This window comes from Papio anubis, chromosome 2 (genome assembly GCF_008728515.1).
Source record: "Papio anubis isolate 15944 chromosome 2, Panubis1.0, whole genome shotgun sequence".
NCBI classification, from domain to species: domain Eukaryota; kingdom Metazoa; phylum Chordata; class Mammalia; order Primates; family Cercopithecidae; genus Papio; species Papio anubis.
The window spans coordinates 142,237,418-142,525,775 of NC_044977.1; the positions used below are offsets into that span (position 1 = coordinate 142,237,418).

The following is a 288,358-nucleotide window of genomic DNA, read 5'->3' on the forward strand; positions in this document are numbered from 1 at the left end:
CTTTTCAAAAAAATGAACTTTTCATTTTATTGCTCTTTTGTATTTTTTTTAAATTTCATTTTTGTTTATTTCTGCTCTGATCTTTATTATTTCTTCTACTAACTTTGGGTTTGGTTTGTTCTTGCCTTTCTGGTTCTTTAAGATACATCATTAAGTTGTGTATTTGAAGGTTTTCCTCTTTTTTGATGTAGGCATTTATTGCTATAAACTTTCGTCTCACTACTGCTTTTGCTGTATCCCATAAGTTTTGGTATGTTGTGTTTTTATTTTTATTTGTTTCAAGACATTTTTTCCTTTTAAAAATATTTTTTAAATTTTAATTTTTTTTTTCAATCAATGCCATGCCAGAATTTCAAGAAATCTTTAAAGTTCTTTCTTAATTTCTTCATTGATTCACTGATCATTCAGGAGCATTGTTTAATTTCCATGTGTTTATATAGTTTTCAAAGTTCCTTATGTTACTGATTTCTCATTTTATTCCATTGTGGACAGAGAAAATACTTAAGATGATTGCAGTGTTTTTGTAGCCTAATAAATGGTCTATTCTTGAGAATGATCCGTGTGTTGAGGAGAAGAATGTTTATTCTGTAGCCATTGGATGAAATGTTCTGTAAACATCTACTAGGTCCATTTGGTGTATAGTGCAGATTAAGTCTGATGTTTCTTTGTTGATTTGCTGTCTGGATGATCTGTGCAACGCTAAAAGTGGGGTGCTGAAGTCTCCAGCTATTATTGTATTGAGGTCTATCTCTCTCTTTAGCTCTAATATTTGCTTTATATATCTGAATGCTCCATTGTTGGGTGTGTGTGTGTATGTGTGTGTGTATATATATATATATATAATTGTTGTATTATCTTTCTGAATTGACCCCTTTATCATTACATAATGACCTTCTTTGCCTATTTTTATAGTTTTTGACTTGAAATCTATTTTGTCTAAGTATAGCTACTCCTGCTTTTTTTCATTTCCATTTGCATGGAATGTCTTTTTTCATCCCTTTATTTTTAGTATGTGCGTCCTTATAAGTAAAATGTATTTTGTGTAGGTAACAGATAATTGGGTCTTGTTTTTGTATCCATTCAGCCACTCTATGTCTTTGGATTGGAGAGTTTCGTTCATTTACAGTCAATGTTATTGTTGGTAAGTGGAGACTTACTCCTGCCAGTTTGTTGTTTTCTAGTTGTTTTGTGGTTTTATCTCCCTTCCTTCCTTCTTTTCTGTCTTCCTTTTTGTGAAAATGATTTTCTCTGGTAGTATGTTTCAATTTCTTGCTTTTTATTTTTTGTGTATCTGTTGTGGGTTTTTTAATTCAAGGTTACCATGAGGCTTGCAAATAACGTCTTATAACCCATTATTTAAAACTGGTAGCTTAACTCTGTTTGCAAAAACAAACTAACTAACTAACTAACAAGCCAAGGGAAAACTAATAAAAATTATACTTCTACTTCAACCCTGCCTCTCACTTTTAACTCCTTGTTGTTTCTATTTCTATCTTATTACACTATCTATATCTTAAAAGTTATTGTTTGCATTGGGAGTTATACCTGATGTAAATGACGAGTTGATGGGTGCTGACGAGTTGATGGGTGCAGCACGCCAACATGGCACAAGTATACATATGTAACAAACCTGCACGTTATGCACATGTACCCTAGAACTTAAAGTATAATAATAAAATAATAAATAAATAAATAAATAAATAAAAAGTTATTGTAGTTATTATTTTTTTATTTTTTTATTTTTTGAGATGGAGTCTCGCTGTGTCTCCCAGACTGGAATGCAGTGGTGCCATCTGGGCTCACTGCAAGCTCCACCTCCCGGGTTCACGCCATTCTCCTGCCTCAGTCTCCCGAGTAGCTGGGACTATAGGCGCCCGCCACCACGCCCAGCTAATTTTTTGTATTTTTAGTAGAGACAGGGTTTCACTGTGTTAGCCAGGATGGTCTCTATCTCCTGACCTCGTGATCCATCCACCTCGGCCTCCCGAAGTGCTGGGATTACAGGCGTGAGCCACCACGCCCGGCCGTAGTTATTATTTTTGATAGGTTCGTCTTTTAGTATTCCTACTCAAGATTTGAGTAGTTTACACACCACAATTTTAGTGTGGTAGTATTCTGTATTTTCTGTGTACTCACTATTACCAGTGAATTTTATATGTTCAGATGATTTCTTATTGCTCATTAATTCCCTTTAGCATTTCTTATAAGACAGGCCCAGTGTTGACAAAATCCCTCAGCTTTCATTTATCTGGGAAAGTCTTTATTTCTTCTTCATGTTTGAAGGATATTTCCACAGGATATAGTTTTCTAAGATAAACATTTTTTTCTTTCAGTACTTTAAATATGTCATGCCACTGTTTCCTGGCCTGTAAGATTTCCACTGGAAAGTCTGTTGCCAGAAGTATTGGAACTCCTTTATGTGTTACTTGTTTCTTTTCTTTTGCTGCTTTTAGGATCCTTTCTTTATCCTTGACCTTTGGGAGTTTGATTATTAAATGTCTTGATATGGTCTTATTGGGGTTAAATCTGCTTGGTGATCTGTGACCTTCCTATACTTGAATATTGATATATTTCTCTAGGTTCGGAAAGTTCTTTGTTATTATCTCTATGAATAAACTTTTGACTCCAATCTCTCTCTCTACCTCCTCTTTAATGCCAATAACTCTTAGATTTGCCCTTTTGGGGGCTATTTTCTGGATCTTGAAGGCATTTTTTTAAATCATTTTTATTCTTTTTTTTTTTTTTCTGTCTTCTCTGCTGTTTTTTTTTTTTTTTTTTTTTTTTTTTTTTTTTTTTTTTTAAGATAAGGTCTCGCTCTGTCACCCAGGCTGGAGTGCAGTGGCATGATCTCAGCTCATTGCAACCTCCACCTCCTGGGCTCAAACAATCTTCCTGCCTCAGCCTCCCAAGTAGCTGGGACTACAGGTGCAAACCACCATGGCCCGCTAATTTTTGTATTTTTGGAGAGATGGGGTTTCACCATGTTGCCAAGGCTAGTCTTGAACTCCTGAGTTCAAGTGATCCACCCAAAGAGCTAGCCTCTCAAAGAGCTAGCATTATAGGTGTGAGCCACAATTCCCATCTTGCCCTTGCATTTTCAAATAGCCTGTCTTGAAGCTCACTAATACATTCTTCTGTGTAAGCCATTCTGCTGTAGAGAGACTCTGATGCATTCTTCAATTTCTCAATTGAAATTTTCAGCTCCAGAATTTCTCCTTGATTCTTAGAATTTATTTAAATTTCTGTTAAATTTATCTCATAGGATTTTGAATTCCTTTTTTGTGTTACCTTGAAGTTCATTGAGCTTCCTCAAAACAGCGATTTTGAATTCTCTCTCCAGAAGTTCACATGTCTCTGTCACTCTGGGATTGGTTACTGGTTCCTTATTTGGTTCATTTGGTAAGGTCCTGTTTTTCTGGATGGTCTTGATGCTTGTGAATATTCATCAATGTCTAGGTACTGAGGAGTTAGGTATTTATTCTAATCTTCACAATGTGGGCTTGTTTGCACTCACCCTTCTTGAGAATGTTTTCCAAGTACTCAAAGGCAATTGAGTGTTGTGATCTAAGTCTTTGGTCACTGAAGCCATATATGCATTAGGAGGCACCCCAATCCCAGTAATGCCATGACTCTTGCAGACTTGTAGAAGTACTGCCTTGGTAGTCTTAGATAAGAACCGGGAGCATTCCCTGGATTACCAGGCAGTCTTCTATTCTCTTTCCTCCTTTCCCTCAAATGGAATCTCTCTCTACATGCTGAGCTGCCTGGAGTTGGGGGAAGGGTGACACAAGCAGTCCTGTGGCCACCATTGCTGGGACTGTGCTGGATCACACCTAAAGCCAGTAAAGTACTGGGTCTCGCCCAAGGCCTGTGTCAATTATTGCCTGGCTATTGCTTATGTTTACTCAAGGCCTAAGGGCTCATTAGTCAAGAGGTGATGAATCCTGCCAGGCTTATGTCTTTCCCTTCAGGGCAGCGGGTTCCCTTCTGGCCCAGGGTGGGTCTAGATATGCTGTCTGGAAGCTAGGACCTGGAATCGGGAACTTTAGGAATCTATTTGGTACTTTATTTTACTGTGGCTAAGCTGGTACCCACATTGCAAGAAAATGACCTTTTTATTGTTCCCTCTTCTTTCCTCAAGCAGAAATCTCTCCCCATGTCCACCACCACCATGAGCCCCAGGTCCACGGCAACAACTGCCTGGCTACTGCTGATGTTTATTCAAGGCACAAGGACCCTTTAGTAAGCAGGTGAATCCTGCTGGGTCTTGGTATCTCCCTTCAGGACAGCGGGTTTCCTTCAGCCCTAGGGCAGATCTAGAAATGCCATCCAGGGGCTAAGGCCTGGAATTGGGGACCTTAGGGGTCTGTGTGGTACTTTATTTTACTGTGGCTGAGCTGGTACCCAAGTTGCAAGACAAAGTCCTTTTTACTCTTCCCTCTCCTTTCCTCTAGCAGAAGGTGTCTCTCCCATGGCCACCATAGGTGAGAACGTACTGGGTCACACCTAAAGGCAGCACTGCCTAGCTGTGTGATCTTGAGCAAATTACTCAATATCATCTGCAAAACGGAAATGATAGTAAATAGTACCTTTCCCATAGGATTGTTATAAGGATTAAATGAGTTAACATGCGAACCTAGTATATTATTAGCTACTGTAATTGGTTGTAAAAGTGTGGATATACCTAATGGTACACTTTTTTAAAAAAATCTTTTTGCCTCTAATATCACATGTTGAATGTCAAGCATGCCATCTCTTTTTAAATATATTTAAACTAAAAACATTATTAAAGAAGAAATGAGAGATTGCTCGGGCTACAAGGTGAAGAAATGATCAGAGTCAGGGCAGGATTCACCAGGAGAGCTTCTCAGTAGTGAGCCTGCAGTTAGTTCTGGAGGCTATGATGCAGCTATCTTATAGATAAGCACACAGGGCAAGTTGCTAGGGGAACCCAAGCTCTAAAATTGCAGTTGAGTCTTAGTAGGTAAAAGGTAATATGGGTAAGATGATTGCTGCTGGTAGAACTCAACGGGAGGGAAGGCCTTGGGGGAGACTGTCAGTAGTGAACCTGGGGCCTAGAGGCAACAATAAAAGTAATGCTTATTTTCAGTTCCTGCAGTCTGTGGCTCCTTCAAACATACTCCTGAGGGCAAAAGGTAACTGACCTTAGGGCGAGGTAGTTGGAAGATAGACTATATAGGTAAAGCAAAGAAAGGCATTGTAGAGCTACACACAGCATTTGCAAAGCCATAAAATGTGCAACAGATGTACTCAGAACTCCCATAGTTCAGAAGTGGAGTGGATAGCAATGAAAGAAGGGACCCCAGAAGAATGGAGAAGGGGCTAGATTATGCTATCTTGTATTGCTGTGCATGGCAGCCTCTTTTTAGTGCCTGCTTAGTATTTATCTATCCCTCAAGGAATGTGACCCTATTTCCAGCTCAGGGGTAAATCCTGATAGTCTACACCAATCATAATAATCTTTTTCATTTCCTAGCATTGGTTTAGGTGTGTAACCCAGTGTAGCCAATGAGACATAGAGAGAAGTTGCCTAGGAGGTCTTTGCGAAAGGTTTCTTCACTCTAATGTGTGTGTGTGTGTGTGTGTGTGTGTGTATGTATATATACACATATATATTTAGAGATGTTGTCTTGCTGTATTGCTGTATTTATTGCCCAGGCTGGAGTGCAGTGGCTATTCACAGGTATGACCATAGCCTTGAACTCCTGGCCTCAAGGGATCCTCCAGCCTCAGCCTCCTTAGAGCCTTGGACTTCAGCTACTGGCCACCATCCGTAGTTGGTTTCTTCACTCTGAAAGGAGACCTAGGAAATAGGCAGTCTCTTTCCTTCCACTGATGTTGATGTCTGAGATGTGATGCCTGGAAGTATGGCTACTACGTCATGACCATGAATAGATCTAGCATGAAAACCGAGCTAATACTCCAAGAATGGTAGAGCAGAGATAGAACAAACTGGAGTCATTTGTGTCATTGCAGGGCACTGCATCAGCCAAACATAAAAGTGCTCTACCTGGTAACCTCTTGCTATCTGAGATAATAAATGCTCCCTATTGTTTAAGCCAATCTGAGATAGGGCTTTCTGTTACTTGTGGCTGAAGGCATGGGAATTGAAACAACATGCAAAGAAATTTAGCCTTATCATGTAGGCAACATGGGATCAAAAAACGATCTTTAAGCAAGAAGTGACATCAGCATTTTTTTTTTTTTTTTTGCATTATGGACTAAGCATTCTGTCAAATAAATTTACTATAATTTTAACATTTAAAGGTACCCCAATTTGATTTTGTCCCATGATATAAAAAATATCATATGTTATATTATATATGCCATTTAGTTTGAAATAAATTTACAAACTGGAATTTAAAATGATAAAGTCTACTCTGCTAATGATGTTGAGTAGGTGCTAGAGGAAGTGAGAGTGAAGGAAAAATGATCAGGTAAGTCCATGAGAAGTAATGAGAGCTTTAATGAGGAGGAACTGATGAATCAAGAAGCAATATCATCTGGACTTAGTGATGACTGGTGGTAAAAGGGGAGGATTATAGAATGATTCCAAAATGTTGGACTTGGATTTCCAGGGCTCTATTTACCAGGAGAAGAACCTGAAGAAGGTTTTGGTTGCAGTGACCAGAAACCTAATCAAACTAGCTAAGGAAGGATACAGGAGTATCTCTCAGAGTCCGGAGCAAGAAGTTTCACTGGGCCTCAGCCAGAGTAGACTGAACCCTAGGGAACTGGACTCCACCTATTCTGGGTGGTGGCATGTGGTCTCTCATTTCTGCTTCTCTCAGCACATCAGCCTCATTTTCTCCAGACTGGTTTTCTCTGTTGGGCATGGTGATCTTATAGTTATCCCAGCCCCAGGTTTCTTGGACCTCTTCACATAAGGTCCCAGCAGAGACTAACTCAGGTCTTCTATGTTTCAGTTCCAAACTCTCAGGAGAGAGACTCTAATTAGTCCATCTTCCATCAGGTGCCTATTCTTTGTCCTGAGAGTTCTGGTTGAACAGCTAAATTAGTGGTATGTATGCAATTCCTCCCAGGATTATGAGAGCATGTCCTCTAAAAGGGGATATGGGAGTAGCGAAACAATAATTGATGGAGGAAATGAGTACATTTCAAGTATGTTAATGGCTTCAAATGGTGAAAGAGATAGGGATGGGAGCAAATGATAAATTAAAATTTGAATATATTAATTTTGTGGAGCTCAAGGGACCACCAATGGAAAACGTCTTTTAAGCAGAGGTCTGAACTGAAGTTGGAAAGGTGACACCATCAGAATGTAGGTGGGAATTAAAAAAGAAAGAAGGCTGAGTACAGTGCAGCACACCTATAATCCCAACAATTTGAAAGACAGAGGCAGGAGGATTGCTTGAGCCCAGGAGTTCGAAAGCAGTCTGAGCAATACGGTGAAACCTCGTCTCTACAAAAAATACAAATATTAGCTGGGTATGGTAGCACGGTAGCACGCAACTGTAGTCCCAGCTACTTGAGTGACTGAGGTGGGAGGATTGCTTGAGCCCAGAAGGTTGAGCCTGCAGTGAGCCAGGATGGCCCCACGGCACTCCAGCCTGGGTGACAGAGTGAGACACTGTCTCAAAAAGGAAAAAAAAAAAAAAAAGGAATAATGATATATGAGACAGACCTCTCAGAAGGATCACATAGACTGAGAAGAGAAGAGTCAAGGTTTGCGCTACCAGACACTGATTTGTTTTTATTTTTATCTACTTTTAAAGTAATGAATAGTTCGATTTTTAGAATCTTGAAACGGTATTTACACAGAGTTTCCTTCCCACCCGTGTCCCAGTCATAACATTTCCCTTGCCTGTAGGCGATGTCGTCATTTATATCTTTTCAAAGATCAGCTGGGCGTGGTGGCTGACGCCTGTAATCCTAACACTTTGGGAGGCTGAGGTTGAAGGACCTTTGAACCCAGGAGTTCAAGACCAGCCTGGGCAACATAGCGAGACCCTGTCTCTATTTATGTAATTATATATATATATTTTCTAAACAGAAAATGTTAAAAAATGATAATCTATGCATGTACCAGTAAATGCCTTTATTATTTCTACATTCCCCATATTTTTCAAACACAAATAGTAATATACCATTTACTTAACTTATTTAAACAATTCCTGAGTGAGGGATGTTTAAAGTGTTTTCAACTTTTGCTATTATGAACAAAACAACCATGAGTAACTGGAATGCAATTTTTTAAAAAAGAAATGGGTGAAGAAGATAAACTAATGAAGAGGCTTGAGGAGGTCATTAATGGCTCTTGCTCCTACAGCGCCACTCAAACTACATTAATAGGAGCCATCAATAATCTCCACCCCAGCTCATCTCTCTTGGACACTGCATGCTGTCATGCTTCTCCCTTGGCCTCTGTCACAACCCCTTCCCATTGGATTTCCACTCGCTTGTCTGCTCCTTGTCAGACCTCTGGCTCTTGTCTAAATCTATACTGTCCTTTTCTTTTTCTTTCTCTTAAAGGCGGAATCTCGTTCTGTTGCCCAGGCTGAAGTGCAGTGGTGCAATCTCAGCTTACTGCAACCTCCACCTCCCAAATTGCAGAGATTCTCCTGCCTCAGCCTCCCGAGTATCTGGGATTACAGGCGCACGCCACCATGCCCAGCTAATTTTTGTATTTTTAGTAGAGACGGGGTTTCACCATGTTGGCCAGGCTGGTCTCGAACTCCTGACCTCAAGTGATCCATCCGCTTTGGCCTCCCAAAGTGCTGGGATTACAGGCATGAGCCCCTGCACCCAGCCTAAATATCCTAAGTGAGGCAGGGCAACTGTAAGAAGTTATTCTGTGGTTACACTTCTGGAATCTAGAAAGGGCTTTAGGTGTAAACCCATTATGAAAACTAACAATCTTACTAATAGGGATACATTAATATCATTCCTCCATATTTATTAGCCATGTGACCTTGGACAAACTCATTGACCTTTCTGAGCCTTACTGTCCTCACTTGTAAAATCAAAAGAATAATAGTATTCCTTTCATAGGGTGGTTGTGAGGATGACACGAAAAGATGTATGTAAGCACTCAGAAATAATATTTGGCAGTCACACTCTTTGCAGAAGATAATGAAAAGCATTTCATAGTGACATCTCATTGCATTTCAGCTAATATAGAGCTATCCCCAGATGGGCACCTGGGAATTCCTTTCCCCATCTTTGTCTTTTGGTCTTTTCTATTTTACCCTATTGCACATCCCCCAGGGTCCATGCTTCATCCTGCCAGAGCCACAGGAGGTTCAAGGCCAAAGTCAAGTTGGGAAGACTGAAGGTGGCTTCTTATGGCTTTCCATGGTGATTTCTGCAAAGCAAATAAACCTACTTCAAAAAATTATCCTCTTTCTACCTAGGGTAGGGATAGCTCTGTCTCCCTGTAGTTTAATACTATAGGTTGAAGGATAAGGGCTAAGTAAGGAGGCAGATAATATAAAAGTAGACTATACTTTTTGAAACTTTGGTAGTGAAGGGAAGAGAGACAGAAACACTAATAATGGGGTTAAGGTTGCAATCATTTGAAATTTAGGCTTATTTACACTCTATTCAATATTGTATGTTGAATGATGCAGTCCAAACTGGGAAAAATAGGCTTTTGTAGAAGAGTGTGCTTCTCTTCTAGACCAGAGAGGTTGGCTCATTCTGGAGCACTCAAAGCAACCAACTCTAACTTCACCAAAGTAGAAAAACTAGCCTCTTAACAAAGAAATTCTTTGCAGTCCTTGGTGCCCTGGGCCAATTTTTGAAGTCAAAAGACCTCAACACATTTTTGTTGTTTTTATCAATTTAATACATTCACTTACTATTATTATCTGCCTTCAAAAATATCTGACTTTAGGGATGACAGTTTTCACTATCCTGGGGAGTTAACCTTAAAACTAATAAGTGTCTCTATGGTACAGCCAAAGTTACAAAGCCAGATTGAATCTGCAGATACCAATGATGGTTGGTGTTTGCTTACCCACTAATCACTAAGAGACCTGACTCCCAGGGGTCTTAAATGTTGGGGTGGAAGATGGTGAATCAGTCTACAGTGCTTACTTCCTGACAGCAAATCAGGAAGTTGATCTTTTTTTTACATTTAAATTTAATTTTTATTTTACTGTGGTAAGAATATATAACATGAAAGCTACCCTCTTAACAGGTTTTTTTTTTTTTTTTTTTTTTTGAGACGGAGTTTTGCTCTTGTTGGCCAGGCTGGAGTGCAATGGCATAATCTCGGCTCACCGCAACCTCCACCTCCCAGGTTCAAGCGAATCTCCTGCCTCAGCCTCCCGAATAGCTGGGATTACAGGCATGTGCCAACCCGCCCGGCTAATTTTGTATTTTTAGTAGGTACGGGGTTTCTCCATGTTGGTCAGGCTGGTCTCAAACTCCCGACCTCAGGTGATCCTCCTGCTTCGGTCTCCCAAAGTGCTGGGATTACAGGCATGAGCCACCATGCCCGGCAACAGATTTTTAAGTATGCAATACCATATTGTCAACTATAGGCACAATATTGTACAGCAGATTTCTAGAACTTATTCACCTCACATAACCGAAACTTTAACAACTCCCTGTTTTCTCTTCCCCTCCTCTGCTCTCTGCTTCCATATATATGACTATTTTAGGTTTCTCATATAAGTGGAATCATGCAATATTTGTCCTTCTGTGGCTGGTTTATTTTACTTAGCCTAATGTCCTTAAGTTTCATCTATGTTGTCGCATATTCAGGATTTCCTCCTGTTTTAAAGCTGAATAATATTCTATTGTATATATACACAACATTTTCTTATCCATCCATCTACTGATGAACATTTAGGTCGTTTCCACATCTTGGCTATTATGAATAGCACTGCAATGAACATACGATTGCAAATATTTCTTTGAGATCCTGATGTCAATTCTATTGGATAAAATTTCTGAAATAAAGAACTCCCACAACTCAACAGCAAAAAAACTAACGCCTGATTTTCAAATGGACTAAGGACTTGAATATACATTTCTTAAAAAAAACACATACAGATGGCCAATGGGTATATTAAAAAATGTTCAATTCCACTAATCATCAGGAAAATATAAATCAAAACCACAATGAGGTATCACCTCACTCCTGTTGATATGACTGTTACCAAAAAGACAAAAGATAAGAGGTGTTGGTGAGGATGTGGTAAAACTGGAACACTTGTTTACTGTTGGTGGAAATGTAAAATGGTACAGTCACTATGGAAAACAGCAGGGAGGTTCTTCAAAAAGTTAAAAATATAACTACCATATAATCAGCCATCTACTTCTGAGTACTTATTTAAAAAGTTGATCTTGATTGACAACCTGAAGTTAAAGAAAATATGGGAAAACTCTTACACCACACATTCAGTCTCTTTGGATGGCAGTTTATTTAGATGGATCCAAATTTCAAATTGTTTTGACCCAGCAATTCTACTTCTTATATTGAAAGCTGTAAGTACGAGATGTATGTACAAGGTATTACAGATGTATGTTCTTTGCAGCATTGTTTGATAAATCTATCCATCTTTCACTAAAAATAAAACTGAAAGCAACTAAAATGTGTATAAGTATGGAACTGATTTTATATATTATAATACAGCCACCAATATTACATAATACATATGTAAAAAGAAAAATAATAGTCAATTTTTGTTTCAGAGACAGGGCCTTGCTCTGTCATTCAGGCTGGAGTGAAGTGGCATGGTCATAGCTCACTGCAGCCCCAAACTCCTGGGCTCAAGCAATCCTCCTGCCCCAGCCTCCTGAGTAGCTGGGACTACAGGTGCATAGATGTAGCCACTGAGCCTGGCTAATTCTTTTTTCATTTTTTTTTTAGAAATGGTGTCTCTCTTGGCCGGGCGCGGTGGCTCAAGCCTGTAATCCCAGCACTTTGGGAGGCCGAGACAGGTGGATCACGAGGTCAGGAGATCGAGACCATCCTGGCGAACATGGTGAAACCCCGTCTCTACTAAAAAAAATACAAAAAAACTAGCCGAGCGAGGTAGTGGGCGCCTGTAGTCCCAGCTACTCGGGAGGCTGAGGCAGGAGAATGGCGTAAACCCGGGAGGCGGAGCTTGCAGTGAGCTGAGATCCGGCCACTGCACTCCAGCCTGGGCAACAGAGCAAGACCCCGTCTCAAAAAAAAAAAAAAAAAAAAAAAGAAATGGTATCTCTCTGTGTTGCCTAGGCTGGTCTCAAACTCCTGGCCTCAAGTGATCCTCCCATCTCAGCCTCCCAAATAAGTTTTTTTTTTTTTTGAGACGGGGTCTTGCTTTGTCACCCAGGCTGGAGTGCAGTGGCACAATGTTGGCTCACTGAAAACTCTGCCTCCTGGGTTCAAGCAATTCTTCTGCCTCAGCCTCCCAAGTAGCTGAGATTACAGGTGCCTGCCACCACACTGGGCTAATTTTTGTATTTTTAAAAGAGACAGGGTATCACCATATTGACCAGGCTGGTCTTGAACTCCTGACCTCAGGTGATTCGCCCACCTCGGCCTCCCAAAGTGCTGGGATTACAGGCATGAGCCACCGTGCCCGACCTCAAATAAGTATTTTACATGTGTACCCTCATTTGATATTCACAACAGCTCTACGTGCAAAGTGACCGTGCATCTTGATTTACCAAACGGTCTCCACTTATACCTGTCTCAATATAATGATTAGTAGTGCCCCCTTCATTCTCAAAAGTACCTCTCTTGGACAGTAAATTATGTGGTCACCTTATCTATGAGGAGGTTACTGTCATCACCTTATTGAATAGCTGAGGAAAGGAAAGTGTTAAGTAACTTTCCCACATTCACTCAAGTAGAAGGAGAGACCAGAAGAGATTTACCATGATCTCAGAATGCAATCCTGAACTTCTTGGGGCAAAGAAATGTTGCCTGTCTCTCTAGGACACGATCGGCTTCCAATCAAAGCTTGAGAAATCAGCCCTGAAAAATTGGGAAATCCTAGTGGCAGGCTTGCAGATGGCAGGGAGGGTAGGACAGTTAAGTCTGTCCATTTCCTCATAAAAGTATATCATTATTCCACCTGAGAGGTTTTTATCATCATTCCTAGGAGCTCGTCACTTTTCTTTGCCAATCTTTGGCTCCTTCTCAGGAATTATGGCCTGGTTTTACTTTTCTGTGTTGGCATTTTACTTTTTTTTTTTTTTTCCCCACCATTCCATCTGTTCTCTTTCCCTGAACTCCCGACAGAGGTGATGCTTTGAGGGCAGGGGTAATCACAGGCATAATGATATTTATCTAACTTATCTATAGCGTGCTAGGATCAGTCCAGCTAAACTAGGTAAATTCCTGTTGTGTTTACTGTGTTACTGGAAGCCAACTTATCTGGAAAGGCTGAACAGTACAGAGAAAGAGGTTAGAATTTCAGGAAGTTAGGACACTTCTTTGGGTTCAGTGGTGAATATGCTGGCTGCCAAATTGTTATCTCATATCATGCTCAAAATAACCCTGAAAGGTAGGTAGTATTGTCCTAATTTTCTGATGTGGAAATTATAAAGCACATAAATAAATCTCACTAAATTCAAACATACGTATCCATTCTTAACTCTTTCTTAACTTGGTATCCCAAAATGCTCATCACCAACCCAATGGAAGTCAGAGAGGAAAACAATAACCTTTACTGATTGCAGTTGAAATATTCTACTTTTATAAATTTTACAAAAACTTATGGCTTTGGGTCAGGCATGGTGGCTCATACCTGTAATCCTTGGCCTTTGGGAGGCCAAGGCGGGCAGATCACCTGAGGTCAGGAGTTCAAGACCAGCCTGGCTAACATGGTGAAATCCCGTGTCTAAACTAAAAATACAGAAAATTAGCTGGGCATGGTGATGTGCGCCTGTAATCCCAGTTACCAGGGAGGCTGAAGCAGGAAAATCATTTGAACCAGGAGGCAGAGGTTGCAGTGAGCCAAGATCACGCTATTGCACTCCAGCTTGGGCAACAAAGCGAAACTCCGTCTCAAAAAAAAAAAAAAGGGGGGGCCTTGTGAACACATTAATATAGTTCTTCCAGGACCTTGGAAAGTTCCCATGAAATTGAGGGTCCTGATGTTTAAGCTTTATTAGTTTCCTGAAAAATCTATAAATCCATTTCTGATAACAGAGATAGAATTTGGTAGATAAGGGAGAAATTCCTAACTTGTGTGTTACTGGCAGCTGGTACATAAAGAAATTGATACCGTAAACCTTCACAGTGGCAGGGTAGGACTTGGTGACTTGCCTCAGGCTGTGGATCAAAGTTGCTCCAGCGTATGGGATCTAATGGCATAGACTGTGGTCCCTGCAGAGTAGGTAGTGAGCATGGTGAGTGATTTCTGGCACTCACTGCCTCCTGTGATTAACAGAACATGGCTATTAAGCAGAATGTACTACTGGCCATTATGGTAAAAGGGCCTGCAGAACTGCCAGGGGAGTCTGTGTTCCAGAGGAGGGGAGGCTGACTTGGGGCTGCACAGTTCTAAGTGATGGCCTCAAACCTGTCTTTACAGAAGTTGGCCACTTCTGTTGTTGCTCAGGTACCCTCCTATTGGCATCCACTCTAGCTGCACAGTAATTATAATCGCGTGTATAAGTGTTCTGTGAATTAGAGCTTCAACGTAATTTTGAAATAGTTGAGATGAAAAAGTTAGACTAGATTACAAATCCATCTCATTATCTCAAGAAATGCACCATTACATTTGCCAATGATGTTAGGTTGTTTGAATATAATATCAACTGTGAATATAACATCAACTGGTTGGGTGTGGTGGCCCCTACCTGTAATCCCAGCACTTTGAGAGGCCAAAGTGAATGGATCAGCTGAGATCAGGAGTTCAAGATCAGCCTGACCAACATGGTGAAACCCCGTCTCCACTAAAGAAACACAAAAATTAGCTGAGTGTGGTGGTGGGCATCTGTGGTACCAGCTACTCAGGAGGCTGAGGCATGAGAATTGCTTCAACTTGGGAGGTGGAGGTAGCAGTGAGCTGAGATCGCTCTGACACCCAGGCTGGAGTGCAGTGGTGTGATCTTGGCTCACTACAACCTCCTCTTCCCAGATTCAAGCGATTCTCCTGCCTCAGCCTCCTGAGTAACTGGGATTACAGGCGCGTGCCACGACCCTGGGCTGATTTTGTATTTTTAGTAGAGATGGGGTTTCACCATGTTGGCCTGGCTGGTCTCAAACTCCTGACCTTAGTGGATCCACCAGTCTCGGCCTCTCAAAGTGCTGGGATTATAGGCGTGATACATTAGATACATTGAGTTTTAGGTTCCCGTGGGAACACCATAGGAGACGTTAAGTGGTGTCTAAGACTGGAAAGTGCTCTGCAGATATACATTTGGAGCTTGTCAGTGTATGAAAGGTAGTCAAAGCCATGGGAATGGATGAGTCTGACCAAGACACTGGGTAATGGGAAGCAAATAGAGCCAACAACAGAATTTTGGGATCACTACCTTAATATTACATGCCAGGGCTGTTTGCAAATACAGGGGTTTCTTTCATAAGTGTATTTGGGAGGAAAGCATTTTTAGTGAATATGAAATTGCTCCTGTAGGGAAGCATCAAGTTGCCTTGGGACTGTGCCCTCTCCATTTAAGAGTCTCGGCCGGGTGCGGTGGCTCACCCCTGTAATCCCAGCACTTTGGGAGGCCGAGGCGGGCAGATCACCTGAGGTAAAGAGTTTGAGATCAACCTGACCAACATGGTGACACCCCGTCTCTCCTAAAAATACAAAATTATCTGGGTATGGTGGCACGTGCCTGTAATCCCAGCTACTCGGGACGCTGAGGCAGGAGAATCGCTTGAACCCGGGAGTCAGAGGTTGCAGTGAGCCAAGATTGCACCATTGCACTCCAGCCTGGGCAACAAGAGTGAAACTCCGTCAAAAAAAAAAAAAAGAGTCTCAAGATTATCCAGTTGACTGAGGAGAGTGGATGGTGGTGACAGACTTCAGGGTTTAACACAATGTTTCTGGTTGCTCCTTCTCTGACTCTTCTGCTGACTTTCACTATTGAAAAGCATGCACACTGCCATTCCCATTGCTTTTCCTGCTCTCCCTTTATTGTCTCTCTTAAAAAGTCATTGGTGTGGCAAGCAAGGCATGTACCTTGAAAATAGGCAGACCTGGTTTAGAATCCCAGCTAACTGTGGCCATGGGCAAATTACTTAGTCTCTCTAATCTTCTGTTTTCCTTATCATAAATCTGAACTAACAATATCTGCCAGGCAGAGTTGCTGTGAGGACTGGAAACAGTGTGTAAAAGCACCCTGCAAAAAACCGGATGTACTGAAGCTGTGCTTACCATCATCAGACAGGTCATCTACCATAATGGATTTTTTTTCTTGTTCCTTCTTTCTGCAAAAAAACACAAAGAATCTAATCTGATAAGGATTTTGCCCTCATTCAATAAAAATGAGACTGGATTTTCATATTGTTGAAGAGATGATTAGGACTCCCCTTTAAAACCAGAGATGCTAAAAATCCTTAAATTATCTGGAAACATTCTTATTGAATTTTGCTGATGAAGAATCAATGCTGAAGATTTTTTTTTTTGTCTCTTTCCCTTCTCTTTTTGGGGAAATCAGAATTCCTGTTCTGAAATGTAAGTAGATCTTTATCTTAAAAATAGGTTGACAAGGACATCTCTCTCCTTTTTTTTAAGCAGATGGTGATTTGTGATTTTTTTCCCCTGGTGTTGGATTCTGCCTGGAGGCATTAGGTGTGGACATTAGGACATGGTCAATGTTCCAACATAATTCCTTACCAGTAGATACCAGTTTCTGCAAGTAATTTCTGCACTGAAATTTTGAGTTCTAATATTACTCCTTCACTCCACTTCCATGTTTTTAATTAGGTTCTGGTCTTTTACCTAGAAACAACACTGCTCCTCACATTAGACACTTTTAACACTGATAGTTTCATTGTCTTCCTCTAAACTCTTTCTTCTGGCTGTCCAAATTTCTTCAGTGCCATTATTCTCCTGGTGATACAAGTTCAAAAATCAGGAGGCTGGGTGGCTGAAAAACATGATCAAAGACCCTGATCATTCCTATCTTTCTGTTCACCCATCTTCATCTTCAGGCCAGCTGCCCTCTTGGTTACAAAATGGCTTCCAGAGATCTAGGCATCACCCTAGATACCCCAATGTTCAGATGAAGCAGACAGTAGTTTCTCTTGTGTATGTAATATGAATAAAGAAATATTTCCCTAAAGTCCTTCAGCAGACTTCTCACATCTCGTTGGCCAAAACATGCTCATTTTAAAAACAATCAGTCACTGGTAAGGAGTATAGGGTTGTCATGATTGGCTTAGATTAATCAAGATATGGCCCTGAGCCAGGGATAGTGTCATCTTCCCTGATGTGTAGATACCCAAATAAAATGGGAGTTCTTCTAACAAGAAAAAAGGGGAAAATCAAAAGAAGTAAGATATATGATTCCGGTTTCCTTCTACCATCTTAGTCCAAGCCCTGGACTAACATCTCAAGGACAACTGTGATAGTTTCCCAACTGGTCTCCCCACACTTTTCCCTCACAATTTTGTTAGATTTATCTTCCAGAAGCACTGCTTTTCCACTTAGCCCTTTTGTTTAAAAATGCCATTGGTTCTCTCTAACCTTCAGAAAAACATTCAGACATATGTTTAAACCATAAAACATAAGAGTTAGAAGGCCCAGGGAGCTTGGAATGTCAAAAGCTAGCACCAAGAATATTAGCTGTGAGCTAGACTAGAAAACATGGACGTGTGGTCTTAGCTAAATACCTCTTTTGCTTACCCAAACGAACAGTATACAGAAATCTCCCTAAAAGAACAATCTTCAAGCTAAGTTAAGTAACTTTCTAAGGAGGTGTATGAGCACAGATTTTTCTTTTAAGAGAATCAATTTTGGCTTGTTCTCTCTGAAGGCTAGCCTTAAGTTTCATACAAATTCTTTTTTTTTTTTTTTTTGGTGGAGTCTCTCTCTGTCACCCAAGATGGAGTACAGTGGTGTGATCACGGCTAGATGCAACCTCCGCCTCCTAGGTTCAAGTGATTCTTCTGCCCCAGCCTCCTGAGAAGCTGGGACTACAGGCACGCACCACCACGCCTGGCTAATTTTTGTATTTTTAGTACAGATGGTATTTCACCATATTGCCAGGCTGGTCTCAAACTCCTGACCTTGTGATCCACCTGTCTTGGCCTCCCAAAGTCCTGGGACTACAGGCGTGAGCCACCATGCCCGGCCCTACAATTTCTTTTCTTTTCTTTTTTTTTTTTTTTTTTTTTTTTTGAGAGAGAGAGAAAGAGATAAAGACAGAGAGAGAGAGAGAGAGAGAGACAATGTCTTGCTCTGTCACCCAGGCTGAAGTGCAGTGGCATGATCATGGCTCACTGCTGCCTTGGCTTCCTTGGCTCAAGCGATCCTCCTACCTCAGCCTCCCCAGTAGCTGGGACTACAGGCCTGTGCCTACCATGCCCGGCTAATTTTTTTTTGTGTGTGTGTGTGTGTGTGTGTAGAGACGAGGTCTCACTATGTTGCCTAGGCTGGTCTTCTACTATGTTGCCTAGACTTAAGCAATCTTCTCACCTCAGCCTCCCAAAGTGCTGGGATTATAGGCATGAGCCATCATAGCCAGCCAAATTCTTATTTTCACTTTCCATCTCAAGAAATAGCCTATCTTCTCCTTACCAGTCTTGAATCTTACCTTGGTACCTCCAAAGTCTTGAGACCTCTGGGAAATAGGCGAGGGGGAAACAAAGGGACCATTTGAAGTATTGGCTTTGAGAAAGCCTCCTTTAATAATGAAGCAAATCACCAGGCAGGTCTTTCCATTAAGTGTGAGGTGTGGTTTTAGAGTTGGGGTATTTGGGCCTGTGTTGGGAGGCTATGTATTCAGACATATTGTAGAGTGGAGAGATGGAGTGACTGAGCACCTCCCATCCCTAGCCTCTCTGGTTATTGTCAAAGAATGCATAGCTCTGGAAAGAGAGACCCATGACAGCAAAGCAAAGAACACTTCAAATGCTAAAAATGGAGTCTGCTTTCTGTTTTCACTTATTTTCAAAACAAAATTCTCAAAACCTAGGAGGGGCGATTAGCTGAAAAAAATGTCTCCGAGCAGCAGATGCGGTGCCAGATACTGATGCTGATTCAGGGCTGAGTGATGCATCCATACCAAGCACATACCAAATTTTCACATGCCTTTCCGAGTGTCATTCACCTTTTGTAGAAAGCAGTGTGAATGATCCCTCTAAACTTGGGGATAACATAAAAATAGTTTTAAATTTAAATGGAATGTTTTCTGAGGTTACTACATTCTCTACTACACAAGATGGAATTCATGGATTAAAAATTCACCTGATTTTTTTACATGATGTACACATCATTGAATAAAGTAATTAAAACCTACTTCTATGAAATTACATCATTGAATATTTTTCCAGTGGTAGTCAATTCTCAACTTATTTCTTCTTTTAACTGATTTTTAATTTTTTATTTTTTTTAAAAACAGAGACAGGGTCTCACTATATTGTCCAGACTGGCCTCAGACTCCTGGGCTCAAGCAATCATCCTACCTCAGCCTCCCAAAGTGCTGGGATTACAGGCGTGAGCCACTGTACCTGGCCTATTTCTTCTTTTAAAACATTTATTTTTACTCCTATTAATACAAAGTAGCATTATATGCTAGCTGCCAGACTTCATTTTTAACAATTCATACTTTTTCTTTTTCATTAAATAGATAGGAAAAGTTAACAATAAAAGTTCTAAAAACAGCTAGGTGTGGCAGCATGTACCTATAGTCCCAGCTACTCAGAGGCTGAGGCGGGAGGATCGCTTGAGCCTAGGAGTCCAAGGCTGCAGTGAGCTCTGACTGTACCACTGTACTCCAGCTTGGTGACCAAGTGAGACCCTATTTCTTAAAAAAAAAAAAAAAAAGGAAAAAACTTCTTCCATTCCCATCCATCCTCTTATATATCTTTTTATATAAAGATTTTTGGGCGGTAACATTTATAAAAATAAAAAGTAGGAATAAAACTGGTACTCTAAGTTGAGACACATGAACTAATTGAAAATAGTCACATTCATCTTATTAAGAACTATACCTCTAATAAAATGTTTCAAGTTATTTCTATTAATTTATCATGTATGTGGGTTATTTTGATATTTTTACACCAGTAATAATTGTCATGATAAGAAGTTTTTGACTCTTTAGAGGATTGGCCATGGTAGAAACTATTACCTGGCTCCCAAAATTTGTTCCACCCTCCTTCGGGTGCGTAGCTAGCCTACTTTTCCCCATCACCCTTGCTGGGACATGTGGTCACGTAATTGTTCTGGCAACAGAATGTGAGTGGAAATGATGTAGGTCACTTCCAGGCCTGGTCCCATGAAATATCTTCTGTGCTTTTCTTTGCTTTTTCTCCTTCTACCAGCTACATGAATTGAGAATGAGGCTCTAGGAAAGGGGTTGGCAAACTTTGGTAAAAAGCCAGACAGTAACTATTTTGGGCTTTGCGGCCACATAAAGCCTCTGATGCATATTCTACATTTTTTTTTTTTTTGGTAGCCTTTTAAAGATGTAAATTTATTCTTAGCTCCCAGGGCACACAAAAATAGGCCCACAAGCTAAACCCTTTTTCTAGGAGACAGTGAAACCATAAGATGAAAGGAACTAGATTCCCCTCATCATTGTGTGGTGGGGAGCACTTTGCTTCCCTGGGGACCTCACCCAGGACTATTCTGTGGGAAAGAAGTAGGTTTTGATTGTGTTGAGCCATTACATGCTGGACCTATTTGTTATTACAAATCAGTCTCACAATAACACAGGAAATAAAAAATAAATTTACAAACATTTTTAATGCAGAGAAGTATAATATAACAGAATGAATAATAAGACCTTTAAGCATAATAATATAGCACATTAAGATAAAATATGTAGAAGTAGAATAAAAACAGGAGTTTAGGCCGGGCGCGGTGGCTCAAGGCTGTAATCCCAGCACTTTGGGAGGCCGAGGCGGGTGGATCACGAGGTCAGGAGATCGAGACTATCCTGGCTAACATGGTGAAACCCCGTCTCTACTAAAAATACAAAAAACTAGCCGGGCGTGGTGGTGGGCGCCTGTAGTCTCAGCTACTTGGGAGGCTGAGGCGGGAGAATGGCGTGAACCCAGGAGGCGGAGCTTGCAGTGAGCCGAGATCACGCCACTGCACCCCGGCGGGGAAGCCAAGCGAGATTCCGAAAAAAAAAAAAAAAAAAAGAAAAAATAGGAGTTTAGGGAGAAAACATCTGACTGTTAAAAAAGAGCTCATTTGTAGACTTCTAAAATGGATGTGGTGGGCATCAGATTGCTTGGATTTAGATTCAATTGGATATTTCAAAGCACATTGCAATAGTTTATTTTAAAATATCGATATTAATAACATCCCAAAAATTACAACCTTTGCAATTATTTAAACATACGATGTAATATTTTAGATGTCAACTAAAAATTTTGTGAAGGAGTACACGGTTTTAAAAATTTCTGTTAGGGGATATGCCAGCAGAAACCTTTGAAGAGGCTTCAAAGAACCCTTATAGACTCAGAACCAAACCTCTTTGAAAGCTTCATAGATTCCCTGGGCCGAATGTACAAGCAGGGGTTTTTCTGGTTTACCTCTGCTCTTTTCGAAATCCTGTGTCTAGGTCACCTTAGACACTGTTCACACACAGGAATGTCCTTGCGTGTCAGGAGTCCTGCCAGCGGTGTTGCCAGGCCAGGTGTAGACCCGTTTCTTCTGACCTTAGATTCTCCCGTGGATCATGAGGATGAAGCTGTTTTCTTTCTTCCTTTCAAAAGTTTTCCCTTCTTGGTGGTTCTGAGGATTCATGAGTTAAATATTTGTTACGTTTTGCAATATTTAGCTGAAAGTACAAAGTCTTATTTATTATTGCTGGATGGATGAAAGGTATTATACAAGTGCAAAGTATCATTTCATCCCAGGACAGACGGCCTTGTCATGCTTAATCCCCAGGAAGCTCATGACCCCATTCTCTTGCACCACCTCCTCATTTACATAACCAGCCATAAATTGAGTTGAAAGGACTCCTGAGAATTTGCACTTTCTCCTTTTCTTCAGAGTGTGTATCTGCCTAAGCAGTGTGATAACTTTTTTCTCAAACTGGATCGATAGTTCTTAGCTGGTCCTGCTGCAGTAGGAGTCCAGTGGCTGGAGAGAGGAAGCTCCTGGGCAGTGAGTAAATAAAGAGAATTGACTTCCTTTTTCATCTGTTGCTGTCTACTCATGTGGCCCTGGACAAGTCATTTCACCTCTTGCCTCATTTTCTTTTCTTTTTTTTGAGACGGAGTCTGGCTCTGTTGCCCAGGCTGGAGAGCAGTGGCATGATCTTGGCTCACTGCAAGCTCCACCTCCCGGGTTCACGCCATTCTCTTGCCTCAGCCTCCCTAGTAGCTGAGACTACTGGCGCCCGCCACCATGCCAGGCTAATTTTTTCTATTTTTTGGTAGAGACGGGGTTTCACCGTGTTAACCAGGATGGTCTTGATCTCCTGACCTCGTGATCCGCCCGTCTCGGCCTCCCAAAGTGCTGGGATTACAGGCTTGAGCCACCGCGCCCGGCCTTGCCTCATTTTCTTCACCTAAAAAATGAGAGTTGGAATAGTAGTTTTTACATTTCCTTTAAACCTAAAATTTCCTCCTAGCATGTCAAAATGCTGAAGAACTGGTCTGAAAATTTCAGCATACTGGCATGCATCGCTTGTGATATGTGATATGGGATGTACACCGAGAAGTACAAGTGAATTCAACACATGAGAAATACGTTTTTCCAAATAACTTTAGGGTAAAGTTGTCTGTTTAAACCCAGTTTTCACAGTAAATGTGTTTTACACTGTTAGATGTATGTGGCTGCTGCTGCTGCTGATCCCAGTGATGGTGAGAGTGATGGGGGTGATGAAAATGATGGTGATGGTGGTGGTGGTAATTGTAATGGTGGTTGTGGTAGAGGTGAGGATGGTGATTTTGGTGGTGGCAAAGGTGGTATAAGTGGTGTTGATAATGATGGTAGTGCCGGTGGTGGCGGAAGTGGAGGTAATGAGGGTGGTGAGGGAGGTGATGGAGTTGGTTTCACTAGTGATGGTGGTAGTGGTGGAGACGGTGGTGTATACTTCACAGTGACTTTGAATGAAAATGTATATATTAATGCATTTATCACAGAGTCTGTTCATCTTTGTGATTCCCATAGTACTTGGCACACTGCCCTCCAGAAAGAAGGTGCCCATTAAACATCTGATGAAAGAATATCTAGCAGATAATTACAGAAACATCTACTTTCGAAGGCAAAAACTTTACTCTTTTGAAGATCTCAGGTTTAATTTCACTTGATATGGTAGGCTTTCTAAGACAGCTATGAAAATACTGTCACCAAATACTATTACATTGCTCATAATTAACTCTCTAGGGAAGGATGAAAGCTTGTGTATAATACAGAAGGTTCTTTTATCAAAATTGATGGAAAAAAGGCCACTGCGGTAAATCTACTCAAAAAGAGATCAAAATCTCACAGGAAGAAGTTTGACTAGGAATTTCTCTGAAAATTTAAACTAAAAAATATAAAAATAATGTTGTTGTATAAGTCGGTGGTCCCCAAACTTTTTGGCACCAGGGACAGGTTTCATGGAAGACAATTTTTTCACAGATGGCAAGTGGGGCTGGGTAGAGTCAGGGAGGTGGGGTAGGGGATGGGGAGGATGGCTTGGGGATAAAACTCTTTCACCTCAGATCATCAGGCGTTTGATCCTCATAAGGAGAGTGCAACCTAGATCCCTCGTATGTGCAGTTCACAATAGAGTTTGTGCTCCTATGAGAATCTAATGCTCCCACTGATCCGACAGAAGGTGGAACTCAAGTGGTAATAATGCTCACTTGTGCCCACTCACCTCCTGCTATGTGGCCCATTTCCTAACAGGCCACAGACAGGTACTGGTCCAGAGCCCGGGGGTTGGGGACCCCTGGTATTAATATAAGTGACAAAATTTAGGTTACTGTAGAAACTATAGGCTAGTCCTTAAAATGTACCCTGAATTTTTTTCATGTTTTGAGACAGGGTCTGTTGCCCAGGCTGGACAGTGGGGCAATCACAGCTCAATGCAGCCTCAACCTCCTGGGCTCAAGCGATCCTCTCACCTCAGCCTTCTGAGTAGCTGGGACTACAGGCACAAGCCACCATGCCTGGTTAATTTTTTTAATTTTTGAAGAGACAGGGTCTCACTATGTTGCCCAGGCTGGTTTCAAATTCCTTGGCTCAAGCGATCCTCCTGTTTTAGCCTCCCAAAGTGTTGGGATTACAGGCATGAGCCACCAAGACCTGCCAATGTACCATAATTAAATCAAGTGTTCCTTTTTTTCGCTTTTTGAAGGGCACATCATTTTTCCAGTAAAAATTAATAACATACAGAACATTCACTCAAAATGCATGCAAAAATACTCAAAGGGTTTAAACGACTTTCCCTAATGCCTTTATTAATATTTGGTTTTTCAAATAATTCCTCTAACATGATTATCCTTATTGATTGTTTACTTCTTAGGTTGTTAATTGGTTTAGCAGACACAAAAGAGTCTAAATATTCTCTAAAAACAATTAATTTAAAGGAATATTTTATCTTTTGCAAGATTTATATTTTTATTTGCATTGTGTAGATAGAGATTTACAACTTCCAATAATCAGAGACACTCTCAATGTTAAGTAGGAAGAGATGTTTGAGTGCATATTAGGGAATATTTTTATTATAGGGTGATTTTTGCTTTCCTATATCACAATGTTTCAGTGGAGCCCCTGGTAATTTGGAAATTTGGATAACAAAGATAACTTGTATTCACTCAGTCACCATCCATTCAATATTACTGAAAAAAATGTACTGTGACATTATATTTTTCAAAAAAGGCTGTAATGGTATTTCTCATCCCACATGCTCATCCTACCATGTGACCTAGCCCCTTCTTGATTAAGAGATGGAATCTAGGCCAGGCGCAGTGGCTCACGCCTGTAATCCCAGCACTTTGGGAGGCTGAGGTGGGTGGATCACGAGGTCAGGAGTTCGAGACCAGCCTGGCCAACATGGTGAAGCCCTGTCTCTACTAAAAAATACAAAAAATTAGCCAGGCCTGGTAGTACGCACCTGTAGTCCCAGCTACTTACCAGTTTGAGGCAGGAGAATCACTTGAACCTGGGAGGCAGAGGTTGCAGTGAGCTGAGATCGTGCAACTGCACTCCAGCCTAGGTGACAGAGTGAGACCCCGTCTCAAAAAAAAAAAAAAAAAAAAGAGAGAGCGAGAGAGATGGAATCTATATCCCTTCCCCTTGAACCTGGGTGGACTTTGTGGCTTTTCTGTCAACAGAAGGTGGTGGAAGTGACACTATGTGATTTCAGAGGATAGATCATAAGAAGTGACAGAGCTTCTGCCTGGTTCCTTCTCTGGACATTTTCTCAGCATCCAGTCATCCAGCAAGGAAGCCTAGGCCACATGGGGAGGCTACTTGTAGGTGTTCCAGTCAGCAGTCCTAGACAACGGCCAGAATCAGCCACCAGACATGTGAGTAAAGAAGCCGTTGAGATGACTCCAGTTCCAGCTTCCATCTGACACCAACTGCCTGAGAGACCTTGAGAGACAGCTGCCTAGCTAAGCTCAATCCACAGGACCATGAGAGACAATAATAACAAATTATTTTTATCATTTGATACCACTGAGGTTGGAGTGGCTTGTTTTGTAGCAATAGATAACCTGAAACACTTATTTTAATATAATTGGCTTTAAAAATACTTCTAATGTCATAAGGTTCTAAAATGGTAATCCTGGAACAACAAGAATTCCATAGTTGCTGTACAACCTCACAGTATGAGGGGAAGTCACCCTCACAGTGTGAGGAGAAGTAGGTCTTCATTTCCTTGAACATGCAGCCATACCCATGAGACTTCTAAAAATGATATCAAGATAACAGAAGTCTGATTAGTGTTATTGAAGTTCCTCTCCATGTAGAGAGACTCTTAAGAGAATGGGGCTGGACAGGTCGGACTAAGGTGCTTTGACTCTAATGGTAGCCGAAGCCCTCAGGTGACTTTAGTGGCTCCTGTTACCAATGGCTGCTGTAGGGAAGCTTCCTACCCATTACTCAACCCTGACCTCTAGATACAGGTCAAGACTTTGATCAATTAGTCTGTTCTTAGCCCCATTTTACTCCAGGCAAGGAACTTAGTAAATATGAAGGAGCAGCACTGGAGAGAAGATCTAGAGCAAGAGAAATGGAGCCACCACTGAAACATGAGACAGGATGACTGGTGAAAACCGTCAGCTTGTTAGACAAAAGAAAAGCTACAGCCGAGTGTGGTGGCTCACACCTATAATCCTAGCACTTTGGGAGGCCAAGGTAGGCAGATCACTTGAGTTCAGGAGTTCGAAACAGCTTGGCTAACATGGTGAAACTCTATCTCTACTAAAATACAAAAATTAGCAGGACTTGGTGGTGGGTGCCTATAATCCCAGCTACTCGGGAGGCTGAGGTTGGAGAATCACTTGAACCTGGGAGGGGGAGGTTGCGGGGAGCCGAGATTGTGCCATTGCACTCCAGCCTGGGCAAAAAGAGCAAAACTCCGTCTCAAAAAAAAAAAAAAAAAAATACAACCAACCAAACAAACAAGAAACAAAGAAGTAGGGACCCTGGAATACCATGGCAAGTATTGAAAGGCTCAATAGGATGGATGGATGGATGGATGGATAATAGAGGTGGTGGGGGGCACTTAGTAGGAAAATTAGTTCATGCAATTATCATGGGTTGTTTTATGGATTGGTTGGTTCCATATGTGGGTGAAAGTTAAAAATGGAGAGTAGCTCAGAAACTTCCCAGTAGGTAGAACTACAAGCGTTGCAGCTGGTCATTCATTTTGTGTGGGAGAAGAGGTGATTGCTTGGACAAGAATATATACACTTTCATGTTTAGTAGTACTGAAAAGGAAAGGACTGGAAGACTGGAGACAAAATGGTCAGAAGGAGAGGCATTTGGATGGATATATGGGAGTGGGCATAATGCATAAAGATCTTTGTATCACATACAAAAAAATTCCCACTCAAAAGTATTTGTCATTGAAGAGGCACTAAACAACCACACAGACAGAATGGACTTGGCCAGTAATGTTAGTCAGTCTTGGCCATTTACCATGAATTGACATGACAGGGAAATGAAAGGTGACAGAGACAGAGGCTATACATGAGCCAATGGCATGGACTCTACTTACTAACCCTGATCTAGTTCATGCTGCTTTTGAATGTCCAATGTGCTAACAACAGAAACTGAGCCTCTGATATGATGTTATTCCTAGAATAGTCCAAATGGCCACTTGGCTGATTGTAATGGGTCTCTTCCATCCAGTTCGTCCACACGGGAATAGATATGTATTCTGGTCATGAGTTTGCCTTTCTTGCCCACAGAGTCTCAGTCAGTACCACTATCTGGAAACTCCCAGAATGCCCGATTGAAATCCTATGCAATATTGTATCCGATCAGAAGAGCCGCTTTACAGCAAAGATGATGCAGAAATGACCCCTTGGCTATAGGAGTCACTGATGTATTACACAGTAAGCTATGTAGAATTAGCTGCACTAATAGAGTGAAGGTATAGCTGAAGCACCAGCTTGTAGGCAATATTCTGCAAGGATGAGGTGCCATCCTTCAGGTTATAGTACATAGACTAAATCACAGAGACCTTTATATGATTCTGTGTCACCAATAGAAACAGTGCATGAGTCCACAAACAAAAAGGTGGAAGGAAGAGTGATTCCACTGCCATCACTCCCAGTGACCCGCTGGGAACTTTGTGCTTCCCGTCCTCACAACTTTGAGTTCTGAAGGGTTAAAGGTCCAAGTCCCCAGAAGACGTGCTCTCTCACTAGGGGATATAGCAAGGGTCCTATTGAACTATAATTTATGAATGCCACCTAGGCACTTCAGATTCTTGTGTCCAGGGACCAGCAAGAGAGAATAGTCATCATTGTTCTGGCTGGGATCCATGACCCTGGGCAACAGAAAGAGCTACAACTACTGTTGCACAAGGCAGGCAAGGAGGAATGTGCATGACCAGGTGACCCACTGGGGTGTCTCTGGGGGCTCACTTTCCTGGTTATAACTATGATGGACAATCTGAGAAGGGTATGATTCCAAAGGCATGGGCCTCTTCAGAATGAAGGTTTGAGTGGCACCACCGGGTTGGACATCAGCACCTGTAGAGGGGATAGCACTGGATATGGAAAACTTAAGAGTAGATAGTGAAGGAGGAAGAGGATAAATACCAGTTATGGCCTCAAGACCAACTACAGCGGTAGGGACTGTGGTTTGTCTCATTAATCTTCCTCTTCTAAGTTTCCCCTGAGGAGGAGAGGCCCACAGGAACCTTGGACGAACTGCACCCTGAAAATGAAGAAGTCAGCCTGTGTGATGCAGTCTGTATGGACTGTGATAAAAAAGCCATGTCCCATATAGGTAAATGCTTAGGACTTTCTTCAGTAGAGTCACTGTGAGGACAGCAGTGAGCTGATATCTTCACCAGCCACACCTGTAAAATTGTCCGCACTATTTACACTGAAGGCCAAGGTTACTTGTCTACCAAGGGTTGAACCCAGCTAGGTGCTAGAGCTGAGCCATTGCTGCCCATTGCAGGACGCCCCTAAAGGTCAGCTGTTGCCTTGGAAGCACTGGGCTGGTCGGGGCTGAGACTTTTCCTGGCCAGCCCTCCTTCCTACCCTCCTCCTTCACTACTGACAGACATGTATTGCAATCTGAATACTCTCCTGGCTTACTCTCCTTCTTTCTCCTCTTTAACTTTTACAGGCATTTTCCCCAATGTATCTCTGCTCATCTAACTCTATCTTGGCATCTGCTTCCTGGTGGATCTGAACTGACCCATAAACCATGGTTACTAGTTATTTTCCAGGTAATCATCTATTTTTATTCATTTTTTTCTTGATTGGTAGTTTGAACAAGATATTAAACATACTTACTGTATAAATACAGATATCATTGTTGGCCAATTTACTGTAATTGAACTCTCCAGAGGGGTTTGAGAATGGTTTTGCTTCTTCTAGAAATTGTAGCAGGAAAGCAGAGGTCTACCTTTGTCTGTTTTCAGAAGGGCAAGTTTACCTTCAGAGTTTCCCTGGATTACTTTTAATGTTTCCTTTCCTTTTCCCTCCCACTGGACTCTAGTAGTGGGGACCGTGTTTGTCTTCTTTAAACCATAGAAGTGCAAGTTCAAATGAAATGACATTTCTAGAAGAATGGAAATTCCTTAAGTGAGGCCCTTTTGAGTTCAGATGGATATGTGATAACAGAAAGAAAAGAGCACTCTTGTACCCAGACTAGCTACCCACTGCTGCCCAGGCTGCAGAGTAATGGGACTGGTACAGGAACTCATTGGGGATTTTCCTTGGTAAGATTATGTGGTCACAAAGGAGGTTCCTTTGTAAGAAAAACACCTATATGTGGGGGTCTTATTACTTGTTCCACAAAAACAAAACCCCTGGCAGTGGTGAAATAGAAAAGACTGACTAAAGGTAAAAACTTGGACTCTGTACAAAGGCCTTTGGTGATTTTGAGTAAAAAAAGGCCAAGTCTCTCCCACACCAATGGCTTACTTTGGAGGCTGTAAAGTTACTCATTTAGCAAAGCTGACCAGAAAGTCAAAGGGAGGATTCATTAGCAAGGTTGAAATTTACCACTAGATTATGCTTGTCTTTCCAGCCAAACAGAAAGAGACTTCGTGGCAGTCTTTTTGTGGGGTGTTCAAACACTAATGAAAAAAGCTTTGAAACCAAGATGACTTTTTTTGGTGAGTGGAGTGTCTGAGGGAGCTTATGTGGAGAAATCAATATAACTATTGCCTCAGTGTTGTCAGAGAATTTATTAAAAGGGATCCCCCATTCCCCATTGGTAACTAATTATTTTTTTCTAAGAATGGGATTCAACAGTTCAAATTTTAGACCTTGGGTTGTGGTGTGAAGCAACGAAGAGTCAGGTTTTTCGTTTTTGTTTTTGAGACACAATCTTGCTCTATTGCCCTGCCTGGAGTGCAGTGGCGCCATCTCAGCTTACTGCAACCTCTCCCTCCCAGGCTCAAGCAATTCTAACTCCTAAGCAGCTGGGATTACAGGTGCCCGCCACCATGCCCAGCTAATTTTTTGTAGTTTTAGTAGAGATGGGGTTTCACCATGTTGACCAGGCTGGTCTCGAACTCCTGACCTCAGGTGATCTGCCCGCCTTAGCCTCCCAAAGTGCTGAGATTACAGGCATGAGCCACCATGCCTGGCCAAGAGTCAGCTCTTGACAACCCCAAAATACCTATCCTTAGGGCAGATAGAAGAGAGAGATTTTTTCACATGATAATGTATTTAAATCAGGATTAGACAAAGAACTTCGTCCTTCCTTGCTGAAATATATAAGTTGTCATATTTAATGGGAAAAAAGGCAGTCTTTTACACTTATGAGAGAAGTGGATAACTAAAAATCTAAAGCTTCTTTCCCTAAAAGTCATTAACCAGTATTATTTTTATAGATTGAATGCCAACTAACCAGACTATGAATTATTATCATCTCTAGTGTTGAACTCCAGGCTGTACAATCTATACCAAGGATGAGTCTTGATTGACACTTTCACAGACAGCAGTTACAGAATTTTTTAGGAAGGTGACAGGTAAATCTCAGGGGTCTTCTCATTCACTTTTTCTTTGGTATCTTATCAAGATGTTTTAATTCTCTTTTCAAATATCTTCAGATTCTTCTCCCTCTGGTGAAACAGATGGCAGGTAGGAGGAAATATACAGAATGAACTGTGAAATTTCTCTTGCCTAAAATCATTCACAAAACATGGGAGATGATGATTCAGTAGAACTACAATGTGCAGCCACTAAGTTAGTGCCTATGTAATCCTAACGTTGTTTGGCTGTTAAGAGCTTCATGTGATACCTCTAAATCTAGAAGGACTCAACCAGAGTATCAGGACAGACTGAGACTTGGGGGCTTCCAAGAATTTGGAGTATAGTGGGATGCTGGGTTGCCTAGACAGCATTAGTAAGATTTTTTTCATACTTCTTTTTTTTTTTTTTTGAGACAAAGTCTCACTCTGTCGCCCAGGCTGGAGTGCAGTGGCGTGATCTCCACTCACTGCAAGCTCCATCTTCCAGGTTCACTCTATTCTCCTCTCTCAGCCTCCCTAGTAACTGGGACTACAGGCACCCGCCACCATGCCCTGCTAATTTCAGGATCTCCTGATTTCCTGATCCGCCCACCTCGACCTCCCAAAGTGCTGGGATTACAGGCGCAAGCCACCGCGCCCCATTAGTAAGACTTTTCTTTTCCTATAGCAAAATGCATTGAGTTCCAAATGAACAGTTTACAAAATAATTTTAGGAATATATCTCTTTTTTTTTTTTTTTTTTTGAGACGGAGTCTTGCTCTGTTGCCCAGGCTGGACTGCAGTGGCCGGATCTCAGCTCACTGCAAGCTCTGCCTCCCGGGTTTACGCCATTCTCCTGCCTCAGCCTCCCCAGTAGCTGGGACTACAGGCGCTCGCCACCTCGCCTGGCTAGATTTTTGTATTTTTTAGTAGAGACGGGGTTTCACCGTGTTAGCCAGGATGGTCTCGATCTCCTGACCTCGTGATCTGCCCGTCTCGGCCTCCCAAAGTGCTGGGATTACAGGCTTGAGCCACTGCGCCCGACCAGGAATACAACTCTTAAAAAGTAGAGACCCATTGCTTCATAGTGATTAGAAATGATGGTTCACATCACAGAAGGATTCTTTAATACACACAAGCGCTCCAAAATCAGGGTTTGATTGAATTTTCAGTACCTCCAACACATGTAAGTTTTTATTTCTTTAATGCGAGGGAGGAGACAACTAAGCTTCGATATAAATTTGAGGAGCCTCTGTGCATCGTATGGCCATTAGATGACAAAACATTTGTGAAATGACACTGTAAGTCAGTGGAGGAAAAATGCCTTTAAAAACAGCCTCTCTTTCCCTCTCTTTAAAGGAAAAGGCAGAATTGTGTATGCTCACAGAGGAGGAAGTAATTAAGAGTCTGATTCTGTTAGGAAATTGTAGAAGAAATATCATTTGAAAGCCCGAGAGATACTGGAGGGTTTGAGTCCTTGTACTCTTATTATAAATCAGTGGCCTTTGGCAAGACATAAACTTTTCTAAACCTTGGTTTTCTTATCTGTACTATAGTTCTAGTAAGACTTATCTGCCCATTCTCACAGGGTTACTATGAGATTCATGTGTGACTGTACATGTGAAGTTGTTTTGTAGTCTGTAAAATATTACATAAATATGATTTATTGTTATTGCCCTAGTTGAAATACTAACAGCTTTTAATGACCATAACTAGATTGAGATGTCTTCAGTCATATGGTCAAATTAGGATTTATTGTGTGGCAGATGCTGTATGAGAATTAATCTACTATCTTATCTAAGATTATCTAGAAATATATATTTTTAAAGAAAATTTAGCCATTTTTAAGCATGTGTGAATTGAACTGGTGCCCACAGGCACTGGCTTTCTTAAACTCAGGTCCTCTCTCCACCCTATTTTGATTTGGAGGGCTGTCTTCTCCTTGGCTCCAAACCACAAATTAACTTTTTTAACCAGGCATGAAAAGTGTCCTAACTTGTGTCTGGACAATGCACAGAGAGGTAATAGTAGAGCTCATATATACTTGTCTCTTGTCACCAAGAAAAATAAGACAAGGAAGAGCAGTGGCTTGAACAGCTGGTGTAACCAGATCTGTGACTTATTTGGGTAAAGGGAGGAGTTGAGTGAAATCGTCAACCAATAAATGTTCTAATCAGGTGGCAAACTCTTCCAAGCTCAGCTTGAAAGATCACTTCTGGCCTTGCACACAATGGATATTCAAAAAATATGTACTGTATTTGTTGAATGGAAGGATAATATTGAGCACCTTGAAATTCCCCCTACCCCAAACACTGCTAATTAGTTCTCTCTTCACACCCAAAATAATACTAATAATATGGTTTGTACTTTTGAGAGTGATGATTCACCATTATCATGTTACACATATATACAGATCTAAGCACAAAAAGAGAAATATTTATCTTTTTACTTTTACATAGTTTTAAAATATAATTTTAGCACCTTTTCATTCATTTTCCCATGTTTTTGAACAAAGTTATAATGATGGTATTCACAGATCTTTGTTTCTGAATTTTTCTCATTAAAATTATAAAAATTCTTAAAAACATTTTTCAGGTTGTCACATTGTCTTCATAAACACTTTCAAATAACTATAAAACACTTCATTGCATATGTTAAGCTGTTAGATATACTCAACCATTCTCCTCTTAAATATTTAGGAAATTTCTGGGCCGGGCACAGTGGCTCATGCCTGTAATCCCAGCACTTTGGGAGGCCGAGGGGGGCGGATCATGAGGTAAGGAGATTGAGACCATCCTGGCCAACATGGTGAAATCCCATCTCTACTAAAAATATAAAAACTAGCTGGGCATGGTGGTGGGCACCTGTAAACCTAGCTACTTGGGAGGCTGAGGCAGGAGAATGACTTGAACCTGGGAGGCGGAGTTTGCAGTGAGCCAAGATCACGCCACGGCACTCCAGCCTGGTGACAGAGCAAGACTCTGTCTCAAAAAAAAAAAAAGAAAAGAAAAAAAAAGAAAGGAAATTTCTAATTTCTCTAATTTCCCACCATTATAGATCATGGTGCAATGAGCAACTCTGCAATATGGCTTGATAGTTAGCTTCTAAACCAAACTGTATATTGTTAAGCCTTTTCAGAAGTGTATTTTTATTTTCTAGGAAAATATCTATTACTTACTATTTCCCATTTAAAAATATTTCCACCAGTCCCTTGCCCCAAAATGATAGCAAAAATACTAAAGGATAAATAACTTACATAAGGTACTGAAGTTAAGTAAAGATTAAATATCAAAAATCCCTTTTTTTCTCTAGCCCAAGTGCATTACTAAAGCACTAGATAACATCAGACAAAAGATAGTGCCTTCTGGCCGGGCGTGGTGGTTCATGCCTGTAATCCCAGCACTTTGGGAAGCCAAGGTGGGTGGATCACACCTGAGGTCAGGAGTTCGAGACCAGCCTGACTAACATGGAGAAACCCCGTCTCTACTAAAATACAAAATCAGCCAGACGTGATGGCGCGTGCCTGTAATCCCAGCTACTCCGGAGGCTAAGGCAGAAGAATCGTTTGAACCTGGGAGGTGGAGGTTGCGGTGAGCCGAGATGGTGCCATTAAACTCCAGCCTGGGCAACAGGAGTGAAACTCCGTCTCAAAAAAAAAAAAAAATAGTGCCTTCCATGATCATCATCATCATCATCAAAATTATCTTCCTTATCATCATGCTAGTGATGCATTTATTAAGAACAAAGTGAAGCATGGCAACGAAAGAGTAAATGCAGAAATGAGTGGCAGCACCAATTATTTTTTATTTAGGTATTTGCATATTTGCTACGTGCTGGACACTGTGCTAGACACTTGGGATATGGTAAATTATGAAAACACAAGTATCACGTTTGATTTGTCAAGGAACTGGTCAACTCTTATCCTCATGTTGAAATAAAGTTTAACCTTATTCTATAGTTTTTTGGACTCCCCATTATTCAAACCTTTATCTATTCAAGGTCCTTGTCCGTTTTGCTACTCTTCAGTTGCTAATGGCGACCCAACCCTGGCTCTGGGAATTTTCTCCATACTGGTTCAGCAAGTCAGGGCAGGTTCTGCCCCAAGGGCTTCTGGGACCACAGTCCTTTAACTTAGCCACCCCACCAAGTTTCTAACTGTACATCTTTGCTGGAATCAGTCATTCAGACCAAGTCAGCAACCCAGAGGTAGGGCTGAGAAAAGCAGCTGAGGTTTTCCTGAGACAAAAATGGCAGATGAATGAATAGCAGGGGCAAAATCCACTGGGCTAGGCATGTACGGAACACTCCTGCATGGAGAACACTTTGTCAGGCATGGGAAAAATAAAAAGAAAGTGAAGTTCTCTTAGACTTGTTCTCAAAGAGCTTGCAATCTTGCTAAAGAGTTGCTAAAGAGTTCAGAAGTAGCTGAAATTGTAGTGAGTGGTGAGAAATTATCTAACAAACTTCATAGTACACTAGTGGGTGCTGAAAGAGGAATGGGCAAAATCATCTAAGGGTCATTATGCTCTCAACAAGGAATTGTGGCCTTCTTAGGAGCAGTTTCATAAGGAAATTTTTTTTTTGAGATGGAATCTCGCTCTGTTGCCTACGCTGGAGTGCAGTGGCATGATCTCAGCTCACTGCAACCTCCACCTGCTGGGTTCAAGCAATTCTCCTGCCTCAGCCTCCTAAGTAGCTGGGATTGCAGGTGCGCGCCACCACGCATGGCTAATTTTTGTACTTTTAGTAGGGATGGGGTTTCACCATGTTGGCCAGGCTGGTCTCAAACTCCTGACCTCAGGTGATCTGCCTGCCTTGGCCTCCCAAAGTACCGGGATTACAGGCGTGAGCCACTGCACCTGGCCTCATAAAGAAATTTAATCTGCTTCTAGCCCTGCAGCTATTTACAATCCAGCTGGGGAGGCAAGAGATTCTGAGGTGAATGTTACAATACAATATAGGCTGTGCATAGTGACTCACATCTGTAATCCCAGCACTTTGCGAGGCCGAGGTAGGTGGATCACCTGAGATCGGGAGTTCGAGATTAGCCTGGCCAACATGGTGAAATCCCATCTCTACTAAAAGTACAAAAATTACCCAGGCGTGATGGCAGGCACCTGTAATCCCAGCTACTTGAAAGGCTGAGGCAGGAGAATCTCAGCCTCCGCCTGGGAGGCGGAGATTGCAGTGAGCTGAGATTGCGCCATTGCACTCCAACCTGGGCGACAGAGTGAGACTCTGTCTCAAAAAACAGTATAAGGCAGTGTTTGGTTACATGTTTGATTACACGTGGAAAGAGTGAAAAAGACAAGAACAAGGAGAATTTAGGAAGAAGGGAGAGATTACTAAACGCCTGTCAGTGGAGTTTGGAGGACAATTTTGAGCAGAATTCAAATAGCAGAGTTCAGATAAGTGTAGTAAAGAATTAGGCAAAATATGCTTGGGTCAGAGCCTGGCTGAAGTGGGAGAAAGACACTTTATTAGGGGGCCATGTAAGAACCAGGGTCAGAAAGCTATGAAGATGGCAGTGTGTTGGGAAACCTTTAGTGCTGGATTGATAGCTTTGACTTATATACTTGTGAACAGTTGTTAAAAAAAACTTCCGAGCTAGGTAATGACATCATAAAAGAAGGAGACCAGAAAACAGAGACTGGAGGCAGAGAAACCAGTTAGGAGGCCACTTCAAGCATTTTGAGATAAGGTCCTGTCCTGAGAGTGGGAGCCGAAGTATGGATTTTTGGGGACACCAGAAGAAAGAACCAATAGCACTTGACACTGATTGGATGTGAACAGAGGGAAGAGAAAGGGATGACTCAAGAGAAGCTTCAGTAGGAAGTGTGTTGAGGGGAGGATTTAGAAGCAGGCGATGGACTTTGTTGGAAAGTGTTTGCAAATGGAAAGATTTACATATCTATCAGCAGGAGTATGCTCTCAACTGATTATCTTATAAAAGCTGTGGAGTTTCTCTATGAGATAGTCAGACAAACGGTATCACAGGATTTAAAATGGCAATACCAGGGAGCAACTCCACACACAGGATGCACTCTGGAGAATGTGCTCTGGTCTAGAGTTACAAACCCTGGGCTGAATCTCAGGATTTTTTTTTTTTTTACATGGTTTCATTGTATATATTTGGACAAAATACTTTCTAACTCATCGATCCAGTTTTCTTATCTTTAGGTCTCCATGAGACAAAACAGCCATATTTGTTGAGTGCTTTAGTATGTTAAGCAGGCTTTGTGTGAAGAACTTTATTTGTGGCCGGGCATGATGGCTGAAGCCTATAATCCTAGCACTTTGGGAGGCCAAGGTGGGCAGATCACTTGAGGCTAGGAGTTCAAGATCAGCCTGGCCAACATGATGAAATCCTGTCTCTACTAAAAAAAATTAGCCGGGCATGGTGGTGCATGTCTGTAGTCCCAACTACTCAGGGGGCTGAGGCACAAGAATCACTTGAACCTGGGAGGTGAAGGGGGCAGTGAGCCGAGATTAAGCCATTGCACTCTAGCCTGGGAAACAAAGTGAAATCCTGTCTAAAAAAAAAAAAAAAGAAAAAGAAAAAGACTTTATTTGCATTTTTTTTTATTCTTAGAATGCACATTCTGCATTTTAAAACAAAAACATTTCAATATTTTGTGGCTTAAAGCAACATCCATTTTATTTGTTCACAATTCTGCAATCTGGGCTGGGCTTGGCTCTGCAGCTCTGCTGGTCTTATTGGTGATCACTGATGTGTCTGCAGTCAGCTAGTGGGGTTGGCTGAGGCTGGGCTCAGCTCAGGTGCTGGGCAGCAGGACTTTTCCCACTCTCCAAGTATCTCAGGGCCTTTCCTTCTCCATGTGGTTTATCCAGCAGGGTAACTGGACTTCTTAGTGGCTCAGGTCTCCTAAAAGTACAAACTGGAAGCTTCTATGCCTTCCTAGGAGATGGGATGGGAAAGGCAGGGAAGTGGCACAACTTCACTGCTGCATTTTCCTGGTTAAGGCAAATCACTGGCCCAGTCCAGATTAAGTGGAAGGGGCTACATAAAGGTATTGATAACATGAGGCTGGGCCATTGAAAGGCTGCAATGTAGCAGAGAGACTACCACAATATTATTTCCAATTTGTAAATGAGCAAACTGTGACTTAGGAATGCTAAGCTACTGGCATAATGTAGCGGGTAGAGCCAGCTTCAAAGATTGTGTTCTAAATCACATATCAACAAATAAAACAAGTATGTGTTTTCACCTAGAATCCTGTGCGGTCCAGAAATTTTTTTTTTTTTTTTGAGACGGAGTCTCGCTCTGTCGCCCAGGCTGGAGTGCAGTGGCCGGATCTCAGCTCACTGCAAGCTCCGCCTCCCGGGTTCACGCCATTCTCCTGCCTCAGCCTCCCGAGTAGCTGGGACTACAGGCGCCTGCCACCTCGCCTGGCTGGTTTTTTTGTATTTTGTAGTAGAGACGGGGTTTCACCGTGTTAGCCAGGATGGTCTCGATCTCCTGACCTTGTGATCCGCCCGTCTCGGCCTCCCAAAGTGCTGGGATTACAGGCTTGAGCCACCGCGCCCGGCCACGGTCCGGAAATTATACACTTATTCACTGTGCTGCCTCTTATGGGCAGTACCTGATACATACAAGACACCTGTAAATGTTATTTAATCTGAAGCTATTGTTAGAATGGCTGGGACAACAGCAAATCTTTTGAATTATTCACTATTACATCTTATATGCTATTTGAGAACTGGGAGTTTTTCAGTTATCCTGTGTTAAGGGCAATTTCTGTTTCAGACATGTACTTCATCTGTTGCACTATCTATTTCTTGAAGCTTGGAAAGAAATGAAGACTGCATCCTTGCCCATCCAGTTCCAATCCTGATTCTCACTGCTCATCCAATTCCAACCCTGATTCTCACCTTTCTTCTGGGGTGAAGACCTTCCTGGAGTATAGCTGGCCTCAAGTTTTCATCCTTTAATCATCAAGTCAGCCTTGTGACTTCTGAATTACTATCATTAGGTTCCAGTCACTTCCTCTAGTTCGATAGCTTATTTCCTCCATTGTTGCAACTGTGATGGCTTCTGAGAGTAGCTTGCAGATACTCTACTTTCCAAGGAGTGACCTGTACTAGCTTTCCCTCTCCTTTTGCCAGTCCTATGGGCAGAGGACTTGCTTCACGGAAAACATCTGGTTTCAAAGGCTCCTGAAAGGAGCTGTCCTCTGCTTACGTTTGAAGATGATACATGGCCAGGAGTGGTGTCTCATGCCTGTAATCCCAGCACTTAAGGAGGCCAAGGCAGGCAGATCACTGGAGATCAGGAGTTTGAGACCATCCTGTTTAACATGACGAAACCCCATCTGTACTAAAAGTACAAAAATTAGCCACGTGTGGTGGTGGGTGCCCGTAATCCCAGCTATTCGGGAGGCTGAGGCAGGAGAATTGCTTGAACCCGGGAGGTGGAGGTTGCAGTGAGCCCAGATCATGCCACTGCACTCCAGCCTGGGCAATAGAGTGAGAATCCATTTCAAAAAAAAAAAAAAAAAAAAAAAAGGATGATACATGTATGCCTGCCTTCATCTAAGGCGGCCCTAATTTTTTCCAGTCTGTGAGGAGTCTGGAATTGGAGCACACCTCCAAGTACAGATAACAGGTGAGGTGGCTCACTTTGGTGGGTGTTGTTCTGTTTTGGGTATGGATGTAGCCATTCAGGAAGTGGCCCCAACATTCTCCTACCTTTTCCGAGGCAAAACTATCAGTGGCCTTGTCTTTTCCTTAAACTTTTCTCCTTCAAGGCAGCTCCAGATTTTAACTTTGACTTTATTTTACCCTATAAAAATATTAAGGGAGGCCGGGCGCAGTGGCTCATGCCTGTAATCCCAGCACTTAGGGAGGCCGAGGCGGGTGGATCACCTGAAGTCAGAAGTTGAGACCAGCCTGGCCAACATGGTGAAATCCCGTCTTTACTTTTGAAACATACAAAAATTAGCTGGGCGTGGTGGTGGCAGGCGCCTTAATCCCAGCTACTTAGGAGGTAGAGGCAGGAGAATTGTTTGAACCCGGAAGGCGGAGGTTGCGGTGAGCCGAGATGGAGTTATTGCACTAAAGCCTGGGGGACAAGAGCGAGACTTCCCTCAAAAAAAAAAAAAAAAAAAAAGAAAAAAAGAAAAATTAAGGCACAATACGTGAACTTGAAGAACATACAGTTCTGTTTTAACACTTATGTAATCAGCCCGGTGCTGTGCGAAGTGCTTTACATTGTCTCATTTGATTTACTTAATAAACTCCTATTTGAATCAAATGGGGTGGGGTAGGGGTTTCCTGGAATTTGGCTTACCTCGCCATCTCCCCCCACCCTTTTCCTTCAGTGGAAAGGGAACCAGAGAGAAAAGAAATTGAGCTGCTCTGAAGGGCAAGGCCTCCTCCCACTTCCCGCAGCTGTTTCGCCAGGCTTGACCTTCTTCCCTTAGCTAGAGGCAGGGGGTCTCCACCCCTCGCCCAGATCTAGTCGGTGGGAAGGTGGGTGGCTTTTTTCGGGTCATTGGCGCACCCTCCCTACTCCCAGCCACCTGCTCGGGTTCCATCCCAGCTCCAGGCTCCCTGGAGGGCGGCAGGGACATTCCAATCCTCCCACAACCCTCACGGATGTTGCGGGGGAGGGGGGCGCAACTGCTCTTCTCTTCCAGCACCCAGCTTTGACCCGGTTTCTTCTCAATCCCTAGTGGCCTGAGTCACCCCCGTAGAGGAAATTAAGGATTGATGAATGGTTTGAAAGTTGTTTACAACCCACCCGTTGGCGAAGCCGCATCTCCAGTGACAGAGGCACTTTCTGGGCACCGTCTGTGCTCTAGCAGACAATTGAGAGCCAGGCAGCCAAGATGCCTCCTCGCCAGACCAAATATGGTCACAAGAGCTAAGCAGCCTCTCGTGGAAAGGCTGGCCTTGTTGGAGTCTCCCCACGCCGGGGCGCACCCGCGCCGGCCTTCGGGCAGAATCGCTGGTCAGCGCGGCGCTCCGGGTGCTGCCGGCCTCGGCGCCTGGCTGCAGGGGAGGGCGCGGTGTCCAGGACCGGCCCTTCCTAGGCCTGAGCCCCTCATCCGCGTGCCCTCCGCCACCCCCGGCCTTGGTTTCGGTCCACAAGCCCTTGATGAAACAGGCTCAGGCCACTTTCCCTTTGATCCCGCCCCAAGTCCGTGGTAAACTCAAAGGAACGCAGACGCAGGGCTCCGCGGGAGAGGTCCGCGTGGCCGGGAGCAGTGGGTGGGGGGCACCCGTCTCCTCTTACCCAGTAAAGTACCCATCACGCCCAGGGTTTTCTGGAGCCGGAGTGGGAGGAGGAGGAGGAGGAGGAGGAGGAGGAGGAAGAGGAGGGGCGAGCAGGGCCCGGCCGGCTCGGGACTAGGAGGTCATACATAATTCAACAGCTCAACTTTCGGTCCCGCCTCTTTCCTGGGGGTGGGAGTTTGCTCCAAACTTTGTTTATGGGACAGTCCGGGAGCTGCTGCGGCCGCGCTGTCTGCTTCTCCTGCGCCTCCTTTTCGCCCAGCGCGAGCTCCTTAGGCCAGCTCGGGGGATGTGAGAGCCGAAGCCCCTAGACTGCCAGGCACCGAGTCGGGTCAGGATTTGTCAGCCAAGCCTCGGCTCCAGCTCCGCAATCTCGGGACTCACCCGAGCTACCCAGGCCCGACGGCAAGTTCGGGCGGGACGGCGGCCGCCTCGCGCTCAGGCTCAGCTTCGCTGCCCGCCCAGGTAGTGCCCGCTGGAGCTCGCGCGCTCACCCGGCACCACTTCAGGGCTCCAGGCTCCCCAGGCTTCCGGAGTCGAGACGTCGTGGAGTTGGCTCGGGCTGAACTTCTTTCGGGGGGCTGCCTGTCCCGGAAAGCTGCGACCTTTCCTTTGCCATCCTGCGGTTCAGCAAGCCTCGAGTGCAGTTACTCCCTCCACCCCTCGCCCTTCCTTCTCCTCCTCCCGGCAACTTCTTTGCTTCAAGAAAGTTGCATAATTCTCGAGGCCAGGAGGGACCCCTCCCCCATCCTGCTGGTCTTACCGCTGAGTGTCTGGGATCTCCAGGCGGGCAATTATCTGTCTCCTCGTTTCCTTTTCCCTCTATTCTTCCTCCCACCATCTCGCCCTCTCACCCTATAACCCTTTTACCCACTTCCTCCGACTTTAAATAAAAGACTGATCTGACCTTCTTTTTGCAGAAGATGAATCCGGCCTCGGCGCCCCCTCCGCTCCCGCCGCCTGGGCAGCAAGTGATCCACGTCACGCAGGACCTAGACACAGACCTCGAAGCCCTCTTCAACTCTGTCATGAACCCGAAGCCTAGCTCGTGGCGGAAGAAGATCCTGCCGGAGTCTTTCTTCAAGGAGCCTGATTCGGGCTCGCACTCGCGCCAGTCCAGCACCGACTCTTCGGGCGGCCACCCGGGGCCTCGACTGGCTGGGGGTGCCCAGCATGTCCGCTCGCACTCGTCGCCCGCGTCCCTGCAGCTGGGCACCGGCGCGGGTGCTGCGGGTAGCCCCGCGCAGCAGCACGCGCACCTCCGCCAGCAGTCCTACGACGTGACCGACGAGCTGCCGCTGCCCCCGGGCTGGGAGATGACCTTCACGGCCACTGGCCAGAGATACTTCCTGAAGTAAGTCAGCTTGGAGCCGAAGACGGCACCAAGTCACAGTGCCCAACGCGCGCGTGTGTTCGTTTGTGTATGTGTGTGTGACACAGAGAGAGAGAGAGAGAGAGATGGTGTGTGTCCTTCCACGGTTATTTCACAGATACGGAGAGCTGGAAGCAGGGAGTGAGTCTCTGGGTGTTGGAATTGTAAGGGATCAGAAGCGGAGGAGAGTGTGGTGAAGTTCATCCACCATAAAACACACAGGTGACTTTGCTCTGAATCTGCAGGATTGAAGCCAACTCCTGGGCACAGACCCTTAGTCCCTTCCTTGGCCACTCCGAGTCAGATAGTCCAGAGCCAGGCCCTTTGGGATGTGACACTAAGATAAATGAGAGAAAAGCTGTGAAGCTTGGGGAACAGAGTGACTTTTGGTGAAGTAGGTGGTCTGCAGTTTCTGTCTTCTTGGGAAAAGCAAGCTGGAAAAGTGAACAGTGGCTGGTAGGCCGTAGTGCTCCCAGCTGGGTGACATAATGACCACACAGCACAGTGATGTAATTAGCAACTGTGTGGTGAAGTAGCTGTGGGCTGGACAAATCAATCGTGTGGAAATTGTGTCAGGAGTTTTATTACATTAAACTTGTTAACCTAAAATACCATCAAATCACAAACCTGCTCTTCTTCCTTTCACATTGTTCCAGCTTTTTGATGTCATGAATTTTACATTAGTTCAAATTATCACATTACACCCCACAGGAAAATATATTCTCAAACACTAGAGGAGATTGTTTCAATTGCGGTACCCTAAGATAACTACATTCCTCAGGAGAAACCAAGCTGGAACTTGAAATGTTCCATCGAGGTCATAGGGTCAGACTATCAAAGATGGAGGTTGTGCCAGCCTGACCACTTGGTTCAGGATTGCCTGCACTGCCAGTGAGGGAAACTCCTCTCCTAAAAAACTGACTTAGATTTCATTTTAAAGCCTATATTTCTTTAGTAGAGTAGCCTTAGTTCAAAAGACTATGTACAATTTTAAAACTTTAATCAAGCCTTTCTTTGGCACTAATATTTGATGCTTTGATTGCTATGAGAGAGCTTTAAGAATGAATACACAGTGATGGATGAAGTTTACTATAGTGAACCCTTTGACTCATACCAGTGACCAATTCTTATTCCTTCCCCATCTCAAGGCTGTTAGTATCTTGTTCAAGGAGTTCTTTTTGTATTTCTGAGGTTGGTATAATGCTGAGATTCTGAAACAGACTTGATGGTCGTTTATGCCACGGCTGGTCTTCTCTGGGTTATTGAGTGATAGTTTGTACATGTGCTTAGTCCTTTGACTTCTAAGTAGCGGGTGGAGTCAAGTATGTGATGTAATAACATGACTTTTTTTTTTTTTTTTGAGACAAAGTCTCACTCTGTCACCTACGCTGTAGTGCAGTGGGACAATCTTGGCTCACTTGCAACCTCCGCCTCCCGGGTTCAAGCAATTCCCCTGCCTCAGCCTCCCGAGTAGCTGGGATTACAGGCACCCACCACCATGCCTGGCTAATTTTTGTATTTTTAGTAGAGTGGAGGTTTCACCATGTTAGCCAGGCTGGTCTCGAACTCCTGACCTCAAGTGATCCGCCTGCCTCGTCCTCCTAAAGTGCTGGCATTACAAGCTTGAGCCACCATGCCCAGCCCTACATAATTTCTAAACTGTGTTTATGAATATATACACACATACGTATGGTATATGATCAGTATCAACTGCGATTATTAAAAATATGAAATAAGAGCTAAGCTTGCCTAATATCTGAGGAAAACTAGATGAAAAAGACCCTGAAACAAAAGCAAAACAAAAAAATTGCTTTTACACATTGTGTTTGGAGTGATTGGAGTAGCACAGAACTGCCTGTGAACAAGGGCAAAAGCGGAATTAGCCTTGGATTTAGAGAAAGTTGCTGTGATCTCTCTGCCCATCCCCCCAACCACAACCACTCTCCAATCCAAAGCAGAGTGCATCTTCATTTCACTCTGGGTAGTCAATGAAAATGACAGCTGAAAAAAATGTGTAAGTAGTAGGCTGGCCTGATCTGGTGCTATCCCTGGAAGTTTTTTGGCCAAGTGACTAAGAGAGGTTAAGAATTTGTCAGTGACTATTGTCTTTCAGGATAAGCAATCTGCCAAGAGTTCTCTGAATTTCTTGTAGAGTTTGTTTAAAGTTGTAATAAGGTAAATGTCATACACTTTGTTACACAGCCTCAAAAGGTAATATATTTCAGTGGATTAAGTAGAAGCTTGCAAAATGATGGTGACTCACTCAGAGTTAATTTTCATTAAGTCTGTTTATTACTTTACTTGCCATCTATGAAATAGGGCTGGGGCTAGCAGATAAATCTTTATTTTATTTTATTTTATTTATTTATTTTTTTGGCTGGGGTAGAGATGGGGTTTCACTATGTTGCCTAGGCTAGTTTCAAACTCGTGGACTCAAGGGATTCTCCTGCCTTGGCCTCCCAAAGTGCTGGGATTACAGGCATGAGCTACCATGCCCAGCCAAAAGAAGAATCTTTTTCTTGACTTTGTTGGGAGTTGAGGGCTTTATAAGTTAGAAATCAAAGGATTTTAGAATGACAAGGGTCACTTTTGTTTTGTTTAGTTTTTGACTAGAAAACTGAGGCCAGGGAAGGGTGATGATAGGAATTTGGGAAAGTCATGTGGTTATTTAATGGTGGACCCTGGACTGGACCTCTAATCTGTTGCTGTCTACTTAGGGAACACTTTTCCTTTTTCCCCACCCCACCTTTCCCCCATGTCACTTCCTTAGCTAAACAATGAACTTAATGGGAAATAGAGCCTGGACATCTAAGAAGCTTTAAAAAAGCCTTTTGTCATTTTCTCAGGTAAGATTGTTGCTAGGTATATGATGTAGTCACTTTCTGGAACCTCCCGAAGGCACCTTTCCTGACCATTTACACCTTTCCTGTGGTGTTCAGATGTCCTGTGGTATTCAGATATTCCTTTAGAGTAATAATGACCAGGGCATGGTGGTGCCTATCTGCAGACCCTCCCACCCCCACCCGATCTCTAAATAAAAAGTTCTTAAAAATTGGAGTAACAATGAAGCAGATTGAATGTTAAAACACGTAGCCTCTGAAAACCACTGTGTTCATTCATTATTCCTGCTGTCCTCTAATTCTCATGAATCAGGCTGAGATGTTGAGCAACCTGGCACACTGATTGAATACCGATCACATTAAATTTTTAAAAGGTCTCTGATTATAAATAGAATACATGCTTTTACAGAAAATGGGGAATTATAAAGAAGAAAGTTATCCAGCTTCAGTAGAATTTCCCATCTTTACTCTTTTGCAAACATTCTTATAAAAATCTTTCATTTGAATAACGTGATTTTATAAGAAAAAAGATTTTATCCTCCTCTTAAATACAATTCCAACTATAATATTTGACTGTTACGTCTAATTTTTAGTGACAATTTTAGTGTTCTGCCTTTTCTGAAATGTGTGACAGAAAATTATTTTTGTCCAAGTGATCCATTCACTTGGTAACAAATCCAATATACAGGAGGACTTTTGTTGAAAAGCAATGGTTTCCTTCACCTCCTCAAGGCTCACAGACGGAACCTTTCAATTTTTTTCAACTGTTTCCATATTTAATTCTTAGACTGTTACCTTCTTAAGCCTAAGTAATATGCTTTTACCACCATGTTTTGATTTATCAACTTTTAGCACCTGATATGAAAGTGAGAATGTAGCTCTTTAAGCTAGTTTTCTTTTTTCTCTCCCAGGTTTGATGTTTATTACACTTTAGGTTTGTCTGTTAGGTCACCTTTTTTTTAATAATCACTTTTTTTTTTTTTTTTTAAGACAAGGTCTCTCTGTGTCACCCAGGCTAGAGTGCAGTGGGAATCATAGCTCACTGCAGCCTCAAACTCCTGGGCTCAAGTGATCCTCCCACCTCAGCTTCCCAAGTTACTAGTACTATAGGTTTGTACCACCATGTTTGGCTAATTTATTTAACTTTTTTGTAGAGACAAGGTTTCCTATGCTGCCCAGGCTGGTCTCAAACTCCTGGCCTCAAGCAATCCTCCCACCTCGGCTTCCTAAAGCCGTAGGATTACAGGTGTGAGCCACCACACCTGGCTTTTGTCAACTTTTGATAGTATTTCTTGATTCCTTATGGTGTAGGTCAGTAATGTTTGGACTGCTACCAGTTCTACCCTTCACTCTTTGACAATGTTGCTTTCACGTTGCCAAAGCCCTGAACCCATAACCTGTATTTGTGCTTTGCCCCAAAGTTGACCATCTTATTCATATATGATTCTTAAAGTTGAAAATCCATAGGCAACATTTACATGACTACAATTCTGTGAAATGATTCATTGCCTTGTGTGTTGGGATTGGATTTTAGACTTGCACTGTGGGTCTGGTATTAGGATTCCTGGGCCATTCAAAGGACGAGGTATCTAGCCCTAAAGTCAAATGGGTTTTTTTGGTTTCTCACTCTTCATCAGTTGTTTAAATTTGTCTTACCTTGTAGTTTTTTCATATTTGGACCATGACTTTCTTAAATTTTTTCCCTATTATTTCTGATTGCCTTTTAATGTGTTCATGCATTATTTGCCATTATTATGATCTCAAAAGTTTTCTAGGCTCTCAATCTTGTCTAACCTATCAAGTCTTCTTTGTCTAAGCTGTATGCCAAGATTCCTTTCTTGTTCTGTGCCGTTCTGAACTGATTATTCACTAGGCCCACTACAGAGCTGTCATCCTGGGACTTCTTTCCATAGCTGGAAGTGCGGTTTCCTTTTCCCGTGTCTTCCTGTTTGTTTGGTTTATCCCTCATTTTGCTGCAGTACATGCTTGAGTAACTTCTTAATAAATGGTTTGTAGGAGGTAAGTTTTTCAAGTCCTTTTCTATCTGAACGTATTTACTTAAAAATTGTTCTGACTCTGGCTTGTTTTTGCTGTTTATCTTTGAATGACAGTATTATGTAGCTGTTTTCAGAAGGGCCTTTTGTTATTCAAAAAATACTGTTTGCTACCTCAGTTGTCTGTAATGTGAAGAGAGTGATACCTGTTGCCTGGTGGTTTGAAAGATGAACATATTTAGAGCATCTGGCACACAGGAGATGTTCAGTACAAGTTAGTTCTTGCCTCCCCTTCTCTCTCTCCCAACACGCATAGCCTATTTACCCAGCCAAAATCAGAAGCAGAAACCTTGGCAATAGGGGTCAGGTGATTTTTGACTCTGGATTACAGCTGTAGCTTTGAGGGACAACCTGGATCTGGAGTTGAAAGTCAGTTTTAAGTTTAAAATAAGGACTTAGAGTCAACTTTCCTGGTTAAGAGAAACCTAAATAGGAATGCTCACTGTAAGTGCCCTTTTGCTTCAGCATCTTGGGCAGAGGATACTCAACTCCATCTGATCAGTGTCTAGTTTTTGTTGTTTGGAATCTAGATTGTCACTACAAATTGAGCTGTTTTTGTGTGTGGGATAGGGGAGGAAGAGGAAATGGAGAAGGGGGAGAGATGAGCAGGAAAGGTAATTGACATTTGTTGATTACCTGCTGAATGCCAGACAAGGCAGAGAGTGAGTGTCAGTGCATCCCAGAGAGATAGCAACAGAATTGTATGCGTATGGAACTTTTTCATAACCCTAGATGCTTTTACATATATTATTTCTTTTAACCCTCACAGTGATCCTGTGAACAGGTATATATTATTACCTCATTTTACTGTTGAGTAAACTGAGGCTCACTGAGGTTAAGTAAATGTCCTGGGGTCACATAACAGGTGAGTGGCAGAGATGGGATTAGAACTCTGTGATTCCAAAACCTGTGTTCCTGTCCTTATGCTGTGCTGTCTCATGCCAGTTGTGTGGCCCATAATTAGATCTTGTAATTATGTATCCTTGATGATCACATAACTGTGGTGGTGGAGTGGTGGATGGATTTTTAGAGTTTGCTTCTGAACTGAGTCTGGGTTATCCTATTTGAAACTGTCATTGATGGTGAGATAGAGATGATGGAAGAAAACCCAAATATACCAGAAATGGGTAGTACATCTCCAGTGCCTATTTATATTTTATTCTCATCAAAATTTCCACTAAGGTGACTCATACCAGTAATCTCATCACTTTGGGGTGCCGAGGTGGGAGGACTGCTTGAGGCCAAGAGTTTGAGACAAGCCTGGGCAACATAGTGAGATTCTGTCTCTACAGAAATATATATATATATATATATATATATTTTTTTTTTTTTTTTGAGACAGAGTTTCACTATTGTCACCTAGGCTGGAGTGCAATGGCGCAATCTCAGCTCACTGCAGCCTCCAGCTCCCGGGTTCAACTGATTCTCCTGCCTCAGCCTCACGAGTAGCTGGGATTATAGGCACCTGCCACCACACCCGGCTAATTTTTATGTTTTTAGTAGAGACGGGGTTTCACCATGTTGGCCAGGCTGGTCTCTAACTCCTGACCTCAGGTGATCAACCTGCCTTGGCATCCGAAAGTGCTGGGATTACAGGTGTGAGCCACTGCACCCAGCAGTCATATGGATTTCTTTCAGCTTATTCTTTACTTGCGTGCTCTCTTTCCTGGACTTCTAGCTTTTATTTAATGTTCCATCTAGGCATAGCAGAAAATAAATAAGAAAGGAAAAGATGACGTTCACTTGCTCAGTGCTCTTAGGAGAGGACGTGAAATGAAGAAACATTTATAAAGTGCTGAGCGCAGTGCCTGGCACAAGCACCACCTTTGCAAGTTCGTTCCTGTTATTGTTCGGGTTTTAGGTAGTGAAGGGGGCGACGATCTTCCAGGGCCTTGCCTTTGTGCCATCTAAAGATCTTTAGCCAGTTCAGCTAATTTACAACTAAAAGTCATTGAACTCGGCTGAGCGCGGTGGCTCACGCCTGTAATCCCAGAACTTTGGGAGGCCGAGGCAGGCAGATCACCTGAGGTTGGGAGTTTGAGACCAGCCTGACCAACATGGAGAAACCCCGTCTCTACGAAAAATACAAAATTAGCCAGGCATGGTGGCACATGCCTGTAATTCCAGCTACTCAGGAGGCTGAGGCAGGAGAATCACTTGAACCCGGGAGGCGGAGGTTGCAGTGAGCCGAGATCGTGCCATTGCACTCCAGACTGGGCAACATGAGCAAAACTCTGTCTCAAAAAAAAATAAAATAAAATAAAATAAAATAAATAAATAAATAAAATCATTGAACTCCTGTGTGTGTTAGCATCGTGAGTATGTCTTAAAAGAAGAAATGTGTGGCTGGCTTTATTACTGCAGGCAGCTGACAGAATCTGGAGAGAGAAGGGGAATACAGACAAACCAGGCCAAAGAGCTGGTTTCGCCCTGTGTGTGGTCCTAGAGCCTCGATCAGCTGCCTTCCATCTTGGTTTGCCGGAAGCCTTTGTAAGGTGTGTCCTCAGTCAGTCAGTCATTTATAATATGACTACAGGTCTGAAATTTGCAGCTGTACAGAATGTCTGTCAGTTTCTCCCGTTGGCTATGCTCCTTCTGGCCTCAGGAACTTGGCACAAGCTGTTTCCTGTGCCTGGAACACTATTTCCCTGCTTTTTGCCTGCTTAACTTCTCCATTACCTTCAGATATCAGTTTTAGATGCCACATCCTGCAGGAAATTTTCCCTGACTTGCAGCCCCCACTCTGGTTTAAATGCTCCTGCTCCTCTTCCCCAGGCCCTTCTGTTTCCCCAGTCGTTGCTCCACTCCCGTATTACTGTTTCCCGCCCCCTGCCCCCTTTTTTTTACTGCACTGTAACCTTCATCAGGGCAAGAACGATGTTTGTCTTGCTTGGCATTGTATAATTTGAGCACAGTGCCTGGCACATAGTAGGTGTTCGAAAGGAATCGTGTATTACTTATTTTTAGCCATTTTCATTGTAAACTTGCACCCTGGAATTCGTAGGAGTCTTCCATGCTTGGAAGTGGCATTCCATTGTATCTGTGCCCCTTTGACTGCAAGATTAATGTCAGAGCTCCAGATACTAAATACAGTGGAGAGGGAGATGGATAAAGGCTGGGTGTTCAGAGAAGTCTCATAAAGGTGCTTAGACATAAATGGAACCTTCAAAAAATGGGAAAGATATAGGTAGGTGTGCAGACAAGCCTTCCAGGACAAAAGGGATGGGAAGAGAGGTATAGAGGCAGAAATGCTGAGGGTGTGTTTCTGAGACTAAGAGGAGCTTGTACTGACTTGTATTAAAAGATAGGTGTTAGTTGGTAGATGATTATGCATCCGATTGAGGTTCTGGAGCCTCAGCTGGGATGAGCTCATTGACCTTTTGCTAGTGAATGTCAACTTTCTCATCCCTTAGTTTTGAGATACACGAGTCCTAGCTTTTTGTGACCGTAGCATAAGACTCCACCATTGTCACCTATGTGGAGATCCTCCTGGTTGTTTAGAGAACTAAGCATTTTATACTGACTTAAATGAGTCTGGAAATGATAGTCTTCCTATCTATCCTTTCATAGCTCCATCTATATTCAATTTAGTAAGTACAGTTCCAAAATTGTGGGTGGTCTTTACTTCCCAAGTAAGTGGGATACCAGGCTACCCTTGACTTGGGACCGCCCCTGCTGGATCTATCATTTCTGCTTGTAAATGAATAGCTTTTGAGTCTGCTTGTTCCCAGAATATTCTCTTGTGGTTTTCGGTACTTTCTCAGTTCCTCTGAGGCTGATCAACTAGACACAGACAAACTGAGTTTCTGGAACCGTAGTCATCCCATCAGGGCCCACCTAGGCCCAGTTCCCTGAGGATGCCCTGCCTGAGCAGCCAGTAGCCTCCCTCTCAGGAACACATTTTCTAAACTCGAAAGTTCGTGTTTTCAGGTAACTTCTTTAAATTTAAAAAAAAAAAAAATTTAAAGAGGTAATAAATACATTTAAGTCCCAAAAAGCTAAAATAAGTACAAAGGCATTTACTGGGAAGAGTCTTTCACTCTCCCCCGGTCCTCTTGTCCCCCTCCCCAGAGCACTAGTTTTTTGTTTTTCCAGAGAAACTGTGTGAGTACAAGCATGCGAATATCAATGTAGACATCCACCTAGACCATGTCAACACAATACAATGGTAGTGTACTGTACACACTCTTCTGCACCTTCTTTTTTTTCACTTAATATAATGTATCTTGGAGTTCATTTCTCTTCTGTACATAAACATCTGTTTTCTTTAAGGACCACATAGTATTCCATTGTTTAGGAATTTAAAGATACATCATGTCCCCTATTGATGAACATTTAAATTGTTTCTTTCTCTTTTGAATTAAAAATTTTATGTGTTCAAACACTGCTGGAGGGAGAAAAATGGAAAAGAAATTCTTCTGATCTTCTCTGAATCCCCCATATAGAAAGTACCACTGTTAACACTTTATTCAGAAATATTCTTTGCACAAAGAACAGCTCTCTGGTTCCCATCTAATTTGTTAGCTAGCTAGTCTGTTATCTAATTTATATGTCATCCACTGTTCTGTCAATCAATCTGCTTATCCTTCTTATACAAGGCTGATGCATGGTCTACCAAATTCAATAACCAGTTAGAGTGGATGCCCAACCAATAAGAACTGATGGCATACTGCTGGGAAGTAACTGATTATATAGCTTAGTGCTACTCAAAGTATGGTCCATGGACTGATGCCAATGTACAATTGTAACTGGCCTATGAAGAGCTAGATACAGAAGTTGAGAGTATTTAGAAACTTTATGGCGAAATGGCATTGCTGTGACATCCAAGTAGGTGACCAATGGAATTATCTTGTGGAACAGGGTAGTTTGGGTGTGTCGATGTTGTGTGGTGAGTCACATGTGGTATGAGCTATGTATAAGCCATCCACAATAGGACTACATACTGGTCTTGACAGATTGGAAATAAAACCCTGGTCCTTCACCATAGATAGTTTGAGAAGCAGTAATCTGTTTATCTCTCTCAGCGACCTATCTAATATGTCTGTCATCCATCTCTTTATCCATTCACCTATGTATCTACTTACCTATCATTTTATTTTTCCATCCATTCTTCTAGCTATATTTTATGCATCAACCAATTATTCATACCTTTCATTAACTTAATAATAATTCTAAGAGATTGAATCTCAAAATGGAAATCTGTGGCACAAAGGTTATATATAATCTGTTTTCTAGTACATAATATATTTTATGTCTTTGTGACTTCTATGCTAACTCATTATTTTAAAATTTTGCTGTGGCACATCTCAATTCTGAACACTGTACAAAAATCCAATTTCTCTTCTTTTTTGTGACTAGTGTGCTGGTAAGCATTGCCAGCGACAGACTCAGGAGTCAAAACCTGGTGACTGGAGAAAAATACACATGCTGGGTTGTTTATTTAAAAAAATAAATTTATTTTTGATGGCTTTTCTGCAGATTTTAAAATACTGAATATTTTTCTCCTAGTTTGCACTTGCAAAGCATTTCTTAGCCCAGGTTTTCAAAGGGGCACGTAGCACCTATCACAGTTGAGGCTGCAACTTTGATAACCCATCAGAAAGGAGAAAACCCAAGCAAATGGTAAATGTGACTGTAATGAATAAACATAACTTTTACTGACGTCATTTATTTTGGGGTTTGTTTTTAAAAAGCTGGCTTTTGTTATAAAAATAATATATACTCTTACCAAAAAGTCCAAACAGAGCTGAAGGATATAAAGTGAAAAGTAGGGGCCTGGCGGTGGTTTATGCCTGTAATCCCAGCATTTTAAGAGGCCATGGTGGATGGATCACTTGAGGTCAGGAGTTTAAGAGCAGCCTGGCCAACATGGTGAAACCCTGTATCTACTATAATCCCAGCTACCTGGGAGGCTGAGGCATGAGATTGCTTGAACCTGGGAGGTGGAAGTTGGAGTGAGCTGAGATCAGGCCACTGCATTCCAGCCTGGGCAACAGAACAAGACTCTGTCTTAAAAAAAAAAACAGAAGTGAACAGTAAAAGTACTACCCACCTCCCAGCACCACACCCCCTCCCCCACCAACCCCAACACACACACTAGGTTTACTCCTCAGAAGTAACTACTGTTCACAATTACTGTGTTATCTTCCAAGGATTTATTATGCATATATGTGTATATGACTTGACTGATAAAAACAGCATTACTTTGTTTTTGCATTGTGGGAAGTCTCTGTTACCGGTTAAGCCTCACATAACCTCAGGGCTGGGTAGAGTACAGACATGGATTAAATTCTGGAGAACTGGATGCAATGCCTGATGGGATGTCTCAGGGTGAAAAGCCTTATCCGGGTAACCATGATCTAGAGACTGGGATTTGGCTTTGGCGTTCAAGAAAGTGACGTCTCTACTGGCCCAAAACTGGTCAGGTTTTCGAGGACTGTCTGATGTAAGCCATACTGGGGAGAAACAGGGATAGAAATTTTCATTGCTGTTCCAGAAGTATAAGTAGTGACTGGAATATTCTGCCACTCTGGAATGAAGGTACTCATAAGAGTGATTTAATTGCTGAAAAGTTGCTTTAGTGGTGCTGGAAAAGAGAAGAAGTGAAATCATTTTAATCATTGAAGAGATATTAGGAGGTACCTTTGACAGGATTTGGTGATGGATTGGATAAAGGCAGCGAGTAAAGCAGGAGGAAAGGAAGATTTGCAGATTGCTGGCTGTCTAATATCAGGGCCGGTGGTGCCTCTAATTGTAGCAAGGAGTACTGGGAGGCTTGGAAGAGGTGGAGAAATTATTTAACATGCTGAGTTTGAAGTGACTTTAAGATGCCCAAGGGAAGTAAATGGGGCGTAGGGGAATGTGTATAATTATTCAAATCCTGGTGTGGTTGAGATTTCTTAGAGAGGTTACAGATAGAGTGAGAAAAAAAGAGAAGTCCTGATGGACCCTGTAAAGAGATGGAGAAAGAACAGAAAGAGAGGTAGGAGGAAATCCAGAGAGTGGAAAGAAAGTCTTTCAAGAAGGAAGAATGGTTAGCTCTGTGGCGTGTTTCTCAGAGGTCAAGGAAGATAAGGACTGAAAAATGTCCAGTGAATGACTTTTCTGCGAGGACACTTTCCCAGGATAGGTTGGAACAGGGCCTGAGGTACTAATTCTTATGATAATTCAGATAATTTAGTTTTGAGAGAGAGAAAAATGTGGAAAATAAAGATCTCTATTAGATAAGGTGTGAATATACTCCCACAGAGTCCCACGAGTTCCCATATAACCTGTAATGTCTCTCACTTTATTGCTGTATACCACACGTTTGCTTATTTAAGCACCCTATTAAAACGGGGTCCGAAATCAGTGTTTTATAACTAACTGAGATAAGTTATAACGCTCGGGTGAAAACATGACTCTAATTGATATGATCATCACTTGCTGTGAGGAAAATTACAGTCTCCAATCCTAGCCTGGTAAAATTGTTGTCACAATTTGTAGTGCACAGGACTGTTATTACTGGCACACGTCATAACTAAATTACAGCCATAAAAATAGCAGATTATGTTTGGAGAGTATCAGTTAAAAATTTGTGGTTCCAAATATTATGTAACTGTAGTTTCAGGTAAATGTTTATCTTTCCTATCTTTGTTTCTCTATTCACCGGAACTGATTTTGATACCTGGCAAAGGGGACTCAGATTAATGCAAGTAACTTCGTCAGGCCAGTTTGCCCTTTCACAATATAAAGTAAATAAAATGTGTTTAATTTTATCAAACTGGTTTGAGTTTGGCTGCATTTTGTAGTTAAAGCTTGTATTGTAGTTAAAAGGCTATTCTGTATTTTGCTAATTTGGGAGCACTTGGTGGCCTTGTTACAGATTTGGGATTTGTAAAGACATGTGAATTTAGTAGGCCGGATTAAGAGTCATAAAAGAAGCCGTAAACTTGAGTGCTGCTCATAAAATTACTTAGGTTTTCTGCATTCTCTAGTGCAACCATCCCCACTTTGTGGGTCTTTGTTTTAGGTACTATGTGAAATATAACCCTATGCATATGGAACTTTTGGCAAATAAGGATTTCTCTTACAAAATAATATCATCCAACTTATATTTGGGCATTCATGCATTTTAACATAAAATCCAACCATAAAGCTACATTGTAGAAAAACTTGAAGGAAGGAAGGCAGGAATGGAGAAAGCTGATCAGCTACCTAAAAGTTAAGCTGTAACCAAGGGTATGTTTAAAACATCTTTTTTACCTAGGCTTTTAAAAAAGTTTAGCTATCTTATCTATCATCTAAGAAAAGTTAAACTTGAGTTATTGATCTTGCATGTCTGCATCCAAAGTATGAAGATGACAGGGACTGTGCTTTGGGCTTTGGAAAACTGTTCTCAAGCAAAGGTCCAAGAGCTGTAATCCGTATGGTACACAGTGGAGCCATTGTTCTTTGTATTTGTCTGTTGTTAACTTTTTAATAACTATTAAGTAGTTGGTGATTATTAACAGTAGGAGCAGAGTGTAGGGTCATTATGGACAATTTGGAGTGTCAACATTAAAGAAATGATTTTAAAGGTTAGATCCCAGTTGTTGAGGCTTTGCCTGAAACTTTGGCAGGTGAGTAGAGTGAGGGATGGATCAGCACAGGCTTTCTTAATTATTAGCCGCAGTGAAGTGAGTCAAGTTTTGCCACAGTGCTTTTTGTTTAACCTAATAATTGGCCAGCCCTAGTTAATTGTCGAAAACCATTAAAGGAGTCAAATTTCCCAGTTGCACATGCATTGGAATGTCCAGCTTACCTCATGTGTGTGAAGAAAGGGCCAGTGTGTGGCTAATTAAAGTGCATTGTCCTTTAAGCAAAGCGTCAGTAACGAATTAAGTTTTAAGAGTTCTCGAAAGGCCCTTCTGAGGACTGGTAAACATCTTGGTGGCTGGTACATATCGTATGGAGTCTAGGTTTGAGAGCTGCTGAAAACAAGCGTTATAAACTTCCAAGTGAGTGTGGAGGTATAAACTGATGCCATGGAGTTGCTTTAGCTGAAGCAAAAGATCATATTTACTGACACTTATTACAAATGGGTTTTTAAAACAATGTCTGTTTTGTACAGTGACAGTAAAGTCTGCCAAGAGTAAAACAAAAAGTTATATTGTGGAACAAGATAAAAGGACCCTGCATAATAAATAATATTGAATGCCATTAAAATATGAAGTTTCATTTCCAAAATATAAATATGAGCTCCTAAATGAATGTTTAAATAATTTGATTTTTCTTTGATTTGCCAGTGACTTGATACATAAAATAATTATGGCTCTGAATATATCCAGATCTAGACCATCACAATAAAGAATACATCTGTATAGTAAATACAAAATAAAGCAACGACAAATGACATCATGTTTTAGTGATAGCTTAAGAATTGTTTTTTTATTATGATAGACCAAAAGTAGTTTATTGGCTACAAATAATATATTTATTATCTGCCAGTTTCTAAGAGTAGCATGGTATCTCTGATCCAAACTATATTGATTCTGGCCAGGCTCGGTGGCTCATGCCTGTAATACCAGAACTTTGGGAGGCCGAGGCGAGTGGATTACTTGAGGCCAGGAGTTTGAGACCAGCCTGGCCAACATGGTGAAACCCTGTCTCTACTAAAAATACAGAAATTAGCTGGGCGTGGTGGCACACGCTTGTTATCCCAGCTACTCAGGAGGCTGAGGCAGGAGAATCACTTGAACCAGGGAGGCAGAGGTTGTAGTGAGCCAAGATCGTAGCACTGCACTCCAGCCTGGGGGACAGAGCGAAACTCTGTTTCAAAAAAAAACAAAAACAAAAACAAAACCAATCTATCTAACCTTTATCTATAGACAAAAGCATTGGTTTGTGAAAACCATCAGAGATATAAGCCATAGAAACTTTCAATAAGTTCTTTAAGATGCAACTGTCTGGATCTGATAAATAGTTTAAATTGTTTTGCTCTTGATCTGGATGGGTTTTGAACAGGGGAGATTGCATGAAATTAAATGTTGTTTTTTAAAATTGTTGACACTGGTAGAGAGGCATATATCTGAATACAGTGGGGAAGACCAGAAATGTTGCTTAGAGAGATTTTGTAAGAAAAGTAGCCACAATTCTTGTGAAAAGTGGGCCATGTGAATAAGGGCGATCCAAGAATCCCTGTTAGTGCCCCTGTGCAGTTGTATGACTTTTGTACTTTTTCAAAGGGGAGGTGATTTCTTGAGAAGTGGGGAAGATAATGGGATAAGTTGTGAAAGTTTCCAGAAATCTGAGTTTATAAGAGACCTTGAGATGTCTGTAGCGGTCCATTAGTATGAAGGAAGATCAGACATGTTGTCCAAACTGACTATAGGAAGATAGAAGAGGTAACTTTAGGTTGTCGTGGCTCACACTTACAATCCCAGAACTTTGGGAGGCCGAGGCAGGAGAATGGCTTGAGGCCAGGAGTTTGAGACCAGCCTGGGCAACAGAGCAAGACCCCATCTCCATTACAAAGTTTTAAAAATTAACAGAATGTGATGGTGCACACTACTATAGTCCCAGCTACTTGGGAGGCCGAGGCAAGGAGGATCGCTTTAGCCTAGGAGTTCAGGGCTGCAGTGAACTATGATTGCACTGCTGTACTCTGGCCTGGGCAACAGAAAGAGACCCTGTATCTTTTTTTTTTTTTTCCAAAATAACTTTTGTCTTAGTCTACTCTGAATAACAAAGAAGAATGATTTATTCATTTAAAGGCATCTTAAGAGCAGTCTTTGTAGACCACTGCTAGATCTTTTTGGAATGGGCTGACTTGAAAGCACAGAGAATGTAACCATGTGTCTTTAAGTGGCATTGTTTAGTGGTTCTTCACGGCAGCCCAAAGAGATAGTATCTGGCATCAGATTTGCTGGATGTGCAGAGATGCCAAGATCTCTCGTTTGAGCTAGCCTCTGCAGTGTTTTTGCTCTCAAACCTGGTGGTAGAGTGACGGCTTTGATTTGCTTCCTGCCTGAAGCCTGCTTTGGATGAATTTAAAAACCTGTTTGTTTCCCCATCAGCCAGCTGAGCCTTACCCATAATTCCTGAACTTTGATTATGGGGGTTATTACAGGACAAGAGCTTCTTTGTAAAAGAGCATGTTTAATACTCTGGGGTCTAGCGTGACTAGCGGATATAAACTGTATGGAAGCAATTAAATGCGAAGGAAATGTCATGTGGGCTGAATTTAAACATAACTTGTGGCATTGATTTTTTTTTTTTTTTAACTTACACTAAGAAGGATGGAGAGAGAAAAAAGAAAGAGAATGGAAATAGGCCAAGAGAGTCAGAGAAGCACACGCAGAGACAAGAGAAAAGGAGTCATTTTTAACATTTGGTTAAAAGTCCAAAGCCCAGAGCTAGCATTATGTGAATTATACTAGTATTATGCCATTGCCCTTTACGTGAACTCTTTAAAAGCACAAATGTCAGGAAAATATACTGTACTTGGGGCTTGTATTCCTTTCCAGTTGCTCACCTTTATCTTAAGGCATATGTGTACATACAACAGTGATTTTTTTTGGAATATGTTAATAAACAGGCCTGAGGGAAGCTCCATCAATGATTAAAGTGCTTCTTTCTCTAGTTTTCTCTCCTTTTATGCTCATGGCCACTGCATCCCTCTTTTCTTTTCTTTCTTTTTTTGACAAAGTTTTGCTCTTGTTGCCCAGGCTGGAGTGCAATGGTGCAATCTTGTCTCCCTGTAACCTTTGCTTCCTGGGTTCAAGTCATTCTCCTGCCTCAGCCTCCCAAGTAGCTGTGATTACAGGCATACAGCACCACGCCTGGCTAATTTTTTGTATTTAGTAGAGATGGGGTTTCACCATATTGGTCAGGCTGGTCTCGAACTCCTGACCTCAGGTGATCCACCCGCCTCGGTCTCCCAAAGTGCTGGGATTACAGGCGTGAGCCACCATGCCTGGTTGCCACTGCATATTTCATACAGAGTAGCTCATCTTTGGACTTTTGATTAGGAGTAGTGTGTCATTTCTCACTTGCCTAGAACGTCCTACATCTCTATGCTTGGTTTGTTAAGATTTAGCCAACCCTGTCTCCTCTTTAATGCCTTATTGCACCAACCAACTAGAAGGGATCTCCTCCTACTCCAGATCCCCATAGTAATTTGATCTGTCGTGGTAATTTGCCACTTAATCTTTTCTACTGTCCATCAAAGTGTCATGTAAGGTTTGTTTGTAAATGAATGGGTTTATTTCATTTCTCCAACTTGCCAATTCTTAGAATATGGAACTGGTGTTGTATTGTCCTTCATGCCTAGCACATATTGGTACTAGGGAATATTTGTCGAGATTAATGTTAATACTGAATATGCTGTTGAAATAATCAAAATGTGACTGGGTGGTCAGAGGCAGAAATTGATGCTTTTAGATTAGATATAATAGTATAGCAAGTTTGATGGGAAATTGAGTTTAGAAATAATAGACAACCTTTGATTATTTGCTGTGATAGAGAGTACTTGTCCTTTATTTTTATTCTGTATGCTATGAACTCATAGTGACAAGAACCAAATCTTACCTGCCTTGGATAATATTTCTCTCTCTCTCTTTTATTTATTTATTTATTTTTTTTGAGACAGTCTTGCTCTGTTGCACAGGCTGGAGTGCAGTGGCATGATCTCAGCTCACTACAACCTCTGACCCCTGGGTTTAAACAATTCTGCCTCAGCCTGCTGAGTAGCTGGGATTACAGGCATGCGCCACCACACCCAGCTAATTTTTTGTGCATAATACTTCTCTAATGCCTGGCCCAAAGCATGGCATGCATAGTAGGGATTCATTTAACTTTTGCTGAAAGAAATAAAAATGATTTTTTTCTTTTAAATTTCTCCATTATTTAGATTTTCTGGTGACTCTTTCCTATGCAATAAGCCAATACATATTTATGGAGCACATACTGTGTGCCACATACTGGTACTGTGCTTAGCATAAACGATACATATAATGTGTATTTCACTTTAGAATATATTCTGTTCTTTGTATTTAATTCTTAGCCTGACTGCAAATTCTAAAAAATCACTTTTTCAAGAAAAAACAATGAAGATCCAAGAAAGGAAAATTTCCTGGTATTAATTCAATATATTCATCTATTCCCAGATTATTTCCACATTCCACTTGATGGTGGTACCACCCCCTCCTTGCCTTTCGAATGATCCTAAGATTGTAACTTAGCCCAGTGGAACTGAAGAGCCAGAGTAGGCTGTTTGGGTTTCAAAGGACTTTTCCGGATACAAAGTAAATAGGGGAATTGGAGATATCAACAAAACGAATTAAGTGGATTGACTGTGTCAGTAGTGAGTTCAGAGATGTCAGAAAAGCTAGTTAGTAGCAACTATTTAAACACAGTCTCAAGTTCATTTTCAGTGGTGCCGCCATCATCCACAAACTTCAAAGGAAGTTTAACCGGATTAATCCAGGAAAATTCATTCTCCTGGGAACATCACTTTTTTTTTTTTTTGAGCCGTCACCGGCTTGTCTGCCAGGCGCAGTGCAGTGGCTGGCGATCTCAGCTCACTGCAAGCTCGCCTCGGGTTCATGCCGTTCTCCTGCCTCAGCCTCGGGAGTAGCTGGGACTACAGGCGCCCGCCAGCGCGCCCGGCTAATTTTTTCTATTTTTTAGTAGAGACGGGGTTTCACCGCGTTAGCCAGGATGGTCTCGGCCTCCCAAAGTGCTGGGATTACAGGCGTGAGCCACTGCGCCCTGCCCATCACATTCTAAATTACATATTCATTGTTAATATCTTCATTTAAAATTTTGACTTGAGCTCTTTTATTCTTTACTTGTCCCTTAAGGTCAGACAGACCCAAGATTTAACAAGGTTATCATCTTTTCAGATCTCAGAAAAGTGGGAAAATGAATCCACTTTTGACCAGAATAAAGGGAAGAAGAATTTAAAATTATAAACCAAGTTTACTTTACTCATATGTGGTCATATATTCAACATTGCCTACTTTTTTTATTTTAAAAAAACTGTCCAAGTTATAAATAAATGCATTCTTGCTTTAAGAAATTCAGCTAAAGCGATAGATTTTCTTGACCCTCTATCCTCAGTCCTGCTCATCTCCCCAGAAGGAGAGCCCCTTTCTCAGTTCAGGGACTGTCCTTCAGACATATGCATGTAGAAACCAATGATTCAAGTTTTTCTTCTTCCTTCTTCCTTCTTCCTCCTTCCTCTCTCCTCCTCCGCCTCTTCCTTCCTCTTCCTCCTCCTCCTCCTCTTCTCCTTCTCCTCCTTCTCCTTCTCCTTCTTCTTCTTCTTCTTCGTCTTCGTCTTCTTCGTCTTCTATATATTGTATCTTAATTTCGTTTTTCCCCGCCGCTTTAAAGTATTTTGTTCTAGAACAGCAGCTAGAGATCTATCTTAATACGTTATTCCATTTCATGGCTATACACAGTTTATTTACCCACTTTTCCTAGTAATGGGACTGTAATGTTACTTAAACCTCATTTCAAAGACCTAGTATAAATTAAATTCTAGCTTCATTTGAATTTGTCATCACTTTGAAGGGAGATTTTTATTAATTATCAAAAAAAATACAAGCTCAAACAGGTCCAATTACTAAAAATACAATGCATTTGTATGGTAAGTTAAACTTCTTTTAAATATGGGGACCCAGAGCACTGTATGCCCAGCACTCCTGTGAGCTGGCCAGGAGAAGGGGAACGTTATCACAACCAGAAGAAGAAGAGGGTAGAGCAGGGCCCCATTCTGCTCATTTCTCATTACACGGGGCTCTTTGGTCAAGATCACAGAATGTGTTTCTCCCTCCCATGCAAGAAAGGCAGGGATTCCTCCTCTCCTCTTTAGTCTTCCATCCCTACTCAGAGCTTTTTGGCTAGCATTGTCAGTTCAAGGTTTGGCCTCAGAGTCTTTGATTTAAGTTGTGAGGGGACAGACGTGGTGAGGATATACTGTGGCCGGGTCTGGAGGGTGCGCTACTGAGAATCAGGGCAGGGAAGAGGCTCAGTGGTTGCTGGGGCTGAGGTGGTGTCTGCAAAGCACAGCCATGTGAAAGGGCGAATGCCAACTGAGCATGGCCTTGGGTCACTGGCTGCCTTGCGAACAGGAGCTCCACAGGCGAGGTGGACTTGCACAACAGCAGCCTGTCAGATCCAGGGTCTTTCACTTGCTGCTTTGAGATCCTCACCAAGCATGTCATTCATCCATTTATTGTGCATGGACCTTGGTAGGGAATAGGCATTGTTCTGTTTTCTGATTTATTTCTCTTTGAAAGTCCATCCTCAAGGGCAGGGAACATGTTTTATTCTTCTCAGAACCTTAGGATAAATGAATGGGAGAAAATGAGTAAAAAAGGAAACTTTGGTAGGAGATAATGAGGCTTTTCCTTACTGCTCTTATCTTTAGAAGCTGGGTCACAGACATCTTAATATGCATTTACATGTATTTATTTAACAAACATGTACATAGCACTTACTTTGTGCCAGGCATTGTTCTCATTTAATTATGCCAACAACTCTGACAAAAACACTATTTTTATCCCCACTTTGCTCAGAAAACTGATGTACAGGGCATTTAAGTAACTTGACCAAAGCCACACGCTAGTAAGGACTTAAACTTGGGCAGTCTGGGCCCAGAGTCACCCCGGCTCTCCTTTTCCCCCTCACTGGTCTTGACGTGGTTGGGTCTTCATTATGTTTCCCCTTCTGGACCTCTCATCTTTCCCTTCCTCTTTCTCAATTCCTGTTGCCTCCACCCTGCTGTGTGTTGTGATCATTTATTTGTAGACTGCAGCACACTAGCCTCTGACTTCAGTCCCTTGCACACCACAGCCAGGCGAATCTTCCTTCATGATGGCTCTCATCGCCCTTTTCCTATTACAGAACTGTCCTTGGTGTCCTGTCCTGTCAGGGCCGATCTCCTGCCTGGTTCCCAAACCTCTAGAATCTGACAGTGCCGCCCTGCTCATCTAGCCTCACTTCCCTTGGCAACGCATGTGCTGCCACAGCTCCTGACAGGGCTCGTACCCCTTCCCTGGAGCACCCTCACCTCTTCCCTGATCCTCCATCAGTTCATTCTGCCATGGATGTTCTTCTAGGTCTCACCTCCTGGGTGACCACACAGCTCTTAGTGTCTGCTCCGCCCCTGAACCCAGTCTACAGGTTGTTGGATTTCATTGTTCCTGGCTTGAAAAAGCCTGATTAGGTTTAAACTCTTTTGGGGGGGGTCTGCCATTATACCTAGCACTGAGCTGGGTCCCAAAGGACGTTGTTGGGTACTGGGATTAGTAGGTAGAACACATTAGGACACTAGCCTCATATTGGGCTTGTTACTTGGTTTCCTCACCCTTAAATGAAGAACTTAAAGGAGATAATGGCCAAGTTTCCTTTTAATTTGCTTAACCAATTACACTTGCATATTTATTTTAGTTTTTAGAGACAAGGTCTCACTGTGTCACCCAGAGTGGAGTGCATTGGCACAGTCATATCTCACTGTAACCTCAACCTCTTGGGCTCAAGAGATTCTCCCACCTCAGCCTCCCAAGTAGCTAGGACTACAGGTGTGCATCACCATGCCTGGCTGGTTTATTTTATTTTTGTAGAGATGGAGTCTTCCTATGTTGCCCAGGCTGTTCTTGAACTCTTGGCCTCAAGCCATCTTCCCAACTTAGCCTCCCAAAGTGCTGGGATTATAGACGTGAGCCACTGTACCTGGCCACACTTATTTTTTTAACAGCTTCATTGATATATAATTTACACAGCATATAATTCACTCATTTTAAGTGTATAATTCAATAGTTTTAAATATATTCAGGTATGTACAACCATCATCACAGTCAGGTTTAGAACATTTTCATCACCAAAAAGAAGCCCCAACTAAGTAGATAGCTATTAGCCATCCCCCTCTCCTCCACATTGTCATCTTCACCAGTCTTAAGAAATTACTAATCCACTTTATGTCTCTGTTGCTTTGTTTATTCTGGAAATTTTATGTAAATTGAATCATATGATGCGTAGTCTTTTATGAGTGGCTTATTGCACTTGGCATAATGTTTTCAAGCTCCTCTATATTGTAGCATACATCACAACTTCATCCTTTTTATGGCTTGATAATATTGCATTGTATGGATATACCACATTTTGTTTATCCATTCATTTGTTGGTGGATTTTTGGATTGTCTCCACCTTTTTGAAAATTACATCCATTTTTGAGGGGCAAATGATCTTCCTTTAGTGGCTTCTACAGTTGCCAACAGCAGTTTCCCTCTACTGCTTTAAAGGTAAGGATCTGGGCTTAATGGCTTTGTTTGCACTGTGTGGATGGACAGGTTGGATGCTTGGTCATCAATGTCAGAGAGCAGTCATAGAGAGTACTCGTGCGCTTTGTAATCAGACGTACTGGTTTGAATCATGGATCTGCCATTTAATGAGCTTACATAACTTCAGGAAGCACGTTTCGTCGTTGGTAAAGTGGGAAGTACCTTGCCTGTTTCCTTAGAGTCAGAGCTATGCTAGAAACTACGTGGCCTTGGGGCAACTCAACCAATGCAGAGAGACCTCATGGCTATAAAAATAAATAAGTAAATAAAATTTAAAAAGTAAAAATTATTTTTAAAAAAGTGCTCTCATGCCTGTAATCCCAGTACTTTGGGAGGCTGAATCCAGGCAGATCACTTGAACCCAGGAGTTTGAGATCAGCCTGGGCAACATAGTGAGACTCCTGTCTATGCAATGAATGCAATGAATGAATGAACTGAATGAATGAAGTTGAGGCTGCAGTGAGCCGCTGTACTCCAGCTCGGGTGACAGAGTGAGATCCTGTCTATGAATGAATGAATGAATGAATGAATGAATGAAGTTGAGGCTGCAGTGAGCCGCTGTACTCCAGCTCAGGTGACAGAGTGAGATCCTGTCTATGAATGAATGAATGAATGAACGAATACATAAATAAATAAAGTGCTTAAATTTCTCAATTTTATTAAGGTGTCATGCCTCACAGCTCTTCCCTACCAAGCATGGAACCCAGGATCACCACACTAGTTGCAGTACCCAAAGGGACCTACTTAGTCTTGTTGGGACAATTCATGTCTCCTTTCACGTGTATTAATGGCCTCTCTTGATCTTGGATCTGGATTTGTGCTCCAGTCACTACCCCATCAGGTCATTTGAGAAGAATGGCTATAGGGAGTGAGACATTTTTCCGTCTCTGAAAAGATACAGCGGGAGTGTATTTCATTCTTTGTGGGATAGACAAGGAGGACGCATTGCTGGTTTTTGGTAAGCTTCACCTGAAAGTTGTTATGCGAGAGGGTAGGTGGTGACACTGAGCTTGCTTATGGTTATTGAACATCCATTAGCACTTATATTTGGGGTTTGTACGTGAAGATTGAAAATGCCTTTTTTAGTAACTGGCTGCATGAGAGATGAAATGTTAATTTGATCTAAACTTTGCTTGGAGAGTGGTGTTCACAACTGATTTTGCTAATGTCATTAAGAATCAAGGAACCTGACAATTTTGGATTTTAGGCAAGGCGTCTCTCTACACCCAGAGTAACAATTTAAAAAATTGTTTTAAAGCAAGGAGGTTTTAGAAACATACAACTCTTATAATAGTGGATCTTTTGAGAGAATGGAAAGTTAGTCATTTTCCTCATCTAAACTCAGCTTCTGCCCCCATGATATTGGTAGGAGGTGGAGAAATTTGATTGTGAGGATTACGTGGACCTTTATTCCCCTTCCTCTATTCTGACCCCAGGTGAGTGGGGACAGCTCTGGCCTGGCATTCCTCCCACTGGCTTGACCTATTAATGGCAACAGTGAAAAGGTCAACATTTCCAGGCTGACACACTGACCACATTTTGTGTGGGAGATCTCAACAAGAGAATATTTGTTTCTGGGAGACTGACGTCCCCTTTTGTCCATTAAGTCTGTCCTCTCCATCATTAGATTGTGAACCTTGTCAGAATTAAGTAGAGCTTAAAAACAAGGAAGGAATGAGTAAAGGAAATTTAGTTTGCTACATCTAAATGCAAATTGTGCAAAAACAGACGGGTGAGGTAAGAATGGACGTCATTCCTGGCGTGACTGCAGGTACTCTTGGTCTACACCATGATCCTGGAAGAGGAGGATTTAATCATCTGAGTTATTAGCCGTTTTCATTACCTTAGGCATTGTGACTCTGCTTCCTATTGATCCTAGAGCTAAGGTGCCCTGATTTATATGCAAACCCTTGTTTCCCTGCCCAGTAAGTGCAAAAGGGCTTAAGCAGGTGACTGGGGCCTCACACGAAGTGACAAGACTATTTCTGCCTGGAAAGTACAGGAGCTGAGCAGGACTGAGCAGGTCTGCAGGAAAGGCAAGAAGAAATTCTGATTATCTGTTCCCAAATAGAGCCATATCCTGTCTATCAGGTGGCCAGCTAGGAGAGTGGAAACAGTTTAGATCTTTTTTTTTTTGAGAGACGTGAGTCTCGCCTGTCGCCCAGGCTGGGAGTGCAGTGGCCGGATCTCAGCTCACTGCAGCCCGGCCCCGGGTTCACGCCATTCTCCTGTCTTCAGCCTCCCGGAGAAGGCTGGGACTACAGGCACCCCACCTCGGCCTCGCTACTTTTTTTTTTAGTTTTAGTAGAGACGGGTTTCACTCATGTTAGCCAGGATGGTCTCGATCTCCTGACCTCGTGATCCACCTGTCTCGGCCTCCCAAAGTGCTGGAATTACAGGCTTGAGCCACCGTGCCCGGCCCAGATTAGATCTTTGTCTTTGGCTACTGGTCTGAGAGAAGTTGCTGTTTTTCTTTTATCCTTGGTAGAAAACCTTTTCTTCATCTCTATTCATTGCTAGAGGTGGAGGCTAAAGCAAAATGACAAGACTTTAATTTTATATGAGTTATTTTGGGACTAACACTCTTATAATTATGGTTCGCTTAAATATTAGAATATTACTTATTGCAAAAGTAATTTATAGGGAATTGGAATTTTTTTTACAGAAGAAAAAATGCACCGAAGATTTTATTATTCTAATATCCTTCAAGTTAGCCCGGTGCGGTGGCTCACAGCTGTAATCCCAGCACTTTGGGAAGCTGAGGCAGGAGGATTGCTTGAGCCCAGGAGTTTGAGACCAGTCTGGGCAACATAGTGAGAACCCGTCTCTACAAAAAATAGTAAAGTTAGCTAAGCACAGGGTGTGTGCCTGTAGTCCCAGCTACTGGGGAGGCTGAGGTGGGAGGATTGCTTGAGTCATGGAAGTCGAGGTTGCAGTGAGCCTTGATTGCTCCACTGCACTCCAGCCTAGGTGACAGCATGAACCTGTCTCAATAATAATACCCTTCAAGTTTTTCCCTTTATGTTTGCATATACGGTTTCCATATTGTTACATACTTTCATGATCAGATACTCCATAGTAGATGGCTTGGCTGATATGAAAGGATTTTTTGTTTTGTTTTATTCCTTTAATATGTGTCATCACCAGTTTAAAACTTCCAAGGGTTAATACTCATTTAGTGCCAGTTGTCTCTGAAACAATATTTTTATCAAAGATTGTTGTGATAGAGAAGAATATCTTCATGGCTTTGTTTTGGTCTTCGCTTGGATGACAAGTTACTGGTATTTGGAGAACATGAGGGAGACTATTTTCCTCAGATTTCGAAATGGCAGAGCATAGGAGTGAGGTTGGAGAAACCACAGGGTCTAGCGGGAAAATCTTTTACAGGCCACGTTCAAGTCCCGGTTGGGGTTAGCTTGGCTTAGGTTCCCCAGCCTAGGAAATACTGACCTAGTTCTTAGATAATCTCTGAGGCATTTCTCTGTAAGGGTATGTAAGTATCCTAAATGAATAGCTGGAAAATACAAATGTAAGTACTTTTGTGAGCCTGACGGACTCTTCTGCAAGATCAAAGACAAATATTTTAGTTTGATTGAGAAAGGAGTGAAACTTTTAAAATAAACAACAGTATTTATTTTAATAGGGAGTCTGAGGTCTTTCCAGTAGGAGTTGGGAAATAACTTTTTTTCCTCTTAAACTCATGCTGCACAATTCAAGAAAAATGTTTTTTCTCTTAACCTTTCCTTCACATACTTGGCAGAGATTACTGCCAGAAGAATGAGCTGGGCACAGTGGCTCACGCCTGGTAGTCCCATCATTTTGGGAGGACCGTGGTAAGACTGCTTGAGCCCAGGAGTTCGAGACTAGCCTGGGCAACATAGGGAGACCCATCTCTACAATTTTTTTTTTAAAAGCCAGGCAGGGTGGTATGTGCCTGTGGTCCCAGCTACTCAGGAGGCTGAGGTGGGAAGATCACATGAGCCTGGGAGGTCCAGGTAGTGAGCTGTTATCATGCCACTGCACTCCAGCCTGGGCAACAGAGAGACCCTGTCTCAAAGTTAAAAAAAAAAAAAAAAAAAAAAAAGAAGGATTTGTGAGACTTGAGAGACTTATAGCATTGGATTAGAATCTTTCTTGGTACTAAAGTCTGAAATAGCTGGACTTGATCTAGGTAACCACCCATTTTCCCTAACCTCCAAAAGCTCCCCTAGTCTATCCTGTGGACAGGGATATATGTGCTCCACCATACCGAAAAAGATACTGCCAGGGCAAGAATTAGCCTATCATACAAAGCAATAAACAATACCAAGAGACAAAATTTGACTTCAGTGGCAGCTGTTTCCTAGAGCAGTATTTGTTTGTTTGAGTTGCAAAGCATGCAGCTCACAGAGTGCCCCAAACTGGCTGAGTAAGTTTTGTTTGTTTGTTTGTTTGTTTTGAGACGGAGTCTCGCTCTGTCGCCCAGGCTGGAGTGCAGTGGTAGATAACTGCAAGCTCTGCCTCCCGGTCCACGCCATTCTCCTGCCTCAGCCTCCCGAGTAGCTGGGACTACAGGCGCCCGCCACCACGCCCGGCTAATTTGTTTTGTATTTTTTAGTAGAGACCGGGTTTCACCGTGTTAGCCAGGATGGTCTTGATTGCCTGATCTAGTGATCTGCCCGCCTCGGCCTTCCAAAGTGCTGCGATTACAGGTGTGAGCTACCGCACCCGGCCTTTTTTTTTCTTTCTTTTTTTTTTCAGACGGGAGTTTCGCTCTTGTTGCCCAGGCAGGAGTGCAATGGCGCCATCTCGGCTCACCGTAACCTCCGCCTCCCAGGTTCAAGCGATTCTCCTGCCTCAGCCTCCCAAGTAGTTGGGATTACAGACATGTGCCATCATGCCTGGCTAATTTTGCGTTTTTAGTAGAGACCGGGTTTCTCCATGTTGATCAGGCTAGTCGCGAACTCCCGACCTCTGGTGATCTGCCCCACCTCGGCCTCCCAAAGTGCTGGGATTACAGGTGTGAGCCACCGCGCCCGGCCAATAAGTTTTTAATGTCTTTAGAATTTTTTAGAAAACGTCAACTTTCTTTAAAAATAAAAGGGCCCTCTCAGGCTACAACTATAAGGAGAAGGGAAGGAGACCTACCCTGGAGAGTTTTGGAGGTGAACCCTGCTGTGATTTCATGGGACAACATGGATATCTCTGGTTTAATACAAACTTTCACCAGCTTGATTTGGGGGCCTCCTGTAGCCACAGCACACACTCTTCAGCTATCACCACCTATTCCTTTCTCCCTGGCTTCTCTGGCATTTCCAGGGGGTGCAGGAAAGGGCTGGTTTAAGGCAGCTGGCATACCTTCCTTTCTCTCAGCCTTCCCCACTCCTGGGATTATACACCATAGTTTCTTCCCATCAAAATTTCGTGTTCCTCTGCTCATTGCATTTCGTTGCTCAGCATAAATTCAGGGTTGACTACCCCACATGACACCCCACATGGCTGAAAATGGGGTGGATGTTTCACAAAGGAAGTTGGGATTGTGGTCAGGAGAGAAGGGGAATAGATCATGGGTTTACCTTAAGAATATGTTTACCCTAAGAAAGGTTGTTGGATAAAATACAGATGTTCAGTTAAATTTGAATTTCAAATAAACAGTAGGTAAATTTTTAGTTTTAAGTATATCCCAGATATTGCATGGGACATATTTATACTAAACAAATTATTTATTATTTATCTGAAATTCATATTTAGCTGGGCATCTTGCATTTTTATTTGCTAAATCTGATGACCCTAGATCCCTAAGATACTTCTCATGTCTCATTTTATGTTTTTTGTTAGCTTACCTGGCCTAAGATTTCTTTGCTTTGGAGAGGTGCTGGGGAGTGGCACAGTGGGCAGGATATTACACTTGTGTGAATTAAGAGAGGGCAGGGCATAAATAAAGTATTGGCCAAGCAGCTGCTTGGTGGCCTGAGGACAGAGTAGGTGTTCAACTACCTGTTCGCTGTGTGCCAAAGTTGGGCAACACCTTGTTTTTGATACTATTCTTAGATGCACCTTTATGCTGTATGTATTTCATCACCCCATGTGCCTACACATTCAATATGGGTGGTTTTCCAATCGATGCTCTTTTGTAGTCCTCATTGGAAAATACCTCTGGTATCTTCCCTTGGAGTATGGGAAAAGAGGAATAGAATTTTACCTCTAACCAAAAATGCTCAGCCTGCTTTAGGATTTTTCAATGCTGATTACTTAAATAAAGTAAACTTTTTTTTATACTGAACATCACATCAGTTCTTTTTTTTTCATCACATCAGCCAACTTTTTTTTTTTAACATACTATAGAATATGTATATGCTTGAATACAAACATTCTCTTTAAATTCTAGCTCAAACAACATATGATTAGCTTGGTTTTATATATTGACTGATTTCAACTGGATGGATTTTAAGGGAGGAAAAACCCATGGGAAATATGATCCTGAGGCACCGAGGATGGTTATAAGACGTGGTCTGCTACTGCATGTTGCATTACTGTATGCTGGGGTTTTGGTACTCTTTCTCAAGGCTCTGTTATTAGTTGGTAGGCTCCAGTAATGAATATAGAGGACTGACAGAGTGGGATTAACTTATTTACAATTGTTTCCTACTGAAATCAAATGCACGGTTTTCCCAATTTAAAACTTGGTCCCTTGTACCTTGATTTGATTCAGAAACCCATCTGTGATGTTTTTGTTTCCTCCCCCTGCAGGAAAACTCATTTGTCATGAGTTACAATTACCGTGCAGTCATTACTATGTGATTGTAGCACATTCATTGCTAAGAATGGTTTATGAGTGTCACCTTAATCCATGAGCTCAACTGGGTGTCAGACATCTAGGAAGGGAGGGACTTGGTAGGTACTTAAATGGTAAACTCAGGGTGCTGCATGGAGGTGATTAAGGAGATGGCATTTGGTTTGAGTCAGGGCTTTTAGTGCTATGCATAGAACAACTTGTTTCCTTATGAGAATATAATTGTTTGCATGTGATCCTAATTTCTGCTGCTTTTTTTTTTTTTTTTTTTGAGTTGGAGTCTCGCTCTGTCGCCCAGGCTAGAGTGTACAGTGGTGAAGTCTCAGCTCACTGCAACCTCTGCCTCCCAGGTTCAAGTGATTCTCCTGCCTCAGTCTCCTGAGTATTTGGGATTACAGGTGTGCACTGCCATGCCCAGCTAATTTTTGTATTTTTGGTAGAGATGGGGTTTCACCATGTTAGCCAGGCTGGTCTTGAACTCCTGATCTCGGATGATCCACCCGCCTCAGCCTCCCAATGTGTTGGGATTAAAGGTGTGAGCCACCATGCCCAGCCCCTAATTTTTGCTTTGTTAAAACTAAAACAAAAATTGAGTCACTATAATTCTGTCACAGAAGGCAGGGATGAAAAAGGGTAGAGTTGTCTATTTCACTAACAACCAACTTTTCCTGAAAAGGGACTTTCTGTAAAGATTAAGAATAGTATGGGCATGGTGGCTCACACTTATAATCCCAGCGCTTTGGGAGGCCAAGGCATGTGGATCACTTGAGGTGAGGAGTTCGAGACCAGCCTGGCCAACATGGTGAAACCCCGCCTTTACTAAAAATACAAAAAATAAAATAAAATAAAATAAATTAGCTGGGCATGGTGGCACATGCCTGTAATGCCAGCTACTTGGGAGGCTGAGGCAGGAGAATCGCTTGAACCTGGGAGGTGGAGATTGTGGCAAGCTGAGGTCACACCACTGCACTCCAGCCTGGGTGACAGAGTGAAACTCCATCTAAAAAAAAAAAGTTTAAAAATGATTATGATTTCTTTTTCTAAGTTTAGTAAGAAACAGAACATATCAGTTCATTCCCCTTAGCAGAAGCACTGTTATTTTAGAAGGATGTAGCAAACTGGATCTTATACACTCCCAAGTGTGGCTCCCATATCCAAGGTGATACCTAGCCTGGAGAGCTTGAAGAACAGAGACTGGGCCATTTGGCCACGAATGCAGCACAGAATATAGATTCCTGTCTCTGGCTTGTGTGATAAAAGGTGGACTAGTCAGGACTGTTCTAGCTGAAGGTGACAGAGGTCTAGCTCACACTAGCTGGTGCATGAACCAAGTGAGGCCAAGGTTCGCTCCAGATCCAGGGACTTCATTAGTATCATTTAGACTCCTCATCTCTCTGCCTCTTGGCCACATTGCCTTATCCATTGGCAGGAATATGGCCTGAGGCAGGTTAGGCATCCACATCCCAAACGAGCAGCCTCTAAAAGGACAAGAGGGCTTCCCTCTACCTGCCCTCACCCACTCACTTCAGTGTATGCCAGTATCTGTTCATTTGCTCTCCTGTGAGCTCAGCAGAGAAGGGTACTGGACTGTTCATCATTCAGGAATCACAGAGTTAGAATGGAGAAAGATTAGTTCCTCAATGGAAGTAGTCATGGTAGTGGTGGGGAGGGATGTGGCTGGAAGAAGGGAAGTGATTCTGGGCAGACGATAACCACATACTTTCTCCACAGAGAGTGATGCAAGCCACATGGGAGATAGGGACCCTAGCCTTAACCCTGTAGGCTGGCTGGAGAGCTAAGCATATATGCAAGAGAGCATGGCATTGCCAAAACTACATGAAGGTATCGAGGAGATGCAGAATTAAGTGCAGCCCTCAAGCATGGCCATTCGGAAAGGACTGTGAGATTCTGGCATTGTATATAAATTCCCATTTGCCATAAATAGTAGCCCTCTAGTTTGCTTATCAGGATTCTATCTTCTCTCCACGGTCACATAGTAGATGATTAGTCCTGAAAGCAATTACATAATTTCCACTTATACAGATTTACATTTATCCATAGAAAGTATTTCTCTGCTATTCAGATAAGCATGTCAGAATGCAAGTTCATAGAAGTGATGTCATTCAATGGACAAAAAATGGATGAATTCATCAGAAAGAAAGACAACATACATTGCAAACTTGAATGATGTCGGATGCCTTTCACAAACTAATGGCATCATAGCATGACCTTTGGGACTGCCCAACATTCCATTTTATAGCTCTACCCTGCTTTGTTCATCTAGCCCCTCTTACTGAGCACTTGAGTTGTTTCCCATTTTCACACTTTAAATGGCCATATGATAAACATTCTTTTTTTTGAGTTGGAGTTTTGCTCTTGTTGCCCAGGCTGGAGTGCAATGGCGTGATCTCGGCTCACTGTAACCTCCACTTCCCAGGTTCAAGTGATTCTCCTGCCTCAGCCTCCTGAGTAGCTGGGATTACAGGCGTGCACCACCACAGCCAGCTAATTTTGTATTTTTTTTGGTAGAGACAAGGTTTCACCATGTTGGTCAGGCTGGTCTCAAACCCTTGACCTCAAGTGATCCGCCCACCTCAACCTCCCAAAGTGCTGGGATTACAGGCGTGAGCCACCGTGCCCAGCCCATAAACATTCTCAAAGATTTTTAAGATGCATCCTGAGTGCTTCATTAGAATTCATTCTTAGCAATGGAATTACTGAATCCAAGGCTATTATTGCCATAAATTTCGATGGGGGTAGTAAGGAAAGAATAATGATAAACTCAGACCCACTTTAGTGGGTTACTGAATTGAGCACATTAATTTTTTTTCTTTTTTTTGAGACAAGGTCTCACTCTCACCTAGGCTGGAGTGCAGTTGTGTGATGTGAGCTTACTGCAGCCTCTGCCTCTCAGGCTCAAGTGATCCTCCTCCCTCAGCCTCCTGAGTAACTGGGACTACAGGCTGGCTGTGCCTGGCTGAGTTTCTGTATTTTTGGTGGAGATGGGTTCTCGCCATGTTGTCCAGGCTGGTCTTGAATTCCTTTGCTCAAGTGATCCAGCCAATTCAGCCTCTCAAAGTGTTGGGATTACAGGCGTGAGCCACTGTGCCCGGATGCTCGCTTGCTCTATCTTTTCTTTTCTCTTTTCTTTTTTCTTTTCTTTTCTTTCCCTTCCCTTCCTTTCCTTTCCTTTCCTTTCCCTCCCTCCCTCCCTCCCTCCCTCCCTCTCTCCCTCCCTCCCTCCCTCCCTCCCTTCCTTCCTTCCTTCCTTCCTTCCTTCCTTCCTTCCTTCCTTCCTTCCTTCCTTCCTTCCTTTTTTTCTTTCCTTTCTTTTTTGCTATGTGGGAAAATATGATTTGGTTGTCAGTACAAAAAGATAGTTATCACTGTTATATATTATTTGTATTATTGGTATAAATTTAATGTCTCTAATAAGTTACTCTGACAATTGGTCATTCATATTTTCATGGTTTTTGAAAACAAAGTGTATCATTCAAATAACAACAACTTGATAGAAAAGCTAATTGCACCTGGGAGAATAATAACAACATCCCAAATTTGCTTTAATCAACCTAGTTATACCTGAACTGTCATTGTCAGAGAAACGTCTCATAAGACTGGGTTAAACCTCTTGCTGTTTTTGAGGTGATCAAATTTATGGTAATGAAAAAATAGTTATTACCAATCATGTCATAAGATTGGGGGGCATGCAGTGAGCAGAAGCAGGTAGGGTGTGCAGTAGGAGGGTGTGGGATATGGATTCATAATCTCTACCAAAATACTTTTTAGATAAAGGTGAGTGAGAGTTGAAGTAAAGATAAGGAAAGTTCCATGATTGATAAAGCCATTTTGACTCTTTGGGTCCCAGAGGAGACATCCTTATGGTGGCAAAGAAAAACCATATAACTAATTCTGAAATTGTGCCAACAACATGTTGAAACAGTAGTAGAGAGATTCAAAGTTTAATGTTAGGTCACTGGTCCATCTTCCACATAAAACTTTGAGAACACCTGTAATGCATTACATCAGACATTAAAACATATGTAGTTATTTAAAAACTGAATTCTAATATAACTGGGCATAGACCATATCAGTATGATTTCTGTCTTCTAAGTGAATGTTTTATTTGGACTTCTTCCTCTCTTTAGATTTTGCTTTTCCTGTATTTTTTCTTTCTATCATCTTTAGCAAAAGATTGCTAGTAAAAGGAGTTGCACCTGGTTACCTTCATTAACACATCAAGAGATCTGGAAAATCTGTTTGCTGGTCTCCAAATAGTCCTGACCATGGGAAAATACAACAGGCTACTGTGGTGCAGTGGTCTCTTGCTCTCGGGGACTTATTTATTACAGCACTTGCTACTAGCATTAGTCACTTCTGTTTGGGCACTGTGGTTTTCTGCTTCCTTCCAATAACATTACTTGAGTTAAAAAAAAATACAGAAATATAGTTTCACAAAGACTTCTGTGATTAGAATTACTGTCTGGAATTTTTAAAAGCAGACAGCAAAGAAGCAAATTTAAGAAACTTGAAAAGTTTAAAAACAAGGACTGTTTCTTTATAAGGGAGGCCTAAAAACTGTTGGGTTCATATTTTTTGCCCTTTAAAATGCCATATTTAGTATACTTCAAAACAGTTTAAGCAAAGCAAAAGCTAAGGTAGAAAAAGCATGTTATTCTGTGACATTTTCAGGACCAAAAAGTAAGAATGGCAGAACATTTGTTTTCAGGAATCTGTGGTTCATTCAGCAAAATTAATTCCAATACAGAATTGTTCCTATCGGGGTGACATGGATTCTTTTATGATGCTCCAGATTTCTGGTAGTTTGTTTGCATTCTCTCTACTTGTGTCATTCTGAGAAAAGGGAATAGTTATAGGACACTACAGTTGAAAAGCTTGAGATTCTTGTGAAAAGGCTGATGTGTGTGGTCTCCTAGCTCTGCATCCTAGAGGTATGGTTTATTCCTCCATGTGGGGCAGATGCAGTTGTAACTTTTTGCGATGGAAATGCTGTTAGTTTCCAGACAGATGGGATTTGAGCTGGAACTTGAGGACCTAAATAGATAAATAGGACCTAGATAAAAATGATCTAGGCATTGGCTCCTAGAAAAACATCCTCTCATGTTGAGTAGATAAGATACTCTGTTGTTTTAAGGAAATCTTTTACAAAGAAGGTGAGTGAGTGTGTGTGTGTGTGTGTGTGTGTGTGTGTGTGTGTGGTGGGGGAAGGGTGCAGAAGAACATATGAGATGCAGCTCCCCAGAGGATCTTCCTTAAGGCACTTGGAACTAAGTTTGAAGGCACTGACCGCAAATTCTCTCCTTCATCAAGACTTGTCAATCCAGCTGAGCTCTGTGGTCACACCTACTATAATCTTAGAAGATGAATTCTGTGGTTGCCTCAATTTAATGACTGACCAAAGAGGTTCCAAAAAGATCCAGTTAGATCCTCAGGTCTCATATCACGGAGGTTGGGGTGTCCATGACCTCATGACCTCTGTTTGTGCTCTGTATGCCACGCTTCCCTTTATGGATTCTTTATCTAAAAAATAAAGAAACTGAGTTGTCTGAAACCCTCTTTGGAGGAGGCAATCTGGTGTAGTGGTTAAGAATATGGATTCTGAGTCAGAATGTTTGGGGTTTGCAACATCTCTAAACTGAGATGATACGAAAACACCTACCCAACAAAGCTGTTTACAGGATTTAAGAAAGTGTCTTTTTTATAAGAGTGCTATATGATGGAGCCCAGGACCAAAATACATCAAAGCATGTAGATATTAAATGGAGCTAAGTCCCAAATTGGGTGACTAAAGGAAGGTGTAATGATGGAATTCTGGGTGCTTCTAATGGACCACCAATTTGGATAACAAAATTTAGAAATCAGTCTGTGAGATACTGAGAGAACCAGACCATTGATAGAATAAGATCTCCAGGTTCAGCCTGTGCGAGGATTAACCAGCACCCAAGAAGGCAATAATATTACTGGGGCTACCACATTTTTGGGCAAGAAAGGTAAACTGTGTCCCTCGGCAGTCCGTTCAAGCCTAAACCTGAAGTAGTAGGCTTGAACAAAATTACCTTTGTTGTGCTCTAATAAAAATAAACAGAGTGTGGAGATTGAAGAAATCATCAGCCAGTGCTATATACGTGTTTATTTGTTTGTTTGTTTGTATTTGGTGACAGGATCTTACTCTGTCACCCAGGCTGGAGTACAGTGGTATGATCATAGCTCACTGTAACCTGGAACTCCTAGGCTCAAGTGATACTCCCGCCTCAGCCTCCTGAGTAGCTGGGACTACAGGAGCATGCCACTAGGCCTGGCTAATTTTTAAATTCTTTTGGTAGAGACAGGATTTCACTATATTGCTCAGACTGGTCTTGAACTCCTAGCCTCAAGCAATCCTCTCACCTTGGCATTCCAAAGTGTTGGGATTACAGGTGTGAGTCACTAATCTGGTCTGGTTTCTTTTTTAATAATACTACGGACAAACACTGCCCCATCGGAACTCCTGTCAGTGTGAAGAGTTTGAAGGGGAGGGGAGTAGTGCTGTTTATCTTCTTCAAAAAGTTTCAGTTTCAGGGGGCTCCTATAGGATTGCCTTCAGGAGCGTCCCTACTCCCTGCCTCTCTGCCTGTTTCTTATCAGCTAAATGGTACAACCTCCAAGAGGTGTGACTGATGGTGAATTTCATCTCTTCCTGAAAGGTGCCATGAAAACATGCAAGGCTATTCCTCTCTGCCATTGTTTCTGTCTGTCTCTCAGCAGGATGAGGTCATGACAGAATGGCACGTTTATCTTGGATTTCCTTGTTTGGCAAGCAGTCTGGATATCTCTGGGTTGAACGTCTCTGGGTATCTCACAGACGTCAATGGGTTGAAGGGGATGTTGGCTCCTGCATTGATTCTTTCAGAAGCCCAGGTGGTAGTGGGAAAGGGGAAGGAGAAGAGGGAACAGGTTCGTACTTGTCATGTCACTGCCCTGTCAGCTGGAGCTTCCTTTACCTTTCCAGGCTCCTACCGTGTGGAGAGGCAGCCTAGTATAATGCAAGGCACAGAGACTTTACGTCTAAATAGAGCTGGGTTCAAGTCTCGACTGCCTGTTTTAAGGTTTTTCTCCTATATACTCCTCAAAACCCCTGTACTTATTCTTCAACGATATTTTTCACATCTGACATCTTTTTCTGCATTTGTCTGTAAGCTTCAGATATGTGGGGACCACATCTTTTTCATAACTATCAGATTATTAAAGAGCACTTTCTGGAGCTTGGCTTACTGAGCTTCAAACGCTGGCTATGTGACATTGGGTAAGCTATCTTGCCTCTTGCCTGCCTTGGGTGGTGTTGTAAGGATTAGAGATAAATACATATTGGATCGCTGGCACCAAGACCAGCATAGATGGATGCTCGGGAGATGTTGTTCTCCTTACCTCAAGCTTGGTACCAGCGCCTCAGTGTCTGCTGACCCCACCAGCATGCCCGGATGTTATCTGTTGGCTACAAGACATTGTAGCCCCAGGCTTGTGGCCAGCCTGGGCAGGCAGCTTGTTGGCTCAAAGAGTCCTTCATACCGTTCTTCAGTCCTTCGAACGTCTTATTCTCAGACGCCCTTCTGAGAGGACATGCCTGCAAAGAGCACAGGCTTTGTCTTTGGAATCTCTTGTTTTAGTCTATCCCTAAGAAATTGACAGTAGCCTTTAAAAAGTAGCCGTTAAAAGTTATTTCAAAAGTAATTATAGTTCTTTGTTAATTAAGGGGGAAATCTCCCATGGTCTATCATTTGCATATCCACTGTTTGCTTTGGTATACATCCTTCCAGATTTTTCTGTGTGCATGTACTATAATAACAGTTGTTTTCTTTTAGCCAATGGTGGAATATTCTGCATTTTATTTTTGTATCCATAGGAGGGATTTTTCAGAGTCCATGAATAATATTGATATGATTTATGGAATTTTATTTTATTTTACTTTATTTTGAGATGGAGTTTTGTTCTGTTGCCCAGGCTGGAGTGCAGTGATGCGATCCTTGCTCACTGTTAACCTCCACCTCCCGGATTCAAGTGATTCTCCTGTCTCAGCCTCCCAAGTAGCTGGGACTACAGGCACGTGCCACCATGCCCAGCTAATTTTTCTATTTTTAGTGAAGACGGGATTTCACCATGTTGGCCAGGCTGGTCTCGAACTTGTGACCTCAGGTAATCCTCCTGCCTTGGCATCTCAAAGTGCTGGGATTACAGGCATGAGCCACTGCGCCTGGCCTGATTTATGGAATTTTAAAAGGTTCCAATTCCTTTGTTAGAATGAGGCCAGTTAGAAATAATGAAAAGTGGCTAATCGTGGAAAGCCATAAGCCTCTAGAGGTTCTGAACTTGAAGAAGCACAGTAAAGTTACATTGTGTGGACGTTGGCTCACCTACATGCTACTACATGAGCCTGGAGAGAGATGGGGACAGAAGGAAAGAGAACACGGATTGCACAGTGCTCTAGTCCAATTGCCCTGGAGTGAGAGTGAGATGAGAGGAAAGTCCGTTTTTCCTTCTGCTCATCATGGTCCCCAGGAGACCCTCAAATTGTGACGACCTTGTCATAGCACAATGTGGCTCCTAAATGTAAACCAGCTATCTTCTCAGCTATCTGTTCCAAAGCGGGAGGTAAAACTGAGTGTACTGGTTTTATTAAGAGAGAGCGTGTCTAAAAATGGCACATAAACTTAATATGCAGTTAGGAGATTTTCAGGGGCATTTTTTTCGACATTAGTTTTGCTTTTTCTTGGTGACTTTAGAACTTAATCCCCTTATTAGACTCTCTGGCCTATGCATATAAAGCAACATTTCCTCCCTCCCTCCTTCTTACTTTTTCTTCCACATTAAGCTTCTAGTTTGTGCCGGGACTGTGGGATGTAGTAATGAATAAGTACGTGACTTTTGTCCTAAATAACTTAGGTTCAGTTTTAGAAAGAAATCTGAAAATGACTTCTCATAATACCTGGCAGAATGAAGGAAATTTATTAAAAGAGAGGACAGTAGGCCAAGTGCAGTGGCTCATGCCTGTAATCCCAGCACTTTGGGAGGCTGAGGCGGGGAGATCACCTGAGGTTGGGAGTTCGAGACCAGCCTGACCAACATGGAGAAACCTCGTCTCTACCAAAAATACAAAATTAGCCAGGCGTGGTGGCACATGCCTGTAATCACAGCTACTCAGGAGGCTGAGGCAAGAGAATCACTTGAACCCTGGAGGCAGAGGTTGCGGTGAGCCGAGATTGCGCAATTACGCTCCAGCCTGGGCAACAAGAGTGAAACTCTGTCTCGGGGGGGAAAAAAAAGGAGAGAGAGAGAGGACAGCCATTTTATTAGGAAAGTACAGAGGAAGAAATACGTAGTTCTAGCCAGGGGATTTCATTACATGGGATTACAGAGAAGGGTGTTCCCTGAGCTGAATTTTTAAAGATAGGGTCAAATTTTGATAGGCAGAAAGAAAGGATGGCAAGTGGGCATTCTCAATTAAGGGGGAAAATGGAAGTTTTAAAGCCTGAGACATTTGAGGGAATAGAGTTTGAGAACTGAGTCTGCGATGAGACAGGAAAAGCCCACAGGCAGTAAAAAATGCCGGTGGCTGAGTGCAGTGTAGCTTCCACTGAACTCTGTGGATGTTTATGCTTATTTGAACCTTGTTGGAATATTCCTGGTTTGTTTTATGAAGGGATGTCTCTCACTGAGGATATTGACTCAGGGACGTTTCCTCTTTCAGTCAGGATGGCCTCCATCAGACCAATATTGTTCTCAGGACTTTTTTTTTTGTTTTGTTATCTTGGATAAACAGAGAGAGGCTGATTCATTTTTCTAGAAAAACAGGATGCACTAAAATACTGCAAGTGACAATGAAACAGACATGCTCACGTACAATAATATTTATAAAGAGACCAAACAATATGTGTGGCAGACACCTCTGTGGTGTGGCTGCTACCCCTCCTCCATTTCACTTGCCTTGAGTCCTTGGCCAAGTGGGTTGTTTCTTTCGATCTGTTTCCTCAGATATCAAATGAGACCAATAATACCAACTGAACAGGCGTGTCTCAAGGCATTGATGGGTATCAAGTGCTAGAAATAGTGCCAGACACGTAGTAAGTAGCCATTCCAGTAGAGCTTCATTATTTGTGTTCTGGGTATGAAATATTAATTCATAATTGGAGCAATATATATTCACAATGATTTTTTAAAAACTTTGTATTATGGAAATATTCAAATATCCATAAGAGAACAGTATGGTAATTTCCCATGTACCTACCATCCCTCCACTTCAGCAATTGTCCACATTCTGCCATTCTTATTTGTTGATCCCCTCCCTCTTTTAGAAATGTTTTAAATTTGTAATGGTTGACTGCTACCTATATTATTTTAAAGCAAATTCTAGAGAGCATATAATTTTGTGTATAGAGGGTTTTTAAGAGTCTGATAAATCAGTGACCAAAGAAGAAATCATTATAAAAAAATGGCAGAAACCAGTGTTTTGAATGCAATTTTCAGAGCTGAATTATAGGTATTTCTGCACCAAAGTAGGACATGTCTGCAAATCTTTACGAGTGGCATTTTGAAAGTTCACAATATTGTTTATTTCATTTAGGGAGCATGCCACATGCTGGTCTGCACATAGATTAGCACTTAGGAGCATATGCAAAACACTTTTTTCTAATGAAAGATTTAAAACATACCTCAATACTAGTAGAGCAATATAATGTACCCCCCTGTAACCATCACCTAACATCACCTAAGCTATCGTTCTTTTTTTTTTTTTTTTGAGACAGAGTTTTGCTCTTGTCGCCCAGGCTGGTATTATTAGTAGAGACAGGGTTTCATTGTGTTGGCCAGGCTGGTCTCAAACTCCTGACCTCAAGTGATCCACCCACCTCAGCTTCCCAAAGTACTGGGATTACAGGCATGAGCCACCATGCCCACCCTAAGCTATCATTCTGATGTCTCCTTTTGAAAGATGTTCGTATTGTTTGTAAAAGACTTCTTAGGTCAAAAGAGCCTTATTAATTTTGGAGGAAGATATAGAATCCAATATTTATATTATACTACATGAAAAGTAGTATCAGTGCTATTGCTATTGCTTGATGTGGATATGTTCCGAGAAGTGCATCATTAGATGTTTTCATCATTGTGTGAACATCATAGAATGTATAGTCTACTACACATCTAGGCTATATGCACAGCCTATTGCTCCTAAGCTACAAAACTGTACAGTATGTTACTGTTCTGAATACTGTAGGTATTCAATTGTACAATGGTACAAATACAATGGTAAGTATTTGTGTATCTAAACATAGAGAAAGGTAATATGTTGTGCCACTGCATTTCTACTGCTATGATGTCGCTAGGCAATAGGAGTTATTTAGCTCTATTATGATCTTACGGGCCCCCTGTTGAATGTACAGTTTGTTGTTGACCCAAAAGTCATGCTGCACATGGCAGAGTGTCAGTAATAGCTCTCAGGACTGATATTCCCAGATGAAATGTAAGTAAAATCTGATGTTTGAAAGCAGTTCAAGCAAGACCCCTGAAAAGACATTTAAGCAGGAACACATTTGGAAGCCAATACTGAAGTGTTAGTAATGGATAGGGAAGTTATGTATTTTATCTTCTTTCTTTTTTCCATTCATCTCTCTCTCTCTCTCATTTTTGTTTACCTGCATTGTATAATTTTTTTTTTCACCATGAGCGTGGATTTTCTTTCACCATGAGCGTGGATTATTTGATTGTTAAACAAGTAACAGCGCAGTGGCTCACACCTGTAATCCCAGCACTTTGAAAAGCAGAGGCAGGCAGGTCGCTTGAGTCCAAGAGTTCAAGACCAGCCTGGGCAACAGAGTGAGACCTCATTTCTACAAAAACTTTAAAAAATAGCTGGGTATGATGATGTGCGCCTGTAGTTTCAACTACTTGGGAGGCTGAGGTGGGAGGATCACTTAAACTTAGGGAGGGTTGAGGCTGCAGTGAGCCAAGATTGTGTCAGTGCACTCCACCCTGGGCAACAGAGTGAGACTCTGTCAAAAAAAAAAAAAAAAAAAAGTAACAAAAGAATATAAGTTAGTAAATCAAAGAAGACATGCCGGGAGTGGAGATTGGCTGTATTGAGTATGTCAGGGGGAGACAGATAATGTGTCTAAACCACCAAGCTTTTTACCCTTCGTCCTGCTGCTTGTCTTTAACCCTCTCCTTGGTCCCTGGTTCTTGTCTTTGCATTCTCATTACTAATGGTGTGGAGTGGTACTCATCTTCGTGACTTAATCTCATTAGGCCAAGAAAGAGGATAATTGGCCATAGTTGCTAGGCCAGTCCCCTAAGCTGTGTTAGGCTTTCATACATGATTCTGTCTGGTCCTGTGCCTTTACATTTCCTGATCTGCCTTCTGAGACTGCCCAGGCTTTAAGAGGTGGGTGTTGGGAAAGGCTAGGAGATGGTGGATGCTGGAAGACAATACACTAGCAGAGTGTAGTCTCTCCTTTTATGATCCTGAAAGTATAAAAATGCCTTTCTGTTCTGCTGCCAGCCTACCCACCTGCACTTTGGAAGAAGGGCTATTGGATATTTCAGAATGGTTTGCAGACCGGCATTGGAACCATGTTCTAAAGTTAATAATGATGGAAATAATTTAGTTGTAGAGGACTCTAGACAGGCTTGTGTAAAGCAAGCAGGTAAAGGAATAAAACATTAAACATTGTGTAGGAAGAGATGTTTTGGGGGATGAGTGGGGGTGGAGTGTGAGTGGAGAGACATGGGCAAGGAGTTAAAAGGAGATGACGTTCATAGTTAAAGAAACCATTTATACAGACTTGGTGAGTGCGGAAATTCTGATCTCTTGTATGACAAATGCTGAGAATAACTCCTTTTTTCCATGCTAATTGCTAATTTACTCATCACACTGAATATCCTGCTGATGGAGAAATTCAGTGTCCAGCCTCATATCCTCCTGCATAGGAAATACTCAGTGACCCAAGATATTCTAATCTGTTTTATGGCACTTCCCTGAAAAGAAAATATTATTACTTAATTGGCAGGCAACAGGGGCTTTTAATGGACTCATCTGAACACCACCTGTGTACTCACAAGTACAAAGGACAGGAAAATTAATTACAAATGATACCTTTCTCTTAAGGGTTCTAGGTTTCCAGTGCAAAATAAAGATGATCCAACTGCCAAGGTATATATTGGTAGGTGGAGTTTGTTTTTTTTTTTCTTTTCCCGTTCTATAATGGATTAAGTTAATCCATGAGCACATTTACCCAATGCCCATTGTAACAAAATGATGTGAATTGACCAGATTTCATTAAGTACAAAGTGAACGTACCTCAAACTCGGTCTTTGATGTGGATTTTGAGCTACTGTCAGGCCACAGTTCAGATACAGCAAGGATATGTACCAAAAAGGCATTCCTGTTTGATTATTTGGTGTTTGATGATCAGAATTTCTGGTCTAGAATGCAGTCCAGGTGGTAACCTTTCCAATACGAGTGTCTTCCTAAGGTGGGTCATGAGATGGGTTGGAGAATCCAGAATTCTAAGCCAGTCTCTTCCCCCTGACTTCGTACGGGACATGAGGTGAGTTGCCCAGTTTTTATCATTCGTCAGGTAGGAATAGTAATGTCTGATGTGATTGAGGATTAAACGTAAGTCTAGGTAATAATGTAAATATAAGTGTTTTTGAAATTAAACTGACATGCAAACTTTTGATTGATCATAGTAATCAATCAGTGAACAAACATGTTTGTGAGCTATGGAATTAGCCATAAATGTGAAGGAAGCTACAGAAAAGGGGAATGACACTTCCAGTAAGCTAGCAAACACTCTGGAGCTGTGTTATTAACTGTTAAACCACGTAGTCTGGGTAAGCATCATTAACCGCTTTGCCACAACTCCCCACCTCATATCCCATACCCCGTTCAAATTCAGTCCTTTCATTGCTCAGACTCATCTCGTCTTGGCCATTCTGCCCCTCACAATATGATTTTCCCATTTTTGCTTTTTGAAACGTTGAGTAACCAAAACTTAGATCAAATGTCAGTTCTTTCATATAGTCTTCTCTGATTACTCCAGTTGGATCGATCCCTCTCTGGCATATGTCAGGGATGGGCAAACTTTCTGAAAGAGTCCAGATCATTTCTTGGCTTTGCCAGACACATGGTCTCTGTTGCTTCCACTCAACTGTGCCATTGTAATGTGAAAGCATCTGTAGACAATACATAGATAAGTGGATGTGGCCATATTCAAATGAAACTTTATTCACAGAAACAAGCTGCCAGCTAGACTTGGCCTGCAGGCTGTAGTTAGCTGACCCTTGGCATGGCTCATTGTCTTGCTATGTAGCTTTTTTGGTTCTGTGTGCATTTTGCCTTAACCTGCATGTTAGTAGTCTTCTTTTTAAAAAAAGTTTTTAAAAACTATTACTATTATTTTTAAAGATAAGGTCTCGCTGTCACCCAGGCTGGAGCAGTGCTGCAATGATAGCTTACTGCAGCCTCGAACTTCTTGGGTTAAGCTATCTTCCCACCTCAGCCTCCCGAGTAGCTGGGATCACAGGCATATGAACCACCATGCCCAGCTAATGAAAAACTTTTTTTTTTTTTGTACAGACGGGGTCTTGCTTCACTGCCCAAGCTGGTCTCAAACTCCTGACTTCAAGCGATCCTCCCGCCTTGGCCTCCCAAAGTGTTGGGATTACAGGTGTAAGCCACTGTGCCTGGACAGTAAGGCTTCTTACGAACAGCAGTGTCCAGGCTGCTTTCTTCTTTTGAGTCCCCCAGATGTTGTATAAATAGAGAGTGTTCAGTTGATGTTTGACAAATGAGTGACCAGTGAATGAATGGTGGCTGCTTTCAGAAGTTGGCAACCCTGCTGTCCTTCCTGATGGCTGAGCTCTTCCAGCCTTCTGGTATCCTGCCTCCTTTCCCTGGCCTGCCCTGCTAGAAAGAGAGGAGAGAAGGCGTCTTTTCTCTGTCTTCCTCAGCCACCCTTCCACTACTTTGAGCAACTACTATTTACAACTCAAAGAATTCTTTATTTATACTGTGTGAGGGACTGTTTACCCATGTTGAACTAACATTAGGTTTTTTAAAATCTGCTATTAAAACGAAGAGCGGCCATTTGTAACTTTAGGAGCATAACAGCTGGGTTCATGATGTAAGTGAACATAGACACCCTTAAAGTTATTTCCCAAGGCCCTGAGAATGGGATTTTCTTAGTTTATTTGTTACAAGGGAGTGTTTTGTACATCTGTAGAGGAAAATACTATGAAACAAAATCAAACAAAAACATCATTACATTTTAAAATCATTTTGCAACATTGAGCAGGTATGAATTTGGTATTTTGCTTGCAATTGAAAAACTGGAAAGTTGAATTTTAAGTATGGATGTTATGATTTTCAATTTTTAGAAGATGTATGGTATATAATGGCAGTTTGCATTTGATATTAGAAAGAAGAGCATCTCAAGGGAAAACAAAAATGCTTTCAGTTCCAGATAATGTTAAAGGTTCCTTTTTTTCTTAGGATAAACTCACTCCTAGCTACTTTTCTTCTCCCCGAGCCCTTCATTGTAAAAGTGAACTAATGTTGTCCTCTCAATTCTGTTGGAAAATGACACAGACCCCCTGCGAATGAAGAATTGCTTTTAATTTCACTGGAAGTGAGGCAGAGGAGGGCCTTGGAAAAGGAAGGTTATTATTTCCTCTGTGGAAACGTTTATCTTTGTTTTCTGGGTGACTGGTAAAAACATTGGTTTGCTGTGGAGTTTTAGCAATCAAAGAAGAGGAAATAGCATGTGAGTGACTGCAACTGGTTGGTGGGGACAACCCTGGCTCTTTTGAAGGTGAAACTTACTAAAGTCACATTAACTTTTCTAGTGCAAAGGTCGAGAAACATTTCTGTAAAGGGCTAGAGGTAAATAGTTAAGACTTCGTGGACCATACCATCCCTGTTGTAACTATTCAGCTCTGCTGTTGTGGTATAAAAGCAGCCATAGACAGTTTTAGAAACAAATGAGAGTAGCTGTGTTCCAATACAACTGTATTTATGGACACAAAAATTTGAATTTTCGTATGTCACAAAATAGTATTATTTTAATTTGTTACAATTATTTAAAAATGTAAAAACCATTATTAGATTCCCTGTTGTACAAAAACAGGTAGTGGGTAGGATTTGGGTGCAGGGTATAGTTTGCTGACCCTATCCTGGTGAATTAGTGCAATAATTTCTTAGGTGGGGAGGTGTAGTGGATAACACATTACACATTCTGTACCTTTGAGTAGGTAATCTGATTATGATTAGCTAACCCAAACTTGTGAAGAAAATCCCCTGGTGAAGTTTGGATGGCTTTTGAGGAGTCCACTGTTCTTGCCCGGTTAGTGTAAAGCTGAATGGCACTTTGGACCTTGGTCGCCCGTCTGGTACATGATGAGGTGGGACTAGATGACTTCTAGGGCTTCATGTAGAGCTTAACATTTTATGTTAATTAATTAATTAATTAGTTTTTTTGAGACAAGGTCTCACTTTGTTACCCAGGCAGGAGGGCAATGGTGTGATCAGGACTCACTGAAACCTCTATCTCCAAAGCTCCAGCAATCTTCCTACCTCAGCTTCCTGAGTGGCTGGGACTACTGGCGCATGCCACCACAGCTCACTGATTTTTGTATTATTTCTGTTTTTTTTTCTTTTGTAGAGACAGGGTTTCGCCATGGTGCCCAGGCTGGTCTCAAACTCCTGGGCTTAAGCAGTCCTCCTGCCATGGCCTGCCAAAGTGCTGAAATTATAGAGTGTGAGCCACTTGGCAGATCTTAACATTTTAGACCCTTTATCACTTGTGTTCCGGTTCTTTTTCTGATCTTCTTGCAATTTACCTTTTAAAAAATTATTTAGGCCAGGTGTGGTGGCTCATGCCTGTAATTCTAGCACTTTGGGAGGCCAAGGCTGGCAGATCACTTGAGGTCAGGAGTTTGAAACCAGCCTGTCCAATATGGTGAAACCCCGTCTCTACTAAAAATACAAAAAAATCAGCCAGGTGTGGTGGCGCATGCCTGTAGTCACAGCTACTTGGGAGGCTGAAGCAGAAAAATGGCTTGAACCTGAGAGGTGGAGGTTGCAGTGAGCAGAGATTGTGCCACTGCACTCCAGCCTGGGTGACAGAGCGAGACTCCATCTCAAAAAAAAAAAAAAAAAAAAAAGAAATTCAGATATTTAGATATTTGTTGAGAAACTAATATATGCTAACTGTGCAGACTCTGGTGATGGTGGTTGTGTGTTTGTGCACATTTGTGTGTGTGCATGTGTGTGAAACAGATGGTAGGGTAGTTACAATAGTATTCTAAATAAATTTTTTTTCTATTTTGTGCAGTCTTTCTTGAAGTTATATACTGGGCAATTAGGCATTTACACTATTTTTATTAAAAATAATAAATTTATATGAATAATTAAACTCAGAATTCAACAATATCTGATATTGATTTTTGCAGTTACTTTAGTTATCCATTTATTTATTCATTCATGAAACAAATAGTTCTTGAGTACCTACCATGTACTTCAAGGCACTGGCTTAAGCCTTGAAGACTGAACTATTTATTTGCCCTCACGAAACTTGCATTCTAATAGAATCTCCTGTTGAAGATGCTGGGTAGGTAGTTTTATTTGTACTTTTCAGAAGAGGTGTACTTATTCATTACTTATTTTTCTTTTTCTTGTTTCAGTTATCTCTTGGGAAATCTCTTGAGTAATGTTTTTGAATTACCAGAGGAAATTTTACAGTCACACAGGTCTTTGTTGACTTTTGCAGTCTCCTAAAGTCGTTAATCATTGAAGAGAACTCTGATTCCTCACTGACAAGGAACGAATTCAACCGTTTTAGCTATATTAGTTAATTTGGAAAGTACTTCAGTCAACTTAAAACTTTAGGGAAGATCAATTCAGTACATTCTTTAGAAAATCACTATGTCAAGGCCAGGCGTGGTGGCTCACGCCTATAATCCCAGCACTTTGGGAGGCCGAGGTGGGCAGATCACGAGGTCAGGAGATCGAGATCATCCTGGCTAACACGGTGAAACCCCGTCTCTACTAAAAATACAAAAAATGAGCCGGCATTGCGGCATGCGCCTGTAGTCCCAGCTACTCAGGAGGCCGAGGCAGGAGAATGGCGTGAACGGGAGGCAGAGGTTGCAGTGAGCTGAGATCGTACCACTGCACTCCAGCCTGGGGGACAGAGCGAGACTCTGTCTCAAAAAAGAAAAGGAAATCACTATGTCAAATTCTCAAAGGACACTGACGTTAACCCGTGCTGTCAGTCTTCTAAGCAACATTAGTCAATTTATATTTGTGTTACACATTTATCTTCATCCAGAAAGATTTCATATGCATTTATTCAATGAATACTAAAAAAAGATGAATATTTCAAGAAGTAAAAGCAACTGAAAATAGTAATGTCTGTTAAAAGTGTATCATGGCTTTGCCTTGATATCATGAATTTTGTCTGTTTTTATGAGGGTGGCATTGTTGGGCTTTACAAATAAAAAAAATACCGTTGTAATAATAGTATTATAACTGTAACCAATAGTCCATCAATAGCGAAAGCGTTCACTCTGTATCACACCCCTCCAGGCCACTCCTGGCTTTGTTCTACTTCTAGACAGAGTGGATGCCTCGCAGTTCTTTTTGAATAAAGTTAAATCTGACCTCAGGTCTTTCACACACACATTTGCCGCCCTTTGGGAAACGTGTTCTTCCTCCTTTGACTTTATCATCTAGTTAATTCCTGGTAAGTCCCACCTTAAAAGGTCTTCTGTTTATGGAAGCTTTCCCTGATTTTTCTGTGGACTGAAGTTTCCCCTGTTAGCATCCTTACTTCTTCCGAGCAACTGTAATTGTTTATGTCATCTGACAAGAAGCTGGATGAAGGCAGAGTCTGTATTGCCCATCACTCTATTGTCAGCACTTGGTTTGAATGAGCCTATAAGTGGTATGTTACCCTCCCTCCACAAAAGAAGCTTTATCAATATAAGCTATTATTCATGTAATTTAGTGACAAATACTGATGTTTCCTCATCCCATAGTTAGTTCTGTGTGTCTTTTGTAGACCTCAGTGTTTCATGACCTATATATTATAACGTTTACTGACTAGATTTGGTCAGTTACTATTTGAGGAAATGTTGGGATTTCTTAGAAATTTTAATGATAAAAAAATGCATAGGGCCAGAATGTTCGAAACCAAGACTGCCTTAGAGAAACCCAGGGCATATAGCAGACACGTTTTTGACCTGAAATGCTTAAAGCTGAATGGGACAGGAAAATACATATGCATGAAATAATTAGTATGTTTCTTAGTCTGTCCAGGCTACTGTAACAAAAATATCACAAACTAGGTGGCTTAGGAAACAACAAACATTTATTTCTCACAGTTCTCGTAGCTAGGAAGTACAAGATCAAGGCACCAGCAGATGTGGTGTCTTGTGAGGGCCTGTTCTTCACAAGTCGTGCCTTCTACCCGAGTCATCATATGGTAGAAGGGATAAACAAGCTCTCTGGCCTCCTTCATGAGGGCCTTAATCCATTCCATGAGGGCTTTGCCCTCATGATCTAATTATCTTCCAAAGGCCCCATGTTGGGAGTTTTATGTTTCAGCATATGAATTTGGTGGGGACACAGACATTCATACCATAGCAGTATGCCACCTGTGACAATACCTGTTTGTCTTTATAGCTGTGTTCTCTTGTTTCCCCAGTATCTCAGTGGTATTGGACAGGACATTAGATTCAGGAGAGGACTTCAGAATGTTAACTAGTGGTAAGAAAGCAGCTTCGTGGAGTGGCTGGGGCTTGAGGGAGTCTGTAACTCAGGACCACATTTTAGTAACTAGAGAAAATGTTTCAGCAACTGTATGGTGATAAGTCCCTAGTCTAAATCTCCATCACAAATCTTTCTTTTGAGTGCTGGATACCCTATTCTTTTGCCCATTAGACACATCTACTTGCATGTGCCACTGTCACCTCAAAGGCAACATGTCCAAAGCAAATTCATTATCTCACTCTCAAGCTTGCTCCTTCTCCATTGTTATGGAACTCAGTAACCACGTTGCTCAAATTACTGCCTCACCCGTTATTTCATCCTCACCTATCACATCCAGTCCTCCAGGTTCTCTCAGTCCCACCTCATACATTTCCTCCATAACCTGCTCCCTTGTCTATGTTTTCTAGTGTAGATCACCATCATCCTTTGCTTGTGCTCCTGCGATAGTCTTCTAACTGGTCTCCCACCCGGTAGCTGGTCTTACTCTCCTCTGATCCACTCCCATGCTGTGGTCAAAGTGATTTTCTAAAAAGACAGATGTCTTAATTGTGCATGTGCTTTGAAGCTCCTCATTTGGCATTTAGGATAAAGTTCAAATGTTTTAGCTTACGAGAGGCCCTGTGACCAGGTCTCTACTCTCCAACCATATTGATGATCTTACAGTTTCTCCTATGTATTGCTCTGTCTCTGGCCTCTGGACCTTCAGTGCTGCTCCTTCTGTCTAAATTACTTGTTTTCTCAATTAGTGATCCTTCCCTCCTTCGGTGCACAGGCTTTGAAGCCTATCCATGAATCTCACTATCCTGAAATCCAAGAGAGAAGGTGACTATGAACCTCAGCATCTCAAGCCTTCCATTGACAGTTCCCCCCTTTGCTCCATGGATGAGAACGCAGAACTTATGGCTTCAGCTTCTGTGTGGGCCTTTCTCTGTGCCTGGTTTTTCCTGGCACCTGTCCTCCCACCTGCCTTCTGGCCTGCCAGCGTGTCTGATCTGAGCAGACTGGGAGGGTGTGAGGAAGGGCCAGCCCACTTCGGCAGGAAGGGCAGCACACGGAAGGCCGGCAGCCTTGGGCTGGCCTGCATCTGCCCCTCACATACCCTACAGAGAAACACTGAGCAGCTGGTCAGCATGTGGGCTGGGAGGAATGGGGCTGGGCTGGGGGACTAGGGATTAATGCAGCCCTTGTAGCAGCAACTGTGACACAGGGAGCACCTGGCCCTCCTGGAAGTCCCAGGGCTCTTTCTTTGACCTCCTTCCTTCACTTCCTGCATTTTCTAAATTGTAGCTAAAAGTTGAGATAGAACCCTAAGAGTGAAACCTGGCCCTGCTAGCATTGATTTCCTGAGATTAGCTTCTCTTTTAGCTAAGGAGCTCCTCTGGATGATAAGTAGAGATGGAAGCCAAGTCACATGCCCTTAAAGTCCTGTGCAAGCCCCTTCCTGGGATGTCTTGGGGTGTGCATGCAGTGAGCTGGAGGGGGCGGCCCTATCACAGGGAATGAGGCCTCAGCCATTGTCTGGCAGTGTTGGCAGTATGATTTTAAGCCAGTTATTTAATAACTTCTAGTTCTCAGTTCCTTTGCCTATAAAGTTGGTATAATACTTATCTTACAGGGTTGGAGCATGAAATAAATATTAGGAGAATCAAAAGCTTGCATATACTACTAATAGTATTACTACTACTGTTTATGGAGTTTAAAAAGTTTCTGTCTTTTGAATATATTTCATGAATGTATCATAAATACAACACAAAATCTATGACCGTTACAAAATACTATCACTGACCATAGATGTGACAAATGTGCTCCTGACTGAGATCTGTACAGCTTCACAGGCTTTTTATTTTTTATTTTTTGGTGTGCCACTTATGTAGCACCAGTAGAGGATTTTTTTTTCATTGACATTATCTTATATTCCTATCATTATTAGGAGAAAATGTCAGTTGATTTTCTGCATTACTAAGGACATGAACAAAGAAAACTGTGTAACACAAAACTTTCTGTGTGGAATAGAGAAATTTAATCACTCTCATGATTTCATCAGTGGGGCAGTTCACAGCTTTAGGGCATGCCAATGAGCTGTACCACTTCAGAGTTAACCAAAGAAAGAAATGTAATGGGGGATGGAGAATGTAATTAGAGTGGAGTACGAGGGGAAAAAAACCTTTATATCTAAATTATTAGCATTATTATGAAGAAACTGTCTTTTGAATTGTTTTTAAGCTAAAGAAATCATAAAGCAGTGTTTTTATGTGACTATGTAATTCCCCTTGTATTTGAGGTTAATATGTTGCAAATTCTTCATAAATCTTCATTAAGATGTCAAAATTCCTTGTGAAGCCTGTCTTCATTTGCATTCCCTTGTACAGTTATTAACAAAGACCCTTTATGTCTCTGCCCAGCTTGATTTCAGTCATGAACTCCATTTTCCTTTATTATTTCATAGAATCTGGTTCCTTGATTGAACTTAGTAAATCATTTCTTGAGGACTTGGTGGGAAGCCGAGAGTGGTAGTGAGGGGGGCAATTTATGAGCCCAGGGTGGGTGGAGACCCTGGTTCCTCAAAGCAAGACTTACTATTAACTTTAGAGTCTCCTCTTAGATCTTAAAAATTCTTGCCCAAAGTTAATAGTTTTTGAAGTTTGCAAATAGATTTCTACAGTTGAAACCTAGAGTAGAAAGAAGCCTGGTTATTTATTTATTTATCTTTGGCTTTAAAATTAGGCTTTTCTGGCCTGGCACGGTGGCTCATACCTATAATCTCAGCACTTTGGGAGGCCAAGGCAGGCGGATCACTTGAGGTCAGGAGTTCGAGACCAGCCTAGTCAACACGGTGAAACCTGTCTCTACTAAAAATACAAAAATTAGCTGGGTGAGGTGGTGGGCACCTGTAATCCCAGCTACTTGGGAGGCTGAGGCAGGAGAATCACTTGAAACTGGAAGGCAGAGGTTGCAGTGAGCCAAGATCGCACCTCTAGCCTGGGTGACAGAGCGAGACTCAGTCTCAAAACAAAACAAAACAAAACAAACAAACAAACAAAAACAACAAACGCTTTTCTCACCAATTGAGCATCAGTGTGGTCAGTGTAAACAAGGATGAAAATAGCTATTTGAAGGGTTTGGTGGCCACCTAAAAGTTGTGTCAGGGCAATAATCAACACCAGAGTTTCAGCTCCTATTGAGATCTTGTGCTGTCTACCTTTCAGTCTGTGAGACTGAGTCGGAGTGTCCCCAAGTATTTAGGACCCTGTGACTGCTAGGAATTCAGGGTTGCTTAGGGCCCAGAGTGAAAAGAATGCTGCTGCCGATAACGCCTTCCCATCTTGGGTTGCCTTTGTTCACACAGCTTTGCTTATTCTTTAATCCAAATCCTCAGCTCATTCCAAAATAGTTGCTAGCAAAAATACATGTGAATGTTCATTCAAGTATATAAAGGATATTAAAATATCCTCTTACATCATACCTCTGCAGACGGAAAATTCTACTGAACTTTGCCTTTGGTTTTCTTGATGTTTCCTCTTAGATACATTTTTCTCCTGTGGGGGAAAATTTATTGTTTCCTCATTTTCCCCCAGCATAATTTGAGTGTCTGCAAATGCATGTTGGTAGTTTTTCTAGTGGGACCTGGTTTGTGGTTGTTAATGGTGAATGTGAAAATTAGATGTAGTCCAGGTTCAAAAGGAGTTTAAAATCTGATAGAAATAAGACCTGCCACAACCACTAGTGTAGTAAAATCTCTGTGTGTAATTGTAACTTCAAGCATAATGTACCCATCTCTCACATCTTGCTCACGTTGAATTCCTTCTGTTTTGGGGCAGCCACTCCCTCTGTACCATATGATTACATGGCTTGCTTGCTTGCTATACTGCCTTTAGCATTGTTGGTTGGGTGTTTTAAACCTGCACATCTTATTTCTCAAGTAGATTGGAGGATCCTTAAAAGGTAGCCAAAGAGTAGAAGTATATAATATTTTAAAAAGTAAAAATTTTTTTTTTTTCATATTCTGGGTCAGTGTAGCTTTGTTTACAAGGACTTTATATGTTAAAGAACTGGAGGATGTATTAGTTTTGGGATTTTAGGTTGGTTTTTAGAGAAGTATTAGGAAGTTCCCAAGGAGATTGACCTTGTAGTTTCAAGAAAAGGAGAAATGGACATGCCTGGTCATTTTTGGGTGCTTTTTTTGAAATATGCATCCACTTGGTGGGGTGTAGTGGCTCACGCCTATAATCCCAGCATTTTGGGAGGCTGAGGCAGGTGGATCACTTGAGGGCAGGAGTTCCAGACCAGCCTGGCCAACACAGTGAAGCCCCCTCTCTACTAAAAATACAAAAATTAGCCACGTATGGAGGGCGCACCTGTGGTCTCAGATACTCAGGAGGCTGAAGCACTTTTTTTATTGCTTGAACCTGGGAGGCAGAGGTTGCAGTGAGCTGAGATGGCACCATTGCAGTCCAGCCTGGGCAACAGAGTGAGACTCTGTCTCAAAAAAAAAAAAAAAAAAAAACTATAAAAAATTATGAAATATCCATCTACCTCTTAAAATTGATACATTTTTGTATTTGGAAATGTTGAATAATTAGAACCTGAGGATAGGTCTATGTTTTGCTAGGATAATGTGCTTGGGAGGGTGGTTAAAATAGTCATTAATTTTGGTCACAAATTTAAACAGAGCTTGCTTGACAGGGACAGCTTCTCTCTGTTCCATGCAGTGTCATTTGGAGTGGCTTGACTGGAGGATAGGGGATTAATTTTCAAGGGGCTCACCCACATGACTAGCAAGTCGGTGTTGACTGTCAGCCAGGCAACAGTTTCTTTCCAAGTGGGTCTCTCTACAAAATGCTTGAGCTTCCTTATGGCATGGTGGCTGGGTTCCAAGAGTCAGCATTCCATGAAACAGAAAGTAGGAGCCATGAGTTGGTCCTGGAAACTGGTACAGCATCATATTTACCATATTCTATTGGTCAAGCAGTTGATAATGTGAATTTTAAATAGGAAATTTTCTGACTCATGGAAAGACTTTATTTGAATTTCATTCAGTGTATCAAATGGGTTCCCCAGGGTGGCTATTGCCTTGAGGAAGGGGCCTTATTTCCACTAATGAATAAAGGAAGTTGCCAGGCCCAAGAGGTGCAACTAATGCTTATTATCAAGTTTATTTTGCTCTTCCCCTTCAGGTGAGTGGAGTGAGTGTCAAGGACAGTGGACTGAGGTCCCAGCTTGAGGTGCTTGGAGGGACAGAGAAGAATTAGGGTGAGGAAGTTGTCAGGCTCCTCTTTTCCCTTTTGCCCTGTGACTTTATTAGGTTAACTAATACTTCATAGTGTTTACTATGTACCAGGCACTTTACATCTATCAACTCAATTATATTCCCATTGGGGACTATGTTACAGGTAGAATCTTAATTAAAGCTACTGCTACTGATTCTTAATAATGGCATTACTTGAAGAGATTATTATTAATAACCCCTTGTTCCATTTGAATACACTGTGTGATACACAGTTGTTCCTTGGTGTCCGGAAAGGATTAGTTCCAGGACCCTGGAAGACACACAGATTTGAGGATACTCAAGTCCTTCATAGAAAATGTCATCATACTTGCATAAAGCCTATACACACCCTCTCTTATACTTTAAGTCATCTCTAGATTTACTTATAATATCCAGTAAAATGTAAATGCTATGTAAATAGTTGTTATACTGTATTATTTTATTGTTTTTTATTTGTATTAATTTTTACAAATTGTTGTACTATCATTATTTATTTTGAATATTTTCAGGCCAATGTTGGTTGAATCCCAGGATGTGAAACAGGTGAAGATGGAGGGCCTATTATACACCTTGTTGCTATTTAAAGATATCTCAAATCCTTGGAATTTTGGTGTTTTTGAACACATGACTTAATGGATCCTCGTTTATATTATTGTAGTTTCTCTTAACACTGAAGTAGATAGTATCACTTGGTATATTTTACTTTTAAGTTTAAAATATTTTCGATTTAATGATACTCTTGAGGATTTTAGTTTGGGATATTACCACTGTCAAAGCTGGCAGGTTCTTCACTTGATTAAGTCTTCTTTCCACTCAACACCATTTAAGTAGTGTGAGACTGATGAGCATTGGTACAGGACTGTCCCCTCTTTTCAGCTGAGGTCAGTTGGCAACAGCTATACACTGTTTCTTTATTTTGGAAAGGTTTTGCTTGGGCAAAGACTTACTCTTTTAACCAAATCCTGCTTTTCATCTGTTTTTGATGGCAACAGACCATATTTCCCAGCCATTTGCAAACAGTGCCTGTCTGGCGGGATTTCCTGGACACAGAGCCCTTGACAACCATTACTGGCCAACTTTTGAACTTCAGTGTTTAACCTGGTTATTTGTTCTGTGTTTCTGCCATGGGCCATGGGAACCATAAGCTTATCCTTTTGAGACTAGCAGAAGGTCCAAGAACAATCCATTTGCTAATTGGACCCATTGTTTTCCCCAGCCCATTAACCTTGATGAATCAAATCTTCCTTCCAATATCCAGCTATTAATCTACAAGTCAGTACTATGCAGAGTGATACTTTCTAACCAAGGGCCCTATGGCAGACTTTAGTCATTGCCATTTTGGAATCCTTACCTTATGGACTGACATAATCCAAACATGTCAGTGTGTCATTAAAAATTGGTTGGCCAATTAAAGATAATTTGATAATGCAAATATCATTAAAATTGTTCTTATGTACAAATAATAATTTAAAAATCCATATATAATGACTTACAAGTAATAAGGCTGTATTTTTTTCACTCTAAAAAAATAAGCAAATGATAAAACATTCATGCTCTTTGACCCAGTAGTACTGATTCTAGGGCTCTAGCCTAGAGAAACAACTCAAAACATTGAGAAAAGCTTATGCTTATGGATGTTTATTGAAGCATTATTTGTAATGAAAAAAGAAAAATATAAATATCTAATAGTAAGGAACTGGTTAAGTAAATTATGATGTAAATGAAAGTTTTTAACAGCATGTGAATATTGTTATGATGTTAAATGAAAAAAAAAAGTGGAGTACAACATTTTCCACAATATGGTCACAGCCATGAAAAAAAACATGCATTAGAAAAAAGACATAAACCAGCCAGGCGCCATGGCTCACGCCTGTAATCTGAGCAGTTTGGGAGACCGAGGCGGGTGGATCACCTGAGGTCAGGAGTTTGAGACCAGCCTGGCCAACATGGTGAAACTCCATCTCTGCTGAAAATACAAAATTGGCCGGACGTGGTAGTGGGTGCCTATAATCCCAGCTACTCGGGAAGCTGAGACAGGAAAATCACTTGAAACCGGGAGGCTGAGGTTGCAGTGAGCAGAGATCGTGCCACTGCACTTCAGCCTGGGCGACAGTCTGAAGAGCAAGACTCTGCCAAAAAAAAAAAAAAAAAAAAAGAAAAGAAAGAAGGGAGGGAGGGAGGGAGGGACACAGCAGATGTACTGGAAGGCAATATAACAAATCTTTGTAAAAAAAACACTTGACTCTTTTATTGTTTGGGTAGTAAAATATAGAAAGTTGCTTATCCACCAGTTTCAGAATATAGTTCTGGTGTGGTTAAATACTCCTGTGCAAACCGATCACAATTGCCCTGTTTTCTTTTTCATAGAGGGTCATTGACATGTTCACCAGAAGGAAGCCTCTTCATACAGCAGTTGCTTGGCACAAAGATCCTGAACTTTTCTCAGGTTGAGGGGGTCTGAGATTTTATCTAGGCAGGTAAATTATGTAATGAAATAATTCCTGAAGTAATGAAAGAGGACTGAGAGAGGGGATTGTGACCTGTGTTCAAGACTTTCAGGTCATCTCATTTGAGCATCAGCTGCCACCACTGAGGCACCCAGCTGGTGAACTCAGTTGCTGCCATTTGTTGACCGTTGCCAGAATGAGGCCTCCAAAGAAGGAACAAGCCTCTTTAATAATGGACGACTGGGGAAGTCCACTGGCTAGCACCCAGAAAGAACAATGCTCATGCCCAAGTCACAATCTCTTTGCTTTATGGGGTGGATGGAGGTGGTCCGTGAGATGCATGTGATCCTAATGCTTCTTGCTGTCACTTAGGAATGTGGCATAGTAAAGCAGAAATTAACAAGGAAGTTAGATTAGATGGTCTCTAAGTTTCCCCCCGCTGCCCCATTTCTTAACATCCTAAATGTGCATGGAATGATGTAGGCATTTTTGTCTCCTAGGAACAGGCTGTGTTCATAATACAAGTGGAAGAAAAAGAAGCTTTGATTTAAAAAGGTGGATTTGATAACAGCTTTTCAGAAGCACAGCCCTTCTGATGAGTTGATGAATGTTTATATATTGCTGGATACTGTTAATAGTAAAACCATTTATTCAGTGTGGTGGCCCAGCTCTGAAGATAGCTGTAAATCAGGTAGGCTACCTGAGGGCTTTGCGTAACAAGCAGCCTGAGGAACGCAGGAGTTCTGTTTGGAAGAGTTACTTGCATATGGTAGTAGATGCTGTAAGATTTATGGTATTGAAAACAATAACTAGACTAGTATTAGAAATATCCAGTATGTATTTTGTTTAAGCATTAAAGAATTCTGATATTTTAATTATCAGTACTCCGTCACGCAAAATTTGTTGAAAATGGGGCAAGCTGATCTACATTTTGAACATTTTTGCAAGACTCTGGAAAATGAGAATATTGTGGTCTGCATCTGGAAATAAACTGTTAGTCCTTATAGAAAAGTCTGTTTCCATAAGTTTTTTCTTTTTTTTTTTTTTGAGACGGAGTCTTGCTCTGTCACCCAGGCTGGAGTGCAGTGGCCGGATCTCAGCTCACTGCAAGCTCCGCCTCCCGGGTTTCCGCCATTCTCCTGCCTCAGCCTCCAGAGTAGCTGGGACTACAGGTGCCCGCCACTGCGCCCGGCTAATTTTTTGTATTTTTAGTAGAGACGGGGTTTCACCGTGTTAGCGAGGATGGTCTCAATCTCCTGACCTCGTGATCCGCCCGTCTCGGCCTCCCAAAGTGCTGGGATTACAGGCTTGAGCCACCGCGCCCGGCCCGTAAGTTTTTTCTCTTAAGGGCTCAAAGTAACATATAAAAATGCTAAGCTGGGAAGCTTTGCTATTCATAAGTGTCACTAAAATGCCAAGACATTTATCAAAATTTTAGTTTTTTTGTTTAACAAAAATATCTAAACAAGTAAGCAAACTTCTTTTATGTATGAAATTACAGAGACAATATGGGCAAAACTGTCATGATGGCTCACCCCTTTCACCCTTAGTGGTTGGACCTGCCATTGCAGGTCACAATGATTTATAATACCATCTATATTTATTTTGTTAAGAAAAAAATTTCTGGCTGGGCGCGGTGGCTCACGCCTGTAATCCCAGCAATTTGGGAGGCCGAGTTGGGCGGATCGCAAGGTCAGGAGTTCGAGACCAGCCTGGCTAATATGGTGAAACCCCGTCTCTACTAAAAATACAAAGATTAGCTGGGAGTGGTGGTGGGCTAGATATTTAGTACCTGTAGCCCCAGTTACTGGGGAGGCTGAGGCAGGAAAATCGCTTGAACCTGGGAGGCGGAGGTTGCAGTGAACCAAGATCGCGCCACTGCATTCTAGCCTGGGCGACAGAGTGAGACTGTCAAAAAAAAAAAAAAAAAAAAAAAAAATCTGAGTGGTTCTTCTTCTAGCAGTTTTCCTCTTTTAGTTGAGTTTTATCTTCTTGAAGAAGTCTGGGAAGAAAGCCTGACAATGGGGAGGTGAAAGAGAACAAAAATATGGAAAATATAAATCTATATAAATGCAGGTTCAAGAAATTCACCTTTATGGTACAAAGGCAGTAGCTAAAAGCCGATGTTAGTTTTCTTGAATGGAAGCCCAATTTCAGATGCTATGATGGCTGTCAAACTGTTCTTCTTGCGCTTGTAGCTCAGAGTTTGAATCACATTCAGGCCCTGAATCTCATTCTTTCAGTGACAAGGGAAATGCCTCCCCCATTCTGTTTCTCTGTCGCTCGCTCTCTCTCTCAATCTGCAGTCAGCCTCTCCAGCTGTGACAGGGTGTAAGAATGCTAATCTCCAGGTAGTGAGCTGGCCCAGGTCAGCCAGTAGGAGACTTCTTTATGGTGTCCCATGAAAGAAAAAAGAGGACACTCAGATTCTTAAGCGTTTGAATTGAAAATTAAAGGAAAATAAATACTTTAAATAATTAAGTCCAGTTGAGTCCAAGAATTCCTCCTCATGCTCTGTGCAGAGTAAGACATCACTTTCTAAATAAATGCAGGCTGCGAGGTTCCCCACCCTTGTGTGCTCTGTTTGTTGCACAGGTTGTCTTCTGCGCGGCTAGCAGCTGACCATTCTCAATGGTGACCATGGGCTCAGGTCTCCTACTGGCTGACCTGGGCCAGCTCACTGCCTGGAGATTAGCATTCCTAAATCCTGTCACAGCTGGAGAAGCTGGCCCAGGTCAGCTAGTAGAAGTAGAAAGAAGATTAAAGAAAATGTCAAGAGTGCTTGGCTTGAGTGCCAGTCAGACTTGGGTCCAAATTCCTATTCTTTTACTTATGAGCTATGCAGCTTCAGGAAGCAAGTCTTTCAAACTTTTGAGCCTCAGTTTCCTCATTTATAAGACAGGGATAATAATTTTTCCAGGATTATTGTATTAAGTGAGATAATGTTACAAATAAATTTATTGATATTCTATAGGCAACCAACAGCTGGATGGTGGCAGGTACTAATTCGTAGCTTGAAGATGATGTTCTCAGTTATATTCTTGACTTTGGCATTCTTCTGTGACTTTTGCACTGAGTTTTGACATGCTGCTAAGAGACAGGTAATGTGAAGGATCTATTGGCGGGGTTGGGCGGGGGTTGCCATTACGGCTTTTCTGGTGCATTGTAGGTCAAACACCAACACCTGTGTTAGGCCCTGTCACCTATTCAGGGACCTTCACTGTTCACCTGAGCTTGACCAACAACACTCACCTGCAGGCATGCACTTCACTTGAGTATAGATGCTGCTTGTTTTGAGTGAAACAGATACAGAAAATCTGTACCTACAATCCCATTTATAAAATGGTGGAGCTTATTTCTTTTAAAAAATAATCATTCCAAAAAGATTTGCAACAGAATTAATTTTCAAAGGGTGACCTCTCTCTCTGTGCATTTAAAATGTGATTCAAGCAAACCAAACTAAAAAACGATTCGGCGTACACTTTCAGTGGCACAAAGTAAAGTGCACTTATGTCCAAGGTTGGACTCCTTGTTTTTCTTCCAAGCATCTTTCCCAGTCTCGTCATTTACTAGTTTATATTTTAAACTTAGCTTCAGAATGCCTTTGTTGATGTTACTGAGTCTATCTTCGAATGCTATTTTAGTTTTTCTTTTTTATTTTATTTTATTTTATTTTATTTTTTTGAGACAGGATCTCACTCTGTCACACAGCTCACTGCAGCCTCACCCTCCCTTGAGCTCAGGTGATCCTTCCACCCCAGCCTCTCGAGGCGCTGGGACTTCAGGTGTGCACCGCCACGCCCAGATAATTTTTCTTTCTTTCTTTCTTTTTTTTTTTTTTTTGTAGAGATGGGATTTCACCATGTTGCCCAGGCTTGTCTCAAACCTCCAGGCTCAAGCTATCACCCATCTTGGCATTCCAAAGTGCTGGGATTACAGGCTCCTGGCCTATTTTAGTTTTTCTCTCTTCTATATAGTGGATCCTTAAGGCATAGAGAATTTTAGGAAGAGCATGAGTACAGAATAGTAAAGTCAGTGTTGTCAGCATACGACAGAGGGAAAGTCACTGAGTTTTTTTGATCCTTGGCTTCCTTATCAATAAAACGCTAATATTGGCACTGTTTACCTAACAGTTATTGTGAAGCCCAATGATAATAGCTAATATTTATTAGACAATTATGTGCTCTAGGCACCATGTTAAGTTAGTAACTTTAATTTCAGAGTAACTTTAATTTCAGGGTAACTTTATGGAGTAGATCATTGTGTCCTAATCATCATGGTAGCTAATATTTATTGATGGTTTTCTATTTGCCAGGTTTTGTTCTAAGGTCTCTGTATGTCATAGGTATTGGTAGAAAATGGAGGCACCAAGGGATTATGTAATTTGCCCAAGTTCATATAAGTAGAAAGTGTAGGAGCTACGATTGGAACACAATCTGATTCCAGACATCTTAACCACTATGCAGTATCTCCACTGTACAGATAAAGAAACTGAGAAATAGAGGCTGAGTAGCTTACCCAAAGTCACACAGCTAGTAAGTGGCAGATCTTACCTTCAAACAAGATTCGTCACTGCCCACATCATTGTCTGTTATGCAACATGGCTTCAAACTCTGAGATGATGGCATCAGGTACTGCTCTGAGTGCTCTTCAGCCTCTGTCCTCACAGTCAAGAAAATGTGTGCCAGTGGCAGATCCACTAGAAGATCCACTGCACTAGGTCTGTTGCCTTGTGTATTCAGATCCACAGTTCCTCATGTCCTGAGGTCAGCGAGCCCCAGAGAAGTGGGCTCACCTTTTCTAACCTAATCAGTGCGCTGACAGAGGAGGAGGTTACAGAGGGATTTCTCTGGGAAAGCTGTCATGCCAGGGCTTGCTTGTGCCCAGCAAGGGAGTTAGAAATGCCAGGGCTAATTCCCTAGTGGAGAATGATTCAGAGAAAAATGAATTCCTGAAGCCTGTTGTGTTATCAGTGCCAGGTCTGAGAGAGCAGGGCAAGAATATGATGGCTTGTCTTTGGAAAACATCCGAACAACTTTCAGTTTCAGAACAGACTACTACTTCTCTTAGAACACTTGCTGTCCTTTACTGCAATTTTTGTTGTAACTGGAAGACAGAGAGAAATATGGTATTTGATTTTATGTACAAAGAATTTTGAGTCCACTGGGAGCTAATAATGTCTCCCAAGACAATACCAGTTTATGGAGAACTTTGTTTTTTGTTTTGAGAGATGGAATCTTGCTGTGTTGTCCAGACTGGAGTGCAGTGGTGTGATCTCTGCTCACTGCAACCTCCGCCTCCCGGGTTCAAGTGATTCTCCTGCCTCAGCCTCCCGAGTAGCTGGGGATTACAGGTGTGTGCCACCATGCCCGGATAATTTTTGTATTTTTAGTAGAGACGGGGTTTTACCATGTTAGACAGGCTGGTCTCAAACTCCTGACTTCAGGTGTTCCACCTACCTCGGCCTCCCAAAGTTCAGGCATTACAGGCATGGGCCACCACGCCTGGCCCAATTTATGGAGAACTTTGAACCATAATATGAATGTTAATTGGGGAGGAATTCTACTGCAGTTGATTTTGGAAACTTGAACCAAGAAGACGTAGGAAGGATTTTATTGTTAAAAAATCTGGTCACATTTTATGTAATAAAATGTCAAACATGCAAGAAGAGAGTAATAGTGTAATGACCCACCATATACCCCTTACCTAGATTTAAGAATTGTTAACATTTGGTATATTTGTTTAATATGTTATTTAATAGCAGTATTTTCAAGCAATTAAAATATGTGATATTTTACTCCTAAATACTTAAATAGATGCCTCTAAAAAAGGACATTTTCCTACATAACAAAATTACTACTTTCATGTGTGACAAAATCAACAATAACTTATTTTTTTCTTTTGTTTTTGAACATTTTCAAATCTGAAAAAATGTTGAAAGAGAGTTTACTCTTCATCTAGGTTCAGCAATTGTTAACCTTTTTCCAAAAGAAGTTATAGGCAAGGCTGGACGCGGTGTAATCCCAGCACTTTGGGAGGCCGAGGTGAGCGGATCACGAGGTCAAGAGACAGAGACCGTCCTGGGCAGCATGGTGAAACCCTGTCTCTACTGAAAATACAAAAATTAGCTGGGCATGGTGGTGCGTGCCTGTAGTCCCAGCTACTCAGGTGGCCGAGGCAGAAGAATCGCTTGAACCTGGGAGGCGGAGGTTGCAGTGAGCCAAGATCGCGCCACTGTACTCCAGCCTGGCGACAGAGTAACACTCCGTCTCAAAAAAAAAAAAAAAAAGTAAAAAAGAAGTTATAGGCAATATGAGATTTTCCCTAAGTATTTTAGAATGCATTTCCTAAGAATAAGACATTCTTTTATACCATAACAAATTCTATTATTATGCCCAGAAAATTAAACTTAGTACAATAATATAACCTAATATTTAGCCCTTATTCAGATTCCCCCAATTGTTCCAAAAATGTCTTTTGTAGCTGTGTGTGTGTGTGTGTTTGTGTGTGTGTCTGTTTGTGCGTGTGTCTGTTTTCCCCAGTGCAGGATCCAATCAGATTCACGTATTACATTTAGTAATAATTATGTTTCTCCTGATCCAAAAAGTGTCCCTCCCCGTGACCATTTGTTTGTTTTTCATCTTAACCTGTTTTGACAAAAACTTTAGACCACTGTCACACATGATGGGTTCTTTATGATTAAATTAAGTTAAAATTTTTCACAAAAATGCAGCATAAATGATGAATTTCTTGTTGTATCTTCTCAGGATAAAAGCAATAATTTCTTAAAATATTATTTAATATCCAGTACATATTCAAATATTCCTAATGGTCTCAGATGTGATTTTTTACATTGGCTTGCTCAAACCAAATATTGTACACCATTTAAAAAGAAACCAAAATAGAAAAATCGACTACAGTCTTTTTGAGGGGGAGGGGGAACCCCTAAACCAGAGTAAGTTCAGAGAGACCCCCTGATCACAGTCTTAATTTCTATTCCTTGTAAATGGGGTAATTCTTAGGCTTCTGCTATATAGATACTCCATCCCGTTGTCTTTTATACAAATTACTTGAAAAATATTGAGGCAATTTCTCTTGATTACTTTAAGAAATGAAGTAAAGTTTTTGTAGAACAGTGTACAAACCATAAATAAACGGCTTGATGAATTTTCACAAATTGAACACACCCACCTAAGCAGGTCTCGGACCCAAGAAACAGGATTTTTCCCAGCTCCAAAAAGCGCCCCTTCCAGATTCCCCAAGGGTACCCACTCTCCTGACATCCAGCGTCATGGGTTCATTTGCCTTATGAAAATTTCTTCTCTTCCCTGAAAGAGGAAGCACGAAGTAGAGATGCCATACAAAATATGTATATTCTAATTACGTATTTTGAAAGCCCACCTTCAAAGACATTTTATATGATATACTGTATATATTTTCACACAAAATAATTCCCACAACAATGTTTTACATAATGGTTTCATTCAGTGGCTCCCCCTGCTTCCCTAGAATTGGGATTTCATCCAAAACACTAAAGGTTAAGTTATCAATAGAACTCAAAGAGCATTTTGTTTCCATTTGTATAAGTCGTTTAATGTTTTTTAAGTCCACGCATATGTTAACAAAGGAGGCAGTCAATTACAGGGGAGCTTAGCAAGGCATTCTTAGAGTTCTCTTCAGTGGTGAGCAGTGTCGAAGTGGAATCAGGAAAAGAGCAACCCTTTTCACTGAAGGAAATTATTTTAATTAGTAATTCTCAAAGGGTAATAAACAGTCAAATATTTCTGAAATCTCCTGGCTTTGGGGCAAGTAATTACAATGAGCATGCAATTAAAAAAAAAAAAAGAAAGAAAACTAAGATGAGGGCAGGTACAATCAATTAAATACAAGTAATTACATTATGAGGGCTTCATGAGTAGTGTACGGTGCATTAACATTGCGAACACGAAAGCCACCGGACAGCACACTGTATGTGCGAGTCTTTTGAATCTGAGGTTGGTTTTCATGGTCTTCTAGATTCTAGGTTGTGGGGCTCTGCCAGTGGTAGCAAGTAACTTTCTAATGCGCTGAGCTGGCAGGAGTGATGGCAGCATGCCTATTTGTGGTGTCTAGGGAAGCCTTCTTAAATCATTGGTATGCCCTGCCTAAATCAGATCACGTGGATCCTGCAGTCGGTATCTGGGTGATACTGTGATTGGTACATGAGTGTAACTTGGCTCTGTGTGCCTGGAGTTTTTTTTAGCGGGGATAGGAATCTACCATCTCTGGTGTGTTTTTCAATGTGGCATGCCCTAGTGACATTAGTGGAGAAGTGACTTGCTAAAGTTAGAAAGTAAGATTGAACAGCTGGGTTCAAGGCCTTGTACTAGGTTCCCACCAGCTGTTTCAAAGGGATGGAGAGGAGCCACCCAGAGTGCTTTGCAGCAGCTGTGACCCCGAACCAAGGGAAGCTTTATTTCGAAAGCACACTAAGAATAGATACAGGCTCCTGATTTTGAAATACGGTGGACGATTAAAAGCTTTCTAAGTATAAACAGTTCAGGTCACTTTTTAAAAACACAAGTTAGTTTCAAGCTATATGGAAATGTACATGTGCATTTTACATATGTATATATATTTATACACGTACATATATGCCTACATATATATATTCTGATATATGCCGATTGATCTCTCTCATCTATATGAGGTCTGCTTTGAATGAACTTTGTCGTTGGGATGCTTTGGAATCAGGGCTTCGTACCATTGTACTTACCTTTGATCAGTGACTTCGGACAGGAACTGCCTGTAGTTTTTTCAGTTCTGGTCAGTTGGGTATAAAAATATTGCTATAGTGTCAGAAGCACAGTGTGTGTTCCGACAATGCTGTTGAATCAGAAGTCATACTTGTAATAAATACCATAAATAGTATATTTTGCAACTTCTTAAAATGTATTCTATAAGATATTAATAATTAAGTGAAAAAAGTTACACATAAAATTAACTACAGAAATGTGGGATTAAGTTAATTTAAACCTAGAATCTTATATATGCATATGTATTGTATAAATTTTAGGAGAGGAATATAACATTCAGTGTTTTCCATACTTATTTGATAACAGAACCCTTTTGGGTGCAGGGGTGAGGGGGATTATCTTCTAGGACTAATGTCTTACAGAATATAATTGAGGTTACCATGCCCCATAGCTGTGTCTCCTCACAGTCTGGTTGAGCCTGAAAGCATTTGTTACCCGAGAAATAGATTTTTCAGATTGAAATACCAGATGCAATTGGCAGAATCAGAAGTGTCTTTCCCTCTGGTGAATTCACAATGACTTTGTATTCACTAGTCCTTTCCGCCACCCTTCCCACCCCTCACCCCGCAATGTTTCTCACATTCAGCAACATATGATAATATTTGTACATTTTTCTGCACTTTTGTATTAATATATTTATTATGTGTCTGAGCATGCAAACACGAACTGTTTTCTCAAGTCCTTTAAAATGACTACAGTTCCTAACTCAAAACGAAATGTTTCTTCTAATATAACCATTTTTAATTTCAGAATACATTGCAAAAATGTTTTTTGTGTAAATGTTAAAAACATAAGATATTATCATGAAAAGGTAATTTCTTAGAAAAATTGGAATTTATCTCTACTACTCTTTTTTTGTTTAGAAAAAATTTAGGAAAGGTTAATGTACATCTTGAATTTTAGTTAAGTAATTACAATTATAGTCAATTATAAAGGCTGGTTACATAGCTTATTGTAGAATGAACACATTTTACAAAACATTAGCCCTATTTGAATATTTTCCCTAGTTATTAAAATAATAAAAACATTAATAAAAACTAAAGGCAATATAATATTAAAAGCATTAATAAAAACAGAAGGCAAGTTAGGCTAAAGTTACTGTCAGAGACTGGCTTCTGAAAGAACAGGTTTTGGCTTTCCAAGCGGCGGGGCGTTTAGAATCACATCCCCAGCTCTGGCTCAGGGTTCCAGCATTGCTCATGGTATATTCAGCTGCTGCCTTGCATCTCCAAATCTATCTTCAGAGTCCTTTTACCTCTTCCTTTTAGGTCATTAGTGGAGAGTTGGGGTTCCACTTTGTATTTATGTTTTTTTCAAGTAGTATTTGTATTTCTTTCTGTCCTTTCTCCCTAACAACTACAGGATCACATGGACCTAATTTGTTTTATTGTCACCAGAGTCCCTTTTCTTGACAGGATATGCCTAATTAAAACCAGGCTGTTAAAAAAAAAAAAAAAAAAAGCTAAGTTTTGCAGGCAAGTTGACATACTGCATGACTCAGGGGTTTCAGGAGGGACAAGGAGGGATGGTGGTGTGTTATTGAAACAAGAGGAGGACCAAGCCTGCAGGAGATGTTGTTCCAGGACAAAGTCAGGCTATCAGCAGTGCTGACGGTCCACGTACCCTTTTCCTTCCTTCCTAATGGCCCAAGTTATACACGTCAGCCTCTTTGAGTTCACAAGGCAGTATTGTATCACGGAAAAAGCCCTAGACCTTACTATGAGAACAAGATTTGACTCTGCTGTGCCATATGGAAACTATTTAGTAGGTTTACTTCACCCAACTCTGTTTCTATATCTTTTTTTTTTTTTGAGACGGAGTCTCTCTCTTGTGCCCCAGGCTGGAGTGCAATGGTGTGATCTTGGCTCACTGCAACCTCCACCTCTCGGGTTCGAGCGATTCTCCTGCCTCAGCCTCTCAAGTAGCTGGGATTACAGGCACCCGCCACCACAGCTGGTGAATTTTTGTATTTTTAGTAGAGATGGGGTTTCACCGTGTTGGCCAGGCTGGTCTCAAACTCCTAACCTCAGGTGACCCACCTGCCTCAGCCTCCCAAAGTGCTGGGATTACAGGTGTGAGCCACCGCACCCGGCCCATTTTTATATCTTAAAAACAGAGATTAGTAAGCCTGTTATGTAATGATCAAGCTAAGATAATTTTTGAAGCCATAAAATGGTATATAAATATCAACTATTATTATCAGACATTAACAGCATGGTTATCGTGAATATTATGACTAATAGTTAATATGAATAATTATTGTCATAACTATCATTACTGTGATTGTCATTATTATGAATATAAGTACCAATTCTTTCAACATACATTTATCTTTTAGTGTCTATTATATGCTAGATGTGGTGCACTTTCAGGACCCATGGTGTATAGTACCTGGTAGAGGCTCAGTCGAGCAGTTTGCAGAATCAACAGGAATGAATTGATAATGATTTAATTTGTTTAATAGAATGTTACAGCATTCTCTAGAATTTGTTCCTTTCTGGGGCAAGTAAGGAACAAATCTTCCTAGATTAGTTTTATGAGTACTTACAGATAAAAACATGTATGATGTGAATAAGATTCAGTTGTTACATGTGATACCTAGAAGCAAAATGATTTGTCGAAGTAAACCCATTAAATATGTTCATTCATTCATTCCTTTAATTCAGTGACTTATTCTATAAGTAGATTTTTAATGTCTGCTGTGTGTCAGACCTTCTGCATTTAGTCCACAGTTGGGGCTACCGAGAAGTTGAATGCTTCTTTAAAGTCTCCTTTCATTTTAACACCATTAAAAAAAAAAAAAAAGTCTCATGGAAAGGAAAAATCTCAATGTATCCTGTAAAGAAAATACCATTTCCTATGGTAATTATGATGGTCTATATCCTGTTTAATTCATTGCATGGGGTTCCTCTCCAAGTCAATGAGAATTGCGTACAGAGTCTGAAGGCAGGATGTGCCTCATAGTGGGATGAGAAGGAGCCTTGTGGCTGGTCGTCAGACTAAATTTAAACCATTATTTGTCGTGAATATATGATTAACGTGGGGGTTAAAAATGAAAAATACAGCTGCAAGAGTAGGTTTCTTCCTTTGATAAAAACAGAAAAAGTCAGGAGGGACAAGAAGAAAACAAACAGTTACATGAGGCATGCATTCTCTTTCAGAAGAACAGTCAAAGATATTTTAGCCTAATCTTTCTTTCTAGATACAATAAATGCCACTCCCTTTTGGATTAGGCAGATGGTAGCAATAACAGTATTGCAGCTGGGAGTCTCCCAGGCTGACAGGTGCTGGATATAAGATGCCCCAGATTGTCCTGTGAAGTACAGGACATGCTAGGCCCTGCTGGATCTGCCCAAGGAGAGGGCAACTCCTGTGTCTGTTGACACCTCGTTTAGATTCTCCCGCTCACTCAACCAGCTGCCAGAGGCAGCCATAAAATATTGCTTAATTATAGAATTTCCCTTGATCCTCTTTATCCCTTCCTTCTATTGCATGTTTTTCCCCTTTTGTGCCTCTCTCTAGTTCAGAGCACCTTTAGGCTAAGCACTCATGGGAGTATTATGGTGGCGCCTTTTCCAACTCACAGTTAAGGGACAGACAAGATTTTCAGTCCTGAACTATAGCTGTGGAATTATTTTCAGAGGCTGTAATGAGCAGGTATAGGTTCAAATGTGGAATGCAACATCATTTTTTAAGCAGGAAATGAGTTCATTTTGGGGAGAGGATAGCTTTCTCATTTTTTTCTGATTAGAAAAATAATGCTTATTGTACAAAAAAAAAAAAAGACATGTAAAGATATGAATAAAGCCTACTTCCCCCTCAATCATATGTGTTCTATTTACCAAAATGGGATTATGTTCACTCCCACAATATATTTTAACAAATACAGATCTACGTAATTTATCATGTCTGTTCAGTCTTCCACTGTCTGACTGTACCATAATTTGTTTAACCATTCTATCATCATACACTAAAGATAGAAACAAAACTGCAGTGGACATCATTGAGCATACATTCTGCATACTTGTATTGGTTTGGAGTCATGTTTGTGATTTACAGGGATGTGAAATGAGATAATTTATTTCTCTAACATTAAGGAAATCTGAATTAAGGAACTCAAGAACTGGTTTGATGGCTCCGCTGCACCTGTCTTTCTGCTTAGTTGTTCCTACCGAGTGGCTTTCATTCCTCATAATTCCAGCTGGCTGCTGCAGCTCCAGCCATCATGTTCATACGCCAGGCTGGAGAAGAGATGGAAGGATGGGAAGCAGAAAAGTATGTCTATTGCTTCCATTTAAAAACCTTTCCCAGAATACCACACAGCACTTCTGTTCATTGTCTAGAACTTAGTCTCTTGGCCATACTTAGCACCTAAAAAGGGAGAGCAGATATTCCAAAGCAACAACCATCTCTGTCATTCCCATCTAATTGTTTTCTGGAAATAAAAGCTTTGTGGAAATGGACTTGCTGGATCAAAGCTTTTCCCAGGTTTTTGTTACATATTGATATACTGCTCTCCAGAAAGACAGTACCAGGTTAAGTCTAGTAATATGCGAGAATAACCCGCAGTAAGTTTTCAGGTTCTTTTGTGTGCATTTTATGGGCATTTTAAAAGCTATTTTTCTGAAGCTGCATTTTTTTCTTTGTTTATTAAATCATACATTCTATAAAGAGTGAGGTGGAGATTTTATTATTTACAATTTTTTCTTTAAAATCGATGTCTGTACAAGTAGAACATTCCTTCCAGGCACTGGAAGGACATTTAAACGTTATTGACACATATTTCCTCTACTCCTAAGAAAACTTATTTGGAGGCTGCCAGTTGAATTAATACGTTAACCAAAGTAAGGCAGCTCTCTCCTGTTTTGAAAAACTTCCTGTCAATTAAATAAAAGGCACAGTGTAAAAGTGACTCTGCCCAAGTTAGTGTTTTGACAGAAATGTTTGTATTACACCATGGTGTGATCATCAGCAGCTCCATAAATAAAGGAATCATCTGCCGGCCTTCCCACCTTTTGGGTGGGGTCTGTTTTCTCCTTCAGTGGAAGGACATTGGGTTCATCATTACTGCTGAAATTTTATTACTTTAGATTTTATCAAAAAACTTGGTGTCACCAGGTCTGAACGGAAAAAAAAAATCAAACATTTCTTTCTACCCTCACACACCACCCAACACAGCACTTCTGATTCCCTAGCAGACACCAACTGGGTGTCCTGTAATTTCGTTGAATTCTGACACTATCTACCTGGAGATAGTATCAGATCTCACAGGCTGAGGGCTCAGTCCCACAAGACTGCCCCACGCCAGCCCACCCTTTTAGATGCCAATTGCAAGCTACAGGTCGTGACCTGTGCTTCTGACTAACTCACTCCTTGGATTTGATCCATTTGCTAGAATGACTCACATAACTCAGGGAGACACTTCACTTACCTTTACCCATTTATTAGAAAGAATATTACAGGGATTCATGTGAACAGCCAGGTGGAAAAGACACATCGGATAAGGTACTTGGAGCTTCCACGCCCTCTCTGGGTATGTCACCCTCCAGGAGCCTCCACGTGTTCAGCTATCCAGAAGCTCTCCGAACCCTATCCTTTTGGATTTTTATGGAGGCTTTATTACATAGGCATGATTGATTACATCACTGGTGATCAACTCATCCTTCAGCCCCTCTTCCCTTCCCTGAAGGTTGGGATGGGGGATGGGACTGAAAGTTCTAACCTCCGGCCACGGCCACGTGGTTGGTTCCCTCTAGCAACCAGCTCCTTCCTAAGGCTATCTAGGAGCCCACCAAGAGTCGCCTCATTAAAACAAAAGATGTTCCTATCACCCAGGAAATTCCAAGGGATTAGAAACTCTGTGTCAGGAGCCGAGGTCAAAGACCAAATATTAAAACCAAAGAGTCTCCTAGCACCTCTATCTACAAGGGTTATAGGAGCTCTAGATCGGCAATAGTGACAGAGATTTATTTCTTAATATATCACAATATCACACATGGTTTCCTGATTTGGTTATTCAAATTGGTTTATCTTAGCTTTTTGTCATCCTTATCTTGTGAATGTTACAGAATGAAACTCACTTCTCTTCAAAGTTAGAAAAGTGACCAGCCAAAGGATTACTATCACTGAGGGATCATTTAGAAACAAGTGATTATTCTAATGCTACTAACTTTAAAAAAAAAAAAAAAAACCCCCCCAAAAAAAGTTGGTGAATCAGTAGACAGCTGTGCCGTATATATTCTTGCAACTTTCCTATAAGTTTAAAGGTATATCAAAACAAAAAGTTATGTATGCACAAATAGATGTTGACTTTATATGATTTTTATCTGCTACTTTCATGAAGAAGGATGGGGTTTGAAGTTATAATTGAAACAGGTACATATTTCTGTACTTTGTTAAGTAAAAAATTAAATCAGTCATATATTTTTTATTAACATCCACTTGTGGGTACAAAACTACTTACTGTTTGGAGTTTGCATAAACATACTTGTTTAAAACAACAGCATTTTTTAGGCTAAATCTGTTTTTCCATTAGTTGAAGTCATAGAACCTTCAAAGCTTCCTGCATTTCTGTACCTGGTATGTCCCCTCACATTTTGGAACTATTATCTTCTTGTAAATGATTAAAAAATAAAATTAGATTAAAACTTCTTGAGCATTTCTTTATTAGGAAAAATATGAATCCACTAGATATTCTTTTGCTAGCTCTTACTGTGCTTTTTACTTCAAGCTGAAGTCCCCTTTCTACTTTAAATGTAAGAGAGAATCTTGTGCTGACATGAGATGCTCATTACCACCAAGGCACTCATTACCAACAAGGGCACTAAAGGAATCGCAGCTTTGGCTGTCTCTCACACTGAATTTGAGAGTTGCTATTATTAGAATGCAAAAAAAAAAAAAGATGGTGGGGGAACTATGTGAGACTTGTGGTTAGCTAGACCTTCTGTGTTTTAAGAATATTTCTGTCTCTGGGTCAATTGTTACTTAACTACTCGACTATATGAAATCAAGTATATCAGCCAGGTGCGGTGGCTCATGCCTGTAATTCCAGCACTCTGGGAGGCTGAGGCAGCCAGATCACCTGAGGTCAGGAGTTCAAGAGCAGGCTTGAAACCCCGTCTCTACTAAAAATACAAAAAAATTAGCCCGGTGTAGTGACGCGCGTCTGTAGTTCAAGCTACTCAGGAAGCTGAGGCAAAAGAATCACTTGAACCCGGGAAGTGAAGATGTGAGCAGTGAGCAGAGATCGTGCTCCAGTCTGGGTGACAAGAGTGAAACTCCATCTTAAAAAACACAAAACACAAAACACATACACGCACACACACAAAAGAAAGAAATCAAGTATATTTGTAGTTTTTGCAGTAAATTGATGCCTACCATTATTTCTCTCCATTTTGTGTTCATTGTACTATAAGGTGTTTACTGATTTTTTTCTTCTTTTTGCATTTGAATTACTCAGATCCCTTTGAACAGTTTGGATAGATTTTCACAAGGGAAAGGAAAGGAACTAATATTTATAGTGTGTCATATATATCTGGCACTGTGCTAGGTGTTTTACTTTTGTGATTTGATGAAATTCTCCAAACATCATGTAATGGATGTTCTTATGCCCATTTTACATTGGAGGAGACCAAGGCTTGGAGATGTTACTTAACAGTAGTCTCTTAACCAGTTAATGGCAGAAGCAGATCTCAAATCCACTATACCACTCTGCCTCATTTGGGTGATATTTTCGACTGAAGATGCCAAGAAATACATGTAAAGAAACACTGTAGACTGGGTTTGAAATGTGAACCAAAAGCTATGTTTCCTGATGATTGTTTTCAAGGTCCCCAGTAGCACTCTCCTCTTCCTCTGAAGCCTAACTTGGTCCCTTTCGATGCCTCAGTTTTTGTCTTTGATCCTCCAAATAATTTTTTGCAAAATGGGACCCTCACTCTGAAAAGCACCTCTCGTCTCTCTTGAGATGCCGAGGTTCATGCCAGCCCTTTTTCCAGTTCAAGTTGTGTCATGCCTTTCAAACATGTGCAAAAAGAAAGTGGCTCTGATGGCCAGAGCCAGGGTGGCTCATCCTCTTCCCAGAATTGAAAAAAGCAAAACCAACAAAAAGGAATTAAATCTCTTCACATGAATAGAGAAGAAACTAGCCTAACCCAAAAGAATTTTTGGTTTTAAAGAGGATTTGCCTTCTTTTTTGGGGTGAGTGACATTTAATTCACTTGGCCCCATTAGAAAGAAGAGAAAGGAGGGCAGTGCGGTTTTAACTTCGAGATATTTTACATTTGGAGTGGCTTCGGAGCAGCCAAGCACTGGGTCAGTGTCCCATTTAAGAACAACTGGAAAAACAACATGTTAGAAACATGTGTTAGGCACAGAGAGCCTGGAAAAACAATTTTCAAAGTATTTTAGCATTTAAAGTAGCTTAGTGGCTACTCTAACATATAAATTTCTTTTTAAGACTTATTGTGAGATTGAAACTGATTCCTAGATGTTAGATGCAGTTGATACGGGAAACATTTCTAACATGCAGCTATTGAGATAGTGTAAGGTTCTGGACCATTTATAATAACCAAAACAATAGAGTCTGTGCTGTTTACCACCATACCGCTCGTTGTTTCACTGCCACCTTCTCTCTGCTCATCTGACTGCCAGCTCCTTGAGGGCCTAGATATTGCAGGCACTCATCACCGTATGCGTGTTTAAGTGTCGTGAATTCATTGAATGCCTAGCAAATCCCAACATACATATTTGGGTGCAGCATCACTTCATCTGGATCTTGGGTGTAGAAATAGCACCATATTCTAACCCTGGAAGAAACTGGCCACACTGAGCTTACTGAAAGATAATATAACATACACAAAGCCTAGTAGACTGTATATTCAGAAGTTTTTCAGTGGTAACTTTTCACTACACTCCACATTCGCCACAACTGATTTTGGGGAGCAGAGCGAGCTGGCATGCATGTGTAGACCTAGCCTCGGGAGGCTGAGGCAGGAGGATCACTTAAACCCAAGTGTTGGAGTTCAGCCTGGGCAACATCTCTTCAAAACAAAAGAAAACTGAGTTTGGAACTGAATCCCTGTGGAAGATGTATCCTGCTGTAAATACTTGTCTAATGAAAAGATGGATGAATACATTCCACTTCCTATCGATTATTCTAGAATTCACCATTCATGTGGCCGGGCGTGGTGGCTCACGCCTGTCATCCTAGCACTTCGGGAGGCTGAAGCGGGTGGATCACCTGAGGTCAAGAGTTCAGGACCAGCCTGGCCAACATGGTGAAACCCCGTCTCTACTAAAAATACAAAAATTAGCCACGTGTGGTGGCGTGCGCCTATAAACCTAGCTACTCAGGAGGCTGAGGCAGGAGAATCTCTTGAACCAGAGGGTCGGAGGTTGCACTGAGCCGAAATCATGCCACTTCATTCCAGCCTGGGTGAAAGAGCGAAACCGTCTCATCTTTTCTCTACTTCTGATTCTCATCCCATGTTTCTGTTTGTGAGAAAGGAGAAAAGTGAAATAAAGACTCTACCAAGTACATATTTTATACTTGACATCTGGAAGTAATATCGTGAAATAGACTCTCACATTGTTGTGGAGTTCCAACACAATAAACTTAAGGTGATTTATACATCTTTTATTTATTTTATTATTATTTTTGAGACAGAAGTTTGCTCTGTCGCCCACGCTGGGGTGCAGTGGTATGATCACGGCTCACTGCAGCCTCGACCTCCCAGGCTGAAGTAATCTTCCGCTTCAGCCTCCCAAGAAGCTGGGACCACAGGCATATACCACCACACCCGACTAATATTTTGATTTTTTTTTTTTTTTTTTTTAAGAAATAAGGTTTCCCTATGTTGCCTAGGCTGACCTTGAACTCCTAAGCTCAAGCAATCCTCCTGCCTCAGCCTCCCAAAGTGCTAGGATTACAGGCATGAGCCACTGTGTCCGGACTATACATTTTTTTAATGGCATTATTGATCCTGGCATGAGAAGAGAAAAATAAATGCTGGTACTAATAATAACATTGTTTGCAATGCAGCGCCAAAGTTCTTTAATATGGCTCTTGGCCCAAGTCAAACAAGCAACAAAAACTCCCAGTCCTTTTTTTTCCCCCCTTCTTGTGTTTTCAGAAAATAGGAAAAATGAGGTTAAACAAGAATTTTGCTCAGTTTGCAGAGGCAAAGTGAGGCTTGCCAGTGCCGGGTACTGCTGGGGTGCGTGGAGCAGGTGACGGGGTGTCTCTAACACCGCAGCTGGACTGTTCACCTTCTGAAGTGAGGTTCCTGAGTCACACCTGGGGCTGTCTTGATGAGTCATCAGCCTTCCAAAGTGGTTTTCTCTGGGAAGTGGCACATTCACAGTGCCGCTTATTTTCCCCACCCTAGGGACAAAACTCTGGTAAATGAAACCCTGCAGGAACTGCGGGTATTACAGTCCTGATTTGGCTCATCTGCTCTTTGGGGCTGACAGCAGCTTTGCTTGACTCAGCTTCTGCCTGGGTGAGTAGGTTCAGATAGAATGAGTCTGCAGAAAAGTCGGTGGTGCTCAGTGGGAAGGACGTGAGGGAGATGGATCACCACAGCTGGCCAGGGCAGAGGCACCAGGATGCCTTTCACATGGCTGCTGTGCCTACTGCTGCTAACTTAAACCAGTGGAGGCTTCTTGGCAAGTCTGCAAGGGAAGTTGAGGATTAGAGCCTGGTAGTTAAAAATACAATCCCTGCCATTCATTCGGAATTCCAGAGAACGCTGAAATTTTTTGAATTGGCAAGTGAATGGTAGAGACCGGAACCATACACTGAAATAACTTCTCTGGTCTTGTACCATCTTTTATTAGAGGATCCTAAAAAAATCCCCTATTTATATATCAGTTATTATTTCTGTGTCATAGACTGCAGCTATGTTTGATGAGCTGCCTAAGTGAAAATCTGACCGGAAACTTTTAACTATAAATTCTTTGTGGTTTCAAAGAAGGATGAACTTTCTCATCCAACACATTTCTGTTGTGTGAACAGTCACCTTTATTATATGGCATGAGTCTTTTTTTTTTTTTTTTTTAAATAGCTTTGGGGTTTAAACTCTGAATGCTTTGCTAATAGATGTGTCAGCTGTGCACATTTGCAGCTTGACTTTTACCTCTTTGTATCTTTTATTCTAATGCATTAAAATAGCAGGAGATGGTGCCGTCTAGGATTTGGGCAGAATGGAAGAATAATTATAACCAATAATAGTGTTTTAAAAGCTGCTTTTGGGACAAAGAATTATTAATTCGGGTGGTAGAAAGAATGACAATGTGGGAGGAAGATTGATTACTTTAGGGCATGTAGAGATATAATAAAACTTAAGCTATGTATCTCTTCAACCACGTGAAGAGCCATTACTTTATTTCTGATTGTCAACATATTTGTACTTACTGTCATAAGTTCAAAAGCCGACTCCACATTATGCAAATAGACTGATAAAGTTAAGCAGAGGGGATCAGTGTACTGGATGGCTACTAATCTTATCTCCAGGCGCGGAGGCTCACGCCTATAATCCCAGCACTTTGGGAGCCTGAGGCGGGTGGATCGCCTGAGGTCAAGAGTTTGAGACCAGCCTGGCCAACATGGTGAAACCCCATCTCTACTAAAAATACAAAAATTAGCCAGGTGTGGTGGCATGCACCTATAATCTCAGCTACTTGGGAGGCTGAAGGAGGAGAATTGCCTGAACCGGGAGGCAGAGGCTGTAGGGAGCTGAATCACGCCATTGCACTCCAGCCTGGGTGACAAAGAGCGAAACTCTGTCTCAAAAATAAACAAACAAACAACCTAATCTTAATATTACAAACGTGATCAGGTTGGGTTGCTAGTTTAGATGTGGGTGATGAGCTGAGCATCCACTGCGATGGGGCTTCTGCTGTCACGGGCTCCCTCTGTGATGCGGCCTTCCTTCTGTGATGCCTCCCTGGGGTTTCTACTGCAATGGGCTCCCACTGCATTCTGGTTTTAGGTGACAGCAGAGGGACTACCTGGAGAAAGTGTGCATCTGGGCCTGGGAGAATTAGTAAGTGTGCATACCACCCCTGTCTTTGTTCTTGTGGTTAAGACTCATCTCTGGTGTTGGTTGGCAGAGCTAAGTACCATTGGCAAAACAAAACAAAAGGTGCTACTCAAAGAAATGTAAGATATGAGTAAGATATATGTCATCTCCTAGGTCTTGAAATTTAAATAAGAACACACTGATAGAATGTTTAATTTGATTCAAATGCAAACAGTATTTATCCCCAACATACGAGAAAGTAAACCACTTTTGCATACTAGTATTCTAATTCTAATTGAGGACAATTTTTAAAGTTTAATGTAAGTCTTGGGCAAGACTTCTTGCCATCTGGTACAGGATTAAAAATTGGCATAGCATTTGTTCTCTGCTGACAGTGGGTCAGATTCACTTGGCAGGCCCTATCGGGAATTTATCAACCTCATCCAAATCTGTTTCAGTTTCCATTTTTAACACTAGTGGGCCTAATTGGACTGAGTCACAAGAAGCACGTTGCAAAGCTGTTTCATTTAGCAAATTTTAAGCTAATTGTATTCAGTATGTACATTTGTTTTAACATTAAGAGGATGGTGAACTGACCTACTAAATCAAAAAAGTTTGAAAAATCTGATTTTCTGAAATAAGACAGTTTGCTTATACTTAAATGGGGCTTGTAAATATCACAGGCTTGGCAGATTTTTTTTCTTTTTTCTTTTTTAAGAGATGGGATCTTTCTATGTTGCCCGAGCTGGTCTCCAACTCTGGGGCTCAAGCAGTCCTCCCACCTCAGCCTCCCAAAATGCTAGGATTACAGGTGCGAGCCACCGCACCTGGCTAGTATTATTTTTCATATGCCTACTATGTGCAGAACACTTTGCTGTGTTCCACAGGGTCATTTCTGTGGAACATTTCTTCTGGAAGAGCTTGTATTCTGCTGGAAGAGGAAAAAAGAGGTAGTAAGGACAGAGGCTACAGAGGAATTTCACCCAGGGGATGAAGACAGGGAGCAGTGAGTATGATTGAGTTTTAAACCAGTCTGCCTTGGTTTTATGACCCCAGGCTGTCTTTAAATTCTCATCTCATCGGTGCGGTTCTCTTTAACTGCTCAGCTAGGTTGTGGCAAAAGAAGAGGCAGTTTGGAGGCTGCTTCCAGGTCTTGTCCTAACTACTCTGCTGATGGCGGGGAGCCCTGATGTCGGACACTGTATGAAACTCTAATTTATTAAATAAATGGGGGACAGAAAAAAGGCAAAACACTTATGTTTGAAGACGAAATCTTGGCCCATAGAAATAAGCAACATGCTGCTAATAGTTTTAAATTCTTTCAAAATGAAGCACTTGTAATCATTCCTATTTTTATATCTTTGTATGCTTCTAGCAATACAAAATATATTACATGGGGGATTCTCTGTTTCAGAAAGTCCTTGTTGTATGGCTTCCTTCTGTGAAGTTAGTGTGGGTAAATTCATCCCAAAACACCAGGCCTTTTCCTGGGTGGTAAGAAGCTGGAGGATTTTTTTGGTTTTGTTTTGTTTTTTGTTTTGTTTTTGAGGCGGAGTTTCACTCTTGTTGCCCAGGATGGAGTGCAGTGGCGCTCTCTCAGCTCACTGCAGCCTCCGCCTCCCTGGTGCAAGTGATTCTCCTGCCTCAGCCTCCCGAGTAGCTCGGATTACAGGCATGCACCAGAATGCCCGGCTAATTTTGTTATTTTTAGTAGACACGGGGTTTCTCCATCTTGGCCAGGTTGGTCTCAAACTCCTGACCTCAGGTGATCCACCCTCCTCGGCCTCCCAAAGTGCCGGGATTACAGGCCACCGCGCCCGGTCTGATTATTCTACTTTTACAGATAAGATTTTTATCTTTGCCTTTACTATATAGTTTGCACAATGTTTTTGATTTTTACACCTAGCCAGTACATCACCCATTGTGCATAATAGGTATATGATCCATGGTTGTTGAAAAAACTTGAACCAAGCGTTGCCAACCTTGGACTCAAGGCTGGAGCTGCCTTCTCTGCACTCACTGCTGAGTGAAAATGACTTTAGGAAGCCAGGAGAACTGGCCATGAAATCTTTAAGTGACTTTGGTGGTCATAATATTCCCAGAACAGACCTGCTTTATGCTCACAATGAGGAACCAATATACTGTTAGCTTTTTTACCTCTGTCTTGTGGATATGGGTAGTGTGACTAGGATATCCAATTAGGTCACACAAGGTCAGAACTAATATTAAACCCAGATACCCAGGTATACGTGACTCAACGACTGCGTGTGGTCTTTGCACATCTTTGCAGAGCCCACAGAGTCTGGCAGTAGGCTGCTTTGTCTGGGAGATGCCTATGTGAGTTGTGCTGTTATTTCATGGGCCGTGGTGACCCAGGGGGACTTGGATACCAGGTATCCTTGGGATATCTGCCTGGAGGTTAGACAGTGAATGGATTGTCAGAGAGAGAGGATGGGGGGAGGGAAGGAGGAAGGGAGGAAAACCAGAAATATTGGCAGAAGGGAAGCCCAGAGGCCATTGCCCTCATCAAGGTGAAAGGTCATGAAGGAGGGAGAAGGAGGTAGCAGTGGCTTGAGAGGAGGAAACTGGAGCAAAGTGAACACCCTCTCCGCAGGCTGATGGGAGAGGCCAGTCTGAAGGGAGGGTGACTTGGAGGGTGGGCGTGCCACCCCACCAATTTCAAAACATTTTAACCCCAAACACACAATTTACCTGATAAATAAAATGTCTTTCTATTATTGTGTCTTTCTTGAAGAAAATATTAATCCATGAGGGAAAACTGATTTCACACGCCACCGTTTTTCATAACCTACCATTTCCAGCCAGTATCTTCTCAGAGACGTGCTGACCTTTCTTGCCCCTTAGCAAACTCCATGCTTTCTTCCCACCTGGGCAGTTCTCTAAGCAGAGACTCATAATGTGATTGGAGGCCAGAAATTGGTTGGTCTTTCTGGGACTGAGAGAAGGAGACTGTCTGGGAAGTAGTGGTCCCAGGGGCTCTTGAAGGAAGGGGAAAAGCCCACTCCCGCTTATATTTGTTACAGGCACTGTTAACCCCACATACTAACAGGGCTCTCCATGGGAAGCACTTGTAGAGGATTTTTTTTTTTTTTTTTAAGTCGAGGAAAAAAATTTTTACTGTCAAGAAAATCTTTTCTTCCCCGTAGGAACTGCTATTCTTTTTCTTTATAAACAGCATGGGATCAGGTGATTGATTCCATTTGTCTTCTGATTTGAGCCACACAAAGGTAGGAGCCAAATCTGTAGTTTATCTTCGGGAACTTTTTTTTTTTTTTTTGAGACTGAGTTTTGCTCGTTGCCCAGGCTGGAGTGCAATGGTGCGATCTCGGCTCATCGCAACCTCCACCTCCCGAGTTCAAGCAATTCTCCTGCTTCAGCCTCCCAAGTAGCTGGGATTACAGGCATGTGCCACCACGCCCGGTTAATTTTGTATTTTTAGTAGAGACAGGGCTTCTCCATGTAGGTCAGGTTGGTCTTGAACTCCCAATGTCAGCTGATCTGCCCACCTCGGCCTCCCAAAGTCCTGGGACTACAGGTGTGAGCCACCAACACCCCCCCCCCCCGGCCCCCGTGTCTTCAGGAACTTTTTGTACCTTATGACCTGTGTATTCATGCATCAGTTTTCTTTTTCGTCTTTTTGTAGCTTCATTAGTATTTTTGTTTTTGCTGGTTGTGAAAACAATACATAATCACTGCTAAAAACCTGGAAAGAACAAAGCAGTTTAGATAAGAAAAAAAAATTACCAGTGAGCCTGTTATTTGCATATATCACCATAAATAGTTTAGTATCTTTTTTTTTCCTTTCTTTGTTCCATTTTCAAATATGAAACCTGTACAGTGTATGTATTTACAGAATACGCATATGTAGTCAGGTTAAATATATTTGTGTATGTGTGTGTATTTCCAAGGGAAGTTATACTTTAAAACAGCAGAGAGACTTTTTCTTGAAGTAGACTAAGCAAGGGAGTGAAGCCAGGAAGGAGGTGGGAGTAGCGGGGAAGTGGGGATTAATCTAGCTAAATTGTGGGTCCTGGCAACCACTGAGATTACACTGAGAAATACGAGAAAGGAAATGACTCAGTAACACTGAGAGAGGGAGCAGAGATGAGACAGCAGACTGAAAGAGTGAATGGCGTATCCTGGGTTTGGGAAGCGGTGGGAAGTAGGGGGAGCTGGAGCCTGAGGCACTAAGTGATTAGAACAATAGGAGAATTTAGTTTTCAGATGAAATCATCAAGGCTGTATTAAGAGCCTCTTGTGAGCAATCGCTCACTCTTACTTGTTGCATTCAGCCTGGGAGCCACTCTTGACACCATGTTAGCGCAGCCTTACAGCCGATGTCAGGTTGACTGGCCTGCAGAGCCAGGAATTTGAGTGGCTTTCTTCTCAGAGTTGTTTTGGAGCAATGAGAACTGCTCACTTAAGAAAGGCTCCCTCTTGTACTACAGCCTTTGGGGAATACTGTGAGTGACACTTTTAATTAACAAATCCACTGGGAACAAAACTCCTTTAAATGTGTTGGCTGAGTGTAGTTTGAAGGGTGGGCCGTGGAGGCTCCCACTGCACTGCAGGAGTGCTGGGACTTCAAGCTACGGGTAAGCTGTACATCTTTGGGGTCAGAACTATCAGGATGAGGTCCACCCAGAAGGCCCCACACTCTGTCCCAGGGGATTTCGGCTGGCAAGCTGTGCTGGCACTCCTTAGGCAAGATGAGCTCATCTGCCACTTCAGATGCTGGGCTGCCTATGCTAGATGTTCCTGCTCTCGCTGCATTCAGGAGCCACAGCTCACTTGTTCAGAATGGGAGGGGAGAGTAGGGGACCAGCATTTGGGAATGCGTCATTCCAGCTCCTGTATTATTCCTACAGCTGGTAGCTGAAATTCTGATCGCAGAAGTGCCCTTGTACATCTTCCAGCAAATGATGTATATTGCCACATCTCACCAGGGCCTGTGCTGATGTTGGTTCTAGCGCAGCATCAATATCCATGGTGTCACAGAGTCTAAGAAAGGTTTATGAAAGAGAGGAGGATTCTTTTCCTTCTGGTACCAGAGTGGAAACTATTTACAGTGGACATGTCTGCCTTGGAAAACATGCCGCTTTAATAGAATGAGTTCTGAAGGAATAATCAAAGCATTTCTTAGGTCTAATTATTTTGCTAAAGGGAGTTACTTGATTTTGACACCCTCACCAATTAGTTCCTCACTTGGAAGGCCTGAGGCAAGCCTGAGGCTGGCTATGCGTTTCCACCTGCCCAGAAATTGATGGATTTTATGAAAGCTTTTAACAGAAAGCTTTAAACAGAGCTACAATAGTTAAACTGAAGGTGTAACTAAAACTATTGTTTTTATTATTATTTATTTTATCCTTAGGGACATGTTTTTCATCTCTTTACTTCAGTCTTTCCCCATCTTTTCTTTTTTCTTTTCTTTTCTTTCTTTTTTTTTTTTTGAGATGGAGTCTCACTCTGCTGCCTAGGCTGGAGTGCAGTGGCATGATCCCAGCTCACTGCAACCTCCACCTCCCGGGTTCAAGCGATTCTCCTGTCTCAGCCTCCCGAGTAGCTGGGATTACAGGCACGCATCACTATGCTAGCTACTTTTAATATTTTTAGTAGAGCTGGGGTTTCGCCATGTTGGCCAGGCTGGTCTCGAACTCTTGACCTGTGGTGATCCGCCCACCTCAGCCTCCCAAAGTGCTGGGATTATAGGCATGAGCCACCGCTCCCGGCCTTTTTTTTTTTTTTTTTTTTAAATCACATTTATTCTAAAACCTTAGACCTTTAGACCCAAGTTTTCACTCAAGGCAATGGATGAGCTCCCCGTGGCAATACCTACAAGTCTTGCATTAAGAAATCTGAATAAAAATTTTAGCAGAGGAAGCATTTAAAAGTGAGGAAACAGACTGAAAAGAAAACAAGACAAATACAACCTCAGTGCAAGGAAGTTTCTAGACTGATTAAACATAATGAAAGTGAAAGTGGTTTCCTACCTTAAAGATTCAAAGGAGGCCATTGTTATTCAAAATTGAGGTGTGTTTAACAGAAACAACAATCATGCTCCTTTTGTTGTGTGTCTAAGGAAGGTCAGCTGTGTGGGCCCGACTGGAAGAGACCAGCGTGATTGTGAAGCCCAAAACAAAGGGCTAACATTCAGTTTCTTCTGTCAGTGTTTGTTGTCTTTGATGGATATGGAAAGATCTCTGATACTGGGCTGGACGTGGTGGTTTGTGTCTGTAATCCCAGCACTTTGGGAAGGATAGAGTGGGAGATACTTGAGTTCAGAGGAGTTGAGAGACCAGCCTGGAGCGGCTATAAAGAGGCAGCCCACCTCTGCAAAACAATTTTTTTTTTTTTTTTTTTTTTGAGGAATGAGGAGTCTGGGCCTCTGTCGCCCAGGCTGTAGTGCAGTGGCGCCATCTCAGCTCTCTGCAAGCTTCGCCTCCTGGGTTCATGCCATTCTCCTGCCTCAGCCTCCTGAGTAGCTGGGACTACAGGCACCCGCCACCATGCCTGGCTAATTTTTTGTATTTTTGGTAGAGACGGGGTTTCACTGTGTTAGCCAGGATGGTCTCGATCTCCTGACCTCGTGATCCTCCCGTCTTGGCCTCCCAAAGTGCTGGGATTACAGGTGTGAGCCACCGCGCCCGGCCAAAAAAAAATGTTTTTTTAACAAATGAGCCAGGTGTGGTCGCAGGTGCCTGTGGTCCCAGGTACTCAGGAGGCCGAGGTGGGAAGATTGCTTGAGCCCAGGATGTCGGGGCTGCAGTGGGCCATGATTGTGCCACTGTACTCCAGCCTGGGCGACAGAGCAAGACCATGTCAAAAAAGGAAGAAGAAGGAGAAGGAGAGGGTGAAGGAAGATTTCTGATACTGTTTATAAAACAAAGTAGAGGAACGGGATGAATCTACTCATCTTTTATATATATGTATCATAAACTCTCACTAAAGGAAGAGCTTGATGGAGTGGGACAGGGAAAGTACCAGGAGTGACCTGTGACGTGATTTGGAAGGTGGTAGGTAACGCTGGAGGCCACGTCCACCTTTCTTAGAATGTACTAGAAACTCTGAGCAGAAGCTCATGTTTCATGTTGGGCTAGTTTCTCTGTGATTAAGTCATAGTAACAAACTGGAAGTTGTATGTGATCAAAAGTGTAGTCATGTCTTCTCCCTTATAAACCTTCATGCCTCAATATCTAAGTTTCTCCGTAAGCTGGCACTAGTCGACTTTCCTACTGTTATTTCCTACTACTCTGCCTTCCAGCTACACTGTTGTCACCTTGCTTGGTGACAGTGAGCTTCTTGAGGGTTTTATGTCACCTTTGTGGACCTCGAAATACCTTACACTCCTACTGTGAGAGCTTGCTTGATGACAGCCAGAGGGATCCTCATTATGTCAATTCTATGAGTCAGGAGAGTATGGGGGACTGGCTGGGAAGGTGAGCATGGCCCCCCTTCCAGGAAGGAGCTCACGCTCTGTGGCACTCCAGTGATTGGATGGTCGGGAAGCACTGAGGTGCTGGGGAATACAAAAGCTCCACGGGCCGAGGTTCGGAAGTTCACTGGGGCTCACTGCATGCAAGGGCCTGTCTGGACAGTGAAGTCTTGGGCTTGTGTTTAGAGAGCTGCTTGCAGAATCCCCAGTGTGGCCTAACCAGGATGCAGGGAAAAATAGGCAAGTATGTCTTCGGATGAAATCAAGCACAATCTATCAACCACTCATAAGCAGATCCTAAGGGAAGAATCAGTGTCATTAACTGTTATGTTGTTGGTGGTGATGATGATAATGATGCTGACAATTAAAAAGATAATTAATTGTTTTCCTTCTTTTAGTCACATAGAAAAAATCACCACATGGCAAGACCCTAGGAAGGCGATGAATCAGCCCCTGAATCATATGAACCTCCACCCTGCCGTCAGTTCCACACCAGTGCCTCAGAGGTCCATGGCAGTATCCCAGCCAAATCTCGGTAAGCCCCAAGCTTTTTTAAAATTAAAAAGTAATTTTTTTTTTTGAGTTTTTTGTAGAGTTTGTTGCCCAGGCTGGTGTTGAACTCCTGGGCTCAAACAATCCTACCACCTCAGTCTCCCAAAGTGCTGCGATTACAGGCGTGAACCACTGCACCTGGCGGAGCCCCAAGCTTCGACTCCGAGCTGAAGAAATGGGTGTTCAATCAAGGGGTGGCGGGGCTCATAAGTGGTTCTGGCTGTTTCCATGTCTCTTCATGCACCCAGACGGTGTTTGCGCCTTCTTCTTGGCTGCAATACCATGTTACTCTTCTGCCGCCTTTTCCTTCTTTACTTGGTCTCTTTACCACCAACTTATGATACTGCTGCCTCAGTTTTAAACTACAGTTCTGACCTCCCCTCCGATGGCCTTAATTGGGGTAGAAAAATCAGTTAGGCCTCCTTTCTTCATCTAGACTGAGGCAAGTAGGACATACACGCTTTGGGTGACGTTGGCTCCTGGCAACTGCCTACAGGTACAATTCTAGTCTCAAATCCCTACCCTTATTTCCCTTTTTTCCATAATTGCTGCATAACATGTCAGATAGCATGCTGGGTGCTTCCATGCCTTACCTTATGAAAGTCTTCCAAAACCCCTACAAAAAGTAACAGGCTCCCCAGTTTATAGATGAAGAAACTTCCCGAAAGTCATGCAGCTTGTGGAGAGCAGGGCTGGAGAACAGGCTGGTCTGATTTTGGAAGGGAGTTAACCGTTACATAACCTGCCGGTGGCTTCTCCCCCTATACCTGCCGTGGGATAATATGGCTCACTTTTTACTTCATTTACAATATTTAGTAAGAGTGATTTTAGACTTGAGAAGAGAGTATTTTCTGCTAAAATTATTCCCAGTAGAGAGAATCACCAGTGAATTAATACGCTGCAGCAACGGAACCCGCCAGCTCTTTTTGGTAATCATTCCCTTCCTTCTCCCCCAGGGCTAAAAATAAAAACGGGCCAATTTTAAAGTTTTATAAAAGATGGTGCCATTTTCAGATAACATTTCCATTTAAGATCAGATATCCAGATATGCTTTATACACAGAACAGTTAATTTTAGGGAGTGAAAAGAATCTCCTGTTGGATTTTCAGGAATGAACAAGATAAAAATGGAAGCGTTATTCCTGGACACCCTTCCCTCATACTGTAGCTTAGCCAAAGCGAGTATGAACTCAAGTAGACCCTGGTCAGCTTCAAGTGTCAGTTCTTCCGGGAAGTCTGAACCTACTGCTTTAAAGCTTGCAGATGTACAGTTTCCAAAAAGCAAATGACATCGAATAACCTCTGTTGTGTTCCTTATCTAAAGGGCAGATCAGAGAAAATGCAACCAGTTCTGGTACCAGCAGTGGTAAACCAAAGCCTCCCATGAGTCATTTTGTCCCAGATATTCAGGAGCTTATGTAGAAAACAGATGCCACTGTAGTAAAGAAACGCATCCTGGCTAACACGGTGAAACCCCGTCTCTACTAAAAATACAAAAAACTAGCCGGGCGTGGTGGCGGGCGCCTGTAGTCCCAGCTACTCCGGAGGCTGAGGCAGGAGAATGGCGTAAACCGGGACGGAGCTTGCAGTGAGCCGAGATTGCACCACTGCACTGCGGCCTGGGCGACAGAGCAAGACTCCGTCTCAAAAAAAAAAAAAAAAGAAACCCCAAATTGGGTGGCATTAGACTGGTTTTACAGTTTCTTTAACCATTTAATTTTCATCAAAAATTCTAAAAACTGATTATTACGTTTTAATTTTAACTTTGTAATCAATTATAATCGGAAAAAAATCTTTCATGGACCCAGCTTACAAAAAAAAAAAAAAAAAAAATATTCAAACACTTCCTCCACCCTCCCTTTCCTCAGTTCCCAAGTTTGTTTCCTAGAGCCAGCCAGTGTTTCTAGTTGTGTGTGTGTTTCATTATACTAAGGTTAGCATATCATAACCACTGTTCTCTATCTTGCTTTTTTCACCTGCCTGTCCATATAGAGCTTCTTCATTCTTTTAAAAATTTGCCTATTAGTCTACTATATTAATATGCTATAATTAGTTTATTTAACTAACTCCCATCTGGTAGATATTTAGGTTGTTACTAGTGTGTTGCTAGCATACAAATACTGGAGTGGATATCTTTTGTCATGTTCTTTTATGCATTCTCCTTAATTTTTAAAAATTGTGCAATACGTAGGAAGTGGACTAATGAAAAGAAGCTTGAATGCTTGGAACGAGATATTGAAGGCACATGTGAGTCTGCCTGTATGTGCACACATGCACGCATATACACACACACACAAAGTCCAATTGCACTAGTAAAGTATATCTAAAAAGTTGTAATCTGAACATTCTGAAACAACTTTATCTATAGCTTAGTAAAATACCTTAGTTCCCAGATTTCTGTTTTTATTTAATTTTTGTTATTATTATTATCATTATTTTGAGAAAGAGGCTCACCCTGTCATCCAGGCTGGAGTGCAGTAGCACGGTCTCAGCTCACTGCAACCTCTGCCCCCTGGTTCAAGCAATTCTCATGCCTCAGCTTACCGAGGAGCTGGGACTATAGGCGTGCACCACCACACACAGACGTGAGCCACGGCACCCGGCAGTTTCCAGATTTCTCATAAGGCAGTGAATTTCTCAAGACACACATTCTGGGTTTTTTCCAACAATATTTGTGTATTTGCCCGTTGCAAAGTGTGTTTCTAGCTTATGGAGAATCACAGATGTGTCTGAAGGATGGAAACACAACTGTAAATGCCAAGTAAGTTCCAAAGACCAGGAGTTAATTTACAGAGTCTCAGTAAAGTCCAAATAATAAATGATTTACTCAGACTATTTCATTTCAAGCCATAACTCTGCCTGTGGTTCATAGTCTTTATTATGTATCTTTAAACATATAAAAATAAAAAGAGCAGAGCTGGGTGTAGAGGTGCATCCCTGTAGTCCCAGCTACTTGGGAGGCTCTGAGGTGGGAGGATCTCTTGGGCATAGGAGTTTGAGACCAGCCTGGGCAACATAGCGAGACCCCCATCTCTTAAAAACTAGAAAAAGAAAAGAGCAGATTCTTCTCCTCCAACTCTTCCTTCTTGAATGTAGAGCTTTGATACTTTTCAATGGAATGTAGCTAATAAGCGAACTAAAGTGATAGGTCTTCTTTAATGCAAGGAGTTTATGTACATGTGAAAAGGATGTCAAAATACAATTAGTAACATTACTATCAGATGATAGAATAGTACTTTTTATAACTAATTTTGTGTATTTCTAGAGCTGTGATATAATCAGTGTTATAGTTAAATACATTCAGAAACAAATCTCCTTGTATTTGGGACCCTGTTTCTGTAGGTTAGGTACTTGGACTTGGGTGTCTGACTGCCAGAATTTGAATCCTGGCTCTGTAGTTACTAGTTTGGTGACCCTTTAAGTTACTTATCTGTGCTTTGATTTCATCATATGTACAATGGGGATTATTAATGTATGAGGAACTTACAAGTTGATATATGCAAAGTGCTTAGGACTATGATTGCCACATAGTAAGCTAAAATGTATGTTTATTATTATTTTTATGGCAAAAATTATTTTATATTTTATTTAACTATAGCATGTTATATTTTAAGACAATCTAACTGTTCTTTATAAATGCTTTCAAGAATAAAAATGATTTGTTTTGGGCTGGTTAGATTGCAAAGTGTTTTAAATTAGGAACAATGTATTCATTACCTTCAGTGAGGATAGTGCCCTCTGGTGGAAATGTTTAAGTTACCTCTCCCAGGAGAAACTTGTTATCACTAGACACCTTATTTTTTCTAAGAGCTTTAGATGCGGGATGCGGTGGCTCTCACCTGTAATCCCAGAGGATCACGAGGTCAGGAGATTGAGACCATCCTGGCTAACACGGTGAAACTCCGTCTGTACTAAAAATACAAGAAATTAGCCGGGCATGGTGGCGGGCGCCTGTAGTCCCAGCTACTCGGGAGGCTGAGGCAGGAGAATGGCGTTTGTAGTGAGTCGAGATTGTGCCACTGCACTCCAGCCTGCGCGACAGAGCGAGATTCCATCTCAAAAAAAAAAAAAAAAAAAAGAACTTTAGATGTATTCCTGTAATGCCTGTAATGCGACTTGTAAATCAAACCGTAATTTTATTGTGAGAGGAAAGACCCATTACTTAGTCATCCTGGAGTGAGTGACTTTGTGAAAACAGAGAATTCTTTCTGCAGGTTGGCAGATTTGTTGAACAGTGAATCTAAGTAAAATGAAATAAGCTCTGAATGGGAAAATTGCAAAAATAATTTTTTTTGCACTTTAATTCAAATAACCATCTCCATTTTGGTCTAGCTTAAAACTAAAATTTTAGTTTTTGTATTTGCCAAATCAGGCTTTACCAATCTGGATTCTGTCTGAGCAGAGTAATGGCCTTTAAGCCTGAATTCCCAGACATATGCAATAAATGGAAGAAGAAAAGACAACCTTGGGGGACTTTAGATAATAAAGAGGAAAGGTTGCCATTTGGTGGAAGCCGTATCAGTATTGTCACTTGGGGGTTAACAAGTTGTTCGGATCCTCACTTTTAAGTAACGTAGGGGAAATTACTATACATATGAAAGTAGATTTCTTTTTCTTTACACAAACCAGACAGACTTTGTTTGTTTGTTTGGGATGGAAACTTGGCTGCCCAGGCTGGAGTGCAATGGCGTGATTTTGGCTCACTGCAACCTCCGCCTCTCAGGTTCAAGCAATTCTCCTGCCTCAGCCTCTGGAGTAGCTGGGATTACAGGCGCCTGCCACCACCACACCTGGCTAATTTTTGTATTTTTAGTAGAGATGGGGTTTCACCATATTGGCCAGGGTGGTCTCAAACTCCTGACCTCAGGTGATCTACCCACCTCAGCCTCCCAAAGTGCTGGGATTACAGGCCTGAGCCTTCCCTACTATTAATACTTAACTAAAATTTTAAAAAAGAGAATAAGAGGGAAAGAAACAGGGAAAAAAATAGACTTCCTATACAGGCTCTGTTATATATAGAACAATGGGCTTCAGAAAATGAAGCCTGCTGCAGATCTTGGTCCTTGGTTAGAGTGGTGGCGAAGTGGGCATGGAAATGGGATGGAGGGTGGGGACTGTTTTGGTAGAACTCGGAGTCAGAACTGAGTTTCTCTTAATTTAGACGTTTATTTGTTGGGTTAGTTATTTAATCTCTGAGTCTCATTTTCCTTATCTGTAAAATGGTAATAATGATAGTACCTACCTGATAACGTTGTTTTGAGTATTTAGGTAGTCCATGCCTTGGTATGTGATGTATAGTAAGCTGCCAGCACTTGTATTGTTATAGCTATTATTGTTAGCCAGTAGCCTCGTTTTTCCTCCCTTTTCTGGCCCCTGTGTAATCAGAGGAAGAGCCTTTGATACGCTCTGTTAGAAAGCCATTCCATTCCTCCTTCAGGAAAACCCAACCATGGTTACTGCAACTTATATTTGTTTGGGCACTTTTGCTTATAAATTGCGAAACTAGCTGGTGTGGTACCAAAAAATAATCTTTAACCTCGGACAGCAATTGTGAGAAGATGAAGAGGAGCAAGTTTGTGACAGTCAGGTCATTCGCAGAGGGAGTTTGTGAAGAGCAGTCACACTTTTGAGTTCTAAGTGAAGAACATTTTCCCCACTGCAAGTAGTGAAGTGTTAGATTTTCCCATCTCTCAGCAGACAAATGCTGAAATCATGCAACAACTTAAAGAAGCTCCATATTTTTTAATGTTTTTACCAAGAGAAAGTGACATGCTTTTTTTTTTTTTCTTTTCTTTTTTCTTTTTTGCCTTTTTGGTGATAATCCTAGTGATCATAAACCATGGGGTGCTGAGCTGCTGTCACACACTAATGGAGCTCTTTGTTGGAATGAGACCCTGACCTGGGATGCCAGTATCCTTCCAGACAGTACAGGAAAAATAAAGACTGTAGCAACTTCACCAGACTGCGAGCCCTAGCCAATTCAGAAACCTTTGGTAAAGTGCAACCAGAGTGTATTTTCAATACTGTAGGAACATTTTAAAATTAGATATATACACGCGTGTGCGCGCGCACACACACACACACACACACTCACTTACCCCTTTGAAGATGTGCCATCCACCAGCCCAGAGTCTAAGTCTTCCAGGTCTGTTTCTTGAGCTGTACTTCAAATTATAAACACATGTGTGGTTGTTTTTTCTTTTTTTTCTTTTAAGCGCATTCTTTTCAAGACAAGATGGAAAATCTTGTCTGTGCTCAGTTTGCTAAGTTGGCTTGCTCTTCTCTCTAGGAAGTATACAAAGAAACTTAACATTGTATCAAGAGCAAATAAAACAGCTAAGGGATATAAAAGCCCTGTGTTGCTTAAAGCACCTAGAAAGGTATCCTGAAAGTTCACTAGAAGTCAGATTGCTACTTAGGCATCTTATGTTTTCCTTTTTTCTATTGGTTTTTTTCTTAATCAAATTTACATGGTGAGTTCACGGCAGACACATCTGGCTACTGTAATTTTTCCAGCTCTGATGTTCTCACTACTTTTGGAACTTTGTGGTTTATGCAGCATAAATTAACCTAAAATGCACCGGCACATATGCACAAACCCAGAGACAAACAAACAAAAAAAATACCCATACACTTTTTGGGGAATGGTGGAGGTGTTGGGTGTTGTACGTGTTGTAGGATTGTGGTGGTGGAAAGTTTGTGTTTATGGAAGAAAAGGAACACTGGTGGGCACAGGAAAGGGGAAAAGGTTTCTGTTTAAAAGGGATTTTCTTGATAAAAAAGAATAGAAGGAAAAGTTTGCTAAACACTGTAGGAAATCAATTTTCTTTTTATTTTGTAGAGATTAAGGTGTCTCACTATGTTGCTTAGGCTGGTCTCAAACTCTTTAGTCTCCAGCGATCCTCCCACCTTGGCCTCCCAAAATGCTGAGATTAAAGGTGTGAGCCACTGTGCCCTCAATTTTCTTAGATTTTGAGGAAGCTATCTATTGTCAAATACACTCTAGTTAATCAGCATTATTGAAGGCTGCCTTCTTTGGGGTTTCAAAAAGGAGATTCTTTTTTTTTTTTTTTTGAGACAGAGTTGTGCTTGTTGCCCAGGCTGGAGTTCAATGGCACGATCTTGGCTCATCACAACCTTCACCTCCTGGGTTCAAGCAATTCTCCTGCCTCAGCCTCCCAAGTAGCTGGGATTACAGGCATGCGCCACCATGCCTGGCTAATTTTGTATTTTTAGTAGAGACGGGGTTTCTCCACGTTGGTCAGGTTGGTCTCAAACTCCTGACCTTGGATGATCCGCCCTCCTCAGCCTCCCAAATTGCTGGGATTACAGGCGTGAGCCACTGCTCCTGGCCTGAAAAGAAAATTCTTTATAGTTCCTTTCTTTTAGGGTTTTTAAGGAATATGTTAAATGAGACTGAAAAAAAATTACCAAATCAACGGATTCAGCTCCTTTTGTGTAATAAAGCAGGACATAATAGCATATAAAGAAATAAACCTTACGCTTTTATGGCTATGTTCCATTTATCTTAATGTGGATGAGTCTTTGTTAAGATTAGGTGATGGAGACTTACAGGTTTTATTATATGAAATTTAGAAACTTAGATAGAAAATTTGTTCTTTGATAAGAAATAATAAGAGCCATGAAAAGTGTCTGATGCCACAATTTTCCTAAAAAAAAAAAAAAAAAAAGGAGTATGCTAGGTGAATATTTTGGGAACCATACACAAAGATGTGTTAGTTATAATGGCCAGTAAACAAATGCCTGAAGTATGAAAATAAATACATTTATTTATTTATTTGTTTATTTATTTATTTCCTGAGACGCAATCTTGGTCCATCACCCTGGCTGGAGTGCAGTGGTGTGATCTCGGCTCACTGCAACCTCCGTCTCCCAGGTTCAAGCCATCCTCCCAGCTCAGCTTCCCAAGTATCTGGAATTACAGGTGCCCACCACCACACCCAGCTAATTTTTCTACTTTTTAATAGAGATAGATTTTCACCACATTGGCCAGGTTAGTCTCTAACACCTATCCTCAAGTGACCCGCCTCCCTCAGCTTCCCAAAGTAAGTGCTGAGATTACAGGCTTGAGCCACTGCACCTAGCCACAAATATATTTATGAGCACTGAAATAATGGATATAGACCATGTAGACACACGGAAAACTTTGTTATAACATTCTAATTTTATACAGCATGACAAATTGTTTATGCTGTAATTATACTTCTATTTTTTTGAAAAACACATTGCTTAGATTCTTTGCATTTTTTCACAAGACTAAGCTTCTTGAGGACAGGGACTTGATCTCCCATTTGTGTATTTCTAGACCCAAGCAAAGCTCATTAGGCATCATAGGTGTACTCTTCTGTAGAATGAACAGTTACGTATTTTTAAATGTTAATAGTTACTATAGTTAGGCCTTTGAATTAAGGCTGATTCCCTCTATTTTCTCTGTAATGTGGTTATATTACTTTTATAATAGCCAAAAGGAGAAAAAAAAAAAAGGGAGAACAACAGGGGAGAACCTTGAGATTTTTATGGTGGAAGAGGAGAACAGTGTGTTGGAAAAAAGGCTCCAGGCCCCATGTGTATTATAGACAAAACCAAGAATGCTCAGGCCTCTGCAGTTGAGCAAGTCTGCCTGTGGCAAATAGATTATTCACTAGTCTCTAAGATCAGTGTTTAGCCAAGTGTGGTCCAGATCTACCACTAGCTGGATCACTTGGGGCATTTGTTAAACATATAGTGTTAGAATACAGTGGTTTTTTTGCTCCCAAAAGAACTATCCTGGGCTGCTGCTGGGAGGAATATGCCCTGGAAATTTCTGTGTCAATAAATGTAGGGTGGAATCTGGAAAGGTATGCTGTTTTCAAGTGTTCAGATGACTCTGATCATCAGCCAGGTGTGGGAGCCACAATAGAATTGTGTATGTGAAGGCCAAGTGCAGTGTCTGACACCTGTAATCCCAGCACTTTGGGAGGCTGAGGTGGGCAGATCACCTGAGGTCAGGAGTTTCAGACCAGCCTGGCCAACATGGCAAAACCCCATCTCCACCAAAAATACAAAAAATTAGCCAGATGTGGTGGCACACTCCTGTAGTCCCAGCTACTTGGGAGGCTCAGGAAGGAGAATCGCTTGAACCCGGGAGGTGGAGGTTGCAGTGAGCCAAGATGGAGCCACTGCACTTCAGCCTGGGCGACAGAGCCAGACTCTACCTCAAAGCAAAGCAAAACAAAAGAAAACAAAAAAAGAATTGTGTGTGTTAGCACAGTAATGGGAAAATGCCAGTATAATAAAAATACAAGAACCTACTCAAACGTTCAGTCTTTAATTTATTTGAAAAGGACTTGGAGTATGCTCACCAACTTTTTAACTGCTTCTTTGTCTGAAATAGACATTTACTGTGGCACTGGCTTTTGCCATTTTGGTGCTTGGTGTTAGTGCACACATGAGCATTGGGTAAGTGAATGCTGAATGGGCTTCCCAGAGCATCCTGACCCCAAATATACCAACTAAACTTCAAAAATGAGGGGGAAAGTTATAGCTTGGGATTCTTGAAATGTGTTGTTTAATTCACTGGGTAAATGTACAAGCCTGCTCCAGTTTTGCTTGCAGAGAGTGGGCCTGAGAATCAATCAGGCCTTCGTAGGCCTAAACCATGACGAATTCCAGAGAAGCACCCCACACCCTGGGGAAGAGGGAGTCCTTTTAGGAAGGTGAAGGCTAGGTCAAACTTGTTTTCTTTTTCAGTCCTTTCTTTGTTTGCGCCACATTAATTAATTAATTGCTAATGGAGTCTAATCTCTTCACCAAGCTGTAGACCTCTGTTGAGAGTTTTAAAAATAATTTTGACAGTTTTCATCCTGTTCGCTGGCTGACTTCCAAAAGTTTGCCCCCAGGAGCTTCCTTGCTGTGGAGAATTTCACCCAGTTAAGGGTGAAAGGCAGGCAGTGGGATTCAGGGTGGTTTGTCATTCAGCCACTTGTTCCAAATTGATAAGTGCTGAGTGATATTTTGACACTTCTCTTTGATCTCCTCTTTGGCATCCCTGGTAATATTGCTCCTGCCTATGTGTAATCATCACCTCTCCCACTCAGGTACCAACTGATTGATTTCTTCTTCCTTTCTGGAAGTCTAAATTTATTCCCTGGGTGTTTTGCAGTTGCTGGTGGTCAAGAACAGCTGTTCCTCCATGCTTTACTCTGAATAGTTCTCTAGGATGAAGTCAGCAAAATAATATCATTTAAGTGAAGCCTCAGGAAAACAAAAGCCTTGATTGTCTTTCTCCTTAAGTGCTAAAAAGATCACCCCTCCCCCTCTGTGTGTGTGTGTGTGTGTGTTTGTGTGTGTGTGTGTTTTTGTGTGTGTCTGTATTTTAAGGCAGGAAAAAATAAAGGTCCTAAACATTTTTGAAGCAGCAAGATTCAAGAATGTTATTTTTTTCCATATTATATAATTGCTATTTCGTCACTGTAGAAAATGTTGATTGGCAAAAAATGAGAAAATAAAAAGCCACCGTACCATTCAAAATGACACTAGCATGTTTTCATATATTTTCTTGACTTTCTTCAATGCAAACATAAAAATAGTTGGAAACTCCTCTGTATTCTTTTTTGTAGCTTATTTTAATATACTGTGAGCATCTTCCCATTTCAGTAATTTTTTTTTTTTTTTGAGACAGAGTCTCGCTCTGTCATCCAGACTGGAGTGCAGTGGCATGATCTCGGCTCACTGCAACTCTGCCTCACTGGTTCAAGCGATTCTCCTGCCTCAGCCTCCCGAGTAGCTGGGACTACAGGCACACGCCACCAAGCCACGCTAATTTTTGTATTTTTAGTAGAGACAGGATTTCACCATGTTGGCGAGGCTGGTCTTGGACTCCTGACCTCAGGTGATCCGCCCGCCTCGGCCTCTCAAAGTGCTGGGATTACAGGTGAGAGCAACTGCGCCTGGCCAGTAAATATTTTTCTATAATTTTTTTTATGAGTTGTTTTAATTAGAAAAGTAACACACGAATATGGCAAAAAATCCAAATAGTTCCAAAGGGTATTTATGAAAAATTAAGTCTCCTTCCCACCATGACCCCCAGCCCTTTTCTCCTCTCCAGGGAAATGCTACTACCAGCTTCCTGAGCATTCTTCTAGATGTGCACTACATACACCTGCATGCTTGGGCATGTACAGTATGTCTTTTTACAACTTAACATATCTTAGAGAGCCTTCCAAATTAGTACTTACAGATTTGCTCATTCTTTGTCAGCAATAGGTAATGTTCCACTCCACTGAGGTACCATACTTTGTTTAACCAGTCCTGGGTGCTGGATATTTAGTTTATTTTCTGGTTGGTGACTATTATTAAACAATGCCACAGTGTGCATCCTTGGACACAAATCCTTGTGCCATGTGCTGTTTATGTATAGGATAATTTTGCAGAAGTGGAATTCCTGGATCTAAGAGTATGTACATTTAAAGTTTTTAAAGTTGTTCCATTTCTTCCCGAAAAGGTATACCAATAGACACCCCTGCCAATAAAGTGTGTTTCTTTCCCCGTACCCTGGCCAATAATATCTATGATCAAACTTATAGCCTTTACTATTCTGATAGCTACAAACTAGATTCTCATTATCTTCATTTTTTTTAACTTATGAATTGACTTGGACATATTTCTTTTGTTCATAAACTATCACATCATGTTAATGGCTGCAAGTAGTCCTTGTGTGAATTTATTTAACCAATAATGCCATAATTTATTTAACCAATTCTTCTATTGAGAGACATGTAGGTTGATTATATTTTTTATCATTATAAATGAATTTTCTTGCACGTATATTTTTGTGCCCACCTTTAATTTCCTCACTTTTCCAGCTTCTTTGGAATGTTTCTGAATAAAGTATACAAATTTCTTAAAAAATACAATTTTGACATGGTTTGCTTTATCAAACTGAGAAATTGGCTAAAGATCTTGGAGCAGGGGATTTTTGGGCGGTGATACTTTCTTTTAAAAAATAACGTAACATTACCACAAAAAGTGTATTTTTAACCAGCCACCTAGCTTTCCCACTAACTCTGTTTTTCAGCTTGTATATCCATATGTTTTTGACTAAGCCATAAATGGAAGTTTCGTTGGAAGTTATTTTGCTTCCCAGTACATGTCATACATTTCATTCCATATTATTTTCGTCCTTTTCCTTTTCAGTATTATATTTCTCAGACACCAGTGAAGAGTGAGTTGTGAGTTTTGAATTTTGCCAAGACTTAAATATTTGCAGAGCTGGAAAGAAATAAAGTTAAAAAAAAATTAATGTGGCTGATTTAGTCTTGGGTCACAAGACCTTCATTTAGCTGCTTCAAAGCTCACACTTCAAATGTCAAGAAAAATATTCTCTTAATTTCTCCCGTATCAACTGCTGCAACGCCTGAATTAATTAGAATAGAACTATAATTTCTCTCCAAATGGAATTGGATCATCCCATCCTAACAAAACAAATGCTCAGGGCGGCTCCAGGCTGAAGGTTTCTGGACACCTTCCCTACATGGTATCTGCCTGGGACACTGCAGTCTAGGGCTGCCCCTCAGGAGGCTTCTCTTCTGGGATCCTCGGCGTATCTTCTTTGCTTGTGCTTTCTCCTCTCCTCTGTGTCTCCTCTAGTTTTAAGTGCACATTATATTTTTCCTGCAATTTGAGGGAATCTCAGGGTCAAAACTATGATATATTAAAATCAGATGGCTTTAGCCTGAGGCATTCCTTATTTCATATGTTTGCATTCACTGGTGCCTTCTCCGTCCTCCACCCTTAGCTTGCTCATTTTTCCTCCTATCAAGAAGACCAAAATGGAGCAATGTCTTTAGCTCTGACCCTGGGATGTAAAGCCCTTTCACAACAGATCTCAAGCTTGACAGTCAACTCTCTTGGTGTTCCAGGTCTTTCCCAGGAAAACCTGCAATTTCCTATTCTGGGTGTCTGGTCCTCAGGGGCAGCTATCCAGGGGTGTTTCTTCTGAAAGATCTTCCCAACCAGTCTGTTGGGGTAGCTCTCTGTCCTGTCTTCCTCTCTATGTTTTAAAATTAGAATTATTTAAATAACAGTTGGGGTTGGGGATAGAGGTGGGAGGCTGGAAGGAACTATGAGTATGAGGTATCAGAATTATGTAGCACAGATTACAGCTGGGATTCTGTTCCATCCAAATTCCCATCAGTTATCAAAGCATTGTTTAATAGGAGTTTCCTCAAAGATCAACAGTGCCACAGAACAATGGCCCATATGTAACACAGTTTCTCTGGTCCCTGCCGGACTGAGAATTCTCAGTCTCCAGGAGGTTTGGGGTATGTGTAGAGAGGTTTTATTTTTTAAAATGTCAGTATTTATTTTGAAAGAATTGTTAACTTACAGAAGAGTTTCAAGTTTAGTCTAAGGAATTCCCATACACCTTTTCCCCAGATCTGCCTTTGTTAATTGTTCGATTATAAACATAGCCACAGTTGCATCTATCTGTCTGTCTGTCTGTCTATCTATCTATCTATCTATCTATCTATCTATCTATCTATCTATCTGTCTATCTGTCTATATATATTTTTTTCTGAACCATTTGAGACAAAGTCGGAGACATCATTCTGCTTTACCCAGAAATACTTATATTTTCTCAAAAGACATTTTCTTTTTTCTTTTCTTTCTTCTTCTTCTTTTTTTTTTTTTTTTTTTTTTTTGAGATGGAGTCTTGCTCTGTTGCCCACGCAGGAGTGCAGTGGCATGATCTCGTCTCATTGCAACCTCCATCTCCTGGGTTCAAGCGATTCCCCTGCCTCAGCCTCCCAAGTAGCTGGGACTACAGGCATGTGCCACCACGCCTGGTTACTTTTTGTATTTTTAGTAGAGATGGGGTTTCCCCATGTTGGCCAGGCTGGTCTGGAACTCCTGACCTCAGGTGATCTGCCCGCCTTGGCCTCCCAAAGTGCTGGGATTACAGGCATGAGCCACCGTGCCCAGCTGGACATTTTCTTATATAAGCACAGTATAGGTATCAAAATCAGGAAATTTAACATTGATACAATACTATTATCTAATAGCCCAGATTCGAAATGTCTTCAGTTGTCCCGGTGATGTCCTTTGTGACTATTTTTGTTTCTGGCCCAGGATGTGATTGAGGAACTCACGTTGCATTTAGTTGTCTTGTCTCCATAATCTCTTCTAATTTGCAACAAGTCTTCGGTCCTTTTGTTCTGCACCTTGACATTTTTGAGGAATATATAGGCCAGTTATTTTGTGAATCGTTTTTAAATTTGGATGTGTCCAGCGTTTCTTCATGATTTTGGTTTGGGTTATACATTTTTGGCAGGAATACCATGGAAGTGATGTTGTGTTCTTCTCATTGAATCATATCACGAGGCACACGATTTGTCCCACTATAGGTGACATTAGCTTTGATCGCTTGGTGAAGGTACTGTTGTGGAAGGTGGGATGGAGGCAGCACAGCGTGCTTGTGCCAAATGGCTCCTCTAATGAGTATCTTCCGTAAAGCTAATGAAGTCTGTAGAAAGGCTTTTTGGTCTACCAGGTCTCTATAAGGTATGGCCTAAAATCATGTAAACTCTTCCCCTTGGGATGACTAACAAGTAAAATTTCCAACCTGCTCAGTTAAGCTTCACAGAACATTATTTATTTGATATATAATATATCTGTGCAGCTATATACACACACCTAGGTTTTTAAAAAAATTTATTTACAAAAGGTAGGCTTTGTTAATTAGAGTCACAAGCAGTTGACTGTCTCAGTGTGACTCAAGACCACAAAAAAACCCATTTCTCCTTCACTTTATTCTGAGTCCTGGGGTTGAGACCTAGACCGGCAGGTGTACTGCTTGGGGCCCATTCACAGGTTTATAAGTTTCTCATTGAGGGCAGTCTGTGACTGACACACAGGTAGTTTTAAAATGAAATTATGATGCTTCCATTCATTTGTTCCCTACTCTTGCATCTTATAAAACATGTAATTCTTTTTTTTTTTTGGAGAGGGAGCCTTGATCTGTTGCCCAGGTTGGAGTGCAATGGCATGATCTCAGCTCACTGCAACATCCACCACCCTGGTTCAAGTGATTCTCATGCTTCAGCCTCCCCAGTAGCTGAGACTACAGGCACACACCACCACGCTTGGCTAATTTTTGTATTTTTAGTAGAGACGAGGTTTCACCATGTTAGCCAGGCTGGTCTTGAACTCCTGACCTCAGGTGATCCTCCTGCCTCAGCCTCCCAAAGTGTTGGGATTACAGGGGTGAGCCACTGTGCCCAGCCAAAACATGTAATTCAAAAGGATAAAAATAAATAATTGAATTAAGTTGGGGTAAAGAAGGACTGTGGCTGAGAAAAAAATAAAGCCAGGGAAAAAATACATACCATGGGGCCTTGTGTGGTTGCTAGAGGTACCTACAGATTTGGCTGTGAGATTCCTGGGGTATTGTAAAGAAGATAATATGCTCTGTTATAGGAGTCAGATCATTCAAGAGATAAAGGCTTTCATGGTATTGAAGAGAAATGTAGTTTTTCTAGATATAGAGATGTAAGAGGGAGTTCTCCTGTACTTCCCCATAAGTCATCTAGACTCTGTGATCTAGGGGACAATGCCCTTAAGAAAAAAATTCCAATAGTGGTTGGGCGTGGTGGCTCATACCTGTAATCCCAGCACTTTGGGAGGCTGAGGGGGGCGGGTCATCTGAGGTCAGGCATTCGAGATCAGCCTGGCCAACATGGTGAAACCCCGTCTCTGTTAAAAATACAAAAATTAGCTGGGCGTGGTGGTGGGCGCCTGTAATCTCAACTACTTGGGAGGCTAAGGCAGGAGAATCGCTTGAATCGGGGAGGCGGAGGTTGCAGTGAGCTGAGACCATGCCATTGCACTCCAGCCTGGGTGACAGAGTGAAACTCTGTCTCAAAAAAATAAAAAATAAAAATAAAAATCCAGTAGTGAACACTAGGAATTTTATGGGGGAGGTTTTCTACAGTCTTTTTAAATACTGGGTGGTGGCATGATCTCAGAGCACCAGCCAGCGTTCACAGAAGACCAAAATGAGTGTATACTACATATGCATTTTGATTCAAGGATAACATTTAGAAAATTTAGAGCTGTAATTTTTTTGTTGTGTGTTTTGTTTTCATTTTTAAGAAGGAAGCTCCTTTTGACACACCTTCTCAAATAAAATTTAGAGCTACAGGCTTTTATTTTGTTTTGCTTGGGATCAGAATCTCCTCTTTGTAAGTAAGTGTTTAAAAGCAGAGCTGCTTTGGTTTCTGTCTGTTCCCCCATCCCTGCCCCAAACCTTATTCCTTTCCTTCCCAAAGATCCTGAACCACTTTACAGGGCTGGGAGACAACAAACTGACAGGCATTGATCCCAAGGAGTGGCCTGTTTCCTTCATGGTTGGTTGGTTTGTTTGTTTTTGAGACAGAGTCTCACTCTGTCTCTTAGGCTGGAATGCAGTGGCGCGATCTCTGCTCACCGCAACCTCTGCCACCCGGGTTCAAGCAATTCTCCCGCCTCAGCCTCCCGAGTAGCTGGGACTACAGGCGCGTGCCAACACACCCAGCTAATTTTTGTAATTTTAGTAGAGGTGGGGTTTCACTATGTTGGCAAGGCTGGACTGGAACTCCTGACCTTGTGATCTGCCCACCTTGGCCTCCCAAAGTGCTAGGATTACAGGCGTGAGCCCCTGCACCTGGCCTCCTTCATGCTTTTTAACTCATTTCACTGTGTGCCCCCAGAGCTTCTTCGTCTCTGGATTTCTTCAGAATTTTAAATTTTACCATGGAGTATGAAATAATCTGGCAGTTTCCCATGCAGTCCAAGCAGTCAGCTGCAAGGAGATTTCTATCAGTCTGTTATAGAGGTCAACCACAGTGCTCACCACAGGCAAGAGGCCCCAAGGGACCTGGTCCCAGCCCCTCACCCTCTGCTCCTCAGCCACATGGGCTGCTCTGATTTTGCACAAATACTCCACGCTCACCGTTTCCACCTTAGGATCTTTGTACTTGTCCCCCACCCTGATTTCCATACTTCATTCAGATTTAGAGCACACATCACTGCTTCACAGAGGCCTTTCTTAACTTCCCTGCCTAAAATAGCTCCACATTTGTTTGTTCAGATCCCTTATCACTAAAATTATTCTATACATTTGTTATAGCCTGTTTTTTCACTAGACTATAATCTCCTATAGGGCAGGGACCTTGCTGTCTTGTTCATCATTGTATCTCTACTTCCGAGAAACAGGGGGAAGAATAGCTAGGTGAACCTAGATCATTGGAAAGAAAAAAATCATCTATAGTTTTATAAGCCAAACACCACCACTATTAATATTCTAATACTTTTCATTTCAAAGGTAATTAACTTTTTTGGAGTTACTAGAAATCCTGTAAGATAGGGTACAGTCCTCAATGAAATGCATGTATATACAAGTTTCCAAAATTTGGCACTTACTTCTACCAGATTTCCTAATCCTGTTACCTCTGGTTAAAATCTTGTTTTGTTTTTTTTTTCCTGAGTGGTCCTGGCCCAATGCAAAGCACCTAAACCAAACTATTGTTTTTGCTAATTTGATTGCTGAAAAAAGGCTGTTTCTTTAATTTGCATTTGTGTGATTCCTTACGAAGCTGATAATTTGCCATATTTTATTACTAATTGCATGTCCTCTTTTATGAATTGTTGAAGTCTTTTGACTGCCTCTTGGAATCTTAGTATCTGTTACATGCTCTCCATAATAAAGATGTATACTAAAGGGGCATGCTATTAAAAAACACATGCACACATTAAAAACTAGCAACTCACACTGGCAACTTTTCCTCCGTTCCTTGTGGAACACAGCTGTGGATTCGTTTTCTCTTAGCTTGGGCTGCCATAGTTTGCACCTGGAGTAGTTTTAAAATGATTCAGGAAAGCTAACCAATAAAAAACTACAATAAACTCTCTACTGACTAATGAAAAATAAATGCATGAATCAGAGTTTCCATTTCCTGCTGGATAAAAGTATACCTATTGTCTGAAGATAATAAAACAGTTTTAGTTGTACTGCTCTTGCCCAACCATGGAATTATATTCAAAATCACAAGGAAAACTTTGTGAAGCAGCAAAGTGAAGCACTAAATTTCCTCTTTTCCACAGGCTAGACAATTGTTTTTGTACATTCACTAACTCCACAGAGGTGCTTCCTGCCACAGGCCACTTGTGATAAATCTTGAGATATCCCTGCAATCAAATGCAGTCAGAGTAGTGCATTCTGATGCTGCTTTAGGTGGAAGAAAGATGATTTCTTTGCAGTCAAAAGGATCCAGAAGAAATCAGCCTGCCAGAAAGCTGTGATTTTTTTTTTTTTCCGCTAGTCTTCGCTGGATATAATATAATGATCAGAACTAATGTCTGAATCCTTTAAATGCCAATAAAATATACATTTGGGGGTAATGCAGTTATTATGAAAATATAAAAGCCAGTGTTACAGGCATTTCGATTTTTACACCTGAAAAAGCAGAGTTGCCTAGATACTTGCACACTGGTTTGTGGACTACATTACTGTTTGGATGGGCAGACAGGATAGCAAGGAGGAAAATCATTTCCTGGTGCTAAAAATTCAGGGTTTCCTGTGAAGTAAACGAAACTTGGGTTACAAGTCTAAAACTAGACAGGCTTGGGGCATCTGGAGAACTGAAGGCCCATCTGGCAAGCTTTGGGGTACCTGGAAGTGGTTTTAAGGCCTGAAACAGTCAAGCTGGGAAAGTGTGGCTGAATGAACATATATTCCAGAGCTCTGTGCCTTATCAACGGAGCCGGCTGAGAAATTTCCCTGCAGTTATTCTCACCCAGAATTGGAATAAAGGGCTCAGTGTGAAGTTGGGATAGTACAACTTCTCGGTTTAATACTTTACAGATTTTTGGAACCAAATGCACCCTGAAGTGAAAAGCTGCCTTTTTTTTTTTTTTTTTTTTTTTTTTTTGCTGACCTTGTTGGATGGCTAATACTGTTTCTGGGAAATAAGAGAAACAAGCGGCTCATTGTTGGCAGGAGCTGAGAGAGACACAAGGAGGGCGAGAGACGCGTCTGCAGCCCTTTTTTTCCCCTTCATTGTATCGTGACTGAGTCAAGGCTGGACTGTGGCTAGGTTTTTCTTCCTACCTCTGTAGACATATGTTTTCCATCAGACAGGGCTGCGTGACACCTGACGTTGGCCAGTTCACATGAGTTAAGCCATGGACGGCCCATAAACAGAGGAAAAGACCCGCAGCTGCACCCAGACACTCTTGATGCTGAAATGTTTTTTAAAGCTTGGTGTGGCTGGGTCTGCACATGCGTCAGAAACGATTTACACCTGTATGTTTTGGCTTGCTTCTTTGAGTTGCATATTATTATCCCCCCAAAGCCGCTATGGCCAGAAGGTCTAGCATTTGCTGATGGCAGTACCTCTCCTTTCCATATATATAAGTCTTTCTAAATTATGAAATGTGAGTTTTCAAAGTTTATTTGATTTTTGTCTTTTTTGTTTTTTGTTTCTGGAGGATTGAAAAACAAAGTGCTCTACCATTTCTATAAAGTGAGATCACACAAATGGTGTCATCAAAACATGCGATTCACGTTGATCCCATCATTTTAAAGTAAATCAGTTAATTAAAATAGTCTGCTTTAGACGTTTTCATGAAATAGGGAAAAGGAAACACTACTTGGACTTTTCACCAAATTTAACTTATCACGTATATTTTGATGACTGTGAAAAAGGATTGGGCAGTGATTGGTATTCCATGTAGCTGATGCCAGCGGTAGCATTCTAGCAGGCGTTCTGGGCTTCCTAGGTTTGTCACAGCCTGTTCCTGAGATCTGTGCTGAGGCATTTAATCTTCCAATATTCCTCATCTCTAAAAAAAGTGAATTAATCTAAATCATTGGTTTTAAAATCTGTCCCAGAGTTCCATGCTAAAATCTCAGGGGGATGTGAGCAGAAGCTAACCTTAGTTAGTGTTCAGTTTCCAAAAGCTGGTCCCTGTTCATTGTGTTTTAAACATTTGTTTAAAGTTTCAGCATGACACTTGAGAAGTGCCTGAAGGGAAAGCAGAGTGAAAGCACGACCAAGAGAATTTAGAGGAGACAGTCAAAGGTGCCAGTGTTTAAGTGCTCATTTCCTCAGCTGATGAAAGAACCCTGGGACATAAGGATAGCCTCTGCTTCGAGCCATATACTTGGCTCTGGAGAAGGATTCTACAACTAAAGAAAAGTTTGAGAACCATTGGTCTAAATGGACTACGAGCCTTCTATCCTGAATTTCTATGGTGATAGCACAAAGTCGGGTAAATACATGGCCCTCACCTGTAATGAGTGCTGTGGGGAAAGTGATGGGTTTGTAAATCATGAGTGAAACTCAAAATGAAATGGGGCTAAGCAGGGAACTATGCTTTGGAAGTAAGAGGAAGCAACAACTAGAATGTGGTACTCTTTAAATATTCCCATATGAAACTCTAGGGATAAGGGTTCAAATGCATCCTCAAGAGAAGAAGAGTTACGGGTGGGGCATTTCCATTTTTTTTCTGAGTTGTCATCTTGATTATGTTTCTACTTGAAATTTAAAAAGCCTATGATGATCATTTTCCTATAAATGGAACTGATATTTTGTTACCAATTTCTAACCCCCCTTAACCTTACTTTAGGAAGAATGTATTTAGTGCCTACTCTGTGCCTTAATCAGATTTGAAATGCACTAAAATTATTTTTGTTCCATTTTTGTAAGAAAGGAAGATCCGTATCATTGTGATTGGTCCCGAGGGGTAGGAGGAGACTTGGCTTCTTCCCAGGTCTTCTTTATAAAGAGCACAAGTCCAGGAATATGAGAGTTAGTTCAAATCACAGGAAGAGAATAGTTCAGTGTTTCTTAAAAGAGCTTCATTTCAGGTGTATGGCTCAACCAGGAGTCCAACAGGAAAGGTTTTCCTGACTTTCACACTCAACCAAGTGCATGTTTATGGGTGATATAATGCAATCATATATCATATATGTGACATAAATGTCATAAGTAGTGCTTGATTTCCTTTGAAAATTACAGAGAAAATGAATATGTAATATTCCCATTCCGATTATCATGTAATGTGGATACGAAAGGACCACCACCTAGTTATAATCTAGGGAGGACGCACTGACAGCTAATCTGGATAGCCTGACAGTTCTGAATAATGAATGGTCATTTTGTAGTGGCATCTGGTTCTCTTTTTAAGGGAAGGCATTAGGGTGGAAATAGGAAATTTGAGTTCTGCTGCCCTGAGTTAGCCCTAGGTCCATGGGCGGCCACAGGCCTAGAGTGACAAACCATCCCATTTGCCTGGGACTTCCCCAGATTTAGCACTGTGACCTGTGTCCTGGGAAACCCCTCAGTCCCAGGCAACCCAGGATAATTGCTCATCCTCTGTGACAGAGAAGACAGAGAATGAGGTGATTGTAAAGCTTTGCATTCTAACTTTTGGAAGCTCTTATGCTTCCCTCTCATGTTGGGTTTAGGTTCCTGGAAAGTGTTTCTGATGAAGTTTATATGAACTTGCCCAAATATCAAACTGAATTAAACCCTTGTTCCAAGGAGGAAGTTTCCCAGATGCCATACCAAGTGCATTATCCAGTATGTGTCTTTGAATGCTGCATATTTACCTATTTTGAAGAGACTGCATTCAGGTTTTAAAAACAACATCAGCCTCTACCTGTTCTACTCTCTCTTTTTTTTTTTTTTTCCTTTCGAGATGGAGTTTCGCTCTTGCTGCCCAGGCTGGAGAGCAACGGCATGGTCTCAGCTCACCGCAACCTCCTGCCTCCTGGGTTCAAGCGATTCTCCTGCCACAGACTCCCGAGTAGCTGGGATTAAAGGCATGCGCCACCACGCCCAGCTAAATTCACCTCAAAGTGCCAAGAGTAGAGATACCTCCACTGAAAAGTTTGTTGTCAAAAGGAGAGAGGGGGGAGATGCAACAAGAAACACATGCTAGCCTAAGATATTCATCTTCACTTTCCAAGACTCACATGTGAACTGGGGAGAAGGATTTGAAGGGAGTCAAGTAATTGCTGCGTCTTCTTAGGGCTTAGGTGTGACTTCTAGCCACTGGGCGCCAGCTGTTCTTTCCATAATCCACTCAGAGCCAGCCCCTTACAGGCCTGTCTGCTATGGTTTTCGTACTTGAGCTTACCCTTATGGTTTTGTTTTCTTCACTTGGCATTGTATATGTGTATGTGTGTAACTAAACCCTATTTTAAAAATGAGGGAAGCAAGCCCAGGACATAGAAGAGCAAGCCACTGAAACCCGCTGAGGCCAAAAAGACATTTGTGAAACATTCCAGGAGGCGCTCTGGGCAGCCTCTGATTCACTGGCCTCCCTCATCGTCTGCAGCTCCTGGCTTAGGGAAGCTGCCAAAAGCACTTTCTCTATGAGCTGTGGCTCTCTGTTTCCTGGTGTTGCAAAAGGCAAAAGTTCAGGATTGAAGCCTTTACCTTTTCCATGTTTGCTTCTTATACAGCAAATCTTGTGCCGGCTTAGAATTGAGTCCAGGGAACTTCCTTGCCTGGAACACACACTTAGAGCTTTGTAGAAATGACCAAGTGTATCCTTGTCGCAGGCAGCACTCACCAGAGGGTCATGTCCAACATGAATAACCCCCACCACCTCCCCATTCCCGTGTTGACCGTTTGCTTCACCAAGGACACAGTCATTGAATTGTATCTCAGATGCCTTGGCACAGGTGGTTTTTGTTTTGTTTTGTTTTTTGTTTTTGTTTTTGGTTATGTTTTCCTTTATAATGAATAATACCAATTAAGTGTTTCTGGTCACAAATCTGCAGAGCATGGTTTTATCAATTTCCTAACACAGAAGAGAAAGCCAATTATTCCAAAAAGAAAAAAAAAGAAAAGAAAAAAGGAAAAGGAGATGAAAACAATGAAAAAGAAAAAGATAAATGGGAATCTAAATTTAAATTCTGACTCTCTTGGAAGGAAAAACAGAAAAGATGTCCCTGCTTTAGCTTTGATGCATTCCTGCTTCGATGGAGAAATCTTCTGTTTGGGTTACTCCTTTCTGTGGGGACTGGCAACAGTCTAGAGCTGACGAGGTCTTTAGCCTTTTTGAGGCAGTTTGTGGCAGTCTGCCCTAATCCGGCTTGGCCTCAGATACTGCATTTGGAATACTCTGACTTTTCTTTTCTTTTTTTTAAGACGAGTTTCGCTCTTGTTGCCCAGGCTGGAGTGCAATGGCGCGATCTCAGGTGACTGCAACCTTCACCTCCCGGGTTCAAGCCATTCTGCCGCCTCAGCCTCCCAAGTAGCTGGGATTACAGACACCCGCCAACACACCCAGCTAATTTTTTGTATTTTTAGTAGAGACGGGGTTTTACTGTGTTGGCCAGGCTGGTCTGGAACTCCTGACCTCAGGCGATCCATCTGCCTCGGCCTCCCAAAGTGCTGGGATTACAGGCGTAAGTGACCTCCCCTAGCTCTTTTTTTTTTTTTTTTTTTTTTTAATGGAACTATTGTTCTCTCCCTAAAATGTTCTGGAATATTATCCCAAGGAGTATTTTGTTCATCACAAATTTAGATGTTTTGTCTTCCCATGCTCTGCTGAGGACTCTGTTTCTCTTTTTCTCTGCCTCAGGCCTCCTCTGCCCCCAATGTCAAAAGCAGTGGTTTTAAAGAATCTCAACCACCAGTGAAGCTCATTAGCTCCAATGTCAATGATGGTTCAGTATGGTTTGAAATTAAACAACTAGAGGGAGCAGAGAGGCAAGTTGAATCGTGGGTTCCTCGGTTGAGTCAAGTCGCCTGGCTTCTACGATACTGACCAGTTTTATGACCTTGATAAAATTCACTTTCTCTGAGTTTTGGTGTCTTCATCTCCATAAGGAGAGGTTGCACCAAGCAGAGTCTCAGCTTTGACAGTCTTGATTATAGTCTAAGCTGTATTTGTTGTTTTTCAGATAATTTGGGGCTTCTTTCTTTCATTCTACCAAGAAAATATTGAGTTTGATGCTTACATGGCCATGTTTTTGTTTTATGCTTTTTAATTTTTATTTTCACTTATGTTTTACATTAAAAGATAAATTCATGTAGGAAAACTTAAAATAGTACAGAAAAAGAGAAGAAAGATCTCCCATCCCTGATACCCGGTTTCTTCTGCAGAGGTGCTTGCTGTTGCCAGTCTCAGGTGTATCCTTCTGTGGAGATTTGCTGCACATGCATAATATGCCCCACCTTTTCTAATCGCAGATAGTAACATGCTTATACATACAGTTGTGTCCTTTGGGCTTTTCCCCTTCTGGACGATCTCTAAGAAACATTGGAATCATCATACAGAGTTTCTCTAAATGGATGGACCATATCTCCCACTGATGGACATTAAGATCATTTTTAATCTTTTGCAATTATAAACAATACTGTTTTGAATATCCTTGTACAAACTCCTCTGTTGGTATGTGCTTTACTTTGAAAACAAAGCTATCATCTAAGTTCCACTCTTTTCCAGACTCTACAGTTAATAATGAGAGATGTTTAGTCTGAAAGATCAAATCTAAATTAAGTGGAAGAAATCAATGTCTCCACCATTACTTTCTGCGAATATCTCATGTAGGGGCAAGTGTTTTGAAGACTCCCATAGGTATGGCTTGGGAAGAGCTCTTCTCCAAGTCTGAAACTCCCCCAGATTAGGACTCAGATATTAATAAAATCTACTGAGCAATATCTGGTTGCTATGTGGCTTTGAGTAACACAGTACATTGCTGGTGAGTACGCCCAATGCAGCATTTTGTATACCGACAAGGGCAGTCTACCTAAGTGACTGATGATAGACCTACTAGAATTTGTTATGTCAGTAAGTTACCAGGCCTGAGTCAGTTTTAAAATTTTTCAAAGTATCTAAAAGTCATAAAAATTAACATAGGGCTGGGCGCGGTGGCTCATGCCTGTAATCCCAGCACTTTGGGAGGCTGAGGCAGGTGGATCACTTGAGGCCAGGAGTTGGAGACCACCCTGCCAACATGGCAAAATCCTGTCTCTACTAAAAATACAAAAATTAGTGGGGCAGGGTGGCACACGACTGTAATCTCAGCGACTCGGGAGGCTGAGACAGGAGAATCTCTTGAACCTGGGAGGCAGAGGTTGCAGTGAGCCAAGATAGCACCACTGCACTCCAGCCTGGGTGATAGAGTGACACTCTGTCTCAAAACAACAACAACAACAACAACATAGGGTTAACAACCTGTGCCTTTGAAGCCTTTTTTTCCTAACCTGGGGGTTTCTGATACCAGAACTATTGGACATCTTTTTTGTCTTTAGTAGATGTATCAGATACTACCATATTAAATATAACTACTAGTAAGAACATACTTTTACAGAAGGTTCAGAAATGGCTGTTCCTTGAAATAATTATCATTCTTCCATCTGCGCCTCTCTTCCCTGGATGACATAGGTTTCAAGAATTAAACCCTTCTGGATGTCTGGATTTTGTCTTACTTGAATCTGTACTTAAGAGAACTTTTTCCCTGTGACACCATCTGTGCACAATCCTTTACCTCCCACCCCAGGCCTTCAAGTAGAAGTTGTAATTATACTATAACAAGCTCTAGAAGTGAAATACTCATTTCAGGTTTTTCAGCATCAATCATGACTGTTTTTTCTCTTGTTCTTAATCTAAGAGTGTAAGAAATGCCCAACTGGTTTTATTCATTCATCAGATCGTTTCCTGAGCTTTCCCTGTGTACCTGGGATTGGGCCAGGAGGTGAGAATCCTTGGTGGCGGGCTTAATTCTAAGAGGGAAACCTAACTGTCTAGGCAATATACGCTGATATCTTCCCTTTTACTAGCATGTTACTGGGCCCAGAGTTGTAAATCTATCCAGGCTCTCCTCGAACCCTCCCTCTTAGTAACGCAAGCAACATTTGGGTCCCTATTTTGATGGCCTGCTATGTGTGTGGTACTTTTTTGCAAACAATTGAAAGCAGATTGTACAGGGTTGCTCTGAGGCTTCAGCAGTTGTTACTTTTCTTCAGTCTCAGATGCGACAGAAGGTGGCTAAGGACAGTTGGACGGGGTACAAGAGGATCTCGATTTTGGTCTTGGCTCTACTTGCCACTAACCAGGGCACATCCCTTAACCTTTCTGGGTTATAGTCCCTATTCCATAAAATAAGAGGATGGACTAGATAATCTCCCAGGTTCCTTATGTAGCCTAACAGTTTCACATTCCAGAAGCCACACATAAAAATCCATCTCATTTCTTCATACCTCCCTTCCACCAGCCCGTTAGTTCTCATGAAGGCAGGAGCTACTTTTCCAAGTTTAAGCCCAGTGCACGACACACAGCAGGAATTGCAATAACAATTTCCGTGAGTGTATGAATAAAAAAAGAACGTTTTTATCCCATCTTCACCTCCATCCTGGAGAAATTTCTGCCATTGAATTCTTCCTCAAAGAAATCTATTCTTCTCTAGAAAAGCTTCAGTGTTGGTATTGTCTTTCAAATATATATATATATGTTGTTCAAATATACACATATATTATACATTTAATACATACATGTAATATATCGAGGTTTGGGCTACTTAAATTCATTTAAGGAAATTTACTTGTAAATCATATTTCTACATAATATCCATAGCAAACTGAAGATTAAAAATATTTAACTTAAGCCACCGGATGTGGTGGCTTCCACCTGCAATCCCAGCACTTTGGGAGGCCAAGGTGAGAGGATTGCTTGAGCCCAGGAGTTCAAGACCAGCCTAGGCAACATAGTGAGATCTCATCTCTATGTTTAAAACATACACATATATATGAAATATTATAAAAATATACATATATTATTAAGTGTTTTAAAGTTAGTGATACTAAATATAGCAAAACTTGAGAATTTTTTTCTCAGAAATGAAGTGAGTGTATAAAATTATACCTTCTTGTCTTTGATGTTGACCTAGGAGGAAATAGACTGAAAAGCATGGTTTTCTTCATTACATGACATTGCCCAGCAGAAGTTAAGCAAATTTGACTGGTAAACAATTTTGAGAAAAACTAGCACTTTTAAAAATGCATTTTTGTAGAAATACCAATTATAAAATTTATTTAAGGATTTTTAAATTATTTTTGTAAAGTGAAGTCCTTTTTTTTTTTTTTTTTTTTTTGAGACAGAGTCTCGCTTTGTCGCCAGGCTGGAGTGCAGTGGCGCGATCTCAGCTCACTGCAACCTCCACCTCCTGGGTTCAAGTGATTCCCCTACCTTTGTCTCCTGAGTAGCTGGGACTACAGGCATGCATCATCACGTCCGGCTAATTTTTTTGTATTTTAGTAGAGGCGGTGTTTCACCATGTTGGCCAGGATGATCTCCATCTCCTGACCTTGTGATCCTCCCGCCTCCACCTCCCAAAGTGCTGGGATTACAGGCATGAGCCACTGCTCCTGGCCGTAAAGTGAAGTTCTATATGCTGTATGGTTGTTAAATGCAGAAAATAAAGAATTTTCAAAAAATTTAAAATATTTCTCATGTCTTTATCCAGGCACAACATCTTTAGCATTTCTGCGTAATTTTTTTCTCACTAATTTCTCCCTTTGAAGAGACAAACATTTTTTTCTCAATCAGATATTTGTTCCTGAGTTTAGCTCATAGCTCAGGCTTCCTTGCGGCATGCTTTTCAAACAAAGGATTAATGAAGTCCTCTTTATATGTCGGCTCCTGATCTAGGTGCTTTGTGGTACATGTTACTTATCAGTTCACTGGTTTGTGTACCAAAGATCACATGCCCTCCTTACCTCTGCCATAAACACACAGATGAACTGAAAAAGTATACACATGCGCGCACACACGCACACAGATGATCTGGTGAAATTATCTCTTAAGTTGTGATAACCTTTGTGGAATTTGCTTTAGACCACTATGTTCTATGTAAGGCTTAAAGTGTACTCTAGACAGGGAAGTGTGAAATGAGATTTTAACACAAACAAAAGCCGAGACTAGATGAGTCAGGATTGGGGCCAGTATTCGAGCCTCCATGAATTAAATTAAGGTAATAATTACTTAAACAGTAATGGTTAACAGGAAAGTACTTTGGAAGGAATCTCAGGAATCTATACTCCAAAGCACAAAACATTCTGATGGTCTATTTTTGATAAGGTATTGTGGGCCCTGGTCATTAATCTGTATGTTCTTCCCTCCTGCAGTGATGAATCACCAACACCAGCAGCAGATGGCCCCCAGTACCCTGAGCCAGCAGAACCACCCCACTCAGAACCCACCCGCAGGGCTCATGAGTATGCCCAATGCGCTGACCACCCAGCAGCAGCAGCAGCAGAAACTGCGCCTTCAGAGAATCCAGATGGAGAGAGAAAGGATTCGAATGCGCCAAGAGGAGCTCATGAGGCAGGTATGGCCTTCCATGGTGTCTGGTGGAGGCTCCCTGGCCTTGGTGCCAAAGCTGATGGATAGGTAGCTGCTTACCTTCAGGGTAATGCTTCTAGAGAAAAAGAGAGAATAGGGCTCCAAGCCCTACTCCAAGCCTCTTGATTAGAATCTAGTTTCTTCTCTCAGTGTTCTGCCTGCATTTTCAGAACCAAGTTTAAGAGTACAAGGATGAGCTGTATTATCATGGCTGCCTTTGACTTCCACTGCTAGTCTTTAGGAGGAGAGAAAGGAGAAATTAGAGAGTTAAGAGTCTGTTGTTGTGTAACAAATTATTCCAAAATGTAGTTGCTTAAATAGCCATTTCGTTATATCACACAATTTTGTGGGTCAGAATTTAAAAGGGGCTCACCTGGGGCTATTCTTCTGCTCTACATGGCATTGACTGAGGTCATTTAGTGGTATTCAACTGGTAGGTGGGTTGGTCTGCCTAGTTCACGATGGCTTTACCTAAGTGGGTGGCATGATGGTGAGGATTGCTGGAAGACTGGGCTTAGCTGGAACAAAAGCCTGGGATCTATGGTGTGGCGATCTCAGAGTAGTGGTACTTATTACACAGCAGCTTGGGTTTCCAAGAAAAAGCATTCTAAGAGACAGGAAGTAGAAGTTGCCAATTTCGTGGGGCCTGGCTCTGGAAACGGTCATGGAGTCGCTTTTGCCATACTCTTTTGGTCAAAGTAAGTCACAGAGAACTACCCTAGATTCAAGCAGATAGTGGAGTGGATGTTCCTCGAAAGAAATGACAAAGAATCTTGGTCCACCACAGAGCATGAAAAAGAGGGAAACTGAAGGGAGAATGAGAAGGGAAAGTGGTTTGTATATGGACTCCAACAGAGTGCTCTGATTGATGTCTGGGCATCAATCAGGCACTTTTGTGCCATACTCCATTCATTCACTTTTTATTCCCTCACTCAGGAGTATGTTACCATGTGCCCTCTGTGGGTCAGGCTCAGTGCTGTACTTCAAAAACGATTACAAGAGAATCCCTAAAAGAACCTACAGTTCTCTCCCTGTTTCAGTGGCTTGGTCTATGGAAGAGCAGAATTCTTTCTTCTGTGTTGCTAAACTAATATAACCCATGTTTGCAGGTCTCATACTTTTTTTCTGGCTACATTTTGGGAAGAAAAGCTTCAGTTTATTGTTTTAACTTTGCAGACTTTGTTTTGTGACTCACATGAAGCAAGATACGTGAATAACTTCCTTTTGCTACTTTAGAGAAATCAGAGAAATAAGTAGTTTTAACATTCCAGAGAACTTTCTTGGAGCAGAGCAAAGGACTGAGCATGTTAGAGTAAACGCTGTTTTTTAAAAGCTACATTTGATGCTTTCAGAAATACGCACTGACTTCCATAAATGAATAATGTATTTCTCATCAAATAAATTCCGGGATATAAGAAATCTGTATTGTGTGAGGTTTAAAATGCATGGTAAGTTAAAATCATTTCTCAGATATAGTCTTTGAAAATGAGGAAAATGAATATAAATTGTGCTTTGTTGCTCAGCTGAACTTTCCTCCAAATTTGAGGCATACAACTTAATAATTAGGTAACTACAGTTGTCTTTTTTACCCTGAGGATTTATGTTTGAACTTTCACAGTTATTTCAGGCTAACGGTTGTTTATACTGATTTTAGATATATAGTGTCATATTTCTTGATGGGAAATAATTGTGTTATTAATGGTTTTCTGTCTTTGAATAATAATTTTATTTGGAATAATTTTTCTATTTTATAATGTAGGGTAAACAGTATTCCAACAGCATTTTACACAAAGATGTGACCATTCTACAAAGAATGACCTGCTTCTCTGTTTTTGCGGTTGTGTTTCTCTTTCTCTTGCTTCCCCACCTTCTTTCCCACAGAAAGTATTTCTGAAAAGGAGTGGGAAAAGTGCCCCAAATTGTTTCCTTTATTCTAGCTGTAAGTGCCTTTGAACCAGGATGTAGTACTGATGGTTCATATTACAGAAATGCCAACCAAGTTCCTTAAATGCTGATCCTTGGAGGCTGTGGAACGCGGGGCGTTGTGCTGCATCTTAGTGAGCAATTGCAGTGTGTATGAAGCAGGAGAAAAGATTGTCCAGATTTGCTCACAGAGGCTCACGTAGTTCAGCCTTGACTCTGTGTGTGTGTGTGTGTGTGTGTGTGTGTGTGTGTGTGTTTGTAGTTAGGAGGAGATGGAATGGTGGAGTGGATGGTTCTGGTGTTCTGATGCCTTTTTATTTTTGTTATGGAGTACAGGAAAAGGTCTAAATAGACTTTTTAATCATGACAGATTTCTTCCACATGCAGAAGCAGCATGCTCCTGATTGTCAAAGATAGGATTTAAGACCATATAATTAATGGCATTGGAGTGTTCTATAATAGTTTTCTGGGGCGTTTATCAGGATGCCTGATTATTCAATATTCAGGTGTGGACTGTGTGTTTCATCTTGGTGGAGTTTTTGAACTCTTTTGGTGATTCTCTGCTTCACTTTTTGAACCTAAGCCATGGCAGCAGCGGGAAATGGACTGGAATTAAAAGTGCTCTTTGGCTCACTTGTTTAGTTGCCTTCCAGCATATGGTAGGAATTTGGAGAGATGGGGGAAATGGTGGTCCTGGTGAAATTTAAAGATTATCTGTAGGCTTCTGTTTGTTCTGTCTATCCTACCCCTATGTCCTGGGTAGTCAACAACTGCCTGAATATCCCTTGCTCAGTGGACAGTTTGTAATTACACTGGCTCTCCTCTTGCTTGTAGGCGGCCTTAATTGCACAGCCTGTCTTCTTGGGACCCATGCCCTGCAGGTAGGCCTAGACCTACCTGCCCTTCTACCATCCGAGCCTCTCTGGGAGCAAGGCCCCAGGCTATGCTCTCTTTCTACAGTAGAAAGGGAGGCTGGCAAAATTTAATAAGTAGATGAATTTATCCCCTAATTATTAATACATTATCACTGCGGTCTATAGTTTATCATTCTTGAATGATACGACGAATCTGAAAGGTCCCTATGGAGAATATGCTATATAAATATTGTTTCAGTTTTCTTCCTGTTCCTTCTGCTATGCCATTATTCCACTAGGCATATAGTTTGATGATGTTGTGCCATGAAAAAAACAACTCTTTGGTCCTCATTGCATGATTTGATGTATACCGCAATGCCAAAGGTTCACCTATTAACTCATTGGCATTGAAATCATGCTAGGATATTAACAAAATGGATCTGAGGATCTTTGATTACAACTCTAAAGCGAGCCTTCATTATTTCAGTACGGAAGCTCGTATTTTTTCCTTCCTTCATTCCTTTATCTCTTCATTCATTCAATCAATATTTATTTAGTAGAAAATAATAGACAGGTAAATGGGACGTGACTGCCTTCAGATAACTTGTATTTTAGCAGAGAAGGAAAAATAATTAACTCTAATCCAAATTCATGGCCAGAAGGGTAAATTAAAACCATTCCCTGCTTCGGAGGGACCCAGTGGCTACCATCTTTGACTTTCATTACTGGAATTGAGACCAGATGCACCTGAGCAGAGTTCTGTGAAAGTGAGCATCAGATACTCCTTTTTCTTTCCACTGACCCCTCAGGTCAACAAACTGTTACCATCTACAGAATTAGGATCAAAAGAGCCAGTAAGGTTTGCTATCTCTGCTGATAAGGAATCTTCCGAAGTAGGAGAATTTTCTTAAATGCGGTCCCTCCAATTTAGCATTGGCTGCTGTAGCAACAGAGCTGAGCTACTTGTATCTGATAATTGATGAATTGTCTTGAAATATGGCAGACACTCCAAGTAGAGGGGTACCAGGGAACATGAGGGGATCCCACCAGGCCTGCAGTACACAGCCGTATCAAGAAAGTAGACCTCTTCCCACTGTCAACAGGCATCTACCGTGGAAGACATAAAGAGTGCATTTTTGTGAAAGGAAGTCTTTTGTCCGTGATAGAATTTTCTTTTATTTTTATTGAATTTCCCAAAGGCTGTGAGGCTCCTTCAGGTTCACCAAAAAAATGGCAACTCTAGAAAAAAAAGCAATTCTTATTGAAGGTTTGCTTTCTCTTCATTTTTTAAAGGAAATTAAAATTTTGTTTGTTGAGGTTTTTTTTAAGTAGAAAAAAATTTTAATTCCTGACTAAGTGTGGTGGCTGATGCGTGTAATCCCAGCACTTTGGGAAGCCAAGGTGGGGGGATCACTTGAGGTCAGGAGTTCGAGACCAGCCTGGCCAACATGGTGAAACCCTGTCTCTACTAAAAATACAAAAATTAGCCAGACATAATGGCAGGTGTTGGTAGTCTCAGCTACTCAGGAGGCTGAGGCAGGAGAATCGCTTGAACCTGGGAGGTGGAGGTTGCAGTGAGCGGAGATCGAGCCACTGCACTCCAGCCTGAGCAACAGAGTAAGACTCTGTCTCAAAAAAAAAAAAAAAAAAAAAAAAAAGAATATATATATATAAAAATTACTGAGTTACTTTTGTGATTAAGATTTTAAAAAAGTATTTTTGCCAAGTGCAAGAAGCCAGACTTCCACCCAAAACTACATCCTGTATGATTCCATTTATGTGACATTCTGGAAAAACAAAACTATAGGGACAGAGAAGAGATTAGCACTTGCCAGGGTTGGCAATAGAGAAAGAGGAGACTCCAAAGGGGCAGCATTGAGGAATTGTGGAGCAGATGGCACAGTTCCGTATCTTGGTTGTGGTGGCTATTTCACAGCTCTATGCATTTGTCAAAACTCAGACATGTATACCACAAAGAGTGAATTTTACTGTATGTAAGCAAAAAGATAATAAAAGAAAATTAATTGCTATACACAAAAAGACAAAACATATGTTTATGGTACACAATGTATAAAATACTAAGCAACAAAAAAGGAAATTATAATCACCTATACTCTTACCTAGAAAGAGCAACTGTCAATATGTTGATGATTTCTTTCTAGTGTTTTTGTATGTATCATGTGTATCAATGTGTCTACTTTGTTTTTTAAAAGACAAAAGTGGTAGCATACTTTAATACTGTTTTGTTGCCTCTTCTTAATATATTGAGAAATGATTTGTTTATTCTGTGTCAGCCGTGAAGTTGTGCTGTGACTTTGTATGTACCCATTCCAAGCGCCTAGAATCCTTTCTACAACAGGCCGTACATAAATTTTTAAAAGTCATGAGCCACACACACCCACAATGACTACAGAATATTCTGTTGTTACAACTGAAAAATTCAATGCAATATTTGCTCAGTATCCTAAAAGGCATGATTGCAGCTTTACCAAATGAAGTGGGAAATTGTAGTCACGGGTAAGACATTGAGAAACAGGCTTGTCAGTGCCTGTTTATCTAAAAGAACAATTCCTTGACATGAAAACAGGCATATGGCTTTACCTGAAGGAGTATTTCTTTTCATGTGTATTATTCATTTAAATATAATGGTTTGGGGCCATCTGTCTGGAAGATTTTAAGCTCGAGGACCAGAACCTGGAAGATGAGTAAGTGGCAAAGCCTTAGCTCCCCCTTGTCCCTTCAATGGGGCTGCCTTGTAGAGAAATCATTATTCCCAAGCAAATTCAGCCCTGCTTTTACCCTCAACCTTTTTTTTTTGGAGTGGGGGTGGTTGAGGGACAGGAGAATGCAGTTTGTGAAACAAAAATGCTGACTAAGCCTGGTTTCCGGTCACCGGGGCAACAGGGACTAGGAAAGAGGGAGGCCTCGGAATTCTTTTGGCAGGTCTGTGGGATTTCTGCCGGGCTTGACAGCCACCAGGCCAGGCGGGCCAGCTGGCTGACCTCGCACAGCCATCCTGACAGAGGGCTCCTGGAGGGGGACACACCTGGCTGTGAGCAGCGCTGGCCTCGGGAAGGTTCTGAGGCTGGGGTTTTTTTTTTTTTTTCATGCAAAGAGTAGCTTTTTAGCGAGCTAGGCAAGTGTCACTTTGGAGCAGATCATGAAGCATAAATGTAGGGCTATTTCATAGCCTTTGCTTCAGAACAGAGGACTATTTAAATTTTAGAAAAGCATTTCATAGCATTAGGTTTCAGACTTGACTGGGTTAGCAGAGGTCATGTAGTCTAACATTTTGTGAATCTATAAATCCCTCCGTATAAGCTTGGCTATTTAAGTTCATTCATTCATATATTTGTTTTACAAATGCTCTAGGCATTAAATGTGCAACTGTTAACAACAGACCCAGCCCCTTCCCTCACAGAGCCTCCATTCTAGCTTGTGTCAAGTGTTTTATTTGCCTACACGTCCCAGAAATAATCCATTTTCCAAAATGTCCCAGTGTGCCCTTGTTGTTGAATAATAGTATCAATTCAAGTCTTTTTTTTTCTTTTTCTTCTTTTTGAGACACAGTCTCACTTCATCACCCAGGCTGGAGTGCAGTGGCACAATCTTGGCTCACTGCAACCTTCACCTCCCAGGTTCAAGTGATTCTCCTGCCTCAGCCTCCTGAGTAGCTGGGATGACAGGTGCGCATCACCACGCCTGGCTAATTTTTTGTATTTTAGTAGAGACGGGGTTTAGCCATGTAGGCCAGACTGGTCTCGAACTCCTGGCTTCAAGTGATCCGCCCACCTTGGCCTCCTAAAGTGCTGGGATTACAGGTGTGAGCCACTGCACCAGGCCTCAGCCTTCTTTTTTTTAAGTGAAGACAGAAGAGCATCTAAATTATAATGTTTTCTTTAATGTGATTTGAAGGGACAACAGAAACCAATTGTGGAATAATACAAATTTGTTTTATGCACTCTGAGTAAAAAGAGCAACAAATAGACCATAGATAATAATGACAGACTTAATAAATGCCTTCCTAAAAGTATTGCAGTTTCGATTGTTCTTTTATAGGGACAATGTGGCAAGTGAGCATTAGTGATGAGTTGTTTCAAAAAGAGAGTCTCCGGGAAGTGTGACAGTGCATTTCTAGAATCCCTTGGCACTGAATTAAAAAAAGATATACATCAGTAATTTTGTTTTGTCTCTCCCCCGCCACCCCACCCCGCCCAGTAAAGAAGATAAATAATTCAGCATTCTCTCTCTGAAGTCCTTCAGGGTTTTGGCAGAGAAAGCAATTTCTCTGCATCCAGAATAACTATTTTAATACTGGGATTTCACAATACTGTCTTTTTTTTTTTTTTTTTTTTTTTTTCATTTTTTTTTTCTACTTACCCCACCCTTTATAATTAAAACAATCCAATCTTCCATTTTTGCAGAGTCCCTGGCCACACACACTTAAATCAAGCAGAGCAGCCTCTGAAGAGCTGATTGTCATTTGTTTCCCTTTTGAAGTGCATTCTGGTGAGGGCAGGAGCTGGCTGGCAGAGTGTTCCCTCAGCCAAGACGGGACAGAGCTACAGATGCTTTCAGCTGCTGTTTACTTTCTCACCTCCTCTGTTGGTTTATTCCACAGGCAAGCTGCAGGCCAACGACCTGGAAGAAAAGGAGGTTTGAGGTTTGCTTCCAGGGACACCTTCAGCTCACAAATCATCATTTGTCTTTCACATGCTTACTTCTCCAGATATTTTACATATCACCCGTCCTCCAGCTGCTAGGAAAGGGTGTTTTTAACCCATAAATAATTACTCACTTCAGAGAGCGAGATAGATGACCACAAACTCACCAAGAGATTCTTGAGCCCTTATTTTGCAAGTCTTTCCACCCCAAGCTTGGACATAGACAGAAAATAAATTTGTCAGAGGAGGGTTGCATCAGGGTTAGCAGGGCGAGCTTTCCTTCTGAAAAGTGCCCTCAAAATCGGAATTTATAACTTTGCTTGATGGGTTGTGAATTCCTAGGACATGAGCTCCACTCACATACATTGAAAACTATCATTGAATATGTCCAGTTCATTCTGTTGCCTTGTTCAAGGGAGGAAAACTATGTTCAGGAAAGTTAAATCGGCTGTTTCATAAAATTTACTCTGACCTGTGAGGTAGAGGGGTTGGAATTTCTATTTTATAGCTGGGAAAACAGGCTCGGAAAAATGAAATAACTTGCCCAGTTCTCATAGCCAGTAGGTGAAAGGATTGACAATTTGAGGTCTGCCAACCTCAACTTGTCTTTCTCTGCCTCACTGAGACTTTGCCACAAACTGGGCCTCAGTTTCCTTATCTATAAAATGGAGATAACTGGGTTGTCATGAGGATGAGATGAAATAGCATGTTTTTTTTCTTCTTCTTTTCTCTCTCTCTTTTTTTTTTTTTTTTTTTTTTAAGACGGAGTCTCGCTCTGTAGCCCAGGCTGGAGTGCAGTGGCCGGATCTCAGCTCACTGCAAGCTCCGCCTCCCGGGTTCACGCCATTCTCCGGCCTCAGCCTCCCGAGTAGCTGGGACCACAGGCGCCCGCCACCTCGCCCGGCTAGTTTTTTGTATTTCTTAGTAGAGACGGGGTTTCACCGTGTTAGCCAGGATGGTCTCGATCTCCTGACCTCGTGATCCGCCCGTCTCGGCCTCCCAAAGTGCTGGGATTACAGGCTTGAGCCACCGCGCCCGGCCTTTTTTTTTTTTTTTTTTTAGATGGAGTCTCAGTCTGTCGCCCAGGCTGGAGTGCAGTGGCGCAACCTCGGCTCACTGCAACCTCCGCCTCCTGGGTTGAAGCAATTCTCCTGCATCAGCCTCCCGAGTAGCTGGGACTACAGGCACATGCCACCATGCCCGGCTAATATTTTGTATTTTTAGTAGAAACAAGGTTTCACTGTGTTAGCCAGGATGGGAAATAACATGTTAAAGGGCTTAGAACAGTGTTTCACACGCAGTAAGCAATATGCAATTTTTAGCTAATATCTCTGCCTCCCACACCATTTAACACTATCAGTAGCTTGTTCTATTGACTGCCTCACTGTGCCAGGTCCATTATAAATATGCTTTCTCATCTTTGTAGCATCCCAGCAAGATCAGTCTTATAAACCACCTTTTTTTTTTTTTTTTCCAGATAAACAAACTATCAAGAAAGGTTAAGAATTTAGTTCAAGATGCCACAACATGTAGTAGCTGAACTGGGATTTGAACTCCAATCTTTCTGGTTCCAAAGACAGTTTTTCTCCTGTGCCATGCTGCCTTTTCGGTGCCAAGCTCTCGACATGTCTAATAGCATTAAACCCCAACTACTGTTTGAGAATTCCAGTGGCTAATAGCCTGGAGAATTGAGAAGCAAGCAGTTCCTGCATTGAACTGATAACTAGAAAGCCCTTCATCGTATCTGCCTCAAATCTAGGCTAGAAGAGATCTTCCTTCTTTCCTGTGACAGTTCATTAATAGTTTGAGAGCCACTGTGTGCCCTTCTAGTCTTCCCCTGTGGTTAAATAGCCCCATGCTTCTTCATAGGATGTGATGCCCTGACCCGTTGCTATCCTGATTGTTCTCTGGTCACTCTTTGTAAAGATTTCAGTTAAGGTAAAGTGTTGGGTAGGGACCTGGATGCAGCCTTGCACTTGAAGGTTGATTGGAGGAAGAGGTCAGTTGGAATAGCTAGAGGAGCAGTGATGACCTGCTTCTTGAGATGGAAAGTAGGTTTTGAGCTTGGTCTAGGAAACTGAAGATTTGTTTGGAGGGCAGGGTGGACACAGAGGGGACCCTGGAAGGGATCTTTGAATATACCTATTTAATTGGAGCACAGTGGGAAATGAGTGACAAGCCAGCTTAACGTTTGTTTTCCTGCCTCGACTAGAGGGGGCAGAGGAAGGATGGGGCGCTGAGTGAAGCCAGCTGCACCACTGATGCTCAGCGGCAGAGGCCTGGAGTCATGCCTTCAGCCAGCCTTGGCCAACTGTCACCCCTCTGTTTCCATGGAAGCTTACTTCATCCCGTGCCTGTCTTTGCCTTTGCTTCAGCTGCTTTAGTTTCATCCGTTTTGACTGCTGCTGTTTGGTCTAAGTCAGATGTTTGCATTTTTACCCATGCAAGAGTAGTGGATGTCACGTGGCAGTCCAAATCCTACTGGGTCTGGGCTTTAATTTTATACCTACATTTAGTATAAAACAAAACCTTCCCCTGTTTGGATGGGAACATGTTGGTGAGGTTACCCCTTTTATTTTCAGACCTCGGGTTTTGTACTGTTTCTTTTTCTCTTTCAGTTCATGAGTTGAAATAAGAAAGTATTTTCATTCAAAAAAAGGCTAGAATTTTTAAAGTTCTAAATACAGAACTTGTAATATAAAGTTTAAGTGAAATAAAACATCTCGCTACTCTCCATTTATATTCAGAACAAATTTTATGTTATATAAAAATGGTTTATAAACCTCTCCTCGTTTGAAAAAATTGTTTTCTTAGCCTTGGTGACCATTATGAATTTCACACTTTGGTTTAATCCCTCCAAGGTGAAAGTTGACCAGGAAGAAACCTCTCACCACTTAAAGTGGATCAGTTCCACATGACAGTGTGACTTAAAATTGTTTATTTTGGTTTTTTGAGATTGGAATTCAGAAAATGAAATAAGAATAATAATTCCTTCAGCATTTATTATGTGATCTAAGCACCTTGTAGTGTTATCCTGCTTTATCATCACAGCAACCTTCTTGGGTGGGTGCTATTATCATCCCCACTTTACAAATGAAGAACAGAGGGCTAAATAACTTTCTGTTAGATAGCAGGACCAGGGTTCCAGTTCAAGCATCTAGCTCCTGACCACTTGGCCCTCCTGCTCATCCTATGTTAGGGGCAGGAAAGAATGCAACAGGACCATTTCTTGAGGATGGAGTCTTCACCTGGCTAGTTGGGTTGTATACAACAGGCTATTATTTCACTCATATTCGTGATTGAGGTGAGATTGCATGTTTTTAGTTTGTATTTCCAAGTACCCAGTGTATGCCTAGCACTGTTAAGGTAGTTGGGATGTAGGAGTGAACATGACAAACAAGGACCCTTCCCTCGTGGAGCTTACATTCTAGTAGGAAAGACAGAGAATGAAGACCTAAGTTGCATTGAAGAAAATTAATGCAGATTAAGAGACAGAAAAATGACAGGGGTGAGGCTATTTTAGGCAGGAGTGACGTAGGAGCATCTCTGAAGAGATGATATCTGTAAGAGGCAGGCATTAAGTGAGGGAATAAGCTTTAGGAAGATCCGAGGAACATCTTGCAAGAAGAGGGAACAGTTGGTGCAGGTGCAGGAGGTGGGAGGAGCAGCAGAGGAACTGGGAGACTGGAAGAGGGTGAAGGAGGGGAGCACATCAGAGACATGGGAGGAAAGGGTGGCCAGTGCTGTTATGCAGGGTGTGGTGGTCTGCAGCGAGGACCTGCCTCTATTTACCATCCAGGTGGAACAAGAAGCAGGTGGCTTTAGAGCAGGGGGCCACATGAGCTTTACTTTGGCTGCTATGTGAAATAACTTGTGACCGAAGAATGATTTTGGAATAATCTTAGACAAAGTGTTGTATTATAAATAATAACTTTCTCAGACTGGCCTAATTTATATTTCAAAGCTATTATTCAGGCCGGGTGCAGTGGCTCACTCCTGTAATCCCAGCACTTTGGGAGGCCAAGGCGGGCAGATCACTTGAGGCCAGGAGTTCGAGACCAGCATGGGCAACATGGCGAAACCATATCTCCACTAAAAATACAAAAATTAGCTGGGCATGGTGGCACATGCCTATAGTCCCAGCTACTCAGGAGGCTGAGGCACGAGACTTGCTTGACCTGGCAGGCAAAGGTTGCAGTGAGGCGAGAGCACGCCACTGTACTCCAGCCTAGGTGACAGGGTGAGACTCCATCTCAAAAAAAAAAAAAAGGGGGCAGTCATTCTGGGCACATTCAACACCCTTTCTGATTTCTCTCTCATTTGTTAGTCAGTTGAAGGTAGAAAATGATACTGTGAGCCCCCTACAGACAGAAGGCAACATTTGCCCTTAGGATGACTTGGTGGTTAAGTCTTCAGGGTAGTTAAGGAAACATCAGGGCTGGAGAATAGAGCTTCTGTTCTCTTTGATTTAAAATAGATGGAACAAATGTGAAATGGCACAGTGAAACATTTCCTGCAATGTAGTATAGGTTTTTCAGCTTTGGTTATCATGAATAATCCTTTAAATTTTATTTAGATATTTTATTTATATATTTAGACACACACAAACATTATTTTCTGTTTTATTTAGTAGAAATAGCTAGGAGTAATTTAAATTAATAGGAAAGTTTAGAACTATTTGTTTTCTATCTAATTTTTGATATTTGTTCTTATTTTATATATCATTACAGATAACAATTCATACGTGTTATACATAATGTATTTTTTTTATCCCATGAAGTTCCAGAAATGATTCTTACTATATCTAAATTTAGAACTCCTGGTAATTGCAGATTCAACTTGTATTCTTTTTTTTTGAGACAGAGTCTCGCTGTGTCGCCCAGGCTGAAGCACAGTGGTACAATCTCAGCTCAATGCAACCTCTGCCTCCCGGGTTCAAGTGGTTCTCCTGCCTCAGCCTCCCAAGTAGCTGGGACCACAGGTGCATGCCACCACGCCCGGCTAACTTTTGTATTTTTAGTAGAGACGGGATTTCACCTTGTTAGCCAGGGTGGTCTCGATCTCCTGACCTCGTGATCCACCTGTTTCGGCCTCCCAAAGTGCTGGGATTACAGGCTTGAGCCACTGCCCAGCCTCAACTTTTATTCTTAGGACTTATGTTGATAAAGTTTTGTCAAATAGAAAGGAATGCAGCCATCTCATCAACTTTTATATTAAAAGTGTCTTTGTTTAGAGGTAAACTCCCACATTTATTCAGAATGATTGAAAAATGGAATATTCTAGTAAAGTTCATGTTTTTGGATAATGAGGTTATGAGTCAAAAGATTCTTGCATTTATGGTTAATAAAGTACTAGAAATTTACCATTGACAAGGTACATTTTTTCAAACTGTGGCTCAGGGTATGTGAGTGTGCTTGAGGGATGGGGACTGGTGGGGTCCAGGCTTTTTATGCCAGATTCAATCCTTGTTGCTCCTTCTGAGGCTTTCAGGAAAACTTTGGTTGGATAATAAGGTTTCTAATGCACCCTGCCTGCCATGTTAAAAACAACTATCAGAAAGTCATTTGATTTTTCTAGGTTTATTCAGAAGGCACTTCCAAGATTTAGATGGTGAATGAAAATAACTTCTTACCAAAAAAAATCTCCATTTTTTGGTTTGCTTTTTATAGATTCCTGAATAAAATTTGTTAGTTAAGTATTCGATTATTTGCAATTTAGATGAACAGAAGTGAGCCAGAGACCCTTTCCAGCTAGAAGATTTATTTCAGTATAAGTTAACAATACAGTTGTTGTTTTTTTTTTAATCAATCAGTTCTCTCATGGTTTGTAACAGCACAACGAACTCTAGTAACTGAAAATTTTTATAGCCGATGACTTCACTAGGACTTGTCTAGACAGCAGTTACCCTCTAAAGTCACAGCATGTTAGGGCTGGAAGAGATCTAACAAAGATACTGTAATTTAGAAGTCCTAAATGTTCTGTTTGCCATTGTAGCCATGGTTTTACGGTTTGAGGGACAGTGAGACCAATGACTTCAGCATGGAAAGTGGGAAACTGATAGGCATAAATATGGGGAAAGGCCTAACCTTAGTTTGGGATGCAAATGTAAACATATAAAAGTATTCTCTGGAAACAGCAGCAAATTTGAAAGGAATTTGATGTCTGGTTATGTTTGTCAAAAAGGAGAGACTCCTGGAGATCATACCTAGAGAAAGTAATTGCAGTCAGTAGATTTCTAGCATTTTGGATGGACTCTCCTTGGCAATGTAATGCTAGCTTTTATAAAATAATGTTTATATTATTTGTTTTTGCTAATGAAATCCATATGCTGTGAAACAGTTACTTGTCTGTGGGATTTGGATTGGATCTACATGTTTCCCCAATCTTCAGCATTTTAGTCAACGAAGTAGTCAAATGGATTGACTTTTTTTTTTCCTTTTTTTTGAGACAGCGTCTCACTCTGTCATCCAGGCTAGAGTGCAGTGGCGTGATCTCTGCTCACTTTAGTCTCAACCTCCCAGGCACGAGGCTCCTCCTACCTCAGCCTCCCAAGTAACACCAGTCCCAGCTAATTTTTGTGTTTTTTGTAGAGACAAAGTTTCACCATGTTGCCCAGGCTGGTCTCGAACTTGTGGGCTCCAGTGATCCGCCCACCTCGACCTCCCAAAGTGCTGGGATTATGGACGTGAGCCACCGCCCCTGGCCACTGATTGGCTTTTCAAAGTAAACTTTCAACTCATTGTTTTGCTTTCCTGTCTGTAAACATAAAACTGCCAGATGCAATTTAATGTAGAGCCTGTACTCTGTAATTCCACAGTTTTACTGGCCTGTAAGTGGCAAAGACCAGAATGTACCTTATAGTCCAGAGGAATCTGATTGCTTTGATTGATGTAGATTTGGTTTGAGAACCTGAGATAGAAATAGCCTTGTCTCTGAGAAGTGTTTTGAGAGGACTTTCTATGATTTGGGTGTTTAAATAATTGCATGGGTGGGATGATTGCAACAGTTAAGTGCCCTTAGGTCAAATAATAGCTGAGCTTCCCATTAACTTTGTGAATGTGAAGTGACTTATGTCTGTAAGACTTTCTTCAGAGAAAGAATACCAATGGTTGCCTGGTGATTTTGACTTGCTGGGAGTAAATACACAGTGCTTTGTATTTGGTGAAAAGTTTTTGTGTTTTTTTGAGACGGAATCTCGCTCTGTCGCCCAGGCTGGAGTGCAGTGGCGTGATCTCGGCTCACTGCAAGCTCCGCCTCCCAGGTTCACGCCATTCTCCTGCCTCAGCCTCCCGAGTAGTTGGGACTACAGGCGCCCGCCACCTCGCCCGGCTAGTTTTTTGTATTTTTTTAGTAGAGACGGGGTTTCACCGTGTTGGCCAGGATGGTCTTGATCTCCTGACCTCGTGATCCGCCCGTCTCGGCCTCCCAAAGTGCTGGGATTACAGGCTTGAGCCACTGCGCCCAGCCTGGTGAAAAGTTTTGAGGTGACATACACTCTGCTCCATGCCTTGTGACAATGAGTGAATGACTCTTGCTTCCCACTCTGACTGTTGTTACTTCTGTAGGAAGCTGCCCTCTGTCGACAGCTCCCCATGGAAGCTGAGACTCTTGCTCCAGTTCAGGCTGCTGTCAACCCACCCACGATGACCCCAGACATGAGATCCATCACTAATAATAGCTCAGATCCTTTCCTCAATGGGTAAGTTAATATTTGGGGGCCACTTATTTTTGTTCTCTTCATTATGTGATCTAGACTATGATATGATCTTTGTTTACATTGGGAAGAGGTGGAGAACTTGAGGGTTGAGGGTGAGGATAAAGGGAGGAAGTGGGAGGGGCTGGCAGAAAATAGAAAGGCAGGGGAAGTCATCCACCTTTTAAAAAAATTTCCAAATTAAAAAATTAGTGATAGGACATAGAGTAAACCCCTAGTCAAGAATTTGAAAATGGGCATGAATTTATATATTTTTTAAACATGATAGTGTTGTTTAGTACTTATACTTGGAAGAATCTTGTGGTTTTATGTAACCAACAGGGGATAAAAGCATGCCATATGGCAAGTTGAGAACAGAACAATTAAGAAATGATGTTCGGCCAGGCGCGGTGGCTTATGCCTGTAATCCCAGCACTTTGGGAGGCCGAGGCAGGTGGATCACCTGAGGTCAGGAGTTCGAGACCAGTCTGACCAACATGGAGAAACCCCGTCTCTATTGAAAATACAAAACTAGCAGGGTGTGGTGGTGCATGCCTGCAATCCCAGCTACTCAGAAGGCTGAGGCAGGAGAATTGCTTGAACCCGGGAGGCGGAGGTTGTGGTGAGCCGAGATTGCGCCATTGCACTCCAGCCTGGGCAACAAGAGTGAAACTCTGTCTCAAAAAAAAAAAGATGATGTTCAGGGTGAAATGTGAATAAGATCTATAGTTTAGTAATTAGTATTCTACAATGTCAGGTTTCTGGTTTTGTTAATTGCACTATGGCTATGTAAGATGTTATCACTGGGGAAGCTGGTGAAGGGTACATGGGAACTCTCTGTACTCTTGCTGTGTCTTCTATGTGAGTTTAAAATAATTTCACAATTTAAAAAGTAATTAAAACAAAGGAGCAAAAAGGAAAGAGAATTTAGCCAGAAATATCTTCATGAGCAGAAGTAGTTTTTAAATCAGATAAAAAGGCAATTCTGTATTTCCTATGCCTTTTCTTCTGCCCTTGCAGAGACATCTGGCAAACAAACAAATACAATGATGAACATTATTAAAGATAGAGAGAAAAACAAACAGTAGCTGAAATAATAAGTAATGGAGGTTTCAAGTTGTTAATTTTAAAGTATTTGAAATACAGAGAAGTACAAAGAATAATGTGAATTACCCATGTACCCACTACCCAGATTTGCCATATTTTCATTTAACCTTATTTTTTAATAAATAAAATATTACAATTAATATTTGAATCCATCCCCCCCACCACTGAAATCTCATTTCTTTTCCCTTCTGTCCCCAGTGGTAGCCACTATTCAGAAACTGGTGTGTGTCCATCACACAGACTTTTATACCTCTTACTGCCTTTAGTGTATGTATCCATAAGCAATATTCTACATTGTTTTCTGTTTTTTTTTTAAGTTTTACATAAATGGTGTCATACTCTCTATGTCGAAGAGTGTTTAAATGGTTATTTTGAGATGAAAAGGAAATCAGTGTCAATTCACTGTGAATGGCCACACCTGATTACTTTCATTTTCATGATGATATGTATTTCAAAATTAAAGCTTTCCTTCCTCCCCAACCTGGAAAGTTGGGCAGAATGGCACAACTACACTTGTTTAGAGCTTTTGTGACTGTGTTTTAATTTTGAGATTTATTTAGTGGGCTCGCATTGAAGTTTCTTCATCTTTTGCTCTGCAGAGGGCCATATCATTCGAGGGAGCAGAGCACTGACAGTGGTCTGGGGTTAGGGTGCTACAGTGTCCCCACAACTCCAGAGGACTTCCTCAGCAACGTGGATGAGATGGATACAGGTAGGAGCAAAGCCTGCAAGCACTTACAGTGGGCTTGTGTTTTTTAAATGTTCTCTTCGGTCATCTCAATTTTCTTTTTCTTTTCTTTTTATAATTTCAACTTTTATTTTATATTTGGGGGTACACGTGCAGGTTTGCTACATGGTTATGTTTTGTGATGCTGGGGTTCGGGATATGATTGCTCTCGTCACCCAGGTAGTGAGCATAGTACCCGATAGTTTGTTTTTCACCCCTTGTTCCTGCCCACTCCCAGTAGTTCCTAGTGTCCATAAAAATGTTGAAAAAAAATGGAATGCTTCATCAATTTACATGTCATTCTCATGCAGGGGCCATGCTTATCATTCCAGTTTTAGTATATGTGCTGCCAAAGCGAGTACGGTCATCTCAATTTTAAAATCCAACCAGAAACACTCAATCTCAACAACAACATCAAATAACAACTGAAAAGCCACTGAACCCCCAGGCACTATTAATAAACTGTAGCCCCTTCCTCATAGATTACACAAGTATAGTTTTACATCTGGGCACAGGATTTTAAATTCTGTGTGTGTGTGTGTTTTTTTTTAAATTCATCTTTGCTCCATCTAGTCCCTTCCTCACAATTGCATCAAGACACCACTGTCTGCTTTGCCATGCTTCCACAGTGGGGTATTCATGCCGTTCTAGTTTTCAGTTGTAGTATATGGGCCACCCTTTCTCCTGGAAAGTGACACTGGTTTATAGTTCCAGTACCCAAATTTTTTCATGTCATTCACTGCATTTGAAAAGCAATTGGGGCCGGGTGTGGTGGCTCAAGCCTGTAATCCCAGCACTTTGGGAGGCCGAGACGGGTGGATCACGAGGTCAGGAGATCGAGACCATCCTGGCTAACACGGTGAAACCCCCGTCTCTACTAAAAAAAAATACAAAAAACTAGCCGGGTGAGGTGGCGGGCGCCTGTAGTCCCAGCTACTCGGGAGGCTGAGGCAGGAGAATGGCGTGAACCTGGGAGGCGGAGCTTGCAGTGAGCTGAGATCCGGCCACTGCACTCGAGCCTGGGCGACGAGCGAGACTCTGTCTCAAAAAAGAAAAAAAAAAAAAAAAAGAAAAGAAAAGCAAATGGCAGTGGGCATTTGGAATGTTGAGCAGCTCAGAGGATTCAAAATTGTCAGTTCCAAATTCCAACATGGTTACGACATCCTCCCTCAGCAATTAAAGAGAAGAGAGTCAGGGTTACTTTTACCTTGTCCCCCAGCCTGTGCATCCTTCAGGTCCAGCCTCAGCAGGCTTCCTGATTACCTTTCTTTTTCTCCTTTTCTCAAGGAGTGAGACTTCTAATTGCAGAAACTGAAATTAGTCTTATTAGCCTTATCTAGACTTAATTATGAAAGTCATAAACTCACAGAAGGTATTCTAGAACCAAAAATGAATGACAGCAGGGTGTCCACTATTTGGAGTCATTCATGCAAGTTCCTCCTCCATTATCATTGATGATAGAAAAGTAATTGTTTTGTATTGAAAATAAAAAATTGCTTCCCCCAAAGTGTTTGCCATAGTGCCTGTGGTTTTTTGCACTCCACTCTTACATGGCTCCTCTTTGTGTTGTGAATCTAAATTGTTGGAAAGACCAAGAGTCAAACTCATAGCCAGGTGTCTTACAAATGCAGTAAATTAAAGCTCCTCCCCCGGTGTCTTTCGTGTAGGTTGTCGTCTTTGCGTTGAGAAGATTGCAAAGACTGTCTTGTGAGGAGTCATAAGTTTGTTACTTCAGTTCTCCTCCCCATCCCCGCCGACAACCCCCTGCCCCTTTATCTCTCTCTCTCTCTCTCTCTCTCTGTTTTTTGAATGTGAGATTTATTTTACTGTCTTTGGAATAGCCTTAGAAAGTGGCTCCTTTCTATGTTTAATAATTGTTTACTATCATCTTCTAAACACTGGGCAGCCAGTAAGGATAAAAAGCAAAGTTAAGGAAAAAAGTTCAGGAGATCTAAATGTAAGTTTGGCATTCAAAAAAACAAAACCATAAAAGAGGATGGATTCTACTCTATGTCTCTTTAAAATAACCTCAAGTGGGTAAGTAGGGAGCATTTTATTTTGAAGCCATAATGTGGAATTAAATGATGTCCTGAAAAGAACATAGTTTCAGCCAACAGGCAGCCTGAGCTGAATCCTTGCTTCTCCATTCCTAGTAGCGCCTTTGGGTAAGTTACATAGCCTCCATGAGCCTCAGATTTCTCACCCATAAAGTGAGAGTGATATGCTCACGGCAGAGTTGTGAGGAGTCATGAGATCACAGAGCCCAGCTCAAAGTGCTCTTCTCCAGTAAGAAGGCTGATGTCACGCACACAATGGACTTGATCATGTCAGAGTGCCAGGTTAACCTGGTTAAGTGAGAGTCAACTCATTGAGTGTGGGGCCACCTCTGTGAAGTCTTTGTAGGAACTGGACATAAATCTTCTCAAGGGGAGAAATGTAATTATACAGTAACAAGATGAGTAAAAGCTGTGGGGGCAGGCAGAGCTCAAATGTGGCTAGGAAAGATCTGTCAGGCCGTGGACCATGCGCTGGCCACATGCTGAAGGGAAACGAGCCAGCTGAGCACTCCATTTGCAAAACATACATGGAAACAACAGCTGGGCTTGGTGCAAAGATCCAGTAAAAGGAATAACATGAGCAAAAGCTGGGAAATCATCCATCCTTCCAGAATATTCTGCAGTAATCACACCCTTTTAAGAATTGCCTTGTGGCTGGGCACAGTGGCTCACGCCTGTAATCCCAGCACTTTGGGAGGCCGAGGCGGGTGGATCACCTGAGGCCAGGAGTTTGAGACCAGCCTGACCAGCATGGAGAAATCTCATCTCTACTAAGAATACAAAATTAGCTGGGCGTGATGGCACATGCCTGTAATTCCAGCTACTCAGGAGGCTGAGGCAGGAGAATTGCTTGAACCTGGGAGGCAGAGGTTGCGGTGAGCCGAGATTGTGCCACTACACTCTAGCCTGGCCAACAAGAGCGAAACTCCATCTGAAAAAAAAAAAAAAGAATTGCCTTATGTTGTTTGTCTCTTCCACTTTCTAAGTGGATAAACTGCAAAGACCAAAAATATTACTATGAGATTGCAGAGCTGCTTCTATTTTAAGATTGTTAACCTTAATGAAGAAGCTTAGCCAGTATCCTCATGCCTTTAATCCTGAGAAGAAAGGATAAGAGGATTTTTTTTTTTTTGAGACAAGGTCTCATTCTGTCACCCAGGCGGGAGTGCAGTGGTGTGATCTCAGCTCATTGTAACCTCCACCTCCTGGGTTCAGACGAGTCTCGGGCCTCAGCCTCCTGAGTAGCTGGGATCACAGGGGTGTGCCACCACACCTGGCACTGTTTTGTTTTTTGTTGTTGTTGTTTTTCATATTTTTAGTAGAGACAGGGTTTCACCATGTTGGCAAGGCTGTTCTTGAACTCCAGGCCTCAGGTGATCCACCCACTTCGGCCTCCCAAAGTGCTGGGATTAAAGGCATGAGCCACCATACCCGGCCTAGGAATACTTTAAAACAGAGATTTTGCTTGGCTAACAATTATATTTTGAGTATTTGAAAGTTAAAATGGGAAATGAGTAGAAATGAATGATTCTAACTGGAGATAAAGAGAGAAAAAGACATCCAGCACTTCAGATCAGATAGTTTTTTAGAACAGATACTTTTTAGAGCCTCATTTTTATCTGTTACACTCTAGTAAGTAGAAGAAAGTTATTTTGGATTTTGTTTTTTATTTTATGTTGTTTTTCAATATCAGTAACACTGTATTGAGGTCATATTGTTGAATTTGATTTAATTTTTCAGATTACTGCCCTTTGCAATGAAAATACTGTAAAATATTGCCCAGGAATCATTGATATTTTGTGACTTCTAGAAAAGCCATTGTGTTTTGCTATCACCAAAATCCAAATTGGATTATGGTTCCTTCATCATTTGGAAGGATATAATTTTTCTCCTTGGAAAACACAGATTGCTAAAGTGAACTTTCTGCAATTTTGCTTAAAATAGTGGAACTTCCCTGCATACTTTTCAGGAAGGCTACTGCACTTGTAACACACAAAAGATAATTTAACACGTTTTTAAAAAATGACGTTATGGTGGAAGCTGACCTTAGTTATCAATGCTTCTCAATTTTTGAAGTAAATATTATCTCTTCAGAAAATTGTTTGAGACTGTTTGAATTAACCTGTTGTTTTGATATTGTATAATTAATAGTGGCTGAAGACCTAGGTTTTTCTTTCTCTCAGGACAATCAACATTTATCATATTTTTATATGTATATAACTTTGTATATGTCAATGACACCTAGAGCCACGGATGTGTGGCAGACACTGTATGGCACTGTACTCCAACTTTTGTAGAAGGCGCTTATAATCACAATTTCCAGATGGGTAAACTGAGAATCAAGCAAGTTAAGTGTGTCTAAGCTTACACAGTCACAAAGCTCGATCTAATGACACAAAAGTCAGTAGTGCATTCTGTCCCATACTATTACACATAAAGAACCTATATTCTTCATGTCATATCCCAGACACCTACTTTTCCTCTAGTACAGCATTTGCTCACCTGTGTTCTGTAGAACTTCAATTTTATTAGGATACACATACTGTCAAAGTAGGTTTAGGTGATTAAATGGGTTTAGGAAATAGTGGCTTAAAGAAAACAAAAGATTTCTTTTTTTTTTTATTTCGATATGCACTAAAGTTTTTTTTTTTTTCTTTCTTTATTTTTCTTTCTTTCTTTCTTTCTTTTTATTATACTTTATGTTCTAGGGTACATGTGAACTGGCTAGCCATAAATAGAAAGCTGAAACTGGATCCCTTCCTTACACCTTATACAAAAATTAATTCAAGATGGATTAGAGACTTAAATGTTAGACCTAAAACCGTAAAAACCCTAGAAGAAAACCTAGACAATACCATTCAGGACATAGGCATGGGCAAGGACTTCATGTCTAAAACACCAAAAGCAATGGCAACAAAAGCCAAAATTGACAAATGGGATCTAATTAAACTAAAGAGCTTCTGCACAGCAAAAGATTTCTTTACTCTAAGACTCAAAGCCTTAGCATGCTTATATGCATTTTGGCTCATATGCTTGTGAGAAAGGTAGATAGTTGTAGGGTGTAGGTATTAACAGAAAGAGGGAGAACGTCTGCAGAACTCCCTTTATAAATAATGCCTAAAGCCATCAATGAAGATAACTTTTTATTTACCTGGTTAAAAGAAGCTTCCCATCATTCTCTTTGAACATAAAGAAGGATGGTATGGATAAACACAAGTTTACAATGAAACCTGTTGATTATAGTTCTGTAATAACGCGTTTATTACAGACAGGGCCTCTCTACTCTTTTGTAAAACAGTTCTTTACACCCTTGTCATGGGAAGGCACAGATCATAGATCAGATCAACAGTGCCTTTCACATGCTCCTTTCTTATCTCCTTGGCCTTTTCCATTCTGGACCACATCTGTCTAGAAATAATTTTCGATTTCTTCCACATCTCTGTACCTCCTATGAGTAAGAGTCAATAATATGGTAGTTGAAGACATGAAGGTGAGTGTTGTGTTAATACTTGAACTGTTCCTCCTTCAAGAGCCTAAAAGAAGGAATTAAAATGCTTTCTTTTCATTCTGTTATAGGAGAAAACGCAGGACAAACACCCATGAACATCAACCCCCAACAGACCCGTTTCCCTGATTTCCTTGACTGTCTTCCAGGAACAAACGTTGACTTAGGAACTTTGGAATCTGAAGACCTGATCCCTCTCTTCAATGATGTAGAGTCTGCTCTGAACAAAAGTGAGCCCTTTCTAACCTGGCTGTAATCACTACCATTGTAACTTGGATGTAGCCATGACCTTACATTTCCTGGGCCTCTTGGAAAAAGTGATGGAGCAGAGCAAGTCTGCAGGTGCACCACTTTCTGCCTCCATGACTCGTGCTCCCTCCTTTTTATGTTGCCAGTTTAATCATTGCCTGGTTTCGATTGAGAGTAACTTAAGTTAAACATAAATAAATACTATATTTTCGTTTTCTGCAAGCCTGCATTCTTGCGACAGATTATACAGAATTGTGTCTGCAGGATTGATTATGCAGAATACTTTTCTCTTTCTTCTCTGCTGCCCCGTGGCTAAGCTTTATGAGTGTTAATTGAAATTTATACACCAATTGATTTTAAACCATGAAAAGCTGACCACAGGCAGTTAATTCTGAGGGCAGCGTGGTCCAGGAAATGTGCACAAAATCAGACCTGATTTACAGTTTCAAAAACTGTATTGATGACAGTAGTACCAAATGCTTTAAAAACTATTTAACTTGAGCTTTAAAAATCATTGTATGGATAGTAAAATTCTACTGTATGGAATACAATGTAATTTTGAATCCATGCTGGCTCTGATGGCTCTTATTAGTCTGTATTTACAAAGGCACACAGTCTTATTGTAGCTTATCCTTTGTTATTTTACTGCAGAGCATCTAGACAACTTAGTCCCTCCAGCAGGAGAGTAGCAGCAGCAGCATTAGTCACAGTTCTTACACTATAGATCTTGTGAAAGAGACCAGTTTGGTACTAATTATGAGCATTTTATTCAAACAAAAGGTTTTGAAATATTACAACTTGGGATTTAAAAAATTGCAGCTTAGAATTTGATGGTGGGTTTTGTTTGTTTGTTTGTTTTTGAGATGGAGTTTTGCTCTTGTTGCCCAGGCTGGAATGCAATGGCACGATCTCGGCTCACTGCAACCTTCACCTTCCGGGTTCAAGCAATTCTCCTGCCTCGGCCTCCCGAGTAGCTGGGACTACAGGCACCCGACACCACGCCCAGCTAATTTTTTGTATTTTTAGTAGAGATGGGGTTTCACCGTCATCGTCAGGCTAGTCTCAAACTCCTGATCTCAGGTGATCCCACCCATCTCAGCCTCCCAAAGTGCTGGGATTACTGGGATGAGCCACTGGGCTCAGCCTTAATGTTTATTTTATAAAGCACTGTAATTTTGTAGCTGACGATAAAAGGTAGCCAAATGTTTTTGATAAATCAGTGGCAACTGTATTTTTGTCTTTTGAAATAACTCTGAAAACATCAGGACAACATAGATTTCAATCTGATAGCATACCACACACAGTGAGCTGTTGCTTTTTAAATTCTGAAGCCTTGTCAGGTTTGCTTTCTAGATTTCAAGTGTTTAAAATAATTCTATCTATGAAACTGAAGGATGAAGCAGATCTCTGACTGACGTGTAAAAAAAAAAAAATGCCCTTTGAGGGTGTATGGTGGAGAAACATGTTTCTGCATTCAGTAAAATTGATTCCTAAGTATATTATCCTAACCCTGTTTGCTTCAGTTGGTATAAAAAGGCATGAAATATGTATTCAATACCTCTTATGTAACCAAAACCATTTTTTTATTAGCTTTTAAGGACTGAGAGAGCATCATGTTCAACTGGCACGCAGTCTGCCTGCATTGCCAATGAAGTCCTCAACTGTTTAATATTTCAAACTAATATTATTTATAATCTATGAAGTTAATCTTTTTTGAAAGACATTAATAATTTGAGTCTCTGAGAGGACACTTTCAATTTCCATGGGGGACTTATTTGTTGGGGATCTTAAATAAGATTCCTTTTGATCTACCGGAATATACATGTACAGAGTACATTGGATCATGTTGGAAAGAAGGCAAGTGAAAAGGTCAGAGATGAAGTAGCGAAGTTATGGAATATCGTGGAAAGGATACTAGTTGTGAAATGGAAAGAGACGAGTTATAGTACCCCAAAAGCAAAACAAGTAGGAGATGCAAGAGATGCCCCAAAAGGACAAAGCAACAATTTTCTGTTACCACCTTTATTACCGGAAGACTCTGTGGTAGAAGAAAAGAAGGTTTTGGTGCACCTTATGTGGGAGGAGGAGGGGCAGGGCATGCTGATGCTGAGCATGCAGGCAGACAAGAGCGTAGCCTGCTGTTGCCTCCATCACTATGAAGTGACTTCTTTTTCCTGAAGGACCCATGGTTTATGTTCCTCTAATTCCTTTCACTCTCCCTAAGCCCTCTGAGAGAGATGAAGGTAGATGATTTTATTGCTACTAAATTGAAGGGAGCACTATTTCTTTTTGTCTTTTGTTAGCTAAAAATTGCAAAAAGAGTTGTACATTCTTGCTTAAAATAAATAAATAAATAATTAATTAAAAAACAAGGGACCTAACAAAACTCAGCAGTGTTACTGTATTTTTAAAAAATATTTTTATAGACTCATTTTCAGGTTATTAAACGTAAGAGAAACAGATACCCCTCTTTTTTTAAGTAGTTAAATCATTGATGATTTATATTACCAGTTTTTAGAAGTAATTTTCTAGTAAGCTTATGGCATTAGAAAATACTAGAAGTTTTTTTTAGTTAAATTAGTTAGAACATATATGAATGAATATAATAAATATTTTTTTCAGAATGAAATATGGACCCTTTGTGTTTACTAATAGATAAAGCCAGATATAATTTTTTGTTGTTTTTAAGGCCACAAAATACGGCCTTTGTTAAAGAACACTAAAGTTAGAAGTCTAAAGTTAGAGCAACTTTTTAATGGCTATTTCCTATTATTGTAAGTGTTAAAACCCCTGCAGAATTCTTGATAAGGTGCTATTTATACTATATTTCTTATTATAAGACAACTGTCTTTAGCCTCTTTAGTACTAGTCTTTTTAGTACTAAATCAATCAGTAAACATCATCATTTCACCCTCAAATTTTGTCACTGAAAAGGCATATCAAATGAAAAATAATTTCAGAGATCTTTCTTTCAAGATATTTTTTCCTGATATTTCCTGATATTTTGTTTTGAAGTAAATACATTGTCAAAACCTAATTGCAATTCTGTTAAATCTAAGTAATTTGTAGACAGTGTTTCACCATATTATTTAGGATGTGAAATGCCATTTCTTTCACTGATTACACCATATACAGGAAGCAGGTAAAACAGTAAAAACTTGATTGTGCTGGTCGATGCCAGCTTGGTTAAAAAGCTCTCTGCAGAAGTGATCTAGAATGACAGAAGTGTTGCTAATTACAAGATATGTTCTCATGATGTAATTAGAAAGTAACTTCTCAAAGTACAACTTTTATGAAAAAAATAAGCTGTTAGAAAAAGGAAATTGTAGGTTAATTTAATTGGGAGAATGGGCAATTGACAGAGACCATTTTCCTAACACATATATGTGCTAGTACTTTAACTTTTTAAAATTTTACTTCTATGTTTTGTAATATAAAGATTTCTATTTTAAGTTTAGAATGTTATGCGTACCAAAAGTATGCAGCCAAATCGATCAGATCAAACCATTTTACCTGGAGTTTGGTACTGGTTTTTACTTCTCTGATTCTGTATAAGAAAAATAAAGACAATTGAACTTCCACTGGAGCCTTTGGCTTTTCATTATTTGTCTGTGTTCCTTTTACTGGGGGTTTTGGGTGGTACTGAAGATAGGCTTATGTAACCCTCCTGGTAGACAATGAAAGAAAGAAAAATCTGTAGGCAAACAATTTCTTGGCTCCTGTGCCTGGCCTTCAGCATTCTAAATGTTTGCAGAATTCTGGTTTCCACTTTATTTACAAAGTCCACTGAGGTTTTTTACATATATATATGTATATACCTTTAAAAAATAAAAAAATATACCTTTAAATATATATATATATATCTATATATATATTAATTACATTGTCCTCCTAACACCCTCACAGATTTGACAAGACCATCAAAAATACAGAATTCTCGCTGGGCACGATGGCTTATGCCCATAATCCCGGCACTTTGGGAGGCTGAGGCAGGAGCATTGCTTGAGCCCAGTAGTTTGAGACCAGCCTGGGTAACATAGTGAGACCTTGTCTCTACAAAAATATACAAAAATTAGCCAGGTATGATGGTGTAGAATATACAACAAACTCTTATAAACCAATAGAAAAAAACAAACAGCCCAATAGAAATATGGCTCAATAATGTGAATCGAAAGTTTATAGAAGATGAAACTGGGTGGTGACTAATTTACCAACCTCATTCCTAATCAGAAATTTACATAATGACTGAATCCCCAGTGGCTCATAGGCTTGCTGGAACTCTTTCACTGACCTAGACTCTGCCACCTTTTCCTACTGTTTTTTGAAATAGGTTTCCTGTAACTTAAAATTTGAGTTGATAAAACCTTCAACTGTAATTAGCAGAGCGTTGTGTTTAGAAATATTTATTTGTAGGGGTCACAGATAGAATATGTCAGGGAGGCTTAGGTCACAGTAATGCATGGCACATTGGTTTGCAGTTTGAGGACCAGAAGAAGGATGACAACTCTCCTGGTTTCCCCGGGACTGAGGGCTTTTCCAGACTCAGGAATTTCAGTGTTAAAACTGTCCAATGGGCCAGGCGCGTGGTGGCTCACGCCTGTAGTCCCAGCACTTTGGGAGGCAGAGTTGGGCGAATCACGAGGTCAGGAGATTAAGACCAACCTGGCCAACATGGTGAAACCCCGTCTCTACTAAAATACAAAAAATTAGCCGGGCGCGGTGGCGGGCACCTGTAGTCCCAGCTACTCAGGAGGCTGAGGCAGGAGAATGGCGTGAACCCGGGAGGCGGAGCTTGCAGTGAGCCGAGATCGCGCCACTGCACTCTAGGTTGGTGACAGAGCGAGACTCGGTCTCAAAAACAAAAACAAAACACAAAACAACAACAGCAACAAAAAACTGTCAAATCAGGAAACGTTGGGAAGTATGTATAATGTACTCATTGGCAGGATGGGCTACATAATTTGCAGGACCTAGTGAAAAATAAAAATATGGGGCCCGTTGCTCAAATTTATAAGAATTTCAAGATGGTGGCAGCAGAGCATTAAACCAAGCATGGGGCTCCTCTGAGTGTGGGGCCCTGGGTGGGGGCAAGGGATTTATAAAAAAGACAATTGTAAGCATTAATCTGGGAAATTATTAGCATTTTCTCCTAAAATAGCCTCTCACCAAAATTTCCAGGCACCTAGCGGTGTTTCTCATAGTTGGAGAGAGTCAGGTGGGTCTGGGAGCCCTGAGCCTAAGGTAGATTTGGTTTCTCCTGAGGGAACCAAAGAATATAGAATTCTTAAGACCTTCTTTCTTTGACATCCCCCAACATTCTGTCACCAATACCAACCAACCAGCAGAGAGAGAGAGAGAGAGAGAGTCCATTAATTTGATCGTCGGTAAGACTTGCTGAGCTCCTGGCATGTTGAAGACACTAAATAGGCCTAGGAAAAACAAGGATGAAGAAAACTCAATCCCGTGGTTTAATCGGGGCCATACATTATGGGACAAAGAGTTATAGAAGCTCAAGGTAGAGAAGGAAAAGAGGTGTGAACAGTCGCAAATAGGTCCCGATGTTTGAGACTTATTCACCAAGGAATTTCCCAGGCATTTCAGGTAAAGGAGACAGCCTACTTGAAAGCACAGAATTGTAAAACAGGAGTGACATAAGGTCCATGGCCCTGGAGAGCGAGAGTGTGAGGGCAATAAGGTGGGAGTTGAGACCAAATAAAGTAGAATGGAGAGTAATCCTTGAAAAGGTTTGTATGCTTCGAATCAGAGTTGGAATTTATCCTATACAACAGAAGCCATAGGAAGATTTTTAATAGTAGAGTGACTTAAAGAAAACAAGTGAAAAAGTGAAGATGAACCAAAATGGAGAGGAGTTGGTGACCCTCTCCTTGTACAAGGATCTATTTGGTGCTATGAGCATAGGAAGGAATTGAAATTATGGCCTCTGCCTCCACAAAGCTTATATACTACTATGTATTTAGCACAAAGTTAATGCTAATAAAGATCAGGAGAGAAAGATCATTCGGGGGCTTAGTGGTGAGGTAACACCAGGGAAGCCAAGGCAGAGAATTCTGGGGATAGAAAACTGGTGAACAAAGGCCCAGGCTGGAGTACAGTGGCGTGATCAGAATGATTCTCCTGCCTCAGCCTCCCAAGTAGCTGGGATTACAGGTGCCTGCCACCACCGCCCAGTTACTTTTTGTATTTTTAGTAGAGATGGAGTTTCACTGTGTTAGAGCCAGGCTAGGTCTCGAACTGACATCTGTACCATTAGTGATTCAATGCCATCTGCTTTCTCAGCCTCCTCAGAAGTGCTGGGATCTACAAGCGTGAGTCGACCAACGCCCGGAACCCACACTAACCTTTTTCTTGAAAGTCAGGCACTAGTGCCGAGTACTGATCAGCTATAACAGGAGATAGATTGAAATCTCCTGATATCTACTTAACCTATGTACGTCTCATTCTTTATTCTCTTTACCTATAATAGGCACCCTAAGTTCATGCAAGCCAAACTCTAGAATGCATATCTTCTTCATTACCCAACTGAGACAAATGTTCTGACATTTCTATCATTAGGATTGGACTACTAAATCCAGAAAAAGTCCCCCACCTCCACCAAATATCTTCCCTGGGGAATGGTAATGTGCTCCATTGGGCTATAAATGGAGAAAACTAATTTGTGGGCTTAGCAGAAATTAACAGTCATTACTGTCTGCACACTAGAATGATAACCAATTTATGGGATTAGCATAGAGCAAAATAAGAGTTTCAAAACAAGGGTGAGACATTAATTGGGGAAGAGGAGGCCCGGCACATTCCACGTAGCATATTGAGTTCTGGAGAAGGCGGGGTGTGTGAGGGCTAATAAAAGGCATGTGTGGGCAGTCTCCTTTACAATTCACCTTCATTCCGACAACAAGTTAAGTTCAGCACTGTGCAGGTATCCATTAATGCCATGACCTTAGCCAAGTTTCTTAAAGTCTCAGAACTTAAGTTTCTTTTTCTTTCTTTCTTTCTTTTTCTTTTTGAGACCGAGTTTTGTTCTTGTTGCCCAGGCTGGAGTGCAATGGCATGATCTCCTCTCACTGCAACCTCCGCCTCTCAGGTTCAAGCGGTTCTCCTGCCTCAGCCTCTGGAGTAGCTGGGATTACAGGCATGTGCCACCACGCCCAGCTAATTTTGTATTTTTAGTAGAGACAGAGTTTCACCATGTTGGTCAGGCTGGTCTCGAACTCCTGACCTCAGGTGATCCGCCTGCCTCGGCCTCCCAAAGTGTTGGGATTACAGGCGTGAGCCATCGTGCCCGGCGGGAGCTTCAGTTTCTTTACACGTAAAATTGGCATAATAAAAAAAGAGGGGTACAGTGAGAGAGTGCTGAAGATGAAGAGATTTATGTGAAAACCTGTTGTTCACAGGTGGTCAATAAATATTCATTCCCTTCTTTGAGCTTTTCCCTCTCTTGGCCCAGGCCATGTCTTTCTCTGCAGCATTTACCACCATCTAACAGTGAGAGACAACGTACTTTTCCATTGTCCCCATTAACTTGTCAGCTGCATGAGAGCAAGGATTTTGTTCGTTTTTTTACCTAGCACCTTGAGCCATGCCTAACAGAAACCTTTCCTTTGGGCAGTGCCATCTTGGACTTGTTTGCTGTCACTTCCATGACTTGCATTTATAAGGTTTTTGGAAAATGTTCCTTGATGAGAAAATATTCGAGAAAAATTGGATTATTTAGGAAGATGGGCAAACCTGCTCACGGAGAAATTATCTGCTTAGTGACCTGTTATCTGCTGCCCTCTAATGGCTAAGCCGAGTCGCCATTAGCAGGCGGCAGGTGGCTTTGTCACGATGCAGTGAGTGACCAGTGCCTGGCTCAGGGAGTGCAACCAACCAGGGCTGGGAATAGGATGGGGCATTGCTGAAGGGGGAAAGAGAAAGACATGCAGAATACAGACATGTTTGTTTCCTTCTTTGCACTGACCTGTGTGTCCTTTGGTGAGGAGCTCTATGGCTTTTGAGTCAGAATAAAGTTATTAAGTACAAAGAGAGAAAAAAAAACAAACTAAAGTCATTTTCAGAGCAGGGTTCACAGTAGAGTCAATGGCTCACCTGCCTTAGAATTTCCCAAGTTGTTGGTGTAAATGTGAATTTCTCAGACCTGCTGAACCTGAAAGAGACTGAGGTCTGAGACTTTGCATTTGTTCGGTGAGCTTCCAGGTGATTCTGGTGCAGTCACGTCTGACACCTGAGGAGTAATCTCCAAACTTTTTTCTTCATCATGGAGCCCCAATGTATGTATGTTTGCTTGTTTATTTTTTAATGTTATAAATTAAATACAAAATGACTGTTCTAGTGTATTGTGTACATTATCGAGCATTCAAAAAATGGAAATTTTTAAAGAATAAAAAATACATTAAAGTTTACATATGAACTTCACATGCCACATTTTGGATGAGTATAATTTATGCTGATTAAATGTTATGTAACTGATCCTTAGGGTGATTGTGATGGCACAACATTCATTTTCCGGCCGGGCGCGGTGGCTCAAGCCTGTAATCCCAGCACTTTGGGAGGCCGAGACGGGCGGATCACGAGGTCAGGAGATCGAGACCATCCTGGCTAACACAGTGAAACCCCGTCTCTACTAAAAATACAAAAACTTAGCCGGGCGAGGTGGCAGGCGCCTGTAGTCCCAGCTACTCGGGAGGCTGAGGCAGGAGAATGGCGTGAACCCGGGAGGCAGAGCTTGCAGTGAGCTGAGATCCGGCCACTGCACTCCAGCCTGGGTGACAGAGCGAGACTCCGTCTCAAAAAAAAAAAAAAAAACAAAAAAAAAACATTCATTTTCCAAGTTTGTGGCCCCAACATCAATAGGCATCACAAGGCAGCAGGATTATCTGCAGAGGTTTTATTTCTGCTTCAATAGCATCACGGGGAATTCTCTTTCTTCCCCTCTCCCTGTTTTTCTACCTCTTCACAATATTCACATTTGATGCTGGGAAAAGTTGTCATGTTTACTCTCTTAACCAAGCCGATGTTCCTAGTATTGCAACTTCTAGGTAGGAAACTGAGTGTGGACTGGTAAGTGTGTTGGCATCGTACAGCCTGCAATGCCCAGGTGCTTAAGCAAACACACATATACACCCTTGGGACTACTCCAAGACTGAACCAGTTGCAAAATCATCTGCTGTGAAATCCTGCCTAGAAAGAGCTTTCAATGCATGATTAGACTGCAATCTGGCTCTTAATTTTTCTGGGGTCATGGATCTTTAAGAATGCGATGAAACCTTCAGGCTCTCCAAGGCTGGGAAAAAATAATTCATGTGACCATAGGTACCACTTAAGAGAGTGTAAACACTTCTGTAGTTCTAAGTGTGGACTGTGGGCTGGCAGCATTAGCATCATAAAGGAACTTAATAGAAATGCACAGCAGGGCATGCTGGCATATGTCTGTAATCCCGGCATTTAGGCCAATGCAGGAGGATAGCTTGAGGCCAGGATAGGAGACCAGCCTGGGCAACACAGCAAGACCCCGTCTGTACAAAAAGAAAGAGGCTGGGCACGCTGGCTCACACCAGTAATCCCAGCACTTTGGGAGGCTGAGGTGAGGTGGGTGGATCACCTGAGGTCAGGAGTTCAGGACCAGCCTGGCTAACATGGTGAAACCCTGTTTCTACTAAAAATACAAAAAATTAGCCGGGCGTGGTGGGGTGGGCCTGTAATCCCAGCTACTCGGGAGGCTGAGGCAGGAGAATCACTTGAACTCGGGAGGCGGAGTTTGCAGTGAACCGAGATAGCACCAGTGCATCCCAGCTTGGGCAACGAAAGAGAAACTCTGTCAAAAAAGAAAGGAAAGGATAAGAAAGGAAAGGAAAGGAAGAAGGAAGGAAGGAAGGAAGGGAGGGAGGGAGGGAAGGAGGGAAAGGAAGGGAGGGAAAGAAAGAGAGAGAAAGAAAGAGAGAGAAAGAAAGAAAAAAGAGAAAGAAAGAAAAGAAAAGAAAAGAAGCAATGCTTGACCCCCAAGCCTACTGAATCATTAACTTCAGGGTGGGAGCTAGCACTCTGTATTTAGCAAGCCCTCCAGGACTCGAGTTTGAGACCACTCCAGAGCAGTTCTCCAACTTGCTTCCTTATTAGAATCACCTGGTGAGTTAAAAATAAAAAGGACTGATGTCTGATGCCTGGCCTCCAAACTCAAATTAATATACCTGAAAGTGGGGCCTGAACCGGACACTGGGATTTTTTTAAAGCTCCACAAAGGAGCTAAGCTCTGTAGACCCAAGTTTTACTAATCCAGGCTACTTCTCCTCCTCTTCCTCCTCTTCCTCCTCCTCCTCCTCCTCCTTCTTCTCTCTTCTCTTCTTTTCTCTCTTCTTCTTCTTCGTCCCTCTTCTTCTCCTCTTCTCTTCTTTTTTCTTTCTTCCTTCTTCTTTCTTTCTTCTTTCCTCCTCCTCCCCCTCCTCCTCCCCCTCCTCCCCCCCTCCTCCCCCCCCTCCTCCTCTTCCTCCTCTTCTTCTTCTTCTTCTTCTTCTTCCTCCTCCTTCTCCTCCTCCTCCTAAGACAGGATCTTGTTCTGTTGCTCAGGCTGTACTACAGTGGTACAGTCATAGCTCACTGCAGCCTCAAACTCCTGAGCTCAAGTGATCCTCCTGTCTTAGCCTCCCAAAGTGCTAGGATTACAGGCGTGAGCCACTGCGCCTGGCCCCAGGCTACTTATGACAACTCCAAAACCAAAGCATGATAGATAGCACTAAAGAGGAATTTAGCAACAGCCTGACTCAATTGCTCTTACTTACTGAGAAGGAAACTGAGGCCCAAAGAGAAGGGGAGGCTTTCCAAGGCTACACCATTGCTGAGTATCACAGTTAGCACCCAGTTCTCCAGGAAAGGCCACACAGGGAAATATTGAAATCAAAGCGCTACGGAAGAAGCCTGGAAAGTTGAGATGGGCAAGTTTAAAAGTAGCATGGGAGGTTTAGCTGCCGATCATTGACATCAGCCTCCAGGGGATTTTCCCCTTTGGCCCCATCTCATCAGCACTTGCTGCTCCTTTTCATCCAGCACGGTTCATTGAGCTTTCCCTTGCCTGACCAGTGGAGTGCAGGAGAGCTGTAGTTCTGCCATTGGACGTCTTTGTATTGACACTTAGGGGGACAGGCAGGACAGCCAGGTGGTGGGGAGCTTGGGCTTGAGGTACAGGTGTCCTGGGTTTAATGGCTGCTCTGCCACTGACAAGCTCAGTGCAGTTGGCTTGTTGTGCAGCCTCTTCAAGCTTCAGTTTCCTCAGCTTTCAAATAAGGTGATGATAGCACAGCTATCCCTGAAGGACGTGAAAGGACGGTGTTTGTACCGGAGGGAGAGCTCTTGGAGGGGAGGTGGGCAAGGAAGAAGGGACAGGATCGGCCCGTCACAGAGCAGAGATCGTAGGGAGTTGCCTTTTCTTTTAACTCTGAGGATTATAGAAACCTGCCCCTGCATTCGGGCCTCTTCCACCCAGATGAGGCAAAGCCACTGAATAGAATGACTCGGGAAATAAAGAGCACAGGAGTAAGCACAGGCTGCTGTGTACAGTTCTCTTCATGAGAGGTGCTTTGAGTAATCGCATAAAAATACTGATACTGATTATATTTTAGTTGATCGTTTTCCCTAATTCAGGTGAAATGAACAGTAAAAATTATGCCAGTAAAAAAAGTAACACTTCGGCCGGGTGCAGTGGCTCACTTCTGTAATCCCAACACTTCGGGAGGCCGAAGCAGGTGGATCACTTGAGGCCAGGCGTTAGAGACCAGCCTGGCCAACATGGTGAAAACCTTGTCTCTACTAAAAATACAAAAATTAGCCGGGCGTGGTGGTGGGCACCTGTAATCCCAGTCACTCGGGAGGCTGAGGCAGGATAATCGCGTGAACCCAGGAGGTAGAGGTTGCAGTAAGCTGAGATCGCACCATTGCACTTCTCCAGCCTGGGCTACAGAACGAGAGACTCTGTCTCAAAAACAAAACAGTCAAAACAAAAAAAACCCAACAAACAACAACAAAAAACACTTTTTATTATTTTCAGTTCTATGTAGGAACCCAAGCATTCCTTCCTAGGTGATTTTAGAATTGGTGAGAAATCTAGCTCAGTGGCTGGGGGAGTGGACTCACCCTCAGATAGTCGGACCATTTATTTGGCTTTGGAGCCTGGATTTCCTATTTGCTGTTTTGGGGGCCCTGGGAAAGTTATTTATTTTTTCTAAGCCTCACTTTACTCTTATGCAAAATGGGGCTTATCATTGTTTCTATATCATAGGCTTGTGTCAAATAAAAACAAACATGGACTTAGATAAGAAGAAACGCTACTCAAAAGGACTATTGCAATAGGGAAAGCTCTCCAATCTCAGGAATTTGCAAATGTCTCAGAGACAAACAGAAAAAGCTTTTCTTTTATTGGGAGAGGTGGGCAGAGCATAGCAGAAACGGGAAGTTGGACAAGCAAGGGGGCAGAGACTGACAGGAACACTTCTCCAGCTAAACTGATAAGGGGGTTTTCGGGCAAGCAGAGCTGAGGCCTGACTAAAATGTGGTCACGACAAAGCAGAGGGTAAGAAATGGGCAGCTGTGAGCATGTGGTCAACCACTTGGGCAATCACATCACTTACCAAGGTCTGGGGTTATTTTTATTATGAATGGCCTGATTCCAAAATGCTTGAGCAGCCCTTTCATTTTCCCTTGAGCAGAATAACTTTGTCACACCATCATAACAATGACAACATCCCACTGAGTGAGCACCTACCATGTGCCAGGCCCAGCGCTTGAAAGAGATGCAAACGCTGATGAGATAGTCTGAGTTCTCAGTCCAGGGGGAAGAACGAGTTAGGCGACCTAACGTGACACAGGCATTCAGACATGGACAGCGTGTCATGGGAGAATGAGGCAGGTTTTCCATAGTGTAGAGGTTGAGAAACCCTGACCCAGACTAAGAAACCACACACATACACAGACAAGAAAGCTAAAAAGCCACTCTCTTCTCTACATCGGGTACAGCTGTTTGGTAATGTGCCAGGCTAAACAGAACTACATTTCCCCAAATTCCCTTTCCTGTGTTTCCTGTTAGGGCGCGCCGCAGGAGGGATTCTTGAGAGCTTTGGAGGCAGAAGAGAAGGAGTATCTGCTTTTTAGCGCACATGCACGGTTGCTATCCGCTGCCTCCCCTCACTAACACAGGACTGCTGGGCCTGCAACCGTTCATCTTCCCCAGGATTCTCCTTCAGTGCCGGGGTCGCCTGGGCCAGGTAGTGTGTCTTTAGCTCCATGACAAAGGGCTCCAGCTTCTGCAGGACACCCATACCGTCAGAGGCAACAAGAATGAACAGGGTTCCAGTCCACCCTCATGGCTGCAGTTCATGCTTGCGGGTTACAGCTTGTTCTTCTCTCTCAGGCTTTACATCCAAGTCTGACTGCCTTGTTGATTGCCTGCTCTGTGGACTTCAAGATCCAGCACCAGACACGAAGACGGCTCTCTTACAGAGACTGTTTAACTAGTTCCAACAATTACGTAAGGTCAGATCCCTGTAGTAAGTGTGTGTGTGTGTGTGTGTGTGTGTGTGTGTATACATAGACATTGATCTCTGATTGAACCCTGATACATTGGGTTAAAGTCAAGGTCACACTATTAATGTTTCTAACACAGGACAAAGTAATTTTGTAGAAAGGTGGATATAGAAAGAGGGCCTATGTCAGTGGCCCTCCCCCATTAATTGTTCTAAACTCTGGACGTATTCTTTTCTTCTTTTCTTTTCTTTTTTTCCCTAAATCATCTTTGGATGCTTAGATTGTGAATAAATTATGGTATGTCCTAGAATTCTCTTTCTTGCATTTCAAGAGTTGAGTGCCAAGACAGTTATTCCATGTCGTAGTGACTAAATTGGAATGCACTGCATGCGTTTTGATTTCTTTTTTATGAGATCAAACCAGAATCTTCAGCCATATCCTGCTGCCTCCTGGTTCTCTGTAGATTGAAGAATCATGTTTGTTTTGGAACGCTCTATTTGACCCTTTGTGTTTTTACCCCATCTGGAGATCCTCTAGAGCCTCTGTGTCTTCCTTAATCTGCTCAGAGCAGAGCTGTCCTCAGTTCCTGGGCAGACACTACCGGGTTTGAACAGTGAGAGGAGAAGCTGGATGTCACTCACACTAACTTTGTTCAGCACCTTGTTATAATGGTTTTTTGCAGACAACTGTACATGTGGCTGGTGAGTTTGAGTGTGAGCCACAAATTCGTTTCATTCCTTTTTTCCCATGATCACTAATAGCTCAGGTCCATGAGCATATTATATATGTGTAGCTGGGTGGTATTTTGAGATAATAATTCAGGTTTTGTCTTGCTAATATTTCTCTTTTTCCTTTCCTCTATTCAAGTGGATTGTTGGCGCTGTGCTCATCAACCCAGTAGAATGCTAAGGCAGAGTGGAAAATCCCAAGAATGACCCAAGGTAAAGCCTGGTGCAATGGCATTCACAGCTAGAAAGCAAATGTGGTCATAGAAAATATAATTTTAATTTTTATACTATGGATCTATGTACTGAGATCACTCCAGCCTCATGTTTAATTTTCACATAGACAACCACTTTCCTACTTGTTTTGTCGATTCTTTTAAAAAATTATTGTTATTATTATTTGTTTGAGATGGAGTCTCACTCTGTCACCCAGGCTGGAGTGCAGTGGCGTGATCATAGGTCACTGCAACCTCCGCCTTCCAGGTTCAAGTGATTCTCCTGCCTCAGCCTCCCGAGGAGCTGGGATTACAGGCACCCACGGCCACACCTGGCTAATTTTTGCATTTTTAGTAGAGACGGGATTTCACCATGTTGGCCAGGCTGGTGTCGAACTCCTGACCTCAAGTGATCTGCCCACCTCCCAGAATGTTGGGATTATAGGCATGAGCCACTGTGCCCAGCCTTAAATTATTTTTTAATGTTTTTTTTTTTAGCCTGTCACTCAGGCTAGAGTGCAGTGGCATGATCATGGCCTCCACCTGCCAGGCTCAATGAATCCTCCTGCCTCAGCCTCCAAGTAGTTGGGACTAGAGTCATGTGTCACCATGCTTGGCTGATTTTTCTATTTTTTGTAAAGACAGGGTCTTACTATGTTATCTAGGCTGGTCTTGAACTCTGGGCTCAAGTGATCCTCCTGCTTTGGCTTCCCAAAGTGCTGGGATTACAGGTGTGAGCCACTGCACCTAGCCTTGTCTATTCATTGTTGAAATATTCCATTTATTTCAGGGCAAAGGACACTACTTCACTTAGAGTGCAGGAGAAAGAAAATCAAGGGCTCTGGCACCTCCATTCACACAACAAATTTATGAATTGCTGAATATGTGCTAGGTTAGGTACTCCTTAGTACCTAGACTTGAATCAGATTCTTTTCTTGGTTCAAGTAACTTGTAGTCCAAAGCATAGAAAAATAAAGAAATGTACTCCATTAAGCAAAATGAAGTTGGCAACTCCCATAACAGAAGTTTCTGGACAGTCTGAAGACCAACCTTGAGGTGTGTGTGTGTGCATACAGAGGTCTCTAAGGGAGAGGGGCACTCATCTTTACCCTTTGTTTCCTGTCTCTTCCTTTTAAGTCCTCTTACCCATAGTAAGCAATTTCCTCTAACTTTATGGTAACTGGTTTAGAAAAATGGCCTTTTGTGAAAACTCATCAAAAGTTATTTCAGTTCTTCATCTATAAAATAATGAGAGCAGATTTCATGATGATTACAATTGCTTTTAATCTAAAATAATGAATCCCTGCAAAGCCCTGGATAAAGAATTGATGCCTCTTAGCCACATTCAAATTCCCTCATCAAAGAGCTCAGGCAAGTGAATCGGTCCTAATAGCCCAACATCTCTGAACTTCAGAACATCATTACCCCGGAACATCATTACCTGGGTCACCGTTTAGTATTTAGCATGTACTACCTTGTATTCGCCTGTGATATGTGAGCTCCTGGTAGGCAGTAATGGAGTCTGACTCAGTCTTCATCCTTGTGCCTGCAGGTGGTGTTCTAAGGCAATGATTGCTCAAAGTGGCTGGTTTTCGACATCACTTGGTGAACTTTAAAAAATGAAATGACTGGCAGGGCGCGGTGGCTCATGCCTGTAATCCCAGCAGTTTGGGAGGCCGAGGCGGGTGGACCACCCGACGTCTGGAGTTCGAGACCAGTCTGCCCAATGTGGTGAAACCCTGTCTCTACTAAAAATACAAAAACTAGCCAGGCGTGGTGGTGGGTGCCCATAATCCCAGCTACTCGGGAGGCTGAGGCATGAGAATCGCTTGAGCCTGGGAGGCAGAGCTCGCAGTGAGCTGAGATGGCTGTGCCACTGCACTCCAGCCTGGGTAACAGAGAGCAAGACTCCGTCTCAAACAAACAAACAAACAAACAAAAACAAAAAGACTGACCAAAAAACAGACTTACATATATCATGCCCAGATTTGTAGATTCAGTGGGTCTAGGTTGCAGCTCAGACATCTGTAATTTTAGAACATTCCCTAGGTAATTTTGATGATCAGCCATGTTTGAAAACAAATGGTCTAAACTGAATCGAAACCCTGTGTGTGTGTGTGTGTGTGTGTGTGTGTGTAGTTCCTGCAATGAGATCTTCAATGTCTATATGCCTTTCTTGCTTCTGCCTATTGAGTTTCAGGTGCCTGCCACAATCCCTGATCTTACAGAATTCTCCTTGTAGTGAGGTCAAAACTATAGCGTTTAACTCTTTGTGTTTTCAGTGCCTAGCCCCTCAGGGGCCAGCACACTGTAGTTGACCATTAATTACTTTATTGCTGACCTACATGGTGCAGCCTATTAGCTTGGCAGGGGCAGGAAGGAGACTTTCTGGCTTGGACTTCCCTGAGGCCCTTCTTATTGCACACAGTTATGTTGGCAGCCCCACAGGCCCTTGCTTCACCCTTGGTGACTTCAGAATTTCCTGTATGACTGACTCTCTTTCAAGTGTCCTTTTACAGACGGGGAAACTGAGACTTTGAAAATAACTGTCCCGGGACCCCTAAGCTAGTTTGTAGTGGAGTTGGAGTTTGAACACAAATCAACAGAATGGATCTGATGCCCTATTAGTGCCTGACTCATAAAACCAGTTAGTCTTAATATGACACGTAGAATAATAACACTTATTACCTTAACCCTGGGCAATAGGCTGACAAAATGATTACTCATATCAATTTTTTAAAAACTTGTTTTTTTTGATCAAAGGAAGTATTTGTAGAAAAGATGAGTTGTTATTCATTCAACCTTTTGCCCCCCGCCTCCTAAAACACACACAATCTTTGTTATATTACCTCTGAATTCAGGTTTTAATTTAACATACTTAAGAGAACCCTAACCAAGATGACAGTCTCAAAAGATCAGTCACAAGCAACTCAAGCAAGTCAGCAAAAAAAGACGACAAATAACCAATACTTATGATACATCAATCATTCTTTTTTCCTTATACATCTTAAAAATTGGTCTTAGTTTCTCATTTTAAATGTGCTTTCCTCCTTTGATTTATGTAAAACGTCCAAATATATAAATATCTTTATATACAAATAAGTAGTATGGCAGTACATGTGACTTTATACATTTTACATTTGTAATAAAAAAAATCATGAAAAGTTTGCTTTGAACCTGTTGGCAAATTCTAAAAAGAAACTAATTTGAAAGATTTATAAATCAAATTTGTTAAGTGGCCAAACTAATTTTATTTGAAAATAACAAAATTCTAACTCGAGCAAAGCTGGTTGGAAAGAAGGAATAACTGCCTTCTCTAAGCTTTGTCAGCTAGGAAGCAGATAGGAATTAACAATCCCAAGAAGAGAAGTTTTATGAAAAGAAATTGTAGTCATCATGCTGTAGAGTTTGAGCAGCTTATCTCAGAGGTTTAAACGGGTCCATCTCCCTAGAAGGTAGAAAAGGTGAATTAGCTATGATGTCATGATTTATGTAAATTATTGCTTTCCCCCTCCTTCTTCCCATCCCCATCACCTGCCTTCCTCCTGGCTCCTATTGGTTGCCTATCGAATTCCTACACTTTTTTGGCTTTGTTTCAGAGCTTCAATCTGTCATCCACCTGTGTGGAGGGTATAGGAATGGAAGCTTCATTTTGTTTTGCATCATGTATTTATTTATTTAGTCCTCAAGGAAGTTACATGTTATTTATTTATTTATTTTTGCTTTATTTTGTTTTTAATTTTTAAAAATTTCAATAGCTTTTGGGGTACAAGTGGTTGTTGGTTCAGTGGATGATGAATTAGGTACTGATGAATTATAAAATTGCAGTGCACCCATCACATAAGGAGAATACATTGTATACAATATGCATCATTTATTTTAAAAAATAATTTGGTAAGAGGTGCTGAGAGACCAAGTGCTACATGGAAAGCCACCACTAACAAGTAGGAGAGCTGGGATTTGAACCAGGGAGGCAGAACCCAGAGACTGTGTTAAAGGAAACTCGAAGCTATGCTACCTCACTGACTTTCATAAGGTTAGTAAATAACATTCAGTGCCATTTACTGAGCCTTCTAAGGATTCAAATGAATTCATGCTTGTCACCCTGTACTAGGCACTCCATTGACAACTGTAGGATTAGGTATTAATAGCCACATTTTACAGACAAGGAGAAGTTGAGGGCTACTGACTGGGCCAAGACCACACAGCTGACATTCAAACCAGGCCTCATAGCATGTATTTTAAGGCACATTCCCAACTACCACTTCATTTAAGGACTGTGCCAGGCTCAGGAAGCTCTCAGTAAATACTTTCTGCCTGAATGGATAGATGTTGATCTCATACTCTTTCCATAAAATAGGCAAGAGGCAGTTGGAATAACTGAGACTATGAGAAGTTAGTGAGCTTGCTGGAGTCACTCAGCTAGTAAGCTGTGGAACTAGGCTGAGAGCCCAAGTCTTTCCGCAATGTCCTACTGGGGCAGGAATGCTGACCAGTCCCATGAGAGGCCAGCTGCCCACGAGAAAAGAATCTTCAGCAGACTGACTTTAAAACTGCAGCTCTTGTGCACTGAAATATTTAGTAGTGAAATTTTGTGATGTCTAAAAATTACTTTCCAAGAGTCCAGAAAGAGAGAGGGTGAGGAAATATTAACAATTTTGTGAGCATGGGTGACAGTATATATGTGTTCATTGCACCATTCCTTCAACTTTATGTAGATTTGAAGTTTTCAAAATAAAAAGTTGGAGGAGGAGGAGGGAGAGAGACAGAGAGGAGAGATGAAGGGAGGGAGGAAGAAAGGAAGGAAAAAAAAAATAGACAATTCTGCTGGTGTACATTCACTTTCTGTGTCTCTGGTGCCCATGTACTGACAACCATGGAGTCCATTTACTGTCTTTCAACTATCAAGTGACTCAGCCATTAAGATCTCCAAAATATGGTGTCCAGATAAATGAAACTCGCTAAAAGGAACCAACGTACTGACACCTATGAATGTGTCTTTAAATTGAAAAATAATTCTCAGGTTTAGCAAAGTATTATCAACAGTTCAAAGAGTAATCATATTTTCTTTCTTTCTTTTCTTTTTTTTTTTTTTCAAAAAAAGTCTTGTTCTGTTATCCAGGGTGTAGGCAGTGGCAAGATCTCAGCTCATGCAGCCTCAGCATTGTGGGCTCAGCTGATGCTCCCAGCTCAGCCTCCTGAGTAGCTGGGACTTATGGGTGCAAACCACCACATCTGCTTAATTTTTTGTATTTTTAGTAGAGATGAGGTTTCACCATGTTGCCATGGTCAAGACCAGTTCAAGGCTGGTCTTGAACTCCTGGGCTCAAGTGATCCTCTTGCCTTGGCCTCCCAAAGTGCTGGGATTACAGGCATGAGCCACTGTGTCCAGCCAAAGTAATCATATTTTCAATAAATCTTGCAAAGAAAATTTACCACCCAGCCAAAATATGTAGAAACTGAAACTTCAGTATATAATTTAGCAAACATTCATTCACTTTGGATGAATTACAAGATTTAAATGCTCAATGTTCTCAGTCGCTATCATAAAAATAATTGTGGTGGATTGCTAGTTGGTAGTTTCTTTTCCTCTCTAGTACGTTTAAAGACCCAAACATTTAAATACAATACAGTAGAACTGAAAATTTGTAGAATAAAAGGCCGGGCGCGGTGGCTCAAGCCTGTAATCCCAGCACTTTGGGAGGCCGAGAAGGGCGGATCACGAGGTCAGGAGATCGAGACCATCCTGGCTAACACGGTGAAACCCCGTCTCTACTAAAAAATACAAAAAACTAGCCGGGCGAGGTGGCGGGCGCCTGTAGTCCCAGCTACTCGGGAGGCTAAGGCAGGAGAATGGCGTGAACCCGGGAGGCGGAGCTTGCTGTGAGATCCGGCCACTGCACTCCAGCCTGGGTGACAGAGCGAGACTCCGTCTCAAAAAAAAGAATTAAAAAAAAAAAAAAAAGAATAAAAATGAAATACACAGTGAAATTTACTTGTAATACATGCATTTTACTGCTGATTTGGGGGACTTATTTATATTTTTCATTTTTAAAAAGTAATATATAATTAGTAAAATTTTTTAATACTGTAGGCTAGATGAAAGGAAAAAAGTTAGTCTTCTTACCTAGAAATAACAATTATTTAACTTTTGGTTGGATTTCCTTCGTTTTATTTTCTATTCACAGAATTTTGTTTTCTCCTACTTATATAATTGTATATTATGTACAATTTTTGTATCCTGCTAATAACAGTATCTCATAAGGATTTTCAATATTACTGCAGTTTTGGGGGAAACATTCTTTTAAGATAGGGAGAATAAAATAATAAAAAGAGATACTGTGACAGGATATATAAGAAATTAGGTAACCTTACCTAGGCGAGGAGACTGGAGGGAACTGGGTGGATAGAAGACAAAGGCCGGAGGGAGACTTTCCAACTGAATAGCTTTATATATTTCTCTGTATTTTATATATATATATATATAAAAATATATAAATAGCTTTATATATTTCTTTATATATTTCTCTGCATGTATACATGCACATATTTAGTTTTTGAGTTATATACATGTAATGCTTATTTAAAATAAATTTATTTATTCATTTATTTATTAAGACAGGGTCTCGCTCTGTCGCACAGACTGGAGTGCAGTGCTGCGATCTCGGCTCACTGCAACCTCTGCCTCCCAGGTTCAAGTGATTCTCGTGCCTCAGCCTCCTGAGTAGCTGGGGCTACAAGCATGTGCCACTATGCCTGGCCTTCTTATTTAAATTTTAAATAAAATAATTTGAGTCATTTAAAGTTTTACCATAACATTACGTTACGTGAATAGACCTTTATTTACATATATTTGCATAATCCCCCAATTAGGGAACTCTCAAGTTTTATTTTATTTTTTTCTTCATACATCAATCTGTGCTTTTAATAACTTTATGTAAGTGTGTGAATAATTGCCTAATTTGATTTGGATATTAGTTGAAATAATCAGACTGTGTTACTGTCTGCAAGTCTGTTTTTATTTTCAGTATTTTGTTGTTGGTATTTTACAATGTTATTTAGAGACTAAAGCCTGAGTGATTTCCCTTTTTTCTTCCCATATAAGAACCACCTCTTTTTCTGTATCAGAAATCATATCAAATCTAGGTTTTGCACTGGTATGTTCTGTTCATCTGAGGAAGTGAGAACATGCCAGCCCAGACCATGATGTACTATTGCTGACATTGTACCCATATGACAAATGCTCATTTCAGGTGGATCTTCATATAAACATCATTGTAAATGTTTATATATAGTCAGAGTCCTTTGTCTCCAGAACTGTGGTCAACTGGATGTGAGGCTGAAAATTATAGCCAACTTCAGCCTGGGTGTCTTACTGTGCTCTGGGTTCCAGTAATGCAATGTGTCTGTCTCCATGAGCTGACAGACTGGGCTGACTGGACTTCCCAACCTGGGCTGGTTTTCTGGAGGTGGTCACACTTGCCCCCTCATTCCCTCAGTGCTGGTGGCCTGACCTGGCCTCCCTCGTGCTGAGAAGAAACAGCAAAAGCCTTAACTTACCCCACAGCAGCCACAACACTGGCAGTCGCCACAGAGGGTCCCCAGGAGGCCATTGACCACCTGGATGGCGCAGAGAACCATCTGGATTCCTCCTACGACCAGCAGGATGGAGAAGAGGGTCAAATTCCAGGGAATCACTTTGTCAGGCTCTTTGCACTCTTCCCACAAGGCTTTATCATTGAGATAATCCCTGTTGGTGATATTGGGGACAAAGGAAACATTTGTAAAAAGTGTGCAATTGCCTCGACTAGAAAGTTACCATAATGATGTTTCTTATGCGTTACTTTCCATCCAAAACTAGCTTCAGGAGAAAATACTCTGTACTAACAATTTAAATACCACAAAACTTACAGTTTTTATTGAGTACACCCTGTGTGTCAGATCCTGTTCTAATCAATTCACACATACTCACTCGTTTATTCCCCATAGAAACCTCTGGTTCCCTTTTTCGGTTTCACAAATAGGGAAGCAGAGGCACAGAGAGGCTAAGTTACTTTCTCCCAGGTCACACAACTGTGAGAACAATTTTCGTTAGCTGTCCAAAAAGACGGGCAAATTCACCATCTATGATGGGAACAGGAAAATGAAGACATTCCAGTGGTAGAATTTCACAAATGTTCACAGCTTTATCCTAGCTATCGTTGTTAGAGAGACCGTTTTGACTTTTGACAGATGACTTGTCAAGTGTAGTGGCCATCTGAAGTCATGTAAAGTACAAATGTGTCATGTAGCTAAAGGGAAGAGCCTGATTTCAAGTCTTAATTTTAACTAAATTGTGAATTTGACTCACTATATTTTTGTTAACATGTAGGAATCTCTCATACACAAAGATGTAATTAGTTTTCTTCAAAAGGAACAAATATCTGTTGCCTTAATACATATTTTACATAAAATGTGAATTAGGAGAAACTGCAATATATTTATATTTTTATTATATAGAGAAAGAGTTTATTGCAATATAAAGGGCATTGTGGCCGGGTGCAGTGACTTGCACCTGTAATCCCAGCACTTTGGGAGGCCAAGGTGGGCAGATCACCTGAAGTCAGGAGTTCGAGACCAGCCTGGCCAACTTGGCAAAGCCCTGTCTCTACTAAAAATACAAAAAATAGCTGGGCCTTGTGGTGGGCACCTGTAATCCCAGCTACTTAGGAGACTGAGGCTGGAGAATTGCTTGAACCCGGGAGGTGGAGGTTGCAGTGAGCCGAGATCATGCCATTGCACTCCAGCCTGGGCAACAAGAACGAAACTCCATCTCAAAAAATAAAAGTAAAGGGCACTGTGCCTTGAAGGATAAATGTGAAGTATACTATTTTGAGGCAAAAATGAGTAAAGTGGGTAAAATGTTGTGGATTATTATGACTCTTCACATTCTTAGAGGTTCAAATTGGTCTCTTTGTTTCCTCCATCCTTTCAGAGCCTTAATGAAAAACTCTTTATCTATCTACTGAATTAATGTTGATGTTATTGTTTTTAGATCTTTATAACATTCATGGAAAAGGAAGGAATGAACATTTTGCTCTTGATTTCAAAATAAAACATTGTTTATAGAATTGATTCATCTTTCCATAAGAGTACAGGTACTAGTAGCTTGCTAGCTATGTGCCTTGTGCACTTACCTGTAAAATGGGAGTTACATTATCATATCATAGGGTTATTGTTAAGACTACGTGAGTTAGTATGAGTAAAGTGCTTGGATCAGTGCTTAGCATATAGTAAGTGCTCAGTAAATGCTAGTATTGTCATTATTTTACTTAATCTAAGCAGTCTTATCTACTGGAAAGAGCTGCTATTTTGGAGTCAGATGAACTGGATTTGAACCCAAGCATTCCCGTTAATAGCTATGTATTCCTCATGCAAGTTACTTACCTCCTTTAGCATCAGTTTCTTTCTTTTTCTTTTTTTTTTTTTTTAAAAAAAAAAAAAGACATGGACGTTTCACTATACTGCCTAGGCTGGTCTCAAACTCCTGAGGTTAGTCCTCCCACCTGGGTCTCCCAAAGTGTGGTGATTACAGGTGTGAGTCACCACGCCCAGCCAATATCAGTTTGTGTGAGTGTGTGTGTGTGTGTGTGTGTGTGTTTTTAAATCTATATAACGGACTAAGAACCACATCACAATTGTGAGAATTCACTGAGATGATACTATACCTTCTGCATAGTTGTGTGAGATTGTCGTTTTTTTTTTTTTGAAATGGAGTTTCATTCTTGTTGCCCAGGCTGGAGTGCAATGGCACGATCTCGGCTCACTGCAACCTCTGCCACCCGGGTTCAAGCGGTTCTCCTGCTTCAGTTTCCTGAGTAGCTGGGATCACAGGCACACACCACCATGCCCGGCTAATTTTGTATTTTTGGCAGAGGCGGGGTTTCTCCGTGTTGGTGAGGCTGGTCTCGAACTCCCAACCTCAGGTGATCCTCCCAAAGTGTTGGGATTACAGGCGTGAGCCACAGCGCCTGGCCAAGACTGCTCTTTTCAGTACTTTTTTTTTTCTCATTAAACTTTGCTTTAAAGGGTCTCAAAATTCTGTGGCAGATTTTTGGTCAAGTTGTTTCCATTAAAAAGTACTGGTTTTAGAAACTAATAACTTAGCCAGGCGTGGGGGCACACACCTGTAATCCCACCTACTTGGGAGGCTGAGGTGGGAGAATCGCTTGAACCCAAAAGACAAAGGGTGCAGTGAGCTGAGATTGCACCACGTCCAGCCTGGGTGACAGTGAGACCCCATCTCAAAAACAAACAAACAACCTAGTAACTTAAAACTGCTTCATGAAAAAAAAAAAAAAAAATCCCAAATGGTTCATAAAACATTCTCCTTTCCTTCTGAAGGTTTTAGGATGCATTGTTAACATTAACTAGCCTTTGACTATTAAACTTGAATGGCCAAATGAGACAGACGGTTCTGAGGTCATTCTTCTACCACTGATTAAGACTGTGGTGGCAGGTATTAGGGATAATATTCACTTAGTCTTCTGTGCTTTCTGGGAAGACTTGGTGATCTTGCCAAGCCTTCTGGTCAGCAACCTTCTTGTTCACTGTTTTGATGACACCCACAGCGATTGTTTGTCTCATATCAAAAACAGCAACATGACCCAGAGGAGGATAGTCAGAGGAGCTCTCAACACAAATGGGCTTCCCAGGAACCGCATTAATGACGGCAGCATCACCAGATTTCAAGAATTTAGGGTCTGCTTCTTGCCAGAATGGTGATCAATCTTTTCCTTCAGCTCAGCAAACTTGGAAACAATGTGACTTGTGTGACAAGCAGCAGAAGGGCGTAGCTAGCACTGATTTGGCCTGGGTGGTGCTTCATTTTAGCAGTGAAGCCAGGTGCTCCCATTGGTGGGTCATTTTTGCTGTTACCAGCAATGTTGCCACTACAAAAATCTTTGACAGATGCGTTCTTAACACTGAAACCCCCATTTTCCCCAGGAAGAGCTTGCAGCATGGTGCATTTTAACAGACCTTAGTTGTAACATTGACTAGAGCAAAGGTGACCACCATGCTGGGTTTGAGAACACTAGTTTCCACTTAGCACATAGGTACCAACATCACCAACTTTGTAGACATCTGGAGGGGCAAGATGCAAGGGCTTGTCAGTTGGATGAGTTGGTGGTAGGACACAGTCCAGACTTTCAAGCAGCATGGTTCCATTGGCATTGCCATCTTCATGGGTGACTTTACATCCCTTGAACCAAGGCATGTTACTACTTGGCTCTAGCATATTGTCACCATTCCAACTGGAAATTGATACAGATGCTGCTGTGCTGGGGTTGTAGCCAATTTTCTTAATGAAAGAGCTAACTTTCTTAATGATTTTCTTGTGTCTCTTCTGACTGTAGAGTGGCTCGGTGGAATTCATTTTGTTAACATCAACAATTGGTTGTTTCATCCCCAGCAGGTAAGCAAGAAGGGCATGTTCATGGGTCTGCCCATAGAGATATCAGCTTCAGATTCACCAACACCAGCAGCAACAATCAGGATAGCACAGTCAGCCTGAGATGTGCCTGTAATCATGTTTCTGATAAAGTCTCTGTCCTGACCATCAATGACTCATGCAGTATTTGCTGGTCTCAAACTTTCACAGGGTGATGTGTCACACTCACACTCATCTTACCATTTATTCAAGACCCAAGCATACCTGAAGGAGCGCTTTCCCTTCTTAGCATCAAATTCATCGATGATTCTTTGGTAGATTATACCACATTTGTCGATCAGTTGGCAAGTAGCAGTGGACTTACCTGAACCTACGTGTCCAATAATGACAATATTGATATGAGTCTTTTTCTTTCCCATTTTGGCTTTGATTTAGGGGTAGTTTTCATGACACCTGTGTTCTGGTGGCAAACCCAATGTGAAAATGCCTTTTTTTTTTTTTCAACATGAAACACCCGCCTTTCTGTTCTGCATTTTTCCATTTAGTCCTTTCTATCTTTACAATTTTAAAACATGGTAATTATAAAAGATTATAAAGATACAATATTTTCCAGGCACACTTGATGAAGAAAAGATTCTGAGGTGAAAGAATTGGCAATCCTGAGTCCCGGGCCTCTTTGGAGAGCCTGAACAGCAGTGGGATGACAGCACCTCCTGGTGGTAGGATTTGTGAAACGTTTATGGGGGAAAGTAGAAGCAAGGATTGAATTTGGGTGGCTGGAGAAATCACGAGTCCCTCTCCTGCTGCAGGCTCACCCCTCACAAAACACCACATGGCCACACTCAGGCCCTTCTTCTCTCCCCTCAAACTCTCCGGTTCTGGCGGTCTTTGAGACTCTGGCAAAAAAGGCTGTGTTCACGTTCAGTTTGATCATTGTGTCCAACTCCCCAAACCCAGGGAGAGAGGGGTCCTGAGTTTTTCATGGACCTGGCAGTGAAGCAAGGAGAGCAGAAGCAGTTTAGATGCACTTAACTGATGTTTTAAAGCATCCAATTATTATGCAGGTGTTTCCACCAGAGCTGTAGTAATACCATCAACATGGGAGCAGAAAGCCACAAATTTCACAGAACTCTCTTCTCAGCTGAGGACAGGAACCAGGGGGTCCGAATATGAATGCTTTGCTGGTCTGCTCTGTCTGATGAATTCAGATGCCACCTCCTCTGGAAGAAGCTCCACGATGCTTCTGCCCTCAGCCTGGGTTTGGTTTCCTTCTGTGCTCCCCAGCGCTCTGTGTTTCGTCCCTGTTGTACAGAGCCCCTGGACCCCGTGCTGCCACCAACTGTCCATTTGTTTGTCTTCTCTTCAGGACTATAAGCTCCCAAGGGCAAAGACCATGTGCCACTGTCTCTGTCCCCAGTTCCAGCACAGGGAGTGCTTCATAGACAGCAGCAGGTCTCATTTCCTGGGTCCTCTGTGCCAGGCTCTGGGTTAGCTGCTTTCCATCATCTTTCCTAATGCTCCAGGGAGATGCTACTTTACTTGAACAGTACTTGGCATAGAGTAACCTTCAGTAAACAATCACTGAATGAATGAACATATACCCATTTTACAGATTAAGAAGGTGAGGCTAATAAATGGAAGTGCCTGGGTTTGATCTTAGGTCTGTCTGACTCCAAAGCCATCGCTCTTATCCATTACACAAATGCCCTTTGTTGGAGCAGTTATTTCCTTAGCATATTTGAAATGATTTATTTATGACATTTGATTTATACATCTATAATGGTATGTGAATCAAGGGTTACTTATATCACAATAAAGAGTTTTTTTGAGCGTTATTTATGTCTGGTTGAAAGGATTGAAATTAAGTCAAAGAATCATTATAAAAGCATAACAATTTTAAAGTTTTAATCATGAAAATAAATTCCACTTACAATAATACTTTATATTCATAAAAATGAATAATAAGGCTGAATCAAGGAAGTAAGTGGTCGGAACTGTGCTGAGTGCTTTATGTACCTCGTGTTATTTACTCTCATCTGAACCTGTGAAGTGCATGTTGCTGTTACTCACATTCATTTCACAGATGAAGCCTGAGAGATAAATGGTATACGACAGAGGTGTGGCTAGACCCTAAGTCAGCCAAGGGCAAAACTGGCTCCTAACATTTGTGAACTGTTTCTGGTTCATGAAAGCTAACATTACATGGTGCAAATCCAATATCATCCTATTAAGGTGGCTTTCAGCTCTTGGGAATATGTTCACAAGCAGCTTATGATATTCTTTGCTAATAAGTAATTTCTGAAGTGCAAATGCAGATGGTCTTAGCTGAATGTCAAAGCAGAACATTTAACTGTGTTCAGTTCCGTGTCTTGGTGTCTGAACCACAGATGTGAGGGTGCTCTCCTTGCCTTTGACTCTTTCTAAGGAGGTGGAGAGTTGCAGCCTGGCCCAGTAGTGCCATGCATGGACCCATCCCTCCCTGACTACTGACCACTCCTGGCTCTTCCTCTATTTCCCCTCCTATGGCTGTCCCCACACCCTATGCAGGCTGCTTTCATTTCAGCAGCTCAGGGTCAAGGGAGGGATGGCCAATTGTCTCAGGGAGGAAGACCTTGGATGGGAGGAGGTTCTACCTCAAAGGAAGCCAAGAGGGTGTATTTCAAAATGCCCAGGTTTCTTTTTCCTTCTAGAGTGTTTCTTTAATATGGTTCTCAGGACAGAACAAGTTAACTACTTTTGCTCCCTCCCTTAATATTATCATCAACAAACATTTCTGAGGAAAACAGTGCTAAATGCTACGACATTGCAGAGCCCTGGATTTTGTGCACTAAATTCGAAATCTCAGAGTCCACCTTGATTAACTTCCCCTTTTTTCCTCACACCTAAACCTGATGACTCCATTTCAAACACTCTCTGAAATTTGTCTTTTTTGAGCCCCAATTCTGCTGCCTGGGTGATGTTCACCATCTTATCTGGATTATGATGCCAGCTTTTATCTCTCTTTAGTTCCTGAACCCTCCTATTTACTTTCCACATCACTAGCACCACCATGCCTCTAAAAGTCCAAAGTAGCCATGCCATGTCTTGCTTGAAGTCCTCTGCTGTGCCCTGATACCCTGAAGGTCTGGCTGCCTCTCAGTCTCACCACATCGTGTGGCGGTCCCTTCTGCAAATCTCTCCTCATTCACACTGAGCTTCTGCCACGCAGTGCTCTGATGTTCCCTAAGCATGGCAGCCTTTTCATGCCTGAAATGCGTTTCTCCTCCCTCACTGGAAGGCAAACTTCTGCTCATCCTCCAAAATCAGCCCATGTCATCTTCTCGAAGAAGATTCCCCCACACTCCTTCTACATCTCACACTTTCTGCATTATGAGGATCTGTTCCATGTGTTCACCCTAACCCACATGCTGATAGGGCAGGAACCATGTCTATTCATTTTTTGTTCCATGTTTGGGATAGGCTTCAGCACAAAATAAGATACTTACGACACACACACACACACAGGTGTATATATACACCTATATATAAAAGTAGATATGTGTATATGTAGATATATAAATCGTGTGTGTGTGTGTATGTGTGTGTGTATATATATATATATATATTTTTTTTTTGAGACAGGGTTTGGCTCTGTTGCCCAGGCTAGAATGCAGAGGCATGATTATGGCTCACTGCAGCCTCAACCTCCTGGGCTCAAAAGATCCTCCCACATCAGGCACCTGGAGTAGCTGGGACTACAGGCATGCACAACCATGCCGAGCTAATTTTTTAATTAAAAAAAATTTTTTTTTCTTTTTTTATAGAGGGGCGGTGGGGTGGGGAGTTCTCCCTATGTTGCCCAAGCTGGTCTTGAACTCCTGGGCTCAAGCAATCCTTCCACCTCAGCATCCCAAAGTGCTGGGATTACAGGCATGAGCCACCACTCCCAGCCAATTAAAAAAAAAAATCCTGCTACTAATTACTAGCCATGGAGCCCTGGGAAAGTTAACCTTTTTCAGCTTCATTTTTCTCTTTCAGGGATAAAAATTCTTCTCAGATTTATGAGGAAGATTAGGTGAGATAATGCACATAAAAACACTTAGCACTTAATCATTGGGAAGAAAAAGAAGAAGGAAAAGGAAGAAGAGGAGAGAAAGAAAAAAGAGAAGGAAAAGAAGAAAAGGAGGGGAGGGAAGAGGAAGAAGAACAAGAACAAGAAGAAGAAGCAGTTGCCACCATGGTTGCCCTTTGGTAATAAGGGACAAATGACAACTGTCTCAAGTTTCCTCGTTTTGGCTCATACAAGTGACTGATCCTTTCTAGTCTCTGAGCAGCTGTGTATGAGTGTTAGGTTTCCAGCTATAACAACAGTTACTATATGCTGATTGGATAAGAAGATTCCACAGACCCTTTTAAACTATCAGATACTAGTATAGTACAGTATAGTAAAAGGAGTAGGAGGTAGAATCCAATGAGTTTTGCCAACAGGGAATCTAGGCAAAAAGCAGACAGTATGAGTCAATATAAATTGTGTTCTAGAAAAAACACTGTGACTTCGAGTGAGAAAACTTGGATTTGAGCTTCCGCCATTAAGAAACTGTATTCCTCTTGTCAAGTCACTTGTCCTCTCTGGGCCTCGGCTATCCTGCTTCCGAAGGAGAGTTAAATAATCTCATAAACTTTTTGTGAGGATCAAATGAAACAATGTAGGTAACAGCACTTTGTTAACTGAAAACACCAAGCTATAGAAAATTCAATTATTGCCGTAAGAAATTCAAGGTGAACTTCCGCAGTCAGAGGGAAGATTTGGAGCTGGCAGTGGTAGATAATATCAAAAAGGAATGTGAGTTCTTGTTTCAGAAGGGAGGAAACAGGATTTGAGGAGACAACAGAATGCTGCTGAAGGTTTGCCAGATGGCAAAGAGGGTGCAGTGAGACCTGGGCCCATCCCCTGAATGCCCTTCCTGTAGCCATCATGGCATATTTTATACCTTGCGCAAAGAGCAGCCTTACATCTTACATGGGATTAAATTAAAACATAAGTAGTCAAAATCGTTCTTAAATAGCCCATAAATCATCTGGAAACTGTGATATATACGGTTTTGTAATACATCCCTGTACAGTAATTTTTGACTGTACAGATGTCTCGGTGTTCAAATCATTCTCCCTTTAGGTAATTATCAAAGCTGTACAATGAACAGAAGATAGAGAATTCTGAAACGTTCCTGCTTGCCTGCAACGTTTACCCTATTCTGTTTTTATTATTAAATATTTATAATCTGGTACCTGTTCTTGATACTGGTTAGTTGCTTTTGTGAGGGGTAGATAAAATAACATAGTTGAAAGTATCTGTTACAGAGCAATGCACAATAAATGGCTGCAATGAGAATGAAAACTTGCTTCCCCAGAAGTACTAATATGGGGAACTTCAAAAAGTGGTTTCCTGTCCTTCCCTCAGTTTAGCATTTCGTGGGGTGGCCCACAGGCCAGCTGTCACTCCTGACCTTGGGCATTGATCCCATCCCATCCCAAGCAGGGCGTGCGTGTGTGAAGGGCGGGTGTTAGGTTCTGCAGTCAGAACATGTGAGGCCATTGTATGGCTTTGGAGTGTTGTTTGGCATCTGTTGTGTTTTCTTTCTCCCTCCTCTGTTTTGGACATAGATTTATTTCAACCGACTTTGATTTTCTAGGGTAGTATTATTCATATAACAGAAAAAATATGTTTACTGCGGCACTGATGTTGTTGCTGGAATTAATAGAGGGCTCCTTGAAGCAAGACATAATCTGTAGCTTCACACACACACCCCTAGGTGGAGAGAGTGAGCTGTCAGGGGAAGAGCCTCAATAGGGGCGGGGTGGGGGGCTCAGCCTGCTGGGATTTGAGTTCAATGCTCAAGCAAGTCAACCCCATGGTAGCGTAGCCCCAACAGTCCTCTCTGCATGATAAGAGGGCTTTTCACACAGTAGACTAAATGTATTTGGAAACTGCTGCACAAGATATGAGGATGTTAGAGACCTTGTATTGCTTAACTATGAGAAAGGTGGGGATGTTTCATATGGGACATCTGTGAACAAATCGAGACTGTGTATCACAGAGAACTAGGCCCCTTCACTTCTCCAGCCTGAAGCCATTCTTAAGGTTCTTTAGACTCTCACAGTAAATGAATACGTAGAGGTTTGAGTTAATATATTGGTTTGAGTTATTTAATTATAAAAATAATATATAATATATTTTTAGGCATGAATCCATTCTTCATGTGCAGGAAGACCCAATAATTATATTTCCTGACTCTGTGGGATGTGCCAGTCCCTGTCAGACAGAGGGGCTGAGATGGTGAATGAAACAAAGATGCTCCAAGCCCCCTTGGAGGTTAAAGTCTAGTGCAGCTTGGCCTGACAGATCCATTTACCATGATGGAAATGTTCCAGATCTGTGCTATTCAATACAGTAGCTACAAGCCCTATATGGCTGCTGGGTACTTGAAATATGGCTAGTGTGATTAAGGAACTGTATTTTTAACTTTATTTCATTTAAATGAATTTGAGTTTAAGTAGTTCCACGTGGCTGATGGCTACTGGCTACTGGACTGAACAGTGCCGTCCTGGTCAGCGCAGGACAGAAAGATGTGTACTATGAAAGGCTAAGACTTGAAGTTAGAAGTCCTGAGTTTGAGTCCGGCACTGCCCTCAACTAACAATGTGACTTTGAAGCTTGTTAAACTTATTAAACCTGCCTTGGCACAGAGTAATTACCTCTTGAGGTTACTATGAATATTAAATTATAAATTTGTGGGATAAAGATCTTTACAGCCTACAAAATACCATGATAATATGAAATGTTATTTTAATGAGGCTATTAACATTAACACGAGAAACCTACAATGATTTCAATGTCATTTTCTGTACATGCACTTAAACGATTGTTTAATTATAGGCAATTTGGGGTATTAGTGAAAGCCCTTGGGCCCAGTTAGTGAGTAATTATTCTTGTTTTCTATTATAAGATTTGCAACGAAAACTATTACTCTGTTTATTAATACTATTAGTTGCCTTGTGTTGCTGCTAATAAATATTTGGGTGCAAGTGATGACACAACAAATATCTTCCTTCCCTCAGGCTAAAGGAGGCATCTATCCTCTTTTAGTTATTTCTCCTGGGATCTGTCAAAGGAGCAATTCGAAGTGAGATTCTATGCAACTTTGCTGTACTCCACAACTCCAGCTCTGCCTCAAAGGAGCACTGAGCCTGAGACTTGCATAAGGATGAAGACATGACATTGTGTGCAGTCTCCCCTTGGGCAATTTATCTGCCCGTGCCCCTTGTGGTGACACGTGGGCATTGCAGGGTGTGGTCTTACCCGTCGTGGAAGGGGTAGCCCCATGTACTATTGGCCATGAGGCATTTAGGACCCTTGTTGATTGAAATGGCTGAGACGATAAACGAGTATCCAGCTCCCAAGAATCCAACCACAGCAAATATCGTGGAGGTGAACATCTGAAAGAGAGGGAGAGAGACAGTCAAATTCTCCAGGTGGTCCAGAGGATACACTCAGCAAACCTAATCCACCTGCTGTTGAACATGGTGACTACAAGAAGTTATGGGGTAGGAGCTGGTCTTTATAGTAGATGGGGCCTGTGGGGTCTTCTAGAATGAATTTTGGTATCTTCTTTTCCCTTCTTCATTCTCATTTCCATTTCTTCACCTTTTCATTGATGACGGAGGTGTTGATTCTGTTACCTTTGAGCCATGGGCTTTTAATCTTGTTAAAGATAAACTCTCCTCCCCAAGGCTGATATATAAAGCCAATCTATGATAGAATCAAAGAACCTTAGGATTGGCAGTAATCTTTTTTTTTTTTTTGAGACGGAATTTCGCCCTTGTTGCCTAGTCTGGAGTGCAATGGCATGATCTCAGCTCACTGTAACCTCCACTTCCCAGGTTCAGACGATTCTCCTGCCTCAGCCTCCTGAGTAGCTAGGATTACAGGCATGTGCCACCACGCCCGGCTATTTTTTTGTATTTTTAGCGGAAACAGGGTTTCACCATGTTGGCTAGGCTGGTCTTGAACTCTTGACCTCAGTTGATTTGCCTGCCTTGGCCTCCCAAAGTGTGGGGATCACAGACATGAGCCTCCGCACCTGGCCCGGCAGTAATCTTAAAAGTTTTCTGGTCAAATTATCCTGCTAAGGCCAGTCACTATGGTGTCTCATGTGACAGGCAGGTTCTACTTATGAGAAAGAGTAAAAGTTTAGAACCCCTCCTCACAGGCCCTCATTACGCTCCTTAAGGCCAAAAAGATCAAGTCTAACCTGTCTTCCATTTAGCATCAGTCTTTAAAATATCTGAAGATTGCCTTGACATCTTTCACCCCTTCTACCACCCTTGGAGCGTTTTCTCTTCTTTAGGTTAAACAATCAAAAAAATTCCATTCTTTTAAATATTTTTCTATGATGGAGATTAATTAATGAAAAACAGATTAGACTACCATATTTTTTTCAATTTTAAAATCAAAATAGAATTATTGACTGCAAAAGGCAGAAGCAATCCTGGAGTCCAACTAGGTTAACTCCCTCTTACGTATGAAAAAACGTAGGCCCAGGGATGTTAAGAGCTTTTGCAATATCCATTCTAGACAATAACTAGAAAGTAGCATGAAAACATTTAAAATTTTGGAGAATCAGGCAGAAAACGATCACCTCTATTGCTTTGATGACAAAGCACAGGGTTTAAAGTCAGCAGACCCAGACCCAGGCTCATATCTCAGCTTTGCTAGTCTTCTCTGATGTAATGACTTTGCGTAATGAATGTGTCCTCAGAGCTTTAGTTTTATCATCTTAAAATGGGCATGATAGAGCCTACCTAAAATGTCTGTTGTGAACATTAGACGTGGCAACCTAAGTTAAACATCAGCTATTTTCCCTTTCCCCTTTCATGTTATTAACAATCTTATCATAGTACATTATCTGGGATGGGGTGGGGTTTGAAGGTGAAGAGGACCTGATTGTGCCTGGGTGATTGGAATCTATGTAATAATGGAGTTCTACTTTAGCTGGTATCCATTTTCATATCATAAATCAATGTATTTTGGATGCAACTTTTTAAAAAATTCTTTTTAATAGAAAATTTAACTCTTTTGCCAACTCATCTGATTGATGCAACGTTTTGATATCGAGCTCTAACTTCATGTGCTTTGTCTGACTCTCCTTGTAGAACTGACCCTTCATTCTTCATCTCTTCCAACCCCTGTACTCTAGATTGCACAAACTTCTATCATAGCACAATGCCTCTAATACAATAATGCATAGGGTTTTGTTGTTGTCGTTGTTGTTGTTGTTGTTGTTGTTTAGACAGGGTCTTGCCCTGTCACCAGGCTGAGTGCAGTGGCGCAATCACAGTTCACTGCAGCCTCGACTTCCTGAGCTCAAGTGATCCTCCCACCTCAGCCTCCTAAGGAGCTAGGACTACAGGCATGCACCACTATGCCCAGCTAATGCATAGCTTTTTATGGCTGTCTTCTCCAAATAGAGCACAAGTTCCTTGAAGTCACGAACAATAAGTTATTTGAAGATAGGGCATTGTTCCAAACTTAGCATAGTCTTACAGTTTTTCTTCTTCCTAGCTTATCAAAGTCACTGGATAATGATTTGTTGCATGTTTTCAATGGCTAAGGTTTCATATTACTAATTGTTTAGATTTTTTCCCTTATTGTTTATGCTTAGGGTATCTAAATCCACTCTCAGCAGCAAGAACATTCATGACTTTAACCTAGGTCAGAAGTAAGTGAACATTTTGGCCAATTTCTCATGTTAGAACAGGCAATCTCTTTTCCAAAGGATATATGGTTGAATAAGTTTGAGAATTGCTGGATTACATAAATAAGTTTCATTCCTGCTGCACTTCCAAAAATATAGTACTTATGAGACATGAATTTGTGTGACCTTCTGAGAAGGAAATCTACTATGTATGCTGGAATATAAGGAAAATCATTCACTCTCATATATTCCTCAGAAATGAAGGAATTACCTTAGAGTTGAGTCCTTATTTCATCTATCAGGCAATAAGGTATTTCCTCAAACACTTTATTTTGAACAACCAAGTACTGCGCAGAGAAGACATCAATCAGAAACAGCTCAATCATTGTTAGATGACAGAATTGTGTTAAAAACTTTTTCTTAACACATATTTATTAATTATTATAAAAAGGTTGACCCCATAGTTCCTAGTTCTGGAGATTATAGTTAACAAACCTTTTAAAGGGCATTCTAGGTCTGGCGTGGTGGCTCACAACTGTAATCCCAGCACTTTGGGGGGCCGAGGCGGGCAGATCACGAGGTCAGGAGTTTGAGACCAGCCTGGCCAATATGGTGAAACCCCATCTCTACTAAAAATATAAAAAAATTAGCTGGGCACGGTGGTGTGCGCCTGTTGTCCCAGTTACTCAGGAGGTTGAGGCAGACTAATTGCTTGAACCTGGGAGGCGAAGGTGGCAGTGAGCTGAGATCATGCTACTGCACTCCAGCGTGGGCAACAGAGCAAGACTCCATCTCAGAAAAAAAAAAAAAAAAATAGCGGGGTGTGGTGGCCCATGCCTATAATCCCAGTTACTCAGAAGGCTGAGGCAGGAGAATCGCTTGAGCCAGAGGCAGATCTTGCAGTGAGCCGAGATTGCACCACTGCACTCCGACCTAGGTGACAGAGCAAGACTCCATCTCAAAAAAATAAAATAAATAAATAAACGGCATTCTAAAATAAGCACACTTCGTGTTGATAATTGTGGAGATCACTACTATATACCTGTAGGAGGAATGTTTGAACATTGTCTTTGTCTTTTGAGAGTTGATATTTGTGACTAATGGTGAAATTTTCCCTGACAACATCATACATAGACACATAAGTGTTGTATTCAAACTTAAGTGGAAAAGAAGATGTGCTGTGGGAGCCTTTTGATGGCTCAAAGTGTGTCTTTAGTAGTAGCAAAGACATTGATGAAAAGAAACATGAATATTTATTTATTTTAAAATAAATGGGCCGGGTGCAGTGGCTCAAGTCTGTAATCCCAGCACTGTGGGAGGCTGAGGTGGGCAGATCACTTGCTCCCAGGAGTTCGAGCCCAGCCTGCGCAACATGGCAAAACCTCATCTCTACAAAAGCTACAAAAATTAGCCAGCCATGGTAGTGCGCTCCTGTAGTCCCAGCTACTCAGGAGGCTGAGGTGGGAGAATTGCTTCAGCACGGGACATGGAGGTTGCAGTGAGTCGAGATCACACCACTGCACTCCAGTATGGGCGACAGAGTGAGACCCTGTCTCAAAAAATAAATAAATAAATAAATAAATGGGAGAAATGTCAGTTCACAATCAATATATTAAAATTATTTCATATTTTATATAACATGATTTAAAATATGTTTATGTCACAGAAAGTTTATGTATTAGTTTTGGTTAAAGAGCTTTTTTGAAGTTTCTTCATGGGAAAATAAGACATGGTTTTATGTTCAGATTTGCCTTATATCTGCAGTTGAGTATCCATGGTACTTGCAGGTTTCCATTCTTATTGGATCCCATAAGTTTTTTTTGTTGTTTTTGTTTTTGTTTTTCCTGTGAGTCTTTATAAAAAAATACTTTGGAAAATACTGCTACAATTTTTTTTTTTTTTTAGTTTATTTTAAATAGAGATGGGTCTCACTGTGTTGCCTAGGCTGTTCTCAAACTCCTGGTCTCAAGCCATCCTCCTTCCTTGGCCTCCCAAAGTACTGGGATTACAGTACTGGGATTACTGAGCCAACATACCTGGCCTACAGTTCTTACTGAGAGCTTATATGGCTGGTTTCCTGTTTCTTAGCCACCTCCATGCTCCAACCAAATTTCTGTTCAGTTAGATACAGCTAGTATAACTCTAGGATTAGAGCAAGCGAAATCTTACACTTAGGGCAGTTTCTTCTAATGCTACCTACCGCCCTTTCAGAAATAGGTTCTGAGTGGTCTGGAAACATTTGTTGACATATGGCAGATTGAGCTGTCCTCATGAAAGACTAGGTGGTCACAGAGAAAAACAGATTCTATGAAGGAGGGGAGTCTCGGCACATTTTATGGATAAATCACAGGAAGCAAGATACATGCTGAGTCATGTTGCTTTAAGTTATTTCACATTGGGAAGTCTTAAAAATGACAAATTCTCTAGAATCAATTCTTAGAGATATGATCAGTAGAAAAGCCAGCATAGAATAAGTTCAATTTATCATGGGTTTCATGACACAAAATGTTAAAAGAAAGAAAGGCCGGGCTTGGTGGCTCACGCCTGTAATCCCAGCACTTTGGGAGGCCAAAGCTGGCAGATCGCTTGAGCCCAGGAATTTGAGACCAGACTGGCCAACATGGTGAAATTCCATCTCTACAAGAAATAAAAAGATTAATGAGGGGTGGTGGTGTGTGCTTGTAGTCCTAGCTATTCGGGAGGCTGAAGTGGGAGGATCGCTTGAGCCCAGGAGGCAGAGGTTGCAGTGAGCTGAGATTGCACCACTGCACTTCCTCCTGCGCAACAGAGCCAGACCCTGTCTAGAAAAAAAGAAAAGAAAAGTTCTTGAGATCAAGTTGACTACATTAGAGAGTAGACACTTCAAAATTGGTATTATTTATAGTAAATAGGTAAAAGTCCTGGGATATCTCTGGAAGGAGACAGTAATTGAGAACAGTGGGGACCTCTGAGAAGGGAAGTTGGCAGACTTTGGAATCAGATAAGGGAGTCTTCCTTTGTGGTTTTTGTGCCATGGGCATGCTGTACCTGGTCTAAGTGAATAAATGGTGAAGAAGGACACTACTGTGTTGTGGCCAAAGGTATGGATTACAGGCAGATGGATCTGGATCTGAGTTCTGGTTCCTCCCTCACAATCTTGGGAAGTTAATCTTTTTTATTCCAGTTCTTCTTCTGTAAAATAAGGCTCATTAATAAGTACTTGCCTTACAGATAATATGTAAGATAGCCTAACCAGTAAAGGTACACACCTCTTGAAAATCAGATCAACCCCAGGTGGGATAGGCTACTAGCAATCCCCAGTGCCTCACTGATAGGACACCTAGAATTATTTTTCCTGTTCCCAAGGTTTGGGTAATTTCCCAAGACATTAGCAAGCACTTGATCAATGTCATTATTATATTATAGTATTTTTGTTATCATATTCTCACATGCACTTACTTTCCACAAATACAGAGAGCATAACTCTGGAGAGAAAAAATTCAACGGGCGAATTCCCTCATAGCTACTCAGCGCACATATTCTGCTCACGTTGTTAATGTGTATAGCATATGCTGCAAATGTTTCCCTTGAAAGAAGACGTGCAATCATATGTCCTCTAATTCACCAATTGTCAGCTTGAAGACCTCCCTTTCTGTTGGGCTCTGGAGACAGACAGGTACCATCAGATCCCAGCTCTGTCTCCACACATGTTGTGTCCTGGGGTCATGTAGGTGCTTATGTTGGCCAAAGCACATCCTGAGGGCATGGACATTCCTCCTTAGTAAGGAGGAATAGAGACTGCCTGAAGTCTTTTTTCTTCTTAAAAATTAATATCCTCTATTTTTTACCTGGGCTAGGCTTGGGAAGGGAGTGGGGGAAGTGGCAGTCAGAAACTTAACTTGCAGGAGCCCCAGTTTCCTCATTTATAAAATGAGGAGTTTAATGCCGAACTCAGAGGGTTGTTGTGAGGACTGAGCGTGATAAATATGGAAAGCCCATTTTCTCTCCCAGGTGTTCACTTACTTCATTCATCCAACAAGTACTTATTGAGGATCTATGTGTCCTCCATACCCTAGGCACTTAGTTGGTAGTTCCCTCCTCTTCCCTTACACCAATGCTTGCAAAATCTTCCCCTAGAACTTACAACATCCTTATGAGAGATAGTAACTGCCACGATCCGTTTTGTAGCAGAGGATTTTGAAGCATAGAAAATCTTTACTGAAGATGTCGGTGTGGTGGCTCACGACTGTAATCCCAGCACTTTGGGAGGCCAAGGCAGGCAGATCGAGAGGTCAGGAGTTTGAGACCAGCCTGGTCAACATAGTGAAATCCCGTCTCTACTAAAAATATAAAAAATTAGTTGGGCGTGGTGGCGGGTGCCTGCAATCCCAGCTACTCGGGAGGCTGAGACAAGAGAATCGCGTGAATCCAGGACTCGGAGGTTGCAGCAAGCCGAGATTGCGCCACTGCACACCAGCCTGGGTGGCAGTGCAAGACTCTGTCTCAAAATATAAATAAACAAAAATAAAATATGTCGAAGTAGAATAAAAATAGGAGCTTAAGGAGAAAGCATCTGGAAAAAAAAGAAATAAAATTCCATACTTTTTTCTTTCTTTCTTTTTTTTTTTTTTTGAGACGGAGTCTCGCTCTGTTGCCCAGATTGGAGTGCAGTGGCCGGATCTCAGCTCACTGCAAGTTCTGCCTCCCGGGTTTACGCCATTCTCCTGCCTCGGCCTCCCGAGTAGCTGGGACTACAGGCGGCCGCCACCTCGCCCGGCTAGTGTTTTGTATTTTTTAGTAGAGACGGGGTTTCACCGTGTTAGCCAGGATGGTCTCGATCTCCTGACCTCGTGATCTGCCTGTCTCGGCCTCCCAAAGTGCTGGGATTACAGGCTTGAGCCACCGCGCCCAGCCTTTTTTTTTTCTTTCAATATATTCCATTTTTCTAAAGGAATGGTCTTTCTTAAATCTTCCTCAAGCTGGCTGTATTTCCAAGGAATGAGGAGGTAGATTAGGGATGCTTTTGGCCTGCAGGACCTCTGCAAGAGGGAGTCCTCAGAAATGCTCACTCAGGAGGCATCTCTAGGGGGCACTGATGAGCCAGGCACGCGAAGTGCTGACCACGGCACACAGACTGCATTAGGACATGACCAAGACCTTTCTTCAAAACAGGGAGGTTGATCATCTGGCCCTGCCTATGGGTGGGCCTTGATCTATCTAATATGCTTTAAGGATGGTGAAATGCCTGCCTACCCAAGACACGTCCTCATCAATCTACCTTTGGTCTCATTATTAAAGACACTCCTTTGAGTCAAATCCAAGATTTACAAAAGGCTCTTAATAAAACACATACTTAACATAAACGAGTTGACAAAATTAATTTGCTGCCCCACTGGGCCCTGAGAGATCCATTTTTTAGAAGGATTAGAGGGCAGGAGATATTGACCAGCCACCGATATGCTGCCAAGAAGCAACTGGGAATCTCGGGTTTGGGAGGATGAAGCTGTGACCTGAAAACAAACCCAGGCCAGGGTTCTCACTGTTTTTGCTCCAGGGCTCACTTTTTCCGGCTCTCCTTTAGCCTAATTTATTTCAAAGAGCGCAGGTCTTTGGAGCTGAACTTCAGTCTCGCTCTGCCTCAGAGGAGAGCCATTTTCTCGGCTTTACCAAGAAACTATGAATCAGGAATCCAAGATTCTTTCCAGCTTATTGTCTTGCTTTATCTCTGCAGCCACCACATCCTGCTTCTCCTATCTCCTACTTGGTTTTGCTACCCGAGGAAAGGGAAGAGAATGGTGCAGTGGGCCTCTGGGGAATGTTCCAGAAAGATATAATGAAGATGAGAGGAGAGAGAGAGGAGCCAGGAAAATAAATGACAGCGAGCAGACTGTAGAGAGGACAGAGGATTCAGCCTAGCAGCTGGTGGCCCAGTCTGTGTCTGCCTCAAAGGCCTTTCCACCTGCAGGGCTTCCTGTGCACTGCTCCCTATGCAATGCTCCACAGAAGCCCTGTGTCCCTGAAGGAGCTGGAGCCTGCAGGGGAATGCGTGAGCCTTTGGAAAATAATTCAGAACTTCAGCAGTGTAGTTCTCTCCAAATTAGTCTGTAGTTTTTGCTTCTTGTCTGACAAAATGTAAATACCTCATTTTGGAAAAATGATTAGCCAGGTGAGGTGGTGAGCACTTGTAGCACCAGCTACTCAGGAGGCTGAGAGGGGAAGATCGCTTGAGTTCAGGAGTTCCAGAAGTTTGGGACCAACCTGGGCAACATAGTGAGACCCTCAACCACCTCAAAAAAAAAAAAAAAAAAAAAAAAAAGAAAGAAAGAAAGAAAGAAAAAAATGATTATTGCTTGATGCTCCAAAGCCTCAGAACATAACATTAAGCAAACAAGAGTCTGAAGCAGGGGACATGAGCTCAATGGCCTTAGGGGCAGGAAAGGGATCCTAACTGAGTAGAGCAGCCAGGGTGGACCCTGTGGAGCTCAGGCAGACCCAGTGAAGGCTGCTGTTGTGCCAAAATGCAGGCTAGGGGTGCCAGATTAATTTTTTATTTCTTGGGGAAAAAAAGTCAGATACCTAGATACTTTATGTTCTATCTCTGAATTTTTAAAAATTGGCAGCTGATTAAAAAACAAAACAATCAGCTGGGTGCGGTGACTCACACCTATAATCCCAACACTTTGGGAGGCCAAGGCAGGTGGATCACCTGAGGTCAGGAGTTCGAGACCAGTCTGACTAACATGGTGAAACCCTGTCTCTACTAAAAATAAAAAAGAAGTTAGCCGAGCATGGTGGCAAGCGCCTGTAATCCCAGTTACTCAGGAAGCTAAGGCAGGAGAATTGCTTGTACCCAGGAGGTGGAGGTTGCACTGAGCTGAGATTGCATCATCGCACTCCAGCCTGGGGGACAAGAGCGAGACCTGATCTGAACAAAACAAAACAAAATAAAACAAAAAATCAAAGACAAGAAATCCTTCTGCTGGCTACCCAGCTTGTGGTCGACCTTGGCCCAGGGCAGCCATGCTAGGTGCCTTAGTTTACAGTCTGGCACAGCTGGTCCTTTGATGGACACTGCCTCGTCATTTGGTTATTTGGAGGAGTTACCCTCAACTCATGCCAACGGCAGCTTCCACATGGAGGCTTAGACAGCCCCCACAGACAACTTGTATTGGGAAGACCAAATATTTCAGATCCTATTGACTCAAAACTTTCTTTTATGAAATGTACTTATAAAAACATTTTTTTTCGGCAGTGGCTCATGCCTGTAATCCCAGCACTTTGGAAGGCCGAGGCGGGCAGATCACCTCAGGTTGGGAGTTCGAGACCAGTCTGGCCAACATGGAGAAACCACGTCTCTACTAAAAATACAAAATTAGCCAGGCATGGTGGCACATGGCTGTAATCCCAGCTCCTTGGGAGGCTGAGGCAGGAGAATCACTTGAACCCGGGAGGCAGAGGTTGCAGGGAGCCGAGATCGCACCATTGCACTCCAGCCTGGGCAACAAGAGTGAAACTCCATCTCAAACAAACAACAACAACAACAACAAAACAAACTTTTTTGCCTTCATCTTGGACTTCATTTACATCTAATTTTAAAAACCAAGTTTTGTTTAATACTTAGAATGCTATTTCACTTCTCACTGTGGTTATATGTAAACCTAAAAACAAAAATGAAGCAAAAGATCCTTTATTTTATATTAGCCAGTCTTTAGCCTTTTACTCAACATCAGGTATGAAATGTTAGATTTTTAAAAGAAATGACCCTTCTTTCTTTTCATCCCTATTTTCTTAATTGCTAGTTTTAAAAAAATCCTCATCTCCAACTTCTACCCCCAAAAGTTCACAACGTATAATGGGAAAACAAGTTATAAATATCTTCTTTTCATTTATAATTACATAAAATATCATTTGTTATATAAAACATATATTACACGATTATATTAAATTGTGGGTTTTAAAAAATCTCTTTGTAAATGATGATTTTAAATGTTAACATAACAATTATCAATACTTATTTGGGACTCATGACATTATATTTTCTTTGACTGACCTTTGAACTCACATGGAAACTGCAATGTATGCACATCGGACCAACCTCAGCCTTTCACGTATGCGCAATATTTTTTGATTGAATAAATGAACAAATAATGCTAAGAAAGAAATGTTAAAAGGATCCTGCTTCAGAATGGATAGATGCACCTTTCCCTTTAGGAAGTTAAAGTAAATGTGGTTAATTCATTATTGTGGTTCATGAATCTTTTAGGTGGACATGTGAACCATGGGGGATTACAGGAGAAATTGGACTTCCTCATTTTTCAGACCAGTAATTCCAGTTCTACTGTGCTTCATTTCTGCCTCATCAATATATCTAACTCTTAATATTTTTTGTCAACTCTCATTTTATTCATTTATATCACTACATGAATGAAAAATTAGAATCACTGGCAGATAGAAACACAATATAATTGCATTTTAGTTAAATAATGTTGCATTCATTCCTGGAGCCTAAGACTTGTCCTCTCTTTGTTATAAAGGGAGATTATGAAGGGTAAAAAATAGTAAAGACGACTGGGCATGGTACCTCACACCTGTAAACCCAGCACTTTGGGAGGCTCAGGTGGGTGGATTGCTTGAGTCCGGGAGTTTGAGACCAGCCTAGGAAACATGCCAAAACTCTGTCTCTACTAAAAATACAAAAAATCAGCTGGGTGGGGTGGCATACTTGTACTCCCAGCTACTTGGAAGGCTGAGGTGGGAGAATCACTTGAGCCCAGAAGGTCAAGAGGTCAAGGCTGCTGTGAGCCAAGATCTAGCCTGGGCAAACAGAGTGAGACCCTGTCTCAAAACAAAACAAACAAACAAAAAAAAAAAAAGAAAGAAAGAAAAGAAAAGAAAAAAGAAAGACTTATGTCTATCAAAATAAGATATTTTTCTTGAAAGTATCAAAAGCATTGAAGGAGAATTGAATGAGAATGACATTCTATGTTGTTGAAAGATATAGCACATCTGTGTAGCACCAGAGCTTGTCCCATACTTGAGAAATTCTGGTCTAATCCAGCTTCCTGCTTTATACATGAGCAAAGGGAGGCAGAGCAGTACAATGACTTGCTCAATTGTAGAATGGGTCCTATCCCCAAGACCCAGCATTCTTTCCACTGCACCCTGGAACTCTGATGCCTAATGTCTCTAGTTCACCTACTCAAAGATCCATGGCCACATGAAACAAGAGAGGAAACAGAAGTCCTGAGGCAGAGCCCGGTGGAAGCCAGAGGTGCTGGGCCACAGAGATAGAGAACACGGAAGTGGTGTGGGTGAGGAACCTAGAAGCCTGCTGGGGAGGGGAGGATACCATCTTTTATCCTATCCCAAGTTCCCTTTGCAGATGAGGCAATTCAGGGCCAGAAAAGGGAAATGACTTGTCCAAGTTCTTATGGCCTCTCAGTGGTAGAGGAATGCTGCAGCCCCATCTCTGCCTTCCAGGCTTGCATTCTGTATATGGGACCCCTCTGAATCTCCAGTTCTGACATCCCTGTCGGTTTGCAAAATCTAATACTGTATTCATACCCTGTAAGTATGAGGGCTATGGTATTTTGGAAAATTATTATTATTTCACACTGACAGGAAAAATCACAGTTTTATCCCTTCACCAGCTGCTCCCAGAGTCCTGGCTGGAGCTGATAACTTGTCTCCATCCCCATGTTGCCCAGCACAAAAACACAGAGCACCCTGGAGTAATTCTAGTAGCTGCCCCCAATGGTAACTCACCGCAAATCGCTTCCCGCAGCCTTTGTTGCCGCAGCACCCACAGCAGTCATTGTTCTTCAGGCCCAAGAACACCAGCGCAGGGAAGATCATCTACCAGCAAGAGAGGCACCTCAGAGAGAGTCCAGGAGTTGAAGGGAGGGCCCGAGCCTGCCTGACTGTATAAGGAGCCCCATCCACAATGAGGGACTTGGAGGCCCAAAGGGAACGGCAAAGTAACAGAACATGGCTGGAGGGGTAATGGAGTGTTATGGAGTACTTAGGTTCCATTTGGGGTGACTAACCAGCTTCAATGAGTCAGGGTTTCAAAATCTGAGTTTCCATTTAGATGGTGTATTAGAAAAAAGAATAAGAAACTTGTCCTCAATTGTCATGAAAAGTGAGTCTCTCTTCCTTTCACTCTCTCAAATGGAGGTTTCCAATTAGGTAAAGAAATCATTAGGTCCTAAGTGGAAGACGACTGCACCGACAACGGCTTCTCATGGTGATTTTAAATCAATTTGCTTTTCTAGCGGGTTTGCATTGTGGCTTTGTTGTTGTTGTTATTGTTTTGGGCACTATCTTGTTGGAATCAAGAAATTATGTGACCTTCACTTCGGTTCATGGCACTCAAATGACCCATGAGAACTGCCGACCCAAGTCTGGAAATTAATTACTTAGTAAATTTAGCTGATGTGTCCTTGTCAGATCCTAACAGAAAGGAGAAATAAATTAAGGCATTGACTTCTCATCATGCAATGCTTGAGCTTCTATTACCAACTAAATATCTCCCTGTTCAATAAGTACCTGATTTAAAAAGGATTGGGGGGAAGGGGAAATCTCCCTTAGGGGGATTTTAAGGCTTCCCTACTCACCAAGACACCGCTTCCTAATATTCCTCCGAAAAACCAGATCTCTTGGGAAAGGTGGTCGTTGTCATCTATCACTTTTCCTCCAGGAAAAAATAACAGGATGTTAGCCAGGAAGCCAAATAAAGCAAGGGGAATGAGGGTGCCCCCCAGGCATCTGGCACAGCTCCCAGTGCACATGCTGGGGTGGTACAGTATAGGTCAGCAATCAAAAGCTCCTCACTGCCTCCTTCACGGGGCCTCTTCAAGGGTTTTTGGCCAGAGAGTCCTTGTAACTGTGCCCAATTCAATCAGTATTTTGGGGCTGAGAACCAAATTTCTATGAACTGCGTCCTTGGAGTCACTTCAGCTTCTCAAAAATAGCAGAACCTTGATGGCGATGGACATTTATACATTCTCCCTGACCTGAAGTGCTTTTTTTTTTGCACCCCCATAAATGAGATTACGTTTAGAGCAATCATTCAATCGCTTTGCCATGGAGACCAATAACCTCTGTTAATAATCCACCAGCACAGACAAGACACTCACATTGTTGCAATCGAAGACAGGGCTGGAACAAACAGCATTTAGAACCACTGCACCTTTAATCTGACAGTGCCCATGCTCAAATAAAGAAATATTTTCTCCAGACTCTTTATAAATCACTAATATAATTGAGTTACATCCTGGTTAAAATCATGTCTCCCAAGTACTTAATGCTGTACAGTGCGTGTCTTTGTCTTTTCCATCGAAAGCCTGGAATGCAGGGTTATCCAAAAGAGTTTCTGTTTTCCTCAATATGAAAATAATTTGATGGTCTAGTTGTGTATCATTGAGCTCAGACTTACAATAATTTTTTAAGGAAAAAAGTAACTGTACATTTTATTGTCTGATTGCTGTATTTATCTACTTGTTACCCAATTAAGTAATTAAGTTCTATCTTTTCCCTACACGATGTGATGGAATTAGTAAAAACAATTTTCCTAATCAACCCTTTCAGCTATGTCTTCCATATAGAAATAAATAAACCATCATTCACTAAGAGGGCTAAGGGGAAGGGAAGGTCGGCATTGGGTAGAGAGGGAGAGAAAAGGTCCTGAGGAGTTGACTGGGGAGAAGACACAGTTGGAAGGGCAGTTAGAGTGTAGGAGGCAGTAAAACACACCCCTATAGAAAGTTTGCCAACTGCCAGGGGCATGATTCATTATTCATTTGCTTTGTGTCACTTAAGAAGGTCTCTGCCACGCCTGGACCAAGCTCTACATTATGCGATGGCCCTGCCTGGTACTAGTATTACATAACAGCTGAAGGATTAAGAGGTGGAACCGGAAGTCTTACTAGTTCTTCATTGAGAATCTAGAGGTTAAAATAGGTTGAATATTTTAGGGAGTCAAATTTTAGCTAAATAAAAAGCAAGTGACATTATTACCATGGTGAGACTTGTCCTACCGTGGAATAGGCCACCTGCTCACAAGAAGCCATGGACTGGGCTCTGCCAAGCCTCAGAGTCCCTTGGAAAGGGAAGCTGTGGGAAGGATTCCAGAGAAGTCAGACTGGATAAATGTTGAGGCTCCTTCTAAAATTTCTACAAAATGAGTACTGGTTGCTTTATAAAGATACTTAGAAATTTCAGGGTCAGGATGAGAAAGAAAGCAGGAAAACAGCAAATGTTTATTGAGCCATGCATAATATTCCAAGCACAAATGAGCACTTTAAATGTTCCTCACCCTTCTGTGAAGAAGGTATCATGCCCCCTTCACAGGTGGGTATGCGTCTGCTCAAAGTGATTTTTGCAAGGTCATCTCAGCAAAACAGGAAGAGCTAAGATTTTATTTTTTATTTATACATAATATTTTACACATTTATGGGGTATGTGTGGTATTCTGCTACTTGTGTAGAATGTGTAGTGATTAAACCAGGGTATTTGGCGGTATCCATCACTGAATACGTATCATTTCTATGTGCTGGGAACAATTTAAGTCCTCTCTTCTAGCTACTTTGAAATCTGTAATACATTATCACTAACCATGGTCACTTTACTCTGATGTCAAACAATAGAGCTCATCCCTTTGGCTAACTGTATATTTATACCCGTTAGCCTACCTCCCTTCACCTCTGTGTTGCCAAAACCCAGGCTATGGTTTCTCTCATAGATTTTCCCTTTCAAAAACAAACAAACAAACAATAAAACATCATCTTTTAAATATAAACAATAGAATGACACTGTGTGCAAGGTATATGCATACAGTGGGAAACACTTCCTTCTGAACACAACAACAAACTGATTTTATTCCTCATTACAAAATAATATGTGACTTTTTTGGTAGAAAAATTAGACACACAGACAGAAGGAAGAAAAGGAAAACCAGCTGTGTTTCCACCAGAAGCAAACAAGGACTGTCATCACTGTGCTGGCAGCTGTTTTCCAACACCCTAGGCAGGTGCAAATGAGCTTTATTTATAACCCACTGGCTTCTGACAGGGAGTCCTGAGCATATGAACTCTAAAGAAGGCAACAGTCCTGGGGGTGGGCGGATTGGGTTAATCAAATGCATATGCCACTTAGAGCTAGGCAGCTCCTCTCTGGGGACTGGGAAGCTTTTTTCTTTCTCCCTGGACTACACCTTTTGCTTCTAGAAGTTACCATCATGACATTTGACCAACACTAGCCCTAATGTCCTAGATTTTTCAGACTTGCAACTGGAGTTACCCATGTATACTGTCTGAGTGAACAGATGAAAGTAAGAAATATTGTGGACCACACTTTGGTTTTCTTTCAGGCCTGAGGTAACTTATTTCATGGGTAGAGGAAGAGAAGCACTGAAAAACAGTCACTTTTCTGGAATGTCCTGACCACTTCAGACTTCAAACACTTGGATAGTGACTAACTTATTAATTGTTCAACTATTAATTGTGCCTTCAGACCTCCAGGCGAGAAGTGGAATATCTAATCTGGGGAGAGGGAATCGTAGGGGAAGGGAACCTTGGTGAAATTCACTCTCTGGAAGTGTAGCAGGGAGGTCACCAACAAACTGTTATAGGTGCAAGAGGGAAAATTGTGTGAGATTCTGAGAATCATTTTTGTGACACCCCTACTTGATAGTTTATTGCTTACTCTGTTCCTCTGGGTGTTTAGTAGTGAAGGCTTTAAACCAAAAAGGCTAACCCCCTTGTTTTCAGAGACAGCAAGAAGGAAGTGGCTGAGGACACTGAGCCCTACTCTGTCATTACCCATGTAAGGAGACCTCAGAAATGAGAGCAGATGGTAGCCCTGGAAGGGATAAAAAGACAGGAGGGATCCTTGGGGGAAGAAAGGGAGAAGAACGTGAATATGGTCACTGTCTTCATGGACCTCACCGGATGGGAGGTTTGACCACACGGGATTAAGCAGTGGGAAGTCCAGGGGTTCCTTCCAGTGATGCAAGAAGTCAATTCCTCAGCCAGCAACCACAGAAGCAGAAGACATTCACCCTGAAATAGGTGAAGAGTTGTCAGTTCAGTGCAATGCAGTGCAATCAATAAGTGTGTTTGATACATGCATGATATGTCCACCAATGTGCCAAGTACTGTCCTTGTGAATAAAATAAATCTAAGACTTGCTTTCTGCCCTCAATGATATTACAACCTTCTACTTGTGACAAAAGACAAGAGAATCCATACACAGAGGTTAAATGAGTAACTGCCGCTTAGCAGAAGAACAAGACATGGCTTCTTCTGCTTGTCTGAAAGCAGAGCATTCCCATCTATTCATACAGAATATCAGGAAGAAGACGGGGGTCTCCACACATTTGCATTCAAATAAAATTCAGGTCCTCATCTTTGCTTACCTGGATGACGAAAATAGATTGTTAAAAGTGATTTCCCAAAGGAGGAAAAAATAATATAAAATATTAATGGGTATTGCATGTAATAAGAGCCATTTTATGAAATTTTTGTTATCTGTGCATAGATGTTAGGTAATAATGCAACATGTTTTCCTTACTATAGGTCTTCAATCAAAAAATAAAGATCAAACCAGGTAGTGAGAGTTAGTGATCTTTATAAAGTGAGAACTAGTGATCTCTATAAATGCTAAACTGATATTACATTTTTGCCAAAAGCCCTCAGGAGGCTTCCAAGGCCCTCAGATCTTAAACGTAGTCCTCCCTGATTTGTCTTCCAGCCAGATCAATCCTCCTGTCTTCCTGCTTCCTTCTCTGCTCCCTTCTCCTCCTGCACCCCTCCAGAACTCAGCTCGGTGGTCACTTTTTCTGAGAAGTCTTGTTTTATAAGAAAACTGTTTTACCGTCAAGATATGTTTGGGAAATCTGAATAACACAGAGCAAAATAGGGCTCTGAATGGCAGAACTTTTGGGGGCCTTTAATTTGCAAGTGCATGTGTAATTATTGGGGAGCTGATAAATATAAGATCCAGTGTTTTCCAAGCTTCAATGCCTGCAGAACCCATCTTTTGTATCCTGTAGCTGGCAGGGCCAGGATTCTCCAGAACATCCTTTGGAAAACTTGGAGCTTATTCATTTCCCAAGTGCTTATGATGGAATCTGTGTTGGCAGAGAGAAAGTGAGTAGTGATTTGAGGCAATGAAGTATAACAAGAGCAAAGATGGAAGACGGGATTAACACGATTTGGGGAGATTGTGAGGTGCCAAGGTGGTGAGCTGGGAGCAGGGTTGAGAGCCAACTTGGCCTCCACGAACAGAGGAATGTGAAATATCTTGCCTAAGGGAAGACAGTCACTATTCTCTAAGAGCTCTGATGCTTCATGATGGACTCCTCCATGCCTGGGCCACTTCAATGTGAGGGTTCCCTAAAGCACCAGGGTCCTGGGAGAGGCTGGACTACTAAAGGGCCACATGGTCTGGAGAACTAGAAGAAACAGAGCTCCCTCTCAGATGTCTCTATCTCACTATCTAGAGTTGTCATCGAGCTCTATAGAAGCAAGCAATAACATGACATTATTGTCCCTATTTTAGAGATGAGGAAACAAAAACAAGTGGTAAGCACTGTTCTGGTTTTTTTTTTTTTTTTTTTTTTTTTGAGACTGGGTATCACTCTGTCACCCAGACGGGAGTGCAGTGGCACAGTTGCAGCTCACCAAAGCCCTGACTGCCTGAGCTCAAGCGATCCTCCAGCCTTATCTTCCTAAGGGGCCACAGGCACATGCCACCATGCCAGGCTAACTTTTTTTTTCTTTGAGACAGAGTCTCGCTCTGTTGCCCAGGCTGGAGTGCAGTGGTGCGATCTCAGCTCACTGCAGGCTCTGCCTCCCAGGTTCAAGCAATTCTCCTGCCTCAGCCTTCCGAGTAGCTGAGAACATGCCCAGCTAATTTTTGTATTTTTAGTAGAGACGGGGTTTCACTATTTTGGCCAGGCTGGTCTCAAATTCCTGGGCTCAAGCAATCCTCCTGCCTCTGCCTCTCAAATTGTTGGGATTACAGGTGTGAGCCACCGCATCAGGCCACTGGTTATCTTTCGATGTATAATAAACCAACTCAAAACTGTGTATTTAAAACAATAATCATTTTACTTTATCTCAGGATTTTGTGGGTCAGGAAGGTGGGTAGAGACAAACTGGGTGATTCTTCTGTTCCAAGTAGCATTGATTGGGGTTATTGCTGTTGCTCAATTGTGGCCACATTGGTGTGCAGAGTACAAGGTGGTTTCACTTATATGCCAAGGTGCCTTGATGGGAACAGCTATAACACTGGGCTCATATAAAGCTGAGCCCCTCTTTTTCTTCCTGTAGTCTCAGGGCTCTCCATGTGGTTTCTGCAACACTGTAGTTAGACTTTTACATGGTAGCATAAGGCTCTGAGATATAAGTAGAAGCTGGCATTGTCTTAAGGCCTGGGCCAGAAAATGGGACGGGGTCACTTTGGCCATATTTTATTGGTCGGTGTGGTCGGAATGATCTCAAATTCAAGGGGAGGGAACATAGACCTCATCTCTTTATGAAAGAAATGTCAGAGAATTTCTAGCCATCTTTAATTCACCACAGAGATAAAGGTAGATTTAAACCAAGGGAGTCTGATTATAGATACCATCCTCTTAATCACCACAGTATCCTGCTTCAGAAACCAAAGACTGGTACCTATTGTTTGCTCAACACAGATAGGACTGCCTGCATGCATTTAGGTTCAAATGAAGGGCTTTTCTTAGCCACAGGATAAATTATGTGGATAATTCCCACAATTTTGTATGGGTAGACACAGCCTGAGTTATGATTTGAACTTGAGGAGCTAGCAGGCACTATCTACACCCTAAAAGTATCTCCAGTTGTTTTCAAAATTAGAATGAGCAAATGCAAATCTGTTCCTGCCTCATGACTCAAAGGGGGTGCTATATAGTTCCCTCTAACGTAGTTCTTAGTACAAAAGGGCACAGCTGTGACCTCTCAGAGAGACGTCAGCTCTGGCTGGTAAATCTGTCCCAGATGACCTGCCCAAATATTGATTTGTTTTAGCATTCTTTCATATCGTCATGGTTATAGGTGAAAAGTTAACTTTCAACAGGAACTCACCCTTCACCCACTCTCCATAAGGTAAAACATCACTAACTGTGGTTCCTCATCTTCTTTTTAAGATTAAACATGGGTTCAAAAATAAACCAAGTTTAAAAATTCATGTTATGGCTTTAAAATGCAGAGAAATTTTAACACTGCATTTATTTTAATGTCTATAAATCTGACTATATAGTTATGTATTATTCTTTTCATCTGTGCCTTTGCACAAGTGTTTCCCCATTTGTTTTTAAAAATTATTTTTCCAAATAATTTTTGCTTAAAAATTATTTTTCCAAAAAATTTACAAACATATTGGGAAATGATAACAACACTAAGAGAGCAAGCACAATTTGGAAAAAATAACATCAAAAGCAACTGTCTTAAAATTTCATGTCAGTGAACTTTTCTGGGGGTCAATTTTAGCTTTTATATATTTATTCTTTTAGCATGTTTTTTGAGCACTGATGTGTCAGGTACTGGAGACATGTTAAGACAGAGCTTATAAGAAAAGGAAGACAGATATTAATAATGCTAATAACCGAAAACAGAGCAATTGTATGAAGTTGGTTCTATTTTAATCTGAATTTTACTAATAAGGAAACTGCATCCCAGAGAGGTTAAGTAACTTTCCCAAGATCTCATCACTAGTAACTGCAAGAGATAGGATTTGATCTCAAGCAATCTAGTTAAAAAAAAAGTCTGTGCTCATAACCTCTATGCATGTTGCCTTTCATTAATCAGACCATCTCAAAAACATATAATAACAAACTATGATTTGTTCCATGGACTAGAGAAAGCCACAAAAGCATATAGGGTAACAGGGAGATTCCAGTGAGGATAGGGAAGGCTCCCCTGAATAGGCTCCTTTGAAACTGTTCATTGCCAAGAATAGAGTTTTGATAAAATTACATTATGTAGTACTATTTATTGTAAGCTTGTTACATGCTAGGTATAACTTCAATGCTTTTCAGTGTTAACTCACAATGTCCCTCTGAGGTGGGTAACAGTAACCCAGTAACCTCCCTCTTTGCTTTATGGAAGGAAGTTGAGGCTCAGGGGGTAAGGAGTTTGCTCAAAACCACACAGCTAGAAAGCAAGTCAGCACTTGAACCCAAGCCCACACTCTTTAGACTGAGTGCGTATCTTATGAAAGAGCAATGCCAATGAGTTGGAAGGGACATGTGGTCCCACTGCTCAAAGATGTTCTCACTGACTCTAAGTATGGATTTCTAGTTGCCAAAGGACTGAGCAAAGAGAGCAAAAATTATGGGTAAGACCAAATTCTAAGGCGGTAAAAACATTAAAACTAAGTTTTAAAAGGAAGTAACTTGGTGTAGTAATTGGTATGATGTGTGCCTGCTCTAAGTGCACCTGGGCTACCCTGCCACTGACAGTGGTGGAGAGTCCAGAAGCAAGGTCGAATGATAAACTTTCTTGCTTGAAATTGAATAATCAGCTCCAATTCACAGAATGTCAAAGTTAGATAAACCTTTTCCCTTTTATAGGTTTCCAAGACTGAACTGCAATTGCAAAAATAATTCCTCCTTGCAATAACTACTGTGATTAAACCTAAAGGGTAGAGAATGCATCCAGGTCTTTGGTGGTCTTCACAGTGTGAGGCACACTGCAGACGCCCAATTTTTTTTTTTTTTTTTAATTGACATTAGCTTTTCTGTGATTACCCATATGTATATCAAAACTTCTAGCAAAGTTATAGATCAAGGCTTCTCAAATTTTAATGGGCATGTAAATCATCTACAATCTTGTTACAACACAGATACTGATTTAGAAAGTCTGGAGCAGGGCCTTAGATTTTGAATTTCTAACAAGCTTCTGGTGATTCTGGCAGTCCAAGGACCATACATTGAGGTTGGACACATTTATTACTCTACTTACTTTGGGGCAAATGGATGCCCTTCCTTAGACTTTCCACTGGAGCAGCTCATTGTGGGGTGTTTCAAGCAGTTGCTACTTGCTCTAAGAAACTTTTGTTCTTGGGACAGTCACTTGCCAGCTTAGGGATTTCAGAAGGCTCTAGGGTTGGAAGAGACCCCACATCACTCCCGCTTGCTGTTTTCTGCATGCTTTATGGTGGTGGTTTTCAAAGTATGAACCGGTTAAAAGTTTGGGCTCCCTTCCTCTAGATGGGCCTGCTTCTCAATAGTCATCTTCCCCTCTTACTCATTCCCTACTGCATTCCACAACTGTTATTGCAACCTTTTTCCACATTCCTCAAACCCTCCCTCCTCCTGCGCCCCAACTCCTTTGAGAGTTATAACCTCTCCTCCCACTTGCAGAAACGAAGGCCCAAGTTCCTTCATCCATCTTCCTTTCAGCCTTATAATATTTTTATATGAACACTTTCCTCTTTCATCCACATTTTATTCTTATCTTCATCCATTTTTATTATCTTTCCCCTGTCAGCAGATTAATTCCCTCACGGGTGCTTTTGTTTCCATCTCTAAACCTCCCCTGAGACTGTACCACCAATTATCGTTATTCTGTCTTAAAGATTTAGTATCTTCTCTTACCCATTTCTTCATTCTCTTCACACATTCTCAGTTCTCACTTTGCTTTTCCTAAATTTTTATTAAAGAAATTTAAAAATACCCACTAGGTATAGAGAATTGCATAATGAATTCCCATTTACCCATCAAACAACCAGAAATAATCAAACTTTTCCATTTTTGAATTATCTCTTGGAAACATCTTCCCTTGACCCTGCTCCTTTCTCCTCATGACCAAGCCTCTCTCTCCAGTTCTCGACCCCCTCTGATTCGTTAACCTCTTGCCATCTGGTTCCTGTCCCGGTCTCACTATGGCAAGTTCATCAGTGCCATTACCCGTTACTGAACCCTGTGGCCATGTCTCAGGCTTCATTCTCCTTTTACCTCCCTGCAGCGTTCCACTATTTCTGAGGCTCTTCCCACTGAGCAGCTGGAAGCACACTGGCTATCTGCGGAAGGACTTTGGAAGTCAGCACTCTGAAGCTTGCTCCCTCTCCTCCCTTCTCCCCGGGACTTTCAGGGCTGTATCTGTTTTTCAAACTTATCACCATGTCAGAACCTCTAATCTTACCTCTGGGCCAGAAACGGAGATGGGACACTCCTTAAAAACAGTGACTGTATCTTCTAGAAAGGTAAAGTCCTTAACTGTACCTAGCACTGTGCCTCCACTTAATCAAGGCACCATAAAATAATAGTGATGATGACGATAATGACTGCCACCCACATACAACTGTTAAACCAGACTATGGAAAATACAAGACAAGGGAGCGAGCCGGAAGTCGCCCTGCCTGCCCACTTCCACGCTGCACGGGCGGACCCTCAAGCACTGGAAGAGAAGTTCCGGGGCGGGGCTGGCCTGGCAGCAGGCGGCGAAACGGAGACGCGTACTGAGGACCGGGCCTCACTCCGGCCCCGCGCTGTCCTCTTCCTGGGATGCCGCAGGCGGAGCTCTGACCCAAGGCCTGCTTTTCACTCGGGCTGTCTTAGCGCTGGCGACTTCGAATGTGAGGAGCTGCTAGCGCCGCCTGTTCCAGGCGAGCATCTGGTGATTTTGAAGAGGCCTGAACAACCAACATGAAAACCCCTGCTTCCTTTTCCTGAAGTGTAACCCTGATGGAGTTGAAGAAATCGCTTCTATTGGCATTTTAAGTTCAACAAGAAATACGGAAGTGTACCCAGGAGAGGAGTACTGTGGAACCAGCAGGTGCAAGAATGTTTATACTGTCCTGGATTACAGGACTGTGAGGACGTGGGAAATTGAAAATCCAAAGAAACAAAAAAGTGTGTTTAAACCACGGACGATGCAGGGCAAAAAAGTCATTCCCACAACGTGCATATATGATAGAGATGGGAATCTCATAGCAGCTGCCTGCCAGAATGGAAGCATACAGATCTGGGACCGATATCTGACTGTTCATCCTAAGTTCAACTATAAACAGCCTCATTACCTGGGCACAGACACTTCTTGGCGTGACTTTTTCCTGTGATGGTAATGTCCTTGCCTCTCGTGGAGGTGATGATTCGTTAAAATTATGGGACATCTGACAATTTAATAAGCCACATTTTTTCAGCCTCAGGTCTTCCCACCATGTTCCCAATGACTGACTGTGTTTCAGTCCAGATGGTAAGCTCATAGTCACTGGTACATCTGTTCAAAGAGGATGTGGCAGCGGCAAACTAGTTTGCCTTGAGTGTAGGACTTTCCAAAGGTTCTATGAAACAGACATCACAGACACAGCCTGCGGCATCCAAGGCTGAACCAGATCATGGTTGGAACTGGAAATGATTGCCTAAAGTCTATTACAACCCCAACAAGAGTCAGAGGGGAGCAAAATTATGTGTGGTTAAAACCCGGCGGAAGGGGACTAGGCAGAGCCATGGAACTGCCGCCAGGTAGCTGTGAGTCCACGCCGCCCGTCGCGCCGCCTGTCCGCCCAGCGTCCGCAGCAGCCGTGGGGAGTGCAGGTGGAAACCATCTCCCCAGGAGACGCGCACACCCTCCCGAAGCGTGGCCAGACCTGCTTGATGCACTACACCGGGATGCTTGAAGATGGAAAGAAAATTGATTCCTCCCGGGATAGAAAAAGCCCTTTAAGCTTATGGTAGGCAAGCAGGAGGTGATCCCAGGGTGAGAAGTAGGGGTTGTCCAGAAGAAGGTGGGTCAGACAGCCAAACTGACTATATCTCCAGATTACACCTACAGTGCCACTGAGCACCCAAGCATCATCCCACCACATGCCACTCTCGTCTTCGATGTGGAGCTTCTAAAACTGGAATGACAGGAATGGCCTCCTCCTGTCATTCCAGTTTTAGAATGATCCAAGATCCAGATCCCTGTTCTTGGATCTGCCATGGAGGGATCTGGTGCCTCCAGACGCGTGCACATGAATCCATATGGAGCTTTTCCTGATGTTCCACTCCACTATATAGACATCTGCCCTGACTGAATGTGTTCCGTCACTCAGCTTTGCTTCTGACACCTCCATCTCCTCTTCCTCTTTCTCCTCATATGTGTGTTTACCTAAACTATATGCCATAAATCTCAAGTTATTCATTTTAATTTGCTTTCATTTTGGGGTGAAGATTCAGTTTCAGTCTTTTGGATCTGGGTTTCCAATAAGTATATCGTCAAGTATTAACAGCATAAGTGATAAGTTAACTTTAGAATAGGAATTGGTGTGTGTGTGTGTTGGCGCGGGGGGAGGGGAGTTGCAAGAATATTTTATTTTATTTTTGGGGATGAAATTTTAATCTATTATATATTAAACATTCTTGCTGCTGCGCTACAAAGCCATAGCAGATTTGAGGCACTGTTTAGGGCTAAATTATTCTCCAAGTTGAGAGATGTCATTGGGTTAAATTAAAAGCCCTACCTCAAACTGAGGTGGGGATGGGGAGAGCCTTTGCTTCCACTAGTCTCACCCCACCCTCCCCTTAAACCCTCTGCCTTTGAAAGCAGATCATGTTCACTGCCATGCTGGACACTACAGGTATCTGTCCCTAGGCCAGCGGGGACCTCTGAAGTCTTTTTTGTGGCCTGGCTTATTTTTTTTTTTTTTTCCATCCTGTGGTTTTTCTAGTGGACTTTCAGGAATTTTGTAATCTCATAACTTTCCAAGCTCTACCACTTCCTGAATTTTAAAAACTTTAATTGATAGTTTAAATTGAAGGTGCTGTTTGTAGACTTAACGCCCAATGAAAGCCCAGGCGTCATGACAAATCCTTGAATGTTCTCTTAAGAAAATAATGCTGGTCATCGCAGCTTCAGCATCTCCTGTTTTTTGATGCTTGGCTCCCTCTACTGATCTCAGTTTCCTGGCTTTTCCTCCCTCAGGCCATTCTCACCCCCTTTGCTGTCCTGCGTAGTGATTTGGTGAGATAAATCATTGCTGTCTCGTCCCCCCAGCACCATATATGAGTTTCAAGTTTTGTTATTGCAATAAAAGTTTTTTATGCTGGGTTTTCTAACAAACAAACACACAAAAAACCAGTGAAAGGCAAAACAAGCTGAGACACTAACCCAGGACTACATCATCACCCCTCATGTCTTGCCTATGTTCCGTGAGCCCTGCCAAAGGAGTACAAGGAAACAGCTGGAGAAGGACAGACTGGGTTCCCTGAAGTCGCATAAACTTGAACCTCCTGTAGCCAACCCAGGTTGTGGTGGCAGAGTTGGGACCCACAAGGGCACTCTTTCTTCCTATATTGTGAAGAACATTGCTTTGGACAAGACTAATAACAGTAATCATTGGGGAGCCATTTTGCATCATTCCAAAGCAGCAGAAGACAACCCATATTGGGTTTTTCCAACATGTTCCAAGACTCAGCACAGAATCATGTTTGGCCAAGTTGAATCTGATCATGAGGAAGCAAAGAATGAGCCAGAATGGAAAAAATGTAAAATTTGAAGAATCTCATTTGAGAGCTGTTTGTATGAGTGGGAAGGAAATGTGACAGGTTTTGGTTTTCTTTTTAATGCTCATGAAATTAAAAATTCATTTTTATTAAAAAAAGAAGAAAATACAAGACAGGATCATTTATTTACTTCTTGAACCTTTAGTTTTGGTCCGTTTTGGGACCAAACCATCTATCTAATTACCTAAGCTGCTGAGGCTAAAATGTACATGCTCTTGTGATTCTTATGTATTAATAATTTTGAATGCATTTTAAAATTCAACTTAACACTTAAAATATCATCACTTATTGACAATTGAATTGAGAGCTACTCAAATGCATAAATGCAACTGGCAAGGTGGGGTGAATTGGGGGAAGAAGGGCTTGGAGAGAGGACTAAGGAGAGAAGTGATTCTATCTGGTTCAAGCATAGTATTTCTCTCCACTACCATCACAAAAACATAAACACCTGAAAACTACCATCATACAGAACACTTTCGGACCGTCTGGACAATTATGTTTCAGACAGGGATGTGATGCACAAGAAGCTTTGGCCATGTTCCTCTGCCACGTGCACATGCTGGCTGGGAGGCCCCAAATGAGTACAATCTCATCCACCACCATCCATGGGGTCTCCCTCTGCCCGGACCCAAGGCACCTCTGGTATTCATTTACTGTGAAGTCAGTGGTGCTTTCAAATGCTGCCTGCCAGCCCCATGATTTATTCACCAGCTCTAGTGCAGGCAAAGAAGAGAAACAAAAAGATCTCCAAAACTCCCTGGCTGAAGGGATTTGTTCTGCTTTGTTCTTATGAAGATGCCTGGGCATCATCCTACATAAAGCTACCTTCTCAGAGTCAGTGATGTACGTGTGCCTTTGAGGCCAACTTGCCTTCAATCTTTTTGAGAAACCTTGCTGGGATATAATGGAAAGGGTCCCTGGGCACAAGTTCTGGCTCTACTGCTTAGTAACTGTGGCCCTTGAGAAGTTAGTTAATCTCTCAGAGTCTCAGTCACTTCACCTATGAAGCAGAGTAATTGGTTATCCAGGGTTAGCCAATTATTAATCAGTTTATAGCACTGATTACATATATTATCATACACAAAACTGTATTTATTTTGTAAAATGAAGTCCAGGTATTTGACATCATATAGACTAAAGACTGACTTTTTTTTTTTTTAACAGAAAAGTTTTATCAGACATTTTGAATAGTCCAGGCAAAACTATAGTGTATTCAGTTGAGATCCTACGTCACATCCTCATGTCATCTCATGAGTGTGTATGCATATGACTACCTTTCAGCATTCACTGTGTGTTCATATCATCATCTTACTCGATCCTGCCAGTGAGGTGGGTAGGCCAGCCAGGTAGGGATTATTATAGCCAGTATTTTTTATGAATGAGGAAACTGAGGCCAGAGAGGTCTAGGGAGTAGCCAAAGTTCACACAACCAGTAAGTGGCAGAGACAGAATTAGAGTAAACATCCTCTAACTACTGGGCTAGGGCTCTAGCTGCTGCCATGCAAGGAAAAACAGAATGTCCATACCAGAAAGCTTGGCAGCCACGTAACCCCAACTACCAGCTCTAACCATGTATGGCCAAGTCTCCTGCTCACTCAGCCTCCGACTTTGCCACCCACTCAGGTAAAAGTAACCTGAAGAAATGCATATAAGGGATTTAATTATTACATTATTATTAATAATACATGGTCACTTTGTTGACAGAATATTGTCTAATATCAGGATTGGAGATTTTGCATTTTCTTCTGTGTTGGTTAGTGATTATTGTGTAACAAACTGGCCCAAAACTTAATAGCTGAAAGCAACATTGGCAAGGCCAGAAATGACCTTGTAGTCTCAGGCACACAGCTGTCCAAAATCTGAGGCCCAAGGAGAAAAGCAGATTGTGGCCAACTGCTGCTACAATGGAATTTCCCTTCTGCCTGTGGCTCACACGTTCTCTCTTTGATTCCCCAGCCCATTCATAAGAATTTCTTCACTTTGAGCTGCCAAATGGCCACAGAGAACTATTTTTCAATGTGAAGAATACTCTGAGAAAAATCATGTTTTTACTTTTTACTGTTTCTTTACTATGAAGCTGGTTATCATGCCTCTTAAAATCACTCCTGTTTTCTAAAACTGTTGTCCACTTGCCATCACACCATTAAATGAAAACTCTTTCTCCTTACATTTCTATATAGGAGCAAATGTGACATTGTGGTGCACCAAGTTAAAACACTTTTTCTTTCTTCATTTCTTCCAGTAAGGAAAAGCAGATGAAATGATATGTCTGGGGATTTGCTTCAAAATAGACACTAGTGTGGGTAGGTGTGGAGACAGGAGCAACAATTGGCCAAGGAAACTGGTGATGGCTACGGTGAAGGAGATAGATGGATTCATAACACAGCTAAGACTATTTTACTCCCTAGAATCAGAGACTGACAGAGCTAGAAAGTTACCTAGCCCAAGCTAGTTATATTGTAGATAAGATAATGGGGGCCTGGTGAGATAGTGCCCAAGACTACGCAAATGTGGGTCTTGAACTCCAGCCCTTCCCATATCAACGCCAGTGTTGCACAAGGTCACGTTATACTGTATTCCTTAATCTTTCCTGACTCATATATCATAATTTTACTGTCATCAAAAGTTTGGAAACTGTTTTTAAGCAACTATGTTGACTTGGATCTCAATAAGAATGCAGACCAAGAGAAGAATATTTCATTTATTTAGGTCATAATATAATTTTTGTAAGCAAAAAGTATAAAACACACAACAGATATGTGCTTTATATATAATGTAAACATTCAGTATATATATATTCAAAATATAATTACTTGGAACTTTCTCAAATTAATTCTCCCCTTGTACACACACACACACACACACACACACACACACAGTTCAGGTTCTTGATTCTAAGTTCAAACAGCATATATTATTCTTTTTTCTGGCACTTATTACCTCCTACTTTGTATTTAATTTACTCATATTTCTGGTATTGTATCAATATCAGACATATTGATATGATATGCCAATTTTTGTACTTTTAATAGAGATGGGGTTTCCCCATGTTGGCCAAGCTGGTCTCAAACTCTTGACCTCAGGTAATCCACCTGCCTCGGCCTCCCAAATTGCAGGGATTACAGGCATGAGCCACTACACCCTGTCTGGACCCACACTCTTTTAAAAAATTGTAGCAAAATATATATTACATAAAATTTACCATTGTAATCATTTTAAAGTATACAATTCAGTGGCATTAAGTGGCATCCTTGTGCAACTATCATCAGTACTCATCTCTAAAACTTTCTCATCTTTCCAAGCTGAAATTCCATACCCATTAAACACCAGTTCCCCATTCTAGCCTCCCCCAGTCCCTAGTAACCACTATTTTACTTTCTGTGTCTGTGAATTTGACTATTCTAGCTACCTCATGTAAATAAATCATACAAGATTTGTCCTTTTGTAACGGATTTATTTCACTTATCATGTTTCAAGGTTTATCTATGTTATAGCATGTGTCAGAATTTTATTCCTTTTAAAAAGACTTGTGCTTTTTTTTTTTTTCCCAGCAGCTAAACAACTAAGCTTGCAAAAATGATTAGTTAAAAATTAAATTGCTGTCCTCAGGTGATTTGGCAATGGGCAGTCCAGGGTATTGGGTCCAAATCTGTCACTGTGCTCACCCTGGCAGGGAGGGATGGGCAGTACCCTGATGCTACTCCACTCTCACCGAGGTGTCCTGTCTAGTCAGGTTTCCTCAGTGATATGGTTTGACTTTGTGTCTCCATCCAAATCTCATCTCGAATTGTCATCCCCACGTGTTGAGGAAGGGAAGTGACTGGATCATGTGGGCAGTTTCCCCCATGTTATTCTCATGACAGTGAGTAAGTTCTCACGAGATATGACAGTTTTATAAGGGGATCTTCCCCCTTCTTTTTCTCTTCTCTCTTTCCTGCTGCCTTGTGAAGAAGGTACTTGCTTCTCCTTTGCCTTCCGCCATGATTGTAAGTTTCCTGAGGCTTCCCCAGTCATGTGGACCTGTGAGTCGATTAAACTTCTTTCCTTTGTAAATTACCCAGCCTCAGGTATGTCTTTAGAGCAGCGTGAAAATGGACTAATACACCTGGCATGGCATGGCTCCCCTAGCCTCCAGAGTAGTAATGCCCCTTCCTTTGTTAATCTCCATTACCAATCCCCCCCTTCCTTTGTTAATTTCCATTACCAACCCTACCACAATCCCACCTGTCCACACACCAGGCTGTCCATCCTGAAGTATTCAACTTAGTCCTGCTACTGTGTTCTTCTTTGATCTCTAACCTGTTATTGATAAATAAACTTCTTGGTCTCTTCTGCTCTTGATGTTCAATGCCAAGTTTAAGTCTACCTTTGATGGTGAGTTTAAAAACTTCATTCAGAATATCATTTACTCTGTCAGGGTAAATTTAGATCCTTTCTTGTTTCTGACAAATGAAAGAACTACAGAGCAATAAAGAATAATGTTGACAGTAATAAGGGTAGAAATGGGGAGTCAGCAAAGAAAGACTTAGGTTTAATATGTATTCAAATATAAATGCTAGGTCATGTCATCTTTCTCTCTTTCTTTCTTTCTTTCTTTCTTTCTTTCTTTCTTTCTTTTCTTTTCTTTCTTTCTTTTCTTTCTTTCTTTTCTTTCTTTCTTTCTTCCCTTCTACACCCTTCCTTCCTTCCTTCCTTCCTTCCTTCCTTCCTGTCTGTCTTCCTTCCTTCCTTCCTTCCTGTCTTCCTTCCTTCCTTCCTTCCTTCCTTCCTTCCTTCCTTCCTTCCTTCCTTCCTTCCTTCCTTCCTTCCTTCCTTCCTTCTTTCCTTCCTTCCTTTTAGACAGTCTCCCTCTGTCACCTAGGCTGGAGTGCAGTGACATGATCTTGGCTCACTGCAACTTCCACCTTCCAGGTCCAACCAATTCTCCTGTCTCAGCCTCCTGAGTACCTGGGATTACAGGTGCACACCACCACACCTGGCTAACTTTTATATTTTTAGTAGGGATCAGGTTTCTCCATGTTGGCCAGGCTGGTCTCGAACTCCTGGGCTCAAGTCATCCACCCACCTCAGCCTCCCAAAGTGCTGGGATTACAGGTGTGAGCGACTGTCCCTGTCCCTTTCACTGTCATTTCTGACAGCTAAGCTTTTGAGAAGGGAGATGAGAGGTCATTCTTCTTGACAAGTATTGAAATTCAGTTATTCTGTGCTAATAATTTGAGTCTGAATCTGGTTTAAAATCCAGTTATAAGAATCTTGGTCCATAATGAAGACACATGCCCAACATAGGTCATCTCTGCATGGTGACGGCCAAGTCAGTAATAAGAGGCAGGGTTAAGATTTCTCTCTCCAAATAGTTTGTTGTATTTTATATCATTCTACATAATTTGCCATCATTTAGCCAAGAAAGATTTTTAAGTGATTATTACAAAATATCTACCATGGTTTTAACAAACAGCAGCAGCATCAAAATTAATTCAATGAATTAATTAATTCAATTAATTCCACAAATGTTTTGTTTTGTGAAAAGTAATGCCCTAGTGCCCAGTAAGTTTTTTCAAATGCAGATTGAGATCCAGTAGGGAGTCATGAGCTGAACTTAGAAGGTCAGTATTTAATTTTAAAAATGAAATAAAAATAGAATGAAATAGAAAATACTGGAGTACATCACAATTAGTAAGAATAAATACTGTTTTGTGGCTGGGCATGGTGGCTCACACCTGTAATCCCAGCACTTTTGGAGGCCGAGGCGTGCCGATCACGAGGTCAGGAGATTGAGACCATCCTGGCTAACACGATGAAACCCTCTCTCTACTAAAAATACAAAAAATTAGCCGGGTGTGGTGATGGGTGCCTGTAGTCCCAGCTACTCGGGAGGCTGAGGCAGGAGAATGGCCTTGAACCCAGGAGGCGGAGCTTGCAGTGAGTTGAGATTGCGCCACTGCACTCCAGCCTGGCTGACAGAGCGAGACTCCATCAAAAACAGAAATAAATAAATATTGTTTTGTTAAATTTTGAATCTGGTAAGGGGTGTGTGTGTGCGCGTGTGTGTGTGTGTGTGTGTTATATTTTGTGGTATAGTTTATACTGAGCATAATGTGCTTCTTACTGAGGGTTCCAGTAGAAGAGAGTAGTTTGAGAAAATTTTCCTTGTTAACTGAATGAATAGATTGCAAAGTAGGCCAGCTTACTGCCCTCTACAAGTAAAATGCTGCTGGATATCTACTCAAAATGCATTTGATTATGGAGTGGGCAACAATAAATAGGTAGCAGGAATATCTTACATTTTCAGATACTCATTGTTTTTCTTCATTCAAACATGAATTCATTTTTTCTTCTCTAGAAAAGGATTTAAAGAAGCTTATAAACACTTGAATAAAATAGAATAGAACATACATACTAGTAAATAATGAGTGGTAAAAATAATCCAAAAGGAAAAATAGGTTGAGAAGATGGTATGGAACCAGGACTGAAAGTAGCAGTATTCAGTAAACTCACACACCCTGGAAAGTGATAAAACAATGAAAAAGGATAAAGGTACCCCCCAACATCTAGGACTGATTTGATGTTCACACCTGGACCTCAATGCTATTACAAGTTGGTCTGACACACACAGCCTGGTCATTTTATTTTCCTCTTGAACATAAACAATCTCGCAGAATACCTATATCTAACAAGGTCACTCTTAGGCCAAGATAAAGTGAGACAAAAATAAGGTCACTGTACAACACAAAATAGCAGACATTTTCTTCTCTTGCTGAATGAGTGACAGTGACTTCTTTACCAATGACAGCTTTAATGTCTCCCTAGTCTGTGTTCCCCACAGATAAGACCTATCGAGATTCCCAAAAGTAGGATTACCTCCACTTATTGATAATATCCAATCTGGAGAGAACCCTGTTTTCTTAGTCCCTCCCAAAAATTGCTCAACCAAACCCCAAATTCTATACCAGGTTCTTTTTGACAACCTTTTCTGAGATGCTCTATGACCCTTTCACGGTGTATGTTTTCCTTTACTGCAGTTTGTGAAAAACTCAACTTGTTCAACTACAAGTGTCTCTGGCAGTCTTTGTCTGAGAGTATAGATAATAGCAAAGCTGATTGTCAGCACCATGTCTTGCACGGGACAACAAAATATCTTGTTAGAAGCACCTTTCCATCCTTTAGAGAGTGTGTAGGCGCACTCATGTGTGGAGTATGCGTAGGAGGACAGCAGTCGTAAAGAGCTAGCTTCATGGAGCTTTATCACCTCAATATATTTTGGACTGAAAATTATCAGTTGCTGAAACTTAAGAGTACCCAGAGTAATTTTAGGTGTGGTAATGTTTTTCGTTGTGTTTTTGAAAAGTACTTATCTTTTAAAGATAGATACCAGAATAGTTATGGATAAAACACTGTGATATCTAGCTGAGACTTGCTTTGAAATCATTTAGGGCAGCGGGAAAGTGGATAAGGGTGTGGGAGAAATAAGACTGGTCATGAGCTAATAATAATTGAAACTGGGTGATGTTCCTATTAAAGTTTATCACTACATTTTCTTTAACTTTAAAAATTTCCATAGTAAAAAGTAACAATAAAAAGATTTCTGGAGTCCAATTGCTCATTTGTGTTTCCAGTTTGGGGAACACCAAAGCTAAATGACGCTATGTCTGAATGTGCTGAGAATCAAGGTGTTGGAATTTAGTAGCAGATTCCAGAGTTATGTGTGGGTGTGGAGGTGAGGCAGGACAGGCTTTGGAAAGATGTTATTCAAGGGGAGCAGAGAGTTCAGGCAGATTTCAAGGCAAATGTACACTCCAACTGCAACATCCATCTGAAGGGCTTGGGCAATCAGGTATGAGGCAACAAGGAAGGAATTTGAGATGCAGGAACAGAGCAAGGAGGTCTGAAATGCTAAGTGGAGATTGAAACCTAGATATACTCCTTCAATAGAGCCTGGCATGCCTGAGATCATGTCTGCTGCTGTGGAGGGAATTCTTAAAGAGAACTACTTAGTTGATATTGCTTGAGTCACAGAATCAAATAATTTTGCTTTTTAAAAATCGGATATCATGATTTTTCTAAGGGTTGACACTTAAAAATCAAACACCATGCTTGTGAAAATAAATTCCTAAAATTGCTTTCCATTTTAATGGGGCTGACCTTTTTATTTCAGCATTAAATATTTCTGGAGAGAAGGAACAATTCATTCATTCAAATAATATTGTTGAGCATCTAGTATACACGAGCCTCAGACCTATGTGCTGGAGATAAATAAAACCTGACTATATAGAGCTTAGGCTCTCATAAGGAAGATAGAAAGTAATCCAACAATTGTACAAATATTAAGTTACAAACTAATGTTAAGTGCTTTGAAGAAGTACAAGGAGCTATTAAAGCATGTTCCTTATTCTATCTAGAAGAATTACTTGAATATCTCATTGGAATCTATAATTACTGGAAACATAGAAGAAAATAGGGCAGTATCAGGAGATGGGAGCAAGAGCAGGCATTTGGTTTGAATGATCAGAATTCTTGGTTTTTACTCTAGAGACAGGGCAATGAGTTACACAGTGACATGCTCACGTGGAGGATAAAATTTGTTGTTAAAAAAATAAAGCCCAAGGTGACAAAGTCATCTTAGCCATAAGGAAAACATGATCTGATACAAAAATTTGCCCTTTTTTTGAGAATCATTTTAACTGGTAGGAGCTCAGAAGCCTCAGGCATGTGGTGGATGGTGTCTATCTTGCACTTGGTTGAAGAACTACCAGCTAAAATATAGCACAAGTAAATATCTTGTGTTTCTAGGCACATGAAACTCATATATCTTATCCATCAGTGGTAGCTTGTCTCCAAAGACATTCACCATTAATCCCTTCCCTTTGTGCACATACATGCCATTCCCCCATGAAGAGGTGGAAACTACCCCTCCTCCTTCTTGAATTTTGGCTGGTCTGTACCTGCCTTTGCTATCAGAATATGGCATAAGAGACCTGGGCCATTTCTGGGCTAAGGTTTTAAGATTATTGGTAGTTTCTGCTTCCTTTTTCTTCCTTTTCTTAGAGCATTAAGTCACCATACAATACATCTAGACTACTCTCCTGGAGAAAGGCACCATGTGGAGGAGCATGGAGGCACTAAAACAGAGGGTGAAGTAGCTGTCTTGGAAGCCCAGCCCAGACAAGCCTCCAGATGACTCAACTGCTGACTGCCATTGCATGAGAACCAACCAGCCAGGTCTAGTAAATCTGCAGAACCATGATAGTCAACAATACATTGTTGTTTTAAGACGCTACTGATATGGTTTGTATCTGTGTCCTCACCCAAATCTCACGTTCAATTGTAACCCCCAGTGTTGGAGGTGAAGCCTGGTAGGAGGTGACTGGATCATGGGGACAGTTTCTCATGAATAGTTTAAAGCACCACGACCTCAGTGCTGTTGTCATCATGATAGTGAGTGAGTGAATTATTGTGAAGTCTGATTGTTTAAAAGTGTGTAGCACCTCCTCTCCTACTCTTGGTCCTGGTTAATAACCAATTGAACCCCTTTTCTTTATAAAGTACCCAGACTCAGGTGTTTCTTTGTAGCAATATGAGAACAGGCTAATACAGAAAATTGGTACCAAGTAGTGAGGCATTGCTATAGAGATATCTGAAAACGTAGAAGCAGCTTTGGAATTGGGTAATGGGCGGAGGTTGGAACAGTTTGGAGGGCTCAGAAGAAGACAGGAAGACGAGAGAAAGTTTGGAACTTCCTAGAAACTTGTTGAATGGTTGTGACCAAAATGCTGAGAGTGATATGGACAGTAAGTCCATGCTGAGGAGGTATCAGATGGAGATGAGGAACTTATTGGGAACTGGAGCAAAGGTCACTTTTGTTATGCATTAGCAAAGCACTTGGAGGCATTGTGCCGCTGCCCTAGTGATTTGTGGAACTTTGAGCTTGAGAGTGATAATTTAGGGTATCTGGCAGAACAAATTTCTAAGTAGCAAAGTGTTCAAGATGTGAACTGGCTGCTTCTAACACCCTATGTTCACATGCATGAGCAAAGAAATGATGTAAAACTGGAACTTACATTTAAAGGGGAAGCAGAGCATAAAAGTTTGAAAAATTTGCAGCCCAGCCATGTGTTAGAAAAGAAAAGCCCATTTTTCAGAGGAGAAACTCAAGCAGGCTGCATAAATTTGCATAAGTTAAAAGGAGCTAAGTGCTAATATCCAAGACAATAGGAAAGGCCTCAATGGCATTTCAGAAATCTTTCCAGCAGTACTGCCCATCACAGGCCAAAAAGAACTAGGAGAGAAGAATGGTTTCATGGGCCAGGCCCAAGGTCTTACTGGCCTGTGCAGCGTCAGGATCCTGGATACTCCAGCTCCATCCATGGCTCAAAGGGGCCCAGGTAGAGCTTGGGCCACTGATTTAGAGGGTGCCATCCATAAGCATTGGCAGCTTCCATGTGGTATTAAGACTTCAGGTGCACAGAGTGTAAGAGTTGAGACTTGGGAGCCTCCGCCTGAATTTCAGAGGAAGTATGGAAAAGCCTGGATGTTCAGACAGAAACCTACTGCAGAGGTGGAGCCCTTATGGAGAATCTCTACCAGGGCAGTGCAGAGAGGAAATGTGGGGTTGGACTCCCCACATAGAGTCCCCACTGGGTCTCTGCCTATGCCTAGTGGAGCTGTGAGGAGGGGGCCACCACCCTCCAGACCCCAGAATGGTAGATCCACTGGCAGCTTGTACCCTGAACCTGAAAAGCCACACTCAACACCAGCCCATGAGAACAGCCACAGGGGCTGACTCCTGCAAAGCCACAGAGGTGGAGATGCCCAAGGCCTTGGGAGCCCACCACTTGCACGAGAGTGCCCTGAATGTGGGGCATGGATCCAAAGGAGATTATTTTGGAGCTTTAAGGTTTAATGACTGCCCTGCTAGGTTTTGAACTTGCATGGCACCTGTGGTCCACTCTTTTGTGAATTTTCTTCCTTTGGAATAGGGTCATTTGCCAATCTTTTTTAATTTACTAATTCTTTCTTCCTTCCTTCCTTCTGTCTTTCTTTCTTTCTTTCTTTCTTCTTTCAACTCTTTCTTTCTTTCTTTCTTTCTTTCTCCTCCTCTCTTTCTTTCTTTCTTTCTTCTTCCTTCCTTCCTTCTTTCCTTCCTCCTCCCTCCTCCATCCTCTTCCTTTTGTGGCGCATTGCAACGTAACGCTGGCAACAACAACAACGCCTGCTGCTCTCTCTTCGCTGCTGCTGGCTCTTTCAGTTGGGGTATCGCGTGAACAGGTTGGTGAATGGTTTCGCTGCGGCCTCCTCCACCAGTTCAGGATCATCCCGCACCCTCAGACCTCCCTTGGACGCAGGCGCAGAGGCCCTTTTACCCAGCATTTTTGCTTGGGACTTTGGCCAGCTTTGGGAGGCTGACCTCAAACTCCTAGTATCAAGCAATATGCCTGCCTCAGCCTCCAAAAGTGCTGGGATTATAGGCATGAGCCACCATTCCAAGCTCCCCCATTGTATTTCGAAAGTAACTAACTTGTTTTTGATTTTGCAGGCTCATAGGTAGAAGGGGCTTGCCTTGTCTCAGATGAGACTTTGGACTTTGGACTTTTGAGTTAATGCTGAAATGGGTTAAGACTTTGTGGGACTGTTGGGAAGGCATTATTGTAGTTTGCAATTCGAGAAGGATATGAGATTTGGGAGGGCCTAGGGGAATAATGATATGGTGTGGATCTGTATCTGTACCCAAATCTCATGTTTAATTGTAATCCCCAGTGTTGGAGGTGGGGTCTAGTGGGAGGTGATTGGATCAGGGGGATGGTTTCTCATAAACAGTTTAGTACCACCCCCTCGGTGCTGTTCTTGTCATTGTGAGTGAGTTATCATGAGATATAGTTTTTTAAAAGTGTGTAGCACCTCTACCATCTCTCTTTCTTGGTTCTGCTCCTGCCATGTAAGAGGTCTGTTCCCACTTTGTCTCCCACTGTGAGTATAATCTCCCTGAGGCTTCCCCAGAAGCAGATGCTGCCATATTTCTGTATAGCCCATGGAACCATGAGCCAGTTAAACCTCTTTTCTTTATAAGTTACCCTGTCTCAGATCTTTCTTTATAGGAATGCAAGAACAGACTAATAAAATTATGTTTTGGAGTGATTTTGACCATAAGTAACCAGAATTTATCTTTAACTGCAAGTACCTACAAAGAGCACAGCTTGTGTTCCACAAATGCTTATTTTTAAAGTTAAATTTGGGTTAAGCTATCTTTCTTTGCAGAACATTCCAGATCTCTCCAAATTTTACTGTGGCTTTTAGTAAGGGACCATGATGAGAATTTAGCAGGATTGGGTAAGTTGTCTAGCACATTCCAACTGGACCTGTGTGAAATGACATTGGACAAAGGAAGACTAATATTTACTGATGCTCTATTATGAGCCAGGAACAGTACCATGTACTTGACATGTACATGGTCAAGTACATTTCATTCATCTCATTTCATTCTCAAAACAACCACACAAAGGAGATGATGTGATCATCTCTATTTTAGAGATGGAAAAACCGAGGCCACAAAGTTGCTGAATGACAGAGCTCAGTTGGTAGATCTGTTTGATTTCAATGCCAGTTACCTTGCCTGAATGTGTCCCTTATCTGGAGGAGATTCCACAGAAGTATCCTATGGAAGTTACTGAAAAATTTCTATTAAGCAGATGCAGATTCCTTGGAGCCTGACCTGACTCTCTGATGTTTACTTTTCTTTGTGTGAGTGTGAGGAGAGGTGTACTTGAAGGAGGAGAGGGTATAACAATGGATATATTAGAATTCGTTCATGTTCCCTGGGATAAGAGCTTGGTTCTGTCTCCTCTTTGTTATCCACAGAAACGCCCCCTGCCATATCAGCCAGGTTAGAGCTGCAGCAGGCTCCAGCAACTGTTTGAAAGCCTTGAGCGTTCTCAGATCTTGGAGGAGATCAAAAGAAACGGTCATGCCATATGGAGAGGGGAGGAAGCCAGCGAGAACTGACCTGCTACATTCTTTCAGACCTCCAAGCTGGCAGGAGACTGCATTCCCTGAACACCACTCCTAAACCTCCTGGATATAGCAGTCTCCACCCTGGGCCCAGATGCTTCTCTGGGGGAGTGAGGTGAAGACACCCCAAGTGTAAAGCTCTGGTTTGGATTAATCTTCTCCCTGGCTTGAGATGCTAAGATGTCACTTTGTAACACAGTGGCTTCAACTTCTGAAACCTCAGCATTCTTTAACATAGAATTATATATATCATCTTGGTTTAGGGCTTGCAGAAGAAATATGTATTCATTATGCTTAAGAGATTCTTAAGATTATCTTCCTTCCCCTTCAGAAAGTTTTGTGGGGTTTTTTCCCCTTCTTTTTTTTTTTCTTTTTAAGGACTTAGCCTCTTGCTTCCAGCTTTAGTTTTATTTTTGCTTTTCTTTACACAATTAGGTTCAGGAAAGAAAAATACATCAAGACTCTGTCCCATCCTGTGGAGTTGGAAAATCTCCTTAGAAAGAGTCTTGAAAGGAGGAACACAATGTTTGTTTACTGAATTAAATAACCTTATGTTGGCCATCTGGAAAGAGACTTAAAACTATCATCAAAAGGACACAGTCACTACCACAAAGGCTGAAAGACTTGTCTAGTAAGGGGCCATGATGAGAATTTACAGGGCTGAGAATTAACACGAGGTTACAGGGCTTTTTTCTGTAACTTAGTTTTATATCCCTGAGGGCATCCCCCTGAATCGCCAGAGTATGTAGAAGAAGAAGGTCTCAGTCTAAAGCAAGTGGAAGCTACCTTAGGGTTGCTAGTCCAGTCAGAATCCAGGTCTTGCAGGTCTTTCACCAGCTCTACTGCTAAATCACAGACTTCTTATTAGAAAAATTGCTTCTATGTCACAGTTTACTTTTCTATAAAACAGCATAGGCCAGGCATGGTGGCTCACACCTGTAATCCCAGCACTTTGGGAGGCTGAGGTGGGAGGATCACTTGAGGTCAGTAGTTCAAAAGCAGTCTGGCCAACATAGTGAAACCTCATCTCTACTAAAAATACAGGCATGGTGGCACACACCTGTAATCTCAGCTACTCAGGAGGCTGAGGCAGGAGAATCGCTTGAACCCAGGAGGTGAAAGTTGCAGTGAGCTGAGATAGCACCACTGTGCTCCAGCCTGGGCAACAGAGGGAGACTCTGCCTCAAAAACAAAACCAAAACCCAGCATAAAACTTCTCTATAAAACAATATCAAGCCCAGGGATCTGAGGCATGATTAACGTGTTTGAAATCATTGAGCAAGCTACTTCTTGTGAAGATTAAAAGATAACTATGCATTTTCAGCTTTGTTTTTATTTTGTGTTTAGTCGTCGTTAAACCACAGGGCATTTTGCATTTTTACAAAATGATTTTATGCATCTTAGTCATTCTTCATAAAACATCATTAGGTAGAATATTATGAGAAGGGAAGGAAGAAGAGGAAGGAGAAAGGGGGAAGGAAGAAGCAGGGAGGGGTCCTCAAGGAGCTATGTGAGTTAGGTAAGTCATAGGAGAAGTCAGAACTGAAAGGGAAGTCACACTGTGACCTGGAGGCTTTAGTCTCTCTGGCAGGAATATTACATTTGTCTTCTTGAAGCCTTGAGGGTATCATTGTACAGTAGCTGACTGGGAAGTTCTGCTCTTCAAGTCAGTTGCTTCCTTGGGATGGGGAGATGGGTAGGTCTGGAAACCCTTCCATTTTCTATGTCCTACTCCTGAAGCTTGGTACCCATGGGTTGCATTGCTTTAAACAGCCATTAAATCAAGTACTAATTTTGATCACCATAGTTTTTGCTCCCCAAATGTTTCTGCTTGTTCTAAACCCTGTAAAACTGTCCTCCACCCATAGGCCTTCTCAAACAGCCTCTTCTGGGCTCCTGCTTTCCTAGACAGAACCATTATAGCACCTGGTTAATACCTATTCTACGACAATTATCAGCCTCCTGCAGGTAGCAGAGTTATTTATGCATTCAAGTAGGTATTCATGTAGCTATGGTCACCACAAATCTCTGTTCCTCTAAATAATATTAACCAGGATTTATTTTGTTCTTACTAAGTCTCAGTCATTGTTCTAAGTGTTTGATATGAATTACATCATTTAGTTCTCATAACAACTTTATGGAGCAGGTAATATTATTATACCCTATACACAGATGGGGAAATGTAGGCACAGTAAGCTACCCAAGGTCATGCTTTTAGGAAGTGGTGGGCTGGGATTCAAGCCTAGGTAGTCTGTTTCCAGAGTCGTTAGCCTACTGCAATATCCTGCCTTCCCAATAAAGAGCAAGCCTCTATGTCATGATCACTGAGTTTAACAAATATGTGTGGAACTGAATTAAATGAAAATTTTTGACAAAGAGTCTTGCAACCTCTGTATGTTTTCAACTTACAGTGGGCCCTGATTTCAGGAAAATGTCTGAAAAGGAAACATGCAGGAAAATGACTGGAGGTGAGAAAAACCACATGTAGTATTAGGCTGGCGCAAAAGTAATTGTGTTTTTTGCCATTACTTTGGCAAAAAAAAAAAAAACAAAAAAAACAAAAAAAAAATACGCAATTACCTTTGCTCCAACCTAACAGAAAGAACTCTGGGTTTAGAATCTAAAACCTGGCTTAAGTCCCGCTCATGACACTTAGCAGCTTAGAATTCTTGGATAAGGAAATTAGGCTCATTGAGTCTCAGTTTTTTCATCTGTCAAAGAGGGCTAACATTTTTCATTTGTCAAAGAGAACTAATCTACTTCAAATGGTTGTTGTGAAGGTTAAATAAGGCAATATGGCCGGGCACGGTGGCTCATGCCTGTAATCCCAGCACTTTGGGAAGCTGAGGCAGGCGAATCACTTGAGGCTAGGAGTTCAAGCCAGCTGGGCACAGTGGCTCACACCTGTAATCCCACTACTAGGGAACCTGAGGTGGGAGAATTGCTTGAACCTGGGAGGCAAGGTTGCAGTGAACTGAGATCGTGTCACTGGACTCCAGCCTGGGTGACAGAGTGAGACTCTGTCTCAAATATGTAACATGTCTGTGTGTGTGTGTTTTGAGATGGAGTTTCATTATTCTTGCCCAGGCTGGAGTGCAATGGTACGATCTCAGCTCACTGCATCCTCTGCCTCCCAGGTTCAAGTGATTCTCCTGCCTCAGCCTCCCAGGTAGCTGGGATTACAGGCATGCACCACCATGCCAGGCTAATTTTGTATTTTTAGTAGAGACAGGGTTTCTCTATATTGGTCAGGCTGGTCTCGATCTCCCGACCTCAGGTGATCTGCCTGCCTTGGCCTCCCAAAGTGCTGGGATTACAGGCGTAAGCCACCACGCCCAGCCCGTGTGTTTTATATATTATAAACCATCATACAAAATACTTGCTTAATTTAAAATAAAATTATAGAAACTATATATTTTTTAAAAATTACTAGAAAAAATGGAATGGAAGAAAAGTCTTGTTTTCCTTGATTGAAAATATAATTTCAGTTCCAAAGATAATGTCTTTGTGGGTCTTCAGCAGACTTTGTATTTTATACATCAGATCTTGCAGTTTCCAACTTGACAGTTGGACACAGGGTTCAGATTTCAACAGCAGTTTTATTTCAGTGGGAGCATCCGAAGAGGGTGAAGTGGAGGTAGTTTTTCTAACTCTTCTCGAAGACTGAACATTTTAATTTTGATTTATTCAATCATGTTCGTGTTTAAACAAAACTTTGCTCCTGTAGAAAAGTCTGACGTTTTGTTTGCCCCATAGCTGTAATAAGGTCACCTTGAAAATACTTCGTTTGGCTATGGGTCTCAAGTTTAAGTTTCCCTTCTTACAGAAGGAACAGAGTAGAAAAATTGTAACTTTAAAACAGAAATATCTCTATCCAAAGAATTGCCGGAAACAAAAGGGCATCCTTATACAATAGACTACATTTTTTCTTTTTTGATTTGTTTCTCTTTTAGGAAAATGATCATTTCAGGAACTGTGAAGTGTTAAAGGGAAAGTATATTAGAACTATCAAAAGTCACAGGAGAAGCCATATGAGCTGTCAGTGGTTGCTCTTTTTGCTACCCTTTCTTAACGATGCTGGCTTCCATATCTCTGCTTCAACTAGAGTCCCTTCATAAAATTGATGATGATAATGATGATGATGATGATGATGATGTGTGTGTGTGTGTGTAGGGCTTCTTAAAGTAGGAATCATATTCATATTTACCTTACTCTGCATTGCTCATAGAAACTCTCCGGGACCCACATTGGTAGCCCCATAGCCAGCCTCTAGGAGCATCTGGCCAAAACTCTTCCAGGTCCACTAGAGTCCAGTGGGATTCTGGGTGGATCCTTTGGGCTTTCCATAGGAAATTATTTCTGTTCCTCCTATGGCTGATGCAGAGCTTTCTGTCTTTCTCCCCTAAGTGCCTTCCCTACCTGCTACAGAAACTCCATTTTTTCTGAGGCTTCCTGGAACCAAAGTTCTGGCTTGAATGACATTGACTTGGGATTGTGGTTTGAGTGACTTTCCGACTCTAGAGCATCAGCTATCCCATTACTCTTCTCTACCTCAGTGTCTAGGTCCCATTGAGAGTCCCTACACTCTTTGAACCTATAGGCAGTGTCCCTCCTTAGAAGCTAAGAACTGGAGAAACAGGGCCCTTGCCACATCAGGGTTAAACAGGAGGGCTGCCATGCTAGGAGTACTCCCTTATAATAAATAACAGGGGGATCTACTATGCCTGGAGGAGGGACACGACACCACCTGTTAGTCACCGCCACTCAGTCATATCTGGGGGCCGACGTGGTAATTAGGTGCTCCATATCATACCATGTTTCCTATAACCTTTGTTCAATTCCTAATTATTATATCATGCTTTTTTTTTCAACTTAGATAAGAACATATTACAGGTGTATTTGTAAGCAAAGTTCTTTTTTGAAAAAAGATAGGTAATCAATTCATGGGAAACCAATGTTATGAATTCAAAAAAGGAGTTAATATAGGCAATATTTTCTACTTGTGTTTATATTTTGAAGTTGGAGATTAGTGACCTTAACTGGAAGTTTGGGATCATTGCCTTCACAGAGTTTGGAGCACAGTGAGGATATTTTTCTAAGCACCACTCAGGCAAGAGAGACTAAAATGCCAGTTCGTGCTTTTTATTTGCATAGTAAGGTTTGGACCCAGAACCAGTAAAGACAGTTGGGGAAGCTGACTTCATCAAAATCTACATTTCATATTCCTATCACACAGCCATTTGGAAAGAAAAAAACACACATAAACAAACAAATGAACAGACCCGTTTTCCTATATGTCCTAAGAACCTCCCACTGCATTGTTATTCTTTTCCTATGCAAATCTCCCTATGGAAAATATTTTAGGTAGCAGTCAGGCCTATGAATATAAGGCAGTGGCAACACAAGAAAAGATGTATGTTTTACTGCTGCTAAAAATAACTAGAGCAAGCCACACCTCAAGATGATTAATCAGCTCAGTGTTCTCTAATAAAAGCTAATTATTTCCTTCTCTTTAATTGCTTATTTATATTTGTAGCCTTCACTTATTACTGAGGGTTTGATGTAAAAATGTCATGGGGGTTGGCTGGTAGAATGTACCACATGAAATAATATGGTTTGAATGGAAGAATCTTTCTAATTAAAAGATTAATTAGAGAAAAGTGTCTGATACATTGGAAGGCAAACTGGCAGCTTTCAGATCCTGAAGAGTCACATATGCACACTTTAGCTTATTATTAAGCTGCTTGAATACAGTTATAAAAACTAAAGTCTTTATTTTTCTGGGAGTGGTACTGCTTTTAATAAAACTTCAAATTATCTTTGATTCTCTTATTCCTGGCTGAAAAATTTGAATGTGCTTCTTAATAGAATCAAAATACACATATTAAAATATTAAAATGGAATCAAAATACACATATTAAAATACTAGAAGGATCAAGTACTTCTAAAAAACTTTTTGTTTTTCAGTTGTAGAATCTTCTTTATTAAATTCGTTTGTTACATTTATTCTGTGTTGCTTCCAAAGAAATATCTACGGAAAGTTAAAAATGCAGGGAAACCATGGTTACACTCATCAGAACAGGGTTACAGAATTACTACCATGTATCTTCACTATCTTCAGAAGATTTATTCTGCATTGTTGATTTCAATTATATGTAGCATATAAGGCTACTGTGAGCTAATCACATACCTATGTACAAAGTAACATTAAGTCATAATTTCTAAAGCTGAAAATCTGGTGCACCAGAGGCTGAACGTTTGTGACTGCTGGAGATTCTTATTTTGGAAAGTACCATGATTTGCTCTGTAATGATAGGACTATGTATGACACAGACTGGAAAGTGGTTGGTGTTCCTGTCCAATGTGGAACTCTATAGTACACATATCTGAGACTAGGGAGGAACAAAAGGAAAATAAATGAGTAGACAATACGTGTAAGAAAAGAGAAAAGGAATTGGGATGGTTTGGTTCAGAGATGAGAAGGCTAAATGGAAGTTCAATTTTATGAAGGCTCTACCATTGCATTGTCTATATTGGGAGGTGGCCACTTTATCTTTGCAGAACTGTGTCTTCTGAAAGCCACGGCTCAGAAGCCATCTTTAAGGTATTAGGGAGGCAGACTGTGATGGCTAAACTACACTGTGACATGAAATGCCAAGAATGATGGGATCTTAACATGCAAGAGTAGATATAAAGCAAGCTACTGGCTTGAATAATGATTTTGTAGTGACTTAAAGGATTTCATGTCCAAATTTGGATTGTTTCATGTTTATTATTGTTAGCATTACTGGGTGCCTACTAAGTGCATAACATTTTGGGAATATGACAGTGTCATTTAGCTATTTATTTAATTAATGTATTCAGGGAATATACAAAATGCCAACACTTACTGAGCATTTTTGTTAATGTTTTACTTTTTGTGTATATTAACTCATTTACTCAATATAATTGCACTGTGAAATAGGTAAAATTATATTTCTCATTTTACAGATAAGGAAACTGTAAAGGCTACATAACCAAAATAACCAAATTACTAACAAAGAATAAATTACTTCCATAAAGTCTCATAAATTGCAAATGGCATAATTTGGATTCAAACCCAGGCATTCTGGCTTGAACACTTTTCCTTTTAATCTCTCAGCTATATACGATTATATATATACACACACCTACACATATATATACACACACATATACATATATATAGATAAAGAGTAATTTAAAATTTCACATACAGAATTTGATCAAATGTAGATGGCCTACAGATGCCTGCTCTGAAAGCTGATATTAGCTAATAATTACTATGCGAATAGAATCCTGTGATTACCTCCTTAATAACCAACAATTATCCCTCCCTCCCTCCTTCCCCCATTCTCTCACTTCCTTGCTTTGCTTCTTTCTTTTTTTCAGAAGGTTTGTGATTCTTGTTTTGCTTGTGAAACATAGTCTTTGTATTTTGAAATAAAACATCCTGCCCTCTTTCCTAGTTATTTTAAAGGGTAGTAATTATTATGATTGTACATGTCATTGAACTTTGAAGTGTTACTGATTTGGTGGCTCTGGTTCTAATTATAACATAAAAACCAAAGGAGGTTTATGACTTCCAAGGGTGATATGGTCTAGAGATAAGGCCTCAGAAGAATATCCTTACCAACAGAAATTCAAACTAGTCAGCATAAATTGTGAGATCACCCAGTATCATCTACTTTTAGAGATTCTTTGTGACTTTCTACTGTCATTCTGTGAACTTTAGCCATACTGACTTCCTTGGGCTATTAAAGCCAAATTAAAGAAAAAAATTCAAACCGTATAAAATATAAGCAAATATTTAGCCAAAACAATACATGTCTAAGTTGTTTGTTTGTTTTGGGAATGAAATAAAACTTTATGGTTAAAATTGCAATTTTTTTTTTTTATCTTGTCCCGGTCCTAATTCCTTTCCTCGCTTTCCAGAGTTAATGCTGTCACAAATCTGTTGTGCATCTTTTAAGTCTATATTTTCATATGTTTTTCTATTTTTATACGTAAAAACAAACTCTCTCTATATATCTGTATGTATGTATATATAGAGAGTATAATACATAGAGAGAGTATATGTATATATATAGAGAGTTTGTTTTTATATATATATAAAAATATAGAGAAATAGAGTTTGTGTGTGTGTGTGTGTGTGTGTGCATATATCTACATATAGAAAGAGAGAGAGAGAGAGAGAGAGAAAGTATTCATGGAGGGTTAATTTCAGGAACCCCCAATCCCATGGATACCAAAATCCACAGACGCTCAAGTCCCTGATATAAAATGGCATAGTATTAATGTTTGCATTAATCTACATGTAATCTACACATATCCTCCCATATACTTTAAATCATCTCTAGATTACTTATAATACCCAATACAATGTAAACGCTGTGTAAATAGCTGTTTTACTTTATTATTTAGAGAACAATGATGAAAAAAGAAAAAGTCTGTACATGTTTATCCATGTTTTTCCCTGAATATTTTTGATTACAGTTGGTTGAATTCATGGATGTGGAACTCACAGATACTGAGGGCTGACTATGTATAATATTTTTTGTGATTTTTTACACTTTTAGATAAATATTATGTTATACATGTAATTTTGAACCTTACTTTTTTATTCAATAATATTGTATAATATCTAATCCTGATAGTATATAGTTCACATGAATAAAATAAATTTTATTAATGCATCTTCACATATAGAATGTTTCTAGCTCCTATATAGTTTTAAAAATTGTGTTTATAAACACCTTTGCCCTAATTTTTTATCCTTATGTGCACGTGAGAAAATTTTTCTGGAACATTTACATAGAAATTGATTGACATGATGGGGAATAAGTGTGTTTTTAATTTTACTAGAAATTGGAAAATTGTTTCCAATGCAGCTGATCTAATTTACACTACACGCCCATCATGAGTATATGAAAATTCTGGTTTCTTTACCAATACTCAGATTTTTAAGATTTTGTAAATCTGATAGATGCAAAATGGTATCTCAGAAACTGACTTCATTTTAAAGTGAATATAAACATACTACACAATTATCAGTAGAATAACTACAAAGTGTTATGAGGTAGGAAATTAAACACTCTTATATAACATGTTTTGCATACTTCTCTATTTGGTGAAGGTAACATATTTTATGTAATGAATCTCCTAGTGTTGAACATTTCTGCTTTTCCTTTAGGAAAATTCCTAGAAGTGGCATTCCAGGGTTAAAGGGTATGAATGATTTTAAAAGGGCCAGATAGTAAATATTTGAGGCTTTGTGAGACAGATGGTCTCTATTGTAGCTATTGTAATGTGAAAGCAGCTATTATACTATGTAATGAATGAGCCTGACTATGTTCCAATAAGACTTTATTATGGACACTGAATTTGAATTTTGTGTAATTCTCATGTATCACAAAAAGTTACTATTCTTTTGATTTTTTTCAACTATTTAAAAATGCAAAAACTATCCTTATCTCATTGGCTACACAGAAACAGTGATGGCCATGGGTTTGTCAGATATCTTAATTGCAGATTCTGATAGAATAACAGAACTGGATGAAACCTTAGGAATAAATTAGAGCAACTTCTTCCTTTTAAATATTAAAAAAAATAAGGCCTAGAGAGTGTAAAATTTTGACCAGGTTTTCTACATTATTCATGGAGACATGGAACATCAATAGTACTGAGTCAAAAGAAAATAATTTCATCACCTAAAGATGAAAAGAACAACTCCAAAACACTTAAAAAGATACGTTTAAAGTAGGTAAAAAGTATGCAAAATTTCTACATTATTTCTTTTTTTTTTTTTTAATTTGATTTATTTTGAGAAGGAGTCTCGCTCTGTCACCCAGGCTGGAGTGAAATAACATGGTCTCGGCTCACTGCAACCTCTGCCTTCCGGGTTCAAGTAATTCTCCTGCCTCAACCTCCCGAGTAGCTGGGATTACAGGTGCCCACCACCATGCCTGGCTAATTTTTGCATTTTTAGTAGAGATGGGGTTTCACCATGTTGGTCAGGCTGGTATCAAAATCCTGACCTCATGATCCGCCCGCCTTGGCCTCCCAAAGCGCTGGGATTACAGGCGTGAGTCACCGCACCCGGCCCAATTTCTGCGTTATTTATTACAACTGCATATGAATCTACAATTATCTCAAGAAGCATTTCAATTAAAAATAAAGATATGTTTAAGCTAACAAAAATCAAATTTTCTAGAAACCACATCCTGCCCTAGGAAGAAATCAGGAAACAATCTTTCATTCTAAATAGCATTTAAAATGTCTCATTAGCAATCATTTAATTTCTTGATGTAGAAACCAATGTTATAGCCTGTAACAGTTAATGTCATAGATGCCAAATACTGAAGACAGCATCAAATTTACATCCCCTTAGAAATAAGCGTGCTGGGGAACTCAATGACTCAAGACACTGCCCTTTATAAAGCCTATTAAGGGAAGTTTTATAGCTAACACTTGTTAAGAATAAGCCTGGTCAATGAAGGCCACTCCTAGGACTCTTGAAGCCAACAGGGAAACCTCTGTGCTGCATTCCCTGTTGGCAGTCATGACAGTACTTTGCACTGCACTAGAACACCCTGTGACCATCTTTATGTGACAAAGGCAAAGATAGAGAAAACTTCAGTCTCTGTGGAAATGTAGTCATGCCTACTACAGTGGGGAAAAGCCCAATTCCAAACCATCTGCAATGGAAATAAAATACCAGATGTCTCTTTGCTATTGGTAGGTCTCCTGTAGAAGACAGGCCCATTTGGGATCACCAAATAGTCCCACATATTTTGGAATTTTTAAATAATAAACCAGAGAAGTAAGTACAAAAGGAGGATTTCTTCATACATTGGTTAGAGAGTCTCACAGTTTCCTGAAATCTAAAAATTGATTTAAGAATTGGTTGATTGATAATGTATTTCTCTATTGACTAGTTCATTTATCACACAACATCATTAGCAGGAGCTATGAACCTTGTCCTGAGCTAAGCACTACATAAGTTACAAAACTTCATTTCAGGAAGATATAGAAGTATCTGACGTTCTGGGTCTAAATGTGGCTGGGACACATCCACCTGCAGCAACCAAATTTCCACTCATTAGTTCAACAGTGATAAGGTAGACTAAAGTAACTGAAATATGTTTTAAAGTTCTCTAAAGCCTTCCAAAACTGTAGGCATAGTCTTTTCTGTTAGGATTCTCTGTATGGATAGAAGGATATTTTGTGTCTCTACAGTGGTGCAGACTCCCAAATAAACTTTCACAAGTTATCTCATTTAAACCTTTCAAACTTCTCTTAAGTAGTCTTGCAGAGTGACTATTGTTTATCATATTTGAATTTAAAGGACTTACTGATGTTTACCCAGTTCTTGAGGCAACCAGTCATTGAGGCAAGCAGTATAATATAACAGAAATAAAACGTGGTCTTTGAGCTTAAACTGTCCTGAATTTGAATTCTGTGTTTGCATTTATAACTAAGGCAGCTTGGACAAATTACTCAGCCTCCTTGAGTCTCAGCTTTCTTGTTTGCTAAACAAGAATAATGTCCATTGTAATGAGTTGTTATGAGGATTAAAGGAGATAGGTTCTCAGTTTTCTCACTATAGGCTCAGTGTTATAGATTAAATTGTGTCCCCTTCAAAATTCATATATTGAAGTTCTAACCCATGTACCACAGAATGTGGGCTTCTTTGGAAATAAGGTTATTACAGATGTAATTAATTAGTTAAGATGAGGTCATTAGAGTGGGCCCTAATCCAATAAGACTGGTGTCCTTAAAGGGGAAATGTAGACACAGAGGCATACATACATGCAGAACACCATATGAAGATGATGATGCAGGGCAGGCTAAGCCCCTTGGGGATACAGGGCAGGCTTTGCCCAGGAAAGAATTCAAGGGTGAACTGTGGTGGTGGTAGACAGCAACTTTTATTGAAGCCACAGTAGAGAGCATCAGCAGAGGTACTGCTCCCTGCAGAGCAGGGCTACCCCATAGGCAGTGTGCCCCAAGTAGCAGCTCAGAGGTAGTTCTTCAGGCACATTTATATCTACTTTTAATTATATGCAAAATAAGAAGAAGATTATGCAGAAATTTCTAGAAAAGGTAGTAACTTCTGGGTCATCAGGTCGTTGTCATGGAAAGGGACGGTAACTTCCAACTGTTGCCATGGCAATGGTAAACTGACATGTCACACTGATGGGTGTGTCTTACAGAAAGCTGCTTTCACTCCATCCCTGTTTTCAAAGCTGGTCTTCAATTTGGTCCAGTGTCCGAGCCCTGCCTCCAGAGTCAGATCTTTCCTCCTGAGTTGTTCCTACCTCCTCCTACCTCAAAGGCAAAGATTGAGGTGATGTTTCATAAGCCAAGGAATGCCAAGGATTGCCAGCAAACCACTGGAAGCTAGGTGAGAGGACTAGAACAGATTTTCTCACAGCCCTTAGAATAAACCAACCCCTGACCAAGCTTTGATCATGGACTTCTAGCCTCCAGAATTTTGAGACAATACATTTCTGTTACTGGAGCTGCCGAGTTTGTAGTACTTTGTTGCCACTGCCCTCTCAAAAGAATACACTCAGGATTCAGTTTTCTCTCTTCAGAGTCAGTTGCTACCTGTCTTACTTCTGAGCTTTCATACTTTTGTTACTGTTGTTCTCTCCCATGTTCTCCACAGCCCATGGGCTTATGCTTGAATACAAAACAAAACCCAAACCCTTAGGTGTTATTTAAGTGAAGACTTGGAAAGGGGTGCATCCAGCTCTTTGCACTCCATTTGCCATTTTCCCTGGAAGTGTGGTTTTTAAAAATTGTTATTTGCAAACACGAATCCTTCCTTTTCTCTCCAGTATTTTTCTTAGAGAAACAAAAAAATGCCATTGTTGAAAAAACCAATTAAAATTTCTCCCAAGGGGCTAGGTTCTGCTTGGAGGAAGAAAGCAAATCATTTTTAATGGGGAGATATCTCACTAACATGTTTTTTCTGTTTAAAATAGATGAAGACAGTTAAAACTCTAGACATATAGGGGTGACAGGGAAGTGAGAGAGTTGGAATGTCCATATTTTTGCCTAGAGAAGATACTTCTATCTCCTAGGAAGGAGATTCGAACTTGTAAATCTGATCAATGATTGTTGCAATGTCTATTTAGCCAGCAAGTACTCAAAGTCACAAGTCAGAAAAAAAGCAAAGATATGACAAGGCATATTTAAAAGTCATTTGGTGAGGGCATGATTACAGGTTTAATAAGATATAAGTGATTGAGTGGGTCAGATTTCATTTTGGGTATTTCAGCAATTATTGCAGTAAGGATTTCCCAGACTGGAATTAATTGAAGTTCTTATTTTAACAACTTAAAAATGGAAAGTTCTTATGTTACATCTTAAAAATTCCTGAAGGCTTAATGAGAATTTTCTTCATCTGAATAAACACCATTATTTATTTATTTATCTGTCTATTTATTTATTTATTTATTTATTTATTTTGAGAGAGAGTCTCACTCTATTGCTCAGGCTGGAGTGCAGTCGTGTGATCTCGGCTGACTGTAGCCTCTGCCTTCTGGGCTCAAGTGATTCTCCTGCCTCAGCCTCCCGAGTAGCCGGGATTACAGACATGCACTGCAATACCCAGCTAGTTTTTGTATTTTTAGAAGAGATAGGGTTTCACCATGTTGACCAGGCTGGTCTTGAACTACTGATATCAACTACCCGCCTCAGCCTCCCGAAGTGCTGAGATTACGGGTGTAAGCCACTGTGCCCACCCCCCATTATTGTTATATAGCCTTCTGAATGATAGTAACAGAAATAATAAAACATTCTACTTACTAAGCATTCATATATGACTATGTTTGTTATCTATTGCTGAATAAAAAACCATCCCAAAGTAGAGTTACTTAAAACAACAACAAATTATTTCTCATAATCCCAAATGCTGTAGGGGCAGTTCTGTTGGTCTCACCTGAAATTACTCACGTGGCTGCATTCAGCTGGCAGATTGACTGAGGACCAGAATTGGCTCAGGCTGTGCTCAGGTTACCTCAGTTCTCCTCCATGTGGTTAACTTGGGCTTGCTTACAGCATGGCAGTCACAAGCATTCCAAGAGGGATTATTTTAAAGGAGAAGAAACAGCCTTCTTAAGGACCAGGCTTAGAAGCTCCAGAATCATTTTCACTGATTCTGTCCCTCAAAACTGGGTCACACTTAAAATTTCTTCAATCAGTCTCAATACTTGTTGAACATTATCTCTGGGAATACATTTCACTAGATTCATATATCTACATTTGTCTCTTTTTTTTAAGACAGTTTTGCTCTGTCACCCATGCTGGAGTGCAATGGCATGATCTCAGCTCACTGCAACCTCTTCCTCCTGGGTTCAAGCGATTCTCCTGCCTCAGCCTCCCAGGTAACTGGGATTACAGGTGCCTATCATCACGCCCGTCTAATTTTGTAGTTTTTAGTAGAGACGGGGTTTCACCATGTTGGCCAGGCTGGTCTTGAAGTCCTGACCTCAAGTAATCCACCCACCTTGGCCTCCCAAAGTGCTGAGATTATAGGCATGAGCCACCGCACCCAGCCTATTTGTCTTATTTTTAAAAGGGGCAAAAACCATTTTGAGTTCTGTAATCATGAAGGTCATTTAGAAGTATACGTAATAAGTGTGTTGTAAGTACTGCTGAATTATTAATTTCCACAGCAATAACTAAACATGCTACTTGCATCTTGCCCCAAATTTTGTAAATGACCCATGTAAATTTTAGAAACTAGAAGAAAAAGAAATTGTCAGGCTGCCCGGATTCAAGGAGGGAGGCAACACACTCTACCAGTTGGAGTGAGGAGCAGCATGTGTGTACCCGGTGGGAGGGATTATTTGGAGGCCATATTGGAGACTACCACAGACAGGCACTGCACTTACTGCTTTATATGCATGTTCTTATTTAATCCTCACAATAACACTGTCAAATGATTGCAATTGATCTTTGAACAACATGGGTTTGAGCTCTCTTCCTTGGCGCTGCCTATGCAGTTGGCAGCCATCTCCCACTTAGCATCTGGGCCACACTCAGGCTCCTCGTGAAGCCCATGATCATGAAAACCAGGACCAAGACATTCATCTGGCATCAGTCTGACTGATATGTCAAAATTAAGCAGAAACCCAGTGGTATTGACAACAGGCTTCGTAGAAGATTTAAGGGCCAGATCTTGATGCCCAACATTGGTTGTGGGAGTAACAGCAACAACGACAACAAAGCACATGCTGCTCAGTGGCTTCCTGATCCACAGTGTCAAGGAACTGGAAGTGCTGCTGATATGCAATAACTCTTACTGTCCTGAGATCACTCTGTTTCCTCCAAAAACAGCAAAGCTATGGTGGAAAATGCAGCCCAGCTGGCCCTCAGTCACCAGTCCCAGTGTCAGGCTGTGCAGCGGGGAAAATGAACAGACAGCTCATGTCTACATTTTGTTTGTGGTTTTGTTTTTTTTTTTTAAAATTTATTTATTATTATTATACTTTAAGTTGTAGGGTACATGTGCATAACGTGCAGGTTTGTTACATATGTATACTTGTGCCATGTTGGTGTAGTTGCACCCATCAACTCGCTATTTACATCAGGTATAACTCCCAATGCAATCCTCCTCCCTCAGATAGGTCTCCGGGTGATGTTCCCTTCCTGAGTCCAAGTGATCTTCATTGTTCAGTTCCACCCATGAGTGAGGAACATGCGGTGGCTTTGGTTTTCGTTCTTGTGATAGTTTGCTAAGAATGATGGTTTCCATTGCATCCATGTCCCTACAAAGACACAAACTCATCCTTTTTATGGCTGCATATTCCATAAGGTATGTGCCACATTTTCTTAATCCAGTCTGTCACAGATGGACATTTGGCTGATTCCAAGTCTTTGCTATTATGGGAATAGTGCTGCAATGTCAGATACGCGGTGTGCATGTGTGTCTTTATATAGCAGCATACTTATAATCCTTTGGGTATATCCTGTTGGATGGGTCATGGTACATCTAGTTCTAGATCCTTGAGGAATCGCCATACTGTTTTCCCATAATGGTTGAACTAGTTTACAATCCCACCAACAGTGTAAAAGTGTTCCTATTTCTCCACATCCTCTCCAGCACTTGTTGTTTCCTGACTTTAATGATCGCTAATTCTAACTGGTGTGTGAGATGGTATCTCATTGTGGTTTTGATTTGCATTTCTCTGATGGCCAGTGATGATGAGCATTTTTTCATGTGTCTGTTGGCTGTGAATGTCTTCTTTGAGAAATGTCTGTTCATATCCTGCCCAATTTTTTGATGGTGGGGTTGTTTGTTTTTTCTTGTAAATTTGTTGGAGTTCTTTGTGTGGTTCTGGATATTAGCCTTCGTCAGATGAGTAGATTGTGTGCACTTTTCTCCCATTCTGTAGGTTGCCTGTTCACTCTGCTGCTTCTTTTTGCTGTGCAGAAGCTCTTTTAGTTTAATGAGTCTCCATTTGTCAATTTGGCTTTTGCTGCCGCTAAAGTGAGTTTTGACATAGGCATAGCCACCTGCCTGTGTCCTGAATGGTACTACCTAGGTTTTCCTCTAGGATTTTGTATTAGGTCTAATATTTAAGTCTCTAATCCATCTTGAATTTAATTTTTGTATGGGTTGAGTATGGAAAGGGATCCAGTTTCTGTGCTTTACCTCTTATGGCTAGCCAATTTTCCCAATTCATTTACAAATAGGAATCCTTTCCCATTTCTTGCTTCCCTCTCTCTTGTGTTTGTCAAAGATCAGATGGCTGTAGATGTGTGGTATTATTTCTGAGGACTCTGTTCTGTTCCATTGGTCTATATCTCTGTTTTGTACCAGTACCATGCTGTTTTGGTTCCTGTAGCCTTGTAGTATAGTTTGAAGTTAGGTAGCGTGATGCCTCCAGCTTTGTTCTTGACTTAGGATTGTCTTGGAGATGTGTGGGCTCTTTGTTCCATGAACTTTAAAGCAGTTTTTTCCAATTCTGTGAAGAAACTCATTGGTAGCTTGATGGGATGGCATTGAATCTATAAATTGTCTTGGGCAGTATGGCCATTTTCACGATATTGATTCTTCCTATCCATGAGCATGGTATGCCCTTTCCATTTGTTTGTGTCCTCTTTATTTCACCGAGCAGTGGTTTGTAGTTCTCCTTGAAGAGTCCTTACATCCCTTGTGTTGGATTCCTAGGTATTTTATTCTCTTTGAAGCAATTGTGAATGGAAGTTCATTCATTATTTGCCTCTTGCTCTGTCTGTTACTGGTGTATAAGAATGCTTGTGATTTTTGCAATATTAATTTTGTATCCTGAGACTTTGCTGAAGTTGCTTATCAGCTTAAGGAGATTTTGCATGAGACAATGGGGTTTTCTAATATACAATCATGTCATCTGCAAAGAGGGACAATTTGATCTTCTTTTCCTGTAACTGAATACCCTTGATTTTTCTTGCCTGGATTGCCCTAGGCCAGAACTCCAACACTATGCTGAATAGGAGCAGGAGAGGGCATCCCCTGTCTTGTAGCCAAGTTTTCAAAGGAATTTTTCCAGTTTTTGCCCATTCAGTATGATATTGGCTGTGGGTTTGTCATAAATAGCTCTTATTATTTTGAGGTACGCTCCATCAATACCTAATTTATTATTGAGCTTTTAGCATGAAGGGTTGTTGAATTTGTCAAAGCCTTTTCTGCATCTATTGAGATAATCATGTGGTTCTTTGTTTTTGGTTCTGTTTATATGCTGATTATATTTATTGATTTGCTTAATGCTGGAATGAAATTTTGCATCCCAGGGATGAAGCCCACTTGATCATGGTGGATAAGCTTTTGATGTGTTATTGAATCAGTTTGCCAGTATTTTATTGAGGATTTTTTGCATCGATGTTCATCAGGATATTGGTCTAAAATTCTCTTTTTTGTTGTACCCTGCCAGGCTTTGTATCAGATATGTTGCCTCAGTAAAATGATAGAGGATTCCCTCTTTTTCTATTGATTGAATAGTTTCAGAAGGAATGGTACCAACTCCTTTGTACTCTGGTAGAATTGTGAATCCATCTGGTCCTGACTTTTTTTGGTTGGTAGGCTATTACTATTGCCTCAATTTCAGAGCCTACTATTCGCTCCATATTCAGGGATTCACTTCTTCCTGGTTTAGTCTTGAAGAGTGTGGGTGTCCAGGAAATTATCCATTTCTTTCTAGATTTTCCAGTTTGCCTATGAGGTGTTTATAGTATTCTGATGGTTTGTATTTCTCAGGGTCGGTGGTGATATCCCTTTATCATTTTTAATTATACAGCCTCATTGATTCTTCTCTTTCTTTATTAGTTTTGCTAGTGGTCTGTCATCAATTTTGTTGATCTTTCAAAAAAACCAACTCCTGATTCATTGATTTTGGAGGGTTTTTGTGTCTCTATCTCCTTCAGTTCTGCTACTTGATCTTAGTTATTTCTTGCCTCTGCTAGCTTTCGAATGTGTTTACTCTTGCTTCTCTAGTTCTTTAATTGTGATGTTAGAGTGTCAATTTTAGATCTTTCCTGCTTTCTCTCTTTGTGGGCATTTAGTGCTATAAATTTCTCACACACTGCTTTAAATGTGCCTAGAGATTCTGGTATGTTGTATCTTTTGTTCTCATTGGTTTCAAAGACATTCTATTTCTACCTTTCATTTCGTTAGTGTACCCAGTAGTCATTCAGGAGCAGGTTGTTCAGTTTCCATGTAGTTTAGCAGTGCTTTTGATTGAGTTTCTTAGCCCTGAGTTCTAGTTTCTGATTGCATTGTGGTCTGAGGTTGTGTTTGTTATAATTTCTGTTCTTGCACATTTGTTGAGGAGTGCTTTTACTCCAATTATGTGGTCAATTTTGAATAAGAGTTTATATGGTGCTGAGAAGAACGAGGATATTCTGTTGATTTGGGGTGGAGAGTTCTATAGATACCATTAGGTCTGCTTGCTGCAGAGATGCTCAATTCTATAGTGACCTGTTAACTTTCTGTCTCATTGATCTATCTAATGTTGACAGTGGAGTGGTTGAAGTCTCCCATTATTGTATGGGAGTCTAAGTTCTCTTTGTAAGTCTCTAATAGACTTGCTTTTATGAATCTGGGTGTGCTCCTGTATTGGGTGCATATATATTTAGAGAGTTAGCTCTTCCCGTTGAATTGATCCCTTTACCATTATGTAATGGCCTTTGTCTCTTTTGATCTCTTTGATGGTTTAAAGTCTGTTTTATCAGAGACTAGTATTGCAACCCTGCTTTTTGTCCCTCTCCATTTGCTTGGTAAAATCTTCTCCTCCATCCCTTTATTTTGAGCCTATGTATGTTCCCTGCATGTGAGATGGGTCTCCTGGAATACAGCAGACTGATGGGTCTTGACTCTTTATCCAGTTTGCCAGTCTATGTCTTTTAATTGGAGCATTTAGTCCATTTACATTTAAGGTTAATATTGTTGCAGGAAACCTGATCCTGCCATTATGATATTAACTGTTATTTTGTTCGTTAGTTGATGCAGTTTTCCTCTTCCTAGCCCTCGATGCATATCTTTACATTTTGGCATGTTTTTGCAATGGCTGGTACCGGTTGTTCCTTCCATAGTACCTCCTTCAGGGTCTCTTTGTAAGGCAGGCCTAGGTGACAAAAATCCTAAGATTTCTGCTTATCTGTAAAGGATTTTATTTCTCCTTCAATTCTTATGAAACTTAGTTTGGCTGGATGCGAAATTGGGTTTAAAATTTTCTTTTTAAGAATGTTGAATATTGGTCCCCACCCCTTCGGCTTGTAGAGTTTCGTCGAGACGCTGTTAGTTCTATGGCTTCCTTTTGTGGGTAACCCGACCTTTCTCCCTGGCTGCCTCTTAAGATTTTTCCTTCATTTCAACTTTGGTGAATCTGGTAATTATGTGTCTTGAGTTGCTCTTCTCGAGAGTATCTTTGTATGTTCTCTGTATTTCCTGATTTGAATGTTGGCCTCGGCTTACTAGGTTGGGGAAGTTCTCCTGATGATATCCTGAAGAGCTCAACCTGTTCCATTTTCTCACTCTCAGGCACTTAATCGACGTAGATTTGGTCTTTTTACATAATCCCATACTCTTTGCAGGCTTGTTCATTTCTTTTTTCTTTCTTTTTTTTCTTTTGTTTTCTCGGCTCATTTCTGCTCATTTGATTCTCAATCGCTGATACTCTTCTTCCAGTTGATGGAGTCGGTTACCAGCTTGTGCATTTGTCACGCATTTCATGTCATGGTTTCATCTCTTCATTTTGCTTATGACCTTTCTCTGCATTAATTACCTAGCCATCAATTCTTCCACTTTTTCACATTTTAGTTTCTTTTCGCGCTGCAATGGTTCCTCCTTTAAATTTGAGAAGCTCTGATGACTGGAGCCTTCTCATCTCTCGCCAAAGCTCAATTCTCCGCCGCTTCGATCCTTGTTGGCGCATGAGCCAGCCCTTGCCGGGATGCACTCTTTATTTTGAATTTCCAGCTTTCGTCCTGCTTTTTCCCATCTTTGTGGTTTTATCTGTCTCTGGTCTTTGATGATGGTGATGTACTGATGGAGTTTTGTGTAGATGTCCTTCCTGTTTGATAGTTTTCCTTCAGTCAGGACCCTCAGCTGTAGGTCTGTTGGAGATTGCTTGAGGTCCACTCCAGACCCTGTTTGCCTGGGTATCAGCAGCAGAGGCTGCAGAAGATAGAATACTTGAACAGCTTAGTGTACCTGTCTGATTCTGCTTGGAAGCCCCTCTCAGGGGTGTACTCCACCCCTGTGAGGTGGGTGTCAGACGTCTCCTAGTGGGGATGTTTCCCAGTAGGCTACCAGGGGTCAGGGACCACTCCCCAGCAGGCAGTCTGTCCTTCTCAGATTTCAACCTCCGTGTTGGGAGAGATCCACTGCTCTCTTCAAAGCTGTCAGACAGAGTCATTTGCGCCTGCAGAGGTTTCGCTGCTTTGTTGTTGTTGTTGTTGTTGTTGTGTAGCTAAAAGCTCTTGTCCCCAGAGGTGGAGTCTACAGAGACAGGCAGGTTTCCTTGAGCTGCTGTGAGCTCCACCCAGTTGGAGCTTCCCAGCAGCTTTGTTTACCTACTTAAGCCTCAGCAATGGCAGGCGCCCCTCCCCCAGCCTCGCTTGTGTTTAAATACAACCATAAGAACTGGAAACAAACAAACAAACACGGGTTTGAACTTCGTGAGTCCACTTATGTGTGGATTTTCTTCTGCCTCTGCCACCCTGAGACAGCAAGATCAAGTCCTCCTTTTTCTCTTCCTCCTCAGCCTACTAGGCATGGAGATGAGGAGGATGAAGACCTTTCTGACGATCCACTTCCACTTAATGAATAGTAAATATATTTTCTCTTCCTTATAACTTTCTTAACTTTCTTCATGACTTTTCTTTTCTCTAGCTTACCTTAGTGTAAGAATATAGCATAAAATACATGACACACAAAATATTGAGTGTTTATTTTACCAGGAAGCCTCCTGATAAACAGCAGGCCATTGGTAGTTAAGTTTTGGGGAAGTCAAAAGTGATGCATGATGTTTTGACTGCACAGGGATTGGCACCTCTAACTCTCATGTGGTTCAAGGGTCAACTGTATGATTTTTGCCATTTATCAGTAGACATAGACTTGACAGGCCCTAAATTTGCTTCTAATTCCTAATGTTCAACTATAGCCGGGGCTTCTCTTAGAATAAATGAAGGTCTTGCGTTTTTGCCAATTTTGAAGGTAGAAGGAACTGTAGATTTAGTGAGCCGTGGGTCTGAATCTGGCCCCATGACCTGCTAGGAGTGTTTCTAATCTTTCGGTCTAGAGCACTTCATCTGTGAAGTGAGAATGCCAGCATCTTTCTGAAAGCGTTCTGACAAGGATTAAAATATAACATATAAACTAAATATATAGGGTTGGGAAAGATGGTCAATGGTTTTAAACATTAGCATTAGGAAACCAAATATATTTACACACTGTTCACTAGCATTCCGTTAATGATTCCTATTCATTGAGAAACAGTTTATAAAAAAAAGACAAATAAGAATGTGGGGTGACTTAACCTGTTCCAGTTATCTATTGCTATGTAATAAACCACTCAGACTTTTGTGGCTTTAACCAACAGCTTATTGTTTCTCATAGATCTGTAGATAAAAGCTTCTTAAAGATTTCTTGTTGTGGCTTTCTTTGGAAAAGACAATCTACAATAAAATCCTGTCTAGATTCCTCAAAATTAATATCTAAAGGTGGTGTGTTTTATGAGCCCCTCCCTGTTGTCTCACTGTAGTTATTTTGGCAGATTCTATCACCTGTTCTATCTTTAACTAGGAAAACGTTTTGGGAATCCAAAGGGGTCCTGTGTCCCTGTATCACAGTGACCAATCTGTTTCCAAAGCTGAAAAACATTTACAGGAAAGATTGACCAATGGACTTCTGCTTTAAAAATGTGCCCTGACTGTGTGTGTCCTTAGTAACTAAGCTGTCCTTAGTAACAGCTCTTAGCCTCCCTGAACTTCAGCTTGTTTCTCTGGAAAACTGGGGTAGGAGGGTGGACTGGAAGGGTCTGTAAACTGCTTTCCATAGCTGACATTCTATGATTAAAAAAAAATAATTTGGCACTACTTAAGGCAGAAATATTTCATAATCTAATTATTGCAGAATCTTAAAGGTTAAGAAAATGTATACTGGAAGCCATACTGTGATGCAGAAACCTGCTGTCAGTGTAAAATGGTGTCTTGGGTTTGTATAGCACTCGAATAACTGCAATTGGTACTAGTTTATTTAAAAAATTTTTAAAAATCACCTTTCTCAGGTTGAATACACTATTTTAGTTTGATAAAAATATCCCAGTAATATTCATTAAATAAGGTCATTTGCAATGGTTTCTTTCTAATTCTAAAAGCTTAATTCTATGTTAAAGTTTGACTTACATCTCGAGACCTTAAAAAATACAGAAGTATACTCAGTTTTGCAAAATAGAGGGTAAGAATTACAGAATTATCTCTTTTGCATTACAAGTCATTTTGTAGAAAGAAAAATAAAGAGCCAGAGAAAGACATTGTATTAGGAACATTAGGTTGGGTGCAGTGGCTCACACCTGTAATCCTAGCTCTTTGGGAGACTGAGACAGGTGGATCACTTGAGCCCAGGAGTTTGAGACCAGTCTGGGCAACATGGTGAGCCTCATCCCTACTAATAATACAAAAATTAGCTGGGTGTGGTGGTGGTATGCACCTGTAGTCCCAGCTACTTGGGAGGCTGAGGTGGATCACCTGAGCCTGGAAAGTTGAGGCCGCAGTGAGCCATAATTACACCACTGTATTCCAGCCTGGGTGACAGTGAGACTCTGTATAAAAAAAAAAAAGAAAGAAATATTTTCGTGTTGAGTTTTTCTCAACACAATTCTCTTGAGTGTTTCTAGGACAGAATGACCACAATAATGAGGAGCTTAGAACTTACAGTAAACAAATAGTTAAAGGAACTAGAATGTTAGGTTGGAGAATTTGGGGGACTATACTAATCATCATCAAACATTTAGAAGATGTCATCTGCTGAGAAAGGCATTTTGGGAAGCTCCACTTGATAGAACTAAGTTACTAAACTTAATAAAAAGGCTTAAGTTCAATGTAAGACATTTTCTAATAATTATAGCCCCTTTTTCAGGACTACTGCCCTTGAAATGGTAATGTTTTTGTCACTAGATACGTTTAAACAGAAGCCAGATGGTCCCTTGGTAGCCATGTAAAGGCCAGGAACAGATAGTGCACAAAAGAGGAAATATAAATAATTCATAAGCTTATGGAAAAATGTTCAACTACACTGGTAATAAGAGAAATGCAAATTCAAACTTTGATAAGATACCACTTTTTATTTATTAAACTGGTGAAGGTAAGAAAAATAATACTCAAGTTTGATGGAGATTTGATGAGTCTCTGTCTCCAATGTGGTGGGTGAGAATACAAATTTGTTCAGAATTTCCAAAAAGCAGTTTAACAACATGTATCCCAAACTTTAAAAATGTTTAAACCACACTCTATGGATATTTGGCCATATTAGAGAATTATTATTAATTATTAGATGTAATTAGGGTATCGTAGTTAAAGAAAAAATGAAAAGCGCTTTCATATTTTAGAACTATATATTAAAGTATTTACAGATAAAATAATGATGTCTAGAATTTGCTTCAAAATTATCCACTGGAGATTGGATGGACCTGCATGGAGTGTAGATGGAAAGTGACTGCTTGTACTGTATACTGATCACTTTTGATGTTGGGAAATAGGTACATTCTCTCCATTTTTTATGTGTGTACAAATTTCCATAAAATGCAAAGATAGCATTAATAAAATCCCACTTCACATCCTCTGACCTAAATAATTTTCCATTTAGGAACATATCCTGATGAAGTAATCTGAATGGCATACAAAGCTTTATGCACAGAGGTAATTTCGAGTGTCTCCAGGGTCACTGTTCTGCAGTGTAAGCCATTCCTGTGTAAACCATTCAGTGGAATCCCATTGCTGTCAGGATTAAAACCAGAAACTTAAACCAACTTGCAAGCCCCTCTGACCTCTGCTAACATCAGCTTGCCAGGTGTCCCAAAGCACTCTGTGACCCACAGCTTTGGCCTTCTTTTAGGAAATACCTTTCATGCCCTCCACCCTCCTTCTGGTCAGCTGCTACTCCTACTCAGAACCCAGGTCAATGCTGCTGCTTTAGGGAAGCATTTCTGTTTCCCCAGATAGAATAGGTCCTCCTACTACATGCTCTCAAGGTATCATATACATCCCTCTTGCAGCCCTTTTCTTAATTCTATTTAAGTAGCTAAATAGTTAATTATATAATTAGTTGCCCATTGACTCCCCATTCCCATCAGTGACTTCCACTCTCTTACAGCTGTGTCTTCCATAATTCCCATATATAGCAGGAATTTAATAAATATGGGTTGAACTAATTAACTAATAATAGTAATCTAAACACAATTCACCCAGACAAACTTTGTGATTACTGAACTGTCCTCCTTGGTCATATTTCTGAGTGTTAAAATGGGATGGAAGACATTTAGCTTTCCAAAGGCAATGGTACAATGCAATGCTTTAAGGAGGGGTGCCTCTTGCTCTTTTCTCCACCTTAGACTTTTGGTAGTAAATACATTTTAGAACTAGTGGGTGCTTCCTTTGCTTTATGAGAAACCACATCTCAGACTGTTATTGAATGGAAACCACCTTTATTCTATGGCTAGGACCACTTTGAACAGTGGAGCTGAACAGAGACAATAGAGCAAAACTCCAAGATGCCACTGTCTCATCAGGCAGTAAGTACCTGAGAGGGTGACATGGTTTGGCTCTGTGTCCCCAGCCAAATCTCATGTTGAATTGTAATCTCCAGTGTTGGGAGAGAGACCCGGTGGGAGGTGATTGGACCATAGGGGTGGATTTTCCCCCTTGTTGTTCTCATGAGAGTGAGTTCTCCTGAGAACTGGTTGTTTGAAAGTGCGCAGCACCTCCTCCCTCACTCTCTTTCTCCTGCCGTCATGTGAAGAACAGGCCTTCTTTCCCTTTGCTTTCCACCATGATTGTAAGTTTCCTGAGACCTCCCCAGCCATGCTTCCTGTACAGCCTGCAAAACTGTGAGTCAATTAAACTTCTTTCTTCATAAATTACCTAGTTTCAGGTAGTTCTTTACAGCAGTGTGAGAATGAACTAACACAGAGGGTCCAGTGATTAGGAGTAAAAAAGGGAGAACTCCAAGTTGCACAGCGTGAATCTGGCTTTAATTCTATTAGCTCAGGAATATACATTCTAGGGACAGCTGCATTCTCTTGGCTTCTGGTCTAAGGTAATGATGTCAACAAACTGTAATCAAGGAGAAATGTTCCTGTTAATTAGGTAATGAATGGGACTTTGCCATGCTCTGTATTAAATTACTTTAATATCCAGAGCAAAAGAGGCTTATTTCTGCAAGCTTACTTTCAGAATCTAGACAATGGAAATAAGAAGCAATAGAAAAAATGCCTGTCCTCTAAACTTTACTGCAATTCTTGGTGGTTCACATGGGATGCTGGCTCATTTTTTAAGGAGCCCAACCCCTCGATCCAGGTTTGTCTGATTGTTTCTCACAATTAGATTCAGATTAAATATTTTTTGGTAGGAATTCTATATAGAAGATGGCAGAAAATATGTGATGTCATTTTGTAATCTACTCCTATCCCTCACCCCACTCCATGCACACTTTAAAATAAACAATACTCAAGCAACCCTGTAGGACTAAGCCTTTGAGAATCTGCACACTCTTCTTTCTTTATTTTCAGCTGAAGATTGTATTTAAGTCTGAATTTAGAGCCACTTCCTTGTGTTACTTATTCTCTGAGTTTCTCATATATATATATATATATGATATGAATGTACATAAACATCCATATTTCTCTTTTGTTAGTATGTTTTTTACAAGGGACTCAGTTGAGAACCCAGAAGGGTAGAAGGGTACAAGAGTTTTCCTTCCCTACAAACCAGATGGTGGCTTTTTAGTCTTTTGTATTCTGACCAGGCCAGACACTCAAAGGTTTTTTTATTTCTGAATAAACAAAAATCTGGGCTCATCATTGAGTTGGGTTTTTCAATTAACTTCCATAAACTTTGGATTTAGACCTTGGACATGCTCACCATAAAGACCCCAAGGTACTTTCAAAGACCTTCCTAAACAGAGAGAGTATCATTTGTTATGAAGAATTGCCCAAGTGTTGCACATAGGGAAACATGATGCAAGGAAAGAAAAATACATAAACAAATAGACATTCTCAATACTGAGCAGCTTTCTTGTTTAGCAGAGTGATGTTATTGCTTTCATTCATTCATTCATTCAAACAAGTGGTTATTGAGCCAAGCACTGTACCTGTGAACTAAACTAACAAACCATCATTTTCTTCCTACTATAACAAAAAGATTTGTCTCTTTTTTAAAAAGTAAATATTTGTGGCAGATTAAAAGGTGTTTCCTCCTGAAAATGCATCCTTGCTATTTCTGTACTTATGGAGATAAGTACTTAGAAAATTACTCTTGAGAGGATAAGACAGGAAGTTGATGCTGGTTATCTGTTTTCCATGGGAAGCCAGTGCTTTCAATGTTTCTACTTGTGTGACTGGCATTTTTCTCCGTTTTCCATGTGTTACCATGTTTTTATGTAACCATAAACTTCTATTCATTTTGCTACCTGAGAAATGAAAATCCTGGCTCTTAAGAGCTCTGCTGTCGGTGAGGTTTCCAACCGCTCAGGTGCACCCATCCTGAGTGCTGTGGAGGAAGGAAAGCTCCGGCATTCACGGGGGCAGCAGAGCAAGAGTTGGCTTGTTTTTTTATTTTTATTTTTATTTAAAATATCTTTAGCTTTATCTATATTGAACAACTGAAGGCTTGAAGATACCCTAGTTTAGTTACAAATTTACTTATTTTCTGAGCAAATTCTAGAAGCCCTAAGGAGAGAGAGTGTAACCACGTTACTCCCTGGAGTTCCATTTAGCCTCCCTGGGACCCCATGGGAAAGAGTCAATAGAGACAAAAGGAGAAGTAATAAGGGGCTGAGCTGAGCATGTCTGGAGAAATTTCAAGTATGTGTCCCCATCGGATACGAAGGGGTGTCAGCATGAAAAGAGAAGAGTCAGTCTGGAGATCATTTATTTAAACTGTTATCTGATCTTTGAAGATATCTCATTCAACAAGTGTGCACAGAGGAGCCACATCGAGCCCCTGCACTGTGCCTGCTCCGGTGTACTGTGCTGAGGCACGTGCCCTGCTCTAACCGACACTTGCATTCCAGTAAAGGAGAGCCAGCCAGGGAGCAGTTTCTTTTTGTCTGGAAATTTCAAAAGTTGAAAAGAGGGAGAATAAATATTGTTCTAACCTCCAACTACTTGCGTTTTTTTTTTTTTTTTTTTGGCAGGATCTCACTCTGTCACCCAGAGTGGAGTGCAGTGGCACAATCAAAGCAATCCTCCCACCTCAGCCTCCAAAGTAGTTGGAACTACAGGTGCACCCACCACACCCAGCTAATGTATTTTTGTTTTTTGTAGAGATGGAGTCTCCCTGTGTCACCAGGCTGGTCTTGAAGTCCTAGGCTCATGCAATCATCCCCCCTTGGCCTCGCACAGTGCTGTGATTAAGGCGTGAGCCACTTCGCCCAGCTGAATTATTAAATAGTACCGTTTTAACTCATTGAAAGAATTTAAACCAAACCACTAATCAAAAGCTGGCTACTATTTTTTTTTTAATTTTTATTTTTTTGCATTTTAGGCAACTACAACTTGCCATGAGACTTCTAATGTTGGGTTCCTACATAAGAACAAATGCTTCCCCATCCATCAGCCATGAGAATCTCAGACTTATTTCTTCTCTTTTATGGACAGATGAAAGCAGCTCTCCTGTTTTATTTTTACTTTCCCATGCTCACCAACACCCAAGTTCCCTGGATATCTTTGAATATTTGGAAGTTTCTCATGCATGTGCTAACTTATTTGATCACATAGTATTTTTGTTGTTGTTGTTGTTAAGTGGGTAACTAATCAATATATCCAGGTCCCTTATCAGAAAAACTACCACTGAGCTGATGACCAGGAAATAAATAGTTAGGTTCTACATGTATTACTATATCATAACACTATAAAAGAATCAAAGTTAGACCTATACGTAGAATGGAACTTAAGAGGGCTGTTGGTTGTAGGGATTTTTAAAAGATGCCTGAAAAGCAGAATCACATTAAAAACAGCACATCATAGCATGAGGGGATCCTCTCTGCAATGGCATTGCATCAAATCAAACCAAGAATGGCACCACTCACAGGGCACTTGCCATGTGTCAGGCCTAGCACTAAACACTGTCTAGGCATCCTTTCTGTGAACTCACAAAAATCCTGCTTAGCATTCCCATTTCACACAGGAAGAAATTGAAACTCAGAGAGGAAGCACGGCCCATGGATACATTGATGTTGGTAAATGGGGAGTAAGGGCTTTCTGGCTCTAAATCTTGTAGCCACTCCTAGTCGCTATGAAATGCTGGGGTTATTTTCATTTTCATTCATTGAAGGAATTAGACCTTTTACAGAAAAGCAGTACAGCTCATCCTTGCCCACTTCTCAACCCTGGGTATGAAGAAACTTACTTTTTATTGGCATTAGTGAAATGCCACACAGCAATAATAGTTGAAAATCTTTATTTCAAGTAAAAATTAAATAAAAGAATACCTGAAGTAAATAAGCATGATAATGATGAGGATGATAATAATGCCTACTGGTACTTAAAACATATAGTCAACAAAGAAAAACATACACAGGTATTTGTAAATAGTGTATTCATCACATTACAATAGCTACAATAAGATATTTAGATTTTGGCTATGCCTGGAAAATTTTTCTATTAAAAACATGTGATCAAGATGGCAAGTTTTAATGTTTTTGCTGTTAAAAAGTTATTTCACATTAATAAAAGCATAATTATCTTAATAGAAGGGCAAAGGACATGAACATTGTAAAGCAGAAATAATACATAGCTAATATACCCATGAAAATGGCTAACCTTGAAGATAATCAAATAAATGCAAATTAAAATCTACAATTCTACACCCTATTTTCCCTGTCAAATTGGCAATGATGGAAAAAAATGGTAACAGCTTGTGAGAGTGTGGTGAAGTGAGACTGATATATTTCTGGTGGGAAAGAAATGGTTATGCTTTTTCTAGAGAGTAATCTGAAAACATGTTTTGCTAGCCCTAAAAAAGTAGCATCTATGTAAGGGATCATTAGACACTGAGATATGATTTTAAAATAATATTTAACAACATGATAAAACATAATACTAAGTAAAAAATTTACGTTGCAAAATGATGATCAGTTGTGTAATGAAAACACTTTACATAAATACGTGGAAAACAGATTAGAAGTAGAGACCGAAAATGTTAGAGGGATTGTCCACAGGTGATGGGATGATAATTCCTAAGGTCTGGCTTTCTCTCTCTCCCAGGCTCCAGTTTTCCCAGCCTGACTGCACCTTTAACATCCTGATCTAAGGAACCGTTGCTTTTCCACCCTCTTTTTCCTCCATCTGTCAGTAGGCATAAGTAGTCCCAACTTGAAAAACTTCACTACAAAGCCCCTCTGGTCATGGTTTTATGTCCTTTTTGCCCTTGCGTCTCAAATTTGTTCTTAAATAAGTTTCCTATTTAAAAACTTTATAATCAATACATGGTTACTTTTTAAAGTTGAAATTACATGTTTTAAAAAAGATATTGCATGTTCTTTTTAGTTTCCTTAGCTTGTCTGCCTCCAGGTGAAGTTAGGACCACAGTTTATCTCCTCACATCCACCACAGTCTACATAAGGGAAACCTTGCTTTCCACAAATTGCCCCTTCTCCAGCCCTGCCCCTTCTCTATCAAAACAATGGTTCCTAAGGCGAAAGGCATCCTTTCAGCCTCAGGGAGAATAAAAGAAGTCAGGAAGTTAAGTAATAATCATATTACTTAGAGATGAGTGCAGTTAACAAATATATAACTTACATTATAAGATTATTCTGTTACAGCTGAGCCCCTTGGAAAACTGGTATTCAGTCACTGTCTCCTGAAGATTCTCTGCTTAACCCAACCTTAATCAAACTCCTGAAGCTTCTAGGCCCATCTGTGTACTTCCATGTAAAACCCAGTTTTAGCAAAGAGCCCTGCTAAGTCAGTTTAGCAAGGCCCGCCCCCCCCAACTCCCCTGCACCACCCAATATCTGATCACCCTTGATATCTGATGGGTTCCTCATTCTCCACCATCCCCCAGGTGATGTTTGGTCACTCTGGCTTAACTTCTGCAAAAATCCTTTTAAGTTGGTTTAGTCAGAATCCCCCTGATGTTTCTTCTTAGTAATTTCCCATCCACTGACCCCGACCCTGTTCTTTGGCTATAAATTCCCACTTGCCCATGCTGTACTTGGAGTTGAGACCAATGTCTCTCCCTCCCTGCGAGACTCCACGTAGAGGTGCTTGAATAAAGTCTATCAAAATGGTCCTGAATAAAGTCTTCCCTACTATCTTTAATAAGTATCATTGAGTTACTTTTTATTTAACAATCCCTTTCCTCATCTCTTCACTCCTTAATCTTCAGAGACTGGGCTTCTCCCCACACCTTCCTGGGGAAGATAAAAAATTACACCCTGGGCCTGGTACGGTGGCTCATGCCTACAATCCCAGCACTTTGGGAGGCTAAAGTGGATGAATCACATGAGGTCAGGAGTTCAAGGCCGGCCTGACCAACATAGCCAGCCCCATCTCTCTACTAAAAATACAAAAATTAGCCAGACATGGTGGCACATGCCTGTAATCCCAGCTATTCGGGAGGCTAAGGCATGAGGATCACTTGAGCCCAGAAAGTGAAGGTTACAGTGAGCCAAGATCGTGCCACAGAACTCCAGCCTGGGTGACAGAACAGGAATCTGTCTCAAAAAAAAAAAAAAAAATTACACTGTGTCACCAAAGTCAGTGGATAATTCATTTTACTGGAATTCTCTGATGAGTTTAAATTCACTCTTTCTGGCAAATCAGCTTGGTTAGTTTATAAGACACTTCTCTCCTGGTTCTCCTTGAATCTCTATGAACCTTAAGGCCTTTCATCCTCTGCCTGTTCCTTTTCCAACAGAAACAAAGCTCCATCATTGGCTCAATACTCCCCTCTCTCTGCAGGCTTCCTTGGGCAATCTGAAACAAATTTTTGCTTTCAACATTATCTTCAGCCCTAACCTGTAATTTGACTCAGGTAATACTACCTAAGGGTATACCGAGTAAAGCATAGTTTAAAAAGCTAAAGCCTTCGGGATAAGATGTGCCTAGGTTTAAAACCCAAATCTGCCCTTTAATAGCTATCTAAATAATGAAAAACTATTTAATGTCTCTAGAGTTCAGTTTCGTTGTTTGCAAAGTGAGTACAATAATAGTACTGTAATTTCCTCAGAAGAATGGTACATGAATTAAATTCAATAGTGCATTTAAGGTAAATGCTCAACAGATTTAGTCACCATTATTCTGATGCTCCAAAGGCATTTTAAACTTAATATCTTTAAAAATGAAGTCAGTTAATTATGTTGCTGCTTTCCAGTTACCTAAGCCAGAGATCCGGAAGTCATTCTTCCCACAATAAGAATGACATACAGATTCCTGGGCCCTGCCTCAGACTTATTAAATTAGAATATCCAGGGAAGGCATTGGGAATTCTGTAGGTCTACAAGCCTTCCAGATGATTCTTGGCAGAGAAGGTTGGGAAACTTCTTTGTACTCCTGCCTTTGCTTCCCCACCAATTGTTAGACCAATTTTATCTACAGATTATTTCTGGAATCCACCCCATCCTCTCCATCCCTACCACTACTTTCCTAATCCATCCTAGACTAAGTCTAGGCTTAACCTTAATCAGGATGTTGATGGATGCGACTGGAAGTGGTATCCAGGAGTTTCTTTGTTTCTGTCTGTCTCTGCCGCTTTATCTTTCATCTCTCTCTTTTGCTCCTTCTTTCTCCTTATTTCTTTTCTCACAGCCACCTTACCCATAAATAAGCATTCTTAGGGCCTGGGATAGGTACCCCTACCTAGCTGTTGCCACTCTTCCTTCCTGAATTTGGACCCAGCCCCTGAACTCTACAGTTTACCAACAAGGATCTTGCAAAGTGAGGATGGATGTGCTGGTATCAGACCAACTCCCCGCTGAATTCCAAGTGTGTAACTGCCCCTAGATTCGGAACAGCTTGCTCAGAGCTGCCTGCCTATTTTGGACAACTACAGATCCAGCCCAGACCCTGGGTCACCTTCAAGATCCGTCTCCAAAGCTTTGTGACCTCCTCTCCTCCCTACCAACTGGTGGATCCAAATTCCTCCCCATCATGGGGAAAATGCTTTAGATACACTTTAGTGAAAAAAATAAGGATACAAAATTATATAAAGTAAGATCACTGTTGAGAAAAGAAAATATTGTATCTATGCATATAAAAATATTAAATACAATTTAAAAATGTCCCATTCCCTTCAGTGATATATCAATGAGTTAAGTAGTTATCTATGAGTGGTGAGGTTTCACAAGTTTGATATATTATAAATTTATATGTTTTATAGTTTCAAGGAGTACATGAGTAACACATGAGCTGGGATGACCAACTGAAATGTCATCTGGGTTTTCTCCCTTCATTTGTCCCTTGTCTCCCATGCCTCATAATCATTTCTAGTTCAGAACCAGGCTTTGTAATTCCTGCCTTGGGAATTTTGGACAAAGATGTCCACCTTTCACAACTGATAACACCCAAAAAGATACAACTATGTTAGGTCAGGGTATTAGTCTGCGTGCGCTGTCATAACAGAATACTGCAGATTGGGTGGCTTAAATAATTGGAACTTATTTTCTCACAGTTCTGGAGGCTGGAAATTCAAGATCAAGGTACCAGGGGAGGGTTGGTTTCTCCTGAGGCCTTTCCTCCTGGCTTGTAGACATCACCTTCTCACTGTGTTCTCACATGGCCTTCCCTCATGTGGAAAGAGAGAAATCTCTGGTATCGCTTCCTCTTCCTACTTTTTTTTTTTTTTTTTTTTTGGACAGAGTTTTGCTTTTGTTCCCCAGGCTGGAGCGCAGTGGTGCGATCTTGGCTCACTGCAACCTCGGCTCCCCAGGTTCAAGCGATTCTCCTGCCTCAGCCTCCTGAACTCAGCTGGGATTACAGGCATGCGCCACCACGCGCGGCTAATTTTGTATTTAGTAGAGACAGGGTTTCTCCATGTTGGTCAGGTTGGTCTCGAACTCCGGACCTCAGGTGATCCACCTGCCTCAGCCTCCCAAAGTGCTGGGATTACAGGCGTGAGCCACTGCGCCCTGCCTCTCTTCTTGTTTTATTTTAGTTTTTATCTTTTGTAGAAAGAGTCTCCCTATGTTGCCCAGGCTGGTCTCAAACTCCTGGCCTCAAGCCATTCTCCCACCTCAGCCTCCCAAGTGCTGGGATTACAGACATGAGCCACCTCGCCTGGCCTCTTCTTTCTTCTTAAGGACACTAGTCCTATGGGGTTAGGTCCCCACCTTATGACCTCATTTAACCTTAACGCCTCTGTAATAATCCCTATCTCCAATTACAGTCATACTGGGGGTTAGGGCTTCAACAAGGAATTTGGTGGGGGACATAATTCAGTCTATAAATGTCAGTGGTTCTCAAACTTCAGTGTGCATCAGGATTACACGGAAGGCTTGTTAAAACACAGATTGCTGGTTTTTTGTTTTTGTTTTTAATGGGGAAGGAGAGGAATATACAAATACACAATTCCATGTATATCTAGAAAGGTAGTAAAAACCTCTTAACATTGCTCACCATTAGGGAATGGCCAGAAATGGCAGGGGTATATGACTCAGGTTTCTCCCACATACTGTTTTATATGTAAATATGTAGCATGTTTATATATCACTGAAAAAATATAAAATTATCTCATCTATCTATCTACCTATCTCTATTGAACCTTTAATAGAAACACTGACTACAGCCAATTTTTTCATTTAAGCTAGTCGTATTTGTTTTTAACCTTTTCCCAGAAACTGGGTCTGTATTTTGGCAAGTAACAGTTTGCAAAACTGCTAAACTTGTGTAAAGGTGGACATCTCTGTGAAAAGAGAAGAGCTCATAGTATGTAGTCACGAACTGAAGCAATGAACACACGCTACACTTTCGTGTAAGTCTTCGAGTGTCTGAAACATGATAGCTTATGATCCTTTGCCTGTGAATCGGTCTCATGGGACATGATAAGACCAAAAACCATTTGAAAACTTTGCATTTCCTTCACAGTGAGAAAGCATTGCTAAGAAAAACAGATTCATAACTCTTAATGACTTCTTAAATGATAAGATTCACTATGAACTCAAAATCACGGAGTAAAAAACTGCTTTTTGGTTTCTCCTACCTTTTATAGCTTACTGAAGTATAACTGACATACAATAACCTGCAGTACTTAAAAAATACACCTTGATAAATTTTGACACATGGAACCAACAACACAATCAAAATAACAAACATTTCATTACCTCCCAAAGTCTCCTTGTATTCCTTTGTCATCCTTCTTTCCCATTCCTCCCTGTAGGCAACTATGTATTTGCTTTCTGTTGCCATACATTTGTTTGCATTTTCTAGAATTTTATAGAAATGATTCACACAGTATGTACAGTTTTTTGGATCTGGCTTCTTCTTCTTCTTTTTCTTTTTCTTTTTTTTCTTTTTGAGATGGAGTCTTGCTCTGTCACCGAGGCTGGAGTGCAGTGGCGTGATCTCAGCTCACTGCAACCTCCACCTCCGGGGTTCAAGCATTCTCCTGCCTCAGCCTCCCAAGTAGCTGGGATTACAGGCACACGCCACAACGCCCGGCTAATTTTTGTATTTTTAGTAGAGACAGGGTTTCACCATGTTGGTAAGGCTAGTCTTAAACTCCTGACATCGTGATCCGCCCACCTTGGCCTCCCAAAATGCTCGGATTACAGGTGTGAACCACCACGCCCGGCCTGAGTCTGGCTTCTTTAACTCACTCAAGTTAAAGGAGTGTGCTATTCATCCATGTGGTGTGTATCCAGAGTCCATTCATCTTTGTTGCTGGATAAAAGTCCCTCATATGGTAAATCACAATTTGTTTATTCATTCAACTGCTGATGGGCATTGGTTTGTTTCTGATGAACCACCAGTATCATGTTTTTCCCTCACAATCATCTCATTTCTCCCCATTTTACAGATGAAGAAATAAAAAGACTCTCAGAGGACAAGTAACTTGTCTAAGGTACAAAGACAGTACTTGGAATAGAGCCTTAAATTATTACAATGTTTGAGCTGAAAGGAACACTAAGGCATCTCTCTCTTCTCTTTCTCTTTTTCTTTCTGGCCTTCTTTTTCAACTACTTGGTGTTGAGATTTGATTTGTGATCAACAAGAATTATTAAGTATTTATCTTTATTCAGGGTAAAGTCAGCAGGTTCTTCTTTGTCAGCTAAATGCTGATACACTTTTATTTAAATTCATTCCTAATATGCTCCTACCATAGGAAAATATTCTGGAATGTTCTATCAGCCAAGGTGACCTTCTCTCCCACAGGAGCAGGAGTGTGTTGGAGCTTTCTTGTGCAGGCTTTTAAGAGCTGCTTGTTAGATTTTTAAAAGCTAAACACAGTTATTATGCAATTTAAATAATATACACTTTCAATTAAATATATGATATTAAAAACAAAGTTGAAAACATTCTAAAAACTCATTGTTTTTGAATTATTTTACTACATTTTACTAACACCTAGGCTTTTAAAGTTATTTTGTTTCTTCTTAATTCTACTTTCAGTGATGTAACATTGGTAGCTCAAAATCAGCCTTGGTGGGACTATTTACGTGATGGAAATTGGCAAAAGACAAAACTCAAAGTGAAATTTATTTTTTTTGATTGACTAGACTTAAGAACATGATAGTGAAAATGGTAATAATTTAAAATCTGTAATCTCCAACTATTACATTGTGACTAGCATAAAAACCAAGAATTTTTTTTTTTTTTTTTTTGGGTATTTGGGAACCATTAAACAATTTAGCAAATAAACTGCTCACATCACTGATGAATGAAGTTCTGATATATATCTTCCTCGTTTTACTTTCATCTTATTCATTAACATAAACAAAAATACCAACCAATATTCAAAGCGAAACTACTTAGGGAGCCAGCTGTTAAACATTTACCAGCAAACCACCGCCTCTGAAATTAAACCCTATGCAAAACCCAAAACCAAACCAAACCTAGCCTACAAGACTAGTTTCTGTTTAGATCTCATAGGAAGTCAAAGCCTCTAAGAGAAAAACCAAGAGCACAGTGAAATCAGAGCTTCCAATAGAAAATATTTAAAGTTTGTTATAATTTAAAAACTGGATAATATAATAAAATGACTCACAAAGGTATACAATAAAATTCTCTCTTACCAGTATCCCTCCGCCATGTAGTTCCCCTCCTCAGGGGCAATGTCTATTACCAGTTGTTGAGTTTTCTTTAAGAGACGGTCTATATATAAACAAGTAATATAATCTATTCTTCTTCTGCCACATCATTTGGTATACATATATACAATATTAAAATACACTATTTTGTACTTTTCTCTCCCCCCATTTAATATATCATAAAGCTCTATTCACATCAGTGTCATGGCTGCATAATATAATAGCATATGGATGTAGCATCATTTATTTATCTATTACTTAGCTACAATGCAGAGACATTGTAATGGTTTCCAACAGTACTTAATTTTAACCCATGTATGTTAGTATCCATATATCTGCTTTTACCTGGTTATGATTTGTTGTGTCTCTCCTCATTAAGTTATAGAAAGTGAGTCAATTCATGCAAACATCAGCACACAT

The 288,358-nt window shown here is 41.3% G+C and overlaps 2 protein-coding genes, 1 long non-coding RNA gene and 3 pseudogenes across 3 annotated transcripts; 3 read left to right on the forward strand and 3 right to left on the reverse strand.

The window, feature by feature from the left end:
* Nucleotides 1–41,096: 41,096 nt before the first annotated feature.
* On the forward strand, nucleotides 41,097–182,427 carry WWTR1 (WW domain containing transcription regulator 1). Its single transcript, XM_003894965.4, has 7 exons — nucleotides 41,097–41,433; nucleotides 41,889–42,322; nucleotides 127,514–127,650; nucleotides 155,851–156,053; nucleotides 171,074–171,207; nucleotides 172,908–173,020; nucleotides 178,669–182,427. The coding sequence occupies exons 2-7, from the start codon at nucleotides 41,892–41,894 to the stop codon at nucleotides 178,851–178,853; spliced, it is 1,203 nt and encodes a 400-aa protein (XP_003895014.1). The 5' UTR covers nucleotides 41,097–41,433; nucleotides 41,889–41,891; the 3' UTR covers nucleotides 178,854–182,427.
* Nucleotides 110,618–113,159, reverse strand: LOC116273818. The gene is made up of 3 exons (XR_004182254.1): nucleotides 113,071–113,159; nucleotides 111,812–111,880; nucleotides 110,618–110,724 (listed from the first exon to the last, which is right to left on the reverse strand). It is a non-coding gene; the product is annotated as an uncharacterized LOC116273818 (long non-coding RNA).
* On the reverse strand, nucleotides 173,302–173,397 carry LOC116273942 (annotated as a pseudogene).
* A 13,726-nt stretch (nucleotides 182,428–196,153) lies between the features above and the next one.
* TM4SF4 (transmembrane 4 L six family member 4) lies at nucleotides 196,154–226,152 on the reverse strand. The gene is made up of 5 exons (XM_003894968.3): nucleotides 225,071–226,152; nucleotides 224,220–224,309; nucleotides 212,081–212,217; nucleotides 200,874–201,063; nucleotides 196,154–196,761 (listed from the first exon to the last, which is right to left on the reverse strand). The coding sequence occupies exons 1-5, from the start codon at nucleotides 225,242–225,244 to the stop codon at nucleotides 196,744–196,746; spliced, it is 609 nt and encodes a 202-aa protein (XP_003895017.1). The 5' UTR covers nucleotides 225,245–226,152; the 3' UTR covers nucleotides 196,154–196,743.
* Nucleotides 226,153–234,603: 8,451 nt separating this feature from the next.
* On the forward strand, nucleotides 234,604–238,064 carry LOC110742637 (annotated as a pseudogene).
* A 16,975-nt stretch (nucleotides 238,065–255,039) lies between these two features.
* On the forward strand, nucleotides 255,040–266,439 carry LOC116273683 (annotated as a pseudogene).
* Nucleotides 266,440–288,358: the final 21,919 nt, after the last annotated feature.

Bases quoted from the DNA above. Each gene is read 5' to 3' on its own strand.
- WWTR1 (XM_003894965.4), top strand. From the start codon at position 41,892: ATGAATCCGGCCTCGGCGCCCCCTCCGCTCCCGCCGCCTGGGCAGCAA. The intron at 42,323-127,513 runs GTAAGTCAGCTT...TCCTTCTTTTAG, and splicing joins GGCCAGAGATACTTCCTGAA to TCACATAGAAAAAATCACCA. The intron at 171,208-172,907 runs GTAAGTTAATAT...TTTGCTCTGCAG, and splicing joins TCAGATCCTTTCCTCAATGG to AGGGCCATATCATTCGAGGG.
- TM4SF4 (XM_003894968.3), bottom strand. From the start codon at position 225,244: ATGTGCACTGGGAGCTGTGCCAGATGCCTGGGGGGCACCCTCATTCCC. The intron at 224,310-225,070 runs GTGAGTAGGGAA...TCTTGCTGGTAG, and splicing joins TATTAGGAAGCGGTGTCTTG to ATGATCTTCCCTGCGCTGGT. The intron at 201,064-212,080 runs GTAAGACCACAC...TATCACCAACAG, and splicing joins GGCTACCCCTTCCACGACGG to GGATTATCTCAATGATAAAG.